Source organism: Astyanax mexicanus, chromosome 21, assembly GCF_023375975.1.
Source record: "Astyanax mexicanus isolate ESR-SI-001 chromosome 21, AstMex3_surface, whole genome shotgun sequence".
In the NCBI taxonomy this organism is placed as follows: domain Eukaryota; kingdom Metazoa; phylum Chordata; class Actinopteri; order Characiformes; family Acestrorhamphidae; genus Astyanax; species Astyanax mexicanus.
The window spans coordinates 30,756,582-30,962,507 of NC_064428.1; the positions used below are offsets into that span (position 1 = coordinate 30,756,582).

Consider the following 205,926-nt stretch of genomic DNA (forward strand, 5'->3'; position numbering starts at 1 on the left):
GTTAGTAATATATCCTTTGATTTTTCTGTTTCACAGAAAATGAGAACAGTGCAGATATTCTTTTGACAGCATCAGAGCAAGCATGATTTATGATTAAATTATATGGATTTTTAAATTGTGTTTTGTACAGTAAGCTGGGGTCCGAGTTATGGTGTGAACAAATGGGGCAACAAAGTCTTATCAGCACTAAAGAGAACCAGTAAAAGTTAGTTGGTCACAATGTAACACAAAACACACTGAGTTCAATTGCAACTAGTTCCCTTTCTGGTTCACTGTAACAGAAGTGAGTTTGGTGCACTCAGAAAGAACTGTATACGTCAAATAAAAACACCCTTAGATAAGCCCCTAGATGATGGTGCGAGGACTGTCTGAACAACAGTGTGAACCTGAGGTTAGTGAGGGTGAGAAGATAGTGAGCTACAGTAGAGCTACAGAGCTGCTCATGCGGAAGAATCTGTAAAGGAATGAGCTTTATTTGAGTGACAGGAGGAAACAATAAAATAATTAGCAGACATTTCTAGAGGACACACATTAAAGATTTGGAATGGACTGATCACAGTTTGAAATCAGTTTTAGCTACACATCTGTTGAATGTACATTTGCACGTTTGCATGTGTAATATTATATATACACAATAATACACTGAACAATAAGATATTCATTCAAAATTTAAAGTATTGTCGGGAACTGAAATCAGTGTAATTGCAATAGTTTTAGTCAATTTGTTTAATTTGTTTAAGATTTGAGGCATTGCATATTTACACCGATCAGCCATAACATTAGCACCACCCACTTAATATTGTGCAGGCCACCCTTGAGACACCATAACAGATCTAACCATCTGTATGGCACAGACATGGACTCTGTCTACAAGACCACTAGAGGTGTCCTGTTGTATCTGGTACCAAGTCATAGTTGAGCAGCAGCATTTTTTTTTCATATATTAAAATATTTCCATCCACAGAGGAGGAAATAGTACCTCATAAAGAGAGACATTAATAAACACACCATGAAGAAGAAGGAAACACTAAGGTTTAATATAGTAATATTAATACACATATCTGTAATAGAACATTCAAATTTACATGGATTTAGATGTGGAAATCTGAAATCTAGTTCTATGTGTGTGTAGATGTAGTTGTAGTTTTATGCATCATATTATCAATTTTAATACAGGGAGTAAGTACGTATTTGAGATTCAGACAGAATCATGCATGTGCTGCGACGTCAGCATTGAAAACAGGGCTTTAAATAAACCCAAAACTCAGAAAAAAATAAACTGATTTTAAAAATATCAAGTTATGCGTATGTATATATGTGGGTGGGGCCTTGGGGACCCATGACCCTGTCGCTGGTTCACTGGTTGTCTTTCTTTAGGGCACTTTTGATATGTACTGGCCATTGCATACCAGAATTAACCCACAAGCACTGCTTTTCGTGATATTTCGGAGATGTTCTGACTCATTTAGCTAGCCATTACATGCTGGTTCTTGTCAAAATGTCTCAGATTCTTATGTCTGACCAGTTTTCCTGCTTTTAGTTCACCAACTTCAAGATCTTACTGTTCAATTGCTGCCAAAAATGTATGTAGATCCCAAAATGACAAGATAATCAACGTTTTTCCAAAGTTCACTTCACCGGTACTAATGTTATGGCTGACTGCTGCAATTATATATCAACTTTATTCAATACCTTTAAAATAATGCATTATGCAACACACTGATTTCAGACTTGTGAATGGTAGTGTATGTCCGGGTTTGTCCCTGTGGGTTTACTAATGAATGGTCCAGTCATAGTGTACGTATGTAGCTGTGCATTGCCCTGTGCGTGGTGTGTATGTGTATGTGTGTGTGTGTGTTGAGTGAGTGATCATTAACACGAGCAGCCGCTCTGCCCGGCAGGGGGCGTGTCCTGTAGGCTGGGGCCTTTGTGATTGGTCATTTGGCTGGGCTCTCCATCCATGCTCTCGTTCATTTTGTCGCAGATGACGTCAACCAGCCGCTCGAACACCTGCTTCACGTTAATGTTGTCTTTAGCGCTCGCCTCGAAAAACTGGAACCCTGGAGAGATGATACACAATATACAGATCAATATATCAGATTGATTGATTGATTGATTGACTGACTGACTGACTGATTGAAGAGCACAGATCATGTGACATGAAGCACGAAACATTATCGTCAAATAATTTTAACTAAACCAAGGCCTGTTATTGACCTTATGGACAAAAGAAGTGAAAAAGAGAATGAAAGAGAAAACAAGAAGTAAGAAAGAGAGAGAGTGGGGGAGAGAGAGACAGTGAGACAAAGAGAGAGAGACAGCAAGACAGCGAAACAGACAGAGAGAGAGAGAGACAAGAGCAAGACAGAAAGAGAGAGACAAAGAGAGAGAAAAAGAGAGAGAGGGAGCATTGGGTGCAGGGTTGCTACAGCATGCAGTTCTTGCAAAGCAGTAAAATGTATAAGTTTGATGCGTCAAAATTAATCAATTAAACTCCATTAGTAACTTAAACCTCATTACTCAATTAAACTCAATTTAAAGAAATCAATAATTGTAATAGACTTCTTTGAATTGTCTGTACTAATGATAATGACTTCCCCTACTGCTCCCACTTACTGTAAACAGCCTTATATCAAGCTTATAAAAATGCATTGTTTATTGCACTGTAAAGTCTTTTTAAATGCTTTCTTGCAGTAATAACTGCACATCATTTAAAAACAGTGCATTTCCATTTTTTAATCTTTTTGCATTATTTGAAAACTGCATTTACTCGTTGTTTAGTGGTACAAAAAATCCATGATGTTCAGATCAACAGAAATACTCCCAAAAAATTATAAAAATTATTTTTGCATCAATGTATATTAGTATTTTGGAGAATGTTTTGTTCAGATAGTAACAAAATAAATATTTTGCTACTTTTGGTTTCATTTTTTTTATGTGGCAAAAAACAAAAAACACAACAACAGTGCAGTATTTTATATTCAATATTTAATCCATATAATCCCAGAATCAGACAGCAAGGAACTCCACAAATTAAATCACCCAAATTATACATTAACAAAGTGACCTTATGGGTAAAATCTATATGTATGATGCATCAAAATTACTCAATTTACTCCATTACTCAGTTAGAATAGAATCCCAGAATCAAACAGATTACTCTAAAGAACTTTATATATCTTTAAAATGCTGTGTCACACATCACCATGGGCTCTTTCAGTTAATCCTCAAAATAATCAATCCTCAATAGTTAATCAATACATAAGAAAACTTCATTTACATTTGTTTGGGCGTGTGTGGTTGGTTGGAGGGAGGGGGGGGTCACGTTGTAAAACTCACCTAATTCATTAGCTAGTCTCTGTCCGTCTTCTGTAGCTACCAGTCTGTCGTCCTCCAGATCACACTTGTTCCCCACCAGTATTACCTGAGCATTATCCCACGAGTACGTCTTAATCTGTGTCGCCCTGAGATACACACACACACAAAATATATTATAGCAATAACGACTCCATTAATGCTTACATTATAAGGATACAGTATAATTATTAAAAATTATAATAAATAATTATAAAAAAGTATAGTACTTATAAAAGCAAATAAATTGATAAAAATTTTAATTTACCCACAAGAGGCTAATTCTAATTCAGAGATTTCACTAGAATTCATTGGGGGTATGCCATATCATTCTGTACACAATATATTTTGACATAGTAATATTGTGATATATAATATTTTTTTTTACATTTTCAAGAATATTGTAAATTGACCCTGAAATATTGTAATTTTAATATAGGGCCATATCACCCACACAGTAAAAGCCTCTTACTCCTACAGATGTGGTAAAATTACTAAAAAATACAGCCTGAAGTGGCAATATATAACATAATCAATGTTCAAATTGTCTCAACCAAAGGACCAATAAGGATTAAATTTTCTTTATGAACTAAAATATTCAAGATGTATCATCAGACATTAAAGAAACATGCTTAGTTTAAGCACTGGCAGCTCTTGTCAGCAGTGCTTCAACCAGCATACCAGCATGTTATTGGGTGTGTTTCAGCCTTCAAACCTACCCACCTCCATTCCTTTAATCCCATTTCCACAGTCAGGGTTGCCAGTTATATAACACAATAGCAGGCAAAAATGTGCTGAAGCCTTGGAAGCGGGCAAGCAAACTGGCTAAAAAGCTCTATGACGGGAGTAAAATGAGAATTTCGAAATTCGTGTAAGCTTTGTTAGTATAGTTCAGGGGTGTCCAAACTACGGCCTGTGGGCCATTTGCCGCCCGTTTCCTTTTTTGGAGCGGCCCGCGAGTTATTTTAGAACGAAAGTTGGCCTGCTGTTAAGCAGGTTTTTATAATGTGAGATTCAAAGTTTGAACGATAGGTGTCAGAAACAGGCCAAAGAGTCGGAGAGGGTGTGCATTTCTAGCGCAGAAAAACGGGGCAAAAGAGCCTAAAAGCGGAGAGAGTGCGCATTTCTAGCACAAAAAATGGGGCAAAAGAGTCTAAAAGCGAAGAGGGTGCTCATTTCTAGCGCAGAAAAACGGGGCAAAGATTCTAAAAGCAGAGAGGGTGCACATTTCTAGTGCAGAAAAACGGGGCAAAAGAGTCTAAAAGCAGAGAGGGTGCGCATTTCTAGCGCAGAAAAACGGGGCAAAGAGTATAAAAGCGGAGAGGGTGCGTATTTCTAGCACAGAAAAACGGGCCAAAGAGTCTAAAAGCAGAGAGGGTGCGCATTTGTAGCGCAGAAAAACAGGGCAAAGAGTATAAAAGCGGAGAGGGTGCGCATTTCTAGCGCAGAAAAACGGGCCAAAGAGTCTAAAAGTTGCCAAATTAAGGAGTTCTATATGAAGAGACATCATGAAATTAAACATCAATTTGAAAAATCTTAGTTTACACAACACTGTCAAAGATAAAGATAGTAAGTCAAGTAAAATGGTGTGTAAATGAAATAATCAGGAAAAAAGTATTATTTAAAGGGGTATATTTCATTATTTGTTTTATTACAGAGTCTGTGGCCCGTGACTTCAAATATATTTCTCCTTCTGGCCCCCAACAAAAAAAGTTTGGACACTGCTGGTATAGTTAGTATTTGAGATTGCTTGCTAAAGAAAGTTTCATGCACACAACTCTCTCCTCTGTAGCTGTTTCACACACTCGTTCCCATTTAAGTAAATATTTAACAACAAACGTAACATCCATACAGATCTTATAAAGTGGCCTTACCAGTCTTGTACTGCGTAAAATGACTCCTGGTTGGTGATGTCGTACATCAGCAGGAAACCCATGGCTCCTCTGTAGTAGGCTGTCGTAATGGTGCGGTATCTCTCCTGGCCTGCTGTGTCCTACAACAGATCAACAGTTACATTTACATTTGACACTAAATCCACAAATCATTCTGCACTAGTAACACACTAGCTTTGGTTAAGAAATGGCTGGAACGACAGACTTTACTGACACAGATTCAGGTGTATTATTCTAACGAGACATCTCAAGAGCCTTAAAGGTACTATGCATGGCTAACCAGTCCTATTCCTGACTGAAAATGTGTGGGAGGCTATTGGACATGCTCTACCCCTACCATAAAATCTGGAAAAACTGGCATGATTATTCAAACTGCATTGGATGGATTATCACTGGACACCATTAGGAACCTCTACAACTTTCCAATGCCATTATTTTACTTTGTTCTGTATGTGCAGTTTATTAAATACGACCAACGAGTTATAGCTCATATAAGTCTAATTATTTTATCATTTATTGTTCCTGGTAACCTTTATCTTTCTTCTGAACAGCATTGCAGTCCACAAACTCCTTTTGCAACCATTGTTTTTTTGACGATGATTGTAATTATCCAGCTCTAGACTTATGTTACAGTAAAATGAACATTGTTGATTTATTCTACAAACTACAGACAACCTTTCTCCCAAATTCCAAATAATAATATTGTCATTTAGAGCATTTATTTGCAGAAAATGAGAAATGGCAGAAATAAAAAAAAGGCGCAGAGCTTTCAGACCTTAAATAATACAAAGAAAAGTTTATATTCATAAAGTTTTAAGAGTTCAGAAATCAATATTCGGTGGAATAACCCTGCTTTTTAATCACAGTTTTCATGCATCTTGGCATGTTCTCCTCCACCAGTCTTACACACTGCTTATGGCAGTGATCTTAGTGTATATAATCCTTAAACAAGGGGGATGGAATCCCTTGATTGTCCTTTGATAGTCCATAGAGCTAATCGGCTCTATCTTAAATTTTAATATATAAAAACATTGGCAGCATTTCTAATAGAGTGGAGAGTAGTAAGTGAGTGAAGAACACAGTGTTTAAAAACTCCAGCAGCACTGCTGCAGTGTCCGATACACTCATATGTACACACAGCACAACACACTCTACTAACACCTACTCTGTGGTGGTCTATCCTGTGGGGTCCTGAGCATTGAGGCATAACTAAGAATCCAAATGATTGAGCAACAGATTGAGAGCATAATCCTTTTTTAACATAGGGATAATGAATCTGCAGGTAAGCAACTCAACATTACTCCTTATCTGTCTTAATCACAACCCAACCACCTCCAAACTCTCCAAACAATGCTACCAGTTTCTCTTCCGTCAGGTCTGTTTGCTCTCTCCTGGTGTTTACCTTCTGCTGCTCTTTATCAACAATGTTACAGGGATCACATGATCTCAAGATCAAACAGGAGGATTGGTTAGGTCTGCTGTGATAATACAGCGGGAGTGTCAGGTGAGACTGGCCAGGCGGGGTCTGTCCTTCCCGAGTGACAGAGGGTCTTATCAGCACACGGGGAACACAAAACGCTAATAGCCTAAGAGCAAATACACGTGAGAACTGCAGCTTCACGAGCGGCACAGTAACCCGGCAACCACTAATTGGTTTCCATTATACTGCAGGGTCTCTCGCTTTTACGTAGACAGCCGTGACCTGTCATTTGTACGTTACAGGGTGGCAGAGAGAGAGTGTGTGTGATTGCTAATGGGTGGCTACAGACAAAACCACATCCCCTTCTTTCAGCAGAGATTAGCTCTAGCAGCTGCTCAGCACACACACACACACACACACAGCTATACATTCACACTATAATGACTTACAGCCTGAATAGAAAGGTAGATGACGTATCTGCCCATAAAGTATGACCATCTCCTGTAGTCTTGTATCTGTTTCTCGGCATACTTTATTCTTATCCTCCTTTAATCCTGTTCTTCAATGGTCAGAGACCACCACAGAGCAGTTATTAACATTTGGATGGTGGGTCATTTATTCCCAGCACTGCAGTGAGTAACAATAGTGGTGGTTGGTTGGTTGGTTGGTTGGTTGTTGGGGTTTTATTGCCACTCCAGCACAAAATTAGGCTATTTGTGGCATACACTTGGTTTTATATGTGTAGATATAGTACAGTTGATTCAAAGATTACATAAGTCACTACATATGTGTCAAATTTGATGTTTAAGATTAAGATCCGATAAAAACTTTAAAATCTTCCCTGGTGGGTTTTTTTCCCAAAAAGGTCCTTCATGTTGTTTTCTTGATAGTAAAGTTTCCTTAAACACCTCAGTGACACAACTGTACTGAGAACAACCCGCCAACCAGCAGTGTCCTGTAGAAAGCATCCTGTGAGCACAGATAAAGGACTAAAGGATGTGCAACACTGTGAAATGTGCAGCTACAGATTCAGAGCTTTTGTCTCTGACTTTACTCTATCTACAAGATAGAACAGCTATAGGGAGGAGTGTGTAATAGAGTGGAGGACAGTGAGTGAACACAGTAAGTGTTTAAAAACTTCAGCAGCACTGCTGCTTCATCTGATCCACATACTGCAGCAGAACAACTCGCACCACCACCATGCCAGTGTAACTCACTGCAGAGCTGAAAATGAATGACCCAACACCCAAATAAAAAGAACTGCTCTGTGGGGTGGTCCTACCTACATATATATTTTTTGTACATATTTATAATTAAATAAATATCTAAATAATGGAAAACTAAAAAAATATTGAAAATAATCTGTGTCCTCAAAATGTGCCTTTACAACAAAACATTTAACTCACAATCCAAAGATACTTTAAGAACAACGCATTATTTTGACATAATGAAGATTTTTTGGGTTTACTATGTCAGCCTAAAAATGCATTTTTAAAGGAATACACAGTGGCTTGCAAAAGTATTCATACCTCCTTGAACTTTTCCACATTTTGTCACCTTACAACCACAAACTTAAATTTTATTGAAACTTTAAGTGATAGACAAACACAAAGTATTGCATAAGTGTGAAGTGGAATGAAACTTATACATGGTTTTACATTTTTGTATCAAATAAAAGTCTGAAAAGTGTGAGGTGCAAAAGTATACTTAGTAGAGCCACCAATCGCTGCAAATTACAACAGTAGGTGCTTTGGGGTCTGTCTCAACCAGCTTTGCAAATCTAGAGACTGCCCAGAATTTTTGCCCATTCTTTTTTACAGAAAAGCTTTATTTTTATTTCTTTCCACAGAAGCTCAAGGAGATTTAAGACTGGGCCATTCTAACACATGATTTTTTTAATCCAAACCGTTCCACTGTAGCTCTAGCTGTATGTTTAGGGTCATTGTCTTGCCGGAAGGTGAATCTCCTTCCCAGCCAAAAGTTTTTTGTTGTCTTCAATAGGTTTTGTTCCAGGACTGTCCTCTATTTATCTCATGATGCTGCCACCACCATGTTTCACAGTAGGGATGGTGTGTTCAGGGTGATGAGCATGAGCATTCTTTTAACAATGGATTTCTTCTCGACACTCCATATTTGTGGAGCGCATGACTTATGATAGTTGTCCATTCGACAGATTCTCCCACCCGAGTTGTGGATTTCTGCAGCTCCTCCAGAGTGACCATGGGCCTCTTGGCTGCTTCCCTGACCAGTGTTTTCCTTGCTTGATCTGTCAGTTTGTGGTTGTAAGGTGACAAAATATGGAAAGGTTCAAGGGGTATAAATACTTTTGCAAGCCACAGTAAATATAAATTAGTTCCATATTAGTTCTACTGTGTTCTAAAAAAAAAAAACAGGTGATACTCTTGAGAAGTCCCACAGTATCAGTGTGTGCCACTTATTACTCATGCTGGAAGTGCTGTAATGTGTAATATGTGATGTGCAATGTTTACTTTCTCCCATAATGCTCTTCTGAGTCAATGCTAAGTCAAACTAAATTCTTCATGCCCCTTAAGTAAACCAGCATTCTCTCTCAAACACACACACACACACACACACACACCCTGCAGTAGACTGGATTATTCTGAAGCAGCACTGCAGGCCTACTTTAGCTTATCATTAAGCAACTTTAAATTTAAACCTTTCTTAAATCTCTGAACCCTCCACACCCTCCAAACACACCTCCAAAACACACACACACACACACACACACACACACAGAGCGAGACACGGTCAAGTACTGACCATGGTTTGCCTCTTAAAGAAACGATAACACTGCTAATAATGAATGAAAAACAGCACTGGGTTAATATCAATATAACATGCCTTTAGTTTTCACAGCATCATGATATGATTGTTATTGTAGACAATGTATCATGACAACATATACCCTAATATTAGCATGGCTATTAAAGAAGAGGTTGTTTGTACTGACTTTTGACTGGGCGACCGGGTCACGTGATCTAATGTGACGAGTATCCAACATTCGCCTGAAAAGACTTAATTCAGATTTAGTGAGAAAATCAGATTTGGGCAACTTTACCTTTAACATTTATTGTTTAGCCTTTGTCGATTATAGATATAATAAAAAGTGTTAGCCTTCTTTGCATGAAGACTCTCCCCCTTTTGCCATCTTTCTCTTTCAAATACTCACCTTGTTCATCTCGTTCTTTATTTAAAACAAACATACACACACACACACATACACACACACACACAAACACACGTCATCACAGCTGCTTCTCAGTCATTCCCTAAATCAATATACTAATATGATTCTCAAACCCTTACAAAGCCCTTACAGTTTCACTTCTGCTATATATGATTCTCAGAAACACTTTTAAACCTCTAGAATGGATTCATTGATAACTGGATTCATTCCCTTTCTACAGAAATTATTCAGAATGTAAATGTGTAATTCTGCTAATGTATCCGGGCCAGGCTAGCGTAATGCAGCAGCAGCAGCTCATGGGAGTGTGTAAGTCATCATAGATGATGAGGAGGCTGTGCCAGAATAGACTGCACTACTATGCCACTGCTCCATTAGGGAATAAATTAATTGTGACTCATTTCCTTAATAGCATTTCACTGAAATCAGATTGACCCCATCCCTGGTAAGTAAAAACAATAAATCAGAGAAACAGAGTTGCACAATATGGATAAAATGCTAGTATTGTGATTGCACTGCTGCATATGGAAATTGTGATGTTCCTTTCCTATATAGTATAGAAGATATATTTATATACATTATATTAAAATAATATTAAAATGTTGGTGTCAGGAAGCTCTATCCACTAAATCAGTTAAAGAAACCCCATTTCGGCCATTTTGACTAAGAACCTCAGACAGTACACAGCAGGATTAGCCAGCAGACTTCGTCTGATGGTGGGATCTGTACCTACTGTCTGTAGCAAGTCAGCAGATGAGGAAGATATAGGTACTTTCAAATAATGAGTTTTGTGTTTCTATTGCAGTTAAGCACGAACTAGCTTGTTCATATTTTGCCATTTAGCACAAACTAATGCTAATGTGGTAAAAGCTCAGCATATACATAATTGTGACCAGCAACAGCTTACTTGCATGAAAATGACAGAGCCTTTCAATGGCTCATTCTGAAAGGGACTGAAACTAGCAAGAATAGAGCCTATTGTGCTTTATTGTCATTCATTGTAAAAGTGTATCACTTAACATATTTTTCAACCTTACTTTGAACCTATGGACACAACGCAGAAAGTTATGGGATAACAATATGTAAATTGGAAATGCCCACATTGTATCCATTGAGAGGTGTTATCTTGTAAGTGAGGTTAAACATTAACGTTGAAACCCAATAATTTATGGGAGTTTAGGAGAGCTAACCGGGGCAACGTGATCAATAATAGACCATTCTACTTGAAAGCCATCAACTTGGGAGTTAAATCATTCCCAACTCAGACATCTGTCAACAAAGGTAAATGAAACCCAGTATTAACCTTTTCATGAATGAACTACAACTACCAGCATGTATACAAAGAAAACTACAATTTCCATCACCCCTACTCACCCAGATTTGGAGTTTGACGCGTTTCTCGTTGCGATACACGGTTTTCACTTTAAAATCGATGCCCACAGTGCTGACGAACGCCGAGGTGAAGGAGTCGTCTGCATATCGGAACAGGAAGCTGGTCTTTCCCACGCTGCTGTTACCAATGATGAGGAGTTTAAACATGTAGTCAAAATTCTGATCTGCTGCATCCTTCTGCGCCTGTGTCTGCTGGCGGGGGTCGCTTACTGATGCCATCTAGAGATCCAGAGGATGAGAGAAAAAAAAAGAAATGAGATTTTAGTACAGTAGGGTAGACTTAACTAGTATACTCTGATGCTTTAGATAAAGTGTGTTAACATAAAGAGGTGGTCAATATGGCAATATTTTATAATTTTTTTTTGATAATTTTTTTATAATTTACTTTTTGAAGTAAAGGAAGGGATTGGAGACAAACAAGTTTATACACACTTAGTTATTAAGGCACATTTCGACCTTATCGTTTGCCCCTAATACTTAGCCCAACTCTTCTGTTTTGCCATGTTTATGCTTAGATGCGGGATTTCTCAATTCTTGTTGGAATAAAAGGGGAGGAGGAAATGTTAAGGCCCTCCAAACCGAGTTATGATTTAGAAAGTATCAATACACAGTATTATGACTCTTCACAACAAGAATAAATAAAATCCCAATAGTACGTCTTGGTAGCTAGCTACTGTATTTTTTGCAATAGAAGGCGCACCAGATTATGAGGTGCATTGTGGGAGACTATTAAGGAACAGGAGAGTCGCCATGTTTCCCTTCTAACTCAGCAGGCCTGCCATGGAGTGGGGGGTAGTTCACTAAGTTAGGTAAACTAAGCTATGTAAACTAGTAACTAGTAAAAGTCCAACAAGTGCTAGATGTTAATTTACACAGATTTCTCTCCTGAAAACTGTTTATTTGGGTGAATAAAGCACTTCCATTTATTTTCAGTAAGCTTAGATTCCCAAATTTCTCCAGCACTAAGGTTGAAGCATTCGCATTAGCGGCTAACCACTAACCACAGGTAATGCTAATGCTGCTTCAGCAGTGGTAGCCGGGGTTAGCGCCTTATAGTGTGAAAAATACGCTAGTTACATCTCAACACTTGTGGCTGATGCATTGATTAAGGTAAAATGGGAAAATCCAAACACAAAGCTAGTGAATAGCTAACTTTCAGCTCCCAATCACTGAGGAAATAGAAAATCATCACCTCCTCGATTACAACAGACTGACGGGGTCACCTACAGAGCTCCACTAGTGGCTGAGGATGCCATATTTGAAATGCCACCAAAGGGTTTTCCAATAACTCCGTTTTAAGGAGAAGTGTGACACTTAAAAACAAGGGGTAATGCCTAATAAGATTCTCGGTCTAATCAATTGAAATTAAATTGCACATTCCTTTTGAAATAATATATAATCTATAATATGACTCGCTTTTTCTCTGTCTGGCTCTGTTATGTCATAATGACAAGAGCCCAAGGCCATTTTGGACAAGAGTATTTATGATTATCAGGGGATTTAAGATTTGAGACGATCTGCTGAAGGCTGCTGTCAGGACCCTTAAAGGTTGTTTGACGTACGAAGACTGATTCTGCAAAAGGACACAGCGACATATGATAAGAATGTGATGTTACTGTGCTAATTCTGAAGCTGTTGGAGATACCAGTGAAACCATTCAGGGACATAGAGCTGAACAACAACACAATAAGAACTAGTGTATATAGAGAATTGGGCGATCCTACATTGGTTATGAGGTTGATACTGATGTATTCAATTTGTTCATCAGATGTTGGACAGAATGGCCAATGAACTTGTTGATCCATATTATAGTCTGCATATTGCATTGGCCTATGAACCCGCCATTTTAGTGCATCCCTTGGAAGTGAGGTTGCATCGTACAATACATCCATCTTAATCAAGCACCTACAGAGGTTTCATGTGAGGCGGGAAGATCAGGTACCACCAGGCACCAGACTCTCATTGATGCATTCCAGAAACCCGGTAAACTGCCAAGAGACAGCCCAAAGGCTAAAGGGATTACAGAGATGTTACTCAACTTCTTTAAACCTGAAACCTTTTGGTGGATTTACAGTCCATGTTTAATATGAAATCCTGTACAATACAGTTTCATCACGGTCATTGACATTGTTTTAGTCATTGTTAAAGCTTCAATGAGGTTCAACACTAAAATCTGGACCTGAGATCTGAGCCTAGTGTCTCTCAGAAGTGAATAGACACAAAAACATACACTCTATTGCCAAAAGTATTCAAATCACCAATAAAATAATTGACTTCAGATGTTCCAAGTCACTTACATGGCCACTGGTGTATAAAACAAAGCACTTGAGCATGCAGACTGCTTTTACAAATACACTATTATTGAAAAAAAAGGGTCGACCTCAGGAGCTCAGTGAATTCCATTGTGGTACCGTGATAGGATGCAGCTCCTGTGCATCAAGTCCAGTTGTGAAATTTCCTCACTACTAAATATTCAATATTCCATAGTCAACTGTCAGTGGTATTATCACATTATGGAAGCGATTTGAATGAAGTTGGTAGGCCACAAAAATGACAGAGCAGGCTTGGTGGATGCTGAGGCACATGGTGTTCATCAATCACTACAGATCTCCAAACTTCATGTGGCCTTCAGATTCGCTCAAGAAGAACAGCAGAGCGTAGAGCGCTTCATGGAATGGGTTTCCATGGCTAAAAAGCTCCATCCAAGCCTTAAATCAACAAGTGCAATGCAAAGCCGATGATGCAGTGGAGTAACGCTCCCGCCTCAGGACTCTAGAGCAGAAGAGAATTTGTTACTAATTGTACTTGTCTGACTGCACTGTGCCAAGTGTAAAGTTTGGTGGAGGGGGGATTATGGTGAGGGGGGGATTATGGTGTGGGGTTGTTTTTTGGGAATTAGGATAGGGAAAATGAACTATTAATGCTTTGCGGAAACTGTTTGGGGAAGGCCCTATCCTGTTCCAACATGACTGCACACCAGTGCACCAAGCAAGGTCCATAAAGACATGGATAAGTGAGTTTGGTGTGAAGGAACAACAAAATCAGTCACTAATTGTGTATCTTCCAGTGTATATCTTCTGTCACAGACAGACTGGAACCATTCAAGCTGAACAATAATATTAAATAGGCTTTTCATATTTTGAGATTTATAAGTTATTCATTAGGACTGGGATTTTTTATTTAGTTTCAGATTAAGTTATCATAGTCATGCTGTGACAAATTACCCAACAGGACATATACGATTTTGCAATGATTTGGATAGCAGTGTTTATAATGTGCAGATATGGGTGCAATTTGTCTCCTGGTCAAAGTATCACCATACATATAGTGGAAATTTCTCTAAATATAATTTAATATCAACCATTCCTGCTAACACACCTAAACCAAATAAAATAAACCTATAGCTTAGCAGTTTTCATGATGCTAATTGCTGTGGTATAAAATCCCTTCATTTGTTAGCTTTACTAGATTCACAGCTCCAGACCAAACTGAAGAAGCAAACTTCAGACACCAAACAGGACTTGACTGACAATAGATTAGCCGTTAGCATAGTTAGCATGATGCTAACTATAACGGCTGTGATATAAAGTTGTCTTAGTTTGTTAGCGTTATTAGCCTTACAGCTCCAATACACAGACAGAAAAACAAGCTTTAGGCAGGCTTGGACTAACAACAGCTTTAAGAAGTTCTTTCTGGGTTGGCAGCTGAACCACCTCAATAATGAATCAATGAACAGATTCATCCTTCCTTTTCCTCTCTCTGTCTTTCCTTTCATCATTCTTCCTCTCCATCTCTCCCTTTCAATTTCCTGCCTCTCTTTGGCTTTCACTTTATCTCCCCTCCCCTAACTATTATCTCTCCCTCCATCTGTTTTTTTCTCTTCCTCTCCATTATCTCTCTCTCTCTCTCTCTCTCTCTCAGTGTGTGAAATCTGTTATTCAGAGACGCTGAGTTAGGCTTTCCTCTGATTAAAGCTCGTTTCTGTGCAGACAAGCTCAGCACAAAGCATACAGACTTTAAAAGACAGAATCAGAGCATGGTCAGCAAACACACACACTTTTACTAAATGGGTCCCAACCCGAACACGGGCCGGGCCGGGCTCAAGAAAATAGCCTGTGATGTAGGCGTCTGTTTTTTAATGCTATTTTTATTTTATATAAAGCAATGGCATGATAATCCATTAATTACTATAGCTAATAACAAAATAAACTGTTTTTTGAATAAAAGTTGCACAAGTTAGAATGTTATAATCACGCAGCTCTGGGGCTCACACACAAGTGAGCTCCTCCACTTGTCTGCAATTGACTTGCAGCGCTGTGTGTAGCTGTTCTTAAAAAAAAAAACTTAAATAATAGGTCTATGCATCTTCAGTGTTGCAATGTTAATTAACTTCATTGTGAAAAGATTTTGCTCATTAAAACAGCCTAAACATATTTTTAAAAGCTTAGTTTTAATGCTCTACTTACTAAAAAAAACATGTGGGGTTTAAATCGGGCTCAAGCTCATGATGTAAGTTTATGGGTTGGGTCGGGTTTTTGGGCCCGAGATCTAGGCTAGGCCCCATGTACACTGTACAGCACAGATGGGGTCCATGTATAACCCCTCCTGGTCTGGTCCAATCACTGACCTCCATTTGTGAGGCCCCATGGAAATCATAGGTAAAACTTTCTGTTTCCCTTTCGGGTTATCCATACAGGCCTAGATATATGGAGATATTTTGAGTGCATTATTAGTATCATGACATTCTGGATAATTGATTCTGTAACAAATCTAATACTTATCTATCTAATCTATCTAATACTTACAATACTATCTAATCTAAAAGTATTGTTTTAATATATCTCAGTTAGGGGTGTGCCATATCATATTGTATGCAATAATAAAATGTAATTTTCATTTTGTTGCAGTAGTGTATTCTTAAAATATTTTTTCTCATTCAGTGTTTTGTCATTATCTATCCCACATTATTAAAAGTCCCACAACTTTTGCCATGCCCTCATGAAATCTGCATTAACACAAACGTGCAAATTCTTTAGTTGTAAAAGTAAGGGAAGTTAATGGGAATTTACACATTTTAATGATTATGGGATTAATACAAGATCTTTTTCCTCCCATCTTCATTTTATAGACATTAGGATGTTACTATAAGGACCTGTGTGGAAGTTTTTCCAAGGGCTCAATGCAGAGCAACCTCACCCACACCTGATGAAGGACTCAGCAGGATGTGACACGCCTTACACACTTGTTCAGAGTGAACAGTCATGAAACAGTAGGTTTGGTATTTCATTTCACTGGGCGTCTATAGGTAAGAACTTCAGGAAGCAAAAAAACTGCTATTGCTCCCATGAAAACTTCTAGACAGGTACCCCTGTCCTGCCATTCTTAGTGTTTTCCTTGCTCCCAGCAGACCTGTTTCAACTGATCAGCTCAATACTATTATTATTGAACTGCAGTGGGCAGGTTAAAGCAAGAAAAGCACTGAACGTGCAGGCCATTAGGTCTTTGAGGACCACCGGGGTTGAAAAACTGTGTTCTAGAAGGAACACAGTTTTATAAAAACACAGAAAACAAAGAACAGAGCCCATCACAAGTCACATACTGGCAATATTTCAAACTATAGCCATCTAAATAGAGTTAAAAAGATACAAAAAAAAGTCTGTTGGACCACCTATAATGCTGCTTTGCTTCTATAGGAAAGGTCTAAAAAGCACGATCTAGAAAAATGTATCACCTATGATTGATGCTTCTGGCATTCAAATTTTTTAACCACATATAATGACATATAATCACTCCCACATAACCACAAAACACATTCATTCAGGTTTATATTTTATTGACTATCCGAGAAGGAAACAGTCAAACAGTAACTTAAAATGGCTAAAAATGCTGAAAATATTCTTAGAAATGTTCTGTAGGGAGCCTAGAAGATTTAATTTATGTATTTTGATATTTAGATAAACATTTGAATATTCCAATACCAGTGTCTAAATAGTCTCAGTAAATATAGGTTGTACATTAAAGTAATGTGTAAAGCCATTATAAACTACTGTCTTTTCAATTAGATCAGTGGCACCAAATCAAATTATCTTAAAACAACAATAATATTGTTTATCAGATTGTGGTGGTTTTGCTATTGTTGTTAGTTGAGTGAGTAGTAGATCCTGGCTGAGCCCTATGCATAACCCCAGCTGTTAGGTGCAGGATTTGTCAATTTCCTGTATTATATTACTTATTGCAATTATTTCAGGAACAATATATCATCCCAAACATTTGATCATCATCATCACAGAACAAAAATTCATAATGATTTGTTGGACCACCTACAGTGCTCTATTAAAGGCCAAATGCTTGATCCGATAAAAATACATCCTGGCATTATTTGATGGATGCTTGGGTCATTCAGATCATTTAATAATTAGGGATGTATGAAAATAAATACTGTTACTGTTTTATGAAATAGAAATATGCTTATAATTTTTTTCCTTGTTTCTACTGAATGTATAAAACTCAAATCTTTATGATAAATAATACTTTACTTTTAATCAATGTCAACATTTTGTCATATCATCAAAAAAAAATGTGAAATTATTTTAGGGCCATATCGCACCCCCCAAGTTCTCAGTTTAATGTCTACATTTTCCTTAATAATTAAACAATTATATTAAGGACAATACATTGTCCAGAAAATTGATTATCATGAACTACCTAAAATGTATTATGTTATTTTATTTTATTTTTTTTCACCACCATAGTGATTTATAATTACTTCCGTTAGCTCCAGCTGACATGCACCACCACATACATGCACATGAATTATCCTTTAATAATACTTTAATTTTGTTACCGTAGCATATTTGTCTATTCTGTAATGACATTAAAAATCTTGTTATATGAAATATTGTTAAATTATGTTAGGGCCATATCGCACCCCTAGTTCCCAGTTCAATGTCTACATTTTCTTAATTATTGTACCAGGCCTAAAAATATTACCAGAATTGTCAGTTTGTTGGATTATCTACAGTCCTTCTAGTGCTATATTGGCATCAGCTTTGATGGATGCTTCTGTAAGTCAATGCCATCAATAATCTTTATTTTCTTTATTATTTGTCCTTTTTACACCACCATAATGACTTATAACCACTTCCTTTAGCTGCAAATGAAGTGCTTTAGCAAAATAAAAGTTTAATATTGTTACGGTAGTATATTCTTAAAATTACTTTTAATCAATGTCAATATTTTTTATATAATCAAGAATATCATTATTGCAAAAACACCCTGAAATATTGTAAAATTACTTTAAGACCATATTGCCACTGTCTACATTTTCTTAATTATTAGACGATTATATTTAGGACAATACATTGTCTAGAAAATTGATTATTAAGATAGACCTATAAAAATAACACTAGAAATGTCTGTTTGTTGGACTATCTACAGTTCTTCTAGTGCTATATTGGCCTCCATGAGACAGCATCACCTTCAATGCCATAAATAATCTTTTTTGTTTGTTTGTTTTTTAGTATTGTTCCTTTTTGTTTTACACCACCATAATGACTTATAATTACTTTCTCTAGCTGCAGCTGAAATGTACCACCACATACATGCACATGATGTGTTTTTTTGTTTGTTTGTTTCTATTGAAAGTATGAAACTGTTTATACTAAATAATACTTTAATTTTGTTATGGAAATTCATTCTTCAGTTTACTTTTAATCAATGTTACTATTTTGTCATGCTGTAATGAATATCGTTATCATTACTTTAGGGCCATATTGCACACCCTTAGTTCTCAGTTCAATAGACAATGATATCTAGCACAATACATTGTCCAGAAAATTGATGATTGAGACAGGCCTAAAAATAACAACAAAAGTGTCAGTTTGTTGGATTATCTCCAGTTGTTCTAGTGCTATAATAGCCTCTATGACACAGCATCACCTCTGGTGGATGTTTCTGTCATTCAATGCCACCAATAATCTTTACTTTAGTATTTTTTTGCCAGCATAATGACTTATAATCACTTCTTTTAGCTGCAGCTGAAATGTACCACCACATACATGCACATGATGTTTGTTTTTTCTATTGAAAGTATGAAACTGTTTATACTTAATAATACTATAATTTTGTTATGGTAGTGTATTCTTCATATTACTTTTAACCAATGTCAATATTTTGTCATCTCTTCAAGAATATTGTTATCGTAAAAATATCGTGAAATTACTTTAGGGCAAAGTTGCAACCCCCTAATTCTAGACAATAGACAATTATATCTAGGACAACATATTGTCCATAAACTAATGATTGAGACAGGCCTAAAATAATACTAGAAATGTCAGTTTTTTGGATTATCTACAGTTGTTCTAGTGCTATATTGGCCTCTGGTGGATGCTTCTGTCATTCAAGGCCACCAATAATCTTTACTTTATTATTTTTTTCGCCAGAATAACGACTTATAATCACTTCTTTTAGCTGCAGCTGAAATGTACCACCACATACATGCACATGATGTTTGTTTTTTCCTTGCCTACAGGCGATAAAAGGCTTGGCAGGAGGGAGAACAGTGCATTCATTAGGCACTATTGCTCAAGCATAAGCCTGAGTGTCCACACCCTGAGCTGGAGATCAGAAAAATACACAGACATAAAACTACTAGACTAGAGCCCAGAGACCCACAGCAGCCCTGACCAAGCAGAAACCCCCCAGCTGAGCTCTACACACAGTCTGGCAGTGGGAATATCAGAATATTTATGTTGTATTTAGCGTGTTTTATCAGCACGCTGCACTCAACAGGCTGTAGAGTCCAGTGTAGTGCAGTTTTGCTGCCATATGGCCACCGGCCACCTGCCACCTCCTCCTCCTCCCAGCCCCAGCCCTCCACAGCACATCAGAGGCGCCGCGTCTAATCAGCTGCTCACCTTCTTCTCCAGTCGCGCTTCTCCAACAAGTTCCTAAAAACGACGTGTTTCTGTATCTCCTCCGGCTCGCTCCGCCCCGCGAGCCTCCTCACAAAACACTCAGACCAAAAATAAACTTCTAATTTTCTCCCTAAAGCACAAAAACCGCACAGGCTGCTCTTATCTCACTTCCTACCACTTTCTTTCTGCTGCCTCACAGACGGGAGAACAGCAGCAGCTCCCACCTCCTCGATGTTCTCTGGAGGCTGTTGTGGGCGGGGCCTCAATCTTAGCCCCTCCCCTAAGAAGCTTTTCACCTATCGCATGTCCCAAGTTAATTTTTTCTGTATAATTTTATTATAATTTTCTGGAATAAAATCAATAGTAAGATGGATGATCACAGCTCAAATTGTTGCACCAGGAGTGGCATAAAGTTATCCAAAAGCAGTGTGTATGACTGGTGGAGGAGAACATGCCAAGATGCATGAAAACTGTGATTGAAAACCAGGGTTATTCCACCAAATATTGATTTCTAAACTCTTAAAACTTTATGGATATGCACTTGTTTTCTATGCATTATTTAAGGTCTGAAAACGCATTTTTTTTTTTGTTATTTTAGTCGTTTCTCATTTTCTACAAATAAATGCTCTAAATGAGAATATTTTTATCTAGATTTTGAGAGAAATGTCTGTAGTATAGAATGAAAAAACAATGTTAATTTTCCTCAAACATACAGTATAGCTATAAATAGCAAAATCAGAGAAACTGATTCAGAAACTGAAGTGGTCTCTTAATTTTTCCCAGAGCTGTATATGTATATATTAGGGGTGGGCGATATGGCCCTTAAATAATATTACGATATTTCATGGTATTTTTACAGTAACGATACTCATACTTTGTCAATATGACAAAACACTGACTTAAAAAATAATAAGAAGAATACACTACTGCAACAAAATAAAAACTGATTTTAATAATGAACTCCAAATATCTCCATATATTTCCAGGATTAAAGTAAAATAAATGATACTCTGATGATGATAATCTGTCGCAGATATATATAATGCGAAATGAGAACAGCAAAAAAGTAGTACCCTGATTTGATAAGGCACGATATTTACGAGTATAATATCGTTCACGATTCGTGTATGATTTACAAGTCCAATTACCTATACCACTCATTAGGACACTCCTTATGACTAGTAATGCCCCAACACATGGAGGGTGAAGACTAGCACATTCCTTCCTTTTTTTTAATTGCTGGTGATGCAGCATTGCCGAGTAGCATCACAGGGCGCTCGGAGGAAAGCGCAGTGACTCGGTTCTGATACATCAGCTCACAGACGCCTCGTGCTGATTGACGTCACCCTTTTGGAGTGATGAGGGGAGAGAGCGCCATCTACCCACCCAGAGAGAGCAAGGCCAATTGTGCTCTCTCAGGGCTCTGGCAGATAAAGGCAAGCTACATGATCCAGGCTTTTGGACTGGTGTTGTTTCTGTCCCAATGTTCCTGTCACCTCCTTATGTTAGAGGATAACTTTAATATAAAATTGGGATGGAAACATGTGAGTGGCAGTGATTTACAGTAAATCAAACTTATTATTAACTCTCATTATTATTTTTTATATAATGATAAATATTATAACACTATATTCAATTTTATACCTAATTTTCACAAAGCAGCTTTACAGCAAAGTACATTCAAGCCTTAATCCAACTAAAAAGAACTCCTTCAGAGAGAGAACCAGAACTCCACAAGGGAACCCATCCTCATCTCACCTGACATGTGGATATAAGGGTTACATTAGGATGTTCAGTATCAGCTGTTGCTTTAAAATTTGCATGCATTTCAATTGTGAATATGATAATACTGTTCTATCTGATATACTCTGCCTATAGTGTTTTCATACGCTTGACTGAAGCTGTGTTAGTGTCCAAACCCAACTTCCATTACCCTTTATAAAGCAACCACCTCCCTCAGTCAGCATTCAGGGTAAACAGGAGAACAGTGGTGACTCACACACTTTGTTTGCAACAAAGCTTAACCTAGGAGTTAATGGTGTCTTACTCTTCTAAACACTATATGGACAAAAGTAAGGGGACACCTGCTAATTCTTTGTTTTGTTCTGAAATCAAAAGAGCATTGAATACTAGTTTATCCTGTTTTGTTGTAGTAACTCCAACAAATGCTTTACTCTTTAGAGAAGGATTTCTACAAGATTTTTGTACTTTTTCTTTTTTTTGTGGGGACACCAGTTCATCCCTAACTCATGGTTAACAAGCATAGCTCTTGACTACCATAGGGCCTATTTTTGATTAAGTTTGATGGTTTAGCTGGTCTAAAGCATGCTCAACCTGAACTCTATCTGGTCTACAAGCATGGCCAAACTCATATGCAACATATAGTATGCCAGTTAAAAGCTAGTATATAGCATTTATTGTGTCTGAATGACCAGCTTTTTGACCAAATTCACCATCAAAGACCAGCTTAGACCATCTGAAAGCAGTTACAAGCAGAAGCTGATCTTGAGCTGGATTTTTCAGCATGGTATTCATATGAAAAGTAGGTATGTTAAGTATGATACGTCAGTGTTTCAAGAACGAAATCACAATACATAACTTCTTACAATTATAAGGTACTGATTTATTTTATCCAAATGGAACAGACAGAGAATCGGCACTGACAAAATTGAAACAATGCAAAAATGCAAAAACGTTTAATTCAATTGTTTGTTATAAGCACACACTGTACACCTTAGTATTGGTATAAAGTTATGTTGTATTTGTAATGAAATTTGTAGTTGGACACTGTTGTACAAGTACAGATGAGATGAGATCCACAATATATTGAAAGGTGTATTCAGAGTAATGATAAATACAGGTTAATTCCCTCAGTACAAGATAAACATCCCAGACTTTTGAATGGTAGTGAATATCAGCTATACAGATGACAATAGGGCAAACAATAATAAAGATTTGATTGGCTGTGCTTTAATGAATGGAGGAAACTGAAACAATCACTGAACAGCCTCAGGTCTGAAAGGAAACAGTTATTGAACACGTTAAGATTTAAAACCTCAGAGCCATAACCCTGAGTCAAGAGCTCCCAGTGCTGAGCAATCAAAGGCTTGGCTCTCACACACACACACACACACACACCCCTAAACCCCACCCCCCAACAGGCGCACACACACACACACCGGTCTGAAACCCAATAAAGAAAAGAGACTAGAGCCTTCTGGCACTAAGCCACATATTATACAGCAGAACCAGGCCTACATCTGTCACTGCATTATAGAGTCCCACACTGCAGCTCACTGCTATACACCACTGTACCTCTCTCTCTATCTCTCTCTTTTCTTTCTGTCTATATCTCTGTCTCTCTCCCACAATCCCTCATTTCTTTCTTTCTCTTCTTTTTTCTTCACACTTTCTGACTTCTTATCACTTTTTTCACTCTTTCTATCTCTCATTTTTTCTTTCTCTCCCTGTTTACATTCTCCTTACACCTCTCTCAATTGTCTTTGTTTTTCTTCTCTCTCTCTTTCCACTATATTTCACTTTTCCTCTTTTTTCTTTCCTTCTCTCACATTTTTCTTTCTGCCTATGTCTATGTCTCTGTCATTTCTCTTTTTTTTCTCTTGCCCCTTTCTCCTGGTCTTTTTTTCTCTTCCTCCATCTCTCCTTTCTTTCGCTCTTTCAGGCTTTCATCTCTTTCTTTGCCTTTCTTTCCCTTCAGTCTCTTTGCTTCTTCTGGCCTTCTTCTGCTTCTCCCCTTTCTTTTGCACTTGTTCCACATTTTTTCATTTTTTTTCTTAATATTTAATCTCCTCGTTCTGCTTCTCATTTTTTACTTTCCTCTGTGCTTTCTTTCTCTTTATCCCTCTCTCAATTGTCTTTTCCCCACCCCTGTGTCTTAGTCTGTTTTTGTCTTCCTCCTTTCTTCTGTTCTCTCTTTTTTCCATGTCTCTCCCTTCCTCCACCTTTACTTTATTTTGCTCTCTCTGTTTTTTCTCTATCTTTTTTGCCACTCACTTCTTTTTGCCTGCCCCTTTTTTTGCACCTGTTCCACATTTCTATCAGTTTCTTTTTATTTCTCTCCTTTTTCTGTCATTTTTTTTCTTTCTCTCCCTGCTCCCTTCCTCTGTGTCCCTCTTAAATTGTCTTTATTTTTTTCTTCTGTTTCTTTTCACTATATTTCTCTTTTCCTCCTTTCTACCTCCCTCTCTCTTACAAGTTCCTTTCTTGGTTGGAATCTATATCTCTCTACCTCATTTCTGTATTCTTTCTCAGCTTTTCTTTATTTCTATCTCTTTACCTCTTTTTCTCTCATTGCCACACACCCCGCCTCTCTCCCTCCCTCTTTATTTTCTTTCTTTTGATATCTGTCTTTCTCTCTCTCTCTCTCTCTCTCTCTCTAACATTCTGTAAAACATACCCAACAAAATAACTGAATAACTGTTTCAAATATTTAAAAAATGTAACAAACATAACAAAATATATCGTCACTGTCACACAAAAACACATCAGTCCACATCTCCAAAATCACAGTTATTCTGCAGACCACAATTATTGTCATTGCAGACCATTTCTATTGGTCCATTCATTATCAGATTTGGACTCAATATAAAGAACAACTGCTAGATTTACCTTATGTCAAAAATCGAAAGAACAGAGATGATTTTTCTTATATATATTATTTTATTTCTAATTTTTCCCATTTTCTCCCCAATTTACATGGCCAATTACCCAACCCACTCACTAGGACTCCCCCTATCACTAGTAATGCCCCCGCACACCAGGAGGGTGAAGACTAGAACATGCTTCCTCCGATACATGTGAAGCCAGCCACCGCTTCTTTTTGAGCTGCTGCTGATGTAGCATTACCGAGTAGCCAGCACGCTCGGAGGAAAGTGCAGCGACTCCGTTCCGATACATCAGCTCAGAGATGCCCTGTGCTGTGGACATCACCCTAGGAGTGATGTGGGGAGAGAGCGCCATCTACCCACCTGGAGGGAGCAGGGCCAATTTTGCTCCCTCTGAGCGCCGGGAGCTTGATGGCAAAGCTAAATGAGCCGGGGTTCGAACCTGTGACCTCCTGCTCATAGTGGCAGCGCTTTAGACCACTCGGCGTCCCAGAAATGATATTCTTATATAATGACTATTTCTATTACTTAAAAACATAACATAAAACAGTCAAAATTAAACAATACATACTGAAAGAAAGTGATTATTATCACTCTGTAAAACACTTCCAAACTCTTTAACAAAATCTAATAAAATAAGAAAAGATAATTCACCTTAAATCCAAAGCCATCTACACATCATTGCCGTGAGTCACTAACCCCTTTGTTGCAGTGGAGCTGGGTAAATGGTGATTGTGATTGGCTGGGTCGTTGGCCTCCCACAGCCTGGAGAACTCATCCCGATAGGGTTGCACCAGTTCCGGCTCCTCTGTCACGATCACGTTCTCCTTGTTGCTCTGGACAGCGGTGGCCGTCCAGTTCAGGGAGCCTGTGATCAGTTTACGTCCATCTACCAGCGCAAACTTATGGTGCATGTGCACGACTTTACTCAGCTCATGCCTCACACAGATCCCTGAAACAGTGAACAGGGTTAGAGTTAGAGTAAATTACCTCAGATTTAAATACTCTTCACTGGAAATTAATATGGCAAAGCCAGAAAAGAATTATTTGCAGAGAGAAATAAGTATTGGAGCTCTCTGGCAAACAAGACTTAATACTTGGTGGCAAAACCCTTACTGCCAAGTACAGCAGTCAGACATTTTATTGTAGTTGATGATGAGATTTGCACACGTCAGGAGGAATTTTGGTACACTCCTCTTTGCAGATCATGTCTAAATCTTTAAGATTTTGTGGCTGTTGGCAACTTGGCAACTCACAAGCTTTAGTTTTCTCTGGGGGTCTGGAAGCTGGCTAGGCCACTACAAGATCTTAATGTGCTTCTTTTTGAGCCACTCGTTTGTTGCCTTTGCTGTATGTTTTGGGTCATTGTCATGTTGGAACACCCAGCCACAACCCATTTTTAATGGTCTGGCGGAGGGAAAAGAGGTTGTTACACCCCCAACCCCCTCCCCCCATATGTAGTTTTAGGCTGATGGCTCTCCTTTCTTATGATCAAGTATAACCCACAAGGTGAGATTTTGCATGGTGCCCCAGAACAATGTTGACTGCCAGTCATTTTGTATTTCTACTATTTATTACTATTGCCCCACCAGTTGCCTCCTTCTCACCCAGGGTCTTACTTATGTTATTAGCCCATTCCAGCCTTGTGCAGGTCTATAATTCTGTCTCTGACATCCACACACAGCCTGTATAAGCTGTGAGGTGATATCTTGTGAGGAAAGCTGAACACTGGCAAGCACGCTTATTGCAAGGTGTCCTGAATTATCAGATTTTAAGCAAGGCATGATAGTGTGTGCAGATGGATGGGATCAAAGAATCATTTTAGTGTAAATGATAGAGAAACAACAGCAAAAGCTACAGAACAACAAGAATTATGTTATAATGTGTGAAATTTTATGTACAAAGAAGTCCTGAAGAGTCACCTCTCTCTACCTTCTGAAGCAGCTGTTTACTGTAATAATAAATGTGGTACAAGACTGCACACGCTGGAGCAGCCTGGTGTTGTAATCAGAGTTATGTGCACTTGTGTGTGTGTGTGTGAGTGTATCTGGTGAAATCATGACTGATTCATTTCTACAGACTGTAAAAAGTTTTTATGTAGGTCTTATTGTAGCTAGCAAGTACTGACTGCTGCTTAAACAGGCAGTGCTAAATGAACTAAATGGAACACAGTTTATTCTAATTTTGTTGTAGTAACTTTCTCTACTGAGTTTGACTGCATTCACCAACAAAAGCAAGTGAGGTCAGGATGTTGAGTGGTGATCATCAGCACCCCACCTCATCACCCCCACCTCACCCGCACCCATCTCCCCACCCATTTAAAGAGATATGTAGTCTATGACTAAGCTTAATCCTCGTCCATGAAACCAACCCACAGTGTATTTACTGCAAAAGATGGAATCAAGCATTTAGCATTTTAGCATAACATGCTACATAATTCCAAATGAATCAAGAAATTTGTAAATGTATAAAATTATTCAGAAAACTGGTCCTTTGTAGCTTTTTAGCTTCAAGATAGAATATATATATATATATTAAATGTATACGTATGCCTTATGGGCGCTGAGTGTTTCAGCGTTCTAAAGCTCTGCCAATATGATTGGAGATCGTCTTGCTCTCTCTGAGTGGATAGATGGCGCTCATAACTTTTCATCATAACTCCTAGGGTGATATCGATCAGCAAAAGGCTGCATCTGTGAGCTGATGTATCAGAATCGAGTCGCTGCGCTTTCCTCCGAGTGTGCTGTGAAGCAACTCAGCAATGCTGCATCAGCAGCAGTTTGAAAAGAGGCTTTTATAACATTAACATGTACACTGAAGTTATCATATAATATAAAACGCCAAAAACGGAAACAGAATGATTCAGAATTAAAGCACAGCTCAAAACTACAACACTGTACCTGCCCTGCGGAGGGCACCGATCTGAGAGCCGGTGATGGACATGTAGTCTCGGTCTGTGAGCACTCTAACCGCCAACCCGCGGCCGTGTAACAGCAGCACAGCCCTGCTCAGCTCCAGTTGAGAGAAGGAGAACACACACAGCTCCAGAGACACACATGCCGAGAGGAGGTGCTCCAGCAGCCGTGAGAAGGAGGTGTCAATCCCATGGGGGAGGGGACAGAGGCTGCGAGAGAAGCAAAGTGGTGGTTAGTGGGGTGAACCAAACAGAAGAGCAAATTAAACCCTTAAATATAATACAAAAGTTTTCTTGTAATTGGTTGTATATAACACCAAAAAAAGGTTACATATTCTGTATGATGAAGCAATTTAATTGGCTATGATGACTGCTGTGCTATAATAAAACTGGATACATTTAAGTCAACATTTTACCATGGTGAAGTCCGGTCTGGGCTGTACAGGTGCTCCGTGCACGTTATGGGCGAAGGAAAGAACAGAACTTCTTTTAAGGGCCCCTGGGGGCCCCTCCAGGGCCTCAGACGCCTTGCCAGCCAGTTTACCCACTCCACTCCTAATGTCAAAGCCACTGCTCCGAGCCCCAGCATTTTCAGCAGCTGCCCCAGAGACATCTGACACAGCAAAAAACAAGCACTAAAGAATGATGATGCATTCCCGGGACTGGACAGAATTCTACCGGACAGTAAGTCATCATATGGCCAACATCCAAATGACTGCTGGGCCTCAGGGAGGAAGGAAAGGTGGATGCCAGCTTTATTTTTCTGGGTAGGAGACACTAACCCTGCTGAAATAACAGCCTAGCCAGCACAAGCTGGTCAAACTGGGTTAAGTTAGCTGAACAGCTTCTATTGACCAGTATATAGAGTATGTTCTAGTTTAGGTTTGATTGTTTGGCTGGTCTACAAGTGCAGATCCTGACCCTGACAGTGGTCAACCAAAAATGACCAAAAATCAAATATAACACACTATGTTGATCAAGAGCTGTTATTTAGCTGGCTTACCAGTGGGGTATATTTTTGTCTTTTCAATCACATTTACCATCAAAACTCAGTTTAGACCATCTAAAACCAGCTGGCTACCAGAAACTCTGGTACTGGATTTTTTTTTTCAGCAGGAAATGCTGTTTAAAGTCCTATGTTAAGTTGGAAATGTGCTAAAATGAAGTATCATCTTGTAACTTTCCGTTCCACCTTAAATAGAGCTGCGACTGCATTAAGGCCCCTACAGGTCTCTCCTGATGGCGCCTGTGGCTGCTGCACTATTTAAGGTGGAACGGATAATTGCAACGAGAACAACTTCTCACTGGCATAACGTTATACGTGAACAGCATATATATAACAGCAGTATGGCCTAAAACCATCTAGTAAAAAACAGAGAACTACCAACAAAATCTGTAATTGAACTGGAGTTTTCAGCAATAGTGCAGCATTTCCATTCCATTACAAGCTGCTGCTATACTTAAGGTGGAACTGGTAATTGCAATGACAACAACCTCTGGTTATAATGTAAATATTGTAAGACAATGCTAGTTTTATAAGTTATTTTCAAAACATATCAGAAACTATAATGTTCTGGAAATCATTTAGATAATTAAGACATAAATAAGTGAACGTCATAACTTACATATATAAACATCAATACATTTACATGCATGGCTTAAAACCATCTATTTAAAACCAGCAAACGACCAGCAAATTATTGGACTTGCATTTTCGTGAGGAAATGCTGTTTGAAGTGTCAAATTTAACTAAAATCGTATTATGTTAGGAATATATAAAAAATTGTCTCATTTTGTAACTTTCTATTCCACCTTAAATAGGGCAGCGGTTCCATGGCCTTTCTGGCCAACGCCTATAGATGCTGCTTTATTTAAGGTGGAACGGATAATTGCAACGAGAACAACTCCTCCTCGCTTATAGTGTAAAAATGGCAAGATATTGTAATTTCCGAAAAATATTAGCAACTATAATGTCAAGGGAGTGTTTTAAATAATAAAAACATATGTAAGGGAAATTCATAAAAAGCAGCAGTTTGGCTGAAAACTATCTAGTTAAAACCAGCGAATTATCAGCAAATTTGTTATGAACTGCAGCAGGGAGTTTTCAGCAGGTAAATGCTGTATAAACGGATCAGATTTCAGTAAAATCGTATTACTTAAGACATGGTTTCCTGATAATCCGAGTTTGCCCTGTATTAGGTTAGAAATGTGCTAAAATGAAGTCTCATTTTGTAACTTTCCGTTCCACCTTAAAAAGGGCAGCAATTCCTTTGCGACCCGTACAGACCTTCCCTGACCAACGCCTATAGCTGTTGCTATATTTAAGGTGGAACGGATCATTGCAACGAGAACAACTCCTCCATGGATATAACGTAAAACTGGCAAGATATTGCTAGTTCATTTTATTTTTTATAGTTATTTCCAAAACATATAAGCAACTATAATGTCCAGGAAATCTTTTAGATACGAAAAACATAAATGAGTAAACATACATATTTAAACAGCAGTGCATTAACCGGAATGGCTTAAACCTGCCTAGTTAAAACCAGCAGACTGCCAGCAAAATTTGTTACTGAACTGGATTTTTCAGAAGGAAATGCCGTTTACAGTGTCAAATTTCACAAAAAACGTATTATTTAAGAAATAGTTACGTCCCTACAGGCCTTCCCGGCCAGCGCAAGTAACTTAGCTGCTGCACTATTTAAGGTGGAACGAATCATTGCAACTAGAACAACTCCCCGATTATAGTGTAAAATGCAGGGCCGCTGCTAAGGTTTTGGAGGCCCTAAGCATAACTGGTCACTGTCTTACTGATCCAAATCAATCAATTGTTCTGTATTAGGTTATTAAATTGCTAAAATGAAGTTGTCTCATTTGTAACTTTCCCTTCCACCTTAAATAGTGCAGCAATTCCATTACGGCCCCTACAGGCCTTTGCGGCCAACGCCTATAGCTGCTGCTGCTATATTTAAGGTGGAACTGCTAATTGCAACGAGAACATATGTTTTATATTTATTTCCAAAACATATCAGCAACTATAATGTCCAGTTTTTATATAATAAATACATATATAACTAAGTGAATGACAAACATAAAGAAAAAACAGTGCGTTTAACGTTACCTGCATGGCTATAAATCTTCTACTGAACCTTTACTACAAGAGACTGAGAGCTAACTGGCGACGGAAAACTAAACTGCAGAATGGCGCCATCTGCTGGTTGGCTTCGCAACGTACAACTTATTAGATAAGATAGAATAGATAGACAGACAGACCAGAGACTGTAAAAAAGCATGACGTTATTCAAAAGCAGTGTGTAAGACTCATACCTGTCAAGTCTCCCGTTTTGGCCGGGAAACTACCGTATTTTACTCCACTTTCCCGCCGTCCTCCCGTATTAGTATTTTCCCGTAAATTTCCCGTATTTTATTAAAAAAAAAAAATTATATTATTGAGGATACAGGGCACTGACCGCTCTGTGTCTCTTAACCAATCGTGGAGCCGGTTCAAGGAGAAAGTCCCGCCTTTCAGGAGAAACAGCCAATCAGCTTGCAAGCAGGGTCAGTGTGGGGAATCCCCGCCCTCCTCGCTGTGAGTTCAGGCAGCTAGTTGGAGCTGCTGATGTTAAAACATACATGCAGCGATTTTTCTAAAAGAAAGGTAACGGTAGTCTAATCATGGAAACTGTGATGAGATTTTTCTGATAGCTGCTTAAAAATACTCCGAAATCAAACACACAGATTAAACCTTTTAAAATAAAAAAAAAATACAGCTTGTGACTCAGTTTAACTAGAAATGTGGAGAGGACCGACATTAACTGAACTGATCAGGGGTGGAGTGATCAAAAGGAAGAAGTATTCATTAAAAATTATTGTGTTGGCCCCTTAGGACTAATTTTTACTGATGGAATATATCTGGTCCATGTCCTTTTAGTAAAAGCTCATAATACCATTTTTAGGTCACCAACAGTCATTTTGCAGAATTTGTGCACTCTTTGTTCAATTTTAAATCCATTAAATAAATAAAAAATATATCATATAAAAGAGTGCATTTATTACAAAAAAATACATGAAATCTTAAACAAACAAAAAAATATATAGAAAAGGGTTTTTAATTTGGCTGTATTAAAAGAATGACATATGTAGGAATGTCCACAACATTCCATCAGATTCTGATAATCTAATTGTAGTGTGTAAGTGGTTCACATGTGGTTATTTTAGATTTTTTGTAAACCTGTTTTAAAATGTAAGGGATACTGTACCTTCGTTGGGCTGGTGGGACGGCTTTAAGCGGACAGAGGAAAATATCCCTTATTTTTAAATCTAAAACTTGACAGGTATGGTAAGACTAGTGAAGGAGAACACGCCAAGATGCCAACTTGATGAATATGATCTTGTTTTGTTTGCAATATTTGAGGTTTAAAAGCTCTGAATCTTTTTTGTTATCACAGCCATTTCTCATTTTCTGCATTTCAAATTTAATTCATATGGTTTGTTTGACTTTTATTGATAGATGTCCAGTCTATGAAACAGACAAATAGACAGTTTTTTTTGTTTGTTTTATGTGGCAAAGTCAAAAGAACCAAACACAACATGAGTTTAAAATGTGTTTATTGCATGAAAGAAAACGTGGACATTTTTATTAGCTCAATTCTTTTTTAACCCATTCAGACATGAATTTTCTTTAGTGATGGACAAAAAATGTACGAATGCTGTTTTCTCTCTGTAATGCACAGAAATTAAGACTGATATTCTACTATAAAATTTATATAGCAAATAAAAAATCCAATTAACTAATTAGCTACTTTTTCATTGGTTTTAACTTGTTCATTGGCTGGTTCATGGTCTATTCCATTGGTCAACAGCTCTTAAACATATATGATGTCCATTGTAATGGATGCAGAGTCTGAAAGGGTTCATTTCTCTTGCTGCTGGAAGATTTTAACTGCTAGATGGCAGTGGAGGACCAGCAGCAGGCGCCAGTATTAACATCAGGCTGGGGCAGAGCTGTTTTATGTGGAGCCTGACCACAAAATCACTGTGAACCGCTAGAGTGAGCCCAACATAAATGGGGGTGAATGGAGGAGCTAAATGGCTAAATATTAAAATAATAGTATATTTTGCTAAAACAGCACAGAAAACATATCTTTTTCTTATTATTAATAGAATTGAGAGTTTTCTTGAACAATTGCCTTTGTCTGGTTAAATGTGCCTGCTTCTACTCCATTATACAGCTCTGGAAAAAAAAGGGGCCACTTAAAAATTTCTTTGATTTTACCAAGTTGAAAATCTCTGGAATATAATAAAGAGGAAGATGGATGATCACAAGCCATCAAACCAAACTGAACTGCTTGAATTTTTGAACCAGGAGTGGCATAAAATTATCCAAAAGCAGTGTGTAAGACTGGTGGAGGAGAACATGCCATGATGTCATGGCCACGCCTTAGGATCTCATTCCCACACCTTAGTAAGTTGTGGCCTTATCTTAATTATCTCATTCACACGCCTTATTTATTTAATTCCAACGCATTAGGATCTCATTTCCACACCTTAATAAGTCGTGGCCACATCTTAGGATATCATTCACACGCCTTAATAAGTCGTGGGCATGCATTACTTATCTTTTAACATGATGCCACCTCAGGGGCTCCGTAGTTTCCCCTAAAATTCCCTAAAGTTATAAAAAGTATCTGTAAAAGTAAAAAACAAACTGGGCCTAGATCAGTGTGAAAGGTAAACTCTACTCGAAAGCAGTTAATTCAGCCTGTGTGTGTTAATGGTGTCAGTATAGGGTTTATTTGAATCCGTCGTAGGTCGCCTCCTCGCTGCGCTGGTCGCAGTATTTGCGGTCATACACTAGGCGGGAGCCGCCCATTGGGGTCAGGCCTTTCTGGGAAGGGACTTTATTGGTGCCCATCTGCAGAGACACGGTGGTGGTGTCCACTGGCTCCACACTCATGTTCTTCTCAGTCACCTGCCTCACTGTGCCCAGAGCTGCCATACCAGACTATAGAGAGAGAAAAAAAGAGAGAGAGAGAGAGAGATAGAGAGAGAGAGAGAGAGAGAGAGAGAGAGAGAGAGAGAGAGAGAGAGAGAAATAGAGATTACAGATACAGAGACCACTTTTTTTTATTTTACCAAATTGAAAACCTCTGGAATATAATCAAGAGGAAGATGGATGATCACAAGCCATCAAACCAAACTGAACTGCTTGAATTTTTGCATCAGGAGTGGCATCAAGTTATCCAAACGTAGTGTGTAAGACTGGCGGAGGAGAACATGCCAAGATGCATGAAAACTGTATTGATGCATGAAGCAAATATTGATTTCTAAATTCTTAAAACTTCATAAATATAAACTTGTTTTCTTTGCATTGGTCTGAAAGCTCTGAATCTTTTTAGTAATATCAGCCATTTCTCAAATTTGGCAAATAAATGCTCTAAATGACCATTTTAATGAGAATTTAATTTGTCAAGATGTTTGTTGGCAAACATGAATTGGGTCGTTGTGATTTTTTGCCTTGGAATTCTACTATCGAGACCATATTTGACAAGTCTTTTTCTTATTATTGAATCATTAACACAGACCATAACTGGTCCAAGTTATATCTGCAGTTTTTTTAGATGTTGTTCTGGGTTCTTTTGTGACCTCCTGGATGAGTTGTCCATGTCCTTTTGGAATAACTATGGTCGGCCGGTCACTCCTGGGAAGATTCACCACTGTTTCATGTTTTCTCCATAAGTGAATAATAGTGTGGTCTTAAAAATGACTTTGTAACATTTTCAAGACTGATACATTTCAATCACTTTGATTTTTTTTACATCTGTTTATGAATTTCTTCATAATATGTTCCTTTTTGCAATCTTTTATCTGCTTCATGTTGTCAGACAGATGTGACTTTTTGATTATACAGGTCTGGCAGTAATCAGGCCTGGTTGTGGCTAGAGAAATTGAACTTTCCAAAAAAAGTTGTAAATCAAAGTTAGTTCATGTGGTTTGTTTGACTTTTTCATGGCACTGTATGCTGTATTGATAGTTTTGCTAAAGAAATTTTTCATATTATCTCACCATGCTGGCACACTTATTGGTGCCCATTTGGAGGTGAATGCTGTTGCGGTCCACAGGCTTCTCCACGCCCATCTTGGGGTCATAAATGTGCCGTCTTGTTCCATAGGACGTCATGCCCTTCTGACTGGCATACTTGTTGGAGCCCATCTGAATGTAAATAGATCATGGTTAATACACTGTATGAATGAATGTATTAAGACACATATTTATTCATTTTGTTTCTTCTTAAATCAAGAGTGTTAAAACTAATTTAATCTGCTTTTGTTGGAGTAAATTTCTCTACTGTCCAGGGAAGACTTTTTACTGGATTATGGAATACTGCGTTGAGGATTTAATTGCATTCAGAAACAAGAGGAAGAGTTATCAAGCTTATCAAGCTTAGGAAGATATGGGTGAATGATGAGACCCGTTGTTGATTCTGACCTGTTGGCAGATGATGCTGTTTCCCTCTTTCAGTTTCTCAGGGGTGAACTTCCGATTTTTCTTGGAGCTGTACTTCACTCCAATGTCATATTTTGTGTAGAATCCTTTGGTCTTTGCCTGTATAGAAGACATTATTCACAAATTTATATTTGGCTAATCAAATTGGGTATTTTATATTGATAAATGATCAACTCAGCAAACTCTTTCGCTGAGAACATTCATATGATGTGTTTCAAAGTCTAGGCTGATGTCGAGGTAGGGCAGGCCCTTGGTATACTCCTTTATCTATTGGTGTCTATTGGTTATTATTTTTATTGTTGATGATTATGGCTTACACACAATGAAAAAACAGAAATCTCAGAAAATTTGAATATTATATAAGACCAATTGGTACTTTTGGCAGTGTGGGCAGTGTGCCAAGTCCTGCTGGAAAATTAAATCTGCATCTCAATGAATTCTGGGACTACATTTTACTTACAATTTTTGATATGCTTTAAAATTCATATTGACAAAAATCCATGTCTTTGTTTTTTACGTGATAATAGTTATTTTTCATTTACACTAGTTCAAAACTGAGACTGATCTTTGCTGGCTTAACAGCAGCTAAAAAGACAATAATATTTAATTAGTTTAATCCCGAAACAAGACTCAGAACAATGGCTGTTATTCTATTATGACAGTGTCTCTCTTGAACAGACTACTGCAATGATAAATAAAGTGACAGTGACTGAGATTATCTATTCTTTATATCTGTATCTGCTTATGTTGTATTTTCTTTTTTGTGCTGAATCGTAAATTCTATATTTTTGTTTAAAAACAAAAGAAGGATGTAAGTGATATCAGTGCATCACAGGCTTGATGCAACAAAATATCAAGTCATATTTACTTTAATCTATTTTAAGTTTGTCTGTTTCAATACATTTGCTGGGTGGGTTCAGGTAAAAGGTAAAAATCTTCTAAATTGTGAGTCTGATCCATATGTAAATAACTTTAAATAAAAAAAATATATAAAAAAATGTATCTTTTGTCTAATATTAATCTTTTTTATTATCAAACCCAAATATTTTTAGTCCACAGCAAAAATACCAGGATTGGCCTCACTGTTCCAACATTTTTTGATGTGAGCATATGAAGGGTCCATCACTCTGCTGTAGCCTTCCTAACGTATGGGCAGTCTTAAAGCACAGGTATATAGCCAGTCTATAGTGTTATTTTTGCTTTCATTTAACATCAGCAGCACAGGTATCATTACTGCCTAGGTCAAAAGTAGAATAACTGATCAGTTTCCAAAAGCAAAACTCACCATTCCAGCCAGTGTGACGAGGGTACACTGCACCTGAGTGTGGTTCATATCCTCAAACAGGTCATTGGCCTCAAAGATGTCATGAGGCTTCAGCCCATAATCGCTGATGGCTCGAATAAAGTTTGTGATGTTCTCCAACTAAATGGAGCAAAGAACAGTAAGCACAGAGAGAGTTAAGCAGCATGTTAGTGCATTTAAAAAGTCCTGTGTAAATAAGCACACTACTTAGAGATGTTTTCAATGCTCTGCATTCCGCTTTTCTCACAAATGCTTTAAATGGTTTGGAAGGTTTGGCTGCTAACCAGCAACATTAGCACTTCTTCTAATTTAGCAGGGTGGCAATTGAAACACTTTAAAAACAATTTACATTTAAACAAAAAACCGAGAGCAAATGAGGTAATATAATCCATTAACTGATGAAGTGTGATGCTTCTTATTAATGCATTTGTCAGTCTGGACTGGATGTTTCGGTTTGGCTGAGTAACTATTTACACATTAAATCTGTGAAATCTGTGATTTTTATGCCAGAGCCCATAAAGCACCAGTCTTTGACTGGCTGGTGCCAACACCCACTCATACACACACACACACACACACAAACACACACACACTTCTGCATACATGGTATGCAGGTATAAGTCAAATGGTGACTTGAAATGTAAATGTGTTGAAATGGGCACTGCAGAATCAAAATAATATGGTGAGTTTTTCTATCAATCATTCATTGCAGCAGGAAGCCAACCAAATCTCAATTCCACCCACGTTCATTCCATCCACGTTTTATAAGCCTGCACAGTGCCAACACATGCCATTCTGTCACGGTTTAGGTTACCATGTTTTAGGCTGTACAAGTAGCTGTGTGTTTGTATTAGCGAAGTTCTACAACTCAGACTGAAAGATTGAGGGATTTCCTTTCTTGTTAAAAAAAACAAAATACTTGAACACAACCAATCCGTTTCCTTTTTATAACAAATAATACGAAAGTCTTAAGAGATATATAGCTGTAATAAATTTGTTAAGAGATCAAACTTCATACCTTGTGCCAGTTGAGAGCTGGCTGGTTGATCTTCGGTACTAATCCAGGCTGGAGTTTGTTGATCAACCTAGCAGAAACAGTACCATAAAAGCAGAATTAGCCTACATTCTCCAGAAAAGGGGTCGAGAAAGGACAGACTGGTCTGTAAATGTACTCATAGCTGTGTTGTCTGTTGGATCTAGATATAGAAATGCAGCTCATACCTGAAATGATGCCATTTAAAGCCCTGTTTTTGACTGACATCTAATCTTACACAGTTTTCCCTTTACCCCAATTGCACTTCATCAGCTAAAACATGCTAGCTAGCTTCTTTAATAGGAGCTAAAACTGTGTACCAGTTTGCTTCTATCCACCATATAAATTTACACAACTATCCACAACTAGCTTTAAACAGCATTAAGCTGCTAATTCATTTTTAACTAATTTCTCTACAAATTTGGATACAAAATACATCTGAAGTTTGATGTTGGTGCAGGAAATGATGTCACATCCTGAAGTTGAGCATCCTGGTAATTGTCTATTATTTATATTTATAACAGATAGCTAAGGACTTTTTTAGGAGTTTACCAAAACTAGCTTTAAAAACTTTTTTATCTGTGACCAACTGATAATAAGGCATTATACATAATATGTTATGTATATTATAAATGTAATTGTACTGCCATACTATATCCATGAAAACATGTCCACAGATTGCTTCATTTTTAATGTTCTATTTAAAATGTGGAAATTCAAACATCTTAAATTAAATGTAACGCAGCTAGCAGCACAAGTTATTAGCTAACAAGGCACAGTCTGTCTAAGGCTAGTTTGCACAGTGATTTAGTTTCATTACTCGTTAAGCAAGTTATTTTATTTAGTTAGTTATTTTAGCCTCATAGCTTGAGACAGCAAAGATGTCTTGATATTGTGTTTACTACTGTAACTTAGCATAGTTAGCATGACTAGGCTTTTATATAGGTTTGTGACTTATTCTACTGTCAGAAGTATGTAGCATATAAAACATTAAGGCTTTAAATGAAGTCTTTGATTACTATAATCTATTAACTAGCTTATTTGTACAGTTCTAAACTAAATAAACATTACCATAAAAGCAGAATTAGCCTACATTGTCCAGAAAAACAGTTTCTGGGAGGCCCAGTAAGGACAGACCTAATAAAAAGCCTAAAAAATGTACTCATAATTAACTGTAATTTCTTAGCTTCCTCAACAGGTCAAGGGTTTAAAGTGGTACTTTATTAGTTTCTACTTTAATTTTGCTTGTACAGTTCTTAACAGAAAGCTACATGTTTTCATACTGTATTGTATTTGGGGTTATGGGAGAACCCAGTGAGATCAGAATGACTAATGAATAACATCCATGAATATAATTTTTTTTTAGCTTAATCCTTATCTAACTTAAATTACTTACAGAAATGTTGTCAATTTTAAACTAGTATTTGACAGTCTTGTCCTTGCTAAAAATAGGATGAAATAGGGCCAGCTAATGAGCTAATTTGACTTTGATTTGGACCTAAAACTAAAAGGATTCGAATCACAGTTGTCTCAAATGGACTTGATCAAGTTTGAAATGGTCATAAGTGTTATTAAGTGATTAATGCTAATTCATGACCATGACAGCATTTTCCAATAATGGTAAAGAGTAGAGTTTATTAGATAATTATCAGTAAAATAATGACAAAAACAAGCAACTTCTAAATGTATCTATTAAAAACTACTATTGTTCAGTCATATTCTAAAATACTGAACAGGGGGCTCTGACAGGTCCAGTGGGCTAAGTGCTCCCACTATGATCAGGAGATCACTGGTTTGAATCCTGGTCATGCTGCTTGTCATCAGGTGCCAGAGCCCTGAGAGAGCACAATTGGCTTTACTCTCTCTGGGTGGGTAGAAGGTGTTTTCTCCACACATCACTCCATATAATAGTGATAGAGGAGTTCGGGTAATTGGCCTTGTAAAATGGGATAAAAAAATGTAAATAAGCAAAAAAAAGAAATAGCAGTGGTCACTCACTCGCAGAGGATGACCCCATCCTTGAGACCCTCCATGAATTTGTCTGGCATGACCCGGCCTGTGACCTCTTGCATCCAGAGACGCAGGGCCTCCTCCGTCTGGGGGTCATACTTCTGCACCAGCTATAATGAAAAGATCAAAAGAAAAACATGTGATATTTACTGTATGTCTAAAGGTTTGTGTACTTGATACACCATTAATTTTGAATTTAAGGGTATTAATTATGAGATTGTTTTGCCTTTTACTTTTCTAGAAAACTATATATGTTGGAACATGGTTATACAGATTTGATTGCATGGATGGCCTGGATAGTTACAGGCATATCATGTAAAATGGTCTGCAGTTACATACTTCCACATTTCCAGCTAGAGACTAGGACTCTTATAGTGGAGTAGAAGATAGTGACCGTGGGGAATCTAGGCTTACAGGAGGGTCTACTGTGTGCCAACCACAGACTAACATTAAGACCAGTACTAAGTAGTGTACCTCTCAGACTAATGACCCATTTGTCAGTGTTAATAGGATGCGGGACAGCTTATGTCTGTGTATATGCAATTGGTCCTTCTAAATATTGTGATTATATTGACTGAGGGCTTGTCTGGTTGTCTTAAGACTTCTTCATAATTCCCTGTGAACATGGTTTTATGCCTAAAATGGAATCGTTCTGAAGCATATAATACTGGAAATTCCCAGAACAGTCCTCCAGGATTCACAATTTTTCATGCATGTGCCTGTTTCGTCTTTTTAACACATCTGGCCTTATTTTAGCAATCTATAGCGCACCAGTCTCGAGTGCATTCTGCAACTGGATTTAGGGCATGTCTATATGTCATGAGGGCACAAAAAATACGCCTTTACACGATTCAAAATACGCAAAAGGCATGAACTAACTGTCTTAAAATAATCAGTGTTTCACTTGCTATTTCATCGTATTAAAGGATCTTGCTGCTTAATTAATATATGCAATTTATCTCACCTTGCTGCAGGTGCTTTCTGTACAATACAGTTTATGTTAGTGGTTTGAATGATATACCTGCTTGTTTGGAACTACTTGTCTTATTAATAATGTAGAAATCTGTGGATCAACAAGTTAATAGACATTATTAAAATAATATACCCTGACTATCTGTGCACATTAATTTTTCTGGTGTTATCTGACTCAATATTCTGGTCACCACTGTTAAATAGGGCATATACCAGATAATATGCATGCAACACCCACACAGGTGTTAAATTGCACAGTCATTTTGTTGAATTTCCACAGAAAAGCAATAGCCAATAGTATAACAGCTTTGCAGCAGCTTCATGTAAGCCTAAATGTGTTCTCTGGAATGATGAAGCTCCATTTGGTACCTTTGGGTTGAGTTGAAGTGGCATTTGTGATCCAAAATAGAAAATACCAATACTAATCATTCAACATCAATTTATGACCTTGTCAATGCTTTTGTCTGGGCTCAGTGCAATCAAATCCTCACTTTCAAGATGAGTGGAGGCTGTTCCTCAAACTAAAGTGTGTAGTTTGTATTAATACCCTTTATTTCAGATGATACCTTCAATTAAATAGTATATATAAACAATTAAACAGAATATTATTATATTAGTCTGTCTCTCTCTCATTCACATGTTTCTTACCTTGTTCCTGACGTCGGCTGACAGCCCGAAGGTGGGTCCTTTGCTGAACTGGGTGCTCATGGTGTCTGCTGTAGAGTTGAGCTGTGTGGTCACTCTTGCTGTAGCCTGTCTAATCTCACTCTGAGCTGAAGCCCAGCAGTGGCCACCACCTGCCCACCCCTCTCTTTTAAAACCCACCACTCTCTGGATGGCATACTTGACTGCTACTGATTGGCTAAGGCCTTGTATGGTCCGGCCAATCAGAAGGAAGGTAAGCAGTGGAATGTAATTTTCCTATTGCAAGAACATATTAAATATTATATTATACACTACAAACTGTACTGTATGCTATACATCAGTCAGCCGCAACATTAACACCACCCGCCTAGGTCACAACAGCTCTGATCTTTCAAGGCATGGACTTTGCAAGTAGGAACGTCCATGGATCACATTAGTGAGGCTTAGGTGTCCATGTCCCTGTCTCCAGTTCACTGTGTGTCCTTCCTTGAAACACTTTTTTAAGTTCTAACTACTGCACACCAGAAATACCCCAAAAGCCTGCCTGATGTTTTAGAAATGTTCTGACCCAGACACCTAACACTTTTTCTTCCATATACACTAACACAACAAGTTTAGAAACTGACTGTTCACTTGCTGCCTAATTTATAGATTAAAACCCTTTTACAGATACTACTACAGATGAAGACAAAAAAACATGTCATCTGCTGGTGTTGATCCACTGTGTTTTATTATCAAGTCTAAAGTCAGTGCAGTTTTGTTTTCCCACAAAATCTTACAGCACTTCATGCTTCCCTCAGCTGACAACTTTTATTTAGATGCGGATTTCATTTTCCAGCAGGACTTTGCACACTGCCCACACTGCCAAAAGTATCATTTGGTCTTATAATATTGTTTTTTGTTTTTTTTTTAAATACTGACTTTTGCGTTTTCATTGGCTGTAAGCCATAATCATCAACAATAAAAGAAATAAACTCTTAAAATAGATCACTCTGTGTGTAATACACCTATATAATATATAAGTTTCACATTTTGAACTGAATTACTGAAATAAAGTAACTTTACAATTATATTACAGTTTTTTGAGATGTACTAGTATACTATTGATACTACATACTATAAACTGTACTATACATTTGATAGACTCTCAACTAACAAAAATGTTATGATGAAACTGGCACTCATCAGGACCGCCCCAGGAAAAAAGAGCAAGAGTTTCCTCTGTTGCACATGATAAGTTCATCAGAGTTTCCAGCCTTAGAAACAGCTAAAAGTTAACAGAACCCAGATAAGAGCACCTAAATGCTTCTTCACAGAGTATATGAGAATGGGTGTCCAAACCTTTGACTGGTACTGTGTGTGTGTATACTGTATACTGTAGACTATATACTGTAGTATTGGTCTGACTGAGTGACAAACTGAAGAAAACCAGCAAGTTGTACTTACTGGACACAATTATTATGTACATGCTTAGTAAAATGATAATGATTCTTTTACCTTATTAAATTGAGAGAAAAAGAAAAAATGAGAGCAAGAGTGAGAGAGATGGAATGCTAGTGCTTTATTTGGTAATGATGGCAGCATGTTAGAGTTAGAGAGTCTCTACCATGTGTTTAGATGGAGAGCTTTTAAAAAGGAGAGTGAACTGAGAGAGATGTGAAAGTTCTCCAAAAGGCCGTCTCAAAACCCTGTGCTTTTTAAGTGTTGAGCCAATTTTCAGAGTTCAGGCGGTACAAAGTTTTCATGAGATGTTCTTATTTATTTCACATAATTGTACAGTGGCTTGCAAAAGACTCTGAAATTAAATATTTATTGCTGTAAAACCAGCCTGTCATTCTAACAAGCAGCTGTCAAAAATAAATTTGTGGACAAAGCTTAAATAGGCCTAGTATAGGTAATTATAAGGCAACCACAAGGTTTACCAAATTTTACCATCATCAGAACATCACGTATAAAATTAGGGAGACATATGAAGATTCAATTAGAATACAAATAGTCATATTTGTGTTGTAAACATGAGTTCTGGATGGACTACTGTAAATGACTGAACACATCAATGACTGAATTACACAGAAATGTTGAAAAATTTTAATTTGCCTTTAGTATTTGTTTATAAGTAGTAAAATATTGGACAGAGTCAAGTGTGGAGTTTTGTTGACATCTAGAATTAAATGTGTGCATGTAATGTATTATTGTTATGGCGGACCTAAATGCAGGTAAGATAGAATTTAAATAAATAAATAATAAACAAAGAAACAAGGAACAAAGATGTAAACCAAAACAAATGAGAGAAAATGATAAACAAACAGGGAGGCTAATAAATGAGGACCTAAAAAAAGACAGAATAAACTAACAGGGCAGAGAACATAAACGAAGGAATAAACAAGGAGAATAAAACACAGAAATAAACAAGGAATAAACAAAGGCAATGACTAAGAAAACGAGAACGCAAACGGAGGAATGACAAACAACATGGGAAAGTTGCAAAAACCGACGAACATAGACTGAAACACTGGGACTGTATAACACACGGGAAGTAGAAACACCTGGGGCTAGGGGGCGGAGCTACAAATGAACACAGGTGAATGGAAAATTACTGGGGAAGAAACACAGGGAAAACAGGGCAAGGGCGTGACAATTTTTAATAGTCATAACAAACATATTTGACTCCAATAACAGAAAGATTTAATATGAGCATATAATCAAACATGTTTGTAGTAAGAAAATTATACAATGTGATACATTCTAGTCTTGTTTTTAATCATGCACCAGTTCAGTATTCTTTCTATTAAAAAAAGTAAAATTGTTCTTGTTTACATCCCTATTTGTTACGTGTTCCAAATTATTGTTTATTCAAAAAATAACAATGAAAGAGTTACATGTGCAGATTTGATAAGCTTTTTATGCTTTTAACTTCACACTTTCCTATTAAGAAATCAAAATGAAATTATGTATATGTTAACATATTTGTTTTTTTCTTAACTCAATAGTAACTCTATTTGTGTTCACATGCGGGAAATGGTAGGATATCATTATATACACTAGGTGGAGCAAGTTCACAAGTCACAGATTTGGGGGGAAAAAATGAAAAGCCTGAATGTTCTTTGAAAGCTTAAATTGTTCTTTTTGTACAAGAAAACAATTGTATATTGTCACTGGCACGCAAAAACCATGCATCTCCCTTTAGCCATTTCTGGCTTTTTGACAAAATAAGAATCTGACAGTTGTTTTAATATTGTCTCCAAATCTCCTAATGAATGAACCAATAAAATTATATGAAAACATTATATTTGGGTATGTTTACGTTTTCATGATTTTCTTTTATTAAGTTTTAAAGAAAATAAATGTCATATAGCTAATTATAATGTTTTTAGACATCAGAAATGTTTAACGTCAATGCTCTTATAATGGTGAATCCTATTGATATTGTAAACTGAATAAATCCCAAATAAGAAAACAATGGCAAATGTCAAAATCTTCGTTAGAATTGAGCAAATTTAAAATGTTAATAAATACTAAATAATAAATTAACCTTTTCATGTCACTGTAATGGACGTGGTGTGTTTTCTTTCACGTCACACAGATTGAGACCTGTTATTATTTATCAGAATAGACATTTTTACCCGATAAAACAGCAGATTAGCCCCGCCCACTGCATTGGAATACTATAAATCTGCACACTGATGTAAAGCATGGTAGCATCCCAAATAATGTGGCAGAGTAAACACCCTTTTCCATCATGTTATAAGTTTTTTACTGATTATCATTTTTGGGAGATTTTTTTTAATTAATTAAATAGAATAAAAAAGTTATATGAAATATGAAACAACAGTGTAAAAGAAATGACTCCACTGAAATGAACAGACAAAATACAAAAAATATGTTTGATTTTTAGTTATTTATTCATTCATAATTATATCATTATTATTTAGGCAAAAAATAGCATTATTATATATTTTCATCGCTAAAACAGGTAAAACAAGTAAATCAGGTCTTAAAAAGGGTTAATAAATAAAATTTTGTGAAGACTGATTTACCATAACTTTCTTCATAACGTTAGCGCTAAGCAAAAAAAACCCCGGGGTGTGTCCCAAACTGCGTACCCCCACACTAAACACTAAGTGTATACAGTTGTGTAATAAGTAAAGGATAAGGGTAGTAGAGTAGGGAGTATAGTGTAGATTTGGACGCGACCATTGAGCTTCCACAGCCCTGGCGTCACTCCTTCGGCGCGTTCTGATTGGTTGATCCCGGAAAGTGGGCGGTGCTAGAAACTGGACGCCTGGCGCTGTTGGGAGAGAGCGTGCTAGCTGGCGTTACAGTGGGAGCGCGAGAGAGGTAGAGTTAGAAAGGCGAGAGAATGAAAGAAAGAGAAAATGAGTGAATGAGAAAGCGTGAGAGAAAGAGAGAGAGGAGAAATGAGTATGTGAAGACGGATACTGAACAGTTTTTGGGCTGTTTGAGCAGAGAAAACGAGAGAAGTATCGCTTTTGGAGGATATAAACCGGCTGTTTTTTGGGAAAAACCACCGTTGGATTTTGTAACGTTACTTTTTTTTTAATTCAAACTGAGTGACGGTTACAGCGTTACTCCCCGTTATTATATAGCTTAGCCTAGCAGCCACTGGAGACAGAAGGGAGAGAGGGTGTTGTAAACCCGTTTTTCCTTCTCTACGACGGGTAAGTGTGTTAAAATACCGTTAAATTAACGTTAATATATTTTTAAGATGATGTTTTGTTGGTTGTCTTGGTGGTTAAATAGATAAAAGTGGGGAAACGTGGTGAAAAACCCCGAGGAAACGAATGGACACCCTGCCTGACTGACTCACGCCCTGCTCCTCCTGCTGCTGCTGTGCTGTGTGCTGTTATTGTCTAGCCTTCAGTAATGGGAAAATAGCCGGAGAGGGAGAATAAGAGCATGGGCAGGGCTGTTTTTTATCGTTTAAAAATTGTCTATCAGAGCTATGATAACCAGCCACACCTCTCCATCCTTAAACAGTACGTACTTGGCACTGTGGTTTAGCTGGTAGTGGCATAATTAGCCCACAATTAACCTAAAACTAGTTAGCTAGCTTAGCTAGCCACCTTCAGCTCCACAGCGTGGCTCTGTTGAGCCAAATAATAATAATAGCCAGCCAGTCACCCAGTATGCTTCCCTTCAGTGTGTGTTGCTGCTGTCTGTGAGTGTGTGAGTAACGTTAGTTAGCTAGTGTGGGTGTGTTTATAGACTATGTGACTAAACGCAGTTTATTCACCTAGGCGTATTCGCCTAAAAACCTCTAAATTTGGCGCATATACGGCAATTTTGTGACAAACCCCCGTGTCACGCTCAGCCATTGTGACTGGGTGTGTTCAAACTGGGCTCAGCATCTCTAGCTCGCTATTTCATTATCACATTACTCGCCCCAGGCTATGATCTGGTCATCTTTCCTTCTATACAGCAAGCAGTGTTAGCCTAAAATTGAAAATGACACCAGTGATACATGCCATAACTCTAAACGCAACCATTCAATACCTCTGTATTAACGCGGATAACGTTTTGGTAGTAGGAACTGCTTATTTGCTTGTTTCACATATCAGTCAATAAATATTTATTAGCTAGTAGTAATAATATTAGATCTGCAGATCTGTGAAAACAAAGACAGTGACCTATTAACGTTACCAGGATAACACAAGTTACCATTGATTTACATGGATTAATTATCTCTCTAATCTATAATTACATACCCAGTTACAGATAGCTACAGTTTCTGTTTTACTAGTAGAAATTGTGAATCCAAAAATTTTAAATTGTTTCTAGTAGTAACATATCTAATTTTAGATGTCAACTTGCAAATATTAACTAGCTAGTAGTGATGTTAAAGTTATGGCTCTATAAAGCCATCCTCACTAGTCACACCACCAACATGACATATTTTTAATGTAGTTTTGACTTGTCATATGTTATCATTGATTTGCCATTGATCACTTTGAACACGATGTTTGGAGGTTTAAATATTAAATGTAAAATAGTTTTTAGGTTCAATATTTGTAAATTAATCCTAACTAATGCAAGAATACTCTAATGTAGTTTTGACTGTACATTTAAGATGGGTCCAGTTTTAGATATTCAAATTTAGATTACAATTTTTTTAGTATTTTTATTAAATTTATTTTCCAGTTTGGACTAGTAATATTAATACTGTGGACATCTTAAGTTGTTTAAATAAGTTTATATTAGTCTGAACTACAGTGGGAAGTCCAAACATGATTTAAGTCCAATGTGATTTAATCACATTATTATCATATCAGGGTTTGATATGTATTATTCTGATTTATTTTCTAATTATTCTTCCTATTCACATTCTAACTTTTGTCGCCAAATATTTGGTGCATCCCTAGTAACTATGAAAAATCAAAATTACATTAAGGATATGTGGTCCTGGCAGTTTTTACCAGTACAAACTGCTTCATCACTTTTGCTGTTGTTCTGGTTTTTAACTTAAATGGCTTGTCACACTTCTGCTTCTCAGCTCTGTAACTTCATTCTGTGTGGATACGATTAGCTGACTTAAACACCCATCAAATGATACCAGTGGTCTTTCTCCTCCCTTTGCTTCTTTCCTTCCTGCAGACTTGTCTTATAGATACTTGGCACACTTCAGTCGAAGTGGGGAGGTTGAAACCCTGGTTACACCCCTAAATGTCTTTATGCTTTATGAATGATTGACCTGTGGGGGTTTAAAAGCATGCAAAATATCTGTCATGCTCAGCTACTGCTTAAGCTATATATTTGCATGCCTGGCAGGAGCTGGAGAAGCCCTATTGTCCTGTCCAACAGGCATGGCCAGAGTCGCCTCAGGGAGGTGACTTCAGTTGCAGGACAGAGCCACATTAGCTTGCTAAGTAGATATAATATTCAGCGTAACTCCAACCATTTCCACAGCTTCACAGACAACCCTCCCCAGAAGCTGCTGGTCAGCTAAAATTCTGAACTAGTGTTTATCCTTCTGGAGCATCGTAGTCTAATCTGGTTAGACTGCTGCTCATAATAGTCTTCATGCTAATTAGTAGGGGTGTCACGATTCTCTAAATCCTCGATTCGATTTCATTTTCGATTTGAGGGTCACGATTCGATTCGATTCTCGATTTTCTTGTTTTTTTTCTTGTTATTATTTTATGCCTCATAAAATTTAAATAATATATTTATTATTATTATTATTATTATTATTATTATTATAAATATTATAAATATTATTATTATTATTTATTAAGATATATATGGTAATGCCATCTAGTGACTTTTTTTGGTAGCAACAGTGTGCACTATTAAAACAAGCAGTTTATCAGAGCTGTGTGTGGATGGCTGGTGAAACTGCTCATTACATGAAGCTGCAGTTCTTCATCCAACCACTAGCAGCAGCAGCACAAGCTCCGCTCTCTTCACTCAGTCACTACTTCAGTACAGCCCAGCCACGGGCTACAGAGCTCAGCCAGTCCGTTTTTACTGTTTCTGTAAACAAATAAAGGTTTTAACCCCACTAACCGGATAATACAGCTCACTACAGTTCATCTTTCAGCCCAAGCAGCTAACAGCAGCAGGTTAGAACAGCCGACACGGAGGCACTGCTCGGATTACATTATATTACCTCAGGATGTTTATAACTACGGAGTTTAGTGGACACACCACGGCCGCCAGGTAAGTCTTTTAAAGGCTACTGAAGACTATTAAAGGCTATTAGAGTGTAACCCCTGGCTCCCAGGGGTTACAAGAGGTTATTGAAAGCATTATTGGGGGGCAGAAATCAGTACAGGCTGGTTAGATAAGTGATATGGGTATTGTCTTATAAATATTTACACATAACTTATATCTCTCCTGAAAAGCTTTTATTTTGGTCAGAAACACGCTTGTGTTTACTTTATCTGAGAGAAAGATGTTTTTTTAATTCAATGGAAAGCAACAGGTGTAGTCAATTATAAGTTTAAGATTTTTAATCCACCTCACTGTGATCTATAGTCAGTGTTCTCAAGTCACACTGACACACGCATTTCAGCGAGTTCACACGCTCTCACCTGCGCGCACCCACCCCTCCGTTAGATACAGATACAAAACCTGCGCGCCCAACCCCCGCCCCCCCTCCCCCGTTGGACAGATAAAAACAGTGATCACACTCCCGCCGACTGCGCTCATGCAGTGGCTATCTCTATTTAAATGAATAGGATGCGCTGTGTTGGTGCCGCGCCATTTGCGTAGCGCGCTGCGCTATTTGCGTAGCGCGCGCGGGAGGGATCGTCGATCCTCTTTTTGACTTCGATACTCGAGATCGTGACCTCATTTCGATTCGATTTCGATAAAATATCGAGATCGTGACACCCCTACTAATTAGCCTCACTTGGTTTGTGTTAGGGGGTTGTAAGGGGGGTTTGGAGCAGCTGTCAGGGGGGACACACTTTGTTGACCACAGATGTAGACAAAGCTTCAACACCCGTTACACTAGAGTGGAGAAAAACATGCTTTGCCTTGCTCCAAAGACCATGAAGAAAAATGGCTACTTGTAAAAAGCAGAACGCGTGATAAAATATCAATATATAAATGTTTTGAAACATTTCTGTTTGGTTATTGTGACATAAGGAACAACTGTCAAATTCATATTTTGTGTGTTGTCAGTGTCAGGGTTTTTCCAACATTATATTAAGCCAAATAAGTAATGTAATATTCAAAATAAGTTGTGTAAAAAGTTTTTATTAGTGCAGTGGGGGAGTTGTGTTTGCAGCCTTACAAGGGACTACTAATACTACAACTACAAATATTACAACTACTAGTGCCTCAACCACTAACACCATTACTACTTCTACTCCTTCCTGTTTTACATATTTTCCTTCTACTCTTATTGATACTACCTGCTTCTAGGTAGTGCCTTCTGCATCTTCTGCTCCTTTTCTATTTCTGATTTTTGTCCCTTTTCTTCTTCTCCTGCATCTTGTCTTCTTCTTGTTTGAAAAGTACAAAAAAAACATTTGGTGTGTGAATAATTCTGATTGGAGGGAGCTGAATCCAGGACATGATCACAGGGAAAGTGTGGTTTCCAAGTGAATACACATCTCTTGGCAGAAGAAGCACAGCACTGCTGATTTTTTAATAGATGTTATGTCACTATCTATCAAATACAGAGCTAAAACATGGCTGATATGGAAGAGATATAGCCAAATTCAAAGAGTTCCATTGTATTTAATAGTTGTTTGTATTGTGCTGATACCAGCTAAAATCGCTAGATTCAGTGTTGGAAGAAAGAAAGTATAATTCTATATGATCAGTTACCCTGCACTGAAAGTCTTTTAGGCTTAAATCCTTAACTCTAGACCCCAAGCCTATGTGTGAACAGACCTACTTGCCAGTATTTTAGCTTTATAGGAAAATACAATATTTATTTGTTTTTAGATTGATAATCTATCAAAGTGTGTCCAGTCTAATATGTTTGTTTTTAACATCTTCAGGAAAAATAGATTGCAGTATTGGTATCAATATCAGATTAAAAAATAATGGTATAATGATGCCCCTAATATTTTACATGGTCAGATTGCGCTAATTCCATTAGGAGATTTATGCTTCAAGCCATGAAATTGAACTTTAAAGATTTGAGTCTTCCCAGACAGGAACATTATTATATGTTTTTTTTGTGTTATGTTTTGTTGGGCTTCTTTTTTCCTTGTTGTGAAAACAATTCAAACCAAGGCTAAATGGTCCAAGTTCACAAACTCCTTAACTGATTCAGGCCAGACAGAAGCATACAGACAGATGTAGGTATCCTATTTCTCATTTCTTTAACGAGTAAGCCTGAAGTTTATACGACAGTAGCAGTAAGAGATGCTTTCTTTGGCCTTTCGAGTCAGACCACATCCCGTCACCGGTTGGGTACAAGGCCACAATGTTTGGGCATCGTCTGGACCAGTGTGCGTCAGCTGTCTCTCTGCTAAGAGCAAACAAGAGCTTTAGGTGCTGTGTTTGGCCACGTGTGCCCAGTGCCTGGAAAAAGAGGCCAGAGCGCTCAATGTAGGTTACAACAGTACAGGCCACTCACGATGTCTGCAGAAATGCTCCTCTCAATAAGCTGTTTAATGTTCACTGTAACGGAAAGCTGAAGCACTTTAGCTGTGGTGGACTTCCTTTTTGTTTTTGTGGTTTTGTTTTTTGTAATGGAGCTTGAGATATTGAGGAAACTGTGCCCATTTCTGCTTCAGAAAACCCTCCTTTCCTCCGTACTCTCTTCTGGTCCCGACAGCAGCATCAAGCCGAGCGGAAAAGGAGACGACAAGTAGCTTTCCCCTCAGGAAATTCCCACTGATTTCAGGGCACATCCGGAGAGGAACGAGACAAGAAGAGACAAGAGGGCTTCTCTTGCTCTGAATGCTTGCATGAATTGGTCGGCTTTGGCTTTCCAGAGAATCCTGGGTTGTCGCCTTATCTCAACATGGTCATGTTACTTGCAGGACCGATTTGTCATTGTTGGCTACAGCAGTATTACAAGTAGGGATATATAATGATTGAGTGACAAAGTTGACACTGAGAAGGTTTCCATAATATGCATTTTCATTAATATATTGCCAGCAGGGGAAACTGCTAAATGCCAGCTTCATAAATTAAATGAAGTGAAGCAATCAGCATCGCCCATCACGCTTGGTATCAGTTAACAGTCAACTAATAACAGCTTGGTTTTGCAGGGTTCAGGCAGGTTTCTGTGATGTAATCATTCTCATAAGGACCGAGGTCTGTTAGCCATGATGCTTAGGGCAGGACTCAATAGCTCAAGATTAAGTTTACCACATTTATAACGGTCAGCCTTGGCTGGGTTGATGCCGAAATGCTAACACACATTAGCCAGCGTTGGCAGGGCTGGAGTAAGTTAGTTGTGATGCTGATTTTCAGGCTCAGTAGGGTTTGGAATGGGTTCAGCATCACTTACTGTGCTTGGCAGACTAACACTGCAAAATATACTGTAATAGGTAAGGTGGAAACGACTCCTTTATGACCTAAACGGCTTTAGTTATTGCTCTGTTCCTTACCTCCTCAGATCAGTACTTCAGACTCATCTATGTTGTCTGTAATTCAACAAAGTGTAATGTGTTATTCAGCATAACAGTGCACACCATCAGACTGTCTGATTTGCTTTCTGTGAATAGACTATTGCATTGTATAGCAAAATAATCACAACTGCAGTTGAGAAGCACTCTGCTTGGTAATCTGCTGACCAGGAGAAACTATGGTCAATGGTTCTGCCATGTGCTATTGCTGTCCTTTTGAGGGGGGACGTGGTGATGTTTAGGGGCTTCTATGGGAATTTGCCTGGAAGTAGCAGATCTGATGAGAAAATCAGATGCCTAAGGACTTACTAATGCTCCTCAGAGGGTGGAAGAGAGGAAGGCTTTGGTGGTGTGTGAGTACAAGGTCACCCTCTGTCCATTAGCTCTGTGCATTTATGTTCCAACTTTGTTGTATTAGCCCGTATCTCAGAGTGAGAGTGCTGCTGATCCAGGATCAGGTTTGGTACTTAATTTCTTCATTGCTTCATCTAATGACCTCAGATGCATGAAGCAGACAGCTGGCCCCTGGGCAGTGCTTGCTTTGATCTGATGGACACACATGGGCCACACAAAAGACCCCACTCTTCGATGGTGTTGTTTTACCAAAGCCCCCTTGGGGATCTGAGGTTTTTGGGGGGTTCAAAGAATGTCGTACCCTACCATGAAACAGTCCCAGCAGGCAGAGTGAAACTGGAGAGGCTTTTGGTGGCTATTGGGATCTCTGTCGCTGGAGGCACCTGGTGGGCAGTGGTGCATTAGGTTGCTTCTGGTGGTGCATCAAAGTGCAAAAGAGACAAACGTGACAAAACACTGCAGTATTTTATACAAAGAGAAATAATTTACTGTCCTAGTCCAAGAAATCTGCAGTTGCACCAGACCTTTACCGTGAAGTAGGACAAACTGATTGTTGGCAAAACCCAGCTTAGTAAGTTATTAAAACTTTGTCTTTATCAATACAGTTTTAATGTTTTTGTTCTGAATGTGACCAAATATTAGAACATTCATTGTTCTTCACAAACCAACCTGCTTTATGATTGGCTAAAACAACAAAGTCCAGCTCATTTTAAGCTAATAATGCTATATAGTATTTCACAATCCTTAACGTTAACTGGCATTTTGTCCTCATTTGGTTAAACTTAATAATAAACCAAAATTGCACCTAAAATCAGAATTGGGAGAAAGATAAATATGAAACAGAAAAGGTAAAAGAATCAAAAATAAACAGTTACGCAGATTTACATTTTAAATTCAAAGTTTAGAATGATTAAGTTACGACTGAAAGCTGAGATTCCTGTAGTAAATTCCAGCTCACTGGTGAACTGGAACTTAAAGCTGATTTTACTAGTTGAGTAAAAACTTTCTATTTTAGAAGATAAGCAAAGGGACAGGAATCATAAGATGTACTTAGCATCTAGTACTTAACAGTGGACATTATAGTGCTAAATTTGTGGGAAGAAAATAAGTGAGAATCTTATCCTTTTATCCCATGTTATCCCATCAATTGCCTTAAACACCCATATATCAACAGTATTGCCCTTTTCAACATACATTAGGCTAATCCCTCACTTCTTATATAATCTGCCGTGGATTACTAAAGTGATCTGATGGGATGGGGCTATGAAGTTGGCCAGATTGCGCATCATATTGCATCATACTTCCCACAACAGGATGACCAGGCTAATCCTGGATCTGATTTTCTGCTAATATCAGGCAGATATTTATATCTGTAGACTCTGATATTATGGGGGAAGCAGTTGGTGTATTTGTGAATGTAGACAGTTGATTATTTTTGGGAAGTGAGATTTTAAGCTTCTTATTTGCTTATGAATAGGGTACCCACAGTGACAGGTGGCCTGTTCTGTTTGATGCTTTGTGTCCACAGCAATTGGGTTCAACTTATTAGTTCATCCTGCTTCTGTGCCTGTATCTATAGCAATCCTAACATCATGTGACTGGAAGCTAATGTCTTAGAGGAGTTCATATTGCGTGCATTCCAAATGCAGTGAAGATATGGTGGGTCCTCTTTAACATTGTTTTATGAAGACTCTTTCACAGTAGCCTGTTGGTCACACACATAAGAACAGTGTAATAAGTAGGGGTGTCACGATCTCGATATTTTATCGAAATCGAATCGAAATGAGGTCACGATCTCGAGTATCGAAGTCAAAAAGAGGATCGACGATCCCTCCCGCGCGCGCTACGCAAATAGCGCAGCGCGCTACGCAAATGGCGCGGCACCAACACAGCGCATCCTATTCATTTAAATAGAGATAGCCACTGCATGAGCGCAGTCGGCGGGAGTGTGATCACTGTTTTTATCTGTCCAACGGGGGAGGGGGGGCGGGGGTTGGGCGCGCAGGTTTTGTATCTGTATCTAACGGAGGGGTGGGTGCGCGCAGGTGAGAGCGTGTGAACTCGCTGAAATGCGTGTGTCAGTGTGACTTGAGAACACTGACTATAGATCACAGTGAGGTGGATTAAAAATCTTAAACTTATAATTGACTACACCTGTTGCTTTCCATTGAATTAAAAAAAACATCTTTCTCTCAGATAAAGTAAACACAAGCGTGTTTCTGACCAAAATAAAAGCTTTTCAGGAGAGATATAAGTTATGTGTAAATATTTATAAGACAATACCCATATCACTTATCTAACCAGCCTGTACTGATTTCTGCCCCCCAATAATGCTTTCAATAACCTCTTGTAACCCCTGGGAGCCAGGGGTTACACTCTAATAGCCTTTAATAGTCTTCAGTAGCCTTTAAAAGACTTACCTGGCGGCCGTGGTGTGTCCACTAAACTCCGTAGTTATAAACATCCTGAGGTAATATAATGTAATCCGAGCAGTGCCTCCGTGTCGGCTGTTCTAACCTGCTGCTGTTAGCTGCTTGGGCTGAAAGATGAACTGTAGTGAGCTGTATTATCCGGTTAGTGGGGTTAAAACCTTTATTTGTTTACAGAAACAGTAAAAACGGACTGGCTGAGCTCTGTAGCCCGTGGCTGGGCTGTACTGAAGTAGTGACTGAGTGAAGAGAGCGGAGCTTGTGCTGCTGCTGCTAGTGGTTGGATGAAGAACTGCAGCTTCATGTAATGAGCAGTTTCACCAGCCATCCACACACAGCTCTGATAAACTGCTTGTTTTAATAGTGCACACTGTTGCTACCAAAAAAAGTCACTAGATGGCATTACCATATATATCTTAATAAATAATAATAATAATATTTATAATATTTATAATAATAATAATAATAATAATAATAATAATAAATATATTATTTAAATTTTATGAGGCATAAAATAATAACAAGAAAAAAAACAAGAAAATCGAGAATCGAATCGAATCGTGACCCTCAAATCGAAAATGAAATCGAATCGAGGATTTAGAGAATCGTGACACCCCTAGTAATAAGTATTTATGGGGATGTCACCATAAAGGTCCTGCCTCTTCCAATTAAGATGCAAAACTCTTTTTGCTTTTTCTTTCTTTATTTTTTTCTTCTTTCTTTACTTTTTTCTTCTTTTGTTTGTTCCTCTTCATGTTGTACATGTGCAGGGAATTGTGGGTAACCATTATCTAGTCGTGGGCGATATGTATCGTTTGCGAAATTATCGTGAATGTTGATTTGACGATGTGTAATTTTGTAATATCGAGTTTTTTTTTTTTTTTTTTTAAATCGCCAAAAAATAATAAACTGCATCGTATTTTAAGGCTGTTATTTATATATTTAAACATATACATAATGTAAGTAAAAACAACTGATTAACTAAACTCAGAGTGCGTTGTGTATAAAGTAGAGACCTGCACCCGCTGGACCCAATGCATAGTAGTGCAGCGAAGGGCAAATTTTGAAAGCTCATTGCGGGCGGGTGAGGCAGACGGAAAGTCTCGGAAAGCTAACCTTAGCTGCTCTTCCTTTCGTTGTGCTGGTTCTGGTTAAGCTGGTGCTTTGCCAGTCGTTACATTGTTGTTTGTTTATTTCTTTGTTTCTGGGTGATTTATTGTATTTGGTGTCGTCGTCCAGACGAAGTTTATTTACTTTATTATTTACTTATTTATTGTTTTACTACTTTTGTGTGACGTTTTTATTTTTCATCTTTTGCAATTCGTTAGATTATAGTTTCGTTAGTATTTTGGGTTTAGTTTAGTTTGTTTGTTTTCTAATTTTATTTGTTTTTTGCGATTTATTATTCATTTATTTTCCTTAAAGAGAGGGCCTTGGCCTGTGTCTTGTGTCTTGGCCTGCAGGCCCTGTTTGCTTTCAGTTGTGTTTGCTTTATTGTGGCGTTTATTTGTTTGGGTCTGTAGGTGGGTTTTGTTTAGTTACTTCTTTTTTTTTTAGTTCTAATTGTTTACTTTTTAGTTTGTTTTGTGTAAGAATTTATTTGTTATTTTGGTTAAATATTTCTGTTTATTTGAATATTTTGTCATTGCAGCTAGCTTAGTGATGTGTTCAGCTAAGTACATCACTTTTAATTCCTCAAGCAAATGACAAGAACTGCCTTGAGCAGTAACGCGAACGTCGGAATCATGCGGGAATTGCGGGGGCGGGAGTGGGACTGAAAATCATATTTTTTTGCGGGAGCAGGACTGGAAATGCTGTCCCGCGCAGGTCTCTAGTATTAACACGCCCTGTCCCGCCGGCGGGCCAGAAAAATATCATAATTCATATCTGGCTGTGTTTGAGTAAGTATAGGCTCAATATAGACACCCAATATGCCATTTTAAAGCTAAGAATCTCTACTTTTCAGTCACATTTAGCTGTATTTCGTTTTAGAGCTGAAAGCGTGCGCTAGACCGGTCCGGTTTGTGATAAAAACACGCTCTTTGATCTGCCCGGGGTACCTGCAGAACACCCCCCACCCCAAAAAGAGCGAATCAGCACCTACCTGAGAGCACTGGCTTCAGAATCCACCCAACCATCAGAAAATCCATCAATCCAGTCCCCAATAATCCCCATTTATGTCTGAGAAGCGCTCTTATAAATCCGACGCAGATTAAAACTATTGGAAACTCCAGCGCTGTGTTCTGAGACTTTCCCTTTGTTCTGGAGCGATCAAACTGCGCATGCGTGTTACCATGGTAGTTGGGCAGACTGAGAGCCCCCCTCTGCCCCCCTACATTCTGTCAGCCAATCAGGTGGCGAGTTATGTGGGACAGAGGTGAAGCCCGCTCTGAAACCGGACACTCTGAGAGCGCTCCCCCCTCCCTCTGGAAAATCTGCTCCAGTGGGTCTATTCTATAGGGAGAGAACAGGCTGAGAGACCTTCTTTATTGCGAAATAAGTTATAAAATTAATAGTTTTTATTCTTCTAAAGTTTCCAGTCCTTTTCAGAAAGAAAGGACCATCCCAGGTTCAGATCTCTATCATATCTAGGGAGCAGTTTATAATTTTACATGGTGATTTTAAAACTTCTAATAGCAGAATATAGAGCTACTAAAACACTTCATCCACATAAATATATCATTTTATGGATCTAAAAATAAAAAATAGAAATAGAAAATCTGAAAAGCGCCTAAAAAATTTCCTGTTTTTTAACATATTTTGAACCTTACATGTTCAATTGAATACTTTTTTTAGAATAGTTTTGTATTTTTTGGAAAATATCGTCAAAATATTGTTATCGCAAAAATCCAAAAAAATATCGAGATATTTTTTTTTGCCCATATCGCCCACCCCTACCATTAACCCAGAAGGATACATCAGTTGCGTCCTTAGTATCACTCCAAACATCAACAACGTCTGCTTTTACATGGATCTGAGCACAGAAGGTTACAATTCCAGTGGCTTTTCCACACCATGACACAATTTCCCAGGGAACACTTACAAACAGGGCTGGGCTGGTTTTCTTAGCACAGTTAGCTAACATATCATGAGAGGGTTTAAAGATGTTGTAATCCACTGGTTGGCTAGCTGCACCTTGCTAAGGCTACAGTAGGCTGGTAGCTTGCATGCTAATGCAGAAGTAGAGATGTTGAAGTGATGTGTTGAAGTGGTAGTGATGTGGGGTAAGGACAGTAGCCATCGTGCTAACACTGCCATAGTGTTGTAAGTTGAGGCCAATAATAGCTCACTGAAAGCTCACTGTTTTCCATTTTGCATGTTAGCATATGATACACTGTACACTTCCTGGTTCTGATTTAGAAACACAACAAATGAAAAAGAAGCCATGAATGGTTTAAAAGGTCTGCTCCGGTGTGGAATGCTAAATGCAGCCCAACAACAGTGGAAAAGGGGCAGTTTTCTGCCATTCTCATTCGTAAATAAACCTGCCTTTCCTTTCAAAACAGCATTACATTATGTAGAGACCATGATGTAGAGAAATGCAGCATTTATAATCAGCAGCTTAGACTTTGGTTTGCAGCTACTAGCATTGTCCTGTTAAGTGGTCTTTACTAAATTTCTATGTTAACCAGTTGAACCCAGGAACACTGGTCCAGTCTTTTTGAAAGGCCATCTTCTATTAGAGACACTTCTCCTTCAGGAGAGGTCAAGAGGTTAGAATTCCCAGAGAAAGGAATTACATATCAGCATCTCTTTTCCAATCCATATAGACAGTGGATCGGTCAGCGACAGACAGTCTCATCTCTCAAGCTTGTTTTAGCTCTTGTAAAGACAGTGATGGATAGCGGGTTTAGCAGCTAGGGCTTGCAGAAGGAAAACTGATAGGAAGGGACGGACTGGGGTTTGTTTTGAAGCATATACCAAATCTGAGAATAGCGTGGAATGTTTTCTGACTAAGTTGGAAACAGCAAGCAACTTTTTTTGCCTTATTTCTTATTGCACCAAAATGAGATTGTTGCAGGATTAGATAAAAATGCAGTATATAAACAAAAGTTTTGGGACACTTTTTTTTTTTATTGTTACTTGTAAAATTCCTGTAAAGTACCTATCTCTATTGCACAAAACTTTCTGTTCTTTCTATTAAGCTTAAGACAATCAAGTCTCACATGTAGAGTGCAGCTGGAGGTTTTCCATGTCTGATGCATCATACACCTGCGAGAGGCACAGAATGACAAACTGTCAGTTCTTTGTAAAATCCATAAAACTACCTTCTCTTTTAACACGTTCTCACTTGGATATTATGCAGAGTTTGAAAAAACGACTGGGTAATGTCCAGTACAATTGTTACGGACATCTGCATTCACACGTACAGCTTCACAAAGTAATGTCTGCAAAAGTTCTGTGTTGGCATGCGTGTTTGAAAGGGACTCTGTGTTGTGAAACATTGCTGTGATGATTTGATTTTTTAACAAAGAAGTATTATACAGTATTATTCAGTCTTAAACAATCTTTACAACTCATTCCAGTAGTATTTGTTGTTACAGTGCATCATGCCACTTTAGTCCGCACCTGGTTCATGGTTATCTGCTCCACAGAGTATTATTTTATTGGCATTACAAGTGGTGTGTATAGACTTGCACATCTGTGTCATTAGTGGGTGCATTGTAAAGTAATTAAATGCATTCTTTATACATGGTATCCACAAGCACTTCAACTTACAGTGTCTCAACTTAACAGTAGAATCTAGTTTTGGCCTTTGGTATCTTATTGAAAGTGAATGTAAGGAAGATAGATTATCAGTCTTGAGATTCTTTGCAGATATGCTCCGTGATTCCTGGCCCCAGAAGGAACTTCTCCAAGCCATACATTCTCCAGAACTAAAGAGCTGTCTTAGGTCCATCTGGAACAGCTGCCATGGCCAAGCTGATGTCCAGCCCAGTGGGGAAGGCTATGTGAGGTTTCCTTAATGAAGATCTGGCCAGGGCCTGTTGGAGCGACTTCCTGCCTGGATTCTGGAGTGTGCATTCTCCTCCATGGTCGTGTTTGACCCCTTGCGACCCTACTGATCTCACCATGACGACAGCCAGCTGGAATGGCCATTACACAGGATCTTTCTCCTCCCAGAGTTCCCAGAGTTCAACATGTTCTCATGCAGAACAGCTGAGGATGAGAGGGGTTCATTCTTACTGGCGTCCTCAAAAACTCTTGAGTTTGCTTGCTCTGAGGGGAACTTTTTTTTGTGACCCCCTTAAGGACCCCCTAAGGAAACAGTTTGTATACATTAGGAACCATTTAACTTGGTCTTATTTAAATACTGTCAGATGATCTCCATTCTTTCACTCACTGCTAACTAGCTAATTTGGCTCTATGTAGTTTGTGAATGTTCAGACTGCCAGCCCAAATTCTGTTTTTTGACAAATGCACCACAAATTAAAGGTGGTTTTAAAATGTGGGCAGTTTTGTACAGATGTGTCTCAGTCTTCAGCATGAGGTTATGGGTGTCTACTGGCTGAAGCTTCAGTGGATATTCTGCACTTTCCTTAGAGTATTTTTGTTAACCAGTAATATTGCATCAGCAACAGTTCAAGAACAGAAACAAAAGTGGATGGTTTGGTTGCATGTATCAGAGGAGAGATGTGTCAGTCCTCACCCTCTTATAGAGCTTTTCCACAAACATGGAACCAGCACCGCTCTGGTTCGTTCCACAAAAGATAGTAGGTTTAAATATATGTACTGGAACCAGGAATGTTTGTTCGCAGTGGGAACCGAAGTGTACTAGGTTAGGTTCCTTAGCATTTCTGTTTACCGCAGCTGTGCAATGCCCTCTATTGATGGCGTACAATGTAATGTTTTGATGTGCTACTAAAACTGGTGGAAACACGGGGAGAGTATTAATAAGTGGTTTGGGAGGAAGGGAAAATATATGTGGTTTGGGGCATAGACATTTATTTCATGGGAGAGCAAACTGCAGCTAAAAAAACTGTCCAACATTGTTGTTGTCTAGCTTTGCTCATTGAAGACGGCTTGTTATGGCAGCATGATTGTTGTGCATTAGCACTTGAAGCGCAAGCATCCTAGGATGCAAGTTACAAGTTTTGCTACACATTGACAAATTAGTTGTTAAAATAATTGGCTAAGAAAAATTAACTCTGATTAACTTAAAGAAAACACACCCAAACACATCACTCAACCCAATTAAAATGCATCCAGATCTTTTGTTTTGAGCATTAAAACCAATGTATAATAGAATACTATTAAAATAATATTAAAATACTCTTGTGTATGTAGCTCTGTGGGAGATTGTTTTATACGGATAATATTGTCCCACATTTTTTAAGCAAAATTAGCTTCATCAAATATATAACTAAAGAGCTGCATAAAATAATATCACATAACCAGAAATCTTGGCTGATAGATTGCATGTACAGAAAACTGAGGAAGAGCTCAGTTAGTGACCCCTTACTCATCTCATAACCGCAATTGTAAAAGCAAATAAACTGATTCCAGGTCACTCTGGAGGATCTAGCACCACTGTGTTCAGTGCAATCTTTGAACAGCCCTGCTGTTTATTCGTCCAGTGTTAGTTTTCTGCTTTATTGTTTCTTTGCTTTTTTTCCCTTCATGGCCTCTGCCTCACATTCCACTTCTCCCATATCACGTCCTTTAGAGAGTACTCTGGAAGTGTGGATACAGAGAGATTTATAATATGTGAATGCTCTTGTGGTGGTGAAAGATTTAAGTTTATGGAAAGTTTAGAATCAGAACATATGCTGTCGGCGCTCTCGTATGAAGTTCGAGAGCCTCTGGGCCTGTGAGAGTCAGTTTTCCGTGGGTATTACTTTGTGCGTCTGTCTCTTCTGGAAGATTCTTCATATGTAGCTCTTATTTAATGCCAAATAATCATACAGATAGTTTTGTTAGTCTGCTTGCTCCTGCTGTGCAATTACAAACTTGTCCTTGTTCTGCTATTGGCTGGCTTTATTCTTTGTTCCTTCTTACTATAAACATCTGTCTCAATTAAACTGCTATCCTTTGTATTGAAGTATTCTTTTTTGACCATGAATTGACCATGTTTTTGGTTTAATACCAAGCTTAAACATCAACTCTTGAAATGATGGGTCACACCAGAGATTGGTTACTTGCTTAAATATGGGTGGAAGTTCTTGTGACGCTTAATATGATGTCAGTTTATAGATAAAGTCCGGCCTTTATATAAAAAAAGAGCCAATCAGCTTCCCAGTTGCACCAGAAATTGAGAGGGCTCATGGATATTGGAGATTAGTGCAGTTGCAGTAGTCAGAACAGGCCAAAAAAATGTGCTTTGTGCATTGTTGAGCTGAATGCTACAAACTATTCATGAGTTTTGATCAGTTTATCTGTTATTGAAACTCTAATTATTTTGATTTCTCCCCATTCATAGAAATGTGTGATCTGCCACTGAGGACCACACCTACAACCGCAACTGCAAGTATTTTGCTGTAGAAAAACAAATATATAGAAAAATATCAGTATTGTTTTCTGCCTTGCAGCCTTAACTTAACACTTAATACCCAGTCAATAGTTCACTGGCTCTAGATTAGGTCTGATATAGGATTCGGTCAGTCTGTCCATTATAAATGCATGGTGGTAAAAAATGACATTACACTATCTTATGTTCTGCAGTATATATTAGCAACTGCATTACTTTGCACCACATGTCACCAGTGATCCAACAAGTTATGATTTTAGCAATGCACACCATGTATCTAAGCTTGAGCTAGAATAAAACTGAGCAGATCATTACATAAAACAGAGCTAATCGTTACGTTTATCCATGTGGCCTCCATTGTTGTTTTAATGGCAGCAGCATCTTGTGCATGCCCACAAATAACATTTGTTATCAACCTAGGGCCACATATAAAAATTACCCAAATCTGATTGGCAAAAATAGTGTGAGTAATGTCAGCATAATCTAATACTCTATCTGATTATGACTGGCAAAAAAAATTATTCAAATACAAACTTGCTGTTCTGAGAGTCCTCGGGTTAATATGGTACTATTAGCAGGGCTAGGTGGATAAGAGTGTATGTTGGCATTTCTGTGTGTGGGAACAGAACACTCTGTAGCAGGGAAATCTGTGAATTTGTTGCTCTTGTTGTTGTGTGAATAGAATCTCAGGGCAGGGCGCAGGGTTCTCGGCAGCACACGTGTCATGTGACTGGCGCTGGTTGAAGGTCTTTCTGTGTAATGTTGACTTTTCCTTCTCTGTCCATGTGACCTCGCTCTGCTATAGCCTGGGATCAGTATTTAGAGTATGACAGGTAGGGTAAGGTCAGGGTACCTGATGAGGCAATGTCAGATTTGGGTTACTGCACCAGTGCTGTTCTTAAAGAAGTGGTGAGCCAGCAGAATTTCTCATGAAACTGGAGAAAGGAGAGCTCCAGTGTTTTCCAGCCTAATCTGACTCAGCCACACCTGTCTGATACTGTCACTTACCACACACAATAACTTCCCTGTACTGGCTAACAGAACAGAACCCCAGCTGCATTCAAACATGTTTACAATAAAAGCCAATGGGCTGCTTGGTTATTCTGGTCCTTATCTTATAAGCAATATTTGCTATCTGGTGTTGAGTTATTACTGCCAATCCAAGTCTATTGTTTGTGGTGGTGGTTTGAAAATTGAATTGTTTGTATATTTTTGCCCCAGTGCCAATTCTAACTGTAGACAATACCTGATATACTGGACTGATATATTAATTGACTGTGTATGTGTTACTTCACATTTAAATAAAATTAAATTTGTGTTAGAACTGACATTGCAGCAGGGGATCATTGATGAATATTAAACCCACAATGATGATAATAGTACAGAATGAGTATCAGTATAATTATTGAACAGCTTGAACTGCAGTTTTTAAAAACAACACAACAAAAAAAGATCTCAGTTTTGAGTTCTATTTTACTTACATTAAATGCCTTCCAAAGAATAGAGGCTGCGTCATTGGAGATAAATTTAAAACCCATACATCCATACACCTGCCACTAACCACTTTGTGGTGGAGAAACCAATACCAAGACATCCTAATGAGAAACAGATTGATTCTGAAGCTCCAGTAAAGCGTGATTGTGAGGTTTACCCTCCAAGCACACCCAGGCTCTGGTACTTGTAGATTAGCTCTTTAGCTAGCGTAGAACGCATGTATGGACGTTTAGATGGATGTTTTAATTTAAGTTCCTCTTCCTTTAAAGGTGGATATACCAAAGCAAATTCTTGAAAATGGGCATGGCAGAATAAGGTGGATATTCAAAATAACTTTGTACAAAATTGAAAAAGAAAAGCTCTATCTTGCAGGCTTTACATTAACAGAGCCAGTGTTTGCAGACTTTGCGTTTTCAGTCTTAAGGTATCCAGACTTACCTTTGGCAGGATTAATGTTTGTAGACTTAATGTTTACAGACTTGGTGCTTACAGTTTTTAAATTTGTACTTTGCGTTTAAAGTTTTTGAATTTGCAGACTTGGCATTTACAAATTTCCAGACTTTCCAGACTTCGCATCAAGTTTGCAGCCTTCTTTCTTGCAGCCTATAGACTTGCCAGTCTTTTGTTCTTCAAATTTCCCTTGTTTGATAATAATTGACAGTAGATTTTAAATGTATGGAAGGAGCTGTGTGCATGAAAACAAGTGAGCAAAGTTAACCTGCAAGTAAGGCTGGGCAATATTGTAAAAAAATATAATATTGAAAAATAATAATCTTGATATTTTCTTCAAATATATGATCTAGATTTTTCACTCTTGCATATTAACATTTTATTTTTTTATTACTAGTAAGACACCCCCTTCAACTTTACATGCAGCTTTTATTTTAGACAGTGCAAACATAATTTTCTTGTATTTCAGTCCAGGTAAAGTGTTAAATATGCAAATCACTGCCACATAAAAGGTTTACTTTACAGGTTTCTGACATAACTAAATCTACTGAGATTCCATCTGGCAGCTTCTAAATGTAAAGATGAACAATCTGGAATATTCTATTTTGAAACTTCCATTAAAACAGTAATTTGAAATTTATTAGATTAACCTCCCAGCCCTACCTGCACGTGTTTAACTCCTAGCTGTGAACGTAGAGCTGATGATTGATTGAATGCTGAAGTAGTTCCAATGGAAGGAAGTGAGACTTATCCAATAGCAATGTACCTGAGCTCTAATCATTTTTGGACAGGTCTGATGTTTTGACCTGTAGTCAGCAAACTATGAGCTCTTGCTTTGTGAAATTGAACACTACCAGAGAACAGTGGTGAGTGGTCATGTTTCCAGTGTACACACACACACACACTCGCTCACTTGCAGACGTTGAGCTGGTTCTTTGAAAGAAGCTTTGAACGGGCCAGCTGACACACTTGGTGAGTCATGGTTTATCACAGCCCGCAGTCGCGGTCATACAAGAACAGTTTTGTTCCGCCTGGATGCGGTCTATTTGATGTTCAGAGGTGTGTGTGTGTGTATGATTTACAAAGGCAGAGAAATACATGCGACCACTTGCACACATACACACACATGAACACTGGCTACCTAATGGTGGCCAGACTCCCCAGTCACCACTCTGTTAATCCTTGGACCACAGTGGCAGCTGCTTCATTGTGTGGCTTCTCTAAATTACACACCCATGTGCCAGACAGGACCACTGGGGCCTGTTCTCAGGTCAGGCTTGGTGCTGGCACACACTGCTTCGCTGTGGGTTGCACGCTCATCCAGGATCAGTCGGCCGTGATGAACTGTGGTCTTGGCCGACTGCGAGTGGTAGGGGTTCAGCTGTTGAATGGAAAGGGGCTTAATGTACACTAGAGGACCATATGCACCAGTACTGATGATGTACAGCTTGAGCCTTCCATGCCAAAAAATACAGTTATATGGACATAATGGAAATAAAGAAGCTGCAAAACCAGTAAAACACCCCAGTGACTGATATACAGCTCTGGGAAATAAGAGACCACTTCAGTTTCTGAATCAGTTTCTCTGGTTTTGCTATTTATAGGTATATGTTTGAGTAAAATTAACATTGTTTTATTCTTTAAACTGTGGACAACATTTCTCCCAAATTCCAAATTAAATATTGTAATTTCGAGCATTTATGTGTAGAAAATGAGAACTGGCTGAAGTAACAAAAAAGATGCAGAGCTTTCAGACCTCAAATAATGCAAAGAAAACATTTTAATCACAGTTTTAATGCATCTTTGCATGTTTTCTTCCACCAGTCTTACACACTGCTTTTGTTTAACTTTATGCCACTCCTGGTACAAAATCCAAGCAGTTCAGGTTTAACGGCTTGTGATCTTGATTATATTCCAGAGGTTTTCAGTTTGGTAAAATCAAATAAACTCATTGTTTTTATGTGGTCTCTTATTTTTTTCCCCAGAGCTGTATTGTAAGCTAATATTGGTGACATGCTGTATTGGTATCTGCATAAATTGCAGATTATATATTTTTTGGTCAATGCATCACAAGGATTTTAACTTCTTCTGGTCTCTTAAAGGAATCATTCCCTGTTCAATTATATGGCTGTGCTGCTGCCTGAATTGGGGAATTTAAAGACAAAGCATCAAAACTCTGTTAACAACTGTTCACTTAATGTGAATTGTAGAATTGGGCGATGTGGTTCTAAAATAAAATCGTGATATTTCAGGGTATTTTAGTGATACCAATATAACTAGTATAACAGTTTCATACATTCAGTAGAAACATGAAGATCTATAAATGTTTTTCTATTTTGTAAACAGTAACTTGTTCATATTTGTCTTAGACCACCCCCTGGCGTGGCTTTAGTGTTCAAATTTGTATGTATTTTAAGTGTGTTTAAGACCACCTCCTGAAGTGATTTAGTTAGTAAATTTAAGTCATATTTTTTGTTGTACTATTAATTTCAAACTGTGTTTTAATTTCAAAAGTGTTTGGCTTTTTTGAAGCTGAAATCACCAATTTTGGAAACATAATTGGCACTATACATATGGCTCCTTTGGAGTTTTTAGTGAAATCCAGTCTGTCTGATCAGTAAAATTGTGCATTCATACAAATCATATTGTTGGATGTGTGGTGTTTTGGATGGTATATTAATTTAATCTGCTGTTAAAGCTGGTTTCATGAATACTCCTTAAACTCTCGAGCTTGATGCATGGTGCGTTATTTCCATTCTGAATTTCCATCACGTACTTGCACAGTAGCTTAATCTTGATTATGTGGGAGTGGTAATGGGGGGGGTCACTTTATGAATTTATTATTCAACCTCATTGTGAGTTATCTGACAGGTTCATAATGCTGCACCATGGGGAGGGAAGCGAGTGAGGGAGAGAGAGGAGAGGGAAAAAGAGAGAGAGAGAACTGCCCCTCTTTTACTCTAAATTCAGTGTCACCGTGGGAAAATTCCATCTGCATGATTCCCTGTAATTCCCAGCATGTGTTTATGTGCGGCTGCACTCCGGCCACAGCGAATCCTCCAGCTCAGAATAGAGAATCCTACAGCTTGGAATGAAATCGCACTTTAATTGAATCCAGAGAACAGCAGGAGCCTCAGGAAAAAAGACCACCATATAGTACTGCTCTGGGTGGTATTGATGAAGTCAATATTATGATCATTTCTAAATATATCCGGTTATTTTTGTTTGTATTAATACATTTGTGAAATCAAGCTTCCTGTGTACGGATGCCTTATAAACAAATATTAAAACAATGTTTATAAAGAGATTATATGGGCATGACGTACTTGGTAGGGCTTTTTTCATGTTGGAAAGGGTTAGAAAGAAAAAGATCCATAGAAATGTGGAATTGTTGTGGGACAATCAGAATTAAAATAACTAAATATGTTACTGAAATGTAAAGCATAAAACAACAAAATAATAAACTACACTGGCAGTAGGGGTGGGTGATGCGGCCCTTAAATAAGATCACAATATTTCAGGGAGTTTTTTATTATTTTTTGCAATTACAATATTCTTGACAATGTGAAAAAAAACTCTGAAAATATATATTTTTAAAAATATACTGCTGCAACAAAATAGATTTTTTTATCGTATAACTAATTCAAATGTTTAGTAGGAACAGTAACACTTTGTAAACGCTGTTGTATTTTGTACAAACATGCAGAATACTTAGCGTATACATAAAAATAGCAAATATTTTACAAAATAATACCCTTAAAAAGAGCAGGGTCAGTGGATGCAATAAATATTGCAGAAGACAAAAAATCCAAATGTCACTTTTTTTTGTATTGTGCAGCCTTAATCCTAAATTTCATCATCAAGCATATCTTAGTAGCCTTGTTAAAATCACTAAAAAGAACAGTTTTCCCCAGCTCAAGCATTTTTCTGTGTGACACGGTTTTCAGAGTTTATGCAGTGCTGTGTAGTAGTGTTTTTTTAATACATAAAAAAGTACACTGTAAATAACACACGTTCGTTAACTTAACATTGTGTATAAAACACAAAGAGCATAATTAAAATAATTGCTTACCATCAGCCTATTATTGATCAATACCTTTAACACTGACAATTAAGGGTGTGTCAGTATATCTTGTAGTTCAATGTCTGAAATGAGAAGTAGTGCTGCATTATCATTTATTATTCATCACTTGTTTATCATTAGTGCAATATTGGCCTTTGCAATGTATATGTATCTTGTAACCAGTCAAAACGTTTGTTTCCTTACCTCTGACTAGTTTACATTTAGTGTGATGAACAAAATGTTGTTGTTCATATGTTTTGTTGAATTGAAGCTTTCAAGTAAAAAGAACAAAAGTAATTTAGTAGTATTTAATAGGATGGGGCAATATAGCATTTGGCAGTGCATATCAATATTTTATCCGTATTTGCCTGCCTCACATTGAACCTTCTTCAGAATAACAGCACTGATGGAAAGCAGCTCTGTAATGCACAAGTTTTCAGTCTCGTCATGCAGTAAAGACTCGTGTCCTGTTGTCCTTGGGCTATATCCATCTTTCAGAAGAGTACGGCTAATGCGTGTTCAATACTAATGCGTTTTCCTGCTTCTCTCCTTGGCTGTGATCATCTCCATTGATTGTAGTATTGAAATGTCCTACAACAATGTCACAGGCATTTGTAAAAGCACTTATGCTGTTAAAGAGCTTTGTTTTTCCTGGCACTCCTGAATTTTACATTAAGGCGTTAAGCACTTTGCATTGAACAGGCAAAGAATAAAGGATGGCTATCTTCTTGCCTCTGTACAGTGAATGAGCTTGCGCTTTTTGTGGTTAGCGGGTAATGCTAATGCTGCTCTAGCAGTGCTAGCCGGGGTTAGCAGCAGACTACAGTCGAAAATATTTGCCTCTGAACAGTAAAAAAAAGCTGGCGGTTAGGGGCTAATGCTAATACTGCTGAAACTCCTGTTTAATGGATTATATAGTGCGAGAAATACGATTAATTTTTTTCTTTATATACTGTTTAAACTATTCTGATTTGGCTAATGCTTGTATACTTGTGTATTACAGGGAAAAAAAAGTTTTTACATCCTAAAATCTTTAGTTTTTTATGTCGCATCACATTGTGTGTGTCTCTTATCTTATGTTTAAATATCATTACTGTCTGTATGATTTCATTAATATAGCGGTAATGTCTCCCAGACTCAGACGTACAGTGTTTGTCAATAGACAAAATTGATTGTACATTTGTGATTCCACTTAAACTAGCTATATTAGATATAAAAGGTGTGTGTGTGTGTGTGTGTTTGTGTGTATGTAGGAGGAAGAACGAGTGGATATTATGTATCCAGAGCGGAGGCAGAGGTGTTGTGATTAGCATTCCTGCTGCAGTTTGTGCTGACTCACTGTGGAGAGTGGAGCTTCTCTTCTTGCTCTGGAAATCAATAAGTAGCCATCTGCTGGCTCTGGAGATCAGAGAAACCCACTGTACTTTCTCATTCTCTCTCAAATTCTCATTTAGCCACCCCCCATTCTTTAATATGTGCTGTAGTGCATATTAAACAAACCAAAAAGATAGGGATTAACAATTTGCACACAATTTATTAAGGCGTGTATTGCTTAATTATGGCCCATTATATAAATATCCAGTCCCAACTTTCAGATAACATTTTTTTAACAAAAGGCACCATTTGTTTCTGTGGAAAAACTGTATTATTTACTTATTTAAATAAGTGTTCAGGTTGAAATTGTATTATACTGTACAGGCCAAAAGATTGAACACACCTTCTCATTCAATGCGTTTTCTTTATTTTCATGACTATTTACTTTGTAAATTCTCACTGGAGGCATCAAAACTATGAATGAACACATGTGGAGTTTTATGTACTTAACAAAAAATGACCCGGCCTCCACAGTCACCGGACCTGAACCCAGTCCAGATGGTGAGCTGGACCGATTGAATGACAGGAGGGTCATCCTTCTGTGTTTCACTGTCCTACATTTAATTAGTTCTACCTTAACAAGTGAAGGAATGGTGCAAATGAAATAAACTCACACAGACACATGAAATTAATGCTAAGTACATTAATTGTACATTGCTGTGAGAAAGGAAGAAAACCTAATTATCTCTATTTTTGCATATTTGTCACAAAGGTGGTAACAGGCAAGTACAGGTGTAGCAGGTGCTGCTGATCCAGGTAGAGGTGTGGCAGGTGGTGCAGACTGAAGCGCAGGAGTGACGGGTGCCGCGGACACACACGTCGAAGCAATAGGCGTTACTGACAGAAAGTCAGGAGTGCCAGGCATCACTGGCACACTGGCAGGTATGGCAGGTGATGCAGACACAAACGCCGGAGCAAAAGACGTTGCTGACAGAAAGTCAGGAGTGCCAGGCATCACTGGCACACTGGCAGGTATGGCAGGTGATGCAGACACAAACGCCGGAGCAAAAGACGTTGCTGACAGAAAGTCAGGAGTGCCAGAGAAATGCTGCTTTTGCTGCTTCTGCAGCTGGAGGTGATGCCACTAATCAGAGCACCTGCACCAAGAGCCCGAACTGTGTAACAAATATGCAAAACTAGAAATAAAAATTCACAGCACAGTTTTTACCCAAAGCTGGGATCAGGGTGGCCGAGCCATGCATTTAAGGGGGTTGGGTATGGCTTTGCGGATAGCAGCAAATATCCTGGACAGGCGTTTGCTCGGTCTTCCACAGGGTTTCCTCAACACAGGTGACTCTCCACATCCAGATGTGCTGGGCTGGTGATCAGCAGACACTGCAGCAGGACACACTTTTCTCACTCTCTTCAATGATGAAGAAAGGAGGAGTTCCTCTGCTGTTCTTCAGTCTCTGGAACTGCAGCTTCAGGATGGCTGTCGTCCACAAGGTCGTGGCCGAAAACATGGGGCACTTTTTCTTCATCATCAGAGATCTCCAAGTTCTCTGAAGTGTCCATCACAGGGCTAGGCTGCAGAAGTTCCATAGGCAGAGTAAGGTTCTTCTCAGTCTCATCATCTGACCAATCACAGGCGGCCCAGGGCTTTCTGAAGGATCTCTTCACTTCTGCAATGAGGTCCTCCTTGTCCCGTATTGTGTAATAGGGAAGTTTGGATTCAGCCATTTGCCTTTCCACCTCTAGGTACTTGGAGCTGTGAGACTGCTGAGGCTCCAAAGACTGAAGATCCTTCTCTTCTGAACTTTCACAGGTGACCCAGGTCTGTCTGCAGGATCTCTTCAGTTCTGCAAGCTCTGCAATAATGTCCTCAGAGTCCCACGTTGTGTTAAATGGAAGCCTGGATTCAGCCGTTAGCGTCAGCGTCTTCACGTCTTCATCAGAGGAGAGATTGCCAGATAAGGAGCTGTGTTCTCCAGAACAGGGATCTGAGTTTATAGAATTAGGAAATGTTTTCTGGGGCTCCGCCACAAGCCACAGACCTTCAGTAGAAGCTTCTGAGAACATCTCCATTGTTTCTTCAGGACAAGAGAAGTGGAAGTTCAGTCTTAACAGCACAGTGGTCAACAGCACTGTGAGCTTAATAATGAACTGTAGCAGCTATATCTCTACCTGTGGTGATGTCATCATTTCTATAACTTAAATGTAAACAGTTTCGTTTCCGTGGCGACAACAGAGAATTCTATTGCTGCCAGAACACACAGTATAGAGTTGGAGTGCAGCCCATCCACTCAGTATAAACAGACCAATCACAGCCCTTAAACTCTATAACTGCACAGTACAAGCAGCTTTTTTAATTGAGATATAAAATTAACACTGATATCACAATATATAGTGCTGGGTTAACACTAGTGCCGGTTTTATTTCCCCTCCAGTATGCATTTTTCAAATACCTTCTTACCTGCTGCCTCTATTGGTAACTTAATTGGCTAATAATTCTTGGTTAGTAGATCACTTTCTGAATGTGACAGTTAACTTTGTCATAATGTTCAATCTGTAAAGATTTATTTTAATGTTTTAAAATGTTTTGATACTGTTGCTGCAGTATCAGTTCTAATAACATCGTGATGCAAACCATTATTATTGTACATTTTTTGGGAGTGTTCCTCAAACGTTATTTCAGTAACATCACAAGCTAACCTTTTTAAAACGTTATTCGCTAAACGTTATTCGCAAGATCTTTATGATCAAGATGATTATGCAAGTGTTAAGAAGAAATCTTGTCTTATTTTAACCTCAAAAACTGCCTATAACTACCATGCACAAATTCCCCTTGCGGGACAGTGGTAATAATCATTCTGTTTTTTAGGCCTAACTGAGAGGGGTGTGGAGTGTAAATTGATTGAATGCAATTGATTTTGGTTCTTACTGTGTGATTAAATTTGAACAGTAGAACAAATCAAAAAGCAACACCACAATTTGTCCGACTAAATTAAGTTTGTGACCAAAGTTCGGGTTAAGTTCGGGACCAAAATGGACACAGAACAAAATGAAACATTTGAACAAAGGTTTAATATCCAAACACAGGTGCCACTTTTTAACTGTCTAAATCAATTTTGCCTTGGTTTTAAAAACAAACAAATAATAATAAGTAAAACTGATTTAAATGTTCTAATCGCAGAAGACATACCAATGCAGCACAATATAACTTAGTATATTAGGACAAATAAGTATAAAAACTAGTGATTGTTCAATGTAAATAAACAGAACACAAAAAAATAATAATTCCCCTGATTAATACACACCCACACACACGTATACGTATATATTTATTTCTCTTAACCATCCCCACCCACAGACTAATCTTACAATTTCCCTATCTCACTCTAACTCCAGGCCAGCCATGTCAGTTATGCTTTTATGTGGCACCCCAGGCATCCTCCCTTCCTGTCTACACAGAAAGTTTTGCTATTGTCTTCCGTTGCAGGTGTGGCCTCAGCAGGAAATGGACCTGTTGACGGACACACCTGGCAAAATCTGCTATATGTGTGAAGGGGACCTGTGGCCTTATGTGACCTCCTTGTAGATCTCAATAGTTTCTAAATTACCGTATTTTTCGCACTATAAGGAGCACCAGTTTATAAGGTGCACCATCAATGAATGCATTCCAGTCGTTTACACTGGAATACATGTATTTTTGTAATATTTTTATTTCTTTCCTTGTGCATGAATTGTATTAATGCTTCTAAAGTGGTTCTTTCTATTATCTCAGCTGCCACATGAAGCTCAGCTGCATTGTGGTGCTGTGTCATGATTTTGTTTGTTTTACATTAATTGTAGTTGCAGAAGTCTCTGCTGCCTCAAGGCAGTATTAAGAGGACAGATAGGATGCACAGACACATCTGTGGTTTTGCATTGTCTTGTTGAAAAATGCATGGATGTCTTAGCAAGAGATGACAAGCAGAGTTGTTCTGCTGGCAGCAAATGTTGCTCAAAGATTTTAATGTGCTTTTCAGCATTGATGCTGCCGTCACAGACGTGTTTTTTTGGCTTTTGGTGCTGATAAGTCTGGATTGTCCTTTAATCTATGTCCAGTGTTTATTATATATTTTTGTTTGAGTTTGAGGGTTTGATTACTGATTATTACTGATACTTATTATTTTGAGCACAGTACAATTTTACCTAATTGTTTTCATCCCAGAGATGTCGAAGCTACTTCTAGATATGGTTAAAGTAAGGCACTTTTTCTAATTTGGGGTTCTGTATGAAGCAGGTTATTCCTAGAAAGTTTTGTTGTAAAGTAATGCATGTATGAGAATATGTGAAGCATCTCAGTTATCTTGTTTTCCTCCATAGTGAAGTTGTGAACGATGTAACACTGTGGTTAAGATATCGGCTATGTATGTATATCTGGCTGGCTGCCCACTCAGCATGGTGTTATATACACACACACGGATGATACACACTGTAGGTTTGACCCATGGACCTTCAGCATGGTTCACTCCTCAATGTTGCCATGGTTACCTGGATCAGGTCTCTCCTCCCTTTTGTTTTAGTCCAGTGAGGGGATTTTTCTACTGACTCACTTTGTCTCTCACTCTTACACACACAAAGACACACACACACTTTAGAGTGCTAATTCCTGTCATCTGGATGTCCTTTAATAGACTGAGTTGAATCAACAAATGCATTTTTTTCTTGACTATTTTTGGAGAACAGAAAAGCTGGTTAGCCCAGTAAGCTCCAGTTTGCTGGCTCCAGTCCTTTTAGGCTAAATTGGGATCAAATGAGTAAGTTTACAAAAGACCACATGGTGGGCAACTCGGTGAGAAGTCTCTTTGTCATGCAGGACACACACACACACACTCCGGCTGCCGTGCGGACAGACGTCTTGCGCAGTTGTGCTTTAGTGTGCAGCTGTGATCTGGTTTTTGTTCAACACAAACACACACAGTGGATGTGTAATATACACATATGTAAATCCTACTGTTTATACTTGTGCTGGGAGGTTAATGAAATTATTTCAATTATTTTAATTATTTTAATGTGATTAAAAAATGGATAATGGAGGTTGTATATTTTTACATACAGAAGCTGCCAGAGGAAATCTAAATAGATAGACTTGTGCTTCTGTCAAAAAAATAATGTATATATAAGAAGGTTATGTTTTCACTGTATTCAGTATAAAAGCTTTTTGTAAGTTTGAACAGGTATGGAAGCCCATTTCTGCCAACACTAAGTCATAGTTACGAGATGATAAGTCATTGTTTTGAGATACAAAGTCATTATTGAGAATTCACCGAGACTTAGTATCTCATAATTATGATTTACCATCTCATCATTTTGATAAATTAAGTGCACCAGATTCTAAGGTGCACTATCAGTAAAAGTCTATTTTCTTGTCTATTTTCATACACAAGGCGCACTAGATTATAAGGCACATTTTGCAACATTAGTAAGGAACAGGGGTGTCGTCATGTTTTCCTTCTAATTGAGCGGGTCTAGCTGCTGGATGGGGAGACCTGTAAAGCTAGGCTAAGTTAAGTAAACTGATTCTTAAAAATATATATATATTTTAAAGTCAAACGAGCACTGGATCTATCCTAAAAACTCTTTATTTGGGTTAGTAAAATGCTTTCAATTACTTACAGCAAGCTTAGATTTCCAGATTTCCAGCTGCAGTTAGTGGCTAATGCTATTGGCATGCTAGTGGCAAGTTAGTGCTTAGCTCGGTTAGTGGCTAATGCTATTACTCCTCCAGTACTGGAGAAACCAAGCGTTTCTGAACACATTTCTGCCACCCAATAGCGCTACACTGAGGATCCCTGAGTGTTCCGGTAAGCCAGAGCGCTATCAACTAGCAGTTTGTTTATTGTAGCTTGTTTTAACATGGCTCTTGTGATTGTGGCTATTGCTAATACTGATCCAGCAGTGCTAGCAGCTACAGGCTGATAATACTCACCTCTGAATGGCAAAAGAGCTAGTGCTTAGCTCGATTAGTGGCTAATGCTATTACTGTTCCAGCCTTGGTGCTGGAGAAACTTCACTGAAACTCCTCTATAATGCTGCACTTTAGCAGAGTGGCTTTACTGCTATTTACAACCTGACTGGTAAAATTCATACATTAGGCGCACCGGATTATAAGGCGCACTGACTGTAAGTGTGCCTTATAGTGCGAAAAATGCAGTATTCCCAAATTGGCAAAAATAGGATTCCTGAAAGTAGCTGCTTTCTATTCCTAATAAATAGACTTAATAGACAATAATAATAAATATGTTTCCATTCCCTTGGAATTAATGTAAACATCAGTTTGTTTATTTGATAGCTTTAGTTGCAATGTAGTTAGTGTTTTTTTTCTCATATGTGTTTCTTAGTAAGTCAGTATGAAAAGCTTAAAAATGCTTACAAAAAACACACTCTCACAGAGTCTGTGCTTTATCACTTCCCAGCTGGGTTCTGGCTATGCTGAGTGAGGAGGTAGGTGAAGTAGTGTGTTTTATATGAAACATAATTAGGTGCCTGTCAGACGGCTGTGGGTTTACTGTGAAAGCTATTCATCGACTGACTGAACTCTTCAATTAGTTTCAAACGACAAATTTCAGGTGGAAGCAAGAGAAGCAAATACTTTTATTCCTTATTGAAGTACGCCCTCGTTCCTTCTTGTGTGTGTGTGTGTGTGTCTGTGTGTGTATAATTCAAAGCATACACACACGCACGCAGCTGCCACAGCTCATGCTTGTGATTTGTGTGTGTTTAGTTATGTGCGCGCATGTACGTGCGTGCTTACACAGCATTTCTGCCGCACACAGCTGAATCGATGTGGACTAAAAGCAGTTCAATCTGCTGCCCTGGTCCATTCGCAAATGGTCTTTTAGTTTTTATACCAAGAATCGAACCCTTACTTTCCTGTGTCTCTTCTTTTCTTACTCAGGTTTCACCACTGGTGCCGACAGGTGGACCTTCGCTTTAATCTGAGAAGACCAGGACAAGTCTAAACTAAAGGTATGTTTTTTTTTTTTTTTTTTCCATAAATTTGAGTGCAAATTCTTCTTCTCAAAGCATCCTGAAAGAGCTTTAATCTCGTCCCGAGTGCTATTTTTACCGCTACTGGGACGGTGGGATGGTGTTAGTTTGGAGGCCCTTCCATCACACTGGTTTTAAATGCAGATTGGGTATCTGCTTGGTGACTATGTAGTTTTCAGAAAATTAACGTTTGCTTGTGGAAGCATGTGGATTATGCCTTTTAACTGTACTGCAACTGCAAAATGAAGATGTAGTCATGGAGCAGGATTGATTTGATCTCTGCCTCAATGCAGTGTTTAAAAATAACTCAAAGAACTGGCAGACTGTGAGCTGAGGTGCTGTGAAATTCATCCAAAGATGAGTATGAAAATGGGTATGAAATAATTAGCACAATTTAACATTGTTGAAAGCTGCATGCATATAGCTTTAGACTAGAGATGCATTGATATGCAACATTTGACCAATATAGTTTACTAATAACATTTAACAATCATGTACATTCTACATTGAGGTTTTATTACTTTATTTAAGTATTTGTATAATATAATATGAAGCTCCTGTCTAGGAGTGAAACAAAATATTTACACAGTGATCTGTCATGTTAATATATGATTTTTTTTATTTTTTTTGCGTTAGTGCACATTTTAAAAGCAACCGTTCTAATTTATGGCATTTTATAACTACTTTACAACATCGGCATAATGTCCCATATAGAAGAGTTTCAGTCAGTGTATGTGTGTTAAAGAGACAGATATCATAGAGAATAGATATAGAAAGTATCTCAAAATCACAGTATTGTGATATCAGCGTTATCATAAGCAGAGCTTATGAGGGGAATAAGAGCTATGGCTGGAGTAGAGAAGTGTGACATGTAGATCTGGCTTTTTGAGGATAATGCTCAGCTTAAGTGAAAACATATGAGTTTCTGTGGACCCCCAGGGAGCAAAGCGTAGAGTAAAATGGATGGGCTGGAATTTTCCTTGAAATCTAGGGCTGTGATGTGTGCTCTGAAACATGGCCTGGTCTTACAGTCTTCAACTACAAGCTGTACGATTAGTAAAGTGTGGGATTTATATTGAAACGCTGTTCGTACATCAGGTATTCTTAAGAAAGGAAAGTCTTTTTTCTATTAAATCATATTTCATGAATTGTAATTATATGTACATACACACACAGATCAATTCTAATTAATGAATCTGTATGGAAAGCTATTTACTTGCGTTTACTTCAATTTTTCACTTGAGGAGCTTGGGCAACTGTGCTTTTGTTCTGAAGATTTTTTTGGTCACTTCACAGCATCATAAAAGGGCATTTTCACAACTGTTTTTGGTTTCTCTGGTCTGGATCAGTTGATGAGTTTGTTGAACTGGAGTGTTTTCTCCCTCTGTTTGATTTGGTTTCACACAGGCACAAACATAAACGCACCAAAATGCACACCAGCTTTCTGGCGCAGGAGCATGAAAGTAAATATAGCGAGAAGATTCTGTATTTCAGCGCATATATCTGGGCAGTCTGAAGCTGCTTTAAGACAATGTTAAAAATTATCGCTGCCCTTTCAAACTGTGTTTTCAATAGGACCAGCAGTGCAGATGTACACATAGTAAACAGTCGAGTCGAGTGGCTGTGAGCAGTAAATGCAGCACAGACCGTGAGTGTAAACAGCATGGAGCAGCAGAGACAGTGTTTGTTCATAGTTGTAGTAATTAGTGTTATCTGTGTAATATATAAGATTAAACTGTGCCATTTTAACTGGACCAAATACTGCTGTTGTGAAAATGCCCTAAATCTCAACTCAGTGTGATATTCTTTGCCAGGTGTGCCAATATTTGTGTGTCGCTTCCCATTGGTCACTAAATCGTTGCTACAAATTCCAATGTGAATCCAAGGTTAGGGTTCAACACCATTTACATATATTTAGCCACTTCAGGCGGTGTAGCCTAGCACTCTTCAGTTGTGACCAGTGACACTCAGTATTAATAATGTAAAAAAAACACTTTGTGATATTGGCGATCTCTTATGGGGAATGTTCAGCACATTAAACTTGGACTAGTCATAAGTCAGTTTCTTGTGGTTCTTAACATCTAAAAATAATGAACACATGGTTTGTCATGGCTTTAATATGCTTTACCAACTGACCCAGCAGCAGATCATTACTAACTAGCTCAGAAACCAGCACAAGGGCTCCTTCTATTTAGTGTGGTAAACAATCTTCAGTCAGCTGCCAGCGAGGGCCAAAGGTCATGGACCAAGCTGAAGTGTGCTGGTCTGGTTGCCACAAGGCTGTTAGGTGGGGGCTGTTATTATTTTTTTATTTTTGTAGAATGGCATTCTCAGCTGCTTTGAGTGGAACACACACACACACACACAGAGACTGTTGCTGCTTTCTGGCATGCTTATGTATGTGCACACGGCAGCTGGCCACACTTACCGTGCCATGACCTAGTAGTACTTTTCTCTCTCGTTTATTTCTGTGTGCTCCACCTGTTGCCCCACATTTGCGTTTTTTATATTATCATAGCAGATTATATGAGCATAATGGGCAGCATTGGCTTGGGGGCTGAAGTCTTTGGTTCAAGTCCTTACCTGGTCCCCTTTCCTTGTTGTCCCCATGACCACTTGGGGTTTCCTCCCACAGTCTAAAAACATCAGGTGAATTGGTTGTGTGTATATAGTGTAATGTGTGTATACATGTTTGTATGTGTGGATTTCCAGATGTAGATTGGTCCTATTGTATATATGTTGATGTGTTTTTATTAGAGCTGTCAGCATTAAAACGTTAACTCACACAGATAATTTGGAATCAGTAATAAGTTACTATTTTTTAAAATGCATGTTAATTACAGCCCCAATTTTAACCCAAACTTTCACTGTAATCTAGCCCCGCCTCCATCAAATACGCTGATTTTTTTCTGGCTGAATGACTGAAACACTCCAACACGGTATCCAGTTGTAACACTGCAGAGCAGGTCTCGGTTCAGATTTCCAGCTCTGACCCGGATAGAGAGCTTTGTTTTTTTTTCTCTCTCTGTCTCTCTCTGTTTGTTTCTCTCTCTCTTCGTCTCTCTGCCAGGTAGTGAGCTTAGGGGCAGGAGATTGGACACTCAAACCTGCGCTGGCAGATCTCCACTTCCTTATTTATTAGTTTATACATGAACTAAAGCATCACTAACACACTCCGTGGTACAGCACAACATTCTCTCTGGTTTTCTACCCTCTCAGCTTAGCATAAGAGGCTCTTAAAGGGACAGTGTAGACCAGGGATGGGCAACTGGCGGCCCGGGGGCCGCACACGGCCCTCGTCATCACTCAGTGCGGCCCGCGAATAGATCAAAAATAATTTAATAATTTCATAATTAAAAAAAAAAAACAAAAAAAAAAACAAAACAAAAAAAACGTAATTCTACTTTTGACCGCTAGAGGGCGCTGCCAAACAACCACGAAAATTGACATTGACATCCAGTCCATTGTGAGCCAGCAGGCCAAACCACAGCTCTCTCATTAGCTTCAATAAATGTTGGGCCTCTGTGGTCTAGTTTTCTGCTATTATTGAATGAGCTATTTGCAATCAGTTTTTAAATCTTTTTTGTTCTTTGTTATAAATGAGTTCAAATGCCTTTTGCACTTTTATAAGCAAATGTTTTGTCCTTGTTGCTTATGAAGGACTTGTTATAATGAACTTATTTTACACAGAGGAACTACTGTATTTGCAATCAGTTTTTTAAGCAAACTTTTTGTTCTTTGATATGAAGGACTTCCTTTTTGCACTTTTTTTAAGCAAACGGTTTGTCTTTTGCCGTATTAAAATGCATTAATATGCAGAAAATAGTTGTTGATAAATGTTGGTGCTGTAAACATACAGATATAAATTCATATAAAATTTGTTCTTATTGAAAATCATTTGTAGCGTTTTTCATATTCAATTATTTGAAGTGCGAGGTCATGTGGCCCTCCAATGGTCATGCTGGAAAAAATGTGGCCCTCTCCATCATGGAAGTTGCCCATCCCTGGTGTAGACATTACTGACTACTGACCGTTACATATTTCCCCCAGGACATTTAAATGCTCACCCCATCTCACAAGTGTGATTAATTGCATTTAATTACAGAATTTTGTTGTGATTAATCGAATTCAATTTTTAATCGATTGACACCACTAGTTATTTTGCTTCACAGTACCACTATATATCATAATATATTGAATCATGGCTCATGTATCATGCATAACCATGTTCTTACTAATACACAGACCTGGTCAGGCACTAAGCTTCAGGCATTTGTTTAGACAAATGTATGACTGGTGTGTATGTGTAGGAGTGTGTGTAAGGACCGGATGTATGAGATATATCTGGAGGCGAGGACAGATCACTATCCTCTATTGCAGCCAGTAATCCCTGAAGGCCAGATGCCCCAGATAGAACCCTTTTATACTCCCTCACACGGTCACGAGATCCGAAAAAGTTCCTCAGCTGGATCACACTCCCTTTAATAAGCACTTCCCAAAATACCACAGCGCTCAGTCATGTAGCTGTAGCTCATTTTTATTACAAGACATTGATAGAGGATCACTCATAGAGCACCACTCATTCTGAAGCAGTGGAAATTCCTAGAAATGCTAATTGAAGAAACAGCGAATAAAAGCTAGTCAGAGTTTGGTAGAATTGTAGTAAGGTCATGCCAACATGTTACTGACCAGTAGTTTTCCTACACTATAAAGTAGTCACTTACATAGTCCTAATGTTTTTTAGGCATAGTTTGACAAATGAATGTATGTCAAAGTCAGCAGATAGCACATGAAGTTAATTTGTTTGCGTTTGTAATCTTCGTTTGGCTTATATAACTGTTATGAGTTGAGTTTTTAGAGTAACTTGCACAGTAATAAGGCATATGAATGGTAATTATGAGGTTGTACAAATTAAAACATGACTCATATGAACATTGTTGCTGTTATCTGATGCTTGATAGTTTTGAATTTAACATGCTTTTCCACAAGGGAGCATTTGGTGATTCAACATATACACATGCAATGTTGATAGCACATCTAACAGCCAACATTTTTAGTTGGGGACAAATCTGGCGATGCAGCTGGTAAAGCTTGGCGAAAAACAGATTTTATCAATTAATTCGAATTTACAGTTAAGAACGATATGTTTTTATGAAAATTGCACTTCTCTCAGCTTAAACTTCCACTAAAAAAACTGTTGTTTCTAAACGAAGCAGCACAATGTTTTTTTTTTTTTTTTTTTTTTTTTTATATATTTTTTTGAATTTGCCACACAGATCACTTCAGCTGAGTTTATATACATTAGAATAGTGCACCAGAGTTTACGTTCAGAAAAGGTGAAGCCACTGGTTTTAGAACCACACATGTAGCTTGTTTTGAGATGTACTTTCCTATTGACTGTTGCATTTTTCCCTGAATGTCTGCCCACTGAAATAACCACACCTATCCCCATCTGGACTCATTGCTTGACCTTTCTGTGGAATAAGAGCAGGATGTACTTTGCCGCTGTAAAGACGACACGCCTGTAATGACCCTTGGAATTGTGCCACGCCTTTTTCAAAGGAGCCCTTTCATTGGGTCTGCCAGCCGTGTCTGGGCGTGTGGCATCCAGCACTGTTGTTTCCGCTTGGTCATGCTGAGGAAATGACGTAGATATTTTCTTAAGACCAGGCAACACCCCAAAAAATCTGTTTTTCTCTCTCCTTTTCTCTCTTTCTGCCTCCCTCTCCATGTCTTTTTTTTCTCCTTTTTTGATGAGGTCTGTTATTTTTTCTAAAATTGCTGGCAGGTAAAAGATGCCACTCTTGTCTGTGATGTCTGAAAGACACAAACTGAAATTGACAGCTTTCTGGGTTAGATTTGGCTCTTGGACATTGGCAGACACTAGTGCTAGTGTGTTGCTGCCATCCTTATAGAAAGTAGGGCTGTGGGAGCTGTGGGTGGCGGTCAGGTAGCTCTGGTCCTGCAGTCAATGTTGGACAAGTTCCAGTACATCTGCTACTGCTGGAGATGGGTAATGACCTTTAAAGGGTCATATTTCTGTGTCAGATCTACTTAGGGCTGGGGAGTGCACCCTAAATAACAATATATTAAAGCCTGTTTTATATAGGAACGCAGGAACAGAAATGACCAGATCAGTAAATCAAACCAGCTACACAGGTTATCATCTGTGTTCGATTGGATTAAAATAAAATGCATTTATTGAGTCGTTTGTGTGGAAATCAGGATTGTGTTGGCTAAAACTATATATCATGATGGAGGGGTTATGATTAAATATGCTAGTGCATCTTAAAAAATTAGAATATCATTTTATTTTGCAGTTACTTTACCTTATTTAGTTCAAAATGTAGATTTCATGTATTATATAGATGTATTACACACAGAGTGATCTATTTTATAGATCGTTTAGCGTTTATGTCTTTTATTGATGATTATTATAGCTTACAGACAATAAAATCCTAAAAAATTTTGTCTCAGAAAATTAGAATATTATATAAGACCAATTGGTACTTTTGGCAATGTGGGCAGAGTGCAAAGGTCCTGCTGGAAAATAAAATCTGCATCTCCACATAAATTGTCAGCAGAGCGAAGCATGAAGTGCTGTAAGATTTTGTGGAAAAACACTGCACTGACTTTAGACTTGGTTTAACACAGTAAATCAACACCATCAGATGACATGGCTCTAGTAGCTTTTGGACATAAACATGCTTAAAATTTAATGTCGTCAATCAAAAGTGTTTTCATGTAGTTTTGGACAGTTTTGTTTAAAAACAAAACAACTGGATATGTTTTCCAGGCCTTACTCCACATTAATAGCCACAGAAAGCTTTTTAGGTTGTGTGGAGATAAAACAGACTGATGGAAAAGCTAAGCATCTCAGAGATGGTTCACATTTCAGAGCAACTCAAAAGTGTTGCTAGGGAACAGAGCTAAAGATATGTGGATGAATTGGACAGAAAGACAGAGATGTGAGATGCACACTGAAGAACAAGGAAATCAACAGAGAGGAGAGGAAAATGTGGCCTAGATACAGTACAAAAATGAAATGGTCTAAGCTAACATGGCTAACAAAGACCAGGATGATACTGATTGATGGTCAAGGGCAGGGCTGGACATGAACATTTCCAGGCAAACCTAGTAATGCGTTGTCATGCAGGGATTCTGTAATGTTCAATGCACTCTTTCTCATTATGAAATATACTTTACTTTCATGAATCAACTTACTGTAGCTTTCTAACCACTGTTGATGGGGCGGGGGGGTATCCTGTTAGCAGGGTAAACCTACGGTAAAGAATGTTCTTTGAAAATCTGTGAAACTAACTGTTTCCATAATAGTTCCTGTTATTTACTTATTTAAGAGTATTTTATCTTCTTAAATAACAAGGGGTGCCGTGAAGTATCGTAGCATCATGAGAGTATCAGAGTATCATGATATAATCATTGTTTTCAGCATCATATCATGACAGTATCTTATCGTGAGATGCCCTGAGATTCCCAGCCTTAATAAAGATGTGGAAATAAATGTTTGTGTAAACAAGAGGAACAAAGTGGTTTATGGCTGCAGTGATATGGCTGCAATTAGCAGGTCATGTGGGCCTGTGGATCCTGGCTCAGATGCATTCAGATCGACAGACCGTGTTAGATAACACACAGGTGTGTAAATGTGTGTGTGGGTGGCTGGGACTATTAAAGAGATGAAGAATGAGGAAAAAAATATGTGCAATATCTATCTTAGTCTGCTTTCGCAAAGACAATTTGTCACACAAGAACCTTGTATCTCCAAAGTGGTGCAATTACAGGAAAAGGAAAGAGCATCTTATCTTTCAATTAAAAAATATTTTATTTCAAGTCATTTTGCAGCCTTTCTATTGGTGAATTTATCATGAACTTTGGACACAATGTAACGACTGAAATATAAATTTACATTATGTGAAAAACATTTTGGCATAGGGGAAGGGTGTGGTGTTACTTAATGCTCTACACCAACAACTCCCTTGGTTCCTTCTCTATTCAACATCATCATCGTTCAAACTTTCATATTACATTATGGGCAAATCATACAGCTGGAGAATGGAGAAGTGATTGAATTAAATCAGCATGAGCGGGAAACTCTTGATTGTGCCCCTGGTTTAATGTAAATTAATTCAAATATCATGTCATTATCAAATGAATATAATATGTAGTTTGAAAATCAAATAGAAACGTCATTAATTCTAGAGCTGTGCATTGGCAACAACCTAGTGACATGATGCATCAAAAAGTTGACTTTTTGTCCAATCAGAAATGTGGGACCTGAAGACAGGATCACTGCTATCTAACCTAAAATTCAATGCAGTGTTTTTGAGATTGTTTTAGTAATGCAAAACAACATATCACAATGCTTCAATACATTGATGTTTTCTTACACCCCTATTTTTCAGAATTACCTCCTCTTACACCAGCCTCTAAGAGGGCATCTAAGCTGATTACTTTTTCTGAGGGAATGTTTCTGCTCTAGCTCCATCATCCCTCCCTGCCAGTGCTCTCTCCCTGATCTATTCTTATCCTGCTACTTCTGCATGGTTCATTTATCCCTGTCTCCCCCTACAGAGATCTATTTTTTATGATCCAAGATCAATTCCCCTACTCAAAATCTTTACCCTAGCTATTATCATGTAAGCCACAGAACTGATCTGAAATCAGCATGTGAGTAATATCTATCCACACAAAACAAGCATCATGCCTCCTCCCGCCCAGGGGACTGCATATCTTGTCTCAAAACAGAGACTAATGCTTGAAGATTAAAAATAATTCTCTCTAAGTGAGTTTTGGAGTTTTGCGTTTTTGTGTTTGAGGTTATTTCAGTCTGCAGTGTACAGAAAATCAATGCTGATTGGTTTGATTAACCAGGTCTTTGGTGATTCTGTTATGAGTGGATCAGATACTACAGTAGTGCTGCTGGAGTTTTTAAACACTGTGTCCACTATTAGACACTCCACCTTGTAGATGTAAAGTCAGAAACAGAAGCTCTGTGCTGCACAGATAGGTTGATCATCCTCTATACTTTTATCAGTGGTCACAGGATGCTGCCCACGGGACGCTATTGATGGATTATTCTCAGTCAAGCAGTGACACTGAGGTGTTTAAAAACTCCAACAGCACTGCTGCAGTGACCCACCACCCAAGTTGTAGCTGCTCTGTGGTGTTTCTCTTGGGTCTTGTCCATTGGAAAAAAAAAAGTGTAAAAGGAGGATAATAATAATAGCAACGCTGAGACACAAAATGATTACACTGTGTATTTATATTTATACAGTCTGTTTATTTATTTATTTATTTATTTATGTGCTTCTAAATGCTCTGTGCAGCTAAAAAAATAATATTGGTTCTAGAAACAAGAAGTTTTGGTCATAATGTTATGCTTGACCAGTGTATGTACAATATAACAATAAAACTATTAGATAGAAATGTAGCTATACTGTAGATTGAGTGGAGTCCCACATGGTTCTATTCTAGGACATTTTGAAGTGATGAAAATTGCAGTGCATTAGACTAATGAAGTGTGGGCTTACATACAGAATTTAAAGGGTTTTAAGGGGTTAGTCATGGAAATGGAACACTCCCTTCACACTTCTAGCCCACAGGAAGAAACCGAATAAAAGCAAAAGCAGAATAAAACACATTTTTGAGCCACTCCGTTTACTTGTTCACTAAGGGTATTCCCCTAAAGGTTCTTTCTCTAGACAACAATGGTTCTTATGTGGACTTTAGCCGCACTGACCTCTCCCAGCACTCTAGCTGGCCATATTTACAATTACAAAAGCATCATGCTCACTCTTTCCCATAGTTTTTTCTTCATTGTTTGCTGTGTTGAGAGTTTTTCCCGGTTTGACCTCACTAGAACAGGAGCCTTTCCCAGTGCAGAACACTCCAGAAGCCTATAGCACAGGAACATAATGTAGGGGTGGGGGAGTGGGTGGGGGTACACTGCTAAAAATATCCCTCCCTTTCCACACGCCCATGCGTTAACCCCCGTTTGATGAAACGTCCATTCAATATTGTCCGTTTACAGTAGGCCATCACAATCGGCCATTTGTGGAGCTGTACAGCGCAGCATTTCTGAAAGGTCAGTTCACGGTGCGGCAGCATATTATATCCATTTCCTGCCCCCTTTACTGAGCCGTGTTCAAGTGCCATGGTAATGTTTTGTAACCTTGTTCTGTAACTCACACTGGGTGTTCAAACTTTTCAATAGGGCATTTAGGATGTGCTCATGTGTTAAGACAAGTTAAATATATATTAGAATTAGTTACTTAATATTGGAAAAACAAGATGGTGGGAGTTGGGCCTGGTAATCACTTTTGATTTTTCAGATAACTTCAATGCTGATTTACAAATAAGGGATGGACAATATATTGTATTGTATCAAATATTTTGTATCCATAAGTGGCTTCAATTATGGATTTTTTTATTGAAACATAAAATTAGACTTATTAAAGTTACTGCTTCATTACTCCACATGATGGCGCTATAATCAAATAAATAGGCTATACCTGCGGTAAAGAATATTGGCTGTGAAATTCTGTTAAACTGACAGCAATGAATCTTTAAGCACCTCACAATTAATACAGGTATGGGAATTTATTCTCAAGCTGTCCTCTTATGTAATACTTCACAACCAGTTTACATACTACTATCCCATGACTTTTGGCATGTCTCTGTTAAAGCAGTCTACAGAGTCTAGACTAGAATTTCTCAGAATTTCTCCACCAGTCCACCAGAACCTCTGCATTTGATTGTTAATTCATTTTCTTCATTAGAGACAATGAAGAAACGTCCCATATTGACCAAAGTACATCAGTTATTGATTTGTTGTCTCTGGCTATCGAATTTACGCCTCACGCTGACTAATTAATCCCACAGATAATAGAGATAATAGACCACAGCGAGTCAGTTCAGTGACAGTGCGTCAGTGCATCAGCTGCTATGATCTCAGCCTGGAGAGATAAGCGCTCTGTTCTCCAGAGCCGGAGTTAATGACACCAACCCTCGAGTCACACTTCTCCCTGTCTGAGTATCATAACTCAGTAATCTGGCGTGAGGTGAGTGTTAGTTAGCCTTTGGTCTGAGAAAGGTTGGAGGCGTTAGTGAGGAGGTGTGGTTTAAAGAGTAGGAGTGGGAGGGTTATATCCCAAGACAATTATACTTAATACTTAACGTCATTTGTGTTACTGAAGAGGATAAAATACCCCTAAATAAGCAAATACCAGGAATTATGGATTTATTTGTGTCAGTTTCACAAAATGTAACGTCCAATATTCATCAAAGCAGATTTACACTATTGATTCGATTATAGCGCCACCATGTGGAGTATTGAGGCAGTAACTTTAAGACTAATTGAGGTGCGTGCCTTAGTATGTTTGGAGCATCTATGTTTAAATTTTAAATGTTGATATTTAACACTAGGTATCGATAATGTATCACAAACAAAAATTTTTAAATATATTGTGATATTGATATTGTGTCCCACCCCTATGAAAGAGTTCCTTATGCATTTAAATGTGCTTGTGTTTAAAGCTACTCAAAGTACCAGTATTCTAATAGTGCAATAGGGGTGGGCAATATTATATTGTATACAATATATCGTGACACAGAAATATCATAATATTAAAAACCCATATCGTGATAATAGGGCTGTTCTGTCTTAAAATTGCTCTGTTATTTACTGTGAAGCTTTAGGTGTATTTATTGTATAATTGTTTTAGTTTGCAGTTTATATTTATTTTGCCACGTTGTGATTATACTGTTATACTGTTATACTATATTCCTGAAATGAATGAATTATTTTAGTTTTCCTATATCGCCAAGTATATCGTTATCGCAAAAATACCCTGAAATATTGTGATATTATTTTAAAGCCATATCGCCCACCCCTATAGTGCAATCACATTTTAACTTTCAATCTGAGAATGAAATCAATGAAATCTGAGAAATTATAACAACAACAAAGAATTAGAACAGGATTGAGCTTAGTTCATTAAACTGTGTCTGCATGACCCCAGATCATGATACACTGGATTGGACTCAGCATTCTTAGGCTGTATGGAAAAAAAAGTTCAAAAATCTGCAAAATATAGGGTCAATTCACTATACAAATTCTAAATAATCACAGTATGCTTGAGCCCTTTAATCCACAAGCTTAGCAACAGCTAACTGTTCTGCTTCCCTGAGTCACATTTCTTATTTTTGTCTGACCCTGAGGTCATTTGAGTTTATAGGTCAAACTGGGAGAGTTCAGAGTCATCAGTGTTGGGTCTGACTTGACTCACAGTCGGGCACAACGCATAATTCCTCTGGGACATCTGTCTAGAACAGTTTCTTCAGTCTTTGGCTGGTAGCCCTGAAATGTTCCAGACCAGATATTACTACATTGCTGTCTGTTTAAATGTTGGAGGTGTAATCACACCCATCATAATCATCTTTTTCTGTTATGTTACAGTGTGAATATGATTACATTCCTGGGCAAACTTTTGCTGTGTGTGGAGGAGCATTATCCTGCTCTCTCACTTAGGGATACACTACCCTAAATGTAGTCTCTGAGGTCCCTTTTGAAAGTCAGGGTTGTCTGGGATCAGAAGAGTTAAAAGGACCAGCTGGGGCAGGACTGATAGAGCAGTCTGTTCCTGCTCTCTTTATAATTGAATTGCACTGCAAGTGCATGTGTGTGTGTGTGTGTGAATAAATGACAAGGATGGTCTGGTCACCCCCCTCACTTGTTCTCTTGCTTATTGTATGCCAACCATGATGTCAGAGATGGAGAGAGAGAGAGATGAGTGGAGGGAGAGAAACAAAGAGCAGCTGGAGGGTGGGAGAGCCCTGACAGAACAGCTCATGAGGGAAATGAAGAATTCTGCACATCCTGGACATTTCCTGTTCACAGACACACACACACACACACATACACACACTCACACACATACACACACTCACACACATACACAGTAGCTTGTGCTGAAGATGTCTGCTGTACAGCCCAACTGTCCCCCTCCTACTCTATGATGGCCCTTGTGTTCAGTGTGACAGGAGCAGCAGAACACACACTCTATGTCTGTCATGTTCAACCATTTAATTGTATTTTTCCTCTCTGTGTCTGTCTTAGTCTGTGTTAGTCTGTCTCTGTCAGTTTCTGCACTTTCCTGTGTCTTGGTCTGTCTTTCTCTCTCCCTTTCTCTCTCTCTCTCTCTCTCTCTCTCTCTCTCTCTCTCTCTATCTCTATCTCTCTTTTTTATCTCTTCCTTTCATTTATGTCTCATGCTTGTGTGCATCTAGGTTTGTCTGTCTAGCTCCCTTTCTTACTCTCTCTCTCTGAATCTGTCTCTGTCTGTCTCTCTCTTTCTCTCGGCCTCTCTCTCTCTTTCCTGTCTCTCTTTGACTGCCTCTGTCTTTGTTACTATGTATCTCTTGTGTCTTACACTCAGTCTGTCATTGTGTTTCTTTGTCTTTCTGTCTGTCTTTCTGTCTTTCTCTGTGTCATATCTCTTGCTTGTGTGCATCTTAGTTTGTCTATATCCCTTTCTTACTCTCTGTCTCTCTCTCTCTTTGAGAGTTATCTCTCTTTGTCTGTCTGTGTTTCTGTCACTCTTTGTCTCACTTGGCCTTTCTCTCAGTCACACTCTTGATTCTTCTGTTTCTCTCTCTGTCTCTCTCATACTTTGTCAGTCATTCTGTCTGTGTCTCACACTCTCTCTGTTACTATGTTTCTCTGTCTTTCTATGTCTCTTTCTGTTACTCTCTCGATCTTTCATTCATTTGTTAATTTATCTGTCTGTCTCTGTTGGTCTCTCTCTCTCCTTAGGTCTCTGTCAGGCACAGACAGAGTGTTTAATGCCAGATTTTTTACACACATGCATGCACAACCTCAGCGTAGCTATTTTCTGCAAGACAGCTGCTTCAGCACTCACCACTGTGTATGTGTGTGTGTGTCCAGTAGAGACACATGTCAGCATCCTGTGCATATAACCCTTTTGAGTGTATGTGTATGCGTCAGTCTGTCTGTGTATCTGTCTTGCTGTTTTGTGCTTGCTTGCATGTGTGTGTGCGTGCGCACATGTGGAGTATGTTTATATAAACCCACTAGAGTTCAGTGTGTCCTGCTGATTTCAAGACAGTCAACAGTAGGGATTTATTATTAAAGAACACACTGGTTTTGATTCTACAAGAGTGTGTAGGTGTGTGTGTTTGCACACCTGTTTCAGCTATTGGGGTGGCTTAAATAAACCTAAATGCGTTCATTATAGATAATGTCAACAAACATGTGGACATAATGTGTTAAAGAAATGAGGGAAGGGGGTAAATATTTACAGTGGTGTAATATCAGACATGTTGGATATATTAGATATCCTGGCATTGTTTTAATGCCTAATGTTGAGCAAATGACTGAAGCAACACCCTCGCACATTTGTATGACCTAATATGTTACTCTGTTCAGTAATAGTCTAAAAAGACCTAGCTCCCACACACACACTCATAAAAACACTCATACACTTACTCCGACACACACACTCATGCTGACTCACTCTCTGCATCAACCTGATTTTGGTTGATGCTGCATCAGCATCAGTCTAAATCGTTGTTCTATTGATATCCAGTAGAGGGCATTCATGTATCACCATAAAACATTATATAGTCTGTGTCGAGACCAAATCCAAACTTTAATAGTGTGCCCTGAATGCCCAACTTCAACATATGAGTATGGTCATTATTAGTTGTATTATTGCTCTTATCCTTTTTTCTGTTAGTATTTTTGTCCATATTTTATCTGTATTTTTCCATATTTGTTCCATGTATTTTGAATTATTAAAAGTCAGGTTGTATTTAGTATGTGATCATAAAGTCAAAATATTATCATAATTTTTGAAACAATATAAAAACATCTATATAGTGATAGTAGTGTCACTCTCTTTGAAAGCAAGCAGGTCTGTTTTGTTTGTTTTACTGTTCACTGTAAAGCTTTACTGCTATTTACAAAGTTGTGTCTTTTATCTGTTATCTACATATTCTGTTATCCTTATTTTGCCCTGTTCTTCAATGAACAGGACCCCACATAGCTAACACAGAGAATTTTTAAACAGTTTTAAACAGCAGCACTGCTGTGACTGATGCACTCGTTACACACCATCCAAATACTACTGTAGCTTCTCAATGGTGGTCTTGTGAGGTCCTAAGCATTAAAGAACAGGGTCAAACTGTGTATAATGTAGTGCTGATAGCCCACACGTGTTCAGCACTTTATACAACACTGTCAGGCTGGATATTGGAGCTGTTTCTGTGGTTTTATTAGGACCAAAAAAATACTGAGAGAGCTAATAGTAATAGAGTGCTCATAAACATTTAAGGTCATGTTCTTTTCATTAGATTGAATACGCATACACTCTACATTGGGGGGTGATGGGAGGGGGTTGCCATAGCTACAACAGGGAGGAAAACCATTTGTAGAAGAGCCGGCAGCCGTTGCTATAGCAACTGTGCCAGTCTTGAGAGATGTCGGGTGGGTTACCAACCACGTCAAACATGTTACACCCTTCTGGTTGGCAACCTCAGAAGGATGAGTGATGTTTAGCACACAGAGGTTCTTCAGAGTGTATCTGAAAGCTGTCTGGTCTTTTAGTATTGGTGTCAGGTCAGGTTAATTTTAGGTTAAGGCCAAAATGTGCTGAAATTTGACTTAGAAAGTAAAGAAAAAACATAGAAAAGAAAAACATAGTGCTCTCTACACTGGGGAATGGGCGATATGACCCTGAAATAATATTACAATATTTCATGGTATTTTTCGCAATAATGATACTGTTGTCGATATGACCAAACACTGAATTAAAAAATATATATTTCAAAAATACACTACTGCAACAAAATTAAAATTACATGTTGTTATTACATACAATATGATATGGCACACCCCTAACTGAGATATTAAAAAAATACAAATATTTTCTTAGATTTATACACAAAAGTCAATGATCCAGAATGTCATGTTACTAATAACGCACTCCATATATCTCCATATATTCAGGATTAAAGTAAAATAAATGATACTAGATAAATATAATCTGTCTCTAGTAGAAATATAATGGGAAATAAGAACAGTGTGAATTTTTCTTTTGCTAAAAACAGCAAAAAAGTAGTACCCTCATGTGATAATTAGGGGTGGGTGATATGGCACAATATTTCAGGGCATAAATTAGTAATTAGTCACGTTGTAGAAAAATATTGGTGAAATTGTTGTGTACAATATGATATATGGCACACCCCTACTCGCCACACAATCCTGCAATGCACAGTAATAGATAGTGGGCCAATTGGGTGCCCTATTGCACTATTGTAATACCCATGGTTCATCATGTTATCTGGTTATGCATTGATCAAGCATGACATTATGAGCATCTCCTTGTATCAGTGCCACTGATCTTATATAGGACATTGTATTTTTATAAATACAGACCGTAGTTTTGTATCTGTGTTTCTGCATACTTTTATTACTATCCTCCTTTCACCCTGTTCTTCAATTGTCTGCGCCCCCCCCCCCCCACAGAGCAGCTACTCTATTATTTGGATGGTGGGTCATTCTCAGCACTGCAGCGACACTGATTGACATTGTGGTGGTTTTGTGTTAGTGTGTAATATGCTGGTTTGAGTGGATTAGACCCAAAACTAGAGACTGTTGACATGATTATCATAACAGATTGATGATGCACAGAAAATGTGAGGGAACATTTTGAGGATGCTGTGTTTATATATGGTGTCTGTGATGATGTCAGTAGATGTGAAAAATGAAGAGTTTATCACGAGTGAGAGCTGTAAGATGTTTATGTTCATCTGTCTGTGTTTGTGTTCCAGATGGAGCAGGTATCAGATGATGAGCTGGACCATGCTGCTGAAGAAGACAGCGATAAGGAGGATCAAGACCTGGATAAGATGTTCGGGGCCTGGCTGGGAGAGCTGGACAAACTCACTCAGGTGACACACACAATGGTATCATGTCAATCATCCACTTTTTTTTCATACATTTTTGTCATTTTCATTGTCCTAGAAGCTGGTATAGAGGTGTTCTAGGTATCTGAAGCAGAGAAATGATTGTATGACGTGGTTTTGAATAGTATTTTATCATGTTCTCATTATCTCTAATATGTTTTTCACTCTTTTTGTAGAGTTTGGATGATGGGCGTCCAGGAAAAGTACAGAAAGCTCCTCTCAGGGAAGAGACCAACCTGGCCAACTTTTCCTATCGCTTCTCCATGTATAACATCAATGGTCAGTGTCTCATGCACATACACAACCATTTTACATTAATACGTAGAACACATCAAATTAATGTCCATGTATTTGTTGTTGTAATAAATGCATTTAGCTACTTTAACTTGCAGCCATTGCCGACACAGATGTTCAAATGTCAACACACACAATTTGTCTATACTTGTAGAGGATTAGGAGTATTGCCAATAGAATAGAACTGTCTGGAGCTATAACTGTTAGCATCCCCCCCTAATAGATTTATGAAATAAGGGTTCCAAATGCTCCATAATCAAGCAGAAAGTCCTCTGTGGACATTAGAGACAGTCCAACAAAAGCAGAATAAACCTTTTAGTACCCTTGATATGTGCCGTGTTGCTATTGTTATTACACATTGATATTACACTTCTACTACAATGTTTTAACGTTTGCAATATATGTCATTTAATCTGCTGGCATTGTTTTAAAATCATTAAAAAGATTAATATTAGTAACATGATAAAAACACACTGTGAACCTTGCCCTCTGTTCTCTCTTTCATCTCTGCAGAAGCCATAAATCAGGGTGAAACAGTAGACCTGGATGCCCTGATGGCTGACCTCTGCTCAATTGAGCAGGAGCTCAGCACAATCGGAAAACCTGCCCATGGGCGGCCAGTGGACCCCAAAAATCGTCAACGGCCCCTACCAGGGCGTTCAGCCAGCGCCCGGCAGGCAGGGGGCAGCAGTGGAGGTGGGAGCAGTGGAGGCAGTGCCTGCAGCAGCACCCGTGCTTCACCTGCTAACACTATCCGTGGAGCCAGTGGGCAGGTATGGCCACACTATATAAATAGTTTAGTGTGTATTGCAGTCTGTCAGAATGACTGTATGGGTCATATACACATTATAGGGCTGTATCGCCCCCTACACTTCATGTAGTGTATTGCAGTCTGTCAGAATGACTGTATGGAGCATATACACTTTAAATAACGTTATGTAAATAACAATGTATCGTGTAGCCCCACAGCCAGTCCCGCCCCATGGCCTCCAACTTCTCGCTAGACGACATCACAGCCCAGTTGGAAAAGGCATCCCGCAGCATGGATGAAGCGGCCCGGCAAACATCTGAGTCTTCCTCGCCATCCTCATCGTCATCATACTCGTCTGCCACACTGCGTAACACCACTACCAACTCGCACCAACACCGGCGCACAGGTTCAGTGGGAGCGGTCAGCGATCAGGAGGCGCGCTCGTCTCGCTCCAGCGTTAACTCCGCCTCCGCCTCCAGCATGGACTCGCTGGACATGAGGGGGCAGGAGGGGGAGGGGCCTGCCACAGGGACGGCCACAACACAGCAGAACCAGAGCCAGACCAGCACTGAGGTAACAAACACACACAGTCACATACACACACAGTCACATACACACACTTTCACACACCTGGTTCAAAACTTACGTGCTGTGTTTATTCACATGATTGAATATCAATTTTCATGTTTTATTTCATGTCTTTATTTTTGGTTATTATTATTTACTACTTCTATTTGATGTCATAGCCACAAATTAAAGAAAACATAAATTACATTTAGTTCAAATTTACTATAAGAACAAAATACAAGGTCTTTTCGTTTCAACATTTTAAGCCTATTTAAGTCATAGGGTCATAAATAGGGCTGTGCAATATGGTCAAAAATAATATCACAATATTTCAGGGTTGTTTTTTGCGATAACGATATTGTTAAAGATACAAAATTATTAAACTCAATTAACTGTTAAGACCCTGCTAAAAAGTTAACTACAATACAATGTAGTTAATATATGATTTTTCTTTTTTATACTTAATTTTACTTAATTATTTTAGTTTTTTGGACAAGTGCTGCTTTTTGTAGTAGATATCACATACCTTGTATTAATAACTAGCCTAGCCTAACTAAACAGTTTAATGTAAACAAGGAAATCCAGCAAGCATACATACTGCCTAGAACATACAACTACAGTGTGGTAGTGTAGTAAGTAAGAAAAGTAAGGCAGGCATGTGTGAGAGACATACGTACACCCACCACCAACCATTCCCGCGTCATTTACTAGAGAGATTAAAACTTTACCAGTCAGTAAGTCATGTATTTTAGGACACACACATTCATTTTGGTAAGGAAAACAGGGCAAGTGGGAGTCATTCTTAAAAACAGGACAGATTAGTCACAGTTTTGTCTATAAAAGCTTCAGCATTAGTCTCAGTGTTGGTGATTCACGGCTGTTAGAGTGTATTTATCTAAAGAGCAGTGTGACTCCATATGGAAAGGAGTGTGCTGTGGTTTTCTGGAATGTGCTGATTGTTTTATTGGGTTTAGCCCAGAGCCATTAAACAGATTCACAGCCTGGATGAACTCATCACACACACATAAGGTGCACACACTCATAAGCATGTGTGTACACAGTTGCAACTTTCTATAAATGTACAGTAAATGTAATGCCTGTTCAGCAACTGTGTGGATTAGTTTAGTTCCATAGCAGCTCATCTAACTGATGATAAAAAAAAACACACACAAATTTTCACGAAGAGCATTTATACACCAGCACTATTTGGTCCACTCTTGTTTGTTTGGACCCTTAGTGTGGTTTGATTGAGCAGGTGTGAAAACAGTAATCGGACTCAGGTGCAGATCAAAACAAACTAAACTCTGGAACTGTTCGCTTGTGGTGAGAACGTGATCTGGTCCCGATCCGACCAGGCTATCAAAAATGCTCCTTTTACTTAAGCTAAACTGCTGATAAGGTGCAGTTTAATCTGATATATTAGCCAAATAATGCTAATTACCACCTCTATAAACAAAGGCTGTCCTTGCTGCTACATGCTGTTTGCAGACACGATATGTTCAGCATTCACTGCTTGTAGCCGCAACACTTTGTTTACTACATGTAAATCTGTACTGCACGTCCCACTCAAAACAAGGTGTTTAAAAGTGCAGTAGCAAATTTTCAGCATCCTGTGTTAAAGCAGCTTTACACTGCACAGATATACACGCTGGAACACAGAATCTTTTTGCTATATTTCCTTTTTTGTTCCTGCACTAGACAGCTTTAACCAATCAGAGGAGACAATGAGCTTACATGGTTTATTGGTGCACATTTTGGTGCATTTAGGTTTTATGTCTGTGTGAAACCAAACCAAACAGAGGGAGAAACGCTCAGAGTAAACAAACTGATTCAGACCATAAAAACTAACTACAGGTGTTAAAAACACTCTTAGAAAAATCATCAAAATAAGAGTACCTACAGATGTTTTTTTTTATTATTATTAATTTAACATTATAAAAAAAAACTAGTAAAAAATGTATTCTATGCCTTAAATAGATTTCCAAATGTTATTATAAATGTCAAAATCTATTACAAATAGAAAGAGAAAGTTGTTACATACTTTATGCTTTTTGTGACTTGTTTATATTTATATACTGTGCAGTTGTACATTACTTGTATGCCACATTTATTTAATTATTTTTCTATTGAACTTGTGTTTGTTTCTTTATTTATTTATATATTTTGTTTGTTAATTTATTTATTTGAATTAGTCATTTGCAGTGTGTACAGCCAATAATCACCAATTACGTTGTAGAATGGGCAGAAATGTCAATCATCTCAGAAAATCAACAAGACATAAATTATATAACTATTATAATACAGTACCCTATACAATATAACCCAACCATAATTACATTGGAGTGGTCTATAATTGAACATTGTGTATGCATGCTCTGTGTGTGTGTGCGCGTGTGTGTCCACCAGCCATTTATGCATGGGCTGTGAAATTCTTAATTAACCGAGATGCCCCGCTGAATGTAATTGTAATTAACATTGAGGTTAATACTGATTAATTATCATTATCATGGTAATTATGATCACAGGGTTGTGTGACTGCATGCTTTGTAATATTTGAGTGGACGTTTACATTGACAGCATGATCTGAATGTAAATTATCTCACTGGTTGGGCAGTCGTAGCATGTTGGACATGTTCCACATGGACTGGTTTCCAGTATGTCACATGGAATGCATGTTACCAAAGCTTGGTTTACTGTATATTAATGCACATTAATATGCACTAATGAAATATGCTTTAAATTGATTCTAAAGCAACAGTTTTAAACAGAGAAGCAGAAGATTATGACTTCGTAGTAGTACTATTGCCATAGGAGTTGTAGTTATAGTAATATAACAGGACAAAGAACAGTTCTGAACTAAAAAAAAGGACCATTCAGACTGTTATCAGCAACAAGATAAAAACATATATAAAAATAAAAAAATAAAAGTCAAAGTAAATGCAAAAAACACTATTTTACATCATACCACCATGAATGAGTTGTTACGTAATTTGATTGTGCATAAATCTTGAAAATTCCTCGTATGTTAGTGTATACAGGTGGGTTGACAGTAAGGTAGTAGGAATGTAAACAGGATTAAGAGCCACTAGACAGAGGTTTGGGAACACTAATAACAGAGACAGTGAAGCTACTTGAAGGAATTGAACTGAAGTAAATATAGTAAATATATGAGGTTAACATATGGTAGCTCAGTACAAACAAGACACTAACCTTTGACTCTCTTTTACATGGTACCATGGTGTCCCATGGCCCCGCCTCACTAAGCCTGCCTGCCTGCCTGCCTGCATGATTAATGTGTGTGTTCACCTGTCTGTCTGTGATGTCACCACTGTGCCCCTCCCCCTTTCCCAGCATGCCTCACTGAGAAAAGCAAATGGTAACACTGCCAGACGGCACCTAGACTTCACCTCACAGGAGGGGGAAGTGGATCAGTTCACTGTAAGTGTGTGTGTGTGTGAGTGTATGTGTTTGTTAGTGAACATGTTGAAGATGGACATGTTTTCTTATAATTTTATTATGTATGTTTTATTGTCATAATCTTTCTTTTTATTTCTTAATGATTAAAATCCTTATCAACCTTTCCACCGTTCAATTAATACAACACAATCAACACGCGCCTCGCTTTCACACTGTTTTTACATTAAACAAATCACCTGCACATTTTCCAGATTGATGAGCTCATTGAAATCAATAATCATTTTTGCACTTATAACTGTATAATATCTTATTTGTCTCTTCTTTGCTCTTGTAAAGCACTCGTACCTGGACAGGGAAACCTCCCAGATTTTAAAAAGCATTGCAGGAAAGCCCTCTCACCTGCTGACTAAGGTGATGCACGCCTTCTACTTTTGCATGAAGCATCTCCCTTTTTTTTCTGGTCTCCAATGCATGCGGTTGGTCCTTACTATGCCTAACTCCACTCCTCCTGCTTGTACTGTATATGTAGATGATCTCCTGTTCTACACTTAGGCCTGTCTTCTGATTTGCTTAACACTCTTCTTTCTAGCTTTTCTCTTGCTTGAAACTCCTCCCTCTTCTTTACTGTTTAGATTTTTTTTACAGGTGTATCCAGACGGTGGTGGTGGAAGTTTCTCATTAATATTTGTTTTTTATTTCTATTATTTACCCCATAGAAGATTAATATTAAAGACTCCAACAATATAATTGAACACATATGCAGTTAGATAATAGAGAAAAGTGTTCACATTCACAATCAACCTTTATTTTTTTTACTCTGTAATACATTTAGGATAACCCTTTTTCAATGCAGCCAGGCAATTACATCCCAGCATTTACAAGGGACTGAAAAAAAGGAACTTCCTAAAGAAACAATCAAAATGAAATGGTAAAAGCATTAGAAAAAACAGGCAAACAATAAAGGAATAAAAGGTAAATAGTAAAAAAAACTAAAACAGATACATGCAGTCTGAAGGTGATTTAAAAGGTGGTTTAAAATTATTTCAAATTATGACAAACCTTATAAACACCCAAAATAAAAACCCAACACAGGTGTTTTGGGACCAGAACGAGTGCAGAGTGAAGGTAAAGCAGTTCACTCTAGAAGCTCAGCACCTCTAGAACTCCTTTAAGACAGCTGGAGAACCTTTCCAGGTTTTATCTCTTGAGGCTGACTGAGAGAAAAATGCCAAGAGTGGGCAAAGTTGGTATCAAAGCAAAAGGCACTACTTTGAAGAATCTAAAGTATAAAACATATGTGCCTTTTTTGGGTTCACTTCATAACTCCATATGTGTTCCTTTCTAGTTTTGATATCTTCAGTATTAATCTACAATGTAGAAAATAATAAAAATAAAGAAAAAACATCGTATTCAAATTTTACTGGTACTTTATATCACAAACTCATACAGGTTAAGAAATATTTGCATTATAACAGAAATTGAGTTCAACAACAAATTTGCTTTGTAAAGAATACTAAACTAATGCTGTTAAATAGTTAAATAGTTAATTATGCTAATGGATTAAGACATGTATAGATTGATTATATCAGTGCCATCATTCTTAGAGGTATGAATGTACTGGGACTCATTTCGTGTTAAAATAATGGAGTGCATTAAACACCAACAGGAGAACATGATCAAATGATTAATTATTAGCTCAAGATTTGTGTGAGATTTCAGATAAACCAATATGAAAAATATATCATATCTTATGTCTTATGTCCTGGGCACTTTGTACAGTGAGGCTCAACTCTCACTAATGGCTGCTTATTCAAACTGTGGGTTTGAATTTACATTGCTTTGTGTATTCTCAGTATGTGTTTAGGTGGTTTATATTTTACTTTGTGCAGTTCAGACATTGGCCTTACTTGGCATCAGTGTTTGTGTATTTACAGAACCATCGATATGCTACAAACACTTCTGCATACATTATTATTACCCTTTGTTTGGATGTGGTGCAAGATGATTGGCTTAGATGGCAGGGTTTCTCACAATGGACTTAAGTAATCCTCTTACCAGTGTGAATTATTACTCTCTCATTTCTTTCTCACACATACATTCACATGCAAGCATTAAAGAATCTTTCATTGTTTGTAGTATTTTGTTGGTTGTTGTACTGCTGGTGGTATTCTTTTTCTGGCAATAAGATCTCTTAATCTTAGTTTAAACAGTTAAATCTAATCCAGAGCCTTGAAAAATGTAACAGAACTAAAACAGCTGAAAAACGGGCCAATTTGAAAACCTCAGAACTGTTACATCACAGTCTTGACTGCGTATGATCTTTATTAATTGAAGATTTGCACCTAGTGGTCAAACAAAAACTGACAGCTTTTGCAATTTGCAGTAAAATTTGAGTAAAATTAAGCTTTTCATTTATTTATTAAAAGATTAAATCAAAGTTCATTAAAAAGTACTGTCCAATCATTTTAAACAAAGAAATGTGTGTAGGAAAAATCAGTAAAATATAAAGGAAGGAAAAGAGAACAGAATGTGAAATTGTATATGGAAATATATTAAAATACAGAGCATTTCAGTAACTTTTACTTTTTCACATTTTAGATAAAAAAAACATTTCCCCATTATTCTGCACCTCATAATACACTGAAAACAGAATTTTCTATATATTTTTGTATATTTATTAGAACGGAAAAATATATGTAATAACCTTTTTTGTATGTAAAATTATTGCTATTGATAAATTGTAGATGTTCTCTTGCAAACTGATTGAGGTTTCAAATGAAGGAATGCAACTGAGCCCCCTACACCCTCCCCCAAACCTCATACTTTCAATTATAAGTTCTTTATTTTTACACACATGGTTGATTTAATCAAAGTATGCTTAGAATGCTTATAATTCAGATATATTTTATTACACATTTTTTTTGCTACACATTTTTATAGTAATATTATTAATATGTAATAGTATAATAGTGGCACAAGCTTCCGACTGATCAGAGTTCTTGGTTAAATTGTGCATGATGATTACCATTAATATGCATAGAATATGTAATTACACTGTAGTTCCCTTGAGTTCCCTTGATACCATTCTCAAATAAGCACTCATTAATGCTCCTGCAAAGGATTGTGGGTTAACAAGGAACTCCTGAATGGCGAATTCTTATATAAGGAAAGATTATTCAACCTTGAGGCATCTGAGTAGTTTTTAATGAGCCATACAGTTGATTATAGGAACAGTTGTAGGCAGTCAACAGTACTAACAGTGAATGAATTGTGGTAAACCACATTAGCAGCTGTATTGCCAATAGAATAAGTAAGATTTATATTGTTTTTGTAATTAGCTATGAAAGAGCTTCTTAAATGTGCAGGATCCTGGAGTTGTGTTATATTTGCCTGTTGATAACCATGTACACAGTTGAAGTGGTTGTGCTAAATATTGAAATCCCAGTAGTCGACTGCTGCTTTGTGTGTCAGTGTCTCTGCATTCTGGAGATGATAGTAGTGTATGCATATTTCAGAACACGCTCTCATTGAATATGCGGCCGCTAGAACGGAGGCAAAACGGCGTCCCACGCTTCAGACTCAAAGAGAATTGAATAGGGAGAAATCTGGCCATCTTTAATTATCCAGAGGTCTTTATTCAGACTCCTTCTTACGGCTGTGTTCACATAGCAGGTTAAAGTAGTTTAAATCCAATCGTTGTGGCAGTGTAAACATCAAAGTTTAGTTTATATTTGGGCTACTTAAATATACTTATTTGATTTGCGACAGCACAACTCTGTCTCCGAATTTATGTGACTTGTATGTCAAGGAGACTGGAAAAAGGGTGTGGGGGAAAAAAAGGGAAAATGGACTGAGGAGAAGGAAAAATGGATGAAAGCAGTGAGGGAAGGTTTCCAAACTATATAAGATACTGTGTGTATATATATATATATATATATATATATATATATATATATATATATATATATATATATATATATATATATATATAGCATAAGCTGTGTACCCTACATACTGTGATTGGTCCACTGAACTTTCAAATCAAGCCTTTGAATTTCCACCATTACAGTGTAATTTGCAGAGTAATACAGAATCCTCAGTGCACAAGTATAAATGCTCACAGTTGCGACAGTAGACCTCAGATGCAGAAATTTACAGCTCAGGAAAAAAAGGAAGAGACCACTTCAGTTTCTGAATCTTTTTCTCCGGTTTTGCTGTTTATAGGTATATGTTTGAGTAAAATGAACATTGTTGTTTTATTCTATAAACTACAAACATTTCTTCTAAATTCCAAATAAAAATATTGTCTTTTAGAGCATTTATTTGGAGAAATTGAGAAATGGCTGAAATAACAAAAAAGATGCAGAGCTTTCAGACATCAAACAATTGTTTATAAAGTTCAGAAATTAATATTTAGTGGAATAACCCTGTTTTTCAACCACAGTTTCTATGCATCTTGGCATGTTCTCCTCCACCAGTCTTACACACTGCTTTTGGATACCTTTACGCCACTCCTGGTGCAAAAAATTCAAGCAGTTCAGTTTGTTTTGATGGCTTGTGATCATCCATCTTCCTCTTGATTATATTCCAGAGGTTTTCAATTTGGTAAAATCAAAGAAACTTATCATTTTAAGTGGTCTCTTATTTTTTTCCAGAGCTGTATGTCAGCCTTTTGAGTCAGGATTGATTGAATTGACTAATTTAGAATAATCTCTCAAAAGCGTTTAGTATTAGCAGTTTGTGTTTGGCCCAGTGACACAATTCATTCAACAAAGATGGCCCAGTTTCACAGGAGATTGTGTAAAGCAGTGTTGAATTTGCTTAAATTTTTTACATGTTGTTTTTGAACACCAGGATGAGCTACTGTTCAAGTCCAGACTACAGACTGTAGCTGTAGCAGCAGCATCTTGGCTAGTTCATCAGTTGGTCTGGAGGAAACACATGGTTGAAATGAGTAGAAAAGACAGGGACCAGCTCTCTTTATACTCGTTCTCTGTGAACACACTGCCGCATGCAGACCCACAGACCGTACGCTACATTACCGAACATGAGGAGAGAGAGCGAGAGAGAGAGGAAGAGAGAGGTGGGTAGAGGAAGGGAAGAGACTTCAAAGAGAATCTGATTCTTTATATAGCAGCCTCTGCAAAGCCTGTTAGGAATCCTCTCTCTCTTTCTTTCTCTCCCTCTGCTAAATATCATGAACATGCTCAGTGGAGAAACGCCTGACCCAGAGAGAAAGCAGAGATGATGATACGAGCATCTGTTTCTTTTCTTTTTCCACCTTTTTTCTCCTCTTTTTATCTGGTATTCTCCCTCCCTCTCATCTCTCATTTTTTATGTTATTTATTCTGTCTGCCCTTTGCTCCTTTTTCTCTCTATTTTTGTTTCTTGTATGTTTCACTCTGTCTATTCTATTTCCACTTGTATCTTTTCTCTTGTCTCTGCGGTGCATACGTGTCTCTTTTCCTTTATCTCTCAAATGTCTCTCTCTCTCCTGATGCTGTATCTCTTCTATGTCTCTCTATCACTTTCTCCATTATTTCTCATATGTCTCTTTCTCCTTATATATTTTCTGTCCCTTTTTCCTTTATCTCTCATGTCTCTTTTTCTCCTCATACTGTATTTCCTCTATGTCCCTATATCTCTTTATCCATTATTTCTCATGTCTCTCTCATATATCTCTTCTATGTCTCTATTTGCCCCTTTCTCTTTTATCTGCCATGTCTCTCTTCTCATGCCATAACTCTTCTGTCTCTATCTGTCTCTGTCTCCATTATTTTTCATGTCTTTCTCTTTCCTCATGCTGTATCGCTTTTATGTCTCAATCCCTTTCTCCATTCTTTATTATTTGTCTCTCTCTCTCTCCCCTCATATTTCTTCTGTCTTTGTCTACCCCTTTTTCCTTTATCTTGCATATGTCTCTCTCCTCATGCTTTATCTCTCTGTCTCTCTGTCCCTTTCTCCATTATTTCTCTTATGTCTCTTTCTCTCTTCTCATGCTGTGTCTTTCATATGTCTCTCTCCCTTATGTCTTGTATAGGTGTTTTCTTTCATCTATTGATTGTTTTTTCTTTCTCTTTGGCTCCTTATCTGTTGTATGTCTCTTTCTAACATTTTCATCTTTATCTCTCTTGTGTTTCTATCTTTTTATCACTTGTTTCTAACACTTTCTGATTCATTTTGCCATTTCTATATCTCTCTATATCGCTGTTATGTCTCTCTAACACTCTCTCTTTTCTTTTAACTCTTTCTATAGCTTGCTCTTCTATATATTCCTCTCTTACGCTCTGAATAATAATGTCTGAACAGGGGGAGGGGGGAATGTTTTCAGTGTGTAAATAATATATCTGAGGTTATAGCAGTAAAGTGTAAACCCTGATAGCTCTCCCCACTTCAGTATTCCAGAAACGGAGGGTGTTCCTGTTCTCCACACTCAGATAGATAAAGACCAGAGAAGCTGTCTGGCCTACACCTTACTCTGATTGGCCTCCTAAAAGAAGGTCAGGAAAGCGATTCCCTCTTATTGGCTGGATAGGTGAAGACGAGTGCTGTGATTAGTAGAAAGGGAGTAGAAGGGGTTTTGATTGGTGGAGGAGTGAACAGAGGGAGGGGGCGGGGGTCTTGTATATGAGAGTAGAGGGGGATTAAAGCTTTGGGATGGAGTGCAGTGCCAGAAACATACAGCTGTGTGTGTGTGAGGGAGAGTGAGTGAGAGAGAGCGAGAGACACTGAATCTAAGTGGGGGAAAGGGAAAGACTGGTTGGAAGCGAGAGACATTTGGGGAAAAGAAGAGAGGAACGCTGGAAGAGAAGGGAATGTGGATGTGAGCGACTTGGAAAGAGAACAAGAAAGACGAAAAAGGGGAGAAGAAGAAGAGAGAGAGACTGGAAAAACAACTAAGAGTTGAAGTTGAGCATAAAAGGGAGAGACTACAGCAAAGAACAGAAAGACACGAGAACAAAAAAGGAGAGCCTGGAACTAAGAGAGACAGAAACTGAGGGCGAGAGACGCCTCTCTCTCTCTATCGTTCCCTCCTCCCACTTCTCCAGTGCAGAGGTTGTGGATTAGCATTGTGTTTTTGACGCCTTTCCGTCTGTATCAGTGTCTCCAGTTGTGTCAGGGATCATCTGCTGCATATGGGTCACAACACACACATATACACAGACTTGCACACACCTTCTTTTCGCTAGTTAGTGCAACAGGAGGAGCAAGACTTCTTTTCTTTGTCTTTTTTTTTCTTTTCTCATTTATTTCATCTGGTAGCTCAGGGCTTTCATATCTTTCGTTGTTGGAGTGCACTGGATCCAAAAAGATTGTCTGATTGGAAGCCATGGATCTACTAGCTAGATTGCTTCATCCTGACGCTTGGGTTTGTGAAGCGGCTCATTGCCGTTTTGGGGTTTTTCGACCACATTTGTTAGTCCTATTGGACGTTCTGGAGCTTCTGTAGAGTGTTCTTCATTTATGTACTGGACATACCTGTACTGTATGAATAAGCAGCCATTTGTCTGAGGGTTTGAGTAGGTTCTGAACACTGGTGGGGCTTCTACTAGGCTCAGCGGACAATAAGACACAGATTGGTGTGGTTTTTTGGGGGGTTTGTGTTAGGTTGATAGAAGATGGATATGATGACCGCGTGTTGGAGGGGGCAGGTAAGATAAAAAAAAATAAAAAAAATTGGTTAAAAAATTTCATATTGTACTTATAGTATTCCAAATTATATCTCCTGTTGATGATAGATTGATGGTATCTGCTAGAGCTGCACAGCATTGATAAAATATAATTAAATAGGCATGATTTGTTTATATAATATACAGACTACTACATGTTTATCATATTTTTGCATGCTATGTCATGTGTTTTAAACATTAGCATGAGCATTACACATTAGCATTTTACACATTAGCATTTTACACATTAGCATGGGCGTTTTACACATGAGCATTTTACACATGCTCTTGATGTGGCATGCTTAAATATGGGACTACATTATTTTTACCCAAATTCCTTTCAGAATTCCACAAAATAAGGATTACTCACTCGTTAGATATGTGATTTGTATTTTGTGGATTTCTAATTTATCTGTATTGCAATAATGGTATGCATTTATCTATAAAAAGCTGTGTGTATCTGTCCTTGTGTGTGTATTTATGTGTCTTTGTGTGTCTGTAGGAGGAGCAAGCTGCCAAAGCGAAGGCTGAGAAAATTCGTGTAGCTCTGGAAAAAATTAAAGAAGCGCAAGTCAAGAAGGTGGGTGCGGCCAAGTTTCACATTTAATCTTTCCACATGTGGGAATTATCATCACTGTCACACACACACCTTGTCTTTTTCTTGTAAAGTTTCACGTTTGGAGCATTATTTTGTAGAATCAGTTAATATATACACTGACTTGTTATGCTATGAACTAATATCTGCCCCATAAAGGAAAAAGAATGATGCACTGAACCTGTGGGATATATAGGTGTGGGGTCTCCTACATAGAATGTGGATGTGGTTGCTGCCAGAGTCACTTAGAATCTGTTTCCATTGACAATTCTAGACAGACACCACCTTTCACGATCATTACCACTCTCACTGTCTGCTTGGGACACTATTGGCTATAGAATATATATATATATATATATTCTGTTCCATTCTCTGGTCTGTTTTCATGCATAAGGTACACCGGATTATAAGGCACATCATGCAACACTAGTAAGGAACAGGGGTGTCGCCATGTTTCCCTTTTAATTCTGCAGGTCTAGTCGCTGTGGTGGTGGTGGGGGATAAGTTAAGTAAAGCTAAGATAAGTAAACAATTAAAAAAAAAAATATATATATATATATATTTTAAAGTCAAACAAGCTCTGGATGTTAATCCATACTTTGACTAAGGCTGGGTGCAGCAGCCTAAGCATTAGCAGCTAACTGCTAGCGCTAGCAGCTTTGTGGCTTTACTGCTCCTTACAACCTGACAGGTAAAATTCATACATAAGAAGCACTGACCTATAAGACACACTGCTGATTTTTGGGAAAATTAAAGGATTTTAAGTGCGTCTTACGGTGCCCAAAATACGGTAAGCAGTGATTATTTAATAAAATGTGCCGAAATGTTGCTCTGCGGGCTGTGTACTTACCCACACTTTTGTATGCCATGAATATATTTTAAGAAATTAATTTGACATAAATTATAGTAAAACATATTCTCTCTTAAAAAAATATTATGTAAAAATGCCCTCTAAGGAATAAATTATATTTTTCAGAAGATAAAGAGAACCACTGCTTTATTGTTATTAATCTTACAAAAGTGGTATTCTTGCATAATGCTGCCCAAAGGTAACAAATGAAAAAATACTGTTTTCCACTTAGACACTGTAGACATTTTAGACTTGTTTTTACTGGTACATTCATCCAGCTGTAGTGTGATAGTAGGGTGGTAGAAATGGGTGTGTGCCAGTATTACTTTCTCCCTTAGGCTCAGTATATCTGCTAGCTCAGTGCTGCACAGCGTGGCGAATCCTTCACACACTTACACACTGCAGAGACAGACGAGGAGGAGTGAGAGCCTGCTAGAAAATAGGTCACTGTGTGTGTGTGTGTGTGTGTGCGCGTGTGTGTGTTCACAGTTAACTCTGAGAGAAGCAGCAGCATCAAGGTTTTGTTCCTCAGTACAAGTGCTGCATTCTTGTGTTGAGTCTTTCTGGTCCTCAGGTCTGATCTCAGAGCAGCGCTGTGTGTTAAGAGCAGTATAAAAGTCTATATCTCTCCATTGCACTGCTGATAAAGTGAATGAAGTGGCTCTGACTAACACCACCAGGCACTTCTTCACGCTGAGGACCCCAGTGAAGCTCAGTGACTGAATGGGCCTCTGTTGCAGTGACTGACGCTTGTATAGCTGCAGTATGAATTTGGTGGAAGCTGGTGGCTTTGAGCGATCGTGGTACGCAGGAGCAGGGCCAAAATGAATCAGAGGGATGAATAGGATGAATAGCATAGACTGCATGAATGGGTTCATATGAGGAGGTGTATATCTCTGACTGTGTGTGTGTTCGGTTTAATCATGGTGCCCTAAATCAAAAATCATCATGGAATCTGTGATCTAGCCATGATTCACTTGCTTTTCATTTGTTTGATCTGATTAAGAATTATTTAAGAATATGTTTTTTTTTTTACAAATCTATAAAAATATGTTTGATTATGTTATGTAAAAACCTTTTAGATTTTCTCTTTAAACATATTATTATTCTGACAGTTGTTTCTCATAATATGTTCAAAAGTTCATCATGATCCAAAATGGCATAGATTTAAATCTCTCAACATTGACTTCCATTAAAAGCTATGACATTTCCTTATTTCTTTAAAGTTACCATTTTGGAGATGACCTTTTGACCCCTAGTCTACTTTTTGTAAACCTTTAGGCCAAGGCTCCTTCCAATATATACCACTCAAGCATAACATTATGACAACCTTCTTGTTTCTTCACCTGTTATCCATATTTAGTCTTCTCTGATCATACATTAGTTTGTCTCTATATAGAATATCATTAAAAAGTTACTGATTTTTAGTAATTCAGTTCCAAACCATCACTGATTGGTGGAAACTTCACACTAGACCTCAAGCAGTTTGGACTGTGTTTCTCTCCACTCTTCCTCCAGACTCTGCTCCCTTGATTTACAAATAAAATGTAAAATTTACTGATCAGTGATGGTTTGGAGAGACAGGTCATCTGCTGGTGTTGATCCACTGTGTTTTATTATCAAGTCTAAAGTCAGTGCAGTTTTGTTTTCCCACAAAATCTTACAGCACTTCATGCTTCCCTCTTCTCATAACTGTTATGTAGATTCGGATTTCATTTTCCAGCAGGACTTGGCATACTGCCACACAGGATCCCCACAGGATCACCACATAGCAGTGAAAGTGGAATTCCTTAGATTTATTTTAAAACATTAAGAAAAAGCAGAAAGACCAGAATCAGTGGTTTTAATGTAGGTTACAGTTCTTTTTGAGGAAAAGAAGAAGAGATTAAACAGCACAGAGTGTGGGAAAAGTGCCACATGCTGCTCTTCTCTGTATTGCTGTGCAGACCCCTGGCAGGAGTGTGTCTATTCAGCTCAGCTCTCTCTTATAGGACAGAAAATGGGGTGTGAAATCTGGGTTTTTGGATGGACCTGGGTTTTTTTTTTACTTCTCACAGTTTCTAATATATTAAAAAAGTATTTTATTTAAGTTGTGAATCCAGGTGGATCATTGGTTATTTGAATATTACTTAAGTAACTTTTGTATCTCTTTTAAATACTGTGTGATCATTGAGGGCAATTGTGTAGCAAAAGTGATTGCTAGTTGTTTGCAGCAATGTTGGTATATGCATGGGTGAAATGATGGAAATATTATATCACAATATTTAGAAAAACGTACAGAATGCACAATATTTATCGCAGTTCTTAAAAATTACATTTGAAACACTGTCCTATATTTACTATGGTGTTTTTGAGTAAAACTGTCCTTTACTAATCACACTCTTTGTAATTAAATTTGTCCTTTAAGCACTTATGTTCTTGATGAACTTATAAAATATTGAAGCCAGCTCCGGTCATGCTGTAGGTGCTTCAGGCATATGTTTAACATGAGCATCATTCCTGAAGTCCTTTAGCTCTGAGTCATTTATCTGTGATTGATTGCTTCTTCCTGTTTTTCCTCAGCTGGTGATCCGAGTGCACATGTCTGATGAAAGCTCCAAGACCATGATGGTGGATGAGAGGCAGAGTGTGAGGCAGGTGCTGGACAGCCTACTGGATAAGTCCCACTGCGGATACAGCCCAGACTGGGCCCTGGTGGAGACCATTACTGAGCTGCAGATGGGTATGAATACACACTCAGATGCACACCTGCTTGTATTTACCTTCTAGAGACATGTGGTTACAGTGTGAATAGAACGCTATCATATGCAGAAATTTTAGGCACCTGAACACATTATTCAAAATATTGTATTTGTTGCACACCAGATTATAAAAGCACACTATTAATGAATGATTATCTTCTGATCTATTTTTATACATAAGGCACACTGGATTATGAGGTGCAAGGAACAGGAGTGTTGCCATTTTTCCTTCTAATTCTAATTTAAGCTAAGCTAAGTAAGCTAAGTGTAACATTTTCTTTTAAAGTCAAAGAAGCTCTGTATATTAATCTACACAGATTTTTCTCCTGAAAACGTTTTATTTGGGTGATTAAAGCGCTTCCATTTATTTACAGTAAGCTTAGATTTCCAGATTTCCACTAAGGCAGGGTGCAGCAGATTTAGCCTTATCTGCTAACCCCAGTGCTATGAGTATTTAAAAGTGTGTGTGTCTGTGTGTGATGATGCACTGTTTCTTACCTTACTCTCCCTCTCTCTCTCCGTTTCTTGAATACACACTTTTAGAGCGTATATTTGAGGACCATGAGAACCTGGTAGAGAACCTTCTAAACTGGACCAGAGACAGCCAGAATAAGCTCATGTTCATCGAGCGCATTGAAAAGTATGCACTCTTCAAGAACCCACAGGTAAGAGTTTTATAATACACACACACAGGCTCACTTTACAGAAAAAAACCTGTAATGCTCCTAAATAAATGCATTTAGCTGAATCACACTGTAGAGGTACTGCCTCCAGTACAGGATACTCTGAAGCAGATAACACAAACCGTGAAGCAGTGCACCCGTGTTCTCTGGAATTAAGTGCTCCAGCAAATACTTTTGGATTGAGCTGGGGATGTAGTACGGTGATGAAGCCATTTAAATTCTCACAGAAATGCTCCCAAATTTGTTAGAAGCCAATTCTGGGCAGTATACAATAGTGCTTTTGATTTACAAAAAAAAGAATGATCTGTTGTCCCAATACTTATGTCACATACAATGAATGCCCACTTCATTAAAATACCTTGATTTCTTTTTCCAGAATTACCTTCTGGGAAGGAAAGAGACGTCTGAGATGGCTGACAGAAACAAGGAGGCTCTGCTAGAGGTAATACACATTTAAACTCCAGAACAGAAGTGTCAGAAAATATAAAACAGTATATACAACAGCATTAAATGTCCCTGTGTGTGTTTTGTGTTTATGTAGGAGTGTTTCTGCGGTGGCTCGGTATCCGTCCCCGAGATTGAAGGCATTCTCTGGCTAAAAGACGATGGGAAAAAATCATGGAAGAAGCGCTATTTCCTGCTCCGTGCATCCGGAATCTACTTCGTCCCTAAGGGCAAGGCCAAGGTGTGTGTGTGTGTGTGTACACGCATGTGTTTTTATTACACTTGTGTGTATGTTTATTACACTGGTTGTGTATGTGTGTTATCACTAAATGAATAATGAATCACGGAATGTGTTTCTCAGTGGCATTTCCTGTTTATGGATCCACTCAGCATAGTCAACATAAACCATATGCTGCTTGTAAGCCTTGGGGAACACAGACATTCACACACACACACACACTTTCCATGCCTTTCCAAAATTGCCTCACATTTACTGTGATAGATTAGGTCAGTTTTGGCATTTAGGTTCCAGTGTTTATAGCAGGTAGGGTCAGCTTGTGCCCTTCTTTGTTCTGTTCTGTATTCTGGAGCAGTTCTGTTAAGCTGCATCCTCTACTGGCACAGTTCTCTTATTACAGATCACAAGACTATGGCATTTGTATTTTTTTTTGTTTGTTTGAACTAATTCATTTGAACTAATTTTTAAGGATCAAAAGTATTCCTCTAAAATAGCAAAAATGCGCTTTTGGTGCTTTGGGGCGAATAAGTAAAAAGCCTGAATAATTAATATTGAACAATGACTAATTTATTTTAAGCCAAATTGTGCTGTGTTGGTACGTCTGCTGGGATGTTCTTTATAAATAAATAGATATATTTTATATTGTTATTTGTAAGGCAAGACAAATACACTTAGGCTATTTATTTTATGCAATGGTAAAAAAAAAAAAAATTAATGAGTACCTGTGGTATTTGGTTTTCAAATGTTCAGTTTTGGACAACATATTTAATTTCAGCAAATCCCAATTCCTTACTTACCTAGTCAAGCCACTCAAGGATGCTTACAATTAAATAAATAGAAAAATAAATAAATAAAATTCCACGCACACTCAACAAACATCGGTGAAAAGTGGCAGCCAATCAAGCACAGCATACTCTCAACCGGAAACATCCACCCACCTGGAGAACTGCATTAGCACTAATGAGTTGATCCAGCACAGAATGCCAATTCATATCCAGGCATACAGTCACACACACATTCACACACCAGTATTCAATTTTCTGGGCAATTTAGAATATCCAATTTACCTGATCCTCATATTTTTGGAGTGTGGGAGAAAACCTGACATTTCTTTTAATTATTATTATTTTTTTAATATTATTTTTTTTCTGCAGGCCTCTAGAGACTTGGTGTGCTTTCTACAGTTGGACCATGTCAATGTTTATTATGGACAGGACTACCGAAGCAAGTACAAGGCCCCCACTGACTACTGCCTTGCCCTCAAGGTAAGAAGCTGTGTGTGCATATACACTGTAAAGACAAAAGCACTGGAAATGCTTTTCAAGTTTTTTTATTAATGTTTTTTTTTATTAGCATGCTTTTATAGCTATTATGATTTGACTGCTTTCAGCGACAAGAGCAAGAGATAGTAAGGTTTTAACTAAACTCAAGCTCAACCCAAAAGGACTGGAAGGAGCACCATCATTCCAGAGAACACAGTGACACTGCTCCACAGCTCAGTGCCCAAGCCTTTAAGCCCATGCCTGACATTAGATATGGTGCCTAAAGGTTCATATTGACTTATCTGCTTTATAGAGACCTATTTTATTAGCAGTTCTTCTCTACAGGGACTAGGCAAGCTGTGTGTGCATTTTTACATCTTTAACTTAAAATGAGCAGAAACTGGTTGGTAAATGAGGCTCATGATTATGAACTTCCTAGTGATCATCTAAAGATAAGTCAATGTAAAGCTCTTTTACATATTGTTGTATAGCGACATCTCTACTGTGTGTCCTAAGAAAACAAGGGGTTGAATTGCTAGAGCAGAAAATGTTGCTGCCCTCTAGTGGTAGCATTAAATACCTTCTAGAAAATGAATGGTAACATATTGTATTGTTTCTACAGCACCCACAGATTCAGAAGAAATCTCAATACATTAAGTACTTGTGCTGCGATGATGTCAGAACCCTTCACCAGTGGGTCAACGGGATCCGCATTGCCAAGGCAAGTAGCTACTGATTTAAAATTATGGTTCTGATAGAAATCATATTTACCACAGTGTGATACGTTAATTCAGTGTACAGTGCATAATTTGTTTTTGTTAAGTAGTTTGAATGTGTGTGTGTGTTTTATTACAGTATGGGAAACAGCTGTACTCGAACTATCAGGAAGCTATGAAGCGCACCGAGGCAGCCTACGACTGGTCTTCTCTCTCCAGCTCCAGCATCAAGTCTGGCACCAGCTCAGTCAGCATTCCTGGTGAGTGTTCTGCAGACGTCTCAGCTGCTGTGGTTTTTGCCATAATGTGAATCTTGCAGTTGCTCTTTATGCTTGCGCCAAATTTGAAAGTGAATTGACGAGTAGAAATGCTCGAAAAAGAAAAAGAGAAATGGCTGAAATAACAAAAATAATGCAAAATAAAAAGTTCATATTCATTCTATTTATTTTATAGATATATTTGGTGAAATAACCCTGGTTTTTAATTACAGTTTTCATGCATCTTGGCATGTTCTCATCCACCAGTCTTACACACTGCTTTTGGATAGCTTTATGCCAGTTCTGATGCTTGGTTTGATGTCTTGAGATCATCTATCTTCCTCTTGATTATATTCCAGATGTTTTTAATTTTGTAAAATCAAAGAAATTCATAATTTTTAGGTGGTCTATTATTTTTTTCCAGAGCTGTATGTTGTCTGTTGCATGATATTGCTTGCATCCTAATCCTGGGCATGTGCAATTTTTATAGAGTCACAGTCCAACCACTCTAGCCAGACGGACAGTGGCGTGTCGGATGGTACCTCATCTACACATGCACGTTCCCAGAGTGTGGTCAGCTCTATCTTCTCTGAAGCTTGGAAGAGAGGCACTCAAATGGAGGAAAGCATCAGGGTAAGTTGTCCTTGCTACAACTGATCATGGTGTAGGTAGATCGAACCACGATCTACCTTGCAGGAACCTCACTTTTTTGTTAAGTATTGCCTATTTATTAATGCTGTCGATTTTTTTTTTGTTGTTGTGTTTTTTCTTGTACAGATGAGACCAGAGTCAACACGTTCAACCCACTCTACCCACAGTGGTCATAGCATCCACTCCAGCCATAGCAACCATCCCCATATGCATGCATCATCCCATTCACAGCAACACACACCACAGCATACCCAGCAAGCCTCACATCCTCGTGGAAGCGTTACTCATACCCCTGTTCAAACTCCACCCCAGCCCTCTCCAGCTCCACCCCCTCCACCACCTCCACCCCCACCTCCACCACCTCCACCTCCCCCTGCCAGCATTGCCCACCATTCCACCCCACCAATATTTGCAAAATACAGCACCATCACTCGCCTGCAGAATGCTTCTCAGGCTTCAAAGCCACACCCACAAGCCCAGCAAGTGCTTCCAACACCGCCTTCCCAGGCACTGAAGCCGCCTACTAACAATATTCCTCCAGGGGCAAATATCCCACCTCCACCACCCCCTCCTCCACCAGCACCTATGCCTGCTCCGGGTTCAGCCATGGCCGTTCTGAAACTCGGACCTCCAAGTCCAAGTCCATCTGCAGTGCCTCAGTTCATCCCTCCAGCACCGGTATCCCCATCACCACCACCACCTCCACCTCTGACAAACATGCAGTCCCAACCGCTTCCACCTCCTCCTCCCCCAGTACCTGTTCAATCCCAGCCTTTTCCCCCACCTCCGCCTTTATCTATTCAGTCCCAGCCTCTTCCACCTCCTCCCTCTCAACTATCTGCTCAATCCCAGTTATTCCCCCCACCTCCACCTGTATCTATCCAGTCCCAGCCTCTTCCACCTCCTCCCTCTCAAGTATCTGCTCAATCCCAGTTATTCCCCCCTCCTCCACCTGTTTCTATCCAGTCCCAACCTCTTCCACCTCCTCCGCCTCCAGTACCAGTCCAGTCCCAGCTTTTTCCCCCACCTCCAACTGCACTTATCCAGTCCCAGCCTACTCCACCACCTCCTCCACCACCCCCACCACCACAACTGCCCATCCAAAGCAATTTCCTTCCACCTCCCCCTCCTCTACAACCCAACGGTTTGCCCCCTCCAGCCCGTCCCCAACCAGCCGTGCCCCTGCTAACCTCCAATGGCCTCAAGCACGTTCTGGCCCATAAGTTCCCCAACTTGCCTAGAGATGTATCTCCTCCTGGGGGTCAAGCTCAGTCTCCTCCTCCACCGCCACCTCCTCCCCCTCCTCCACCTCCCACTCCTCCAGCACCTCCTCTGCCGCCTCAGCAGCCTCCTGCCCCAGCACCACCTCCGCCTCCTCCACCACCACCTCCCCCAGGACCTGTCCAACAAATGGGTCCTCCCCGCCCCTTGGCCAAAATGTTCACTGGAGGATTTCCCCCCCAAACTGCACCAAAACCTTCAGGCACGGTCTTGCCTGTGTCTCCAGTTGCTCCCCTTCCTCCAGCTCCTCCACCCCCACCTCCACCCCCTCCTGCACCAATGAAGAGCCATCCACCGCCTACTCTACCCAAGCAGCACAGCATGTCCAAGACCCTGCCATTCCCAAGCCAGCCCTCAACTACATCGTCTTTGGTCAAGCAACTGGCTAGCCAGTTCCCCGGTGCATCATCTACAGGTGCCAACCATGTGGAGAGTCACAAAGCTCCACTATCACCACCTGCGGTGAAGACTAAACCAAAATGGCAGCCTGGTGGATTGCAGCAGCAGTCGCCAGAGTTTCCCCCACCTCCTCCTGACAACTCGTTTGCTTTTCCACCTCCACCACCACCACCACCTTGCCCACCTCCTCCTCCTTGTGCAGGCCCTATACGTTCTGCAGGCCCTACACCACCACCACCACCGCCTCCTCCTCCTTCTGCAGGCCCTGCACGTTCTGCAGGCCCTACACCACCACCGCCTCCTTCTCTCTTTGCAGGCCCTACACGTTCTGCAGGCCCTACACCACCACCGCCGCCTCCTCCTCCTCCTCCTTGTGCAGGCCCTACACGTTCTGCAGGCCCTACACCACCGCCACCACCTCCTCCTCCCCTTCCCCCAGCTCTACCAGGTTCCCCAATGAAGAAGTCCCCCTCAGGAGGCAAGAAACCTCCACCAACCCCTCAGCGCAACACCAGCGCCAAGGCCAACTCTTCATCCGCCTACCAGGAGTCCCGCCAAAACTTGTTTAGCAAATTCAGTCCCAGTTCAGCGCCTTCTGCACCAGCGTTTTCCTCTGGTTCTCCGTCCAAGGATCTATTCTCTGGGCCCCCAGCACCCCCCAAACCTGGCAAGCTGAACCTGGCCAACTTACCTTTGGCCTTGCAGAGCAGGGTTGGTCAGAGCCGTCAGTCGACTGCAGATTTTCCCTCTCCTCCACCACCAGAGAATAACATCTTTCCGCCTCCACCACTTGACTCGGATCTTCCCCCTCCGCCACCACTTCCAGGTGGAAGTGCCCCCAAAGTCGCTGTGGTGAATCCACAACCGCAGCCTCCGTGGAACAAAAGTTCCCTAAAGAAGACTCCTGGTTCGGCAGCCCTCCATCGCAACAACACGCCTGAGCCTCCGCCTCCTTTGCCAGGAGGCCCTGCCCCTCCAACGTCTCCAAAGGGAGGTAGTCAACCGAACTTTCTGGAAGACCTGAACCGGACCCTAAAGCGCAAATCCTTGCGCAATTCCAGTGGCAAGTTGGACCCTGTGGCCACCATGGATGACATGGTGTTGCCGCCACCTCCTCCGGAGCTTCTACTCGACCAGCAGAGACACAGCGGGAGCGGGTACATGTCTGGCAACATCTCTGGCTATGCAACGCTAAGGCGGGGGCCTCCCCCTGCCCCACCCAAACGGGACAACAGCACCAAACTGACAAATTGAGATTCCAGGAACCGTATTGCACGCTCCCTGCTTTTCCCCCTTTGTACAGGGTTTTGGAGGAAAAGTGACCTGCCTACCTGGGTCTTAAACAGTACGCTTAAATAACTCCTGCCGACGAGAGAGACCACAGTGACTCTCAGCTATGGTGCCGCTCAGTATCAAATTCCGTTTTAAACTTTGATATGAAGGAAATCTAACCAATTCAACATACTGGTACTGCATGGACATAGGGCCAAAATATCCCAAGTACAACAAAAAAAAGTTCCTTGGTTTTCGAGTGGATGAATGTCATGGATTTTCGTATGGAAGTCGTAGGGAGAAATCATTTTGCCTTTTTTTATATAGATTTATTTAAAACAAAAACTGAAGATGTTTTTCTTATTTTAGACTGAAGTTTTTAAGGGTTGACGATGACTGTTGTTCAAGGAGGTAGTGTGTAAGAGGTTAGGTGTGTTTGTACAGTGAATTTTTGGCTGGCATGTCATTTTTGCTTTTTCCCGCAAGAGAGACACATTGATTTGCAGTTGTCATGTGAATGTGTTAACATTTACCAGGCGAGCTTCAGAATGTTCTGTGACATTCTAGTGCATTCTGTGAGCCTCCTTAAGTGATGTTAGGTAGCAGTTTTGTCATAAAAACAGAAAAAAAGTTTGCAGAAAAGAATGGAAGCTGTTTGACAGCAAGGTATATGGGTTGCATTTGGGAAATGTTAAAAGGGGCATTCAAACAAATGTGCCAGAAGTGAGGAAACGTGGCCTGATGGCTTATGGGTGGGATTGGTGGAATTAATGTGTCTTAAGCCCCTTTCACACATGCACAGTGACTCGGAGTACCTTTTCCAGACATTGTCCAGAGGAACTATGTGTGAACAGAAATGTCTGGATTGGTTGTACGTTGTCTGAACATTACCTAAACTTTATTGTGCCAGACCCCTAGTTCAAAGTCAGGGTAATGTCTGAGTGTATCTATGGGTAGAGAGATATACTTGCTGTTAAATGTTATTTGCGTACACATGAAGGTGGCATTGTGTTGTGTCATGATAATTAAGTTATCGTCTATTAGGAGATAAATGAACATGATCTCGATCATTTTTACCGTCCTCAGTATTAACATTGTGTTCATTTGCATGTATTTAAGTGGAGAGTGGTTACTTCACTTTTTCCACCACACACACACTCCCACACATGCACAGAACAGTTTTACTGCTGATGAAGTCCTTCACACCATTTAATGAAGTGATACAAGGCAATCTGTAACTCATGTTTCAAAGGAAGAAAGTTCCAGACTTACACAAACTTTTCTATTGAAAATGTCGTCAGCCATTCAGCTTTTTATCCTATCTGAACATTAGCATGTATGGTAAATGTGATTCGATCCTTTCTTAAAAATTCACAATGCAGATGGTTGTCTACGCAAATGCATCGCAAGTACATCTCTAGCCTGTGTGTGAATAGAGCAGGAATTTTTCCCGAAAAATTTACATTGGGTAGTGACGTGCCTCCTGCTTGCGTGCACTGCACAGGTGCCACCACTTACCTAAATCCCCTTACGGAATCTTTCCTGTAGTAAGAACGTACCTGACACGTAAATCTCCTGACTGTACACTTGTGTGAAAGGGCAGCTCCGGCTAACGTTCGAATCTACTTCTCCGGACATTTTCCGGAGTTCCTATGTGGAAAAAGGCTTTATTAATAGTTGGACCTGTCTAATCTACGTACACTATTTACATCCCTGCAGTATCTGGCTGTACACATAAGCTGCTTTGCTCGTCTGTCTGATTGGTCATGCCTTGGAATCCCTTCTGGAAATCATTCAGGTATTCTGGTAAAAAAAAAATGGATCATGTACACGTATAACTAACGTCCTGTAACTTGAGAGCAGTGTTCCACATGACAGCGACTACTGAAGACGTCATCCTTTACGAGGAGTTTTGGCAAAAGGAGGCCTTCTTGTAAATGCATGTCAAAAAAAGTGTCTTATTGTTTTGGTTTAATTACCAACAGGCTTTTACACAGGGTTCTGGGTTTCGATGAGCTGTACTCTGCTTTAAAGTGACTCCAACATCTGGTATGATGATCAAATCAAGGACTACATAATAGCTGGAATTGGGCAGACAAAGTCAAGGACCATGTGGTATATGTATAAAAATATGCATATTAACTTACTCAACCATGTATTCCATTTGGTAAGACATCTGTGTTTAAAAAAAACTGAATATATGACGAATATCATGTTTCTTTTCAGGGTTGTGACATATGTAAGCATTAAATTATTCTGGTCTTGAGCCATTTGGAGTGCTATGGAAATTCTCAGCTCTAATCTCAGTGGGAAAATGGCATTTTTTGGGTAATGAAGATGAAGTGTCTTTGCATTTTCATGTAAGGTCGCAGTATAAATGTTATCATACCTCACTGTGCCTCCGTGTTTCTGTTAAGTGGGTTCGGGAAGTGGGCTTGTAGGTAAACAAGGGGCTATATTAATGTGGATTATAATATATGGACAAAAGTAAACAATGTTAATTCATTGTTTCTTTTGAAATTAAGGGTATTAAAAAGGGTTTGTCCTGCACTTGTTCTAGTAACTCTCTCTACTGTTCAGGGAAGAAGGCTTTCTACAAGATGTTCAAACATTGCTGTGAGGATTTGATTGCATGCAGTGACGAGCAGGAGTTAGAGAGGTTAGGACTCATCTCAAAAGTACTGAATGAAGCACCATCATTCCAGAGAAGAGAATACAGCTCAGTGGTAGGGAGCTTTAATACACCTCTAGGCCACACCTGGTATTAGACATGATTTCAGTTCAGGTTTGTGTGTACATTTGCACATCTGTATCAGCAGTGGGTGCAACTTTAAGCAGCTGATAGCGTTCATTCATTCATTTTTGTGTCCACAAACCAGCCAATCAGACGAGAGCTCATATTTTAGTAATGATCCCACTATAAATAAGATAATGTGTGTTTTATTTTGAGACAAAATAACATGCTTTTTATTTAAGGGTGTGTAAAATCACATTTGATCATTTTTCACCCTCTCTAAAGTTACATACTTTAATATATTCATACATCAAAGAACAGCTTAAAATACTCAATAAATGCATTTTATGGCATCTTGAAAGTTTACAAGGACTATGCTCTAGTTAAGGCCTAGTTAATCAACAGTTACAAGTAATGGACAACAAAAAAATTAAATAGATAAAATACATAATGAAACATTTTCTGTTATTCTAAAGAGTGCCTATTGATTTTTTTATTGATTATTCTAATATTATATGAGTGTTAGGTATCTGCACAAAGCTTGACACACAATATATGGAATCAACTGGCAACCCATGAATGAAACAAATGGTTGTGGTGAGGATCTACGTGCTATTGGTTCATATTAGCAATAGAAAATGGAAGCTTTTAGCCTTACAGTACTATTTAGAACTAAATTCCACAGAAGTAAAGCTCCTGCAAAAGAGGAAATTACCAAAAGTTCATGTAAAGCCACCTTAATCAGGCTTTTGGTACATTTTATTGTCATAAAGTGTTACAGGGTGGTGGCTATAGAGAAATGTTTTTAACTGTAACTTTGTAACTTTGTTTTTTTTTATGGCATCTAGGTCATAAGCCTGTACATTGTATAGCACCTACACATCTTTAGAGCACCTACAAATACCAGAACCTCAGTCTTTAACCTACAATCTGTGCTTATAAATCTCCTCATAGAATGACTTTTACAATGTTTTCCATTTTCTTAAATCAGTAAAAAATGCAAGATTAGTGTTCCTGTTCTCTGGTGCTGGTGAGGGCAGATCATGGTTACTCCAGATGGTTGCTGAAGTGATCTCCACGAATCACAACGTTCTCATTACGACGTCCAGGACGTATCGGTTGAGAATCTTCAAAAATTGGAGCTGAAGTTGGAGGTGGAGGGTCTGCAAAAATGATAGAAATAGAATTAGAGTTTAAAGAGCTTTTATTTTCATTGAATTTAATTAAGTCCACTCTGTACATTTATTACTATTTTTTAAACTTTGTTTAGGACCTAAGACGCTAATTTTTACGGCTTTTTCATATGTGAAGGGAGTATAAATGAGCTTTTACAGTATTAAAAACAAGGCTAGGCTAGGTTAATCACCTGTAAGCTTAAGTTTACTTTCACAGTATTGAAGTAAATCAGCAATCAAAGGCAAATCGGAGGGATTTCTATTTAATAAGTTTTCTAGTTTTACTTACCTTGAGGAACAAGACGATTTGGATCATAGTGCCATGTTGCCCCCATCTATCAGCACAATATTCATGTGTTAGTTTCATCATAAAATTTATTCCTAATTTATAATCCATCGATTAGCTTTACAAAAATGTGGTCTGAATGACAAAAAACAAACGGCTAAAAATGAGTACAGTAATAATTCAAACTTTTGATTTGTATCTGTTTAACTCCTTATTTGACCCAATTAAATCTATTTGTGATCCCACACATACTATCATAATATACAGCTCTGGAAAAAATAAGAGACATAATGATGATGTTTGAGAGTGTGTAAGTGTGTAAGACTGGTGGAGGATAACATCCCAAGGTGCATTAAAACTGTGATTAAAAACCAGGGTTATTCCACCAAATATTGATTTCTGAACTCTTAAAATTTTATGAATATGAACTTGTTTTCTTTGCATTATTTGAGGTCTGAAAGTTCTGCATCTTTTTTGTTATTTTAGCCATTTCTCATTTTCTGCAAATAAATGCTCCCAATGACAGCATTTTTTTTTGGAATTTGGGTGAAATTTTGTCCGTATTTTATAAAATAAAACAACAATGTTAATTTTACTCAAACATATATCTATAAATACCAAAATCACAGGAACTGATTCAGAAACTGAAGTGGTCTCTTTATTTTTTCCAGAGCTGTACATCTCTTTAAAAAGTCTTAAAAAGAAACCCTGTGGTACTCAATAGCAAACAAAAAAAATGCAGTCCCTGAAGAGAAATTCTGGCAATAGAATGGGACTTTCCTGAGCAGATGAGCATGCTCATATTGGTACACAGGATTAAGTAATAAGTCCTCACCTCCTCACTGGACTCAGAGCTGGAGCTTTGTGCCTGGTGGCATTTCAGGGACACCACGTCCGTCAGTCTGTCCGTCACGCGCACCCGGATGTAGCAGCCAGCCTCCGACTGCAAAGAGATAAAAAAAAGGGGGGTTGATCATTTTGAGAACTGTTAGGTAAGAGAAAAGTCAACAGTGCTAGACTTTAGTTCTGCACAGAGCTGCATGTTCCAAGGTTAGGCTTTCTTTGAATTGGATTGGCGGGACTGCGTCGGCACAGTACCAACCAGGTTATTGGATGAACAATCAATCAAAGCTTTCTGCCAGTGTGCACGGAAAGACACACACACATCCCAGCCTTCCAAATACAATAGCAAGGTCCAATCCTGCAGAATGTGAACCTATCAACCTCAGTTTTGGGGCTCGTTCCAATACTGCATGTAATTTGTAATAATTTCATTAGCCCATAGAAAATATTTTATTCACATTAGAATCTAGAAAACATATCAGATGCTGAAAGCTGAACAAAAACGATAGAAATTAGAAATTTAGAGAGGCAGAGATTAACCATTCTGCAAAAAAACAGCATCTAAAAATTGTGTAACAGTTTCAGGAAACGTTCCTCAACATAACATTGCAAAGATTTTAAGTATCCCACAGCCCTGTGCGTAAGAGACAAAGCAGACAGTCAGTATTGATGCTGGTGATCTTCGGACCCTCAGGTGGCTCTGCATTAAAAACAGGCTGTACTGATTCTGAACTAGAAATCCCTTCATTGGTTCAGGGACACGGTTCAATGTGCAATCCATAAATTCAGATTAAAACTGTATCCGGCAAAGAAGAATCCATACGAGTGCATCTCAGAATATTAGAATATCATTGTTACTTTATTTCAGTAATTCACTTCAAATTGTAAAAACCAATGAAAACCTAAAAGTCAGTAGCTCATAAAATAAGAATATTATATAAGACCAATTGGTACTTTTGGCAGTGTGGGCAGTGTGCCAAGTCCTGCTGGAAAATGAAATCTGCATTTCCATAAAAGTTGTCAGCAGAGTGAACCATTAAGTGCTGTAAGACAAACCATCACTGATCATCAGTAAATTTTACATTTCATTTGTAAATCAAGGGAGCAGAGTCTGGAGGAAGAGTGGAGAGACACACAGTCCAAACTGCTTGAGGTCTAGTGTGAAGTGTACACCAATCAGTGATGGTTTAGAGAGACATGTCATCTGCTGGTGTTGATCCACTGTGTTTTATTATCAAGTCTAAAGTCAGTGCAGTTTTGTTTTCCCACAAAATCTTACAACACTTCATGCTTCCCTCTGCTGACAACTTTTATAGATATGTGGATTTCATTTTCCAACAGGATGTGGCACACTGCCCACACTGCCAAAAGTACCAATTTTACCAATTATATAATATTAAAATTTTCTGAGACACTGATTTTTTTTTTAATGGGCTGTAAGCCATAATCATCAATAAAATAAATAAACGCTTAAAATAGATCACTCTGTATTTAATACATCTATATAATATATGAGTTTTACATTTTAAACTGAATTACTGAAATAAAATAACTTATCAATGATATTCTAGTTTTTGGAGATACACTAGTATGTCAACATGATCTAGAAAAATTATCAGGAACCAGAACAAGAAAGAACAAGAACCAGTGTTAAGCAGCTAAAAACATACAATAAACAAGACTGGGATAACATCTATCTCTTAAAACTCTAACAATTGCTCTCCTCACTTCCCAGATGTTAAAAAAGGAGGATGCTAAACAATGATTTTGTTTTTTTTAGCACTGTAAAAACAAGTTCACGCACTCCTCCAGACAGGAAATGAAAGACTGCCACATGCTGGGCAGTGAGTGATATTACCCACTATTTTATACCAACTGCTGCAGGTGCAGGTGTTCTTACCGCGAAGAAGCCTCGACGGTATGCACAGCCCTGAGGGTCCATACCAGACCCCTTCAGACAGTCCGTCTCCCTGATACCAAACTTCAGGATCATATCATACACGTTCAACCCCAGTGGAACCACCTAAAACAAAAGTAGACTTTATTATCTGAAATGTAATAGAAACTCTTAAGGCAGTATTTTAAAAAAGTGACAATAATAATCAAAACCTAGATTTTATATATAAAGTTGATGTGGCCTTCTGAAAATTAAAAAAAGGCAGAAATGTGGAAGCTATAGAAAATAGGTCCCAGTAAAGTGCTGTTTTAAAAATTAGTCTAAGGTTTAAGATGTTTAAAGGGGCACGAAACGAAACCCCTTGATTTTAAATGACTCCACCCTCAGCTCTGGGTGATGTGTGGGTTTAGGGGTGGGGCAGGAGGGAGAGCTGATTGGCTGAGCTGCAGCAACAGCAATGTGACTTTGATAGCATCTGATCTGCATATTGTTATGTGATATCCACGCCTATAGCACAGTTGAACCTAAGAAATTACCAGAGTAAAAGCGTTTTTTAAAGGTTAGGAGATGTTTATAAAAATTTTAAGCATGACTGGTATGTTTCATTACTTTCAAGTTACACATTTCAGCTATTAATGGAAAAAAAATGGTTTTGGGTTTAGTGGCTCTAACACATACCCTATATTAAAATAATCTATCACAAAACTAAAACACAGAATATTTAGTCCATACCTATAAACTGCAATCATAAACAATTATACAAAAAAATACCCTTAAGCTTCACAGTACTTAACTAAACAAATACAAAATAGACTGCTTTCAAAACATAATACTGCTATTGTGAAATTGAAAATAAAAATGATACAATGTAACACACCCCTAATCCTGATACATTAACACGTTCCTGTTCCTAAACTCTCCTAAATAGCATCTTCCACTTACGCACCTTCTTAACCGATGCTTTGGACACTCTGTAGAGGCGCTGGCGGGCATAGCGAGTGTTGATCTCGTCCAGCGCTGTCCTCAGAGCCCCATCAGCCTTAGAGGTCAGTTCAAACAGTGGCAGGCCTGAGAGGACAAAGAATAGAGGGTAATAAGGAGGAGGAGAGGACTAATGCACCATTCTTTATCTTTCATTGGACATGGCAAAAGTAATGGGATACAATAATAGTGCCTATCCCATGATATTTGGCGTGGTAGTGTTTTTCGTACCACCTTTTTGGATGAGATTGGACACCCCTGCTATAATTGACTATGTGTTATAAATTATTCCAACTATAAATGACTCTGTATCTGCTATGAATGATTCAGCAGCTACTATAAATGACTGTATCAACTATAAATGATTCAGTAACTACAGTAAATGAATCAGTAATTAGTTTAAATGAATCAGTAACTACTATAAATGATTCAGTACCAACTATAAATGACTGTATCTACTATAAATGATTCAGTATCAACTATAAATGACTATCTACTATAAATGATTCAGTAGCTACTATAAATGACTGTATCTACTATAAATGATGCAGTACCAACTATAAATGACTGTATCTACTTTAAATGATTCAGTAATTACAGTAAATGAATCAGTAATTAGTATAAATGAGTCAGTAACTACTATAAATGATTCAGTACCAACTATAAATGACTATCTACTATAAATTATTCAGTAGCTACTATAAATGACTCTGTATCTGCTATAATCGATTTAGAACCAACTATAAATGACTATCTACTATAAATGATTCAGTAGCTAATATAAATCACTGTATGTGCTATAAATAATTCAGTACCAACTATAAATGACTATCTACTATAAATGATTCAGTAACTACAGTAAATAAATCAGTAATTAGTATAAATTACTATAAATGGCACTGTATCTGCAATAATCGATTCAGTACCAACTATAAATGACTAATACTATTACTAAAAATAATAATGAGTTAGAAATTAGTATAAATAAGCGTATCTGCTATAAATGATTCAGTAACTACAATAAATGAGTCTGTATCCACTATAAATAATTCAGTAATCACTATAAGTGATTCTGTATCTGCTACAATCATATCAGTAACTACTATAAATTACTATCTACAGTAAATAATTCTGTAAAAACTATAAATGACTGTATCTGCTCTAAATTATTCAGTCATTTAGTAATTGAGTGTATTTGCTACAAATGACTTAGTAACTACTGCAAGTGATTCATATCTGCTATAAATTAATCTGCATCTGCTAAATGATTTAATGACTGTGGCAAATGATAAATAATCTACTATAAAAAGTATCTGCTATAAATGATAAATGAACTATTGTAAGTGATGTGGTAGCATCTATAAATGACTGTATCTGATATAAATCATGCAGCATCTAGTATAAATTAGTTCTTATCTGATATACATGAACCATCTATAAAAGGTTTTCCACCAGAATCATTGCCAAAGATCCCTCCAAATTCTCCTTTTGTAAGTTTTAAAGACTCACCTGAAGCTGACAGACACTGCAGCAGCAGCACCACGAGCAGAACACAGCACCTCATCTTCGCCTGTCAATCACACTGCACCCAGACTCTTGCAGCCTCCACCTCTCTTAAATCCCTGCAGCTCCACTCCCTCTGCAGCTCCACCCCAAATCACACTGGCTCAGCCCTCGCTCACTTTCCCTGCACACTTCAGCATGCTTCAGATTACGATTAAGAGAATAAATTCATCTATTTTTTTTACATTATGGCCTGTAATTCAGTAGCTACAATACATAGTATAATGATTCAGTACCTGCTAGAAACGATTCAGTATTGATTCAGCACCTATAATAAACAATTTTGTATCTGATATTGAGTATTCAGTAACTGCTTAAAAATATTTGATATCTACTATAAATGATTGAATACGTATTTTAAATTAATTTGGATTTATTTTGAGTGATTCAGTAACTGCTACAAATAATTCAGTATCTGCTATAAAAGTTCAGTATCTGCTACAAATAATTCAGAAACTGCTCTGAATGATTCAGCATTTGCTATAAATGATTCAGTATCTGCTATAAATGACTCAGTATCTGCTGTTAATGATTCAGTATTTGCTATAAATGATTCAGTATTTGCTATAAATGATTCAGTATTTGCTATAAATGATTCAGTATCTGCTGGTAATGATTTAGTATCTGCTGGTAATGATTCAGTATTTGCTATAAATGACTCAGTATCTCCTTTTTCTGATTCAGTAACTGCTACTAATGATTCAGTATCTGCTATTAATGATTCAGTAACTGCTACTAATGATTCAGTATCTGCTATTAATGATTCAGTATTTGTGATAAATGATTCAGCTTCTGATATAATTTATTCAGTATTTGCTATGAATAGTTCAGTATCTGCTATTAATGATTCAGTATTTGCTATAAATGATTCAGTACTTGCTATAAATGATTCAGTATGTGCTATAAATGATTCAGTATCTGCTGTAAATGATTCAGTATTGGCTATAAATGATTAAGTATTTGATATAAATGATTCAGTGTCTGCTATTAATGATTCAGTATCTGCTAAAAGTGATTCAGTATTCGCTGTAAATTATTTGATATCTACTATAATGCATTCACTAACTGCTATAAATGAGTAAACAACTGCTAGAAATGATTTAGCATCTACTATAAATGATTCAGTATCTGCTATAATCGATTCACTCTGTATTTTAGACAGTGTCTATTATATAGACTGTCCTCTCTCTTTCCTTGTATGCTCTCTCTCACTCTCTCTCTCTGTCTCTCTCTCTCTCTGTCTAGACAAACTCTGGTATGTTTCCTGGAACTGCTCTTCTCTCTGCTGCTCTTATCACTAAATATTCTTATCAGCCACTTTATTAGAACCCCCTGTCTTTCTGTTACACCATGCTGGAAGACATGTAGAGACTAGTCCTTGTGTATTAAGACATAATTGATGTAAACACACCAAAACTAAATCTGGAAACTGGACCAATTAATAACTGCCTTACACTGACTTTCAGGTGCAGCCCTTTATTCACAATGCTAGATTGATAGCTATAGGTTAGTTATAGTTATATAGTAAGCTTCAGGAGTGTCTGTGATGTAACTTGCTTTAAGTTAATGTTAAATGTTGTTTTAAGTTTTTTAAGAATACATTTTTATGCACAAAAGACAAGGATAAAAAGAGGACTTTTTGCACTATGGATTCTGAATTGGACCATCCCACCAATACTTAGTGTAAAAACAAGATATTAGCATTCAAATGTTGGGTTAATTGTTTTTGTTTGTTTAATGCCTATTAAACTTGTTAATTTGGTGTAAACTGAGTATTTAATAGTTATAATTAAATCATAAGCCCAATCACTACCATAACTCAGCCCTAAAGCCTTTGGTCTTTTTTTTATTAAGGTGAACTATCCCACTAAGACTTTATTTAGCATTTCCTACTATTTTATGTCTAAAAGTTTGTGGACACACAGATGCATTTAGCTTAAGTTGTTACCCATTATGTTGTTAACCATTGCTGACACAGATGTGCAAATCAACACACACACACACACTCAAGGATCCTCTAGTCCCTGTAGAACAATACTGCAGATAGAATAAGATTCTCTGAAGCAGATAAACACAGAACTATTGCCAGCATACCTAATGTACCTTTATTGTAGTGTATGGAGTGTGATTTGGGCTCAGGACCTCAGTAAAGGTTAGTCAGAGATAAGAGCAATAGATTGGGTAAATACAGTCAATACCTGGGAGTTCAGTTGCTTTAGCTGCTGTTGTGTAATAGGAATAATAGGAAACATTATTGTGTAAGAGGAATAAGCGATTCTCAGCTGTGTTGTCCCAGATAACAGATAACATATTATTTCAACAGAAGCACCAGGGCTGTACCAAATATCATACTGTGAAAGAAATTATGATTTATATATTGAATTAATAAGATTTAAGATGCATTTACTGTTGCTCAATTTCCACCTGCCAACACTGCTGTTACCCCTTCACTTTGGCCTCTTCAGGAGAATAAGGTGTTGTTGATACTGGAGAGCAGCTCATCACCTCCAGCTTCTAGGCATGGGACTACATGTTGCTACAATAACCAGGCTTTGTGACCACAGCTTTTTCTACTGGCCCCTGCCCAGCTAACAGAGAACGTTATAAAAACGTTTAGCAACATTATGTAACGGTTTCCAGGAAGATTAACCGGTAACACTACAGAAATACAGTTTCAGGAACCTTCTGAAAACGTGTGAAAACGTTTGGGCACACCTGATAATGTTCATGATTTTCCTTTATAAATCAGTGATATTTGAGAAGTATAATGAAGTTTATAAGATTTACAGAAAATGTGCAATTATTCTTTAAACAAAATGATGTTATGTAATAACAAAAGTTTGGGAGAAGGACCACGCCCGAACTCTACGTTCTAACTCCACCCCGTATCAATCAACCGTCCTATAAATACCTCCCCTAACTAACTACCTCTCGTGACAAAAGTTCGCGACCCACCTCCTCCCCAACAACCCCCTTTTCAGTCACAGATTTTAAATAATATTCAGGTCTGGGGACTGAGATGATCATTCCAGAACGTTGTTCTTGTTCCTCTGCATGAATGCTTTAGTAGATTTTGAGCAGTGTTTAGTGTTTAGGGTCATTGTCTTGTTGAAGCAGCCATCCCTGGCACAACTTCAAAGTTCACACTGATTCTTAAACATTGTTCTCAAGAATCTGCTGATATTGACTGGAATCCATGCGACCCTCAACTATAACAAGATTCCCAGTACCTGCACTGATCACACAGACCCACAGCATGATGAACCACCACCAGATCTTACTGTGGGGAGCAGTAAAGTGTTTTATCTTGAAATGCTGTGTTCTGCATACCATCCTCCAAATAACTCAATTTTACTTTCATCAGTCCACAGCACCTTATTCCAAAATAAAGCTGGCATGTTCAAATGTGCTTTAGCTTTAGCATACCTCAGTCGACTCTGTTTGTGGCGTGTGCACAGAAAAGACTTCTTCTGGTTTACTCTCCCATACAGCCTTAACAAGCCATAAAAAGCCAGCGCATTTTTGAGCCAAACATTACTAATACAGCCTTAGTTACAATATATACGTATAAATCTAGAGTGTCTACACAAAGATAGCACTAGATTTAAGATTTACTTATAGGCATATTTTCCCTAGCATTTTCTGACTTCTTAGTTTTGAGAGTATTGTGTAATTTAGGATTGAACCACTGTGTGGAGTCATTTTAGTGGAACTGAAATGAACAGAAAAGGTACAGTTAATTCAGAACCAAGGTTGGGAACTACTAAACCGGGATATTTCTTGAAACTAGATATATGACGTCACGCAAAAACAGTTTTCTTTTCCACAGTTTATTGTAAACATTCTAATAAATAAGACTTTAATGTTAAATCAAGATAAAGCACATTCATTCTGATTGTTTTCACTGATGCTCCAAAACAAATCTGCTAAATTATACAGACGGAAAATAATTACAAAAGGGGGAAACAAGTCACATAATAGCAAAACACAAACATTACAGCGGGACGTCTTAAATGAACATCTAAAACAAGCAGGAATAAGAGGACAGTAAAATAATTAGAAGCTAAGTCTGAGGAGCAGCAGGGCTCCTGCAGCAGTAGGGACTCATTTTAAAACAAAAACAGAACAGAGTCAATTTTGTTTGTTTTCAGTGTGTGTGTGTTCACTGTACTCGGTCTACGTCAGTCAACTTTTCCCTTCATTTCAAAGTCACAATACGTGTTAGCTCAAAATCCCCTTAAACAGCTCATCTATGACCCCATTCTGTTAGAATCCAGCTGCTCCAACTGATTTTAGATCAGTATAAAAGTAGCAGATTCTATAGATTGAGAAATTCAACTCATCTGTAGAAAAAAAAAAGAATTACTTTATTTCAGTAAGTCAGTTGAAAATGTGAAACATATATTATATAAATGTATTACACACAGAGTGATCTGTTTAAACATTTATTTATTTTATTGTTGATGATTTTGGCTTAAACCCAAAAATCTGTATATCAGAAAAATAGAATATTATTGGTACTTGGTACTTAAGCAGTGTGGGTAGTGTGCCAAGTCCTGCCAATTGCCTGCCAGTACCGATTGTTCTTATATAATATTCTAATTTTCTGACACACTGATTTTTGTGGGGTTTTTTATTGGCTGTAAGCCAAAATCATCAACAATAAAAGAAATAAACGCATAAAACAGATCACTCTATGTGTAATAAATCTATAAAATATATGAGGGTGCCACTTAGAGAAGCTGGATATATTCATTCATTCATTTCAAAGAGTGCCCACAAACTTTTGGACATGTAGTATAGGGGAGGTGACTCACTTAAAGCAATACTCCAGCATGTCATTTAATGCAAACAATCATTTTGATACTGTTCCCTGCCACAACTCATTTTTGTTTTTTCAAAAAATCATTTTTTTTTTCAAGGTTTCTTTAGGAAAAGCAATCCATGTTTCTATATGTAACCATAATAAAGGCAACAATTCAAAGCAATCAATTTAAGTATTAATTTAATTGAAATGAATCTCTTTGAAATGCATCTCTTAAATGATTCCTCGCATGCAGAGAAAAGCTTGTTATAGTTCTTAATTAAGGTCTTAAAAAATAATAATAAATACATTTCTGTGAACAGACTATGTATAACAGACTTCTGATTTTGCAGATTTACAGCAAAATTGCAAACATCTTTAACATCTAAATCACAAAAATGTCTTACAAAAAATATATTTGTGTTTATTAACAGAATTTAGCAAATGTTCATTTATATATAACATGTTTTCTTCTTCTTTCTATGTACACAAAATGCAACAAAAAAGATGTTGGAGTATTCCTTCAAGTTGTACATGCTGAGCAACACTGGTTTGTAAATGACTCAATTAACTCACTTACCAGTGAAACCAGTTTCATAATATATTACACCATTCCACACAACTTACAGTGTTTTCTGAACTACATTACCCACAATGCATTCTCAGTTCCCTCAGAATATGTCCACACGGATCGTCACCATGCATTTTTTATAAGCAGAACGTTGAAATTATTATGAAATTATATTGCAAGTACTAGTGCACAAAATCAGAGCACACACAACCAACAACCACCACCATCATCATCATCATCATCCTTAAACCCTGTGTGTGATTGGTGGGGAACTCTAGAATGACCCACTGAACCTCCATCTGTCCTTCTTCCCTTCCAGTCACCCAGTGATAGAGTCTTCTATCTAAAGGCTGGGACAATATATCAATATTCCGAAATAAAGTATTTTTATTGAAACATAGACACTCTGAACTCAATCTAAAGTCTAATCCCACAATTAGACTTAATGAAGTTACTGCTTCATTACTCCACATGGGGGCTCTAATCAAATGAGGAAAAAAAGGGTAAACCTGCAGTGAAAAATAATGTTTGTGAAATTCTGTGAAACTGACACTAATAAACAATCCACAATTTCTGGTATTTGCTTCTTTAAGAGTAAATCTTCTTCAGTAACACATAATTCGCGTCGGAAAAAAAGAGACCACTTTAAAATTATGAGTTTCTTCTCTAAATCGAAAACCTCTGGAATATAATCAAGAGGAAGATGGATGATCACAAGCCATCAAACCAAACTGAACTGCTTGAGATTTGCACCAGGAGTGAGTAGCATAGTGAGTAGCAAGTTATCCAAAAGCAGTGTGTAAGACTGGTGGAGGAGAACATGATGCCAAAATGCATGAAAACTGTGATTAAAAAACAGGGTTATTCCACCAAATATTGATTTCTGAACTCTTAAAACCTTATGAATATGAACTTGATTTCTTTGCATTATTTGAGGTCTGAAAGCTCTGCATCTTTTTTGTTATTTCAGCCATTTCTCATTTTCTGCAAATAAATGCTTTAAATTACAATATTTTTATTTAGAATTTTGAAGAAATGTTGTCTGTAGTTTATACTTTTGTATAAACTTTCTAAAACAGCCATGATCATATGAATATACTGGTGCTTGTTGGGTGTGTGTGCTCTGGGTGTGACTCTCTGGAACATTCTGGGCTGAGTGTGGTCAGTATCTTTATCAGTTCACTCTCTCCAGCTCTCATCGCTCCAGCGTTCCCATCAGAGGCTCCACAGCCGCCAAGAAAGACGCTTCAAACTCGTGGTCGGAGAAGCGAGTGACGGACTGCCGAGCTCTTCTCCGGATGTCCAGGCGTGCGCTGGCCGTCAGGTTGAGGATGCGCTCCATGGCCTCGGCGTAGCTGTCCTCATCATCAGCCAGAAAACCTGTCGCACCGCCATCATGCGGGACCACAATGTCCAGCTTGGGTCCACCGGACTTGTGGGCCAGGATGACCGTCCCGGCAGCCATGCACTCGACCACACCTGAGATAAAAAGAAAGAGAGAGAGAGATATAACAGGTGTGATCTGATTACCACTTTTTTTTTTTGCATTATAAGGGGCACTTAAAATCCTTTAATTTTTAATTATATGTGCCTTATGTATGAATTCTACCAGTCAGATATAAAGGAGCAGTAAAGCCACTCCAGTGAAGTACAGAGTTATACGGGTGAGTTTTCAGTGAAGTTTCTCCAGCACTAAGGCTGGGTGCAGCAGCATTAGCATTAGTCACATTAGTTACATCCCGCTAGCATTGTGGTTAGCAGCTAATGCTAATGCTGCTGCACCGAGCCTTAGTGCTGGAAAAACTCACCCTTAGACAAAACACTGGAAATCTAAGCTTACTGTAAATTAACATAATTGCTTTACTCACCCAAATAAACAGTTTTCAGGAAAGAAATCTGTGTAGATTAATATTCAGTAATATTTAGCACTATTTTAGAATTAAAGTTTTGTTCACTTAGTAAAGTACTTCCCCCAGCTTCCCCAGTAGAAGTGAAACATGGCGACACCCTTGCTCACTTCGATGTAGGCATCCTTACTAGTGTCACTTTATGCACCTTATAATCCGGTGTGTCTTATAGTCTGAAAAATACGGAAGACAGTAGGTCTTACCACAAGATGCTGTAAAAGTGCTTCTCCTAATGCCCAAAAAAAAGGCTCTCAGTGGCAACTTTTGAAGAGTGTACCTCTTGGTGAGAAATCGCTGAATGATAGATATGCCTCTACGACACGCTCAAATTCATTTTGACAAATTGTAAATGGGAAACCTGGACTAGTACAGACTGAAACGTATCGTATCATCTAAGGAGATGAATCCAGGTTCTAATTGCATTGTCACTATGAAACACAAATAGCTCAGGACACTCTGCACACTCTGCCACATGTATTGTCTCTCATTGCAGGGCTTACTACTGGCAATTTACAGCAAGATAATGCTCCTTCATACACAACAACATGTACTGTATATATACTGTAGGCCTCTATACCCAACCATATCTTAACTTGTATCCAGGCTAGAGGTGCCCAAAGGTTACTAGAGTCTACTTTCAATTGTTTAATGCAGTTTTTCCCATTAATTGTATTCTTTCACTCTATCACAGCTATTTTATGAGACTTATTAAACTTAATTTCATTTAACTTTATAAGATCATTTTTGGCTTTGAGGAGGAGCTACACCATGGTTTAAATCACTTTACAGATAAAATATAAAAAGTGCTTACTCTGAGGATCAGTGAGGAAATACAAGATTTGGACCTTGAATCAAACCTCTCCAAGGCAAGCAAAACTCAATACAATGGTTTCCCGGACAGGGATCTTCATACAATTTCCCTTCTAGTAGAGAATTTCCAGTCAGAATGCTGTGTAGTTCAGGATTACACTTAATCCCTGTCTGGGAAACCAAGCTTATAACTAATGCCTAAAATAAACTACATGCTTTAAAAACTGACAAAGGATGTTTAGATAAACTCTGTTTCCCAGAAAGTGTTTTTATATGCCGCAAAAAAATAGAATTGCTGATTCCGAGAAGTACTGTTGAGCTTCTAACAGAGAATTATATTGATATCCTGGTCCAGTTTTCATTCAGACCATGAATTTAATGACAAAATAACTCTGAGAATGATAGGAATGTCCTATCCATGCTTTCAGAGATACTGTACCAAGTTAGACGAGACGATTTGTACGCAAACGAGAATCGGTTGTGGTTTACAGATTTGTTTTTTCACCATTTTTTGGAAGCATGGGGTGTAAATATGCACCCTTTTTTGTCACAGTGGTAGAAATACACCCAACCATCCACAGCAACCACTTGGAATAGCAGTCATTGGGAAAAAAAAAAAACATAGCAATTGCTATAGCAACCACCTGAAATACCATTGCAATTGCTCTAGCCACCGCCTGAAATACCATAGCAACTGCTATAGCAACCACCTGAAATACCATAGCAACTGCATGGCAACTACCATTACAACCACATTGCAAAGCTTAGCATACACCTCAACAAATACCAAGAACAATTTTAGCAACACCGTAGCACCAACTTAAGCCCTATCCGGACGGGATTAGTTTCTCAGGGGGTTCTGGGGTAATGTCCTCTGTGATTTTATTCCCGTCCGGAACGACCATGTATGTGTTTTTCTCAGACATCCTCTGAGAAAATTACAGGCTGAATTACCTACTGTTTTTCACTTAACTCCGTGGTCCTCCAGTAATTTAAGTCCTGTCCGGAGTCTCTGAGTTTCATCTCCTTACGTTTAATAAAATAGCTATTTGTCCACTGCCATGCACCGCGGTTACAATTTGGGCACGCATTTCTCCCCGGAGATCCATGTAAAACCCAACAGTGAGTCGAAATGGAGGAGCTTCTGAACATGATGTCATGTGAGCGAGAAATATTTTTCACAGACGCCCCCCTACAAACTAATCCCATTTGGGTAGGGCTTTAGAAAGACTTACCAATCACTTGAAATACCATAGCAACCACTTGAGAAAATACTCATAAATACTATTAAAAACAACATTGTAGCACTAAACGAACAAGATCAGTTACCCAAATGAGATACCATCGCAACTGCAATTGCAACCATCTGTGAAGCGACTTGAAATAACATGGCATCCACCCGAGTAACCACCTGCTTTACCATAACAGACACAGATAAAAACCTTTGCAACACTATAGCACCTACTTTGCAAAACATTTCCAACCATCTGACATACCATAGCAACACACCAGAGCAAGATACAAGACCAACCTAGCAACCACTTGTGGTATAAATGAAAGGTTAAATAAGACAAAACTCGAGAACTAGTCCATCTAGAAACAACATTTATGAAAGACTAAATGTCAGCTACAGTTAAACCTCACCTATGCCAAAATGTTCGTTCCACATGGTGTGCAGGCCGATGGTGGCCTCCACCAACTCCTTCTTCAGATCCTCAAACGGAATGTTAAGCTTAAACTCCACCCTATCGGCCACGCCCAGTTCCTGGCACAGCCCCCTCAGCATAAGCACCCTGTCCTCGTCTTCCTGGTTCCGACATCCGCCAATCAGCATCAGTTTCACAGACTCCCTCCCTCCAGGCTCCGCCCCCTTCTTGTCCAGAAGTTTGCGGAAGGCCCTGATCTGAAGCTGGTGGTCCTTCTCGGGTCGGAACTGGGCCACCGACACCAGGGAGTGGCACTTCCGCTCTCCTTTCTGCTCCTCCTCTTCATCCAGGGGGACGTCGAGGAACGCCTGGACGTCACACGGCGGGTAAACCACGCTGGTGCGGTTGGGGGCGCGCCAGAGTGCCAGGATGTGGCCCAGCGTCCAGGTGGAGTTGACCATGACCACGTCGCTGCAGGAGCCGGCCAGCCCATACAGCAGAGCGAAGGCACAGTAATAGATCACCTTTACGGCACTCAGCAGGGGGTTGTTGGTGATGTAGTCTGCATTGTTGAACCTGAGGAGAATACAGGAAGAAAAACAACTTGGAATTAATATGCCACTTAAAATATCGCCACCTATGCATCTTGGAGGTTATTGCAATCTGTCAGAATGACTGCATGGATCATATAATAAACATTATAGAGCTGTGTCGCCCCCTATGTTTTCTATAGTGTATTGCAATCTGTCAAAAACAACTGTGTGGAACATATAATAAACATTATAGAGCCATATCACCCCCTATGGTTCCTTGAATGTATTGCAATCTGTCAAAATGTATACTGCAATGAAAAAGGCCATTTTTAATTGATAATAATAACCTGGGGTTCCTCTCCCGGACCAGATTGAGCATGTCGGTGCTGATGGTGGGGTAGTGCACATAGCTGCCCACTCTGCATCCACCCAGATAGCGGAACACAGGCAGGGTGAAGGCGTAGCCCATGGAGTCGATGTAGAGGTCTGGAGTAAAGGTCGTAAGCGCCTCCCATCCCAGGAACAGCGAGCCGATGCTCTGCCCCAGCAGAGTGAAGTGTGGGTACAGGCTGGCCTCCACTAGGAGGCGATGTTTCAGGAAGACAAAGCGGACAGGGCGCGGGAGACGGATGTTAAAGCGCCGGCGAGCACCGTCCACAATCTGCTCATCCGTCACACCCTGGTCTCCAGTGTAGATCACAAAATCTACATCCTGATACCTGGGATACATAAGAGAGATGGGGAAGGAAAGGTGTCATATAGCAGTATAAAAGAATTAGGTGTTGCATTTCTGCTGCATTTTAAAATGTACAATCACACAGTTTAGCAACCTTTTTTTTTATTTGAAAATGTTATAGTTTTTTTTCCCCTATTTTTGCCCCAACATACACGACCAATTACCCAACCCACTCATTAGGATTCCCCACATCACTATTGATGCCCCAATATAGGAAGGAAAAGACAAGCCTCCTCCGATACATGTGAAGTCAGACTCTGCCTCTTTTCAAAGTGCTGCTAATGCAGCATCACCAAGTAGCATCACAGCGCACTCGGAGGACAGCGCAGCGACTCAGTTCCATTACATGGGCTCACAGACGCCTTGTGCTGCGGACATCACCCTTTTGAGTGATGAGGTGTGAGAGTGCCATCTACCCACCCAGAGAGAGCAAATCCAACTGTGCTCTCTCGGGGCTCCAGTAGCCGATGGCAAGCTACATGAACTGGATTCGAACCAGCAATCTCCTAATCAGAGCCCTTATTTAGCAACCTTTTTATGAATCCTCAAATATGATGCATATGAGGCATTTTGAATATTCAAAATTACTTGTGATAAATTTGTAATATAAAATTGGAATTATTTTTTTGTGTTTCAAAAATTTGCTGTTGAAAAAAAAACATGCAATTTTCAGATTTAAAAAAATGACAGGACAAAACAAAAATAAACAGTAACTACTGTACCTATTCTGTAGTGCTCTTATAGCACACCACAGCACTCTCTCTCCTCCACCCCCTGCATTGCAGTATGGGTGGAAAAATGCCACGGCAGGTCTTCCGTCTTGAGCTTGACGTGATTTCTTGTTAGACTGGAGCCAAGCCCGTATCCCCACCACCATCAGGAACAGCAAGCCAGTGAGAACCAAGCACAGGCAGAAACATGGCAACAACAGGGACCACAGCAACCTGCAACACAATATAACAACATTTTTAAATAGGCGTTTTAAACAGAAATAAAAAAAAAAATATCTACTACTACTTTCCAAACACTGAGCTTGCTATTCTGGTACCATGTTTGCAGTAGCGCTTGCATCAGCACCATTAGCAGCACTGCAGTGGCACAGACCACTCTGATATTTAGACTGAATATTTAGATGACTTTGGATGAGTGGTAGTAGAGCCATACTGATGCCATTTATTATACGTTTTGCCCTCTCCCTATTTAGTAACACTACTGATTTCAATATACTATTAAAATAAATATTAAGAACTGCTGCTTTAAACCAAAGAAATAGATTTTGTAGTCCTAAGGAAAGCACTTATCAGCGAGGCTAGGTTCAGCAACAGTATGTGCTGAAAGAATGTCAGCTGGCTACCTGAATATACTGAATATAGACCAGATTATTCCATCAATGGATTTGTTCACAGAATCCTCTGAACACTTATTTTTTATTGTCTTTTTTGGATTTTTATTGTCTTTTTGGATTAATCTTTTTTTTGTTCTGAATTGATAAGAAGGATAGGTAAGGAAATCCCCCTTAAAATCCAAAATAGATTTTACATTTTTAATGACCATTAATTTGACCAAAAGGAAAAGTTTATAGTAAATTGAATTATAATTTGGGGTAAATATTATATACACAAAACTAAATTTGCTAAAACGATTCCCTTATTCCACACTTTTGTTAGTTTAGACTTATATAACTCTATACACTTACTCATTTTCAACAAATAAAAAAAAAATTGGCACTGATTCCTACTTTTCTTTTTTCTGTTTGTTTGTGTTTTTGTTTTGATGTGTTTGTGGTGTTGGTTGTGTATGCTGTTGGATAGCATTGTCTAGAAAATTTAATAATAAATAAATAAAAATCTATGGATTTGTTCTACCCTAATCCATTGCATCAGGCATATTCTGATACGACAATGCTAGGATTAGTGTGGAGTGTGAAAGAGTGGTTCAGAAAGCATGAGATCATCATTTTCATACATGAATCTCACTCCTTAATCTCACTGAGAATCTTTGGGATGTGCTCCAAATCTCACATCATTAAGTCAAGTCAAGTCAAGTGGCTTTTATTGTCATTACATCTGAGTACAGGTACACAGTGTAGTGAAATTAAGAGTTAAAATACAAGTTCAGAAATCAATATTTGGTGGAATAACCCTGGTTTTTATTCACAGTTTTCATGCATCTTGGCATGTTCTCCTCCACCAGTCTTACACACTGCTTTTGGATAACTTTGCCACTTCTGCATTGTAGAGTTAATACTAATGTCAACAAAACTATGAAGAAGCACAAGGGAAAAAAGTGTTAAAGTGTTTTTTTTTTTACATTCTTTCACAAGTGGCTCCTCTTGCTTGACACATTTGCACAAAAATTAAACCCCCAATATCTTAGGGGAAATTAATGCAACTCCAGACAGATATAAAATACATAATACATAACTCGCTAGGTTATATCATTATTATCATTATTACTTATGGTACAGTGTGTTTTAACCTGGTTTTAGAAGCAGAAGAAGCTAAACCCCATTCATTTCAGTGAGACCATTAGTGTTAACACTAGCTAGGCTACCTAACTAGTGCTAAATAACTGGCTAATAGAAGACAGCCTTCCCTATCCTCACTAAAACAATCCCCCGCTGATATTGATAAGCTACCCGAGCCGCTGTGATGATATTAGAGTGTATAACAGCGCTGTTACCTGATTAAATCGCACAGGCAGAGGGACAGGTGGTCGTGTCCAGCCATCTTTACTGAAAATGACAACACACCACCTACAGCGTCTCTCCAGCTTCCGCTTGCCCCGCTCTACCGCTTCTTCTGCTCCTCAGGAGGCGCCACCGCACGGGCTTACCGCCCCCTAGCGTCCGCACTGTACACTGGCGCCACAGTCTACTACACCCATACAATTCCTACATTGTAAATGAATACTGAATCATCCAGACAATAAAGGAACACATCATCAGAGGTGAAAAAGGACTGAAAAATTGTAATTAAGTAAAAGTACCTTTAATTCGCTAAAATTCTACTCAAGTAAAAGTAAAAAAGTACTCAATTTAAAATGTAATTTGAGTAAAAGTTACATAGTTACTTTTAATTATTTGTTGTAAAAAAGTAAAAACTATTTATCTAATTATTAATTTTAATGAACTATTATTTCACATAATATTTTAAACCTTTCAGGCAATATTATTAGACAGGCATAGGTTTCTATGATCCATTTTTTTTCTTTACTATTAAAAAGTTATGGTAATATAGGTGACTGTAAACTGTATTTTTACAGTTTTACAGTTCATTATTATTATTTAACTTGCCATTGCTTTACTTTAACTACTATTTACATGTTTTTTTTTTTTGTTTTACATTTAAGCAGATTGTTTAAGCAGATTGTTCAAAGTACTTACACCAAATGCTTTCGCAGGTTTGATGTGGAAGTTTTGAAAGCTGACAGCTCTGTCCGGTGGGGCACATTTTGTATTGCAAGAGGACGTTATTGCCTCGTTATTCCACGCGCGAGCATCCGTGCCAATTTTTTTTTTTTTTAATTCAGACAATTGTTTTTTTTTCCCCAGCATTTTATTTTTTACTCAGTAATGGGGAGTTTTCCAATGTAGCAAAGTAAATTATGTGTGTAAAAATGTACTTAAGTAAAAGTAAAATTACCTATTTTAGAACTACTTTAAAATTACAAATTACTCATAAAATCTACTCAATTACAGTAACTTGAGCAAATGTAATTCATGCACCTCTGCACATAATGATTCATGTAGTATCTTAAAAGTGTTAAACAAACCAAAATACTCTGTGAAGAAGCATTTCCTTCTAGGAACTTCATTTCTTAAAGTATTTTTTTGCTTTACTTAGTTGAGTAGTTCTTCCCATAATACTCCCAACTCTACCTCTTTACAACTTTACAACTGATGCTCTCAAACAGATTAAGAGAAAAGACATTTTAGTAATTAACTCTTGATGAGTTCAAGATGTGCAAAACTGTAATCTAAGCTACTTTGAAGAATGTCAAACATAAAACATATTCTGGTTTCTTTACCACTTTTTCCCATATGTTTCTTCATAGTTTTGTTGACATTACTATTAACACTACAATGCAGAAAAACAGGCGTGTCCAAACTTTCTGAACTCTTAAACAATGGTAAATTGTTATTGTTATAAAAAATATATAATAGAGATTTTGATCAATTAAAAAATGACGAATTAATCGCACAATTTGATGTAATTGTAAAGAACAAAGGATGTAGGATTCTGATTTTTTTGTTTAATTGTATTTTTTTTTACTTTCAACACAAGTTGTCATTTTTACAATTTTAATCTTCAAGTACCAGTTGAATAAAAAAAAACATAAATGCAAAACGTGAAAAATGAAGAAATAATTTCCTTTAAATGGATAAACAGGTGGATTTCTGCTGGAGGGGTAAAAATGATCAGAGCTGGTTTATAGCGATTTATTATAGGTTTGTAGTCATTTTCTATCTCCTCCGTTATATTAGTAAATCACTGCACACCGCTAGAGGGAGCCCGCGAGTGAGTCCAAAATGAATGGGGGTGAATGGAGCTAAACGGCTAAAAACACATAATTCACGTAATTAATGACTTGATCAGGATATTCCTTTAAATTTTATTTATAGGTTTATGTTTGAGTTAAATGAACATTGTTGTTTTATTCTATAAACTACAGACAACATTTCTCCCAAATTCCAAATAAAAACATTGTCATTGAAAGCATTTATCTGCAGAAAATGAGAAATTGCTGAAATGACAAAAAAGATACAGAGCTGTGAGACCTCAAATAATGCAAAAAAATAAATAAATAAATAAAAACAAGTTCATATTCATAAGGTTTTAAAATTCAGCATGTGCTCCTCCCCCAGTCTTACACACTGCTTTTGGTATTAATATTTGTAATGTATGATTATGGCCAAAACAATTTTAGTAAACATATACAAAATAAACAAATCATTTTCTTTCAACCCGTAACCTAAATAAATTAACAAAGTAAACTTAACACAATCAAATAACTCATTAATGTATAACAATCAAAAGTGAACCATATATTATATAAGTCTCCAAGAGAAGATACTTTAAGTAAAGGAAGAATAAATATAAAGAATAAATATTTGTAAACTTTTTAATCTTTTGCATATTGACCCATGACTATATATGTATTAGTACTTTATTAGTTTATAAGCTAATTGTCCCTAAGTGTAAAATAAATATATATTATTACATTAATAAATACATTTTAACATTTTCCCTTTATTTTCCTTTATCTAACATATTGACCCATGGCTATATATTTATTAGTATTTTATAATAATAGTACTGTAAAATAAATATATATTATTACATTAATAAATACATTTTAACATTTTCCCTTTATATACTACATTGGTTTAAAATTATTCAATAATTAAAATGTATTTCACCTATAAAAAAAATACATGTCCATATACCAGCAGGGATGGTCAATGTGTGAGAGTTGGCAGCTTGGAAAAAAACATGAGAAGGACAAACTGTGCGACTGGAGGAACTCCAGGATCAGGACTGAGAACTGCTGGTCCAGAACACGTACAGAACAGCTACACACTGCATTATAGTTATATAAAACAGGACAAACTGTACGTATACACGTAAAGGTACACACTGGACCATTCCAAAGTACACATTATACTGCAACACTAGAAAACCCACAGAAAAATGCTAAATAAACTATAGGTTTACCTAAACTACAAACTATACCTTTAAATAAATAAAAATGTCTGTTTTATAAAGATACAAACTCTCTTCATCATCAGAATTTACTTTTAGCAGCCACTCATCATTTCTAAATAATAGTTTATAAGAGAAATAAAACATTATAACACTACACTTATATAAAATAACTATATATATAAAATTCTATATAATTTTTGAAGAACTATAGGACATACTACTAATATATACTACAGATGTTTTCACTGGTTATGAAAGACAGTTTATCTTTTAGCTAAAGTCAACAGTTCCAAATCAATAATGTTCGTTTCCTTGCTGTAGCACTGGTGTGTTATTTTCCAGCAGAGCAAAGATGAGGCCTCTTGCTATTTTAGCTTTTTTAATATGTTTTTACAGCGTAATAGAGAGCAGTGACTGCACACAGAACAGCACAGAACAGTAAGTAGTACTGATTTTACTGTGTTCTTACTCCTGATAGCCTGTTACTCTGTTAGGGGCAATTTCCCGGAGAGAGATTAGGTTCATTTACCTTTCTGTGTAAAATCTGGATTTAGAATGCTGTGTAGCAAAACTAGTCTTAATCCCTGTCTAATAATCCTATATATAATGTTGTAGATGAAGGTGGATAATGCCAAGTTTGTAGTCTGCGAAGTTAGAAATACTTTATGTATTATGGACATGTGCAGGTTTACTTGTTTAGATTTAATGGGCAAAGTTCAGCAGGAGAACGAATCACACAGTCTGAAGCTGTAAACAAACTATTCCTCTTAATAATTGTGTAATATCCCTGCTGAAAAATCCAGCTCAACACCAGTTTTGGCTGGTAGCTGGTAGCAGGTGTTTGAACTTCTTGCAAATCCAGTGCAAAAATATACAATGTACTGTAGGCAATACCGATCCATCCTGATCATTATGTTTGTATAAATAGCAAAACAACCAAATGGTTTATATAATCAGGCATTATAGACTGGACTGATTTATTTACTTTATTATAGTTTGTTCATATAATTATAGCATTTGTGTATCAGCATTAGCGTTAGCCTCCACTCGGATCTGAACACGCTCAGTTCAGTTCAGAGCTGGTTTAGAATTTTTTTTTAAAAAGGTATGCGGTTCTCTTTGCCAGTAAAGCCAAGCATTTTATTTATTTTTTATCATATAATTTTACTATGTTATGTATTTATGCTCCATTGTGAACTAGATCCACACTGCAGATTCATTAAACTAAACTCATTCATTTACTAATTTATCCTCTGAGAGCTCTCCTCAGTACTGTCAGCAGGGCAGTAACAGGTCTTCCTGTTAACAGCAACCTGAGGACACCAGGTGGCGCTCTGAACACTGTGGTTTAATCTGAAACAAGTCTATCAACACAGTCAAGCCTAATCACAGGTGGTTTAGCTTGGTCAGGTTGGTTATGCTTTTATAAAGCAGCTAAACTCAAAAATCCCAAATCATCCCCCATACCAATCAAGAGCTATTCTGCGTAACCAGCTTAATGATGTTTTGCACATCATTACTAATTACGACTTCACTGTGTTCTATTAAAATATAGTCCTCATATATGGACATAATTTCTCTAGGAAACTACATCATTAAAAGGATAATTCTTTGTTTTTACACTAATCAGGTGCCAATTAAATAAAATAGCAAAGAGAAATAAAAAATGCGTTAAAGGTTAAAGCTGAAGATATTCATAATTTAAAGTGCATAAGCAAGAAAGAAGAAAGCTAATAAATTTGCTAATCATTTCCCCCCTAAAACAGTGACCAAGTTCTGTCCATCAGAGCTACAACTGAAGAACAGGTGAACGTTCTGAAGAATATAACCAGAGATAACCAGGTATGTGTCCACCTCCCACTCTGGCTTTTTGTTATTTTTGTTTTTTTTCTTTAAGCTGTGAAGTGATTGTCAGTTAAATTTTTCACGTGATATAAAGTGACATAAAACTGATTTAGTTAGTTTTTTAGTTGAAGGGGTAAAAATGTTTTTAAGAAAAGCTGCAGCAGTGTAGAAGTGAGTGTAAAAGTAAGAAGAAAAGTCTGAGATATAGAAATTAATTTTAGAGAATCAGTGCAGAGCTATGAACTTCTGAATGCTGAAATACTTTCTAAACGCTTTCTTTACCTGCTTAGATGATTCTCCTCTGTGCTGTGCATAAAAACGCACTCTGTAAGTAAAAAATGCTTTCCATGCCTAAAAAAACCTCCGTGCGTTAATGCGCGCTCCGCGCGTAAAAATACACCCCGTGCGTAAAAGCGCATCCCGTGCGTAAAAGCGCATTCCGTGCGTAAAAGCGCACTCCGTGCGTTAATGCGCGCTCCGTGCGTAAAAATACACCCCATGCGTAAAAGCGCATCCCGTGCGTAAAAGCGCATTCCGTGCGTAAAAGCGCACTCCGTGCGTTAATGCGCGCTCCGTGCGTAAAAATACACCCCATGCATAAAAGCGCATCCCGTGCGTAAAAGCGCATCCCGTGCGTAAAAGCGCGCTCCGTGCGTTACTGCGCGCTCTGTGCGTAAAAAGGCACCCCGTGAGTAAAAGTGCATCCCGTGCGTAAAAACGCATTCCGTGCGTAAAAGCGCGCTCTGTGCGTAAAAGCGCGCTCCGTGCGTAAAAATGCACCTGTGCATAAAAGCGCATTCTATGTGTAAAAGTGCATTCCGTGCGTAAAAACGCATCCCCTGCATAAAAGCGCGCTGCGTGTGTAAAACTCATCCTGTGCCTAGAAGTGCGCTGCGTGCGTAAAAACCCATCCAGTGCATAAATACAAAAATACAAAACTCATTCCGTGCATAAAAAAGTGCGCTCCGTCCATAAACGCGCACGCCCTGCATAAAAAATAATAATTCTGTTCATACAAACATGGAATGTGGTGGTTGGCGGAAGTGAAGGACTAAGACAATAGTTTCATATTTAAACAACGTTGTTTTAATGTTTTAGTGACACTCGTTATTTAAAGACAATAATATTAAAAGAGAGTAAGCACAATTCAGAAAATAGCTAAACATGTATAATTAGATTAATTGATGAACAGTTCAAGTTTCGCGTTCTGCACGTAAATAAACTACACTCTGATGGAGTCAAAGAACTACCAGCCTACCTGCACCCTGCACGAGGCTGAAGTTGGTTTGATATTCGCAGCTCCAGATTCGTTTGGCTCGATATTCGCAGCCTCGTATTCCCCGGCTGAAGTTGGTTTGATATTCGCAGCTGCCGCTTCACTGAACCACCGTGAACTAAAGGGAGCGTTCACAAACACCCGCTGTTTATATTAAACACCTCACAGATCAACACTGAAGGAGATAGAATGAAGAAAAGCAGTACATCTGTTTATTAACAATGTAAATATACAATATATTATTAAATATAATTTTGTATATTGTAAAATATTTATTTTAATTACTGAATTCATAATTATATATTACAATAAATAATTAAATATATATTTAATAAAATTATATTTTAAAAGCCATTGCGCTCAAAAAATATGAGGCAGATGTTCAAGTGTGATTTTGAAGAACTTTTTCATGTTGGGCCAGAACAAATACACATGATCTGAAGAGTACTAGTCTTCTACTTTAAGAAAAACCTGGAATTAGCCTGGCCCAAGCTGATTTTATACTTTAAAATGAACTGGCAAACTTTGAAAGACTTTTTCATCTTGGGCCAGAACACATACACATCAGATGAAGAGAACTACTCTCCCACTTTGAGGAAAACCTGGAATTAGCCTGGCCCGAGCTGATTTTATACTTTAAAATGAACTGGCAATATGGAATACCGATCCATAATGCACAATTTTTCTTTATGTAAAGCTGATGTTCCAGTGTGATTTTGAAGGACTTTTTCATCTTGGGCCAGAACAAATACACATGATATGAAGAGTACTAGTCTTCTTCTTTAAGGAAAACCTGGAATTAGCCTGGCCCAAGCTGATTTTATACTTTAAAATTAACTGGCAACATGGCCTACCGATCCATAATGCACAAAAAAATTGAATATAAAGCTGATGTTCTAGTGTGATTTTGAAGGACTTTTTAATCTTGGGCCAGAACAAATACACATGATCTAAAGAGTACTAGTCTTCTACTTTAAGGAAAACCTGGAAATAGCCTGGCCCAAGCTGATTTTATACTTTAAAATGAACTGGCAACATGGTATAACGACCCATACTGCACATTTTTTTATGTAAAGCTGATGTTCTAGTGTGATTTTGAAAGACTTTTTTATCTTGGGCCAGACCAAATACACATGATCTAAAGAGTACTAGTCTTCTACTTTAAGGAAAGCCTGGAAATAGCCTGGCCTGAGCTGATTTTATACTTTAAAATGAACTGGCAACATGGTATAACGAGCCATTTTGCACAAAAAAGCCACTGTTCCAGTACAAGTTTGAAGAATTTTTTAATCTTGGGCCAGAACAAATACACATGATCTGAAGAGAACTAGTCTTCTACTTTAAGGAAAACTTGGAATTAGCCTGGCCCAAGCTGATCTTATACTTTAAAATGAACTGGCAACATGACATGAAAGCCATTTTGCACAGAAATAATGAATATAAAGCATTGATTTTGAGAATACCAGAACTCTTCATCTGATGTGTATTTGGTCTGAAAAAAAGTCCAAAATCATACTGGAATATCAGCTTTAAATAATATTTTTTTTGTGCTGCCATGTTGCCAATTAATTGTGCAGTCTAAAATCAGCTCAGGCCAGGCAAATCCCAAAACTTCCTTAAAGTAGAAGACTAGTACTCTTTAGATCATATGTATTTGGTCTGGCCCAAGATGAAAAAGTCCTTCAAAATCACACATCAGCTTTACATAAAAAAAATTGTGCATTATGGCTCGTTATACCATGTAGCCAGTTCATTTTAAAGTATAAAATCAGCTTGGGCCAGGCTACTTCCAGGTTTTCCTTAAAGTAGAAGGCTAGTACTCTTCAGATCATGTGTATTTGGTCTGGCCCAACATGAAAAAGTTCTTCAAAATCACACTTGAACATCTGCTATACATAAAAAAAAAATTGTGCATTATGGATCGGTATGCTATGTTGCCAATTCATTTTAAAGTATAAAATCAGCTCGGGCCAAGCTACTTCCAGGTTTTCCTTAAAGAAGAAGACTAGTACTCTTTAGATCATGTGTATTTGGTCTGGCCCAAGATGAAAAAGTCCTTCAAAATCACACTGGAACATCAGCTTTACATAAAAAAATTGTGCTTTATGGATCGGTATGCCATGTTGCCAGTTCATTTTTAAGTATAAAATCAGCTTAGGCCAGGCTAATTCCAGGTTGTTCTTAAAGTAGAAGACTAGTACTCTTCAGATCATGTGTATTTGGTCGGGCCCAAGATGAAAAAGCCCTTCAAAATCACACTGGAACATCAGCTTTACATAAAAAAATTGTGCTTTATGGATCGGTATGCCATATTGCCAGTTCATTTTAAAGTATAAAATCAGCTCGGGCCAGGCTATTTCCAGGTTTTCCTTAAAGTAGAAGACTAGTTCTCTTCAGATCATGTGTATTTGTTCTGGCCCAAGATTAAAAAATTCTTCAAAATTGTACTGGAACAGTGGCTTTTTGTGCAAAATGGCTCGTTATACCATGTTGCCAATTCATTTTAAAGTATAAAATCAGCTTGGGCCAGGCTAATTCCAGGTTTTTCTTAAAGTAGAAGACTAGTACTCTTTAGATCATGTCTATTTGGTCTGGCCCAAGATTAAAAAGTCCTTCAAAATCACACTAGAACATCAGCTTTACATAAAAACAATTGTGCATTATGGATCGGTATTCCATGTTGCCAGTTAATTTTAAAGTATAAAATCAGCTCGGGCCAGGCTAATTCCAGGTTTTCCTTAAAGAAGAAGACTAGTTCTCTTCAGATCATGTGTATTTGGTCTGGCCCAATATGAAAAAGTCCTTCAAAATCACACTGGAACATCAGCTTTACATAAAAAAAATTGTGCATTATGGATCGGTATGCTATGTTGCCAGTTCATTTTAAAGTATAAAATCAGCTCGGGCCAGGCTAATTCCAGGTTTTCCTTAAAGTAGAAGACTAGTTCTCTTCAGATCATGTGTATTTGTTCTGGCCCAAGATTAAAAAATTCTTCAAAATTGTACTGGAACAGTGGCTTTTTGTGCAAAATGGCTCGTTATACCATGTTGCCAATTCATTTTAAAGTATAAAATCAGCTTGGGCCAGGCTAATTCCAGGTTTTTCTTAAAGTAGAAGACTAGTACTCTTTAGATCATGTCTATTTGGTCTGGCCCAAGATTAAAAAGTCCTTCAAAATCACACTGGAACATCAGCTTTACATAAAAAAAATTGTGCATTATGGATCGGTATGCTATGTTGCCAGTTCATTTTAAAGTATAAAATCAGCTCGGGCCAGGCTAATTCCAGGTTTTCCTTAAAGTAGAAGACTAGTTCTCTTCAGATCATGTGTATTTGTTCTGGCCCAAGATTAAAAAGTCCTTCAAAATCACACTAGAACATCAGCTTTATATTCAATTTCTTTGTGCATTATGGATCGGTATTACATGTTGCCAGTTCATTTTAAAGTATAAAATCAGCTTGGGCCAGGCTAATTCCAGGTTTTCCTTAAAGAAGAAGACTAGTACTCTTCAGATCATGTGTATTTGGTCTGGCCCAAGATTAAAAAGTCCTTCAAAATCACACTAGAACATCAGCTTTAAATTAAACTTTTTTCTGCCTTATGGATCGGTATGCCATGTTGCCAGTTAATTTTAAAGTATAAAATCAGCTTGGGCCAGGCTAATTCCAGGCTTTCCCTAAAGTAGAAGACTAGTACTCTTTAGATCATGTGTATTTGGTCTGGCCCAATATGAAAAAGTCCTTCAAAATCACACTAGAACATCAGCTTTAAATTAAACTTTTTTCTGCCTTATGGATCAGTATGCCATGTTGCCAGTTAATTTTAAAGTATAAAATCAGCTTGGGCCAGGCTAATTCCAGGCTTTCCCTAAAGTAGAAGACTAGTACTCTTCAGATCATGTGTATTTGGTCTGGCCCAATATGAAAAAGTTCTTCAAAATCACACTGGAACATCAGCTTTACATAAAAAAAATTGTGCATTATGGATCGGTATTCCATGTTGCCAGTTCATTTTAAGGTATAAAATCAGCTTGGGCCAAGCTATTTCCAGGTTTTCCTTAAAGTAGAAGACTAGTACTCTTTAGATCATGTGTATTTGGTCTGGCCCAAGATTAAAAAGTCCTTCAAAATCACACTAGAACATCAGCTTTATATAAAATTTTTTTGTGCATTATGGATCGGTAGGCCATGTTGCCAGTTCATTTTAAAGTATAAAATCAGCTCGGGCCAGGCTAATTCCAGGTTTTCCTTAAAGTAGAAGACTAGTACTCTTCAGATCATGTGTATTTGGTCTGGCCCAAGATGAAAAAGTCCTTCAAAATCACACTGGAACATCAGCTTTACATAAAAAAAATTTGCTTTATGGATCGGTATTCCATGTTGCCAGTTCATTTTAAAGTATAAAATCAGCTCGGGCCAGGCTAATTCCAGGTTTTCCTTAAAGAAGAAGACTAGTTCTCTTCAGATCATGTGTATTTGTTCTGGCCCAAGATTAAAAAGTCCTTCAAAATCACACTAGAACATCAGCTTTATATTCAATTTCTTTGTGCATTATGGATCGTTATTACATGTTGCCAGTTCATTTTAAAGTATAAAATCAGCTTGGGCCAGGCTATTTCCAGGCTTTCCCTAAAGTAGAAGACTAGTACTCTTTAGATCATGTGTATTTGGTCTGGCCCAAGATGAAAAAGTCCTTCAAAATCACACTAGAACATCAGCTTTACATAAAAAAAATTGTGCATTATGGATTGGTATGCTATGTTGCCAGTTCATTTTAAAGTATAAAATCAGCTCGGGCCAGGCTATTTCCAGGTTTTCCTCAAAGTGGGAGAGTAGTTCTCTTCATCTGATGTGTATGTGTTCTGGCCCAAGATGAAAAAGTCTTTCAAAGTTTGCCAGTTCATTTTAAAGTATAAAATCAGCTTGGGCCAAGCTAATTCCAGGTTTTTCTTAAAGTAGAAGACTAGTACTCTTCAGATCATGTGTATTTGTTCTGGCCCAACATGAAAAAGTTCTTCAAAATCACACTTGAACATCTGCCTCATATTTTTTGAGCGCAATGGCTTTTAAAATATAATTTTATTAAATATATATATTTAATTATTTATTGTAATATATAATTATAAATTCAGTAATTAAAATAAATATTTTACAATATACAAAATTATATTTAATAATATATTGTATATTTACATTGTTAATAAACAGATGTACTGCTTTTCTTCATTCTATCTCCTTCAGTGTTGATCTGTGAGGTGTTTAATATAAACAGCGGGTGTTTGTGAACGCTCCCTTTAGTTCACGGTGGTTCAGTGAAGCGGCAGCTGCGAATATCAAACCAACTTCAGCCGGGGAATACGAGGCTGCGAATATCGAGCCAAACGAATCTGGAGCTGCGAATATCAAACCAACTTCAGCCTCGTCCTACCTGCCTGAACAAGAACAACCTAAACAAAGAAAACATACAACAGGTGGGACGCGGACCTGCTGTGTCTAACAAAGCAACAGCTACGTGTTGCGCGCGCAGACTTAACCTACATCGCTGTGGGAAGAGTAGAGAGAGAGAGATAGAAAAATTAGATGAAACTGTGAGCTAAAGTACAAAGGGAAAGGCTACATATTAAAACTAATATTCAGAGCGAGATCTTCACAGCCAAACAATCTCACACAGCTTAAAACCACCACAGCTTAAAAATATCACATCTTAAAACCACCACATTTTAAATCTTTTAAAACCACAACCGCCTAAAAAGATCACATCTTAAAACCACCACAGCAAAAAAAAAACAGTTTAAAACCACCACAGCTCAAAAAATCAGTTTCAAAATATCGTAAAAATATCCCACAGCTTAAAAATATCGTAGTTTAAACCACCACAGCTTAAAAATATCGTAGTTTAAACCACCACAGCTTAAAAATATCGTAGTTTAAACCACCACAACTTAAAAATATCACATCTTAAAACCACCAGCTCTTTAAATCAGTTTAAGCCACCAGAGTTTAAAACCACCACAGTTTAAACATATCCAGTTTAAACGCATCAAGCGTTCTCCCCACGCCCAAATCTTACAGGCAAACCCTTTTACCCAAGGACCGCCCCTATGGAACCAGCAGCAATTTTGATTGGACGGTATGCACAGACAAGCCCCAATGCAGCGTTCCTTCGGTCAAAAAAACGACGTGCAGAGAACATAGAAAAAAATAGAGGAAGAGACAGTCACGCTCCACCGGCACAATACTTATACATTAAATATATACTAAATATATATTTACCTGTACTCTGAACTGGAGTCACACACAATACCTGTTTAAAGGTTGGAGAATATTCTCTGCTGGTGAATCTTAATTACGTTCTGCATGAACGTAATTAAGATTCAACAGCAGAGAATATTCTTCTAACCTTTAAACAGGTATTGTGTGTGACTCCAGTTCAGAGTACAGGTAAATATATATTTAGTAAAGTGTCATTTTGGGCATCTCCAAGTGTCATTTTGGGTATCTCCAAGTGTCCTTTTGGGCATCTCTAAGTGTCCTTTTGGGCATCTCCAGGTGTCCTTTTGGGCATCTCCAGGTGTCATTTTGGGCATCTCCAAGTGTCATTTTGGGCATTTGCAAGTGTTATTTTGGGTATCTCCAAGTGTCCTTTTGGAGATTTCCAAGTGTCATTTTGGGCATCTCCAAGTGTCCTTTTGGAGACCTCCAAGTGTCCTTTTGGGTATCTCCATGTGTCCTTTTGGGCATCTCCAAGTGTCATTTTGGAGATCTCCAAGTGTACTTTTGGGCATCTCCAAGTGTCATTTTGGGCATTTCTAAGAGTTATTTTGGGCTTCTCTAAGTGTCCTTTTGGAGATCTCCAAGTGTCCTGTTGGGCATCTCCAAGTGTCATTTTGGGCATCTCCAAGTGTCCTTTTGGGCATCTCCAAGTGTCCTTTTGGAGACTTCCAAGTGTCATTTTGGGCATCTCCAAGTGTCCTTTTGGGCATTTCTAAGTGTTATTTTGGGCTTCTCTAAGTGTCCTTTTGGAGAGCTCCAAGTGTCATTTTGGGCATCTCCAAGTGTCCTTTTGGATATCTCAAAGTGTTATTTTAGGCATTTCTAAGTGTTATTTTAGGCATTTCCAAGTTTCCTTTTGGATATCTCCAAGTGTCCTTTTGGGCATCTCCAAGTGTCATTTTGGGCATCTCCGAGTTCCCTTTTGGAGATCTCCAAGTGTCATTTTGGGTATCGCCAAGTGTCCTTTTGGGCATGTCAAAGTGTCTTTTTGGAGATCTCCAAGCTTCCTTTTGGGCATCTCCAAGTGTCCCTTTGGGCATCTCCAAGTGTCCTTTTGGAGAGCTGCAAGTGTCATTTTGGGCATCTTCAAGTGTCATTTTGGAGAGCTCCAAGTGTCCTTTTGGGCATCTCCAAGTGTCATTTTGGGCTTCTCTAAGTGTCCTTTTGGAGATCTTCAAGTGTCCTTTTGGAGACCTCCAAGTGTCCTTTTGGGCATCTCCAAGTGTCATTTTGGGCTTCTCTAAGTGTCCTTTTGGAGATCTTCAAGTGTCCTTTTGGAGACCTCCAAGTGTCATTTTGGGCATCTCCAAGTGTCCTTTTGGAGACCTCCAAGTGTCCTTTTGGGCATCTCCAAGTGTCCTTTTGGGCATCTCCAAGTGTCATTTGGAGATCTCCAAGTGTACTTTTGGGCATCTCCAAGTGTCATTTTGGGCATTTCTAAGTGTTATTTTGGGCTTCTTTTAGGGATCTCTAAGTGTAATTTCGGTTATCTGCAAGTTCCATTTTGGGCATCTCCAAGTGTCTTTTTGGAGATCTCCAAGTTTCCTTTTGGGCATCTCCAAGTGTCCCTTTGGGCATCTTCAAGTGTCATTTTGGGCATCTCCAAGTGTCTTTTTGGAGATCTCCAAGTTTCCTTTTGGGCATCTCCAAGTGTCCCTTTGGGCATCTCCAAGTGTCCTTTTGGAGAGCTGCAAGTGTCATTTTGGGCATCTTCAAGTGTCATTTTGGAGAGCTCCAAGTGTCCTTTTGGGCATCTCCAAGTGTCCTTTTGGGCATTTCCAAGTGTGTTTTTGGAGATCTCCAAGTGGCCTCTCCAAGTGTCTCTTTGGGCATCTCCAAGTGTCCTTTTGGTCATCTCCAAGTGTCCTTTTGGGAATCTTTTTGGGCATCTCCAAGTGTCCCTTTGGGAATCTCCAGGTGTCCTTTTGGGCTTCTCTAAGTGTCCTTTCGGAGATCTCCAAGTGCCCTTTTGGAGATCTCCAAGTGTCCTTTTGGAGATCTCCAAGTGTTATTTTAGGCATTTCCAAGTGTCCTTTTGGATTTCTCCAAGTGTCCTTTTGGTCATCTTCAAGTGTCATTTTGGAGAGCTCCAAGTGTCCTTTTGGGCATCTCCAAGTGTCCTTTTGGTCATCTCCAAGTGTCCTTTTGGGAATCTTTTTGGGCATCTCCAAGTATCCTTTTGGATTTCTCCAAGTGTCCTTTTGGTCATCTCCAAGTGTCTTTTTGGCGATCTCCAAGTGTCCTTTTGGTCATCTCCAAGTGTCCTTTTGGGCATCTCCAAGTGTCATTTTGGGCATCTTCAAGTTCCATTTTGGAGATCTCCAAGTGTCCTTTTGGGCATCTCCAAGTGTCCTTTTGGAGATCTCCAAGTGTCCTTTTGGAGATCTCCAAGTGTCCTTTTGGCCATCTCCAACTGTCTTTTTGGAGATCTCCAAGTGTCCCTTTGGGCATCTCCAGGTCTTCTTTTCTAAGTGTAATTTTGGGCATCTCCAAGTGCCCTTTTGGGCATCTCCAAGTGTCCTTTTGAAGAGCTCCAAGTGTACCTTTGGGCATCTCCAAGTGTCATTTTGGGTATCGCCAAGTGTCCTTTTGGGCATCTCCAGTTCTTCTTTTGGGGATCTCTAAGTGTAATTTCGGGTATCTGCAAGTTCCATTTTGGGCATCTCCAAGTGTCTTTTTGGAGATCTCCAAGTGTCCTTTTGGAGAGCTGCAAGTGTCATTTTGGGCATCTCCAAGTGTCCTTTTGGACAGCTACAAGTGTCCTTTTGGGCATCTCCAAGTGTCCTTTTGGGCATTTCCAAGTGTCTTTTTGGAGATCTCCAAGTGGCCTCTCCATGTGTCTCTTTGGGCATCTCCAAGTGTCCTTTTGGTCATCTCCAAGTGTCCTTTTGGGAATCTTTTTGGGCATCTCCAAGTGTCTCTTTGGGAATCTCCAGGTGTCCTTTTGGGCATCTCCAAGTGTCATTTTGGAGATCTCCAAGTGTCATTTTGGGCTTCTCTAAGTGTCCTTTTGGAGATCTCCAAGTGCCCTTTTGGAGATCTCCAAGTGTCCTTTTGGAGATCTCCAAGTGATATTTTAGGCATTTCCAAGTGTCCTTTTGGATTTCTCCAAGTGTCCTTTTGGGCATCTCCAAGTGTCATTTTGGGCATCTTCAAGTTCCCTTTTGGAGATCTCCAAGTGTCCTTTTGGGCATCTCCAAGTGTCCTTTTGGAGATCTCCAGGTGTCCTTTTGGGCATCTCCAGGCCTTCTTTTGAGGATCTCTAAGTGTATCTCCAAGTTCCATTTTGGGCATCTCCAAGTGTCATTTTGGGCATCTTCAGGTGTCCCTTTGGGCATCTCCAAGTATCCTTTTGGAGAGCTGCAAGTGTCCTTTTGGGCATCTCCAAATGTCCCTTTGGGCATTTCCAAGTGTCCTTTTGGAGATGTTCAAGTGGCATCTCCAAGTGTCCCTTTGGGCATCTCCAAGTGTCCTTTTGGAGATCTCCAAGTGTCCTTTTGGATTTCTCCAAGTGTCCTTTTGGGCATCTCCAAGTGTCCTTTTGGAGATCTCCAAGTGTCCTTTTGGAGATCTCCAAGTGTCCTTTTGGGCATCTTCAGGTGTCCCTTTGGGCATCTCCAAGTATCCTTTTGGAGAGCTGCAAGTGTCCTTTTGGGCATCTCCAAATGTCCCTTTGGGCATTTCCAAGTGTCCTTTTGGAGATGTTCAAGTGGCATCTCCAAGTGTCCCTTTGGGCATCTCCAAGTGTCCTTTTGGGCATTCCAAGTGTCCTTTTGGAGATCTCCAAGTGGCATCTCCAAGTGTCCTTTTGGGCATCTCCAGGTGTCCTTTTGGGCATCTCCAGGTGTCCTTTTGGGCATCTCCAAGTGTCATTTTGGGCATCTTCAAGTGCCCTCTTGGGGATCTCCAGGTGTCATTTTGGTGATCTCTTCAAGTGTCCTTTTGGGCATCTCCAAGTGTCCTTTTGGGCATTTCCAAGTGTCCTTTTGGAGATCTTCAAGTGGCATCTCCAAGTGTCCCTTTGGGCATCTCCAAGTGTCCTTTTGGGCATTCCAAGTGTCCTTTTGGAGATCTCCAAGTGGCATCTCCAAGTGGCATCTCCAAGTGTCCTTTTGGGCATCTCCAAGTGTCATTTTGGGCATCTCCAAGTGCCCTCTTGGGGATCTCCAGGTGACCTTTTGGTGATCTCTTCAATTGTCATTTTGGGGATCTCTTCAAGTGTCCATTTGGGCATCTTCAAGTGTCCTTTTGGAGATCTCTAAGTGACCTTTTGAAGATCCCCAAGTGTCCATTTGGGCATCTCCAGTTCTTCTTTTGGTGATCTCCAAGTGTTCATTTGGGCATCTCCAAAGTGTCCTTTTGGCATCTCCTGGTGTCCTTTTGGAGGTCCTTAAGTGTCTTTTCAAATTTTAACCGGTTATCACTTATCACCGCAGAGAACCCAGATCCAGGGGTCTGATCTACCTGTTACTACTGTGAGGAAAAGAGAGAGAGAAAGAGAAGATCGAGGAGATAGAGCTGTATAAATGTAGTGGAATTGTGGATTTGTAATATTTGTAATATAGTTATGAAAAGAAGTACATTTAAATAAAGGAAATAAATAACAGGCTGACAATGCTAGTGATAGGTGCATATCATTGCCCATTAAAAAATCAAAATTTTTACACTATTAACAAGCTTAAAGTAGCTCTAAACTTCATTGGTAAAACTGACATTTAAAACAAGGCATTGAGTGATCAGATTGTTTATTTAAAAAATAGTTTATATACCTTGAGGAAATCCTTTGGACAGTGCTATCTTAACATCAGGTCCCATTATTTTCTCCTCTATTAGGTATAACACAAATTTCTAAAAACTTTTATCTTCAAAATATAACCTTAATAGGGGATGGAAAAGTATATATGTCCAAAATACTCAACAAATCTCCTTAATTTGCAATAGATATCAATGTATAAACACATAGTATTGTTTTTTTTAATTAATTTAAACTGAAATCAGTTTAATTGGCCAAAATACACTTCCTTACATCATATATATTCCCTAAATATTCTATTAATGCATTATACACGAGAAAATCTTCATTAATAATTTATTTATCATAAACAAATAACTAGGAATCAGTGAACTGGGGGAATAACTAATCCTTTACTCAGAGTTTTGGATGCATACATATGATAAATAAATATACCTCCAAAATGTGCATTATGACCTTAAGCTACGGTACTCCATGATTTTCATTACCAGTTTTGACACCTGAACAAATAAATAAGTCAATTGAATAAAATTTCTTATTAAACATAAACATTTATTTAAAACAAGTCCACAGTGGGATGGAGCCTATGTTTAAATATTAAAGACAATGATTCAATATTAATACATATGATTTAAAAAAAGGTTTCAAATATTGTGCTATGCTGTCAAAGAGGTTGAGGGAGTCTCCCGCATTTTAACAGGGGCTTCCAGAAATTGGATTTTTTTTTCATGATGGGATGTCTTCACCCTTGTGTTGGGGCATTACTAGTGATAGGAGAAGTGCAGCTGAGTTAAATACTTAAATATTGGATTTCCAACTTGAAAATTTCAAAATCATGTTTGACAGTCTACCCAATGCTAATGCTAGTGCTAACCCATTTTGATGTTAAGGTTTTAGAACAAATTTTGAAATAAAATAATGCGAGATCACATGGTCATTGGTTTCTAATCAAATTGTACTCTGTATCAGACAGTGCTGTGGCAACCAGCTTCTCCCAGTCACATCACAACAAGAACAGACGTCCACCTGTACGTACATTCAGGCAGCGTGCATCATGTCACCCACCAGCTTGATGCACATAAAATCACCTACAGGTACAGTAATCATTAATCATAACCTTATTAAATGCAAACGGGACCAAAAGTACATTGAAATGACTAGGGAACACTTATTGTCATATTAATAACTTGGAATGTTAGTATTTTGTGTTTTTTAATCATTTTAGAACATTTTAGAAAGCTAAAGTGCCTACATTTGACCATATTTTTTTACAATATTTGTGATGTACACTACAATACATTAGCTAACTAGCTAGCTATTGCTTTTCCCGCGTTTACCATATTTTTGGCACTATAAGGCTCACTAAAAATCCTTAAATTTTCAAAAAAATCATCAGTGCACCTTTTATTCCAGTGGACCTTATGTATGAATTCTACCAGTCAGGTATTAAGAAGCAGTAAAGCCACTATACAGGAGTTTTAGCTTAAGTTCTCCAGCACTGACACTGGAGCAGTATTAGCATTAGCCGCTAACAATGCTAAGCGCTAGCTCTTTCGCAGTTTTGATGCGAGTAAAGTTATATTGGACTGTAGTCTGCGTGTTTCCCATGTTAAAACAAGCTATGTGGGACAAAATGCTTGCTGATAAGAGCCCTGGTTTACGGGAACACTCAGAGTTCCTTAGTAAAGCGCTGTTGGGCAGTATTTACTAGCGCTAAAAGCTGCTAACCGCTGCTGCTAGCGCTGCTGCTAACCGCACTAAAATACTGTAAATCTAAGGTTAATGTAAATAAACGGAAATGCTTTACTCACCCAAATAAACAGTTTTCAGGAGAGAAATCTGTGTCTCTCTGTGTCATCTGTGTAATATCTTGTGCTTGTTTAAAGAAAATGTTTTTTTAAAGAATTATAGTTTTGTTTACTTAGGTGCTTTCCCCACCCCCAGTGGAAAACATTTCAACACCCCTGTTCCTTACTAGTGTCGCTTAAAATGCACCTTATAATCAGGTGCGCCTTATATATGAAAATAGACCTTCATTGATAGTGCGCCATATAGTGTGCCTTATAGTCCGTAAAATACGCCACATTTTCATTTACTATTATTGTTAGCAATGCTAGCTATTATTTCTCATTAACAAATTTGATGTTTGTTTCTTTACAGGTTCCTACTACTATCCTTCCATGCACTGCAATGCTAGCTAACATTTCTGCAATGTATCTGTATTCCAAATCTGTTTTATTACAGTGTTTTGCTGGAAAACGCACAGCACCTGATAGAGAAGCAAACCAAAAACGAAACAACAGACCCTCGAAGTGGAGGAATGAACAAGGACAGATATCTCTCTTTAGAAGATGTATGATTTTCATTTCATGAAAGCAACACATTCACACTTTATTTACAACCTTTATTTACATTTTAGTTAGCTGTTAGCTTCTATATTATGCTATGGGAGTTTCCTTTTTATCCTCTGACTGTTATTCCAACTTGTCAACAGATTTATTATTGGATAAATAAAACAAGCCAAGAATATCCAGACATGGCGGAAATGATGTTAATTGGGTCATCATTCGAGAAACGTCCAATTTATGTTTTGAAGGTAAATGTTAGCATTAAACATTTCCAAAACATATTTAATGTAGCTATTTATGTACTTTTGATACTATTGGTAATTCTGGTATTGAACTATTTTTTTTTTACAATTAGTGCATATTCAGTTGTCCAGTGGTATATAATCAATACCCAGTAATGTCTATTGTGGCTTAATTGATTTTCTAATTCTGTCCGTTCGTTTGTTTGTTTGTGGTGTAGTTGTCAGGAAAGCGTCCAGCAGTAGATAAAGCCATGTGGATGGATTGTGGAATTCATGCCAGAGAATGGATCTCACCTGCATTTTGCCTCTACTTTATCAAATATGTATGAGCCTAAGACACAACTTGTTAACACATCAATAATACATTTACAGTATAAGGTTTATTAGTTACATCCTGTTTCAAAATTCAGTAAAGTTTTGTTGTGTAAAATGTTCAACAATATATTTTTTCCTCAGGCTCTCACATATTACAACCAATATAGTGACGTCACAAAGATGCTGAACAAGATGGATATTTATGTCTTGCCCGTCTTAAATCCGGATGGTTATAAGTATACATGGACCACAGTAAGTGATTAATGAGCTGGTTGTGTTTTTAGTGGAAATTTGATAGCCCATACCAATATCTATGAAACTTCACTCATTCAAAAAACATTTTTTTTGTATAATAAACACATTCTTCCTAGTTGCTAGTTATAATTATATATCATGTACAATAAAAAAAAGTTTTTTTGTTTTTTTTTTTCGGGACAGTATCAAAACATGCCTTTCTTAAAGTGGATGTGGATGCCTTTCTTAAAGTAGATTGTATCTTATGTTTTTTTTACTAAAATATATGCAAAATATGATGTGTTTTGGCCTTAAACTTCTACAAATAGTGAATAGCAGTTATTGCCCCATCAAGCATTACTAGCTCTTGTATTTCCCATGTGTTTATCTTCAAACAGAACCGCATGTGGAGGAAGAACCGGTCTGTAAAAGAGGGAAGCGACTGTGTTGGAGTCGACCTGAACAGAAACTTTGATGCCAAGTGGTGCAGTGAGTGAAAACAAGTCACACAACACAAAAATCATTAAAGCTACCAGTTTGTAGCTAGCTGTGCATTTATTCTTAGCTATGTTGGCATGTCTGATTTGGTGTTTGCAGTTTTCCTTTTTAATTTTCCATTGGAAGATAATGGACATTTATACCAACAAATTAGTGACTCGGGCCGATTCCCATATAATACTCAGCAGTATAGCGAAACTTAAGAAGCTATACGCTTCATACACTTTAATTCTTGGTGAAACAGTTGACTGGAATTAAACCCTGACTCTTTCTTGTCGTAAACATTATTTTACTCTAAAGCGGAGGGGGCCTCCAGTTTTCCCTGTTCTGAAATATACTGCGGTTCATACCCGGAATCAGAGCCAGAGGTGGAGGCTGTGGCCAAATTCCTCCGCTCCAAAAAAGAAGTGGTCAAACTCTACCTTTCCATCCACTCCTACTCTCAGATGCTGCTGTTCCCTTACTCCTACACCTATGAGCTGGCTCGCAACCACGCAGAGCTGGTGAGTATTGACTGTTTTACACTGATCTCAGATAAGGCTGGGCGATGTAATATGGAAAAATAAAATATTGCATTTTCTCGTTATGTGATATACAGTGTATTTGTTATTTTATGGTGTATTATATGGACTTGACAATTTAGCACACTATTCTTATATACAGTATATATTCTTACACTATATGTACAGTCCTTACCAACTACAGAGGAGATCACAGTTGAACAGTAAAATGAACAGTTCCTGTAAAATTGTGTACTGTATGTGTTTTTTTTATTACAGATGTTGTGTGTGTGTTCTTTTACAGCTTGATCTTGCACAGGATGCAGCAACGAAAATACGACGATTTTATGGAAACGTTTATCAGTATGGCGCTGGAGCAAAAACTATATGTAAGTTTCATCCATTTCAAAGTCTGTCTACAAGAGCATTATTAGTGAGAGCAGGTGCTGATGTTGGAAATCTCAATGCTGTTTCAGATTTAGCTCCTGGAGGTTCAGATGACTGGGCCTACAATCAGGGGATTCCGTACTCGTTTACCTTCGAGCTTCAAGACCGTGGAAAGTATGGCTTCCTCCTTCCACCAGAGCTGATCTCCAGTGCCTGCAACGAAGCTCTTCTGGCTGTGAAGACCATTACTCTGCGTGTTCTACAGAAAATTCCATGAGTTTTTGCTTTGCGGAGAAACAGCTCGATGTACTTCAGTGTGTGTAATTTGGGCATTCAGGCCAGTGTGATTTTTAACTTCAACAGGCCTCAAGTTGGCTGTAATGAATGTGAGACCTTTTCTATCAATCTCTGAACTGTAAAGCCAAAAAGTATAATAATGCTAATAAAAATACAGGCTTGCATTTCTTGCATTTGTATGTATTGTTTCTTTTACTTCAGATGCAGTTCTGTGTCTTTTAGCTTACATGTTCCACAAGTGGACGGGGATTGAACTGCAGTACAATAAAATTGAAACCCACACCTGTAGAAGGAGCCAAGCAGTAGAAACTTTTATTATGGCCCTACAATAATAATATTACAATATTTTAGTGTATTTCAGAGTTGGGGGCTTTATAAGAGAAAGATGTTCTGGGAAATACTGGGAAACCAGCACTCTAGTGGCGGGACTACAGGGCATTGGCCACAGCTAAAATTTGATTGGCCCTCTAAAGTTCTAAAGTCATCTGTCCTTTGCCTTTTCTTTGTTTATTTTTGTTGAGTATTTTGTCTATGTATAGTAAAAAAGCATGTACAATTTGTAAGGGAAAGTATATAATATTTATAAACAAAATTATATTGCATATTATATACATATAGAAGCAAACAAGTGAAGCAGAAGCAAATGAGAGATTTCAGAAGCAAAAGACTTCAGCAAAACACAAAAAAGAAAGAATAGTAGAAGACTGGCAAAATTCGTACGCAAATCACTGCAGAGAATAACACAGTAACCAAACATATTTAAAAATAAATATTTGATAAATGTATTTCTGTTTTGAATTTGCAACATTCAGTTTTGTTCTTTTGACTCTTAACATTTTGATTGCAGATTTTATTTTTTGTGTTTTTTTGTGGCACAAAATTAACTCCATATATTTTACTGTCTTAACTTTCAGCTTTTATAAATTACATTAAAGCGTTTGAACATGATGTGACTGGTAAAATACACTGCCTGGCCAAAAAAAAGGTTGTACACTCTAATATTACCCTGGACCGCCTTTAGCTTTGATTGCAGCACGCATTCACTGTGGCATTGTTTTAAAAAACTTCTGCAATGTCACCAGATTTATTTCAATCCAGTGTTGCATTTATTTTTCACCAAGATCTTGCAGCAGCATTGATGATGGTAGACTCTGACCACTCTGCACAAAGCCTTTTCCATCCAGCACATCCCAAAAAATCTCAATGGGGTTAAGGTCTGGACTGTTTTGTGTGAAAATGATGATCTCATGCTCCCTGAATCACTCTTTCATTCCAGCTCCAGCTCTTCAATTCCAGCTCCATGAATCCTGACATTGTCATCTTGGAATATTCCTGTCGTCAGGGAAGAAAATTCCATGGATGGAATAACCTGGTCTATATTCAGTATATTCAGGTAGTCAGCTGAACTCATTCTTTCAGCACATACAGTTGCTGAACCCAGACCTGCAGACCAACTGCAGCATCAACCCCACATCATTTACTTACTTAAATCCAGGCTGTGCATGTAGAACTGATACAGCTGGATAACGTTAATGGGTGTAGAAACAAGAGGTGGTCATAATGTTCTGCCTGATCTGTGTGTGATGTAAAGTCCACCGCTTGGGGCAGGCAGTTTCCCCACAGTGCTGTGTGTGTGTGCGGCTCTGAGACTGAGGCACGGTTAGCTGGAGGAGGGACTGCAGAGCGATCATCATGAAGGCGGCGTGGGGAAGCCCGCTGAACCCACTGCTGGACTACCACTGCATATAGGAGGAGAACCGCCCTGCTAGTCTGTACACTGGACCCGGTACTTTAACCTAAATTCGGGTGAGAGGTTCTGCTGCACTCGGGGAAGAAACAGAGAACCGGAGAACTGATGGGGGGGAACCGGGGATTCGCCTGCTGCAGCTAACGGAGCTAACGCTAGGCTAGCTAACATAGCTAGCTAGGCTAACGAGTTAGCTCAGGCCGCAGAGTTGCTGCTAAACTAGCTCAGTGGAAGCTTTTAATAAACGTTAGACAAGCATTAACAGTTACTAACAATTAATTTTAGTTGAAATAGACAATATATAAAAAATATAATACTATAATGCATGTTTTAGGATTCGCGTTGCATTGGAAACCCTTAGCTCTTCATAATGGTGGTTGTTTACAAGTTTAGCTTAGCTTAGCTTAGCGTAGCTTAGCATAGCAAAGCTAGCCTAGCCAACTTAGCCAAGATAACTAGCTAGCTATCATTCATTCGCTGCACAGATTGACTGGTAACCTAAAGCTAGCTAGTTAGCTACCCTGGTAGCAGAAAGAACTTTTAATAAACGTTAACTACTTTTTTGGTTGTATTACGTAATTAAACATTCATTCAAATGGTAGTTTGTTAATATTGAAATGTTAAAATTCTGACGTTGAATCAACAACGTTCCTTTATTCGTTTTAACAGTTGTGCTGAGCATTTAATCTAGATAACTCAATTTAACGCTATTAGGTAAAATGTGTTAATTACAAATTATTATTATTATTGATTATGTATTATTATTTGGCCAAAAGACCAACACAGCACAGTCTCCAAGAATACAAACAATAGAATACAAGCAAGATATAGATATTTAATTTAATGTAAGGTAAGGTTGTATGTAAAAGTTTTGTACTTTGGAGGCGGTATGACAATATTTTAACGTAAGTCAATGAGTCAATGAGTTAATATATCTTGATCTTAACAATGCACTCCATATACATTTTAGATTAAAGTGAACAATAGACAAAACTATTCAGGGAACAGGGTATATGCGTTTGTATTGGGTGCCACCTGGCAAGTGTATTTTAAAGCCTTGTTTTAATTTGTTGGCAGCTCTGCAGAATGTCCAAGATCAGGCGGAAGGTGACAGTGGAGAATTCGAAGACCATATCTGAGAGCAGCAGCAGCACAACCACGCCATCTCGCCGGCCCAGCGTTTTCGAAAGACTCGGACCCAGCACGGGCAGTAATGTTGCTGAGGTAAGGGCAGTAATATTATGGTACTGAATACAAAAAATGAATGTGTACAAAATGTGCTCTCTTTTTAAACATTTTTTATTATAATTTTTTATTATAGCAGACCCACTGCAGAAATTGGCTAAAGACTGGAAATTGCAGTTACGGCAACACTTGTCGCTACACACATGGAACTCCATCAAGAGGCAAAGGTTTTTCTGGAACGTTCAGCAGGTGAGGCTGGTATTGATTTGCTGCAAAACCTACCAAAACCGCAGGTGGTTTGAGTGCTGGCATCAGCTTATATACGTTGTGTGTGTTTTGTTTGTGTGCAGGTCAGCCGAGAGGCCCACTGGGGATCTCCGGGAGAGAATGAAGAATAAGAGACAGGATGTAGATGCAGACACTCAAAAAAGAGAGCCAGACGAACCTACTTCACCCCCAGCAAGAGTAAGGACTGTCACTACTACTCTTTAGGTTTGCAAATCCAAATAATACAGTGTATATATGCATGGGAACAAACAGTAAGACATTATAATTCCTGTGTGAATAGCAGAGAGATTCATCCCGTGGTAGACACAGAGAGAAGGAGGACATCAAGATCACTAAAGAACGAACTCCAGCCAGCGAAGAGGAACCAGCGGAGTGGGAAGCCAATCGAGAAGGTCAGAACACTAGCCACATGAACACAGCTACACTTCATGTTGAGAAAAATCAATATAGAGTGTATTCTTCTTCTTCTTTTTTTTTTTTTTTTTGCATGGCATCAACAAGAATTATAGTACCATTGGCATAAATGAGACAAAGTTCCAGAATTTGAAACGTACTATATAATTTGTTTCTATATGTTTTAATTTGTGCTTTCAGAAGGATCAGTACTCTCAGTAACTTACACCTTTTGCAGTTAGTGGTCGGCTGGAAATCTAATAATGCTTAGCAACAGAGAAATGGCTATTTTGATTTAAACATTAAAACTAGGGCTGCTACTAATGTGTATTTTGATAGTTGACTAATTGGATGATTATTTATCTGATTAGTCGATAAGTCTGAGTACAGCTCTTATTTCTAGCTTTCTTTCTTGCTTTATAAGTATAGAAACAGCTTAATGTGGGAATTTAAATGACTCTTCATATGTCCAGAACATTGCCCTTTAAATGTGAAATGTGCAGATACTTAGTGAGTAAATATGTAATCTGTTGTGTTTTGGCACTTTTGGAGACGCAGACTGAGTGTTGAGTAATTTTTTTATAATTGTATTGACAATTTAAAACATTACAGTGTTTACACAAAAGCAACTATTTATTTGAATATGCATAGCGTTATTAACTAAGGGCTTAAAGTTGACTTCTTTGATCATTCCCCCTTTAGATTCAGATAACGGAGACTACGACTACGAGCTTTCCCTTGAAATGAAGAGACAAAAGATCCAGCGCGAGCTGATGAAGCTTGAGCAAGAGAACATGGACAAACGAGAAGAAATCATTATCAAAAAAGAGGTAGAACCTCCAGTCAATCTTAAAGATACTACATTGATTAACTGTCTATGAAATTTTGTAGATGGACTTGTAATCAAACTGTTCCTACAATTGCTTATGGTGCTTATTATTTAAACAGGAATCAGTCACCAAGACCAGGACTGGCAGCACTTCCAAAGAGCGAGTATGTCACATCATACAGCACATATTTTCTTTTTTTTTTCTCCCCCCCGTTTGTTTTCATCAATTTCTGTATCATTTTCAGCACACAGTCAGAAATTGTACCATTGCCTCAGGGCAAGAGCACACTGGTGTATCTTTGTGAATGCCACTTTTCCTTATTTGTGTGTTGTTATTCCTGGCTTATCTGCTCCAACCTTCTCAGCCTAACTGTTAGCATTGTGCCCAACTTAGCATTACAGCTAATGCACTCCAACCATGCTAAGCCTAACTGTTACCATCGCAGATAAACTACAGCAACCTTACTGAGACCAGCTAATTAAAACAACTTTATAAATAATAAGACATTTTCTATAACCATTTGTTGTGTTCTGAATGTTTTGGCTCCTTTTGAGTCTTTCAAACCGCATCCATCAATAAGAACAGCATGGAGCTACTTGTGTACTGTGATTAAAAACCTTATAATTCTTATTATTAAAAAGTTTGCCTTCTAATTAGGGCACTCCTGAGCGCTCCAGCTCCAAGGGTTCACCCTCATCCCGTAAGTCTGGAGGCTCCCCCAAACGCAAGGCGTCTGGGAAAAGTGGCAGCTCTGGCAAGAAGGAGAAGAAAGCATCATCCTCTTCCTCTGTTATCTCATCTCCTGTGGCAGAGCAGAGCAGGCCAGAGGAAGCTGAGAGCAGGTGAGAAGCCCTATTTTTATCCCTCTTAAATGAGCTGCTTTGTTTGAGTTGACGTGTTTCTAAAACGTATGTGAGGTTTGAGGTGCTCAAATGTTGCCCCTCATATAGGAGCAGATCAGACAAGGTCTCTAAAAATCATCTTTCTTGTTCTGGGTCAGGTCATCCAAGTCTGGGCATGGCAAGAAGAAAGGTCCACGGACTCCCAGCCCTCCTCCGCCTGTGCCCTTAGATCTGCCTGTGGGAGGCAAGAAACACAAAGGCAAGCACAAGAACAAGGAGAAGAGTGAGGATAAACAGAAAGAAGGCAAGGAGAGAGGAAGAGACACAGAGAAGCATAAGGAGAAGAAGGAGAAACGCAGGTACAAAGCTAAACATGCTAGCAGATAGTACACAAATATCAGTATATTAAATAATAGTGATGTTTTACATTACTTTAGCGATTCCTATACTCCTATATAATTGGTTTGTAAATAATAGCATACATGTGAAGATTGATGTCTGACATTGGTTCACTGGTTGGCGCAGGGACCGCTCTGACAGTTCCCACAAGGCAAAGCGGTCTGTGACCTCAGAGGAACGATCTGGCAGTGTGTCATCCCCTTCTAGAGAGATATCTCCCCCACCGACGAGGAGGAAGTCTACATCCCCCAAACCTGCTGCCCAAAAACAGGCTTCACCCCAGAGGTGAGACACAAAGTCTTAAAAACTAGTGCTGAATGACAATATAGATGCTTTATAAGAATACCTGTTGGTTTGTAATGGAAATGTGTGACATTTGAAGAACCTTTAAAAATTTAAGTAAATGACCTTTTTAAAGATTCTTCAGGTAGATCCACAGTGTCGCTTGTGTTGCAGGAATACATCATAGAAGGCATAACCACCAGTGTTAAAATAAAAAGTAATAATTAAAAATGAAAGCTATGATGAAATTTATATATTTAATAAATGTTATTATTGACCAGTGACCAGAATACAGCCACTCCACACTGTGTCCTTGTGCTTATGTAGGCCTGTCACAATAATTGCAGTATCGATTTATTGTACAATAAATGAACGTAATCTCAATAGTTTTTGATAATCGTGATATTGTGTTCACTTGTATGTTTGTTCAAACATGTAACAGTTAACAGTATTTTTTCCAGTCATGCTTCAATAACTGTGACTCCATACACACAGTGTGGACTAAAGTAGGTGAAGAAATAAGTATATAATTCCCAACCTATTTATAGTAAATGATTATTGAAATTTTTGCTGTCTTTATAAAAGTGTATAATTACTTTTTAATGCTATTCTGTTAACATTATGTCAGTGGCATTTAATGGTCTTAAAATTACAAAAATATTGTGTATCGCAATAATTTCTGGGACAATATATCGTCCACAAAAAATGATTTTCATGACACGCCTGTCATGTTTTCTTAAGTTTTAAAATATAAACATTTCACCCTTCTTCCAGGTCCCGTACTCCACCTCGTCACCACCGCAGCCCCTCCCCTGTGGCCCACCCCCACCACTCCCCTTCTTCCCACTCAGGCTCCTCCCACCAGCGCCATTCTCCTTCCCCTCACCGCCGCCGTGGGTCTGCCTCCCCAGCCTATCAGCGGGACCTTCTTCCTCCCTCCTCACCCCAGGGTACTCAGGCCTCGCGCCGTTCACGCTCCCGCTCTCCAGCCACACCCCACAGGGAGACTTCGCCCTCAGGGCGGGGTCGCTCTAGCCCCGCCTCCCGTCACCACTCCCAGGGCCGGGAGAGGGAGAGGGGGCGCAGTGAAAGGGAGAGGAGCCCTACCCAGGACAGACGCCTGGAACGCAGAGACGGTAGGAATGACCTTCTACACTTTCTCTCTGTTACAAATGTGTTTTTTTATGTAAGCAAAGCCTGACACAATCAAATGACTGAATAGTTTTTTTAGTTACTTTATTTTGTAAGAATGTAGAGCTGGGGTACTAAATTGAGGAATAGAAGATATTCAGTGAAAGCTGAGGCCTAAATTGAGCAAAATAAAAAATTTGGACAAAGACAGAATACCACATATCATTAAACCTAAAAAGCTCAATACATTTACCTCAGCAGTGCTATTATAAATCAGTAATTATTCAGTTAGCGGTGCTGTTCTAATCATAAATTTACCTCAGTAGTGCTACTTAAGTTACATGTGCAGTCAGTGCAGCCAGTCTGCTGCTGCTTCTGAAAAAATAGGACTTAAAATAAATGAGCCATTGTTGCTGTTTTTGTCCAAATATTCAGTGCCAAATATTCCCACATCATTGTAAATGAATGAATTCAAACAGTACCAATGCTAATTGAATTTGTTTGAGTTTGGAGTCCACTGTTCTGACCCTGTCTGTCTCGTGTCCAGAGAGCCGTGGTAAGCGAGAGAAGGACGGTGCTCGCAGTGACCGCAGCTATGAGGCCGATCAGGGCTCAGTACGAGATGAACGCGAGACCCGGGAGAACCGTGAGCGCCGTGTTGACCGTGACAGAAGAGACACGCGAGACGACCGTGGACAACATCGCAATCAAAGTGACGTCAAGGACACCAGAGAGTCTCGCGCACCCGAGGTCAAAGACCGCACTGGACGAGAATCGCTGGAGCGGCGAGAGAGAGACAGAGACAGAGAGCGGGAGCGCGAGAGGGATCGGAACGAGACCCACAGAAAGGAAGAGCCTTTGGCTCAAGAAGACAGGAGTTACGGAAGAGGACATGGCCGAGAGGAGGGGCGGGGCGAGAGCAGAGGGGAGAACAGGAACGATTCTCGAGCCGAAAGGACGGGGAGGGGCCGGGGACGAGCTCCAGAGCCCGTCGACAAAGGTAAAGAAAGTTACCAAGCACAGGAGGAAGCGAAGATGAATAACTAATGCGTCATAATGCTCATTGCTATTCTAAAAGCGCTGTATTTCAGAATGCTGTGGGAGAATTGACGTGTACTATTCAACTAACGTTCATACTCGTTATCATGTTTCACTACAACCCAAGTCTATTTTATAACAGATTTCTTCTTTAATATTAAATTATTGTCCAGTTGTAACTTAATACCAGCTGTTTATACTTGGTTAGAATGTGTATGCACTCCACAATTTTTCCTCTTTTTTTTTTTTTGTCCAGGTTCAGCCCGTGCATCCCGAGCATCGCAGGGTGAGATCGTGGGCAGCAGCAGTCATGACAGCTGGGACTCTCGAGGCAGTGGGCTGAGAGAACGGAGCTCTGAGAGAACCTCAGAGAGAGGTGCAGAGCGGGATCGCTATGATAACGACAGGCAGCGTGGAGAGCAGGGACGAGACTCGTCGTACGACCGGCGTGGAAGTCACGCGGACAGGGAGCGACGTGACAACAGAGACAGAGGTTGGGAATTTTGTAATTGACCTCTTGTGCAGTTTGAGAAATCAAATTTACTCTTATAAAACAGAATGATGATGGATAATGTAGAGGACTGTCACAGTAAATGTTTTTGTTGGACAATTATTTGTTCCAGAAATAACAATTTCAATCTTTCGATCTACTCTTATCGGTCTAATTACATGGCATATATATGTCCAATGCAATAAGGCACACAAGTGGGTCATGAATAAAGATATATATAAAGAATATATATATATATATATATATATATATATATATATATATATATATATATATATATATATATATATATATATATATATATATATTTTTTTTTTTTTTTTTTTTTTTTTGTGCATATATATTCGTTGCTTTGTGCAGTTATACCACCTTTGTTATATTAATCATGAAGAAGCAGGGGTTCTCCTCTCTAGACCTGGAGACCTATTCCTACCTTGCATGTTTGGGTGCTTACTTTCTCTAAAACACTGGATTCAAATTAGTAGCTTGTTATCAAAAGTCAAAATCTAAATTTAAGTTCAAAGCTACATCCATAGGGACTCTCAGGCTTCCAAAACTGAAAAATCTCCCCTGGAAAAATATAATTCATGTCATAGAGGGTTACAGTGAAATCGAGATAATAAGAAACAGAGAGCTGGAATGCTACGCTACCTCAGTTGCCTTATTATCCTAGCCTTGCACAGCTCATATCTTGGAAAACAGCAGATTTGGGAGGAGGTAGTAAACTTGTGCAAGATAATTATTTAAAAAAAAAAAAACTCACCATAGCTTAAAACAAAGTTGTTGATAGTTGATTCGTGTTGTAATGGTTTAGAAATGTTATAGAGATCTTAGTGACTAAAGGTCATGATTATGGCAGAACAATTACATTTAGTTTTCTATACAATACTTATCTTAATATTTTAAATTCTCATAAAAAATTTACAAACTTGCTTCTTTCTCTATCCTCAAACAGATCAGAGAGCCTCCTCTCCCACCCGTCACCAGAGCCGGGGCGATGAAATGGAGCGTGAAGAGAGGAGAGATGAGCGCAGAGGAGAACGAGGGGAGCCAGACAGACGAGATGAGCGTGGCCGTGAGCGAGAGAGAGAGCGAGAGAGGGAGAGGGAAAGAGAACGAGAGAAGGAGCGAGAGGCAGAGAGGGAGAGGGAGCGGGCCAGGGAGCGAGAACGGGAGAGGGAGGAACGAGAGAGGGAGAGAGAGCGAGAGCGGGAACGGGAAAGGGAGCGCGAACGGGAAAGAGAGAGGGAGGAGCGAGAGAGGGAGCGGGAACGAGAGCGTGAAAGGGAACGAGAGCGGGAGAGGGAGGAGCGTGAAAAAGAGAGGGAGCGAGAGAGAAAGGAGAGGGAGCGAGAGCGCGAGCAGAGAGAGAGGGAGAGGCAGAGGGAGTGGGAGGAGAGAGAAAAGTGCCGGGAGGAGAGACGCGAGAGGAGGGAAGAGTCAAGAGATGAGCGTCCTGGACGGGACGGTCATGAAGAGAGAAAGAACAGGCGAGTATATGATTACTTGGTAAACCCTTCTATGTAATTCTCTTTCTTCCCTGAAATAAATAAATAAATAAATCGGTTAAAATAAATAAATAATATATATATATATATATATATATATATATATATATATGTCAACCCTGAGAAGATGTTTTATTGCTAAACAATGACCAGTAAGTAGTTCTGTGATCATTACTAAACATGCTGTATTTTTTCTGCATTAGTGGACGCAAGAGGCACCGTGTGGAGAACAGCCCCAGTCCTCGGCCCTCCCCGAAAAAAGTGCGGGAAACCAGCCCTGTAGAGAGTGATGGCTATAACAGCACTGAGGAAAAAGGTAGCTTTTAGCTTCAATAAATGATTTTGGGTCCTCACAATTTATTTCTAGCTAGGTAGCAATTTGTAAGCTGTAAAGGGTGATTTAGGGCACTTTCACACCTATATTGTCTGGTTTAGAGTTATAGTTAAATGCAAAATGCATTATGGAATATTAAGGGCTTTTCTTTGGGTGGTTCTTTTTTCAGACCAATTACATGAAGTTAAAGCGGGCTATTTTAATTTGTTCAACAATTGGTATTGTGCCTAAATCTGGCTTCCATTGCTCCTCGCACTCCTGTATGTACTGTAACTGTAGAATAGCTTTATTAATAGACATAAATAAATGGAATCTGAAGGAAATCTGTTACGCTCATTCTGTTGCTTGTACATTTAAAAGGTGTAGAAATCTGGCAGGGAGGCAGCATTTGGCACAACACTTGAAAAGACTACTCTCCGAACTAACAATATTCTACAAACTAAAAAAAACACAAAAAAAATGAATCAAATGTGCAGTATAGCAATGCAATTAATTCTTTAAGTAGCATTTTAAAAGTTTTACTTGTTTATTTCTCCACAGGTGAAAAACATAGACTTCTAAGTCAGGTGGTGCGTCCTCAGGAGACCAGCCGCTCCCCACCACGCTTATCCACCGACGATAAGTCTGCCACCCGCTGGAGGGAAGAAGACCGCCGTGTCGACAAGAAAGATGGACGTGGGCGCTACGAGGAGGTGGAGGCTCGCGGTAGAGGGGCAGAACGACGTGCTGATCCTCCTCCAGAGGCTGCCCTCACCACAGCTGCTCCTGAACCTCGGAGGGTGAAGGATCAGAGAGATGCAGGCACCCCGCCTCCGGCCCCTGCTGCCCCTGAAGGACGAGACTCCGCCACTGCCGTCCACGAGGAAGCAAAAAAGAAGACCAAGTCTCAGAAAAAGAATCTGAAGAAGAACAGAAAAGAGGAGGAGGGCAATGCTGCTGGGCCTGGAGACCGTTTTAACCCAGAGCCACCTCTTTCTGCCTCTTCCGCTGCCCCCTCCGAAGCTCCTCGGCCACTTATGTCTCCTCGTAAGACAGGCAAGAAGAAAGCCGTGGACCGAAAGCGCAAGCGTTCACGAGGTGCCGAGTCGGACGTTTCTGAGGACGAGCAGGCCGCTCAGCACCCGCTCAGCAAGAGGCGACGTGGCCCACGCACTCCTCCACCAATCAATAAAGAGGACCTCCCCTCTCAGAGAGCCCTTATGGCTGGACGTCATGCGGCAGCACCGCTACTGAAAATGGACACGAACTTCAGCGATTGGTCGGATGAAGATGTTCCGGAACGGGCTGATACCGCTTCTGCTTCACTACCAGGTGAGTGTGGATGATTTGGAAGAAACCCAAACTTTCAAGTAATTTTGAACCATGTAATGAAATTTGGACTAGGCCGAATCCCATTTCTCATTTTGTATGTGTAAGTATAACCCTGTTCCAAGGGGGCAAGGGGTGAAATCCAATCCTCCCCCTATGATTTGTGACAAACTTTCCAACACTTCATATAGATATAACAAGGTATAGCAGTGGAGCGCTAAAGTTCAGCAACCTAGCTGCTGCTGCTGGTAAACTAGTTTACTTTAGGGCTTTATTATTTGTCTTCAGAAAGGGGGCAGGTGATGCAGCAATTAATCATTGTTGTCCAGTCCTTAATGAGCTTTTATTAGCTTTTATTCTATTTAATTTTTCCGTTCCACCTTAAATGCTGCAGCCTCTGTTGTCTGTTGCTCTATTTGAGGTGGAATGAGAAAGCTACTGAGACTAATTAATAGTGATGTTTTTTATGCTTGTTTTTAAGAAAATTACCATAAAACATTAAAACTACACATTTGAACTTTATGGAATTATGGTAAAATAATGGTTATCTTCTTTTTTTAACAAAGAAAAACACTCACATTTTTGGGTTTCTTTGGTTGTTTGTGCCACCATCTTGCCAGTGATTCTCAAACCCTCAGTTTAAGTGGGCCTCTGAAAAGTTTCTTTTTTAAAAGGCCATGTAGCTGTAGCACTTCCCCCTACCCCTCTGGCCTAACAAGAATCAGTTTTTGAAGAGCAGTGTGTATAAACTTTTGCACATATGAGAGGAGTTTTCTGGTGAGGGATTAGGCCAGTCTTGGACTGCTCTGCATTTTGAGTGGGCATTTTCCATTGAAAATAAAAAATACTATTGAACAAGACTTAACTTTTGTCTGAGAAAAACTGTCTTTGCCAAATCATTCCTATGCCCCATATATAACATATATTTGCCTAATATATATATATATATATATATATATATATATATATATATATATATATATATATATATATATATATATATATATATATATAAAAATAGTAAATAATGATTCTCAAAATATTGGTATTGTGCCGTCTCTAAATAGTATCAGCTCAATGTTGATTGATGCTGCATTGATGCTAAAATTCTAGCAGTTTCAATTCCTACAGGTGAGCGACCTCCAGAGCGGCTGCTCCCTGCCGAGCTGCCCCCCAGACGAGGGCGAAACATCGCCCCCTTACTTCCGGACCCACCCATGCTGATGCAGGCATTACCCCTGCAGCCTCTCCTGCCCCAGCTCATGCTGCGTAAGCCACAGGACTCCCAGCAGCAGCAACAACAACCAATGCAGCAGCAGCAGCGCAGTGGCAGCATGGGCAGCAACCAGAGCCGGGCGTCCTCCCGCAGGCTCCGGTCCCCCTCCAGTGACTCCGCCCACCGTGTAGATGAGGGGCAGCCTGGGGTGCGCTCACGTAGAGGCCGCATGCACGGAGGCAACTCTCGCGACCGGGACAGAGAGAGGGAGCGGGAAAGGGAGAGAGAGAGGGAGCGCGAGAGGGAGAGAGCAGCAGCAGCAGCAGCAGCAGTGAACGAGACGATGGGAGGAGAGAGGAAGTCGAGGATTGACCAGCTGAGGAGGGGAGAACCGAGTCGCAGCACATCTTCAGGTAAGAGCACAAAAGAACTACAATATGCTTTGCATCAGCAGCCCGAGTCCGAGAGAACACAATTTGCTATACTCTCTCACAATCACTCATAATTGTGGGCTGACGTTTTAGAGCTAGGGATGCGGTCCTTTCCTTCAGACACATTGGCTTCCTAATAGTCATTGGTGGCAATTGGAAAATAGGTGGAGGGTGGTACTGCAAGGGATAGGGAAGTTCTAGTAAGTGAGTAAAGTAATTGGTTTAGGGAAATAGAGGAGAGCTAAAAATGAGAGTTAAAAGTCAAAGCGAAAAAAATTAAACCCAAATGCTTTTTTTAAAGCAAAGTTTAAAATTTAGGAAATAAAAATGATTAGGATTTTTTCTAATAATTAATTCAGCAAAAAATCAGGGGTATAAAACTAACAAAAAAAAAGAATCAAGTACTACAGAGTACTACAAGTACTACATTTTTCGTTTGTGTGTTCTGTTGATCTGCAGACCGGCAGGACTCGCGCAGCCACAGCTCGAGACGCAGCTCTCCAGAGTCAGAGCGACAGGGCCGCTCTCGTGCAGGCTCCTACGACAGCCGCGAGCGCGAGCGGGATCAGTTCGAGAGGGACAGGAAGGACCACAGACAGCCACCGAATCAGCCAATGCCCGGGCAGCAGCGTGAATGGGAGCCGGAGCCGCGCGAGTGGCCTGTCCGTGGACGGGAGCCACTCCTCCTCCGTGGCAATCGGGAGCCAATCAGAGAGCGGGACCTGAGAGAGATGCGTGAGAGGGAGCGGATGCTGCCTGAGGGACTGCTGCCACACGAACGCCTGGATCGAGACCGCGGGGAGAGGGAGCGAGAACGGGACAGAGACCGCGAGAGAGAGCGGGACAGAGGGGATCGGGAACGGATGCTGCCGTTTGACTTCCCACCACTGGGGGAACCCAAGAGCAGAGCGGATATGAGGACAGAACGGGGAGACTATGAGCCTCTCCTGCCCAGAGAAGCTCTTATGGATGCAGATAAACCCAGCACTACAGATGAACTGCACACACAGATCGAGCCCTGCGAGACAGAGAAAGTGGACAGCCTTGATGGTGAGTAATTTTGTTGTAAATGGGCTAAAATATATGTATATATATATTGGGTTTTGCAATACAAAAACTTAAAATCATTATGTTAGTAGCGTTATTAGTATTACTTGCTCCTGGGCTCCCCCTACAGTCTGGAAATGTTATTCACACTTTGAATCACCTTTAAAGGATATGCTCTACATTAGTGGACCATTACCGTATTTTTCACTCTGTAAGCCACACCAGATTATAAGGCGCACTATTAATAAGCGTCTATTTTCTGGTCTAATTTTATTCATAAGGCGCAACGGAGGCGCATTATGCGACACTAGGATTTTAACCTACACAGATTTCTCTCCTGAAAATGGCTTATTTGGGTGAGTAAAGCGCTTCTGTTTATGTAGTGTAAGCTTAGATTTCCAGATTTGCACTAAGGCTGGGTGCAGCAGCATTAGCGGCTAACCGCTAGCATTGGCCGCAGTTAGCAACTAATATGCCACCCAACAGCACTGCACTGAGAAACCCTGCGTGTGCCGGTAAGCCAGGGCGATATTATCTAGTGTTTCGTCCCACGTCGCTTATTTTATCATAGTAAATGTGCAGGCTACAGTTTATATATTCTTGCCTTTGGGCTGTGAAGAGCTAGGGCTTGCCGCAGTGAATGACTTATGCTAATACTGCTCCAACCTGGCTTTACTTGGTCAAATTTATACATAAGGTGCACCAGATAATAAGGCGCACTGAAAATGTTGTGGAAAATTAAAGGATTTTAAGTGCGCCTTATAGTGTGAAAAATACGGTCCTTCTAAAAGCGGGCAGTGGAACATGTTTTAATTCTTATTATGTGTCAAATATGCCTCACACTTGCAAAATTGCTACAAGTTTCTCTAAGAATTGGCTGAGTCAGGTTTTTAAATACAGGGCTCTGTTTAACTCACATTGTCTGTGTTTCTGTGCTTCTTTCAACCAGAAGAAGAAGATGGGAAGGGAGAGGATGTGCAGTCTGCAGCTTCTGGTGGGGAGGAGTACGAGCCCATCAGTGACGATGAACTGGATGAGATTTTGGCCGACAGCCAGAAGAGAGATGAGCAGCAGGATGAGGATAAGAGTTCAGGTACTCAAACACACCTAGCAATTTTCTGAATACAATACAATTCAATACAACATTCATGGTTTTTGATGCTATTTCTGTAGTAAGTTGTAGTTCAAGAATGTACTGTGAGTAAAATATTATTTGGTGTATTTACATCCACTTTCTTGGGATCACCTGTTTAAATATGTAATTGCATACGAGCAATAAATTCATAAAAATGGGGCATTGTTGAAAATTGCATAGAAACAGTTATAGCATTTATTAAAATACAGCATCTAAACAGTGTATTTGCAGATCTTGTAAGTAGATTAATCTGGTTCAACTCCACTGTACAGTGAGATGTTTGGTAATAAAATCGAGTTACCCAAAAAAAAAAGTCCCAGCAACACTTTTTGAATGGAGATTTTATTACCAAAGCATTTCAGCACTCAGGATTCATCGCGGTTAAAAGACAAGAGATAACACCATCCCAATTTAAATACATGCTCGAACAACACAATAACCAATGAAAATCCTCCTATTGCCACAGGTCAGACATTCAGTCAATAAGAAGCTGACAGCTCAGTTCCACTGGAGAACCTCTTCTCCCTAAAATTTAAGAGTACTTAAAACTCCTTCAAAATTCACAAAACAGACAGCCATTAACATTATTAAGAAAATAATGTTTAAAAATGTAAGAATGTATGTTTAAAAATACATATAAAGTAAAAACCCAACATATAAAAGAGGGCTTAATATCTGCAGATCCTTAAGTCTTAAAATTTTTTATCTAAAGGCCATATTTTGTCTCAAAATGTCCTTCAACTCTCTTCCAAAGGTCCCAAAAATGCCTTATAATTGCCTTAATTTCTTTTAGATAGCATAGTCAGCACTGTAGGCATGTGAGTTACATAACCCCAACTTTGCATTGTACATTGTACCAAAGATAAACTGCTAAAGAAGTTATTTACTTAAAAAAACAAAACAAAAGCAAATGCATAAAAAGGATGACCGACTAGCGATATATCTGACTGACTTACTTGAGCACTGATTGCTTAAAATGTCCATCACTGTGTGATTTATTAAATGGACAAATTTAAAATTAGATTGCTTATTTAGCTTACTTTAGATTTTTAGAAGCTGCTCAACCTGACTCCTCCTCCTCCTGCATTTCCTCCTCAGGGCCATTGGATGTGATCGATGTGGACTGGTCCAGTCTGATGCCAAAACAGAAGCAGGAGCCACGAACTCCAGGAGCTGCTCTTCTGAGATTCACCCCCGGTGCTGTTCTCCTGAGGGCGGGGGTATCCCGACGACTCGCTGGACCCCAGCTCCTCAGCCGGGTTAAGGAGGTCTGTGCCAAAGAGCTGGAGGATACAAAAGGTGAGAGAGCACATCCAGTTACTTAATTGAACCTCTTATATAAACATGTGTAAAGTCATCTTCAGTTCCCATATTGAATGAATCGTTTCTAGTCACAAATTGGTGAACAAACATACAAATAAACACAACAGACAACATTACCATTATCAAATATTATTGATGTAATGTCCATTTATTGTTTGATAAACCAATAATGTAATTATCGTGGAAGACCTAACTACTAGTATAGTTTTACTATAGTGTTAGCAGCCAGATTATCATGGATATAAATGACAGTATCGACTTTCCGTTCCTTAAATGAAAATGACCAATGACTTATTTACCAGTGTTTTTTCATGTTAACAGTAACAATAATGGCACATCAGTAACGGCACTTCCATACACACAGAGTACACTGTGGTACGTAAGCAAAAAAAAAAAGTATGCATCTAAAATTATTATTTATTTAAGGTTAAGTTACCAAATACATGGCAACCGAACTTATTAATCCAAACATTGCAAAAAAAAAAAAAAAAAAGTTCTTTTGGGGTATACTATTATATGAGACAGATATGTTTGAGGATATGATTGGATAAATTGTAGTTGAATAGAAACGGTGTGTTCACTTCTCATCTTTCAGCCAAATGTTTAATTTTGTTCGTGTTTTTTATTTATTTATTTATCTATTTATTTTAAACAGATGCAGAGAAGCTGTTTGAGCATGACTTGGGAGCGCTGAACATGGCCGCCCTCAACAGAAAGACTGAGAGGGCGAGTCTGCTGAGGAACCTCGGGCCGTGCTGTAAAGCTCTGTGTGCCCGCCGAGACATCGCCATCCGCAGGCAGCTGCTTAAAAACGAGAAGGTAATTTTACAGTTTTTAACAGATAAACAGACTCTTTTTCTTGAACATGTTTGTCAGGGTATATACTTTTATACTTTTACATGGTTCCTGGCATGATATGTGTTTTTTAACATCTTAATACAGTATATACACATACAACATTCCATCTGGGATACCATAGCAAACACCAGCTAGCAAGATTGTGGCAGGGTCCTTAAGAGATATCACTACAACCACCCTGCAAGACTGTAGCAGCTACCAGAGATACCCTTGCAACATCATAGCAAGACTGTAGCAACCACCTGAGAGATACAATTACAACCACAGAGGTAGACAGTAGCAACCCCCTGAGAAACCCTTGCAACCACATAGAAAGATTGTAGCAACCACCTGAGAGATACCATTGCAACCACCTAGCAAGACTATAGCAACCCCATGAGATGCTCTTGCTACCACATAGCAAGACTGTAGCAACCACCTGAGAGATACTATTGCAAACACCTAGCAAGGCCATAGCAACCATCTAGCAACACTGTAGCAACCACCTGAGAGATACCATTGCAAACACCTAGCAAGACTATAGCAACCCCATGAGATAACCTTGCTACCGCATAGCAACACTGTAGCAACCACCTGAGAAATATCATTGCAAACATCTAGCAAGGCCATAGCAGCCATCTAGCAACACTGTTGCAACCACCTGAGAGATATCATTGCAAACACCTAGCAAGGCCATAGCAACCATCTAGCAACACTGTAGCAACCACCTGAGAGATATCATTGCAAACACCTAGCAAGGCCATAGCAACCATCTAGCAACACTGTAGCAACCACCTGAGAGATATCATTGCAACCACCTAGCAAGACTGTAGCAACCCTTTGAGATGCCCTTGCAACCATGTAGCAAGACTGTAGCAACCACCTGAGAGATATTATCACCACCACCTAGCAAGACCATAGTGACCGCTAGGACCACTGGATATTATTACTGTCATGTTTCTTTTGCTTCTGTTTTTAAAGCCTTGGTTAGTAAACTCTATTATTTCTATTATTATTCTATTATTTATTTATGACCTGTGTGTTTTTTTCTTGTCATGTAATTCAGGGGACAACTAAGCAGATCTACACCAGCGCCCCAGTGGTGGATCAGGAGCTGCTGCAGCTCAGCGTGCGGCTCTTTAAGAAGAAAATGGCAGCTGGGCAGGAGAAGGCTGAGCCGGCCTCCATGGCTAGCACTTCGGCCGAGGTGCGCGTGCCCTGAGACGGCACCCCAGTGAGTAAAGAGCATGAAGACTGACCTAGGATCAGTCCTGGCTGTCATTAACTCATATCACCGCCTACTGTTCTACTGTTCTACAACACTGCAACTGAAACTGTGTGTAAAGTCAGTGCTAATGGAGGATGGTTGCCACAGGCTCGGGAGAACAGACCCATAGAGACTGGTAGAATGCTAGCCTATGAAGATGCTGTATGTGTGATTGGCAGCCAATGAACTTTGTTTTTTTAAAGTGTGGCAGAGACTTGTGGGGGAGGGGGAGGGGGTGAGGATGAGATCTTGTTTGACCTTCATTGTTTTAGAGAATCTTTTTGTAATGTCTGTTTTCATTTCTGCTGCAGTTGCTTCATGTTTGTTTGATGTAATGTGCGTTGTGTATTAGACATGTATGTGCATTAAAATGATCTCATCTTTGTCCTGAGTCTTATTTTTGTTGGTGTTATTGCTTATTTAATATTACGTGACACCTTAAGCATGGAAGAACAAGGGAAAAAAAAGATTGTTAACAAATTATTGTGTCTATTTAGCAAAATAATATAAGCAGGACTGGAGCAAGCAGTGAAAGTGAACGAGCCAAAGTGGGCAACTTCTGCATCACACTGCACAATTTTATGTAAATGAACAGTGATGTGCAGCAGTGGCTTCCAATCAGAAAGCAGGGTTTCCCATTTTCTTCAACTACTTCACTGATTTTGGTTCCTGATAAAGAATTTTTCCTTTCACTAAATGGAACTAACAATGATTTTCCCGCTGGTAAAGGACACCAACAGTCATCAAACCAATCTCGCTGATATCCAAACGGTTTCTTCTAGTTTCTTCCTTTAGTAGAGCGTTGTATGACTTTCTAGGGCTGTGCAATATATTTGCTCTTCATAAAGTATCGACAGTATGCTTTGATAAGCACATTAAGGATGTCAGTGCTTAAAGAAAGCTTACAGAACCCCAGCTGAGAAATTAGATTTAAATAACTGGTGCATCCATTGGGGCACTTAGTTACCCACTTACCATGATTTTATTTTTTCTTGGTTAGCAATGTATTTTCTACTTTTTTTTTTTTTTTTTTACTATGGGTCTCATACCCTGTTGTTTTCTTATATGGTAAACATTAGGATAGGCCTTCAGTTCTCTATAGCAGGGGTATTTAATTAGAATTCAGTATGGTCCAGTTTCGACAGGCCAAGGACCGGACCGATTGTTAACTTGTGTTATAATTAAGTGCTATATCCTGTAAGGTTGCTTGAACTGAATAATAATAATGATAATAATAAATATAAATGCCTCTCTGGTCAGATTTTGTATACATTTCTCACCTGTCTCTCTGTCGCGCTCGGCATGACTTTAGTTTCCGCCCGTTCTCGGGCTCTCTATCTCCTTATGAAGGCGTTTTTTCACGGCCGCGGGACCACGACCCTGACAACGCGGGTTCGTTCCCGCGTGAGGAGCAGTGTCTTTTATTTATTTTTTCCTTACCGCATCTGCACAGATCTGATTGACTGAAGAGAGCGTTTGCTGATCTTACCCCACACGTGATTGGTCTGTGATTTCCTGCGCTGCAAAGCGTGTATACAACTAAATCCTTATCAGTAGGTTTGGGTCCGCATTGGACAACATTTGGGTCCAGACCCCGACCGCGGTCTGCCTATTAGTGAACTCTGCTCTATAGGTTAGTTAGCAGTGTTAAACCAGAATATGTTTTATATTTAAGATTCTTCAAAGTAGCACCTCTTGCTTAGATGATCTTTCCCGGATTTTCTCGGTCAGCTGTATGAGGCAGAGTCACCTGTTGTGTTGTTAAGAGATAGAGCTGGTATACAGTGAATAGTCGTATTTGATTAATGTTCTAATATTATGGCATAACTATTCAGCTATGGTACGTCAGACTTCCCAGGTACAAAAGTTGATTTCAGGGAGGTTAATCCCCCCCAACCTCCCTGCCCCCGCCAAAAAAAAAAAACAACAAAAAAAAACTTGCACACACACCAAAGGATAACGAAACTTTAAATTTATATTAATTAATTTTACGTTTTTTTTTAGTTTAGAGTATTTAGAGGTGAAATGATATGAGTTTTATCTTTTTTCTTTTTGGAAGGCCCTGCCTCTGCGTTCCTTTTTTTTTTTTTTTTTTTGGAAAAAAAGCCTTTATTTGACAAGAATTGACAGTTATAATATCACAAAAATTGCACAACATCAAAAACATTTCATATCATATTACAAAAAATATTAATATTGCCTCTGCCATGATCTGCTTTTTCTCACTCAGTGAAAAAATCCCGTCCGGCAGGGGGGAAAAACACTGCCCGCCCACACTAAAAACTGATTGGCTGTCTCACAGACTCTTTGCAGAGAACAGGCCAATCAGAACCCTCTCTGTTTTCTCTCTCTCCTTCCCACACGCAATTAGAGAAAAAAAGTCTGTCGCCTGTGTGCGTTTGGGGCACTCGTTCTGAATTCCAGGGGCCAGTTGTTCAAAGGAAATCTGATCGGATTTTGGTTATCGGATTGGATCAAATCTGAAAAACGGGTTGTTCAAAAGGAAAAGAAGCATTCTGAAATCGGATCAGATCACGTAATCCAATCCTAGTTTGTAAATGGATCAAACCTTCAGTTTCTGTTGTTCAAAACTTTTCAGTAGGATTTGGATAACTTTGATCCTAAAAAACAGGATTACCCTGATCCCAACAAGGGGTAGGATTTCAAAGTGGATTTCATGAAGAAAATGTGGTAAAACTTTAAAATCAAAGTTTTAAAGTAAAAAAAAAATACATTTGTACAATTTAGTGTAACTGTTATATACTTTTATTTCTGTTTTGCACTTGACCTGTTTAACCGTTACAGTAATAAAGTAGACATTGGCTACCAATTAAGCCTTTTTCTATAGTAACGTAAAAATAAAAACAATCTTGACCCCATTAAATAAACCCCTCAAAAGATTTCAATAACAAACAAAAATAATAAATTGATTTTTTTTCATCTACGTCACTGTCATTCATCACTGTATATTAATGTCAAAGAAACATTCATCAGATATGAAGCTGTCAAAAATAATTTTGAACAATTGCATAGAACACCAGAGTTTGTTCTGGTTCTTCAACAGGCTCAGGTGCATCATGAACATCACAGAGAGGGACATTGCGTCTGGTAGCAACATTGGGCAGGACAATACATGCAAGTGTTATGTTGCATGCTCCCCGTGGTTCGACTCGCAAATAGTTAAGTCATGCAAAGCGTCTCTGCAGAACTCCATTTAAACGCTCAATTGCTCGTATTGTTTTGCAATAAGCAGTATCTTGTTACTGCAAGAAAAGGAGTCATCAACCCCTGTTGGTTCTTCTATCTGTTTTTTACATAGCTGGTAATCCGGATTAGCTAATCCTGAAAACTGTGTTTCTGGATGAGGTTGATCCAATCCAATATTGCTTTGAAAAACTGGCTTAAAAGTAAGACAGATCACCTGATCCTGGATAGCAAAAAATGTGATTACCAAATCTGGATAATTTTGATCCGGATTACATTTTTTGAACAACTGGCCCCAGGAGATTATATGTGACTCGCGGGCATCAGGGAGCCTCTACCGAAATGCGGGAGACTCCCGCAGCTTCAGGGAGACTTGGTTTGTCTGGTACGTAAAGGAATATATACTAAGAAAATGAAGGTTAATCAATCAAGTGCAATTAAAAATACCTTTAAAAATGTTAAACTGGTGAAACTGGCCCTCATCAGGACCACCACCTTAAGTTAAACGCCCCAGAAACCACTAAAAGTTAACAGCACCCTAGATGAGAGCCACTTAAAACTTTAAACTGTAACTGTTAAACTGTAACTTTAAACTCACAGACGCCCTGTGCTGATAGACCTAGCACTTTGGAATGATTTCGGGAAAGAGCAAGTCCGATTGTGCTCTCTCATGACTCTGGCAGCTGATGGCAACCTACATGAATTCGGAGCCATATATAAATGTTTTTAAAAGTTTTGGAAATGTTTATAAAAATTTGAACAGGACTGGATTGTTGCATTACTTTAGAGGAACACATTTAAGCTATTAATGAAAAAACATGGTTCAGAGTTTAGTGGCTCTTTAAAGACTTTTAAAGTGAAGTATGCAGAGTATGCTCTTTCTGGAAGTTCCCCCACCGCCCCACAATCCCTCCCTCCCCGATCCCTCCCTCCCTCCCTCCGGCCGCCGTGTAACGGGTGACGTGTCCGAGGAAGCGGAGCGGCTGCGTCCTGCTCGGTCTCCAACAGATGATCCGCCTCTGACAGCCACAGCTCGCCTCTCGCCGCGTGTAAAAGCTGGGTAAATCCTGGGGGAAGCTTCGTCTCGTCGACTGAGACACGATGTTCGCGTTTCTGCGCGTCTCCGGCCTGTTTTTCGGCCTGTTTCTGGGCTCGGCGCTGCTGTTGCGGGGGGCGGCGGGCTTCTACCTTCCGGGTCTGGCGCCTGTCAGCTTCTGTGAGAAGCCTGCGGAGGGAGACGACAGCGGGCGGGAATGCCAGGTAAATAAACGGGATTTACAGCATTATACATAGACTTTTAATGGAAGAAATATGTACTTAAATGGTCATAGTCATTACCTTGTTTGTGTGGCTATTTAAACACTAAATAAACGTATAAAGCAGCGCCTGTTAGCCACCGGCTAGCGCTAGGCAGTCAGCTAGCTTAGAAAGCTAACTAGCTAGCTCAGGTTAGTAATAGTTAGCTAGGTAAGCTAACGCTACGTTGCGTAGTTTTAAACTGTCATTTTAAAGCTTTGACATATTTTAAAACATATATAAATTATCAAATATAACTTTCCCAGTGTTTACGATGTTTAAAACCCCATAAAAGCCCAAATATATGCTTGTCAGTGCCGACCGGTGTAACTTGAGCTGGTCTCACTTAACATTAGCATTAGCTATGTAAGCTAAAGCCAGTTAGCTAACCAACGGCTAAGATAGAGCGCTGTTTGTTTTCAGGCTGGTGGGCCTTCACAAGATAAGCTGATAACTAAAGTAGTTAGACACCAGGACGAGTTCTCAAGTTTTAGGACCACAAGCCATGCCTTTAGATACAGTCTTAATATCAACTCTCAAGGCCTGAAACACTTTGGAGGACACAAGGCTCAAAACTAAAGCTGAATGATTTAAGCTAGATTTGCTAACTGAGTAAGCTAACTAACTAATTTAATTTACGTGGAAATACCAATGTATTTCTATGTACAATGTATCAACAAAATAAACGCTATGTTTTAAAACATATTTGACATTTAAAATAAATATCTGCCCAAACTTTTCTTTTCTAAATGGTAAGTTATCCCAAAAGTATAAGATGAATCCACAAAGGTCCAAAAGTGTAGGAATTACAAAAACTTAAAAAAACCTGAAATCTCATATGTTGAAAAAAATAAATATAGGTTTAAACCTGAAGCACTTTTTTTTTATTGGTTGGCCTTTACAAGTTAAGATAAGCTGCAAATTATTTGGAGGGCACAAGGCCCAACAACCAAAGCTAAACGCTTTAGTTACAAAGGTGCAGAAGTATAGAATTGACAAAAAGTGTAATATTCTAAGTAGCCACAGTTAGCTTTGAGGACAGACCTGCACACACTTGGGATTTTCTTGGAATTGTTTCCTTGTCTTCTTACACAACTTTAGGTTGGGTTTAGGTCAGGAGATTGAGAAAGACAAAAACTTTTTTTTCTGTTTACTACACAATTTCATATATGTCGCTTAATTGTTTTCATATCTTTAATATTAATTTTGAGAATTGAAGGGAAATCTTGAATGAGAATGTGTGTCCAAACTTTTGACTGGTACTGTATATTGGACTAGAAGTCAATTATTAATCATTCACCCTGTTGAAGCTTGGAGTAAAAAGAGTAATACTGGGGAAATTGCTGTTTTGTATAAAGGAAGTTGTAGCATGACGTTTGATTTTAATTTGCCTTGGTTGCCCTTTCAGAATGGGAGGGTAATGGTGATGTTGAAATGATGCTGTGCACATAATGTAAACTCATAATGTAAACCCACTTTATAGGAAGTTCTGTGATATCAGGCAAAGACAGTTTTTTTTTAGTTGTAATATTATTGACATTTTCAGACATGTTATTCCTCAGATGATAAAAAAAATAAATACAGTATATTGTAAATACACTTAATTCAGTTGGTCTCCCTTCGCTAAGTAAAAACAGTGGGCAATATTGAGGTCGTCAAAAACGATTAGGGTCCTGACATGGTCATATGTTTTAATGTAATGTAGTTCATTAGTGTGACTGGCTAAGTTCATAGTTTCTTATAGAAGTGGAGCCTCTAAATTTATCAGGTCAGAAATATGAAGTGTGTATCTTTTTTTTTTCTATTTTTGGGTCTCCTTGGTGTAAATTTATCATCATAGAGCTCAGAATTGAGTGGTTTAAAAGTGTGAGAAACACCAAAGCTGGCCACCAGCTCAATCAACAGAATATAGTTAAATAAACACAGAGAATAGCGTATAGTGTAACATGAGCAAAAGTAGATTCTTTTAAATTGTACCTGTGTATCTGTGTGGATGTAAGGTATAAATCTGTCAGTACATGTAGTTATACATGTAATAAATGACTAATTGCTTGGTATGACTAATTACTGAATATGTAATGGCTTTTATGACCTATTGTGCTATTTGTGCTGCAGAGCATACCAAATACCAAGATAATTTTAAAATATGTCTAATTGAGTAAATGATTACCAAATACAACCAAGTATAACAATTAAACCTAATTAAATCTCTTTTCATCGGTTCATGTTTTGCATTCTGCGGCTTCGTAAAAGTACATATCTTATTTACATAAGTACATAGTGTGCTTTAACTTCAGTCTTCAGTTTTAAATGAATGTTTGCCTGTGTGCAGTACCAATCAAACGTTTCGACACATTTTCTCATTCACTGAAAAGTCATCTAGACAAAAAATATACATATAGACATATAGTGTTAAAAGTGTTAAACAAGCCAAAATGGAGCATTTAGGTGCTTTTGTCTGGGGTGCTGTTTTCTGAGACTGGTAACTCTGAAGAAGTTATACTGTGCAAGAGAAGAAAACTCTTGGCCTTCCTTTCCTGACGTGGTGCTGATGAGAGCCAGTTTCAATTCAATTCAATTCAATTTTATTTATATAGCGCTTTTTACAACAAAGGTTGTCACAAAGCCGCTTTACAGGAAAAACAGGTCCACGCCTCTTATGAGCAGCACCACAGAGATGCCAATTTTATGGTGACACAGTGGCAAGGAAAAACTCCCTTTAAGAGGAAGAAACCTTGGAAGGAACCAAGACTCAGTCCGAGGAACCCATCCTACTCGGGGATGAGTTTCATCATTGCAAGATTTTTGATGGCCTTAACAACTGCATTTTAGGATACTTTTTAGTAGTATTTTAGGATTTTTTTTTAGATTTTCTGTGTTTTTGGATTGACTGACCTTTATTTCCTAAAATATGTTTTTTTTTTCTTTACTTAGTTGAGTAGTTCTTATCATAATATGGATACAAACTCCACCTCTTCACAACTTTAAAACTGATGATCTTAAAACACATTAAATAATTCATTTCCAGCTTTTAACTGAAAGTCATACCAAGTGACTGTCACTGACTGAGAAAATGCCAAAACATTTAAAATTTTCATCTTAGCAAGAGGTGCTATTAAAAATAAACAGATTTTGCTAAGCAATTCCCTGTTTTTCGTTATAGTTTGGATGATTGATTTCATTATTAATCCACAATGCAGAGCTTTTATAGTGATGTTTTTAACTTACTGGTAACTTTTGGCTGTATGTTTACTGTATGTTTTCCCTGTTTAAATATGTCACTAGCTTATCAGTGCTTATTGTTATGCCGTCATTAAACCTCGGTCACAGCCTTGTTCTCATTGTCATTGAGAGTTTATTATCTGTCTACGTTATAATTCCTCTAACACGTCGTCTTCCTGTTACTCTTTCATTCACAGGACAAAATCGAGCTGTTTGTGAACAGGCTGGATTCAGTGGAGTCTGTTCTGCCTTATGAATACACAGCGTGAGTACAAGTGACAAAACTTTTTAATTTAATTGTATTTTTTTAACAGAGAAAAGCAAAATGGGCAAAATACTCTCAAAAATGAGAAAAAAATAATTAAAATCATAACTGAATTAGGACTTATTATTATTATTATTATTATTATTTCTCAGTTTATTCTTATATTTATCTTATTTTATTCTTTTATATTTCATTATTTTATTGTACAAAAAACAGCACTGTGTAAAGGGATGCACAAGCACATTTCCTTTACATTTAATTTCAACATTTAATTGAGTTTTTACTCACTGCTACATAAAATAGTTCTTCACAGGTTTGACAGAACAAATGTCCCTCTACTAAGTTAACTTCTCATTCCTGAATTGAACATAGAAGCTTTACCTGACCGTTTCTTTTGTATATGTGAATACGCTTTATATGTTGATCACCTCTATGGATGTAACCAAAAATGCTCAAAATGGTGTAAAAAAATACAAAAATCACTTCTTTATAGGTGGCACTGTATCATTTATATACATGTTTAAACTAAGTGCAAAAGTGTTCGGTGTCCATATTATGGGGAAGTTAACTGAACAGGCATTAAGCCTAGTCTTGAACATTTTGAACAGACATTTCCCATTAGAAAAAAACAAAAATATATATATATAGTCTACGATTAGGCTTAATCCCTGCACAAGAAAGTATGAGAGTATAAAAGTATGGGAGTATGAATTTAGCAAACAACTTCTGGGTTACAATTAAAAAGCGACTTAAACTCCTCCTGAGCATTTACAAGCACTTACAAGCACGTAAAAGGTTGGTTGTAATTTGCTTCACTTCATTCGCTTACACCCTCCTGTGATGGAATCAAAATAGGCAGTTATATATCTCTCCTTTATCAGAAGCAGTCATTGTGTAACGCCACAGGTTTGCGCATTTAAAAGGAGCTGTGCAGCAGGTTCTTCCAGAGCTTCCCGACAGACCTGAGCTTAGAAGAATAGGTGTCTTCTGCTGCCTCACATGCTTTTAAAGCAAAGGAGTTGTAAGGAAAGGACTAAGTGGAGAGGGTGTGTGCAGGTTGTCTTTTGTACTTTTACACTTAAGAAGACATTGGGTAATATGTCGTCTTTACCGGTATAGCTAAACTGGTATTTTGACAAAAAGTTGGACACCTTAAATGTATAGCTAAAATGCAGACCATGATTTATCATACAATTTCTTATAAGGCCAAAAGCATTTGAATGTAGTTCTAGATTTTCAAGGCAATTTACTAATGATTTAACTTAATTTGTATAATGTCCAGTATATTTATTTGACTTCCTCAGGCTGAGGGATTTTTAAGTGGTCTAATTTTTTCCCAAACGTTTTAAAACATCTTTTTTTCTGATCCAGGTTCGATTTCTGTACGGTCGAGACTGAGAAGCGGCCGTCAGAAAACTTGGGCCAGGTGCTTTTTGGAGAGCGAATTGAGCCTTCTCCATATAAGGTACCTCATAACCCAGAGCACATTGACATCTACAGTGTTTGTTTCCTCTAGGACTGTTTCAGCAGCAGTGGCAGCACTGACACCGTACATTAGAAAAATAAATCAGGCTTGGTATCAGTTTACTAAGTTAACCATTCCTCACAAATGGTCTAAAAGATACAAGCTCTACATGGCTAGGATAGTAATGTTAGCTGAGCTAAAAGGTTACCAAGTTTTCATGTTTAACAAAAAAAAAGAAATTATACCTGATTTCTTGGTTGATTAGGTTTGTAATTCATTTCATTTGAAATGACTGCACTGTAAATATTCCATATAGTAAAACAACAAAAAAATAAAAGTATATCTTAAATACTATATAAATAGCGTTAAAAACATCTCTTTGGTCTTTAGAAGTTGTTAAATAATGTGTTAATTGTATTTTAATCAAGTTTTTTTAGCCTGTTGCAGATTTTCTTTTTTACACTCGACATTTTCTCATCCTTTTTTTACAGTTTACAGTTTTTTTCAGCCTCTTCCTTTCCCCCCTTCCTTTCAGTTTTAAGTCTAAAAAAAAACTGAAAAGGAAAATTGAATAACTTTTAACTTATTAAACTTATTATTTTTTTTACCTCTAGCTTCTTTAAAAATACATTGTAACTAATTGTACTGTAAATGTCTGAAAATAGAATCCTAAATAATGCACAAATTTATCTTTGTATTTGGATAGGGCTGAAAGACTTTTAGCCTCTCTGCAATTGTGCAATTGTTAAATAATGAGTTTATTGTATTTTAATCCTGTTTTCTTTGCCTGTTATAGTTTTCTTTTAAGAATAAGGAGGAGTGTAAGCATGTGTGTACCAGGGCGTACAACACTGAGAAGGCGGAAGATAAAGCAAACCTGGACTTCCTCAAGAAGGGCATGCTCCTGAACTACCAGCACCACTGGTAAGTTCTTTTTTAAGGTTGAATGTGTATTTTACCCTGCAGTCATGTGAAGTGGTTATGTAAGCTCTCTGCTTCACCACTAGATGGCTGCCAAAACCTTCTCACTTCCTATAGAGGATTTATATTTTTCTGCCTGTCTGTTGTCTCCAGGATCGTGGACAACATGCCTGTGACCTGGTGTTATGATGTGGAGGATAATCAGAAGTTCTGTAACCCCGGATTCCCCATCGGCTGCTACGTCACAGAAGCTGGTCGGCCCAAAGACGCGTGCGTCGTCAATGTGAGATCCATTAAACCTTTTCTCGTTTATCCAAATGATTTGCTGGCATTTTGTTTTTAGATGGCCTTTAACTGCAACTATTTTAACTAGGATTGTACCAGATATTTGGCAATCAAAAATAGTTTGAATAGAAAGAGCGAAAAGACTGAATAATTTATACTAAACAATGACTTATTTATTGTAAGTCAATTTGTAGTATTAGCCAGTGGCACTGTGTATCAGAGCACTGCAGAGCAGGGAGTGTGGGAGAGACCCAGCAGAAAATGATAAAGGAGCTTTATGTTTATATTTCCACTCTAACAAAAAAATAAATAAATAAAGTGTATATTAGTACATATACAGCTCTGGAAAAAATAAGAGACCACTTCAATTTCTGAATCAGTTTCTCTGATTTTGCTCTTTATAGGTTTGAGTAAAATGAACATTGTTGTTTTATTCTATAAACTACAGACAACATTTCTCCCAAATTTCAAATAAAAATAGTGCCATTTATTTGCAGAAAATTAGAAATTGGAGCTTTCAGACCTCAAATAATGCAAAGAAAACAAGATTATATTCATAAAGTTTTAAGAGATCAGAAATCAATATTTGTTGGAATAACCCTGGTTTTTAATCACAGTTTTCATGCATCTTGGCATCATGTTCTCCTCCACCAGTCTTACACACTGCTTTTGGATAACTTTATGCCACTCCTGGTGCACAAATTTAAGCAGTTCAGCTTGGTTTGACGGCTTGTGATCATCCATCTTCCTCTTGATTATATTCCAGATGTTTTTAATTGGGTATAATCAAAGAAACTTTTTAATTGTTTCTCATTGTTGCCACAGTTTATTAAGTATATTTGTCTTCCATACAGTCTGATTTCAACGACAAGGACACCTTCTACATCTTTAACCATGTGGACATCACCATCTACTACCACGTGGTTGAGCATGAGGCTGCAGGAGCTCGGCTGGTCGCAGCAAAGATGGAGCCCAAGAGGTGCGTGAACTGTTAATGCCACATTTAGCAAAAGTTCTACTGTGTAAATTTAAATAAATAAAAAGGCTCAAGTGTTGTTTAGCCAGTATATATATATATATATATATATATTTATTTACGTTCATAAGTTGTGTTTATGTCCGTGTTAGTTTATGTTAGTTGTGTCCCAATAAGTGTTTATTCCCATTCTACTATTCTAGTATTATGGTATCATGTTTGAGCGTTATACAGCACATTTCTTATCCGATTCATATTCTACTCTTGTAAGCGTAATGATTGTAATGAGAGAAAAATAAAAATTAAATATTATATTCTGTTCTCTTTAATAGCTATAAGCAGGCTAAGCCAGAGGCTCCAGACTGCCAAGGGCCTCCCATGAGCCTCAGCAACAAATATAAAGGAGAAATTAAAATCCCTTACACCTACTCTGTACAGTTTGTGGTGAGTTATTCTCTTTCTTTTATTGTATATATTATTTCCATCTCTCATCCTGTTTTTTATTTTTTTTGTGTATTTATAGTCTGGTATTAGTTTTGTTGGACCTGTATTCATTTTAAAATCAAATACTGTGATTATTACATCTTACCACTGTAGTCATTCAGTCAAGACATATTGGCATTTGGAAGGTGGCATTTAGCTTAAAGGCTAATAGATCTTTTATCCTTTTATTCATAAATAATATTCTTAAAAAACATTCCTTAAGCATGTTTGGAATCTATCATTTCAATTTGAAGTAATGCTAAAAGGCTTATATAGCTAACAAGCAAAATATATCTTTTGACTGCTAGATAGATTAGCTTTGCACTTCAGAATATAGATTATACTTTTTGAGACTAAACTAATTTCCCTTTAATTTTTTTTTGTTCTTTACACATTTACTAATACTGTTGTGTTAATATTTGTATTAATGGTTTTAATGTGATTTTTGCAGGAGGAACAGAAAATTCGATGGGCCTCCCGTTGGGATTATATCCTGGAGTCCATGCCTCACACCAACATCCAGTGGTTTAGGTAAAACCACTGATGATGCATTCATAAAATACATTACCAGTCAAAAGTTTAGACACACCTTTTCATTCAATGGTTTTTCATACATTGTAAATGAAAACTGAAGTCAAACAGACTATAAAGGAGCACATATGGAATCATGTAGGAACTTAAGTGTTAAACAAACCAAAACTCTCTAAAGCATTGTGATGGTTTCTGAGGCTGGTAACTCTGATTAACTTATGCTGGGCAACAGAGGAAACTTTCCTGGGGGGTCCTGATGAGAGCCAATTTCATCATCCTAATGTTTTTGTTGGTCTTTGCGACTGCAGTTTTAAATTGACTGACCTTCATTTCTTAAAGTTCTTTTTTTTCTTTACTTCGTTGAGTAGTTCTTGCTATAGTATGGATTAGAACATTACTCAAATAGAGCTATTCAACCTCTTCACAGCTTTACAACTGATGCTCTTAAACACAGAGACAAGAAATTCAAGTAATTAACTATTGATAAGTTCAGCACAGCTGAAAAAAGCTGTCACCAAACAAGAGGTGCTACTTTAAAGAATCTTAAATATAAAACATTCTGGTTTGTTTAACATTTAAAAAAAATAATAATTCCATATTTTTGTTCGTTAGTATTAATCTTGTATTAATCTACAGTGCAGAGATTTAAAAAAAAATGCTGAATGTAGGGTGTGTTCAAACTTGGTACTGTTGCTGCCTTCAAGCTCTCTTAAAGCTCTTTTTTTTGAGCTTTTGAAGTTGTAATTATGACTTGACACGTGTTTGAGTGTTTTTTGGTTGGGTGGAAATAGACGGCATTAAAAAAAAATCTATTTATTTTTACTTTTAGTTTATTATCTTAAAAAACAAGAGGTTTATTTTGCCCTACTCCAAGAGAATAAAGCGAATAAGAAACACATTATTTGAGTGATGTTTTGATCCAATTAGAACCATGAATAATACGAGACTTTAACATTTTAATATACTGGCAGCTGCCATAACCTCATGTTACTGACACGACCCTGGGCTTATCTAACAATAGGACTTTCTGAGTATGTGGTGGTGTTCATGTGCTCACATCTTGTAAATCCGATATTTCTGACACGACAGCATGTATATGTTCTTTGGTTTTGTTCCTGTTTTTCTCTGTTTAATTCATGATGTGTTTTATTGCAGTATTATGAACTCCTTGGTGATTGTGCTCTTCCTGTCTGGTATGGTTGCCATGATCATGCTGAGGACGCTGCACAAAGACATTGCACGCTACAACCAGATGGATTCAGTGGTGAGTTTAGCTCTTTGCAGCACTTTGAAATGCATACCAACATGACAAAACAAAAAAGGCCCACCCATTTCCTATCTTTTAACAGCTAGTTTTCACTTTGCTTATACTGTCATTTTTTTATTTTCTACAGAAATCCGTTTTTTAAACCTTATTCCAACATATTGCTAAAACTAAACTTAATGAAGGCAGTCTGAGACTGAAGCTTGGTCTGTAAAAAGGGGGCTGGTCTACCAAATGATTAGTAGTAACACACATCCATAACACACTCAAGGCCATATCGTACACCCTGTAAACTAATACACTGTATATTACTGTATTGTACTTTCTTCATAATGACTCTATTGTCTCCTGTGTGTGCGTGTGTTTTTCAGGAGGACGCTCAGGAGGAGTTTGGCTGGAAGCTGGTTCACGGTGACGTGTTCCGGCCACCTCGTAAAGGCATGCTGCTGTCAGTGTTCCTCGGCTCTGGCACACAGATCTTCATCATGACCTTTGTCACCCTCTGTGAGTGTGTTAACATTCTGTGTGTACACTCATAACCTAAATCTACTGTATACTGTTTATACAGGACGTAATTTCCTGTAGTGGGTTCCTATAAACGACTGGCTCTGTTTGCTGTATTTAAGTCATGTGACCCGGATTTGCGAGTTGCTGCTGTGTGGCTGTGTTTGCTCTGTGACGTGAAGCAGTTAATTAGTAGAGTTTGCGAATAAGATAACATTCAGTAGCAGTACAATAACCTGTTGCTCTCTCACTCTGTACTTTCTGCAGTTTTTGCTTGTCTGGGTTTTCTCTCCCCGGCGAATCGTGGAGCTCTGATGACGTGTGCCGTGGTGCTGTGGGTTCTTCTCGGTACTCCAGCTGGTTACGTCGCAGCCCGCTTCTATAAGTGTGAGTAAACCACTGGGATTGCGACCTCTGACCCCCGACCATCACTTCTGTTAGGGCTGTCTGCAGCTCATTAGGCCTGATCAGTGTCAGAAAGAGGCCCCACTTTGTCACACACACACACACACACACACACACACACACGTGCAGGTTTCTGTGTGAACAGGTTCTCTGTGATAGAACCAAAGGTGTGAAAATATTCACATTATTTATTCAGGTAGAAGTTCTGTATCATCAACTCAAGCTTCTGTGTGTTCAAGTAAAAGTACTGATTTCAAAACTACTTAAAGTATATAGTTAAGATTGAAAGCTTAGGCCATGCCACAGTGTCCCATAGTGCACTCAGGCTTCCTCAGTCTTGCGTTATTAGCTGTGGTTAGCGGCCAATGCTAATGCTGCTGCATCCAGCCTTAGTGCTGAAGAAAAATTCACTGAAAACTCACCCTTAGACAAAACAGTGGAAATCTAACCATACTGTAAATAAACGGAAGTGCTTTACTCACCCAAATAAACAGTTTTCAGGAGATAAATCTGTATGTATTCACATCCAGCTCTTGTTTTTTTATATTTTATTTTTTGTGTTTAATGTTTCTATTGATATATCGGTAAAGAATGTAGTAAACTTAATCAATCATTTATCTGAATATATTTTCGTTTTTGTGATTTCTCTTTGCACAGCATTTGGTGGGGAGAAGTGGAAGACCAATGTCCTGCTCACTGCATTCCTCTGTCCTGGGTGAGTACAGCCAGTGTGTGACTGTCAGCTGCTTTCTATTTCCCCAAGAGCAGCAGACAGAGAGATTGATATTGTTTGTGTCCTTATATATAGCCATATAAGAGACCACTTCAGTTTCTGAATCAGTTTCTCTGATTTAGCTATTTATAGGTTTATGTTTGAGAAAAATGAACATTGCTGTTTTATTCTATAAACTACAGACAAAATTTCTCCCAAATTCCAAATAAAAATATTGTCATTTAGAGCACTTATTTGCAGAAAATGAGAAATGACTGAAATAACAAAAAAGATGCAGAGCTTTCAGACCTCAAATAATAACGCAAAGAAAACAAGTTCATACTCATAAAGTTTTAAGTTCAGAAATTAATATTTGGTGGAATAACCCTGGTTTTTAATCACAGTTTTCATGCATGTTGGCATCATGTTCTCCTCCACCAGTCTTACACACTGCTTTTGGATAACTATCAATTTGGTAAAGTCAAAGAAACTCATATAATAACAGTACATAAGAGATTCCAAGATCTTTAGCTTTTCGTTTTCTGATCTGTTGCAGATGTCAAATAAATGTGTAATATAATGTATTTTTCCTCTTTTAGAGTTGTATTCGCTGATTTCTTTTTGATGAATCTGATCCTGTGGGGCGAGGGCTCGTCGGCCGCCATGCCCTTTGGCACGCTGGTGGCCATCTTGGCTCTGTGGTTCTGCATCTCCGTCCCTCTCACTTTCATCGGGGCTTATTTTGGCTTTAAGAAAGTTGTGAGTATGCTTTTAAGACTAAATTTGACCAAAAACATAATAAATCTTTACCTGAACCCCAGTCAAAATAATCACACCACACAGTTCCATCATTTTGTAAATTAAACTTAGTCTGCGTCCTTGATTATTTTCTTTTAATATATATTTTTTATATTATTATCATGTTTTCAGTTGTTCAGTGCAATTTTAACACAGTAAATCTGTTACAGTTGTGTCCAACAGGGGTAGCTGTGCACTCACTGCTTATCCAACAATCCTTATAAGTACAGCTATTGGCTCATGAACTACTTTAGGCTTTTATTTATTTGTCTCACTATCAAACAAAAAACATCACAACAGGTTTAATCTGGTTTGCAAATTACATGTAAGTCAGTAAAGTATCAAAGTTTGAACACACCTCTTCTCATTCCATGTGTTTTTTTTTTATTATTATAATTATTTTTTTTACATTGTAAATTTTATATTGTAGACTATATTAAAGCTCACATGAAGGAACACATGCAGCATTATTCTGTAAACAAAAAGTGTTAAACCAGAATATGTTTTATATAGTAGCACATTTATCTTTGAGGACAGATCTGCACACTCTTGGTATTTTAATCTCACCTGGAACAGTTTTCTCAGCGTCTTGAAGGAAGGAGTTTCTGGAGGTGCTGAACAATAGTTGCTGCCTTTCCTTTACGCTGTGAAGCTCCAGCTCATCTCAAACCACCATCTCAGTTAATCAGGTTTACATCAGGAGATTGTGGAGACAAATCACTTTTTTTAATTCCATATGTGTCCCCTAATTGTCTTTAGTTCTTTATTATTAATCTACTAATTTAATGTAGAAAATAAATTAAGTAAAGAAATGAGGAAAAACATTGAATGGCAAGGTGTATCCAAACATTTGATTGGTGATGTATTTAAACTGTATGGACAAATGTATTTTGGGATGTCTGTTTATTCATTGTTCTTGTATAAATTATTCAAGTGTATTAAAAGAGAGTTTATTATGTATTCCTTTATTATAACTTATAAATGTGTATGAAATCTGAGAAGAGCTGGACAGCACAGATATATAACCTTTGCTGTTTGTGCATTATTCAGGGCATTGAGCACCCAGTGCGCACCAATCAGATTCCTCGACAGATTCCTGAACAGTCCTTCTACACTAAACCCCTCCCTGGAATAGTGATGGGTGGGATCCTGCCTTTTGGATGCATCTTCATCCAGCTGTTCTTCATCCTCAACAGCATCTGGTGGGTGTTGTCTTTAGTGTGGAGGAGTAAAATTCTTGCTGAGTTTGGTTCCTGAAAAGACATAGGTTAAACATACTGTGCACAGTGGTACTCATAGCATGTGATGACTGCTGTTGAATAATTTAATGTTTTTCTGATCAGGTCCCATCAAATGTACTACATGTTTGGATTCCTGTTCCTGGTCTTTATCATCCTGGTCATCACCTGCTCAGAAGCCACAATCCTGCTCTGCTACTTCCACCTGTGTGCTGAGGTTAGAATACACATACGTGAACATATACAACTACACGCTGGAAGTATAAGGGAATTACAGTACATGAAGCACTATGTAGCTATTTATCAACATTTTTGTTTTTTTTTGGCCAAAACACATTTGCACGTATGATTTTATATTTTGTAGAATTCCAAAAAAAAGTGCACAGGATCCTACAGTTCCTTATCTAACCTCTAGATGGCAATACTGACCCAAAAGGGCACTGATTGGCCCACTTCTAGCATATCGAACACCTGATATTTAACAGCTAATCACGCTTGCCATTAGTTCTGCTCTGAATTGTGATTAAAAATACCCAGTTTTAGTCGAGACCTCTCTCCTTTGACACATTAATGCCTGGTTTACACTGTACAACTTTTTCAGTTGTCAGGTAATGGTACCTTTCACTCTACTCAACTGGCTGTAGGGACAAAACAATCACCAAACAACTGGACTTAAATCACGTAGTGTGAACTAGACATGCGGCTGTTTGACTGACATACAAAATAACAGCTGTTGCTGTGGCAATGCTAATGCTGCTCCACCCTTGGTGCTGGAGAAACTTCACTGAAACTCCTTTATAACGCTGTACTTCATTGGATTGGCTTTACTTATCCTTATAACCTGACGGGTAGAATTCATACATAAGGTGCACCGGATTATAAGGCACACTGTCGATTTTTGGGAAAATTAAAGAATTTTAAGTATCTTAACTTGAACCCTGACATTTTGTTTGGTAATATGGTTATTAATTATTTGAAATGCCTATTTGCTCTTTTTTTACGTTTTTGTTTTACATCTGTATAACATGTATGTCTATATTTTGCTGTGTTTATCAGGATTATCACTGGCAGTGGCGTTCGTTCCTCACCAGCGGCTTCACGGCAGCTTATTTCCTGGTTTATGCAATACACTACTTCTTCTCCAAGCTACAGATCACTGGCCTGGCCAGCACAATCCTCTACTTCGGCTACACCATGATCATGGCCCTCATCTTCTTCCTCTTCACAGGTACGTACAGTTAGTTCCCTTTACATATGTGTAGATTGGAGCATTTAGTAAGTGATTTATAGTGCTTTATATACAGTAGATTAAAATGCATTAAAACAAAAGATAAAAAAATTGCATTAAAATAAGGTATGTGCTGAAAATGGTTTACCAAACAGGATTGAACCCATTTTGGTGTTCACGTCACTTTCATTAGCTTGGTTATGATCTCACTCTTTGATCTTTGATGAGTTTCTTTGATTTTACCAAATTAAAAACTTCTAGAATATAATCAAGAGAAAGATGGATGATCACAAGCCATCAAACCAAACTGAACTGCTTGAATTTTTGCTCCAGGAGTGTACAGCATAAAGTTATCCAAAAGCAGTGTGTAAGACTGGTGGAGGAGAACATGATGCCAAGATGCGTGAAAACTGTGATTAAAAACCAGGGTTATTCCACCAAATATTGATTTCTGAACACTTAAAACTTTATGAATATGAACTTGTTTTCTTTGGATTGTTTGAGCTCTGAAGACTCTTTTTTGTTATTTCAACCATTTCTATTTTTTTGCAAATACATGCTTTACTGAAAACAATATTTTTATTTGGAATTTGAGAGGAATGTTGTTCGTAATTTATAAAATAAAACAATGTTCATTTTACTCAAACTTAAACCTATAAATAGCAAAATCAGAGAAGCTGATTCAGAAACCGAAGTGTTTTACTGCAATTTGGCATGAATATCAATTGAAAAGTCTTGAAAAAAAGTTTTGTTTTTGCACCATTAACATGCTCAAAGTAGCTACACACTTTTTTGGTAGAATTCAGAGGGCTCTAATATTTAAATGAAGCACTCAGAACTTTGAAAATGCACAGATAGTTTATTAAAAACACTGTTTATACACACTGTACCTTCACGTAGTTCTCCGGTTCTCACTAAGTCTCACTAAATCAACTGACTAGCGTAAATGATTAAGCAGGATAGGGAAATAGATATTCATCAAATGTTTGTACTCATTATCATGTTTTACTACAATCCAAATCCATTTCACACCAGAATAAATGTTAAAAAATAATCTATATTTTCTAAATAATCTAATTTATCTAGAGACAAAAAAAAGTGAATATTGTTACATATGTCTCTTAAGCGCCATCTAGTGGACAGAATTGTAATTACTGATCTAGTACATATAGATTATCTATATAAATCAGTGTATTTTAATTTTGCCCATTTTTTAATACATAATTTTAATCTGCTAGTTGTTCCAGATTAATGCATTATACCACAACTTCATGATAAATGTACCAATAGAAATTTTCCAAACTGATTTGGAATATAATCTTTACCAATTCTTTAAAAGAATTGGTAAAATACAGGAATCTAAAGTTTGTAAAATTAATTTTAATGTGTGCTTTTTGCTTTTTCTTATTACTAATACACAATCAGTCCTAATTTTGTCCTACTTAAATTAAAAAGCTTCCCATTTAGAGCTTTAGCTTCCCACTCTTTCGTTTCTTTGGTTTTACTATGAGTGAATGAGCTACTGAGCTCTGAGTTTCCCCTTCTAAAGTAAAACTGAGCCGGATCCTCTTTTAGAGGATTTAGATTTTAGAATTAATATATTAGGCTTAGCAGGGATGATTGTTGTAGCACACTGGTACCATTAAACACAATAATTTATCCTTTCTCCACTCCTTTTTGTTGGGAAACAAAACAATAACACGGACTGCTGCTTTAAGGTTTAAACTCATATTTATTTTTCTATACATTTCTTTCCTCTTCACAGGTACGATCGGATTCTTCGCCTGTTTCTGGTTCGTCACGAAAATCTACAGCGTGGTGAAGGTGGACTGACCAATCTCAACCAATCACAGCCTAGACTGGACTCTCCTCCACCCAAAGGGCTTCCCTTGGGGGAGGGAAAAGAGCGCTGTTGTAAAAGACGTCCTGATGCCCTGGCAAACTAACGACTCGAAACTAGGTTCTTCAAATCTTCAGCTTCCGTTGGTGTGTGCGCGTGTGTAAAAAGAAAAACAAAAATGTGTGTTTTTGATTTTTTTTTTTTTGTGTGTGTTTTTTTTATTTTATTTTTTATTTTGCACACATGCTTATAAGAACAGCACTCATATATTATAATTATAATAATAATAATATTAATGGCAACATGTTGCAACAAAGCGCACACACAGCCACCATTGCGTCACCATTATCTCGAGCATTCGCGAGATTTAAATTTCAAATTGAAATTTGTAAATATGATTTTTTGCTAATGTTGAAGCACATCAACTACAGATATAGGTAGCTGACGTACATTGTTGAACTGTTGCGGTGTTAGAAGTATGATCTTGTAAATATCTTCTTCTTTATCTCTCTTTTTTTCGTAATTTTTTGCTGAAAAATGTCCAAAAAAGCAGCATAGAACAGAAAAAAGGCTGTGAGTTGTTTGTTTATTTGAAGCGGGGGGTTGTTTCGTTTTCTCTTCATGCTATCGGTAATTTTTCGGTAATTTGTGTGTGCGCGTTATTATTAACCGGGGAGGGCTACCTTTCTTTTATTTAACACTCGCTACTTTCGTTTTAATTTTAGTTTGTCCTGTCTTGCTATTCGTTTACGCCTCTTCAACACTGTTCTTGTGCCTCGCCATTAAATGAGGTCAAATTTTAGGGTGGAAATTTTTACCACCTTAATAATACTGCTGACATGGCGAACATTGAATAAATGGTAGTTGCTATCCAGCTGCTGCTAGCTCTGGAAAACTGGGCACGTATGTATAAAGATCTAATCTAATCTGATCTAGGGTCAGTTTTTGCCTTTCATATCCTATTGTATACAGTAAAATAGACATTCTGGATCTGAGAAACTGACCCTAAACACTTTCTCCATATGGACCCAGCAGTCGCTTATGTTCCCTTCATCTTAACATGAAGTCCATCCGTGTGTGGAATTCAATCCGTACTTGGATTGATTGATCGTTTTGCTTGTTTTTTTGTTTCTGTTTCTTTTTTCGGGCCTTGTATATATGCACACTATGTAAGCATACACAAGTATAAGTTATAATGGTTTGATTTACAATGACATGGATTTTTCTTTTACCGATTTAAGAATAATGAGATTGCGAGGTGGGGGGAGGGGCGGGAGGGTGGAGATGAATGTTAGAAATAAAAGTATTTCCCTGTCCAAAATAAAATCTCACTTTTTAATTTTTTTCGCATTCTCTTAATTTATTTACAGGCAAAAATGTATGTTTTCCCCTTACTGATATAGTACATCGAAATTTGCTATATAAAACGATGTATTTTAATTTGTATCATTTTTTTATAATATAGAATTTGAATCTAAGTTGTTTCAGATTGGTAATAGAAAATTGATTTCCATTAAAAAATCTGTAGGTTTTTGTTTTTCTGTTTTTTAGTTGCCATCGTGGGAAGAATATATATATACACTAATATATATATATATATATATATATATGTGTGTGTGTGTGTGTGTATGTATATATATATATATATATATATATGTATGTATGTATATACACTGCTCAAAAAAATAAAGGGAACACTCAAATAACACATCCTAGATCTGAATGAATGAAATATTCTCATTGAATACTTTGTTCTGTACAAAGTTGAATGTGCTGACAACAAAATCACACAAAAATCATCAATGGAAATCAAATTTATTAACCAATGGAGGCCTGTATTTGGAGCCACACACAAAATTAAAGTGAAAAAACACACTACAGGCTGATCCAACTTTAATGTAATGTCCTTAAAACAAGTCAAAATGAGGCTCAGTATTGTGTGTGGCCTCCACGTGCCTGTATGACCTCCCTACAACGCCTGGGCATGCTCCTGATGAGGTGGCGGATGGTCTCCTGAGGGATCTCCTCCCAGACCTGGACTAAAGCATCCACCAACTCCTGGACAGTCTGTGGTGCAACGTGACGTTGGTGGATGGAGCGAGACATGATGTCCCAGATGTGCTCAATCGGATTCAGGTCTGGGGAACGGGCGGGCCAGTCCATAGCTTCAATGCCTTCATCTTGCAGGAACTGCTGACACACTCCAGCCACATGAGGTCTAGCATTGTCCTGCATTAGGAGGAACCCAGGGCCAACCGCACCAGCATATGGTCTCACAAGGGGTCTGAGGATCTCATCTCGGTACCTAATGGCAGTCAGGCTACCTCTGGTGAGCACATGGAGGGCTGTGCGGCCCTCCAAAGAAATGCCACCCCACACCATTACTGACCCACTGCCAAACCGGTCATGCTGAAGGATGTTGCAGGCAGCAGACCGCTCTCCACGGCGTCTCCAGACTCTGTCACGTCTGTCATGTGCTCAGTGTGAACCTGCTTTCATCTGTGAAGAGCACAAGGCGCCAGTGGCGAATTTGCCAATCCTGGTGTTCTCTGGCAAATGCCAAGCGTCCTGCACGGTGTTGGGCTGTGAGCACAACCCCCATCTGTGGACGTCGGGCCCTCATACCATCCTCATGGAGTCGGTTTCTAACCGTTTGTGCAGACACATGCACATTTGTGGCCTGCTGGAGGTCATTTTGCAGGGCTCTGGCAGTGCTCCTCCTGTTCCTTCTTGCACAAAGGCGGAGGTAGCGGTCCTGCTGCTGGGTTGTTGCCCTCCTACGGCCTCCTCCACGTCTCCTGGTGTACTGGCCTGTCCCCTGGTAGTGCCTCCAGCCTCTGGACACTACGCTGACAGACACAGCAAACCTTCTTGCCACAGCTCGCATTGATGTGCCATCCTGGATGAGCTGCACTACCTGAGCCACTTGTGTGGGTTGTAGAGTCCGTCTCATGCTACCACGAGTGTGAAAGCACCACCAACATTCAAAACTGACCAAAACATCAGCCAGACAGCATAGGTTCTGAGAAGTGGTCTGTGGTCCCCACCTGCAGAACCACTCCTTTATTGAGTGTGTCTTGCTAATTGCCAATAATTTCCACCTGTTGTCTATTCCATTTGCACAACAGCAGG

At 38.4% G+C, this 205,926-nt stretch overlaps 9 protein-coding genes across 18 annotated transcripts; 4 read left to right on the plus strand and 5 right to left on the minus strand.

The window, feature by feature from the left end:
- Positions 1-453: 453 nt before the first annotated feature.
- Positions 454-20,406, minus strand: rab3da (RAB3D, member RAS oncogene family, a). The gene is made up of 5 exons (XM_007246665.4): positions 20,179-20,406; positions 11,246-11,482; positions 5,229-5,347; positions 3,340-3,464; positions 454-2,060 (listed from the first exon to the last, which is right to left on the minus strand). The coding sequence occupies exons 2-5, from the start codon at positions 11,480-11,482 to the stop codon at positions 1,873-1,875; spliced, it is 669 nt and encodes a 222-aa protein (XP_007246727.1). The 5' UTR covers positions 20,179-20,406; the 3' UTR covers positions 454-1,872.
- Positions 20,407-22,777: 2,371 nt separating this feature from the next.
- pld6 (phospholipase D family, member 6) lies at positions 22,778-30,949 on the minus strand. The gene is made up of 4 exons (XM_049470140.1): positions 30,839-30,949; positions 28,134-28,330; positions 27,704-27,927; positions 22,778-25,755 (listed from the first exon to the last, which is right to left on the minus strand). Exons 1-4 carry the CDS (start codon positions 30,842-30,844, stop codon positions 25,475-25,477), a joined length of 708 nt encoding a protein of 235 aa, XP_049326097.1. The 5' UTR covers positions 30,845-30,949; the 3' UTR covers positions 22,778-25,474.
- A 1,359-nt stretch (positions 30,950-32,308) lies between these two features.
- Positions 32,309-41,636, minus strand: cnn1a (calponin 1, basic, smooth muscle, a). Its single transcript, XM_007246664.4, has 7 exons — positions 41,190-41,636; positions 39,558-39,679; positions 37,545-37,611; positions 36,509-36,646; positions 35,206-35,322; positions 34,783-34,929; positions 32,309-33,721 (listed from the first exon to the last, which is right to left on the minus strand). Exons 1-7 carry the CDS (start codon positions 41,247-41,249, stop codon positions 33,509-33,511), a joined length of 864 nt encoding a protein of 287 aa, XP_007246726.3. The 5' UTR covers positions 41,250-41,636; the 3' UTR covers positions 32,309-33,508.
- A 3,808-nt stretch (positions 41,637-45,444) lies between these two features.
- raph1b (Ras association (RalGDS/AF-6) and pleckstrin homology domains 1b) lies at positions 45,445-120,335 on the plus strand. 8 transcript variants are annotated; one of them, XM_049470165.1, is made up of 19 exons: positions 45,445-45,865; positions 76,759-76,829; positions 93,720-93,854; positions 94,031-94,133; positions 94,662-94,921; positions 95,110-95,472; positions 98,818-98,904; positions 99,220-99,294; positions 107,056-107,133; positions 110,561-110,720; positions 111,283-111,404; positions 111,799-111,864; positions 111,964-112,107; positions 113,259-113,369; positions 113,989-114,087; positions 114,222-114,342; positions 114,830-114,972; positions 115,117-115,780; positions 115,862-120,335. In XM_049470165.1, exons 3-19 carry the CDS (start codon positions 93,720-93,722, stop codon positions 117,922-117,924), a joined length of 4,794 nt encoding a protein of 1,597 aa, XP_049326122.1. In that variant the 5' UTR covers positions 45,445-45,865; positions 76,759-76,829; the 3' UTR covers positions 117,925-120,335. The 8 variants fall into 8 exon arrangements, with proteins under 8 accessions (XP_049326122.1, XP_049326119.1, XP_049326120.1 ...); XM_049470162.1 differs by having other exon boundaries at positions 45,446-45,865; positions 115,117-120,335; XM_049470163.1 differs by having other exon boundaries at positions 45,446-45,865; positions 93,720-93,839; positions 115,117-120,335.
- Positions 120,336-120,866: 531 nt separating this feature from the next.
- spp2 (secreted phosphoprotein 2) lies at positions 120,867-127,473 on the minus strand. Its single transcript, XM_022674641.2, has 6 exons — positions 127,368-127,473; positions 125,824-125,945; positions 124,881-125,003; positions 122,973-123,080; positions 122,141-122,186; positions 120,867-121,839 (listed from the first exon to the last, which is right to left on the minus strand). The coding sequence occupies exons 1-6, from the start codon at positions 127,420-127,422 to the stop codon at positions 121,724-121,726; spliced, it is 570 nt and encodes a 189-aa protein (XP_022530362.1). The 5' UTR covers positions 127,423-127,473; the 3' UTR covers positions 120,867-121,723.
- A 3,762-nt stretch (positions 127,474-131,235) lies between these two features.
- Positions 131,236-141,218, minus strand: alg11 (ALG11 alpha-1,2-mannosyltransferase). The gene is made up of 5 exons (XM_007246660.4): positions 141,111-141,218; positions 139,151-139,372; positions 138,040-138,411; positions 137,158-137,735; positions 131,236-134,275 (listed from the first exon to the last, which is right to left on the minus strand). The coding sequence occupies exons 1-5, from the start codon at positions 141,155-141,157 to the stop codon at positions 133,992-133,994; spliced, it is 1,503 nt and encodes a 500-aa protein (XP_007246722.2). The 5' UTR covers positions 141,158-141,218; the 3' UTR covers positions 131,236-133,991.
- Positions 141,219-144,441: 3,223 nt separating this feature from the next.
- cpb2 (carboxypeptidase B2 (plasma)) lies at positions 144,442-163,269 on the plus strand. Its single transcript, XM_022674634.2, has 11 exons — positions 144,442-144,574; positions 145,903-145,978; positions 159,254-159,378; positions 160,529-160,637; positions 160,779-160,880; positions 161,093-161,197; positions 161,331-161,441; positions 161,822-161,912; positions 162,222-162,424; positions 162,726-162,810; positions 162,898-163,269. Exons 1-11 carry the CDS (start codon positions 144,489-144,491, stop codon positions 163,083-163,085), a joined length of 1,281 nt encoding a protein of 426 aa, XP_022530355.2. The 5' UTR covers positions 144,442-144,488; the 3' UTR covers positions 163,086-163,269.
- Positions 163,270-164,723: 1,454 nt separating this feature from the next.
- On the plus strand, positions 164,724-182,541 carry zc3h13 (zinc finger CCCH-type containing 13). Of its 3 annotated transcripts, none has more exons than XM_007246656.4 (22): positions 164,724-164,911; positions 165,930-166,076; positions 166,174-166,286; positions 166,388-166,502; positions 166,606-166,717; positions 167,421-167,548; positions 167,667-167,711; positions 168,206-168,390; positions 168,549-168,749; positions 168,916-169,074; positions 169,846-170,207; positions 170,750-171,202; positions 171,497-171,733; positions 172,707-173,241; positions 173,463-173,575; positions 174,134-174,904; positions 176,018-176,530; positions 177,008-177,598; positions 178,545-178,688; positions 179,829-180,029; positions 180,709-180,872; positions 181,957-182,541. In XM_007246656.4, the coding sequence occupies exons 2-22, from the start codon at positions 165,939-165,941 to the stop codon at positions 182,110-182,112; spliced, it is 5,436 nt and encodes a 1,811-aa protein (XP_007246718.3). In that variant the 5' UTR covers positions 164,724-164,911; positions 165,930-165,938; the 3' UTR covers positions 182,113-182,541. The 3 variants fall into 3 exon arrangements, with proteins under 3 accessions (XP_007246718.3, XP_007246719.3, XP_007246720.3); XM_007246657.4 differs by having other exon boundaries at positions 178,548-178,688; XM_007246658.4 differs by having other exon boundaries at positions 176,033-176,530.
- A 3,760-nt stretch (positions 182,542-186,301) lies between these two features.
- On the plus strand, positions 186,302-203,857 carry tm9sf2 (transmembrane 9 superfamily member 2). The gene is made up of 17 exons (XM_007246655.4): positions 186,302-186,621; positions 190,077-190,144; positions 191,516-191,609; positions 192,406-192,533; positions 192,684-192,813; positions 193,670-193,794; positions 194,124-194,235; positions 194,726-194,805; positions 195,961-196,069; positions 196,441-196,573; positions 196,841-196,960; positions 197,636-197,693; positions 198,290-198,449; positions 199,539-199,690; positions 199,832-199,943; positions 200,783-200,954; positions 202,720-203,857. Exons 1-17 carry the CDS (start codon positions 186,463-186,465, stop codon positions 202,785-202,787), a joined length of 1,980 nt encoding a protein of 659 aa, XP_007246717.2. The 5' UTR covers positions 186,302-186,462; the 3' UTR covers positions 202,788-203,857.
- The last annotated feature ends 2,069 nt before the right edge of the window (positions 203,858-205,926 follow it).

Bases quoted from the DNA above. Each gene is read 5' to 3' on its own strand.
- rab3da (XM_007246665.4), bottom strand. From the start codon at position 11,482: ATGGCATCAGTAAGCGACCCCCGCCAGCAGACACAGGCGCAGAAGGAT. The intron at 3,465-5,228 runs GTAAGGCCACTT...TGTGTATCTCAG, and splicing joins TTTTACGCAGTACAAGACTG to GGCGACACAGATTAAGACGT. The intron at 2,061-3,339 runs GTGAGTTTTACA...TCATCTCTCCAG, and splicing joins GAGACTAGCTAATGAATTAG to GGTTCCAGTTTTTCGAGGCG.
- pld6 (XM_049470140.1), bottom strand. The intron at 27,928-28,133 runs GTAAAATGTTGA...CTTCTCTCGCAG, and splicing joins CCAGACCGGACTTCACCATG to CCTCTGTCCCCTCCCCCATG. The intron at 25,756-27,703 runs GTACAGTGTTGT...TCACTGTTTCAG, and splicing joins CGGTGCCCTCCGCAGGGCAG to GGATCTGTGTGAGGCATGAG.
- cnn1a (XM_007246664.4), bottom strand. From the start codon at position 41,249: ATGAGCACCCAGTTCAGCAAAGGACCCACCTTCGGGCTGTCAGCCGAC. The intron at 34,930-35,205 runs GTCAGAATCAAC...ATTTACATTCAG, and splicing joins ACAGCATCATCTGCCAACAG to ATGGGCTCCAACAAGTATGC. The intron at 33,722-34,782 runs GTGAGATAATAT...CTCTCTCTATAG, and splicing joins CCAATAAGTGTGCCAGCATG to TCTGGTATGGCAGCTCTGGG.
- raph1b (XM_049470162.1), top strand. From the start codon at position 93,720: ATGGAGCAGGTATCAGATGATGAGCTGGACCATGCTGCTGAAGAAGAC. The intron at 93,855-94,030 runs GTATCATGTCAA...CTCTTTTTGTAG, and splicing joins CTCAGGTGACACACACAATG to AGTTTGGATGATGGGCGTCC. The intron at 111,405-111,798 runs GTAAGAGTTTTA...TTCTTTTTCCAG, and splicing joins CACTCTTCAAGAACCCACAG to AATTACCTTCTGGGAAGGAA.
- spp2 (XM_022674641.2), bottom strand. From the start codon at position 127,422: ATGAGGTGCTGTGTTCTGCTCGTGGTGCTGCTGCTGCAGTGTCTGTCA. The intron at 125,946-127,367 runs GTGAGTCTTTAA...TTGTCCTCTCAG, and splicing joins GCAGTGTCTGTCAGCTTCAG to GCCTGCCACTGTTTGAACTG. The intron at 122,187-122,972 runs GTGAGGACTTAT...TTGTGCTGATAG, and splicing joins GCTCTGAGTCCAGTGAGGAG to ATGGGGGCAACATGGCACTA.
- alg11 (XM_007246660.4), bottom strand. From the start codon at position 141,157: ATGGCTGGACACGACCACCTGTCCCTCTGCCTGTGCGATTTAATCAG. The intron at 139,373-141,110 runs GTAACAGCGCTG...ATTGTGTTGCAG, and splicing joins TGCCTGTGCGATTTAATCAG to GTTGCTGTGGTCCCTGTTGT. The intron at 137,736-138,039 runs GTTATTATTATC...TATTCTCCTCAG, and splicing joins GTCCGGGAGAGGAACCCCAG to GTTCAACAATGCAGACTACA.
- cpb2 (XM_022674634.2), top strand. From the start codon at position 144,489: ATGAGGCCTCTTGCTATTTTAGCTTTTTTAATATGTTTTTACAGCGTA. The intron at 145,979-159,253 runs GTATGTGTCCAC...ACTCTGTATCAG, and splicing joins ATATAACCAGAGATAACCAG to ACAGTGCTGTGGCAACCAGC. The intron at 160,881-161,092 runs GTAAATGTTAGC...TTTGTGGTGTAG, and splicing joins GTCCAATTTATGTTTTGAAG to TTGTCAGGAAAGCGTCCAGC.
- zc3h13 (XM_007246656.4), top strand. From the start codon at position 165,939: ATGTCCAAGATCAGGCGGAAGGTGACAGTGGAGAATTCGAAGACCATA. The intron at 167,712-168,205 runs GTATGTCACATC...CCTTCTAATTAG, and splicing joins GCAGCACTTCCAAAGAGCGA to GGCACTCCTGAGCGCTCCAG. The intron at 173,242-173,462 runs GCGAGTATATGA...TTTCTGCATTAG, and splicing joins CATGAAGAGAGAAAGAACAG to TGGACGCAAGAGGCACCGTG.
- tm9sf2 (XM_007246655.4), top strand. From the start codon at position 186,463: ATGTTCGCGTTTCTGCGCGTCTCCGGCCTGTTTTTCGGCCTGTTTCTG. The intron at 196,961-197,635 runs GTGAGTAAACCA...CTCTTTGCACAG, and splicing joins CGCAGCCCGCTTCTATAAGT to CATTTGGTGGGGAGAAGTGG. The intron at 199,944-200,782 runs GTTAGAATACAC...TGTGTTTATCAG, and splicing joins ACTTCCACCTGTGTGCTGAG to GATTATCACTGGCAGTGGCG.